This window comes from Marmota monax, unplaced genomic scaffold (assembly GCF_021218885.2).
Source record: "Marmota monax isolate L192 unplaced genomic scaffold, Marmota_monax_Labrador192_F-V1.1 WCK01_AAM20220418_F8-fsc00061, whole genome shotgun sequence".
In the NCBI taxonomy this organism is placed as follows: domain Eukaryota; kingdom Metazoa; phylum Chordata; class Mammalia; order Rodentia; family Sciuridae; genus Marmota; species Marmota monax.
Genome location: NW_026695230.1, coordinates 8,417,928 through 8,650,745, shown reverse-complemented (window position 1 = coordinate 8,650,745; position 232,818 = coordinate 8,417,928). Strand labels below are relative to the sequence as shown.

Sequence of the window (232,818 nt, the reverse complement as noted above, 5' to 3'; positions counted from 1 at the left end):
AATAAGTGAGTGTCAGTATTCCCCTGATTTTAGTTCCTTGGACACCTCCCAGCATGACCTGAGTCAATGATCTGAAGAGTGGGTGGGAGGGCGAGGAGGGTGCTAAATTTTCATCTAACAGTTTCTTATCTCCTCAAAGTATTTTCTAAACTTCCTGGTGCCCTGTGAAGTCTAAGAACAGAGTGTATGGGGAGAGTGGAGCCTCTGCCCAGGGGTTAGGTGGCTAAGGGGCCATGACAAGAAAATGTTTATGCTCCCCAAGGATCTGCCATCAAAGAAGAGCCTCTGGTGAACACCAAGCCATTGGGAATATGGGTTTCCAGGGACACAGTAGCTCCTGGAGAAAAGAGATTAATATACACTGCATATCTACATGGTGGGGGGACATCTTAGAAATGTTGTCTAATGATAGCTCAAAATAGTCCCATTTTAGAGACAAGAGAACAAGGTACAAAGGAATAAAGTAACTGGCCCAAAGCCATATGGCCAATGAATGATGAAGTCAAGATTTTAACACAAGTTATCTGACCCCAGATCTTAGGTTAATCTGACTCAAGATAATAGAGGCTTCGTGGGGATGACCCTGAGAGGTGCAACTGATAGGAACACTAGAGTTGCTGGTTCTAAATCTCAGGCCCTCAGGACTTGGCCTCCTGACCTTCTTCATGGAGCACCATGGGTATGACAAGCAGGGATCACTTCACATCCTGCCTTTTCTCCCACACACGGAGAGACAACTTTACTCTCTTTCTTAAAAATCTCACTGCCCTAACAATGAACTTTAAGCTCCCTTGATTAGTTTTTATAGAGGCTACCAGCCTCCCCAATCTCTGCTCCTCATGCCCACCTCCCTTTGTGTGCTCCAGTCACTCTGAAAGTCTGAATTTATAGCAGTTACCCATATGTGCCTGAGGACTTGGAACCCTCTCCTTCTAACATCCCCACCACGTCCTCACTAACTTTGAATGCTAACTCTCAACTTCCATCCATCACTAAGTCATTTCACTCAGAAGTGCAGAAGGGCTTGGAGTGGTGGGAGGGCTTTATTCTCAGCAACAGGCCTGGATTCACAAGCACCATTTTATCTAAGGTTGGTCTGATGGCTCTCACAACCAACCAGGGCCAAGGGTGGGGGGGTTTTCAAGGGAAGATGGGGTGCCTGTGATCAGGAAGGAAGAGTGAGTGTGGTAGATAGGGATGGACACATCCCACTAATATCCAGTACATGCTGGACCTTCAACAATCACTCCAGGGGTCAGGCCAAAGACCTGTGAGCACACAATGGGTGGGGCGGGGGCTTGTTCAGCTCTTGAACTAATTTACTTAGTTGATCAGGAAAAAAGTAATTTTAAAAATGAATGGGCATTTTCTCAAGCTAGCTCATTAGTTAACCAGGTGGTATATATTAACCTTAATTGACTGTCAAATGGCTATGATTCCACAGCATAGTTCATTTATTAGTGGGATAAAACAGAAGATGGGTAAGGACGAAGGTATTGCAAAGGCCACTCATTTACACCCCCTCCCCCAACCTCAGGGTGATCCTAACGGTACACTAATGAGTTCGTTCATTTATTGGGCATTTATTGGGAACTTCTGTACTAGGACCAACACTTAGTGAAGGTGCTTTAGAATTGACTAAGACCTGGTCCTCTGTTTTCAAAGAGCTCATGGTCTAACAGAAATGGGGGAGTAGACATTTACAAAGTCTGAGAATGACCAATAGAAATTAGAGGGTACAGAAAAAAATCTAGGAGACACTTGTCGACACTTCCTTACTCATTGTGTAACAAGAACCTTCAGACTCATCAAAGCCAATAAGTGAAGTGATTTGGAGAGAGCCTTTCCGTTGATGCTGCTGTTAGGAGGGGTAAAAGGAAGACTCTAAAGTGACTGGGTGGCCTGTGGTGTCTTTTGGTGCCAAAAGCCAGTCATTCTCCTGCTTATGGACTATCTGGTGCCCTGCCTGCTTCAAGAAGGATTTGTCTCAGTTCTAAGAGTCTGAGGTTCTAGATCAACAGGCTCAAGGCTGATATACCACCTGATCCTGTTTCAGCCTAAGAAGGAGCCTGAGGCACTTCTTTTTGATGTTCATAAGGAGGATTTGGGAGACACATTAGGATTCAGCAACAGATGACTTGAGATTTTGGTTTCTTCCAGCAGGTACTCAAAGAAGTAGGAGGGAGTCCTGCACTGTAACCATACGAGAGAGCTTAAATTATTCCTTGCTAATGGAAACTCTGACTAGCAAATATGGGCCTCAGTATTATTCCAGGTGTGATTGATTTCCAGCCTGTTTGATGCAGACCATTCAGCCTATAGGCCGGGGGCAGTTGTCAGTAACCTTGGCTTGTTGCAGTATCATCTCTGGACCATTCAATTTTCCATTTCTATGAACTCGGTCACCTTGGCAAATCCAGTTCAGTGTGTAGACAGGGTATATTGACCTCTGTTGGCTGTGGGAGGTGAAGATCAAGGACTTTGCCATGTTTCTAGGATGCAGGACTGGGAGTAGGACCCCATGAATTGGTGCTTAAGATCAGCCTATTGGTGCTCCAGGTTCAGACCTGTAGGAGCTCAGGATTGTCCTCCTCTATACTCTCAGGAGTTGAACTCACTTCTGGCCCCAAGGCTGCTCTCTACCCCACTCTTGTCTGGCTCAAGACCTTGGATGAGGTCACTTCCCAGTAAGGACCCTGGATCAGGAGTGAAGTGTATGGCCTTGAGATGGTCCTGCCCCCTCTGTAGGCCTCCATTTTCCTACAACAATGAAAATGTTGGATAAGATGAATAGTTTTTAAACTTTCTCAAGGACCCCATCATCTAAAGAAATCTTATGTGATGCTAAATACATTATATATAGGTAGAACTAAAGCTTCTTTGAAAAAAGTGGAGGTGGGTAATCCAGTCCTTTGTCTACTTGGCCTCCTTTACTTGTAGTCCATAAAGGAGCCACTGAATTCTCAGAAGACTCAATGGGGCTCTGAAGAATGCAATTTGAAGGTTCATTAGACTAGATGGTGATTAAGGGTCCTGGTCCAGCTTTGATGTCTTAGGATTCTTAACTTCTTAAAGTCACTGGACCTTAGTCATCACAGACCCCAGGTCTGAAACTATCCACGTTAGCCATTACAATCACCCAGGTTGGCTCCAGAGTCCTGCCTGGCTTAGATGATGATGAAACTTCTGAGAGTTTCATTGGTTTGAGATTAGTTTTCCCAGGGACCTCCTCTTCTGGGTCTTTCCAAGAATCATGTCCTTTTATCTACTTACTCATTCCATGACCCCATACCCCAGCCCTCTCTCCCTTGGCCCTAGCTAGCAAGATGAAAGCACCTTCCTTTCAAAGTGTCCAGGTGAAGCACCTTAGTATTCTTGAATGGACAAACTGCAAGCTCTCTCCCTTAGAGTGAAACCCCAGCATGGGGTTTGTGGCTGCTTCTGCATGACCAAGGAACCCTCTGTCTAGCTGAATCAAACACTGCTGGACCAAAACAGTCATGGCACTAGTGTGGGGTTTTCTGGCTCTACCAGGCAGGGAGAGGCTGGAAACTTCTGCTGGAATTTTAGATTTTCATGTCCTTTTGTGGGGACCCATCCTTCACTGAATAAAAGGGATGTGTTCTCCTTAAAAGCCTAGATACCGGGAAAACAGCCTCTGCTGTTCTGGTTTGTGGTCAGCTCAATCAGCTGTGCCTCCACGTCCTTCTCAGGTCAATCCCATAACCCAACAAAGTCAGTCTCCAGAAAAACTTTTGGAGAAAAAAAGCCACTTTATTAGGTTGTCTATCACAGCCCTTCACTCCTGGGATTGTCAGAATGGCTTTGGGCTGAAGTTTCTGATTGTCTTTCCTTCCAGTTTCTCCTTTTGTCCATGCCTTCCTGAGATTTGGTGTCCTCCGTGGCATCCAGGGGAGAGTAGGTGACCTTGGGATCTTGGCCCAGTGCAAGATATGCTGGCAGCTGACAGAGGGCCAGGGAGTGGCCAGCGCCACATCCCACAAGGAGTCCTGATGCTGACTGCAGAAGCTGCACAGGCTTCGGGGCCCAGACGTTGGCTTCGGTGCCATCCCCACACATGCCATGCTCGTTCCAGCCCCAGGAGTGACACACCCCACCTGTGAAGAAGAGATAAGACTGCTGTGGAAGTGGGTTTGTATAACAGGGCTGAACACTCACCCGAAGGTGAAAGCGTCATCATAAACCCCAGTTCACACATGTAAAAGTCAAGGCTCAATGACCCTTGATGGCATGCTCACTGCCCCTGCCTCACCACTGCTCCCCTCTGCGCCCCAGATCTGCTCTTATTCCCCGTAAGGCCTTCCTTTCTTTCAATGTCCTCACTTTTGAAGGTTCCAAACCTCCTCATTCTTTTGACTCCAATCTAAATGTCATTCAAATGCTAGGTTCACTATCCACCTGTTCCATATTGGATTTTTGCTACTGTCCTTGTCCTTTTTCCTCATGAGGACCCTGTGCTCTAAAGATGCACATGCCACACTTGTGCATATCCATGGGGTGATGTGTTTACTGTCCCCTCCTCACCAGCTCCACATTCTGTGGTGAGGCAAAGAGCGTGTGTTTTGCTCACTGTTGGGTCACTAGCATGGTGCTTGGTGCTCAGGAAGGGTTTGCTGGGTAGGGCCATGAACGAACTCAGACTTGCACAACCACAAAATGGCCACACCAGCAACAGTCCAGGTCACTTGATGATCCAGGATGCTCCATCCTATCAGATCCCTCTCCTAGGAGCTAAGCACCTTCAGGTGGTTGTTTTAACTTTTCTATGGTTGTTTTAACTTTTTCTCCTGGATATAAAAATAAAACATCTTCATGGAATGAAAAAAGAGAAATGGAAGAGTGTAAAGAAACGCAGGACTGCACAATCTCATCCATCACCATGAATATCTGGTATCTCTCTTTTAAACCTTTAATTTGTGAAATTTTTAAATATTTGTGTATATTTTTATACTGCTTTTATCCCTTAACATTATACCATAAACATTTCTCCATGGACTTGTACATTATTAAAAAAGTAAATTAAAAACTAATTTGCTTGAAATTTTGAAATAATTTAGTATGCAGAAAAGTATATATCCTCACCCAAACTTAGAACATGGGTTAACATTTTGCCATATCTGTTTCAATCCTTCCCTTAAAGAAAATAAAAAGTCCCACTTCCCACTTTTGCCCCTCCACCCCGCTCTCCTTCACAGAAGTAACCACTGTTTTGAAGGTGGTGTACATTATTTGTACTCTTGTACATTTTTCAATACATGTGTCCTTAACTACTATGTAATATTTTGTCTTAAAGATCTCCAAAAATAGTATCCAAATATGTATCTTTTGTGTGACTTGCTCTTTATCCTCAGCATTGTTTTAGAAATTTATCTGAGCTGATAGGAACAGATCTAGCTCACTCAGTTTAACCATGCATAGTAGCTCATGTAAAATCCTATTCTAAAAATTCACTTCCATCGGAATGATAGTTCTTTAATAATGATCACTGTTGCTACTTTGTAATATATCATATATAAAAATGTTACATGACAATAATACTAACATGCTTGCTATTATAAACAGTAATTCAATGAACTTTGAACAACAACACTTCAATGAAAAATTTTTAACATGTCTATTGGTAGAAATTGACATTTGTGCCAGGTGATCCCTAGAACCGTCCGTGAGTCACAGAGACTCATATGTTTTAACTTTAAGATGGTCAAATAGCTCTTCAAAGTCATTTGTACTCCCATCAGCAATGAATATGAATTTGTTTCTTTGTATCTTTGCCTTTAGACTCTTGCTATTCTGATAAGTATATCTGATTAGCGTGCATTTCCTGCTAGTAAGATGGAGCACTGTTTCATGTTTCTTTGCCATGCCTTCTACAGATTACCTATTTACATCCTTTGCTTGTTTTGTTCTTTGGTTGTTTGCCTTTTTCTTATTGATTCTTTCTTTTGTTTATATAAATCCTCCCTCTGTTGTTATGTGCACTGCAAGTACTACAGTATGTCACTTCACTTTGTTTATGGTGCTTTTGTTATACAGATTTATTTATAATGGCTGCCTAATTGCCCATTATGAAGATTAAACAATTTACTTATCTCCTATTATCAGATACTTAGGTTGCTTCTAATTTTTCATTATTTTTTATAGAATTGCTATAAACATCTTTATGCATGAATCTTTGTCACTCTAATTATTTTCTCAAATTAGATTCTCAGAATGGGAATTCCTGGTCAAAGGGTATAGACCTTTCTGAGAATCCTGTCAGAATTACAACTTCAGCAATCTGGGAGTCTGTCTCACTCTTGTATTGCCAGTATTTATTAATATTATAATATTTAAAAAGCCTTTCCAATTCAAAGACAAAAAAATGGTATCTCATTTTAATTTGCATTTTGATTACCATTGAAGCTGAAAAATAATTCTTATGTTTCTCAGATATTTGCACTTCCTCTTTTTGTACTGTCTGCTGTCTATCTTTTTTTCTGGTTAGGATAAGAGTTTAAGAGCTCACACCCAACAATGAGCTGGGTTCAAATCGTAGCTACACCATTCATGAGCTGGCTGTGCACTGTAGGCAGGTCACTCAGCTCTCAGTGCCTCTGTTTCTCCATCTGTTAAATGGAGGTAATGATAGTATCTTTCTTATAGTGTTGTTTACAAGGATTAAATAACTAAGTGACTAAGTGTGTATAAAATACTTGGTACAGAGTCTAGCATAATATGCTACATAAGTACTTGCTTAATGCTGTTATGTCTTAAGAGCTTTGTTGTTTAAAAACTTTTATTTTAAGGATATTAATTCTTCCTCTGTCATATTTGACATTAACTTTTTTTGTGTTTGATTTAAAATTATTTTAGGTCTTTTGATATACCTGTTTATGGTTCCATATAGTAAAATTTATTGATCTTTTATGTTCAATTCTTCCATTGCTAATGAGAACTGAGTTCATCTCTATATAGATCAGAAAATACTGTTTCTGATTATCTGATCATTTGAATTTTTAAATCTTTACAATTAACTAATTTTCCATTCAAAATTGTTTTTCAGACCATTCTTGCAAGAGAGGAAGGCTGGCTGGGCCCTGGGATTACCCTTCCTGCTCCTTTTCCTTAGTAGGAAGGCAGGCACTGGTCAAAAGCTTGGGTCTGGGGAAACACAGATGTCTACCTGTTTGGCAGGTGCAGGAGGAAGCTCACACAGAGAGGATGAGCCCCAGGCTGCATTTCCTGCTGCCAGGCCAGTGCTTCAGCCAGGGTAGAGTGTGTAGAGGAGCCTTGGTACCTTTGGGCCCAGTGAGGTACTTGGTGTGGGCTTTGTGCCCAGCCCTGGTGAGTGGCACAGCTGACTGTCAGCAGGGATGGGGGTGGGAGGAAGGCAGAGCTGACCTCCCAGCAGGACAAGGCACAATGGGCAGCTGGCAGGTCCCTTTCCTCCTGCCAAAGGGAACATGCTCTAAGGAAGCCACACTCTGGGCTGGGGTAGCCAGAGGCTCAGAGCCAGGACATTCATGCCCACTGGGTTGAGAAGCCTGTCAGAGGCCCAGAGATCCCTTTCTCAGTGCTTCCAGAGAAAGTGTACTCAAGGTTATATTCTTTACATGCTTGAATTCTAACAGCTCTGTGAGCCACCACATTTGATAGACGATTTTTATTTTTAATACACAAGACTGGGGTTCTAGGGCCCAAGCAGTAAGTCTCCAACATCTGTGCTAAATTCTGCATATTTTATACCAGGGCTTGCCAGACCGCATAAAGTGCAGATAGGAAATGTTCAAAGGTCACATTATGTTTCTGTCACATATTCTCTCTCTTTTTTTAAATTTATTTTTTAGGTATAGTTGGACAAAATGCCTTTATTTTATTTATTTATTTTTATGTGGTGCTGAGGATCGAACCCAGAGCCTCGCAGGTGTTAGGTGAGTGCTCTACCACTGAGCCCCAGCCCCTATTCTCTCTCTCTCTTTTACAACCCTTTAAAAGCCATTCTTAGGTGGTGACTTCACAAAGAAACAGGCCATAAGTCAGAGTTGATAGTAGTTTGCTGATCCCAGTATGGACCTAATAGTTCAATATTTACTATGGACAGTGCTATGCTGTCCTGGGTCCCATATTACCACACAGCTGTGTGATAATGGCACTTAGGTCCCTACCTACCTCACAGGGTTTTCAAGATCAAAATTAATGCCCCAGCACAGAGTTTGATAAATGGTGACAGCTCACACCCATGTGGGAAGCCGACCACAGGGAGGGGAGAAAAAGGTAAGGAAGTCCACACCAGTGGCAAAAGGCACAAAGGAGAGGGCAGGGCCCAGCAGATGGGAAGGTGCAGGGTAAATGACAGGAAGTGTAGGTTTCCAAACGTTTTGAACAAACCTCCTATAGAAAATTACTAGGCAGTCAAACTTAGAAAGCAAAGAGTGGTCATCTCCTGAGCAGAAAGGCATGCAGAAGGACATCTTTAAGACACGAGCCCCTCTAGCATTTGAGAATAGGTCTGAATCCTGCTCCCCCCACCCCACACACAAACACATCACTTAGCCCACTATGTCAGGGCACAGTGAGGATAGAAAGCCTGCTGGTGTGGCAAGAGACTGTCATGCAGGCTGCGCTCCTGAAGGCATGGAAGAAAGGAGCATGGCCTGCTGCAAGCCTCACCTTGGCTGGCTCGAGTACAGAACACCTAGTTTTCAAAGCAGGTGGGTGAGAGGATGACTCCTGGCTTTACAGAGGATACCCACCAGGTCCTTGAGGACACTAATGCCATCTGGTTGAAGGAGACTGGCTTTGCTAGCTCCAGGTCCCAGAGTGGGTAGAGAGCCCCATAGTTCACACAGGGTTTCCCAGCCTCTTGGAGTGAAGGCCCTCTATTCATAGGGCTCGATCTGGCCTGTGACAAGTAGTGGAGGTCATGACCCACCACATGCCTTAGCCTAAAAACACTACATGCAGTGGAACCTCAGGATTGACAGAGTCCCTTGCACAAGCTAGACATAATATCCAAATCTGTTCAGCCATTGTGGCACCTGCCCGATCTTCTTGGCAACCTGGGTTTTCTCAGGGCCTTATGGTGCTGGGACTGTAGCCCAGTGTTAAGGAGGGGGTGGCATCTTTGCTAGAGGGACTTGCCTAGGAGGGACAAATTCCTGACATGTGTTGTAGAGTCCCCTGGCTGTCTCCTGAACCACAATGAAGATTGTATTTCCCAACCTCCCTTGTAGCTGAGTATGACCAATGAGGTTCAAGCTGAAATGTTCTGCAATAGCTTATGGAACTCCCCTTAGAAGAGATGGCATATCCTTTTGCCCCTTCTTGTTTGTCCCTCCCCCATCTTGTCACTGGGAATGTGGGTATAATAGCTGTATTTCTAGACACCATCTCTGACCTTGAGGATAAGGGTTGCAACCTAGGGATGGTGCCTTTTAATTTCATATAAATATTACCCCATTCCCACAGAAACCCTCCAGGGGTTATTACCTCCATTTTTTATAGATAAAATGAATAAGCTCAAAGAGGGAAAATAACTCATCCATGGTCACACAGCCTTTCTAGTCAGGACTAGAATCAAGGACTCCCAAATCTCAGGCTTTTTCACCAGTTCTAAACCTTGTGAAAATGCTGACAAAATCTCTGAGTACTTGGTGTATGTCAGACCCTCTGATAAGTACTCTGTAAGTATGAATTCACCAAACCCTCACAACAAGGCTGTGAGGCACAATCGGAAATGATTCCCATTTCCCAGAGATCTGGGAGCTGCGCAAGGTCATGCAGTAGGAAGTGCAACTAGATCGATCCCAGGCAATCTGACTCCAGGACCTCTTCTGTTAGACTGTTCTCTTGAGCCAAAACAGCGCTTCCTGTCACTAAGCAAAGGGACAGTAATAGCCCCCATGAGGGTACAGGAGAACTGTGGTTTGTGAGAGGGCACTCTGAAGAGGAGCGGTTTTCTAGCCCTGTGAGCCCTGGGGCTGGCCCTCCCACTTCTGGTGGATGCTGGGAAGAGGAGGCGGGGTGAGAAAAGTCAGGGTTCACATTGTCTCCTGCTGGTCCCAGAGCTCACACACACTTGGCCACAGTCAGAGCTACTCCTCTGCAATGCCAGGCTGAGAGAAGGAGGCAGGGTGTGGTGAGCACCCTCACACACAGGAAGGCTCTGCACTCAGCAAGCTGGTACATGCTAGTGAGGACAAAGCTGGGCAAGTCTGGGGAACACTTCTGAGTGTCTAGTCACCCAAACTCACAGGGATCCTACACTTCTAGCAGCAGTTGGTGGGATAGTCCTTAGGGCCCTGCTGTGAGCAAAGAACAGTGAAGAGCCAGATTTCAGGCCTCCTGAAGAGCTCTGGGTCTAGGCAGCAACAGTGAGAGAGAGAGAAGGGGTTTGGGTCCTCCCTCTCCTGCCTGGACCACTGCAACAGCTACTCCACTTTGTGTATGGAGGCCCCTGGCCTGGCTGGGAGCAATCAGGTGAAAAGAAAGACTGGGATAGATCCTCCAATGGGATCTTTCCTGACCCTGCTTATGATACCTTGTCTAGGACCCATATCTGGTTCTCCATGGCCTGTCCCTTTCAGCCTCACCCCCACCCCCCTTTCCCAGCTCATTTTTCCAGTACTATGGGCTTGCTACCTGCTCCCTGAATCCACCCAAGCCATTCATACTGGCATGCTCCTGCCCATGGTGAGTCCGTTTATTTCATCATTGGGTGCCTTTTGTGGTTCAAGTCCTGTGTTAGACAACAAGACCCAGAGAAGGGGAAAAAAAAAAACAACTCCATTTGTATTCACTGGGCCCCAGTCCACTAGGGAAGACAGTCATAGGAAAAGATCATTATGGGAACTGATGGCATATGGACCCAAGGAGGCACATACAACAGTCTTCACAGTAGCACTGTTTGTAATTACAAAAATTGGGGAACCCCAGAATATCCATTAATAGAAAGAAAAATGTTCAAGAAGCTAGGAGTTGACCCTACGATTAAGTTATATGTAGCTATTAAAAATAATGAGGCAGAGCTCAATGGGCCAACATGGGAAGGTATCCATCACATTTAAGAGAAAATAGGTTGCCGAACAATGGAGAGAGAGTGTGATTCCAGTTATATGAAGCTGCTGTGTAGTTTATATGTACTGATCCTAAAGGATACATCCCATCCTGAGAACAGTTTTTGAGGCAGAAATAGAAAACTGTGGGGAGGGTGATTCTCATTTTTTTTGTTGTGTATTTTCCAAATTTTTAAACAAGTAATCTCACAGGATGACTCAAAAAATAGTATTTTTATAAGAGACAGAGGTAGCATAGAGGAGAGGAAGATATGCTCTATTGCGGACAGGAGGTTGGTGTCATTGAATGTTCCAAGGTTAATTCTTAACTGGGTTTTGAAAGATGAATAAAAATAGACAGAAGTCCCTTGAAATTTGCCCACTCTGAGCTGCCTCCATAGATCACAATGGCTGCAGAAGTGAAATGTGTCTGGGTGTAGGGCTGGATCCTCCTGGGCTGTTGGAAGGCTGTTAGTTTCACTTCCTCAGAGCATCTATGGTACTCAGACCTCTCTTAGCAGCCACATCACACTGCTCCTGATTCTACAGGTATTTCTACTTGTTACTGTGTCACCATTCTGCAAGCTAGGGGTGAGAATGGGGTGCTTGAAGCAGAGAGATAGCTCATGGATCAGCCCTCAGGTGCATGGAACAGGCACTTAGAATACAGGCTTTGAGTAAAGTGAATCCATGTGGGCCTTTCCCTTGACCCTCTCTGAACCCACTGCTCTGTGTGAAGAAAAGCAGGGGAGGGGCTGAGTACTGGTGTCATCAACCCCACTCCTGTGTTTGGCTACTTAGCTTTATTCCCTGGTCTGTGGCCAGAGCTGCCTCCTGGCCACAGGCCTTAAGAGCAGAGAACTGTTAGACTGTCCCTGGTCATGCTGACACAGAAGAGAAGCAGCTCCTATTGTAAATGGAAAGAAGACAATGGCCCCCATTGGGCCTGGCTGGGTGAAGAGACACTGTCAGTGTTGGCCTTTTAATAATTAGTCCATCCATCACTTTCTAGAGCCAATAATGCCAAAAGGCAAGGAGCTGAGGCAGCAGGAAGAAGCCATTCCTGAATAAGAAATTATTCCGGAGATGTTGTGGGTCTGTGGCCAAACTGTCACAGGGAGGGCTATCAGTAGGAACAGGATGGACTAGGTCCCCTTCAGTCCTGAGAATGGGTGAGAAGAGTTGACAGAGGTGAGGCAAGGAGACCAGTGAGGAGGCTGTGATTATCTACCAGGTAAGACAGATGAGGGGCTGGGAAGAAGGGACTTGGGAAGGTGAGAATCTGGCCACTTCTCACTCACTCCATCATCTTTCACTGGTGGTCTTACAAGGGCTCCTAACTGCTCCAGTGGCTTCTCCTCTTAATCAGAATAACATTAGCTGGTCCTCAGCTTCCCACTGACATCTTATCCCATTGTGTTCCACTTTTCTGACATCACTCTGTCACTCTGGCTTCCTTACATTTTCTCAAACAGTACTCACCTCCGGACCTTTGTACTTGCTATTCCTGCTATCAGGAACATCCTTGTCTCTGCTTTCCCCAGGTTCACTCCCTTATGTTGTTCAGTTATTTATTTAAATGTCACTTATCTGAGAAGCCTTCTCTGTTGATATTAAATAGTGATTTACCCCATCCCTGTCTCTTATCTTCTCACTTGCTGTATTTTTCTTTTTCAACTGTTTATTACTTCTTTCCTGACCAAAATACAAGCTCTTTGAGAGGAGGGGATCTGTTTGGTTTGTGTCTGTACCCAGCACCTGAAACAGTACTTGGCATATACCAGAGCTCAATAAATACTGTTGTGTGAATTAACACATGAATGAATGACCAGCTAATGAAGGCCAAAAGGAAACCCACAGAAGTGGGAAGAAGCAGCTATGGGAATGGCCAATTCCAGCTCAGCACCAGGAACAACTCTGCAATGACTGGAAGGCTGCCTGGGAAGGTCCTGGGCCCCTAGCTGGCAAGGACATTCCAGAGTGGGTAGAGGCTGGGATGCAACAAATCAAAAGTCCTCCTGAACCTGGAGATCTTGTGTAGTGGTGTGGCTAAGTATGGAAGGGCATAAGAAAGAAAGAGAAGGAAGGTGGGAGCAGATGTGCAGAGTGGAGAAATGTTCACTTCTCAGGCTGGGTTCCTCACACACAGAAGAATGGTTCTGGTGATACATAAAAGTGTGCTGCATAGACTGATTTGAAGCTGCAAGCCTAGGGACTATCCTAGAACCTCTTCTGGAACCCTAGTGCTCAAAAGGTTGTTCAGTACTTTTTATTCTTCTTCTCTTTACATAAGAGGGAACTGAGACCCTTAGGGAGACAATACCATGTCGAAGTCCTTGCTGCCTGCCTTCTCACTGCTCTTCACTGCCCCCCTCTGCATCAAAGTGGGCATCTCTTCTGATAGTTTAGCAGCCCGGTGAGGCAGGCATTTGGATCAACCCTGTATGGGAGAGAAAACTGAATCTGGGTGAGGTTTAGAAACAGCCAAGCTGGAAGAGGCAGCGGCCAGCGCTCCCCCTCCCCCAGGAGTAGGAGGTGCTGAGGCTGCTGTGGACATATTCCTCAGTCACCTGCAGAGAGAGCGTGCTGTGGCACATTGACTCCACTGGGTGACTATTCTTAGATCTAGGGAGCTAGGGATGACGGATTTAGAACTTACGAGGTGGAAACGTGTTGGCCTGTTTTATAAACAACTGAAATCTTCTCTAAAGACTATCTTTCTGAATTCTGTGTTCTCTGTTAGAACTGCTTTTTTCCTAGGCTTATTGGCTGCCCTGGGAGAAGAAACAGGAAAGGAAATTAACACTCTCAGGGGTCTCCTATCATGTATGATGCTATAGGCTTTTGCATGACCTATCTCATTTAACATAGCAGCCCTGGGAAAAAGTTTTTTTTTTTTTTTTTTTTTTTAATCATTCTCTATGGATGAAGACACAGTGGCTAGGAGAAGTTCAGAAATTAGCACAGTCTAGCTGCCAAAGAAAATCTGGCCCTGAAGGTGGTTGGGGAAGTAGGACATAAGTACAGCACCTTTAGATTTTAATCTCTTTAGGTGTTTACAGATGGCTCTCCTGTTCTCTAAGATTTCTCCACTGTAGGTGACATATCTTCCCTCTGTACACTGGGTGGTGTGAACTGTCCTCACTTTCAGCCAGGGCCCCTCCCTCAGCAGGTTGCAGGTTGTCCTCATCCCTCTACAAGTGTGATATCCAGAACCAGCCATGGGCCCTAAAAATGATGGCTCACCAAGATGGACACATCCAGAGTCTCCATCTCCTTTAGTTCAGTCATGTCAGCTGCCTTGAGTCCAGGTCTGCTGACTCTCACTGGAACCACAGTCCCATCTACTGCTCTTGTGTCCCCTGGTCCAGCCTGAGTGTTGGTGTTTCATACCTGGTTGCAACTTTCAAATTGTCTTCACTAAGTATCATCTTATTAAACAGATATAGTGATCGCCTCAGGGCAGCAGAGGGGCATGCAGTTCTGTACCCAAGAGCAGCCAGATTATTGCCTTTCCTGGAGCCTGGTTTCCACAAGAGTTTCCCTACATTGTTCTCTCAGAGCCTGTTTGGAACTCATCAGTGTGCAGAAGGAAGGCTGGGGAATTAGAGAAATAGTGGGGGTTGGGTAAGAAGGTCCAGAAGAATCCACATTCAGGGAAATGAAAGTGCTGGAGTTCACATGGGAATAGATGGTCCAAATCTAAGAAGGAATTCTCTCTGGGGTTCCAATCACTACTGAGTATGAGCTTTGTGTTTGGTGCTGTGCTCTATTCTGTTCAATCCACTTAGTAATCACTGACTGACTCCGAAAGAGCTCAAGTGCTGGGTTAGGTGGTTAAGCACCCATCCCACAGCAACAGCAGAGGGAGGAGATGAGTGAGTCCAGAAAGGCCATGCAGACAGAAGACAGTCAGTCTCTCTCTTCTCTCTCCATATATATTTACATATAAATTATATACATATAAATTATAATATATATATATATATATATATATATAATTTTTTAAAACAGTAAAATTGTATCAAACTTCATGCCAATAAGAAAGTTATAGAATAGCCAAAAAATCTATGGATTAATACCTTTTATTTACATTGATATTTTTTTCTCTTAAATAGACTATTTTTAGGAGAAATTTTAGTTTCACAGAAAAATTAAGCAGAAAATACAGTTTTCATATAGTCCCTACCTTTCCACATTCACAGCATCTTCCACTAGCAACATCCCAGCACCAGAATGATATATTTATTACAATCAATGAATCTACATTGACACATCATTGTTGCTCAAAATGTATAGTTTACATTAGGGTTCATTCTTGGTGTTGTGCAATCTATGGGTTTTGACAAATGTATAATGACACAATCTACCATTACATTAAAAGTTAAGCATCCTTTATCTGAAAATCTGAAATCTAAAATGCTCCAAAATCCAAAGCTTTTTGAGCAGTGACATGACACCATAAGTGGAAAATTCCATGCCTAAGCCCATGAGATGAGTTGCAATCAAAACACAGGCACACTAAAAAGACTGTAAACTGGATGCTATAGTGCATGCCTATAATCCCAGCAACTCAGGAGGCTGAGACAAGAGGACAGCAAGTTCAAGACCAGTTTCAGCAACTTAGCAAGACCCTGTCTCAAAAAATAAAAAGCACTGGGGATGAAGGTCGTGATTTTTAAAGTGCTCCTGGGTTCATCTCCAGTAACACCCCACCCCACCCCACCACCGCCCCTACCAAAAAAAAAAAAAAAAAAAAGATTGTCTAAAATTTGCCTCAGGCTATATGTACAAGGTGTTTTGAAACATAAATGAATTTTGTACTCAGGCTTGGGTCCCATCTGCAAGATATTTTATTCTTTGTATGCAAATATTCCAAAAGTAAAAATAAAGAAACCTAGTAGTGAACATAACACAAGGTCCCTCTCTGAAAGAGGCTTACACTCTAATGGGAATGCAACAAGCAAGGACACAAGAAAATCAGCTGTGACAGTAATAAGTTATAAAGGAAACAAAACAGAGTGATATGTTTCAGACGCACTGGGGGTCAGGAAGTCTCTCCAATAAGATGGCCTCTAAGTTGTGACCTGAAAGACAAGGAGACAGCTATACAAGTACTTTAGGGAAGACCCTGCTGACAACGGAAATAACAAATACAAAGGCCAGAATTAGGAAGAGGCTTTGCATTTCCAGGTACAAGAAGATGAACAACTAATAATAATAATAAAAAAATGAATTTTGAAAAAAAAAAAAAGAAAGATGACCACAGTGAGTCATGTTAGGTGGGTGGGGTGGATGCCGATGGGGGGCATGGCTGGAGAGTGAAAGAGACTACTTAGGGATGCCTGATGAAAACTTAGGAATTCATTTGAGTATGCAGAGAAGTCTCTCTCTGGAGTTCTAAGCAGGGGATGATCAGTTCTAACTTGCACTTCAAAAGGCTGCTCTCTGTAGGCTGATTACCAGGGCAAAATGAAGGGAGCTGACTTAGGAGGTTACTGCATTGCAGAAGACCAAGCAGGACGGGATGGTGACTCAGTAGGCTGGCAGCAGTGGGACAGTCAGAAAGGAACACATTTACAATCTGCTTTGGAGGAGGGTTGTTAGGACTTGCTAATGAACTGTATATAAGAAGTAAGTGACAGGACTCAAGCGAGGAAAGTAGTTCTACCTATGAAGTTGGGAAGAAACAGCCTTGGGGAGAAAATTGTGACACCCATTTTGGACATTTTTAAGGTGCAAGTGCCTATAAAACGTGAATGGTGGATAAATTTCCAAAATAGAGATCACTGGTGGGCTTAAGAGATTAGACCTGAGCATGGGACACTATGATTCACAAATGCAGGAGCTACCAGGTGAACAGGGGGCAGCTCAGGAAGCAATGCTGTGCTCCTGGTGCTGCAGGCCTAATAAGGTATCTTTTCTACTCTAAATCACACCTCTGTCTTTTTTTTTTTTCTTGAATGAAATGCATGACTGAAACATATGCATAATGGGTTAATAAATATAAATTTTCTTTATATTTATTATAAATAAATATTAATGAATGTTCCTAGTTCATTAAAACTAATAATGTTTGAAAGGAAAATTGCCATTTTGGGATAATTATAGTCACTGACCTAAGTTCACTGGAAGCAACATTCTTCCCTAATCCTGACAAGGGCCAGGACTGTGGGGCGTGGACACAGGGGCACAGTGCTGTTATCTTTGCACTGTGTGTCAGGGGGAGAAATGGCATTCCCAGAGGATACAGTGTTTGCAAGAAAAATGCTGCAGACCCAGCTGCCAGAGTCTCTTGGGGACATCTTCTCGTTCCTGGGAAGCATGAGGCTACTCAGAAATGAGGGCCTGTCAGGCAGGTAGCCCTGAAGGTTCTTAAGTCCTGATCTTGAAAAGAAAAACACAACTAAACAATAAAATACCTGATGAGTTCCCCTGGGTCTCCTTCCTGCATGATTGTTCCTGTCTCTAGTTGGGACAAGGAGAAGCCAGGTGAATAGTACACATCTCAAGACCTTACTCAGTAGGTCAAAGAACCTGGAAATTCCAATCATTGCAGCTTAGTAGGTAGGGTCCCAGACAGCTTGGATTTGACATTGCTTATCATCTGCTGTGTATGCCTAAGCCTTAGTTTCTTCATCTATAAATAAGGACAATCATCTTTCCCTTGTCCTTTTATTTCTTTCTTTTCTTTTTTTTTTTTTTAAAACAAATACATAGAGCACTCACACAGAGTCTGTCACATGATACATGTTCAACTGATACTTGTTCCCTCCCCCACCTCACCATCTGCCACTGGGATGGCCCCATGTTTCCTCCTTGGGATCTAGTTCCTAGCCCTCCTGGGTCTGGTCTGTCTTTGCTGTCAGATGTTAGTAAATGTGGAAGAATCCTTTAATACTGAGGCAAATGACAAAATCATGCCATCCATCCTCTTCTTTCCCATCCTCAAGCACCCCCTATGTGGACTAAGTCGGTAACGTTTCCCACAGTTCTGGCTGAGGGTTTACATTAGTATCTGTCTGAGGCATCCTGACAGGCACAAGCCACTAAGCATTGCTATGGAAACCGTTTTGTTATTCTCTGCTGTGTCATTTGTTTTCTGGCTTAGTTGCTGTTGTGATACAGGGGGAAGGGCAGTGGATAAGGCACTCATGGATCAGACTCCTAGTGGGACCTGTCTCCTATAGAATTGCACGAAAGGGCTAATCTCTTGCTTCTCTCTGGATCTTACCTTCCTCAACTCTAAGAAGTAGACATAGGCCACTATCTCCAAAGTGAGTCATACTCCTGAGGACCATCGTACTTATTCACAGAGTCCTGGTACCCACCCCAGACCAACTCTCCAAGGGAGATTCTGATGTATTCCAGAATGTGAGAACCACTGCTATTGGAGATAGACTAGATGAACTGTTTTCAATACCCCATGAACTAAATGGGTAACAATGAAACAACTCTGGATGTAGCAGGGTAAGGGGCACTGAGCCCCATCTGCTCAGCCTCCCACCATTCCCAGATGGCTCCAAGGAATCCTGTAGCTTCCCAAAGCATAGATCGGAAATCAATAGACCAGATGCTTTCTAGAGCCTTCTCTAGAAGAGAAATCAGCATTCATTCATTCATCCAGAGATGCCTATTAAGTGCCTTTGTTATAACAAGTATTTGAAGTCAGAAGCTCTCCTATTTACTAGACGTATTATCTTGGGCAAATTACTTGATCTCTCTGGAGCTCAAATTTCTCAACTGAAAAATGACAGTATAATATTTATTTTTCTTACCTTATAGAATTCTTTTAATGATCAAATAATCAACTAATGCTTATGAAAAAAGTAGATACCTGGAGGGGACTCTGCAAATGCTTAGGAGACTACTATGATTATTAGTAGCAGTATATCTAACTACCTAAAGTCTGTTGAATTAAATTAAGTCCTCAGAGGACTCTAAGGATTGTTCTGTTCCTACTCTCCATAACTAAACTTCCAGAGACATTGAAGGGTTTGGAGAATGACTGGCCGGAAAACCTGTCTGCCGGACATCAACTTTCTTATAGGGATATTTCTGAGGGTTAAAAATACCCCTCAATTTTTTGCCTTCTAAATAAAACTTTTCTTATTGTCCAAATTTCCTTTAATGATTATATACTACTTTTATAAATCACACATTTGTGTGTAGGTGTGTGTGAGGGTGTGTCTGTATTTTTTTTGGTACTGAGTCCAATCCTTAGTGGGCACTTTACCACTAAGCTTCATCCCCAGCCCTTTTATAAATTCTGAGATAGGGTTTTGCTAACTTGCCCAGGCTGGCCTTAAACCTGTGATCCTCCTGCCTCAGCCTCCTGAATCACTGGGATTACAGTCACCATGTCCAACAATAAAAAAGAAAAAGAAAAAGAAAATATAAAAGCCAACCCTTTGGTGTGACTCAGTGATAGAGCACTCACCTAACATGCTAAAGGCCCTGGTTTCATCCCCAGCACAGCAAATAAACAAAAAACCCAATCCTGTTAGAATACTGTCTGATATACACAGTTCTCTGTGAAACTCTTCTCTTCATCTTATACTTTAAAATTAATTCAAATGAAGCACTCAGCACAAGGCCACATGCAAAGCTCTGCCATAATGGGAGCAGCATGGCTGTAGGAGCCTCCGGCTGGTGTGTCTAACTTAGTCTTCAAGGCTTGGCTCTCCACCACCTCAGCATGTGGTCTTGGGTTAAGTCACTGCCTCTCAGACCTAACTCTGAGCCCATACAATTTGAAAGTACCAGTTTCAATGGTCTCCAAGGGCCCTTTTGGATACATCTCAGTATAATAGAGTAAACTTTTCAACACACCCAAGCTGATCCCAAAGCACATGTGAATTTGCTGAGGCTGCAGCCCCGCTGAGTTTCAGGTGTCTCATGGATATAATGCCTCTCTCTCCAGTCACTCATTTGGACTTGGAGCTTCAGACTTTCCAAAGCTCTAAAAGCCCCATCACAGACCTGAAACAAGAAGATAAGGAAGCAAGCACATCTAGATGACAGTTGGTTCACTTAAGAGCTGCCAGCTTATAATTGACAGGGTCATGATTGAAATCAAGGTATTTTGACTCAGCTCAGCTAAGTATACTTCACTTCACTGGAATTACATCCTAAAAAGAATTACAGACCCCCAAAACCTTCATTTTGTGGAAAGACCACCAGAGTTTTAGTCAGACAATGGGAACAAGCCTTTCTTCCATCTCCTCCTGCTGTGTGGTTCAGCCCCTCCCAATCACTGAGCCTCAGTGTCTTCACCCATAGCAGGGGGTCATTATTGCTCCTGACAATTCCAGTGCTATGGTGAAGCTCTTGCAAGAGAGAATGGGAACTTTTCACACATTAGAGTTAGATGTTAGTTACCACAAATACCATAGAGTGTGGCCAAAGGGAGGGAGGAATCCCATGTTCTTCAAAAAAGCCAAAGCTCTGGAAAATCTGAGTATTGAGCCATGGGGTACTGGCTATAGCACCTGAATGGGCAAGTCACTTTACTGTCTAGGCTGGGCTACAGAGGACAGACTCTCAGCTTGGCCCAGCTCTAGTCCTGAAGAGGCCAAACTGCAAGAAAGCTAAAAACTTTGGACTTAAGTATTGATAGAGCTCACCAGTGTGAATGGCTCCTTTTTCTAATCACTCATGCATTCATCCAGTCCACAAACGTCTTTTGAACATAAATTCCAGACAAAGTGATATTTGAGTGCCTTATATATGCTGGGAAGGAGGAAGGAAAAAAGATGAATGATAGGCCCCCCTTTTAAGGAAAATAACATCTAATCATCAACATATTCTAAGGTCATACTACATAAATATGAACTATGCTGTACTACTTTTGTTATGCCATATTATACCCATAATAACTCAATTGGGTAGGAATGTTCAGGATTCCTTTTTCACCTATGAAGAAGGTGAGGCTCAGAGAGGCTAAGGCTCACCCGAAAACTAAATGGTAAAGCCAGTGATTAAACCAAGACCAGTCTGTCCAGATCTTAAGTTCTCAGCCCCTGTGTTCCATGGCTTCTGTATTCCTGTGTACCTCAGGCAAGCATCTTCCCCTTTGGGTCTCTATTCTCCCTACGAAATATAGAGTTTCAGTGAATCTAGTAGGCACGGGAGCTATCACAAAACACACACACACACACACACACACACACACACACACACACACACTGTGAGCCAAGAAAGAAGAGAAGAAATGCCTACCCAAAGGAAGGCATTAGGTGTGGCTCCCAGTTCCCATTCCTCAGGAAAGGCCTCAGACAATCTGGGTGGAGTGAAGACATGGGGTAGGATTTTTGCCAGACTGGGCTCAATGTATACATTTTAGAAAGACATAACTAATACCTGTCTTCTTCACCAATGTCTGTTCTTTCACCCAAAGTGCCTGCCCCATCTACATACTCCATTTCCCTCCCGCCAGACTTTGCTCATGCAATCCTCTTACTTTTCCCCATATCCCCTTGCCTTTTCCTCTAGGAGGTCTCTTCTAATCTTGTAGTTTTCCACCAACAGACTGTAATAGACAGGAAAGCTCTAACAGTCACTCAAATATACACTGCATCTGGAGACCCCCCATGCCAATGGAGCTGTATTTTTCCTGTAAGACCCTTGTCCTTGGTGAATGGCTGCCTGTCTTCACAACTTGTTCAGCCTTAAATGGAGAAAGAGCAGTGGCCCTTTTCCATTTGAATCTTTTACAGCAGCAGATGCCAGTAAGGTTGCCTGGAGAGTCTGGAAATACCATGTTGCCATGGAACAGCAGACCAAGGTTTGGGATGCTTTATCCCTGGTGAGCTGCCCTGGCAGTACCATTCCATGCTACTGGTGAAATCTTCCTTGATGAATAACAACACCACAAAACCATTTGTGGACAAGAAACTACTCAGCATTAGCACTGAGGTTCAGCTCCTGCAAACACACTTGTGGGCCACTTACCTAGTCCCCTGGCTGATAAGGAAGCCAGGCCCTGGCTCTCTGTACTGTGGCTCACTTAGGGGGTAATACAGTTTTTAACTGGCTCAGCCAACAAAGCAGGCCCTCTCCCACTCCAGCCCCCAAATTACCACTTTTCTTATTTGATGTCGCCAACCAGGGATCTGCCCATGTGGACCCTGGCAATTAGCACAGCACCCGCATTTGTTGGGAAATTAAGAGCCACTGATTAGCCTAATTCCATGCCATTTATAGGCAGTGAGTGTCAGCCTGAGATTGGCTTTTCCAAATGGTGGCCCAGAGGGTGGCATGTTCATGGTTTGAGTTTGAAATGGAAGCAAGATCCTGGTGAGCCAGACTGTGAACCAGAAAGGGAGGCAGGACTCTGAGTGTGGCTATATGTCAGCCACTGCCTCCCCAATTTGCACACCTAAGGGAATTAAAGAGCAGAAGAAGGTGTTTCCAAATTGAGGCCATGCCTATTCCAAGTCAATTCCGACTCAAAAAGGGAGTCTTATTTTCCTGTGTACCCTCCTTGCTGACCCCAATTGGGAATGTGCAGTAATAGGACTAGTGTGCTCTAAACTGAGAGATGCAGTGGTTAGCGGCCTGACTCAAACTCTTAACTGGCTGAGCAGGACCCTGACACTATGCTTAGACTCTCTTGACATCCCATCACCCACAGGACTGAATTTCTTATCTGTCCCCCAAGTTGCTGCCTGGCTAGAGACTCTTGACATTTGAATGACTGATGATAATTACCTAAGACTCCTGCCAACAGACCCCCAGCCCCAAATGGGTCCTCCAGGGTGTTGAAATTCCGAGGGTCATATAGGTCCCTATACCTTGGAGAGTCGATCTTTCCTGATTCCAGCAGGGGCTAACTTCATATCTAGTTAGAGTTCCCCTGAACTTCTACCCTCTCTTGCTAGTTTTCTAGAAGAGGAGCCAGTCTGCTTATACACAGCATACAGGGTCATAACCAAGTGGAGCTGACAAACCGAATACATGCCCAGGCACTGGGAAGCTTCCAAATTTCTCCAAGGACTAGGCAGTGAGACTTGGCTGCACAGGCCTTGACAACGTCCCTAATTCAAACTCTGGCTTGCTTTAAAACAGAGCTGAACCAGGCCTTTCCAATAATTCATAAAACATCTGTTGCCATTTGGTAGATGACATAGGGGAGAGAAAATGAACTTTTCATGATATCTTCCATTAAGAAATGGCAGAAACTTCCTAGTGGATGAAGAAAAGTTAGAGGAGAAGGGGATGAAGGGCATTGTAAACAAGGAGAGAGAATGTGAACAAAGACTTAGCTGGGGGAGATTGATAAGCTTGAAGAGATAATAAAGAAGAAGAAGAGGACAAAAAAGCGAGAGAGGGAAATAAATTTGGGATGATAGGTAGGGGGCACATCATTTCAGATGACTCAGAAAAAATAATCCTCAAAAGACCTGAATAAAGATTTTGAACTTATTCAGCAGCCAACTGGAAGCCACTAAGGCTTCGGGCAAGGGAAAAGCAGAATCAGAGCCGTGCTTCAGAAGTTAAATCTGGCAATATCATCATTGTTGTTGTGTCACGACAGGTAATATTTATGAAGCACTGACACTATGCTGGGAACCTTTCTTAACACATTAGACTAAAGGTGAAAGAAGTCTACAGGGAAATCAGTTTGGAGACAAAGGCAAAGTCCAGGATGAACAAGGCCAAAGCTGTCTTAGCAGCAGTGGGATACAGAAGAAGGATGGATGGAAAGAAAGCAAGGAGTCAGGACTTGGCATCAGTGATGTTGTGGTTGTAGAGGAGTGACAGAAATCAGAAGCCTTAGCTGGCAGGATGGAGGACAGAGGCCACAGCTTAGTCTAGTATGTATGATTCTTTGATAATAGGCCTGGTAGACAAATCTAGAATCCAACTCCAAGACACCGTCAAAATAACCCTCTTGTCACTCCCTAGTTCAAGAAGGTACTTGGAAGGTAACATACCATGAAACAAGGACAGGAATCCTTGGAAGACTTATTTTTTCATGTAGTTCCTTTTCCTAACAACATAGAACCTAAAGATTGGAGTGAGAAGACCTGGAGTGGGGGCCTTTCCTTGCTTTAACCCTCATGCCTTCTTGGTAAAGTTCTTTCTGTCATAATATGCAGACTAGGTCCTTTAGCTAAGGAGGAAGCCCTAGGTTTTTAACCTACTTTGTTTGTAGGTACCCCTGGGATGGACCCTAACTCCTGGGGACCCAGAACCTCAGATATAAAACAAGGGCTGCCTATAACCCAGTATCTCAGGAGGCTGAGACAGGAGGCCTGCAGGTTCAAGATCAGCCTCAACAACTCAGCGAGGCCCCTAACTCAAAATAAAAAATAAAAGAAAGGGATAGAATGTGTTTCAGTGGAAAATTACCGCTGGGTTAAATTCCTAGTTCCAGTTTGTGCTTTGTGCCCTAATCAGGAGATTATCCCACCCAGATTGATCTACCCTCAATCTGTGCTCTATAGTCTCTGCTAGTGCTTAGGCATTTTCCTTTTCCTTCAGTCATGAATCCTCTCATCCATTTCTCCTGTATCAGTTCAAATCCTAGGGTAGCATTTAAGTTCTTCCTTCCTCTAGAAAGTCTACAACAATCACTCCTTCACTGAGGCTATGGAGAATTTCCAGAGCAGCAAGGGAACTTAGGAGATCAGAGACCCAACTTTATGGTAGAAGAAACTGGGTTCTAGAGAAGACAGAAAAAGGTCCAACATTACAATCACAGACCACAGAATTTCCCTGACAGCCTCCTATGAACTTTATAGCTCTGTTTTATGTTTACCTGTCACAGACTGACACTCTGAATAAAATGACTTCTGTGGCTCTGCACTCTTCACAGTGCCTAGCACAGAGTCCTGGACTGCAGATGGCTCAGGAAATAGAATTCTCAGTAGCCAAGGGCTCAGGAAGACAACAGGTCCAGAGAAAAAGCAGCACACAGGTGAAGGAGGAAAAAAAAAATCCTCCTTCCAGCAATTCTTCACTGTTCTGGGAAGCAAGCCAAGCCCAGCCATTGGACTCGGGATGGGAATACAGATGATGCACTCAAAGGAGACTTTCACATCCGAAAGAGATTTCTGCATACAATATTAGTGTTCTAGCCCACAGTCTCCTGGGATGGCAGCTTCCAGAGTTGGCAGAGGGGGTCATACTGAGGTCAGCTTACAGCCTAAGGGCATTGATGGTTGTGGCTAAGAGATTTTTCTTTAAAAATTTAATTTCAGATTTGGGGAGCTAAAAGAGTCATTCAAGATCATCCAAAATAATTTCCAAATGTTTCAAGTAGAGAAATTGAGGTCTTGGTAAGGAAAGACACTTGAACAAGATCATAAAATAAACTGAAGTCATAATCAGGACCTAGTTCCGGGTCTCTTGACCCCAACCCAGAGCTCTTTGCAGGATAACTTTTCTCAAGGCATCCAGGTGGTTAAATGGATGCCAAGTATTTCTTTCATCTTTTTCCCTTTTTTTTTTTTTTTTTTTTTTTTGGTACTAGGAATTTAACTCAGAGGCAATTTTCCACTGAACTATATTATAGCCCTTTCTTTTATTTTTTTATTTTGAGACAGGGTCTCATTAAGTTGCTTAGGGCCTCACTAAGTTACTAAGTTGCGGAGGCTAATCTTGAACTTGCAATCCTCTCATGTCAGCCTCCTGAGCTGCTGGATTACAGGCATGCGCCACCACAGCCAGCAACCACTGCCAAGCATTTCCAAGTTTTCCTTTCCTTTTTTTTTTTTTAACTGGAAAAATCAATTGTTGATAGACTGGTGATACAGGTTTACAGAAAATTACTGGTTTCTCTAAGTGCAGAATCCACTTGCTTCAAATCATATACGTAGAAAAGATGAAGTCAAGACTCAAGCATGGATTTACCTGGTTTCAAAGTCCTTTATTTTTGACCACTGGCTTATGCTGCCATGTGTGCTTCCTCTAGGCTCAGAATAGAGGAAGGAAGACAGGAAAGACAAGAGTTCTGAGAAGCTCAGTGAAAGATTCCACTAAAACACATTTACTAGCAAGGTGCAGTGGCCCATTCCTTTAATCCTAATGGCTCAGGAGGCTGAGATAGGAGAATTCTAAGTTCAAAGCCAGCCTCAGCAACTTAGTGAGGCCCTAAGCAACTTAGTGAGGCCCTGTGTTTAAAAAAAAAAAGAAAAGAAAGAAAGAAAAACGGCTGTAGATGCAGCTCAGCGGTAAAGTGTCCCTAGATTAAATCCCTAGTACCCAAATCAAAAAACAAAAACACACTTCCTGGGTAAACCCCTCCTTTGCTTCAGGCCTTGAGGTGGGCACTCGAGACACAAAAAGAAAATGAGACCCTGTCATATAGTAACTAGATGGTAACTTTCAGGGGGATTCTAAATGAGTGATTAAAAAGGCTAGAAGAAAAACTCAGTTCTCTAAATTCTGAAAAGAACGAGACTAAAGAACAATACATAAGGGATAGTGTGCCAAAACAGGCTGGCAGGTCCTGCCTTAAGATGCATGTGTCACCAGCCATAGTCATCTTTATATTTGCAGAGCACAGTATAATACCTGGCATACAAAAGGCTCTCAATATAGAGTAGTTGAGTCAATGCATGAATAAATGAAACTAGTATCCTAAAGGGAACTTAGCTGTAGTTCCAGAGTTTGAAGAGAAAGGGTCTGTCCACCAGGTGGGCTCCAGGTCCCTCTCCACCTGCACTAGGGGCAGAAGACAGCTGGAGGATCCAGAAATGCTAACAGAGAGGGACAAAGCTTCCAGCCCCAACTCACTTCCCCATGGCAACAAGCTGATGGAAAACTGCACAGGAGACTGAGAAACAAGTTTTAAAATAAAGATACAAAACACTGTCAGTCTAAAATCACAAGTGCAAAGCAATGACCTTCTTCCTCTTAACCCAAGGGGCAGGCACAATAACAAAGAAAAGCACCTCCTTCTTCCCTGCCCATTCCTCTGCTGAGGCCTAGGGCTGCTCTCCTACTGTTTTCTAAGAGCTCCCAGGAAGTTTCTCTGGCTTTGCAGCGTGTGCTTTAAGGCCTGGTGACAAATCTGACAAGCAATGTTAGAGGATCCACCAGGGCTGCATCTGGCCAGGTCCTATAGCATGCAGGCTGTCTATCGATGGCTGTACCCAAGCATGGAAACCACAACAGTGGTAGCTGTGGCACAGAAATCAAAAAGGAATAGCAGATGCCCTCTCTTTCTGTATCCTAACATCTAAATCCTGTTTCTACTGCCAGGGCTCAGCTGTATTTGCCTTCATCTTCCCAGGATGACTTAATTGCACCTCCTACTGTAAACCCAAAGCCTTGTGTTTACATTTCAAATACAAAACTTATACAGGGCATGGTGGCATACAACTATAATCCCAGAAGCTCAGGAGGCTGAGGCAGGAGGATCATGAGTTCAAGGCCAGCCTCAACAATTTAGTGAGGCCCTAAGCAACTCAGAGAGACCTTGCCTCAAAATAAATAAATAAAATAAAACATGTGTGTATATATGTATACATATACATATATATAAACAGGTGGGCTGGAGGTGTGGCTCAGTGGTAAAGCACCCCTGGTTCAATCCCTGGTACTAAAAAATAAAAATATAGAAATCTTATCAGTCTGTTTTTCATTACACTTCTGCTGACTTATCTGTCCCTCACACCATTGTAGAGAACCTGGTATGTGATAAAGCCTCAATAAATGTTTTCTGAATTGAGTAAACAACATGAGAAAACACTTGAATTTGAGTAGCTGCAGAGTGATGTCCTCCAGTTTTAGGGAGTCCACTCATTGCTGCCAAAGCCGTGGAGTATGAGGACAGTGTCTTCTCCTCTTCTCTGCTGAATCCACTCACTACCTTTCAAAGCCAATACATGCTCTCCTCAGTGCTTTACAGACATTGTCAGATTTGGAAGAGTACCCTAAACAGATTGGACAAGTGACCCCAAGTTCAATCTCAGCTTTATCACTTCCTATCTCTGAATTTAAGCTAGTCATTTAATCTCTTTGAACCTTTGTGTCCTTGCCTGGAATACGGGGATGAATAATTTTCAAACTTTTACTCTGCTATCCTCAGGAGGCTGGTGTGAGGGTCAAAGATGATGAATGGTGAAAGGGCTTTGAAAGCCGTCAAGTGGGGTCTGTGCAAAGCTGAGGTTGGGCCTTATTTCCAGGCTCTTGAGAAATATGTAGCTGAGGGCCTGAACTCATGAAGTGACTTGCCCATGATTACCTGGGAAGCAGTGACAGAGAAGAGTTCAGATCTCCTCATTCTTGGTCCAGAACTCTTTCCTCATCCCATCTAGGCATTCTTCAATTTTGGCAAAAGCAAATCCACATTCCATTAATATGAAAAGCATTTTGGATCACCTGCAGGGTATAAATCTCTACAATGAAATAGAGTCCAGCTAAACTTCCAGGCAGAATGCCACCTGACACATTCTAGACAGAAAGTTAATTCTTACACAGTCTTCTCCAGAATCTTCTTCAACCTCCTGGTCACTGCTAACTAACCATGTCAGGAAGTCATCCTGGAATCTGAAACACTCTTGCTGTAGCAGAGCCTAGGTCTTTTGGTCTAGCAAAACTAATGAATGCAACACGGAAGAATTAAGATCAGGAGCAACCATAAGGGTAACTGATATAGCTTTGGAGTATAGCCTTCAATGAAAAACCATTATGGCTATCCTAGGGCTTGATCAGGAAGCAGGAACACAGATTCACTGGTATGTAAAGTCAGCAGAAAGAGATCCAGGAGGAACAGGAGGGGTATACTGACCCACTGCTCAGGTTGTGACAGCCTCCAGGTTGACATGCCAGAGACAGTACTGAGTGAAGCCTCTTCAGTTCTCAGTGAGGACTTTGAAAAGGAGGAGGAAGGGTGAAGGAAAATCCCAATGGAACTCCTCATAGAAACAGAAAAAGCAATCATGAAATTCATATGGAAAAATAAGAGACCCAGAATAGCTAAAGCAATCCTTAGCAGGAAGAGTAAAAGCAGGTGGCATCACTATAACAGACCTTAAACTATACTACAGAGCAATAGTAACAAAAACAGCATGATATTGGCACCAAAACAGATTGGTAGACCAATGGTACAGAATAGAGGACACAGAGACTAACCCACAAAATTAGAATTATCTTATATTAGACAAAGGTGCCAAAAACATGCACTGGAGAAAGATAGCCTCTTCAACAAACGGTGCTGGGAAAACTCAAAATCCATATGCAACAAAATGAAATTAAACCCCTATCTCTCACCATGCACAAAACTCAACTCAAAATGGATCAAGGACGTAGGAATTAAACCAGAGACTCTTGTCTAATTGAAGAAAAAGTAGGCCCTAATCTTTATCATGTGGGATTAGGCCCCAACTTCTTAATAAGACTTCTATAGTGCAAGAATTAAAACCAAGAATCAATAAATGTGATGGACTCGAACTAAAAAACTTTTTCTCAGCAAAAGAAACAATCAATGAGATGAATAAAGAGCCTACATCTTGGGAGCAAATTTTTAGCCCTCACACATCAGATAGAGTACTAATCTCTAGGGTATATAAATAATCAAAAAGCTAAACACCAAAAAACCAAATAACACAATCAATTAATGGGCCAAGGACCTGAACAGACACTTTTCAGAAGAGGATATACAATCAATCAACAAATATATAAAAAAATGTTCAACATCTCTAGCAATTAAAGAAATGGAAATCAAAACTACTCTTGAGATTTCATCTCACTCCTGTCAGAATGGCAGCTATTATGAAGACAAACAACAATAAGTGTTGGCGAGGAGGTGGGGAAAAAGGTACACTCATACATTACTGGTGGGACTGCAAATTGGTACAGCCAATATGGAAAGCAGTATGAAGATTTCTTGGAAAACTGAGAATGGAATGACCATTTGACCCAGCTATCCCTCTCCTCGATCTATAATCAAAGGACTTAAAAACTGCATACTACAGGGACACAGCAACATCAATGTTTATAGCAGCACAATTCACAATAGCTAAACTGTGGAACCAACCTAGATGCCCTTCAATAGATGAATGGATTAAAAAAATGTGGCATATATACACAATGGAATATTACTCAGTAATAAAAGAGAATAAAATAATGGCATTTGCAGGTAAATGGATGGAGTTGGAGAAGATAATGCTAAGTGAAGTTAGCCAATCCCCAAAAAATAAATGCCAAATGTTTTCTCTAATATAAGGTTACTGACTCATAGTGGGATAGGGAGGGGGAACATGGGAGGAACAGATGAACTCTAGATAGGGCAGAGGGGTGGGAGGGGAAGGGAGGAGGCAAGGGGGAACAGAAGGGGTATACTGACCTACTGCTCAGGTTGTGACAGCCTCTAGGTTGATATGCCAAAGATAGTGGAATGTGATGGATATTATTATTCAAAGTACATGTATGAAGACACAAATTGGTATGAACATACTTTATGTACAACTGGAGATATGAAAAATTGTGCTCTGTATGTGTAATAAGAATTGTAATGTATTTTGCTGTCATTTATTTAAAAAAAATCAATAATAATAAAAAAAGAGCCCTAACCCTCACATGATGTGATGGTTACTCTTGTGTCAACTTGTTGGCCTATGGAGAATAGCTGTTTAGGTAGACACTAGTATAGATGTTTCTAAAAAGGGTATTTTTTAGATGTGATTGACACGTACGATCAATTGACTTTAAGTAAAGCAGTTTACCCTCTATACATAATGTGTGTGAACCTCACCCCATCATCTGAAGGCTTGAAGAGCAAAGACTAAGACTTCCCAAGAAAGAAGGAATTCTGCCTCCAGACTGCTATACAGGAATTTTGCCACGTTTTCAGCCTGTAGCCTCAATACTGCAACTTCAATTCTTACTCAATCTTTATTCTGAAGCTTGCCCTATAAATTTTGGGCTTTTCCAGTTCCCTACTTCTGAATTCCTTCAAATCTGCCTGTTTCTCTGTGTCTCTTTTCTCTCCCTCCCTCTACCCGCCTAATAGAGACTGAGGTATATCCTATTTGTTCTGCTTCTCTGGAGGGTCCTGATGAATACATAAGTACATATGGGGTTATCTGTTTTCATCTAATTTACCTAATTTAGTCCTTCAACTGACCCTGGGAGGTAGGTTTAGCTATTCTAATGTTTGTTTACAGATGAGGAACCCAAGGCTTACAGAATTAAGTCATTTGGTAGGTAGGACTCCAAAATCATGCATTTATCCATTTTACCACAGTGCAAGAAGGAAGTTATAATTTCTGTGAAGAACACTGGGACAGAATATCTGGCCAAAGTAAAAATTATTGCTGATTCCTCTGAGAATGGGATGCAGTAAAAATAACTAGGAGAAAGAGTTTTGTTCATTCAAGCAGATGACTTTACAAAGCAGTCTTTAGGATCAACACTCTTCCCTGTGCTCTCTCAGGTTCAGGGTTTTGGTTTCCATAAAAACTTTGAGGTTTCATTACTTTTAAACCTGACCCTAGAGTAGTTGCGAAGATGGTGTTTTTTTAGTCAATGAGTAGTCTACCTCCTGAAGGTGAACATGGGCTACAGACTGTTTCCCTTCAACTCCTGCTATTAAGTGGGGAGGTTGTGCTTTCTGCTGAAATAAAGTCCTAAAGGGGCTGTGCTGGAAATGACTGAGTAAGCAGACTTCAATCTGCCTCCTCCAGTCTCCCAGACAGAGATCTCTTGTCACCTCAGTGTCTCCTGGGGAAAGAGCAGCATTGTTCTCCTGAATAACTCTAGCCCAAAGATGGATAAAACCTACTTTCCCTTGCTCCCATTGGTACAGCTGAGATAGGACAGTATTGCAGAAAAAGTTTACTAAATGCTTAGGAGCACTGTAAAGGAAAAAACCCACAGCAATTCAAACATATCTATAAGTAAGTAGGGCACAGATGAGGTTTCTAACTCTTAGTAACTCTCCCCCCTCTCAAAAGGACTGAAATGGACATGTACAGCAGGCTTTGCTCAACCTCTTGTCACTTGAACTTTTAGTAGTTTCACCTTGGTTACTTTCTTGCTCCTTGCAATGGCCTCTCAGAATGGTACTTCCAACATGTTAAATCACACATGAAAAATGGGAATGTTTGGCACATTGGTAAATAGAAAGGTAAGCATGAAGTCTGAGAAGACTGGCTCCTACTAGTCCAGGTCTAGCCAGCCACCCTAAAGTGCAAAGGGGATCATTATTTTGGTACTGTGGCTGGGAAATTCATCCTGCCACGCCCAAATTGATGAGCTTCCAAATCCTCCCACTTGCGGCTCAAGACAAGAGATCCAGAGTCAACTCTGCCTCTTTTCTGGACTAACCTTTCATTCCCTAGGTTCTGATCTGAGAGTCATGCTTCCCTTCTGGTCATGAGCTGAAATGTGGTGACAGATAAATGGCTTCACCTTCAGATGATCACCCCCTCAACAAGGAAGCTTTGTTTTACCTCTCCTTCAAGAACCAGGAAAGTCTGCCAGACACGCATGTTGTCTTTGTCTGCCAAAACACCAGGGATCCCCCTATCCTCAGCTGCTGGTGTTTCTACGTCAAGAATTTCCTGGACAAACTTAGACAGTTACTATAGCCATGATCACATTGACTGGCACTATGGGTAGAGAAAAAAAACTAGTGGTAATAATAATAACATTTACTGAGAACATTTCATGTACTGGACACTACTCTAAACTTTTAGAAGTATTAACATAATAATCTTCACCACAACCCTTTGTGACCTATCATCCCTCACATTTTATAGAAAAGAAAACCAAGACAGATATCAAATTGCTTGCCTAGTACTACCATTAGTAAGTGGTGGAGCTGGGATTCAAACCCAGACAGCCTGGCTCCATATAATGTAATCCAAAAAACTCTGCAAGATACGTGTTACTAATCCTGTTTTAAAGGTGAAAAAACTAAAATGTGATCACCTAATAAGAGCACCCAGCTAATTAGCGGTGAATCCAGTACTCAACCAACCCAAAGGTTGCTTCCTTTTTCAAGCTTGCCCTGGCAAGCACTGGGTGCCAATAATTCTAGGCTGAACTCTAGAAAGCCAGCTGGCCTCATCTGTCCTTTGGGTAGAAAGGCCACAGAACCAGGAAGGGATATCCAAAGCCAGCAGGAAGGCTGTTTCAGCAGGTAATTTTGGATTGATGAGGTTCCAAATCCTCTTTCCCTAAGATGAATAGAGGCTTTAGACCTGAGACAGCCAGCCTCTGTGACCACACACATACTTGTTTGTTAGTGTATGGACATTACACAGTTATGGCTTTCTGGGTACCCGTTCTGCACCAGTGTTGCTCTACAAGTGTTTTCATTCATGAACCTACTTGTATCCAAGATTGAGTGAGACACAGGAGGCAGTACCTCCCAGCGGAATGGGCAAAAGCTTAGAGGAACCCGGACCTGCCATCCACTACCTATGGGGATTGAGGCAAGTTTCTTAATCTCTAAGGGTTTCAATGTGCTTATTCATAAAACAAGAAAGCAAAATAATTCCTCCTTTCAGGGTGGTTATAAAAATGAAGTAAGAAATTCTATAGCAAAGAATTATATCAGGTGCTTAATGTATAGATGTCATATTTCATAAAAATCAAGATATAAGCATTACTGTGTCCATTTTATAGTTAAGGAAATTGAGGATAAAAGAGACTAAATGATGAGATCACTTAGCTGATAAGGAGTGTGGGGCTAGGATTAGCCTAGGCTGTGGGGAAGACCCTGTATAGTAGAGCTGTACTGTGAGCCCTGGGTCCACCCCTGAAAATGCCTCCTCCTCACAGATCCAATTTCTAATCTCCATGCTGCAAAGTCAGAGATCTTTTTTAAAAGTCCAATCTAAAACCATTACTCCTTTATTCAAAATCTTTCCCTTCAGGTAGGGGTGTAGTTCAGGGGTAGAGAGCATGTTTTGCATGTGCAAGGCCTGGATTCAATCCCCAGCTCCGACACAGACAGACAGACAGACACACACACACACACACGTATATATAAACAAACAAACAAACAAACAAATAAATAAATACCTTTCCTGATACCAGCTGCCTAAGGTGATCTGAAACTATTTAGTATGGCATTCGAGGCCTGGCTCTGACACAGCTCTTACCTTCTTCTCTGGTTGCTCTCTACTCCAGTCCCCACCCAAACTGAAGTCCTTGCCACCTGGACTTTAATCTGCTGTTCCCTGTACCTGCAGTCCCTCTCTTCAAATGAGAACTCCTATTCATCTCTGAAAGCTCAGGCCAAAGATGGCCTTCTCCTACCCAGACTTCCCCAGACAGTTTGCTGAGCTTTCCTCTATGCTTCTGCAGGATCTTAAAACAGCTCTGTAAAGCACTGTACACCCATAATCTGCTCTGTCAGTTTATATCTATCTTCCATACTAAATAAATAAAAATTTTTTAAAAAAATCTACCTCATAAGGTGAATATACAGGGCCTTCCAATCTTATATTGTGTAGTGGGCTGAATGGTGGCCTTCCAAAAGGTATGTCAACATCTTAAACCCCAGAATCCACAAATGTGACTTTATTTGTAAAAAGGTCTTTACAGAAGTACAGAGATATGAGATGAGAAGCTTGTCCTGAATTATCAGGTGGACCCTAAGTGTAATCCCAAGTGTCTTATGTGGTATGCACACCTGCATGCTAGAGATTGAAGCCAGGGCCTCATGCATGCTAAGCATACAAGTCTATCACCAAGCTATACCCACACCCTAAGTGTCCTTTTAACAGAAAGGAAAAGGGAGATTTGATATACAGACAGAAGAGGAGAAGGCAATGTGACCATGGAGGCAGAAGTTAAAGTAATGTGGCCACAAGTCAAGAATGCCAATAGTGCCAGGCATGGTGGTGCATGCCTGTAATTCCAGCAGTTGGGAGGCTGAGGTAAGATCACGAGTTCAAAGCCAGCATCAGCAACTTAGCAAGGTATTAAGCAACTCAGTGAGACCCTGTCTCTAGATAAAATATTTTTTAAAAGGACTGGGGATGTTGCTCAGTGGTTAAGTACCCCTGGGTTCAATCCCTGGTACCAAAAAAAAAAAAGGGGGACAATAGTCACCAGAAGCTAGAAGAGGCAAAGAATGAATTTTTCCTCAAGAGCCTCCAGTTGGAGTCAGATCTTCCTGGATTGTCCAGGTGGTCCCTAAATCCAATGGCAGGTGTCTTTATAAGAGACCCAAGAAAAGACACAAAAACACAGCACAGCAAGTTGTGAGAAGACAGAGGTAGAGACTGGATTCTAGCCCCAAGCCAAGAAACACCTGGAGCTTCCAGAAGATGGAGGAAGAAAGGGCATATTCCAATCTTAGAGCCTCTAGAGGAAACTACAGTCTTGCTGACACCTCTGTTTTGGATTTCTGACTTTCAGAAGTGAGACCACAAACAGGAGAGAATAGGGGCTGAGGGTGTAGCTCAGTAGTAGAGCTCTTGCCTGCCATGTTCAAGGTCCTAGATTCAATCCCAGCACCACTAAAGAAATAAATAAAAAGAATAAATTTCTAGAGTAAACCACTCATATTGTAGTACTTTATTAGAGCAGCCCTTTGAAACTAATATAGTCTGCCTACTTCCTTAGTTTATCACCCAGTATTCCTCACCTCCTGCTTTATGCTAGTGCCATACAAGTCCCTTGTACTAGAATGCAAGCTTTAAGAGAGTGGAAACTTGTCCTACCTGGTCACTATTGTAACCCTAATGATTATCATGTGCCAGGGACATGGTAGGTTCCAATAGGTATTTTAAAAATAATGAATGAGGGGCTGGGATTGTGGCTCAGTGGTAGAGCGCTCGCCTAGCACGGGCAGGGCCCAAGTTCAATCCTCAGCACCACATAAAAATAAAGGCATTGTGTTGTGTCCATCTACACTTAAAAAATAAATATTAAAAAACGAATGAATTGTACTAATATGTATGTAATACTAATATGTGTCATGCTTCCATGTCTTTGCATGTACTGTTCTCTCTGCCTAGAAAGCCCCCCAACTATTCCCTTAAAAACATACATGATCCTTCAAAACTACTCAACCATCTCACCTGTTCTCTCTGTGCCTTTCTTTACCACACAGTTTATTTTCTCTCCCTTCTTCACTGATGCTGTTCCATGTACACTGCTCTAACACAGCATCTTACCCTGGACTCTGATGATAATGTTTGTATATCTGTCTCCTTGAAGTGGAAGCAAGTTCTCAGAAGGCAGGAGTATGTGATTTATTTCTTTTGTATCTTCAGCACCCCAAACACAGAACACAGCTACTTATCTGTATGGCTTTCCTCTCCTTTCATTTATGCTGGCACTGGAGGGGCAACTATAAATATAAGGCAAAATCTTACTGGGGTGGGGTCCAAAGACAAACCTACATGTTCTAAAGAGTCTATGAGCCCTTTCTAGATCTGTTTCCAAACTCCCTCTAGGCCTTGGAAAGCCCTATGACTACAGAATCCTGAGGATGGCATTGTTTAATTACACAGAGACTCAAGTCACCAGCATCTGGCTCAGGCTGGGCCTCTGGGACCTGAGCAGGCAACATTTCATCATTAGGAGGAAAGGAGATGACAAACTCTTTCCTGAAAAAACCCAGCAGGCAGTCAGAATTACTGGATGTGGATAAATAAAACCATTATTTCCAAATACATATCCCAGGCAGCACTAAATACGTTCTCCGTATCATAAGCAATACTAAATTTAGAACTGGCAGTTTGAGTCATATGCTGATTCCTAAAGAGAAGAGCTAAATTCAGGGGTGGGGTATGAAGCAAAATATGAAAATAAAAATGCAATCTTAGTCCATAAGAGCAAACTGTCAAGAGGTGAGCAGGAAGTTTTCTGCAGAATTCTGGCTGTAAAGGAACTCCAGGTGGCAGGTGGACAGGGACCTGTTGAGCTCCAGGGAACCTCTGGAGTGACTCCCTGTGTGGCACTGGGGGTCAGGAGTGGAAGCTGCCTTTGAGCAATAACATAGAAAACATTAAAAGCCACCCTAGGGCCAACACACTTTGGCACACAGTTTCACTGAAGGCTTCCCCCATCCTAACAGTGAAGGTATGTTGCCCTTGCTTTCAAGAGTGGAGAAACGGACCCAGAGGGGTTAAATGACTTGCCCAGGTTTCATTACTAGTGAGCCAAAAGTTATTTATTTTAATAAACTTTCTATTTTAGAGTAGTTTCAGTCACAGAAAAGTTGTGTAGTACTGAGTTCCAAAATACCCCTTCCCAGTTTCCCCTAATTGTTAACATCTTACATCATTATGGCACATTTGTCAGAGTAAGGAATCAACATTGGTACATTAACATTATCTTGATTTAGATTTTACTAGCTTTCCACTAATGTCCTTTTCCTTATTCAGGATCTCTTCAAGGATATACCACATTACATTTGGTTGTCATGTCTCCTTAAGCTCCTCTGGCTTGTTATAGTTGTTCCAAAGTCCCTTTGTTTTTTTGAGGACCTTCACAATTTTTATTAGTACCAGGTATTTTGTAGGATGTCTCTCAATTTGGTTTTCTTCTGATGTTAGATTGGGATTATGGATTTGGAAGAGGAAGACCACAGAGGTGAAGTGCCTTCCTCATCATATCACACTGAAGGTACATATTATTAACATGTTTTTATCACTGTTGTTAACCTTGATCCCTGTCCAAAATAGAGTGGGTCAGGTTTCCCCATTGTAAAGTTATCCCTTCTCCCACCCCAATCTCCTTTCATGTTCTAATCTTTAAATGCAAGTGAAGAAGAGGTGGGTGGGACCTAAAACAGGTAGGATATAAGGTGTCAAAGGACATTTCAGGTAGAGGGAATTGGAAGGCAGGTGAGTGCAGGAACATTCTAGGAAGGGGACTTAGGGTCAAGGTATCGGGGAACAGGGGGAAGAGAAGGTTGGGTAAATGACTAAGCCCAAACTGAGCCAAGCAGAGGGTTCAGGTTACTGTATCCACAGTGAGAGCCACCTTTTCTCCGTCTTGCTCGGGATACTCAGGGTACTGCTTAGGCTGTGAGAAGTAATGTGAGAAGGGTTATGTTCTTGCATATGATAAGCTGAGTTTCCATTCCCCCTTTCTTTCCTAGTATCAGACCCCCAATTTTGTCCAATAGAGTCATATGCACAGCTACCAGATTATTTTCTCAGCCTTCATTACAGTTAAGCATAGCTATGTAACTGGGTTCTAGTCAATGATACAAATAAGGACACTGCTGGGTACCACTCAGGAAAGTGCTTCCAAAGGGCCTCTTTTGGTCTTTTCTGCCTTCTGCATTCTTTCTGTCTGAATATGATGGCTAGAACTCTTCTTGCCATCTTGAATCATAAGAAAACCTTCAAGATGAAAACCTATATTAAGGATGTGAAATAGAGAGGTAGAAATAACTGGGGACCTTGATATCTGTAAAACTATTATGCCATCCCTGGGCTAAATATCACCAGATCTCTCAGTTGTGAATGTCTTAGTCTGCTCAGAAGGCCATGACAAAATATCACAGACTGGGTGGCTAAAACAACAGAAATTAATTTTCTCATAGTTCTGAATGCTGCAAGTCTAAGATAAAGGTGCCATCAGTTTGGTTTCTGTTGAGCTCCCTCTTCCTGGCTTGCAGATAGCTACCTTTTTGCTATACTCTCTCATGGCCTTTTCCCTGTGTGCAGACCAAGGGGGTGTGCTCTCGGATAGCTCTTCCTCTTATAAGGACATTAGTCCTATGAGATTAAGGCTCCAACTTTATGACCACACTCAACCTTTATACCATCCTTTTAGGCTATGTTTCCAAATATAGTCAAATTAAGGGTTATGGCTTCAACCTATGAATTGGAGGTGGGGAAGCACAATCTAGTCCATAACAGCAAGAAAACTTATATATCTCTTACTTAAGCCTTTATTATTATTATTATTATTATTATTATTATATAACATGTGCACATAATGCTTTAATGACAGGCCTCTGAAATCCAAGGAACATCTTCTAAGGCTCCTACATTGATGACCTTCTGAGCTGGAAGTCCAAAGGAAATACCTTTTGATTCACTAAACTGTTAAAACATTTCTTACATATTTATTACATTCGAGACCCTGGGCCATGTGCTGGGGGACACTACAATAAATAAACATGGTCCTTGACTTATAGGCACTTATATAGTCTTTACTTATTTACTAAATTCATCTCCTTCCAAAGGACATTCCTGTGATGTAGTAAATAAAATAGAAATAAAAATTCAAAAGCATGGAAAGGAGGAATTTCAAATGCAAGTCCTAGAAGTTTATACACATGTTGTGACTAAGCATTTAAATTGGTTTTGAGTTTCCTAACAGTCATGACAAAAAGCAAGATACGGTGACTTAGTTCTTATTTTCTGAAAAGAGAATGAATCTCAATCACTCATGGTAGTCAAATGTAAGCATTTATCAAATTCTTACTGATGATTGCCCTAAATTATAAGCATAGTTCATCATCACTTAGATACTCATTCAATAAAGACAGAGAGCTCCATGATTTGCACACATCATTTCAGTTTCCTATTCTGGAACAGAGAGTTTATTAAAGACCAAGTGATCAATTCAAAATAGTATAGAGAAGGGGAACTGGTAAACGAAGGAAGTTCTGAAGCTTGGATGTTAGGTGCATGATTTTAAAAAGACAGGACCCCAGAGAAAGGACAGAGTACATGGAATGATAAAACACTGAAAATAAAGTCAGTATGATTCACCAGCAGAATTCCTTTCTGGTGTATCATAACAGACAGCATCTTATGAAAGAAAGAGTATGGATTTGAATCCCTGCTCTGTTACTCTGCTGTTTACTAGTGCTGTAATTTGGGAGGTGTTAGCAATTCAGAGACTCAGTTTCCTCATGTGAAACAAAGATGATATGTACATGATATCCCTGCCTTAGTACTAAAACAGTAACAACAACCTACATAAAGACTTTATCTGTGCCAGGTACTATATTGAATACTTAAAATGAATTTTGTTATTTAATCTTCACCATAAACTAGATGCTATTGAAGAATTTAGAATCTGTTGGTTTCTCCTCAAAGCTATGCCAACCCATGTCCTTCGATATTTTTGGAAGGAATGTACCAGTCCTTTGGAGGCTCTTTGCCAGATCCATCCCATGCAAAGCAGCTGTACTGATACCCATTTTGTAACCATCTGCAATTCTGAAAGTTTGCTGCAATTCTTTCAGACCTTTAACTCTTGGGCTTCCAATGGAAGTACAAAGAACTCCAAGATAATCCATGACGCTCTTTACAACCTCCATTTGTGGTGGGAAGAAAGATACTGAAGAACTGGACTACACTATCCAAAACACACTGGGAGGAGGGAAAAGTGGAAGTGAGGGTTTGAAGGGTACAAAGCTTCAACATAGAAAGATGAAAAAATTCTGGAGATGGGGTATAGCTGAGAGGTAGAATGCATGCCTAGCTTGCATGAAGTTTTGAGTTCAACCTCCAGCGCGCGCGCACACACACACACACACCAAAAAAAAAAAAAAGGAAAAAAAAAGTATTCTGAAGATGGATAGGAGTGGTGTGAAAATATCATTGAACTGTATGCTTAAAATAGTTAAATGATAAATTTCACGGTATGTTGTATTTTACCACAATACAAGTAACAGTAATGAAGTTGGGAATGATGGCACATAACTGTAATGCCAGCAACTTGGGAAACTGAGGCAGGAGGATTGCAAGTTCAAGGACAGTGTCAGCAATCAGCAAGACTCTTAGCAACTTAGTGAGATTCTGTCTCAAAAAATAAATAGGACTGGGGATGTAGTCCAGTGTTAAAGTACCCCTGGGTTCAATCCCCAGTACAAAAAAATAATAACAACAGTAGTGATAATAATAAATAGAGAATCCAGGATGGTGAGGGGTATAAAAATATATATGATGGAGAATATATGAAAGAACTTAAGTGTTCTATAGGCAAAATCTTGAAAGTTTCTGGATTACAGGATAGTGATAATAGAACCTGCTACTTATCAAGTGCATCATACTTAGGTACTTTATCTATATTATCTTTATTCTTCAGCAGGACTCTGCAAAGCATGCCTTGCTTAGAGGGATCAGGTGACCAGCCTAGGATCACATGATCAGAAAGTAGTGGAGATGGGATATGAATCCACTAGTGTTCTTCCTTCTACACCATGCTGTCTTTTAATTACACATTGGATAGATGACTGGATATAAAAACACTGAAGATTTCGTTCAAGCCTAAGATTCCATTATAATGCACTGGGATATGGAGGGTACGAAGATCAGATGTCCACCGTGAAGACTCCCTCTCCTGCCAGGCAACAATTCTGTTAAGAGGAAAATGGAAGATCTGTGAAATCAGAACCAGGTTGATGCTGCCAAGGGATTGCATCAGGGCACATGGGCCACAACTGCCTCTGATGACTGGGGAGGCAGCCATCAGCCAATAGAGAACACATAGCAAGCTCCAAATGCAGCAAGAGCTTCTGAAGGTATTTCTCCCCTCACTGTAGTTTCCACATTCCAGAAGAGAAATTCTAAAAAGAAACAGGAAGAACATGAAGCAGGGGAAGGATTAAAGATAGGTGAGATAGTGCTGAAGACCGTAGATTCTGTTCAAATCCCAGAATTGGTCAGAGCAGACTCATAACCACCCTCCCGGTGGAATACAATCTTGTGACTATTTCTGGGTTCCCTCATAAGGCCTCTGGAAACACCTTCTACTCTTCAGTGATCTACCTCCTATTATAAAATCTGGCCCTCCTTGAAAAAATGGATTTTGGAAAGGCCCTCAGATCTAACTGAGTCCCAAGCATCCAGATAACAAAGGCATTAGGTTAAAATTAAGGGATGGGCAGCAGGGAAATGGTTTTCTGCAATGTTGGCTGTTGATCAGAGATCCCTAGACATTGATTCTACTTTTTCTCCACTAGACAAAGATGCAGATTTGCGGACCATGACTTTCCTTCAAAAAGCAGGAGAGCTTTTTGTTGGACAGATGCTTGTAAGCACTTTCTTAAAAGAAAACAGAATTTGTTGTAAGTTCTTCAAGACTGATGAGCAAGCCTTGAGTAAAACAAACCTATGATGTAGCAGGAAGTGGTGATTCCTGAATGCAACAGAACTCTACTCGGCATGGACAGTGCCATCAGCAGCTACCAGCTCCATTATGTAAGTGGGGGCCAGCAAAGGTGAAGCTGAGATATTCCTTATCCACTGTACTATCCTGCCTGTACTCCTTGCTCCCAATAGGTACTTAGATCCTAGAGTAATTAAGTCAGAAACTCTATGTAATTTTACAAAGGATGTGTGTATTGTTTATGATCTCTCCACCAGCCCACAGATTCTTGCTGCATTTCTCTCATTTTCCTTCAAGAATTTCCTCTTTAAGCTCAAGGTGGGACCCAACTGTAGGAGCTACAAGGCTGCCCTGTATCAGCGGCGGGAGCTACTTCCTGAGAAGGGTCCTTGGAATTCTGAGTGGGGGCCATGATTGGTAGCACGGCCATGTGGATCCAGTGGGAGTCAGCTGCTCCACTCCACACAATGTTTGGCTGTCGCCTGCTCACTTCGAGTGGAGGATCCAGCACTTATTTTAGGACCTTATAAATAATACATTTTGTCATCTTGGTTCTTCAAGGCCTTCTTTTAAGCTATTTTTTCCTCTTTGGGAAAACCACTTTTACTCTACGAGACAGTTGCTCATAAATCAAGAGGAGTTCCAAGTGACCAAAACCTGATTTCCTGACTTCAGAAGCAAGAAGCATTGAACCTGAATAGTCAGAGAAGCTGGCCTCATATAAGAAGAGCAAGGTGCGATAGCACACACCTATAATCCCAGCTATTCAGAAGGCTGGCAAGAAGATTACAAGTTTGAGGTTGGCCTGGGCAACTTAGCAAGGCCTGTCTCAAAATTTTAAAAAATATATATTGTTAAAGTGCTGGGAATATAGCTCATAGGTAGAGTGCTTGCCTACTATGTGTGAGGCCCTCAGTTCAATCCTTAGTACTGGGGGGGGGGAAATGGGGGGGGACAACTAGTTGTCAAATAATCCCCCCTCTACCCATTATCTTTCATCTTATCAGATCACAATGGAAAGAAACTAGAAGTCAACAGCAAGAGAAAATACAGACATTATACAAACACATGAAGACTGAAAAAAAAAAAAAAAAAAAAACCAACCAACCAACCAAACAAACAAACAAATAAAAACCCTAAATAGACCAACAACAAGCAATGGAATTGAGGCAGTAATAATTTAAAAATCTCCCAACAAAGAAAAGCCCAGAACTAGATTCACTGCTGAATTTAATCAGACTTTTAAAGAACTATACCAGTTCTTCTCAAACTATTCCATAAAATAGAAAGGGAAGGAACCCTTCCTAACTTATTCTACAAAGCCAGCATTCCCTGCTACCAAGGCCTGTTAAGGACAAAACAAAAAATAAGAAAACTATAGATCAATATCTTTGATAAACACAGATGCAAAAATCCTGAGTAAAATATTTACAAATAGAATTCAACAGCCCATTAAAAAGATCATATACTACACTCAGGTTGGTTTCATTTCAGGGATGCAAAGATGGTTCAAAATATGCAAATCAATAAGCAAAATGCAGGACACATATAGATCAAGGATAAAAATCACAAATTGTCTCAATAGATGCAGAAAAAGTTTTTGATAAAATTCAACATCACATTCCTTCAGGATAAAAGCCCTGAATAAATTAGGCATAGAAGGATCATACATCAACGTAATTAAAAGCTATATATGACTAACATATAGCCAACATCATATTGAATGGGAAAAACTGAAAGCATTTCTTCTAAGGTCAGGAACAAGACAAGGATGTCCACCCTCATCACTATTATTCAATATAGTACTTGAAATTTTTATCCAGGGTAATTAGGCAAGATAAAGAAATTCAGGGATAAAAGTAGGAAAGGAGAAAGTCAAATTATTTCTGCTTGCAGATGATATGATTCTGTACTAAGGAACCCTAAAGACCACCAAATGACTATTAGGATGGACAAATACAGCAAAGTGGGAGAATACAAAATCAACAAACAAGCTGGGCATGGTGGTGCACGCCTGTAATCCCAGCAGCTCGGGAGGCTGAGGCAGGAAGATCAAGAATTCAAAGCCAGCCTCAGCAAAAGTGAAGCTCTAAGCAACTCACTGAGACCCTGTCTCTAAATAAAATACAAAATAGGGCTGGGGATATGGCTCAGTGGTTGAGCGTCTCTGAGTTCAATCCCCAGTACCCAAACAAACGAAATCAACATACAAAAATCAATAGCTTTTCTGTACAAAAATAATGAACTCATTGAGAAAGAAATCAAGAAAGCAAGCTGGGTGCAATGGCCCACACCTGTAATCCCAGGGCTCTGGAGGCTGAGATAGGAGAATTGTGGGTTCAAAGCCAGCTTCAGCAACTTAGTAGGCCCTAAACAACTCAGAGAGACTACTTCTAAATAAAATACAAAAAACGGGCTGGGGGTGTGGCTCAGTGGTTAAGCTCCTCTGGTTTCAATCCCTGGTACCAAAAAAAAAAAAAAAAAGTAATCTCATTCACAGCAGGCTCAATGACAACAACAACAAAACACCTAGGGATAAATCTAACCAAGGAGATGAAAGACCTCTATAATGAAAATTATAAAACACTGAAGAAATCGAAGAAGACACTAGAAAATGGAAAGTCCTCCTATGTTCATGGAGTTGGAGAACTAACATTGTTAAAATGGCCATATTACTGACAACAATGTATAGAATCAATGCAATCCCCATCAAAATACCAATGATATTCTTCACAGAACTAGAAAAAAAAATAATAAATGTATATGAAAGCACAAAGAATTCCATATAGCTAAAGCAATTCTAAACAAAAAAAGCAATGCCAGAAGCATCACAATAACTGATTTCAAAATATACTACAGAGCCATAGTAACAAAAACAGCATGGTATTGGCATAAAAACAGACACACAGACCAGTGGAATAGAACGAAGGACCCAGAAATAAACCCACACATCCACAGCCAACTGATTCTTGATAAAAGTGCCAAAAACATATGTTGGAGAAAAAGCAGCCTCTTCAACAAATGGTGCTGTGAAAACAGGATATCCACATGTAAAAGACTGAAACTAGACCCCTATCTCTTACCCTGTATAAAAATCATCTCAAACTGGATCAAAGACCTTAATGGAAGACCTGAAACTTTGAAACCCACTAGAAGAAAACAGGGGAAATACTTCAAGATATTGGCACAAGCAACAATTCCTGAATAGGATTCCAACAGCTAAGAAAACAAAAACAAGAATTGACAAATGAAATACAGGAAATTAAAAAAAAAAAACCTCTACACAGCAAAGTAAGAAATTAACAGAGGGAGGAGACAATGTACAGAATGAAAGAAAATCTTTGCCAGCTGTTCATCTGACAGAGGATTGATATCTAGAATATATAAAGAACTCAAAAAACTTAACCAAAGAACAAGTAAGCCAATCAAAAAATGGGCAAACTTCTCAAAAGCAGCAGCACAAATGGCCAATAGATATATGAAAAAATGTTCAATATCTTTAGTTCTCAGGAATTGCACATCAAAACTACATTGAGATTCCATTTTGCCCCAGTCAGAATGGCTATTATTAAAAATAAATGCTTGGGAAGATGTGTAGTAAAAGGAACCCTTATACAATGTTGGTAGGAATGTAAAGTAGCATAGCTGCTATGGAAAAACTAAAATTAGAACTACCATATGATCCAGCTGTACCACTTCTGGGTATTTATCATAAGGAAATGAAGTCAGCATACCTGCAAAGCCATTGTTACAGTTTGAATATGAGATGTCCCCTAAAAAAAAAAACTCATCTGGCAATATAGAAACGTTCCAAGGTGAAATAATCAGTTTATGAGAACTGTAATCTAATCAATGGATTGATCCATTTGATGAATTAATAATTTGAATGGATTACTGGGTGTTAATTATAGGCAAGTGGGGCATGTATTTTAGCCAGCTTTTGTGATGCAGTGATTAAAATACCTAACAAGAACAACTTAGAGGAGGAAAACATTTACTCAGTTTCAGAGGTCTCAGTTCATAGATGGCCAACTCCATTGCTCTGGACCCAAGTGAGGCATCACATTATGGGGGAAGGGCCTGGTGGAGGAAAACTGTTCAGCTCATAGTGGGGTCAGGAAGCAGGAGTGGGGAAGGGGCCAAAGGGAAAATGCATTCTTCCAGGGCAGCCCCCAGTGATCCACTTCTTCCAGCCATACCCCACCTGCCTACGGTTACCACTCAGTCCATTCAAATTAGGATGGACTAATTAGGTCATAGCTGTCATAATCTAATCACTTTACCTCTGAATATTTCTGCATTAACAGGGGCTTTGGGGGGGACAACTTATATCCAAACAATAACAGCTTGGCTAGAGGAAGTTGGTTAGGGCTGTGCCTTTGGGGATTCTATTTTGTCCCTGGCTCCCTGCTTATTCTTCTGCTTCCTGGTTTTCATAAACTGAGCAGTTTTCCTCTGCCACACCCTTCAACCATGATGTTCTGCTTTACTTCAGGCCTAGAGCAATATAGTTAGCCAACTATGGACTGAACCTCTGAAACCATGTTGTTCTTGCCAGATATTTTGATCACAATGATGGAAAGCTGATTAACACACCCATGTTTATTGCAGCTCTATTCACAATAGCCAAGATTATAGAATCAGCCTAGATACATACTAACAGATGAATGGATAAAAATAAAAATAAAAATAAATATGGTATATATACATAATAAAGTATTATTCAGCCATAAAGAAGATGAAATCATGTCATATGGGTGGAACTAAAGGACATCATGTTAAGTGAAATAAGCTAGAAAAGACAAGTATTGCATGCTTTCTCTAATATGTGGATACAAAACAAAACAAAACCATTGATAGTTTAGGAGGGACCATTAGGGAAGTAGAAGGGGCCCAGGATCATGGTTAGGGGCAGCAGAGGGGAGTGTTAAAAAAAAAAAAAAGGGTAGAAAGAGGGCTGGGGCTATAGTTCAATGGTAAAGCATTTGTCTTGCATGTGTGAAGCATTGGGTTTGATCCTCAGCACCACATAAAAATAAATAAAGATACTGTGTGTCATTCTACAACTAAAAATATATTTTTAAAAAAGGGGAGAAAGAGGGTGGAGATGATCAAATCATGATATATGCATGTACAGCAATGTCACAGTGAAATGTATTAAAATGTATAATTAATATGCATTAATAATTACAAAAAATATCTGATAACTTAAAAATACAAATTTCTAGCCCTTTCCTCCATGGGTTATGATTCAGAAAATATAAGATAGAGCCCAGGAAACTGCATTCTAGTTCTTCCCAGGTGATTTCAGGGCAGATGGTCTATAGGCCTGGGAAAGGTCTGCAGTGATTAAAGTCCAATCTAGTGCCTTTCCTCAGGCTGAATGCCTGGCCTATTCTAGACTCAGCATGGAATGGAGGTTTTCTAAAGACTAGGGGTCTAAACCTAGGGGTCAGGTTGGCAGGTCAGATGTATATCATCTTCACAGGGCCTTATGGGAACTCAAAATAACAGACACTCAGATGTTGGTGGTTGTTCCAAGATCCCAGGCACAAAACCATGAAGCTAGGACAGTGCCTGGTATATGGATCAATTTTCTGAGTATATAAGACCTAGAACACTAGATTCTGGAAAGGGCCCAGGCCTCTAGGCAAGAAGAACAACAATTTGTAAGAGACTCAACTTGGGAACTAGTAAAGGTCTTTCATGTATTTATTTTGGATTTTTCTCCTTCTTTCCCACTGCTTACCAAATAGAACCAAATGGAGCTGGACACCATAGAACACACCTATAATCCCAACAATTCTTTATGTGTGAGGCAGAATGCAGGACTAGGTTATATCTAGAGTCCTTTCCAACCCTAGAATATTATGACACACTCTGCTTAAAATCTATCAGTGATATCTTATTGACCATAGAATTAAATATATTAAGTGTCTGGAACATTGAGGAGGAAGTCCACTGTCAGTTATTGGCCCCAATTTTTGTTAAAGCACTAGTCACTTCAGTGAAACTTAAGTATTCCCATTTTTCTCAACATGCTAGGGAGATTTTTGCTTACTCAATGTTTTTGCCATTATTTTATCTTAGAATAGCTATATACCTTACCTCAGTGTGTATGATCTCTCTGCATTTCAAAGTCCAAAACATACAAAGCTCCTTTAAAGTTTTCCCTTTGTGTGTCTAGCTCAAAAACAAGCTCTTTTTCCTGACTCCTCCAGTATCCCTCCTAGGTGAAACCCAGATTCCCCCACAGGTCTGGTCCACATAACCTGTTGTCAGCTCCGTGAGGTCAGGACCTGTGTGTATGAGGCAAAGGGTTCTGCACAGAGAAAAGTTTGACAAGTAATTGTTGAAAAATTATCAGAAGGAGAATGATCCTATTTGAGTTAGGTTCTGAATTTCAGTGGCAGCCAATATAAAAAAGTGTCACACAATGGACAGTTTACAGTCTTGCAAAAGAAGGAATACAAATTCCTGTTGCAGTAAACAATTGTTAAAATTAACCCCAAGAATGTGAGCCATAAAAAGATGTCACTTTCATGAGCAACATGCTCATGAAGGCTTCAGATGATTCTCACTGCCAATAACATCTTGGGGTGAGGTGTTCAACTTGGTGGTTAAAAGGTTACTGGGGGCTCATGGTCACAGAATCTGAATTCTGACTCCATAAGGTTTTGGCAAAAAGCAGACTTTCTACCAGTTGAGATATTTTTGTATGAGATCTCCTTGGATTACTGTTAACCCTGGATATGGGCTGCCTCAGTTTATACTCTGTCCACCTGGATCACAGTCAAGAATGTATACATGTTTTATCTCCCTGACTAGACTGTCAGTTTCTGCCTGGAAGAATCTGTATCTTGAATATCTTCCTATCTCCTTCATGCCTAACACAAAGCCCTGCTCATAGCAGATGTCAATAAATGTTCTCTAGATGGATGCTCAAATTTAGATCAAATTGACTCAAATCCCAATTAAAATCCTTTAGTCAGGAAGACAAGATTTAATTCATTTTTTTCCTACAAAAAGGGCAATCTTGCTGTTTAATATAACCTAATACATTTTTTTCACAACTCTGAGACAGACGCAGGTTCTGTTTTTGGAAGACACATCTGAGATGTAAAGCAGTACTTGATTTTTATATTTTATTCTGATTAAATTTGAGGCATATCAGAAACGAGTGGTAACTTGTTTGCTCTGAATTATTCTATTCACCATACCAGGATTGTAGGATAGCAGAGTATGATAGACCTTGAAGACCAGCCAGGTTGTTGAACAGCAGAGACAATTAAAGAATTCAAATTAGGACCCAAGTTGCATGATTAACTGGTTAGTTGAATAGTTGATTAATTTCTTTTCCTTGTTCATTTATGCAACCAGTCATTGAACACCTATCATGTGCCCAGGACTGTGCTGGGGGCCAGAGAGTACACAGCTGACAAAAACAATCACAGTCAACATCGAGGTCACTGACTAATGGTTACTTCCTGATTCCTGGGACCAGGACATTTTACCTTCTTTAAAGGAACTAAACTGCTTCTTCAAAAGAGCCTCCTGAGGAAAACAATCAATGTCTGTTGGATAAGAAGGCCTTGAACTTCCTAGAGTTCTACAAGTCAAGAGCATCTATTGGAGGGCTTCTGGACTGGACTTCCTTGAAAATCTTGTACTATCTGCCTCAGCACTGGCCCCCTTTAAATTCAATCATACCATACTCAGAAACAAGTCTCTACAGACTAAACTATCAATTCTCCTTTCAGCCCATGGCTGCTCTCCCCTTAATAGCAGGGGTATTTCTCACTGCTCTTCACTATGTCTTACACAATATAGGCCATGTATAGCTATAGCCACTGAGACAATCACCTCTCTTTAAACACATTCATACACTTATATTCTTTTGGGAATGCCAAACAGGCCTCATCCTCTGCCAATTACCCTTCTGATTGGAAGTGACTATCTGGAGTGCTGTATTGAAAATGTTTTTGAGGCTGAATCTAAACTCAGTAGGAACAGGGGATTTGATTGCTTAGCATCAGATGGGCAGCCATTTTCTTTCCATTAACTAGACCCTAACTTTAATACTTCTGATTCCTGGATGCTTAAAGGACATACCACACAAAAGTCCTTTACAGTGCCATCAACAATCTTATACACCTATCTATAACTCCCCTACTATAGTCTGGATCTGAAATGTCTCCCAAGACCAATGTGTTAAGGACTTGGTCCCCAGCACGAGGTGCTATCAGGAGGAAGAAGTTAGATCACAAGGGGGGTACCCTGGAGGGTGGACCCGTGCCTTCTCTCTCTTTTTTTTTTGCTTCCTTGTCATGATTTACTGTCTTGCTGCAGGATTGAAACCTCTGAAACTATGAGTCAAAATAAACCTTTCCTCCTTATAATAAGTAGATTATCTCAGATATTTGTCACAATGACAGAAAGCTGACTAACATCCCCAACACATACTCTATAGCCCTCCCACCAAAATCTCCTTCTAGGGCTCAGTTTCTCTATGAAGAGTTTCCTTACCTCTTCTTCTGTGGGAAATTATTCCTCTTCTTCAAGTTCCTTCCTTGCCACTGGATTCTTCTATTTACATGTCTACCTAAGAGACAGGGTCCTATCTTAAGACCAGCAAAATATCAGTCAAAGGTAAGGCACTTACTAAAGAATTGTGGAATGATGAATTCTTTGAAACTCTCTCCTCTTTTCACTTCTTCAAGCTGTCTTTTAGAGGTGCAAGAGCTAGTTCCTATTTATAGTCTCAAATTTATAGAGGTACAACCTAGCAAACAGGTCTGTTACCTCCTAAGTCCACCCACTATCAGGAGATGCTCTCTTGCTCTTCCTAGTCCCACATTCCAGTTGAAGAAGTAAAACTAGGTGTTACTTTGATCTACACTAATTGGGTACTGACTAGATGGAACAGAATGGATTATTTAATCTAATCTTTCATTGAGCTCTATTGTCCTAACTTCAACATAATCACAAATTTTTGTGCTTCTTTTATCTGCCAAACCAGGCCATTGTCAACTTTTCTGAACAGTTACAACAACCATCTAATTGGCATCTCAACTTCATTTTTTATTTTTTACAATCTATTCTCCACTTAGCTGGTTCATTTTTTTTAAGATCACATCAATCCCCTGTTTACAACTGGTTAGTAGCTTCCTGGTGATTCTAGGGAAAAAGTTCCAAACCTCTCTGTAGCCTCCTGGGCCCAACACATCCAGCTCCTGCTTATCTCTGACCTTATTATCATTCTTCCTCTGGTACACTGTATTCCAGTCATGGGGTCCACATATTACTCCTTTAGTGGTCAGAATCTCTGGGTTTTTGCTCTCATTGCTCACTCTCCTGGAATTCTTTTGCCTCAGCTTTTAATTTGAGATTTGCTGTAGTATGTATGTATCCCCCAGAAAATATGTATTAGAAACTTAACACCCAATGCAACAGTGTTGGGAGGTTTGGCCTAATGGAAGGTGTTTAGGTCACAAGGGCTCCACCCTCATGAATGGATTAATGTCCATTATAAAAGGGCTTGTGGATGCAAATTCAGTCTCTTGTCCTCTGTCACCTCTCTGGCTTTCTACCATGGGATGACATAGCAAGAAGACCTTTACCAGATACCAGCCCCTCAAGCCTTCAGAACTGTGAGAAAATAAATTTCTGTTTATGATAAATTACCCAGTCTTTGGTACTCTGTTATAGTAGCATAAAACAGACTAAAACAAGATCTTAGCTCAAAATGTCACCTCCTCAGGGAACCTTTCCTTGAACATCCTATCTGAAGTACATAAAGCAACTCCCAGTTACTACTCTTTATCCTAGATCCTAATTTATTTTATGGCACTGAAACTCTGAAATTATCTTACTGATTTATACGTTTGTTTCTGTAATCTACTTCTCACACTAGAATGTGAGTTCCATGAGCATTTCATGCAAGACAGACCTGTTTGAGAGTAAGTGCTAAATAAATCTTTACTGAAAGCTAAATGAATATTTCTGAGGATCTCCAAATATGGGGCTATTATCCCCCATGACCCATTCATACTTTTCATAAATATTAAATCATAGTAAACATGAGAGTATGACACCAGAAGCCAGACCTGGTTGAGTTCATTTCAATATATGGCTCTTCATGAAACAGTATAACAAAAATTAAAGGGTCCAGGGCAATACGTGAAAATAAGGACAAGAACATGTATTTGCCTTAGAAAAAGTCAGGAAAGGGAAAAACCTGATGGCTACAGAGGCCAGGATAGGCTTTAGCATTCTAGAACACAGTCTGGGAGCAAATGTCAGGGATGTGATGCAGCAAGCCAAGAAGGATCATGTTCCCTGAGCTGGCATAAGACTAAACAGGCAGCATCTGATAGAGAGCTCAGACGAGACACTTGAAGTGGCCTCTGGGGCGTGCGTGAGTGGGGGTGAGCATGATGGAGAAAGCTATGGAAAAGACAGATGATCTCAGCTTCTAAATGTATTTGGTTGGATGCAGTGAGAAGACCACTAGATTAGGAGTCCAAAGGCTATGATATACTGAGCAGCTCCTTCTTGCCAGGTTTTGTGCTGGGCAGCTCACATATATTACCTCCTTCAGTCCTTACCATCACTTTCCCAGGGAGCTACTAATATTCTCATTTCATGGAGAAACTGATACTCAGACGGGAAAAGTTATTTTAGTACTCTGACTTTCAGGATGTTTATCTATAATAGACAATAATAAAACCCCTTTCACAGGTCTGGTGTGAGAATGCAATAAGATATGAGATTGACCACATATGCTATGCCAGGTTCTTTGCAAATTTTACTGGTATTGATATAAATAACCCCAGAAGTTTGGGAAGCTGAGGCAGGAGGATTGCAAGTTCAAGCCAGCCTCAGGAATTTATGAAGATCTGGAGCAACTTAGCAAAATTTTAAAAAATTAAAAAAAAATAAGACATAAAAAGGGCTGGGAATGTGGCTCAGTGTTTGAGTGCCCCTGGGATTAATTCCTTGTGTGTGTAAATAATCATATATAATATTAGCAATTAGGTGGCACAAGATGACATAGTTCATGAAGGTCACAGGCGGGATGAAAATGCTGGATGGTGTCTTCACTGTCAGGCCACCTCACAGAAGACAAGGATTTGAAAAACAGATCTGCCAATAATTAGCTTCATGACTTCAGGCAAACTGTTGCACTTGTGCAGCCATGTTCTGATTTTTTTTTTAAGTTATACATGGACATAATATCTTTATTTTGTTTATTTATTTTTTTGTGGTGCTGAGGATAGAACCCAGTGACTCACATGTGCAAAGCAAGCGCTCTGCCACTGAGCCACAACCCCAGCCCTAGCCATGTTCTCTTAATCTGAATACTGGGGCTGAGAGCCCCGTGTTAAGGCCCACAAGGATGTGGGCACAGAAAATAATTGGTAAACATGAATCCGCATGGTATGTGCAGATGGGAACCGTGACAATTATAGTGAATATCCTGAATGGGACAAGTGTCTTCAGGTGACATGAAGTCAGAGCCTTTGCTTCAGGTGTCAAGGATTTTGCAGGCAGCAATTGGCCTCTAGTTTACAGTTACTGTGTCAGCTCCAACAAAAGACTAGTCTCTATCTTGCTTATGCTTGCTCCCCTGGAAAATAAAAACAGTGTGAAACTCCTAAGACACAGAAATGTGCTTTAGGAGTTTATTTAACATTAGAAAAATAACTGCTTATTACTGTGTGTATATACATGACTGCATGACGAATGTGATTCTGCAACCTGTATACTCAGAAAAATGAGAAACTATATCCCATCTGATTCAAATGTATGATATGTCAAGGTCACTGCACTGTCATGTGTAACTAATTAAAACAAATAAAAAAATTTAAGAAAAGAAAAATAATTGCTTATAAAATCAGCTTTAGGAAAGAGCTGACATGAAAGGGACATAGCCATAATTCTCCCAGGGGGTCATATTGCAAGCAACACACACTCTTGGCAGTCCTGAAACTATGTCTCTGCAATGAGGACTGTGTTCTTCGGGGAAACCTAAGCTGGGTGGGCTGTTTGCTGAGAGAGTGTCAGTCCTCAGGCAGAAACGGGACAGTTTGTCCTAGCCAGCCCAGGCTGCCAGTGAGTTGACGCAGGTCTTGCATTTGTGCTCTGGGGAGTCATAAATGTTTTCCCAGTGAAGAGCATGTAGACATAAGTCATGCACACATGCCACACAGCTGCCAGACAATCAGTCATACCATGGGCCACTTACATCCTTCTTACATCCTGGGGCTCTAGTTGCAAAACTTTAACTCATTTGAACTTCATACACACAAAATCCTGCAAGGTGTTATAAATCTGATTTTACAGATTGGAAAAAGGGGGTTCAAAGAGCAGTTTGCTGAAGTCATATAGTTAGAAGAGATGGAGCTGCGATTCAGCCTAGGTCCTTCTGATTTCAAGGACACGTCAGTTCTTTGCAGATTTGCCTAAGGCAGACATACTTTTCAAGATGAAAAGCAAAACCAAGAATTAATCCACCATTCCAACCTAGGTAAGAGTCCCCCTATCCCACTTTGCACATGGTCCTCTAGCCTCTGCAGGAATACCTGCCCTAATAGGGGTCACCCACAATCTGCTCCAGTTGTAAAAACTTCTTTGTTCCATTGACATAGGGAATGTCAGCTTCCCCTGAGTGCCTAAATTGGCACAATATTTTCTTGCTTCTCTATATTGCATTTTAAATATATGACTTTTTTTTAAATTTTTTATTGTTGGTTGTTCAAAACATTACAAATTTCTTGACATACCATATTCCACACTTTGATTCAAGTGGGTTATGAACTCCCACCTTCACCCCATACACAGATTGCAGAATCACATCAGTTACACATCCATTGATTTACATATTGCCATACTAGTGTCTGTTGTGCTCCGCTGCCTTTCCCATCCTCCACCATTCCCCCTTCCCACCTCTCCCCTCCCCTCCCCTCCTCTCTCTCTACCCCCTCCACTGTATAACCCTGAGGGTCTCCTTCCATTTCCATGCAATTTCCCTTCTCTCTCCCTTTCCCTCCCACCTCTCATCCCTGTTTAATGTTAATCTTCTTCTCATGCTCTTCGTCCCTACTCTGTTCTTAGTTACTCTCCTTATATCAAAGAAGACATTTGGCATTTGTTTTTTAGGGATTGGCTAGCTTCACTTAGCATAATCTGCTCTAATGCCATCCATTTCCCTGCAAATTCTATGATTTTGTCATTTTTTAATGCAGAGTAATACTCCATTGTGTATAAATGCCACATTTTTTTTATCCATTCGTCTATTGAAGGGCATCTAGGTTGGTTCCACAGTCTTGCTATTGTGAATTGTGCTGCTATGAACATCGATGTAGCAGTGTCCCTGTAGCATGCTCTTTTTAGGTCTTTAGGGAATAGACCGAGAAGGGGAATAGCTGGGTCAAATGGTGGTTCCATTCCCAGCTTTCCAAGAAATCTCCATACTGCTTTCCAAATTGGCTGCACCAATTTGCAGTCCCACCAGCAATGTACAAGTGGACCCTTTTCCCCACATCCTCGCCAGCACTTGTTGTTGTTTGACTTCATAATGGCTGCCAATCTTACTGGAGTGAGATGGTATCTTAGGGTGGTTTTGATTTGCATTTCTCTGACAGCTAGAGATGGTGAGCATTTTTTCATGTACTTGTTGATTGACTGTATGTCCTCCTCTGAGAAGTGTCTGTTCAGGTCCTTGGCCCATTTGTTGATTGGGTTGTTTGTTCTCTTATTGTCTAATTTTTTGAGTTCTTTGTATACTCTGGATATTAGGGCTCTATCTGAAGTGTGAGGAGTAAAGATTTGTTCCCAGGGTGTAGGCTCCCTATTTACCTCTCTTATTGTTTCTTTTGCTGAGAAAAAACTTTTTAGTTTGAGTAAGTCCCATTTGTTGATTCTAGTTTTAACTTTTGTGCTATGGGTGTCCTATTGAGGAATTTGGAGCCCGACCCCACCGAATGTAGATCGTAGCCAACTTTTTCTTCTATAAGACGGCGTGTCTCTGATTTGATATCAAGCTCCTTGATCCATTTTGAATTCACTTTTGTGCATGGCCAGAGAAAGGGATTCAGTTTCATTTTGTTGCATATGGATTTCCAGTTTTCCCAGCACCATTTGTTGAAGATGCTATCCTTCCTCCATTGCATGCTTTTAGCCCCTTTATCAAATATAAGATAGTTGTAGTTTTGTGGATTGGTTTCTGTGTCCTCTATTCTGTACCATTGGTCCACCCACCTTTAAAAGGCCACCATGCTCCCTCTCAAGATGGCAATTGCTATTCTGAATTCATGTGGCTTATGAATTTAGATTTTCAAAAGGCAAATATTCTTAGAGCATGTATCTCTTCCACGTGGGTATTCATAGATCCTATCACACAGTGCCAGGGCTAGATGAGTCATTCCACTGCCCAGCACCCTCCTTGTCCACTGGTCCAGTTCTTCTGGGTCATTCTGTAGGACACAAAGCTGGCTCTAACACTTCTCTCCCCCTCACCTGCTCTTTTGGACACAAAGAGATGTTTTCAACAAACCAGAACATATAGCATGGGGGAGGGGGTCTCAGACTACCCAGCTGAGCTCTGTTCAAAGTGGAGAACTTTTTATTGATGTAGTTACTGTTTAGGGAGACTTTGGAAAAGAGAGGCTCCTGGGGACAGACTGAGGAGTCACAGCTGTAGCAAAAGCCCCTGACAAACCAACCCTTTGTATTCAAGGACATGTCACCTTGATAAAAGTTAATAGCTCAGCATCCTACAGATTTAGAATTCAGAGAAAGGGCAGCATTCTGCTTGGTTTCTCTAAGATCATAAGAATAGCAATGCCAGATGGGTTCTGGGGGGTCACTTCCCAAAGAACCAGGAGTTCTTTCTTACTTGACATTGCTCCTGCCACACAGGATATATATTAATAGCAAGATACATATTAATATATATGCACAGATATATATTAATAGCAAGTATTTTAATTAATCATTTAATAAAGTACACAACAACACACAAATATCTCACCCATAAATTTGGATAAAACATCTTGACATGTATCAATATCTGCATTTTTCTATAAAGAGGCAGACTCCCTCCCCAGACTGTTTGTACATGATTGAATTCTCCCATGGCATCCCTTTTCAAGTTCTTCTGGTAAAAAAGAGAACCACAAGGGGTGGGAAGTGAATCATGAGACCTCAGACCAAATGGACTAGAACGATCCTGACCCACACAGGGGCTGGATCTGGGCCAGACTACCCCAAAGCCTTCCATCCTTGGACACAGAATATCTAACACACCTGAATGTCTAAAAGGCACCTAAGTACAGTGCATTCAAATTCTGATCAAGATCTTTCTACTCAAACCTAGTCACCTTCCACATGTTTTAGTTTTTTATTTTAAAGAAGAAAATGGAAAGATCATAATACACTCATGCATCCAGAAACCTGGGGGTTGTCTTCATACTTTCTATTTTTCACAGTTATTTGTACCCAACCCATCATCAAGTCACCCCAATTTTGTTTTCAAATCATGTTTTCCTTTTCATCTACTCTAGTCCTGTCCAGAATCTTTTTTATTGGTACTAATGAAAAGCTTCCTCTTAACTAGCTTCCCCACACCAACTCTTGCACTTTTCATCCATTGTTAAGACTACTATAGGAGAGATCTCTTATGCTCAAATTGAACACAATGCTCTTCAGATGTGTAACTAACACATACACACACACACTTCTGCTCCAAATCCTTCAATGATTCTCATGAACTTATACTAAAGAGGGAAAAGTCTTTAACAAGGCCTACAAGGTCCTGATCTCTATCTTTAGCTTTTCCTCTATCAAGTCACACTGACCCATCTCAGTTCTGACAGTACTAAGCTGCCGTTCACCTATAGAGGCCATATTCGTTCACTTTACCCACTCCCTTTCCCTTATTAATTCCAAGTGATCCTTATGCTCTCTACTCAGATGTCACCTCCTTTGTAAAGCTGTCCTTGATCACCTGAAGTAGGTCAGGACCCCTATTATATAATTCTCTCATGGCACCTTATCCTTTTCATGGTGTTTATCCTAGTTTGTAATTTTACACGATTGGTGCATCTATTTGAATAATGTCTGATTTTTCCCAGAAGATTTTTAAGGGCAAGAATCCTTGAGGTTAGAGATCATGTCTGCATTATCATCATAGTAAGTTTAGTTTTTAGCACAGGCCTGACATATGGGTAGTAGTTAGTCAATAAAAATCTATTGAATGAACACACAAAACACAGCTCTTATTTGAGTTGCTGATACCACTTCTGAGGTTCTCTAGAGTCTGCCCTAAGCAAATAGAAATTTAAATTTTTGCTACCTCTCATATCTACGATAGTGGCCTCTAAATGATGAGATCATTATACTGTCGATCCTACAGTTTGGATCTGGAATGCCCCCCCACCCCGCAAAAGGTCATGTGTTAAATGCTTGGTTGCCAATGGTGGTGCTTGTGGAAGGTGGTGGAACCTTTAAGACATAGGGCCTAGTGGAAGAAAGTTAGGTTACTGCGAGATGTCCCCGAAGGGCTGCCATGAGGTAAGCTGCTGCTGTGCTCCACCATATACTTCCATATGATGTGCTACTTCAACAACAGGCCCCAAAACCATAAGGCCAACTGACCATGGACTGAAACTTCTGAAACCATAAGCCAAAATAAACCTTTCCATCTTTTAGGTTGATTAATCAGGTATTTGTTGTAGTAATAGAAAGCTGACTAACACAGTCATCACTGTCATCATCACCACAGTTACATTTACTAAGGATATTTTTTTTTTTTACCATGCATTAGGAACTATGCCAAGTACCATAATTGTGGTATTCACTTACTCTTCACAGTACTATGAGTTATACATTATTAACCCTATATTTTTATTTAAGAAAAAAAAAATAAAGACTTAGAGAGGATTTGCTAACATAGTGGGGCTAGGATCTGAACCATGGTCGAACTCTAAAGTCTACAGTCTTAATCACAAACCACTGCACTATAAAATGGGCTAATAATACCTACTCATGGTGACATCATAAAGATTCAAGCACAGTTAGCTCTTAGGGTGGCCGTTATTATTATTATGATGCTGGAGGCACTGTGGGAAGGGTTAGCTATTTTGCTCAGGAGAAAACTAATCTGGCTGCCCTTCTGAGGCTAAAACAGCTGGGCCTAGTTTGCAAAAGAGAATTTTATGAAAAGCAACATGCTGTGGCAGTTCCAACACTGTGCATTGAGAGGGGAGTTATTATAAAACCACTGCAAAGATCTCTAGCCCTGGCAATGAACACTTCATAATGAACTTAGGTTTCTCACGGCAAGCTCAGACATCCTGCGTGGGGACCCAAACTTATAATAGTTCCTTGAATTTCTTTTGCTAATTTTCTTTCTCCTTCCCTGGAGTATACAAACCGAACACACCACATTTAGAGTCAGGAGATTCTGTTTGAATTCTGATGTGCCCAGGGTGGAGGAGGTAGGGATCTATCCAGGTGCCTGGGCCTTAGAGCCTCAGTATTCAGGAAGCCAGGAGATGACAACAGATAATATTGTCATTTTCTGTGCTTTGTCTTGAGGATAATCCACTCTTCTGAGTCTCCTTCCCTCTTTTTTCTGTCACCCACCACTGGGCATAAAGAAGAAGACAAATATTTTTTTTTTTTTTTTTTTTTTAAATATTTATTTATTTATTTTTCGGTGGACATAACATCTTTGTTTGTATGTGGTGCTGAGGATCGAACCCGGGCTGCACGCATGCCAGGCGAGCGTGCTACCACTTGAGCCACATCCCCAGCCCCAGAAGACAAATATTTGAGTCCCTACTTTTACACCACGTTCTCCTATAGTAAAGCAATCAATCAATCCCAACAACAATCTTTAGAAGCAGGTCCTATTATCCCTACATCACAATCAAAGGAACTACAGTTTGGGATTAATGACCTGGGATAAATTTTTACACTAAGAGGTGGAGTTGAGATTCAAACCTGTTGAATTAGGTTCCAAAATCCATGCTTTCCATTGAAATATTAGAAGAGATTTATAATGACTGAACAATTATGGAAATTACTTGCATGTGTACAAGTGGTAGTGAAGCCATGAAAGCCCATTTGTTCCCTCTTTCCCTCCATCACCTCTCTGTTAGCTGAGCACTTCTAGACATTGCCAGACACTGCACCGGATGTCAGCGATACGAAGATGGGTATGATGTGGCCCCTGCTTCTGAGAGGCTCACAGTTTAGTCAGGGGAGCTTTCTAGGGAAAAAAGGACAAAAGATGATCGGGAAACTAAGCAAGAGAGAGGAGGTAGAAGATCCTGAAACATCAGAACCAAAGGGTTCTTGGAAGACAACTACTCAAAACCTGGCTGCATTACCTGGAATCACTTGGAGAATTATTAGAACTGAAAACTTCTATGTACCCGATTCTCAATTCTAATTATCCAAAACTAAAACTAAAGCTAGAAGTGACTCATAGACAAAGTGACTGAAGCCACTGATCCAGTCCCTTCGCTTTTCAGGTATGAGAACAGAGTGGCACAGAGGGGAAGTGATTAGCCTAAGGGCACATAAAAAGGAGTCAATTCTTCACTCAGGTATTCAACTCACAGTCAAGTGATAGAAATCATTGTTTAAAAATTAGAATGATTTTAACCAGGAGGCAGGTAAATCTCAAGTTCAAGCCCAGCCTTGGCAACTTAGTGAGACCCTGTCTCAAAATAAAAAATAAAAAGGGCTTAGGATGTAGCTTAAAAGTAAAGCACCCCTGGGTTCAATCCCTAGTACTTCCGCACAACAGAATGAATTTGTTTTGATTATATATTTATATATAAAAATTATACATATTTTAGATATATTTATAAAGTATACATATGACATATTTTACTTACATGGGTTTGGGTAGCTCTTTAAGGACAATGTTATATGTCGACTAGAAAATTATTTTTATGTAAGTAAAGTGTGGAGAATAACAAATCATTTAAGAACACTAAAATTATACATGGATAAATTGACTGGCTTTGGATATTCATAATCAAGGACAGTCTTCTCAATCTCTCCTACTTCTGACCACTTCCTTTCCAGGTATTCATTACAGAGCAGAAAACTTTATTAATTAATAAAGGACAGTATTTCAAGGTGCTGGTTGCCAGATGTGAATGAGAGAAGGAACGAGCAAAAGACAAACAGGCACTTTAGAATCTGCCAAAGCTTTGCTCTCCCCACAGCGATTTCCCCCACCCATAGTAGAGATGTCCTGGTCACTAAAAACATGATGGGCCTCCTGCTGTCAACTCCTCTGCAGTGAACTAACTCAATCCCCTTGCCTGATAAGAACATCAGAAAATTCCTGTCCTTCCAGCTTCAGATTCCTTTCATTGGCTACATATAGATGACAGGAAAGGGTTAGAGGGGAAAAAGAGGCTCTAAGGGGCACTGAGTGGGGGCAGGTTCTTCTCTAGTTCCTCTGTGATCTCACTGTGCAGTTTCTCATCAGCCCCATCCACCAAGTCTCCTCCTTTTGCAGTTTCATTGTGGTGTGCCTCTGTATCTGCTTATCTGAGAACTCTAGCAGCAAATTCTATATTCTCTGTTTCAACCTCTTTACATCCATCTTTTTTGACAATCCTAGCAAAATGAATTTCTATCTTATTTACCTTCTTGGGTTCAGCTATCAGAGCCTCTTCTCAAAGGCAAGAAGGAGACCAGAAGTATAGTCAGAAGTAGGTAGGTGAGACTCAGGAGAGTTCATTGATGGAGAAGCCTCATGCAGCAAGTGTTTAAAGAGACTCATCAACTGTGCTGTTGGGAAGCAGCCTTAGGAGGACGGAAGTGAGATGGCTCAGCTTCCTGGCCTCCCCATCTTAGCCCTGTCACTGATAAACTGGACAGTCCACACCCATTTTTAGCTCCACTTTTCTAATTTGCAAGTGAAGAAATTAAATTAGCTTGTGTCCATGGTTTCCATCCTTATTCTGAAATTTGAGATTTTCATTTTTCTCTTTCGCACTGGATACAAATAACTAAGATTGACACTATGACTCAATAATAAATGTTTATAATCCAGAATCAAACACACTAAAACCTTAGAGACAGAAGAAATTAGTCATCCCATTCTCTTTCCTACTCATTTGATTATATGTAAACTAAGGTCCAGAGAGAGACCATAAGTTCTGTGAGGGCAGAGACTATCTTGTTAATTGCATGCCTGGCACACTTTCAACAATGTCTGTAGAATGAATGAATGAATACTCTTCCTCCAAAGTCTTCAAGCCTGGAGGAGGGGAAATATCTTTACTCCTTCCCTGGAGATAGGGAACAGATAAGACAGAAGCCTCAGGCTGCTTCTGGCCCCTGAAGGAATGGTGCTCTCCAGCTAGAGAGCCAGAACAGAGCCAGGAACACTTTCTCAAGGCTGGTAGTGCCAGCGGCACTTGGCCACAAAGTGGGCTTCTACTCGAGTCCTCCATGCTGTGCATAATGAATCACAATGTGTCAATTACTGCATTCTGTTAACAAGTTCGATCTGCCTGTGCATGGCCAATGAGTGCCCTGCAATTTGTCACAGATTTGCAGTTATAAATATGAGGCAGAGCAAGTGGGACACAGTATTTTAAAGTATTTCAGGCAAAAATACTGGTGGTTAGTTTGGTTTTGTCAACTACTGGCCTCAGTGATCAGGCAGCAGGATGTAGGGATGTTCTGTCTCCTCTCTGGGGAAAGGGTCTGTGTCTTGGGCATCCTTTCCTAGCCTGACACAGGAAAAGTTCACATAGAGAAAGCCATTGTTGTATTTCTTTCTTTTAAGTATTGAATAAAATGGGGCGGAGACAGAGTGGTAATTTAAAAAATTATCTTCAGCGTGGTTAATGCAGCATGGTCATCTGGTCACTGGCACTGAAGTCACACAGGATTCAAAATTCAGCTCCACCTTACAAGAACTATATGATCTTGAGTAATCTCTTTAATTTTTTTGCAACTCCATTTCCACATTGACAAAATTGAAATAGTACAACTACCTAGCAGAGATATTACAAGGATTAAGTAAGATAATGCATTGCAAACCCTGACCAGGGGCTGACATGCAACACATGAGCCTCCTACTGTGTTAGAATTGTTTTCTGAAGGCATTCTAATCTCTTGAGGAAGTCCAGGGCCAAGACATTAGACAAACCCAGACAAGACCCTTTGTGTCTTAGATATATGTGTGGATCATCCTCCAGAGATTTTACAGTGCAGATTACAACTGTAGTCATGTGAGGATGTCAGAACTGCCCTCCTCACCTCACACTGGCTGCGTGAGAAAAGTGAGGAAGCATCCTGGTGCGAGGGGAGGCTGTTCATTTCTCAGGCAGCACCGCTGCAGCCCCTGACCTACTTTCTTACTAAAAATAGCCCTTCTTAGGTCACTGCCGCAAATTGAATTCCGCTGCTTCACTGCACTCTGTAAGCAGGTGGGTGGGCGCCAAAGCACATTTGGTGATCCAGAGCCTCTGCTTGCCTGGTGCACTGCTGTCCACCAAGGATGCTAATCCTTCACGCCTGAACAGAGGGCAGGGCATGTTTGTATATAGCAAAGGCTGGCCCTGCTGGGAGGTCTCTGTTTGGGGGTGAGGGTAGCAAGGGGCAGTGAAGGGAAAGGCTAGTTCCTGCTTTGAATTCTGACAGAACTGAACTGAAATATGGGCACCACAGTATTCTTGTTATTTGACCCCAAGAAAACCACAATTTTTCTTTGCCTCAGTTTCTTATCTGTAAAATGGAGATAATAAAACTAGTTTTAATGTACTATACAGATTTAAAATGCTGTACAAAAGCTGTCCATGTCACAGAATTTGTGCTCAATAATGAAACTAATATGGTTCTTCTCCATAATCTGGCCTGCTAGTTCTATAATGCTCTTATATTGAAGGCTCTTACAGGAGTGGCAACAAGGGATAAGAGATCAAACCAGAAACTAGAAATGGGATAGAGATGTAGTTCAGTGGTACAGCACTTTTCTAGCAACCAAACCAAACCAACAAAAATCTAGAAAGACTGAAAACTGAAAGGACCTCAGAAGTACTTAGGACAAAGGTTCTTAGATATACATGCCTATAATCCCAGCTACTCAGGAGGCTGAGGAAGGAAGATCACAAGTTTGAAATCAGCCTGGGCAACTTAGTGAAAACTGTCTCAATAAAGAATAAAAAAGGGCTGGGGATATAGCTCCGTGGTATGGTGTCCCAGGATTCAATCCCCAATACTGCAAATAAATAAACAAATACTCAATCAACATGTATTGAGCACCTATTAAATTCCAGGCCTTTGCTAAGTACTGGGAATTTAATTATATGCTTCAGACCCTCCAGAAGTTCCCAGTCTATGCCAGAGACAAAAATAGTTAAGAAGACTATGACCCAATACAAACATGTTAGAGCCAGGTTATAAAGCACACAGGAACAGGGATGAAGGAACAATTGATTGCATCTAGGAAGGCAGGGAAATCCACAGAACTAAATTGGAAGAAGAGGTGTGTATATCTGTTGGACAAGAGGGCAAGGGCATTTCAGGAGGACTGAACAGGATATATGAAAGCATAGAGAGGGAAAGGTATTTATCAGAAAACATTCTTAAAGTCACCATACTGAGTGGCACAAAGATAATTTGTTTAAGGGGTTGAAGCCAATGACAAAGGGTCTGAATAACATCAATAATGCTGCCTATACTGGGTAGTATGATTCTTCCCAGTACTTTCTTCATATCTGGTTTCTTGTTTTTGCTTTTACATGACCAATGCTATTACTCAGTAATGCAATATTGCTTAATAAATATAAAAACTTAGTCAAGCAGATGGGATATAATTTATTCAACCCCACATGTTGGATAAATGTAGGTAACTCCTAATTTTATTAAGGTATAAAAACACTGTGATGGACATCTTTAAAAGCTTTTCCCACATTTATTTTCCTTCCTCCCTTCCTTTATTTCCCTTCCTCCCTTCTTTTCTTCTTTCTTTTATTTGTGGTGCTGGGAATCAAATTCAGAACCTCCACCATGTTAGGCAAACACTCTATCACTGAACTATAGCCCCAGTCCAGTTTTTTCTATATTTCATATTTTTCTTTAGGACAGAATTTCAGGATATGAATTAGTAAGTGAAAGTGGAATCAATATCTTCAAGGCTCTTGATAATCACTCCAAAATGTTTTCCAAAAGTGGCCCAACTGTTTTTTTTTTTTTAATAAATGAGGAGGTAAGGTCCAAAGATGTTACATTGACTTACCAAATCACAATGTTGAACAGGAGAAGAACCAAGTCCAGTGCTAAGAATCTAATTCCCACTTCAGTGCTCTTTCTTCTGGAATGAGATCTATTTCAGTCAATGCCTCTGATCATTTTGAACTCTGTGTATTTTAAGGTAGAAATGTACTCGAGTAAATGAGAGTACTATGTACTATGCACATATGGAGTTTTAGAGGTGAACCTATTTTTCCATCCTTATCATGTACATGTGCTCCTATACCAATGGCGATTTTTGTTCTGGCTAAGCTAAGCATATGTTACACTGTCTTACCCCCATACCTTTAATCCTAAATGAAATGTTTCCTGTTCTTATGTGTGAATTTTAAGCATATTTTTAAAAACCTGACCTACATGATACTAAAAGCATTTCTAGGCTGTGGGCATTTATTATCAATAAATTCACATATGATATTTATTTTATTGCTTTGCATTATCTCTTGTATTGGTATAAAATTAAGTTTCACCTACAGAATAGAAGCTTCACCAGGCTTCTGTTATTAGAAAGAGATAAATAAGTCCCCCACCCCTTAAAGCTAATCAGGATAAACTTACTTCAAAAAAGACACTTCTAGAGTTTTATGGCTCAAGACAGGTCAATTCAATGCCTTAAAATATCTATAGTAGCAGGCATCTTGGTAGGTCAAAAAGTTTGCTGGACTAGGAGACAATAATCATAACTTTCAGGTGCTGAGGACCTGTCAAACCTGGCACAATGGTAATTTAGATAAGAATCCTTAAAATAACCCCATTTAAAGTACTCCTGTTTCTCTCCTCTCCTCTCCCTCTCCCCTCCCCCTCCCTCTCCTCTTCCTCTCCTCCTCCCTCCTCCTCTTCTTCTTCTTCTCCCCCCCCCCCCTCAGCTGGGAATCAACCTCAAGGCCTCATGCATGCTAAACACACACTCCATCACTGAACCTCTCAACTCCTAAATTATCCCTATTTTACAAATGAGAAACCTTGGGACCTGAGAGATTGCGGAAGTTGCACAAAGTCAACTATATTAGTAATGGCAAAACTAGAAATTAAGGGGCTGGGGTTGTGGCTCAGTGGTAGAGCACTTGCCTTGCACATGTGAGACACTGGGTTCAATTCTCTGCACCACATATAAATAAATAATTAAAATAAAAGTCCATCAAAAACTAAAATAAATAAATAAAACTAGGAATTAAGCCCACATACTTCTAACTAAAAAACAATCTATTTTTCTGCTTTACTACATCTCAGCAAATGTCATTTCAGTTCTAGTACCACTACTATCATATATAACCCCAACAGGACATTTGCACTCTCTGAATCATAGCCTCCTCACTTATGAGACAGGATAATTATCTTCCTATACTGTCCTTTATGCTCTACACAGCTACACCCACAGTGCTGTTGCCATGATTAAGTAATATAATGAGTATAAAAGACCCAGACATATGTACAGATTGTTACAAGCATCCTGAACATCACAACTGATCATTCTGAAGATGACTGGACATCCTTCCAAGATCCTTTGTCATTTAAGGAGAATTTAAGTATACTCACTAGGCAGCCCCTTCTAGCATCAGAAAGTTAATGGCTGCAATGCATTTCATAATGACTTTCAGTAAGACCAGAAACCAAGAGGTTAACGTTCTGAAAAAAAATCCATTAGCCAACATACTGTGTTCCCGGTATCAAGGTATCAAGACTCCCCAGAATATTTTTCTGCTCTGTCACTCATTTGTATACCCAGTTGCCCTCATCTTTTACTAGCAATTTGTTTCTAGAAAAGCAGGATTCCACAGAAGGGATGTGGGCTTGAATTCCATTATCAAGGGGTCAGTGGGTTTGGGGCATTTATTCCAGCTTTCCAGAGGCTTCTGGAGAAATTCAGACCTGGGCTGTAGTTCACATTCTGCTGCTGACTAGGTGTATAACATCGGGCAAGACACTTGACCTCTCAGCCTATGTAAAATAGAAATAATACCTATCTTAGACAAGTTAATTAATGTCTCTGGGTCAGTATTTCTTCTGCCCTAAAATCAACATCATAATTACCATGTATATATAATTTATTATGTGCAAGCCCTATGCTGAGGACTTTACAAGTATTCTGTCACTCATCCTTACAGTTCTGTGAGATGGCTACCATTACATCCAGTTAAAAGATCAGGAAACATGCATGCCGAAGAGTTCAGTAATGTGCTCCATGGCTTTTATGTTATAGAGTCAGGATTCAAACCCTAGTCTCCCTAATTTAAAATTCAATGTGTGTAACCACTAAATCTTATTCCAGAGAACTGTTTCAAGGAAGAAATTAAGTAACATTTATTATTACATGCTTCCTGGGTGACTGGTGTCTGAAACCCTCTTCTCTAAAGACACATAGTACAAAAAGGCTTTATAGAGCCTATGAACCCAAGGCCACTCTGTGTGAGTGTTATGCATTTTAGGAAGGGGAGGGACTTTTCCTGAGCAGGGGGCATTTACTGCCATGCTCCCCAGATTTATAAAAACAGCCATGCTGTGAACATGGGCCAGGTTTATGAATGAAATTCCTCTTAAGTTTTAAAAGTCAGAAAGTTAAAGGCAGTTTAGCATTGAGAACCCTGTTAAAGACTGTAGTAAAACTCACATTCATACATTATCACAGATTTCCTGGAGCTGATGGTATCCAAGGTGAATGAGCTGGACACTAATGAGAAAAAGATGTGACTGAGGAGGCAGGACTACATGACCCCCAACCCCCACTGCTTACACAGGAAGGATGAAGGGACAAAGAAGAAACCACATTTTTTTTTTTTAAACCTTAGGCTGGATTGAACTAAAAATAGAAATGTGATTCAAATGTCTATTACCAAGTTCACTGCCTTTGCATTCTGGAAACCAGGTTCTTTTTCCCTTCATCAAATACATCCCCAAGATCTCATTCCCACAGCCCAGAGACACAGAAAAGTAAGAATTACTGAGAGTCTAATGAGTGCCTGGCATCATGCTGGGACCTCACACCCAAGATCCTATCTCAGCTTTACAACAACCTAGGAGTAGGGGCTGTGTTTTACAGAGGAGAAAACTGAGGCCCATTTAGATGAAATGACATGCCCAAAGTCACTCAGCTAGTAAATGGCAATGCTAGGAGATAAATGAACTCAGGTGAGTGACTCTGTAACCCAGGCTCTCTCAAATACATATGCCTGCTACAAAGAAGCGGAGCTTTATTTTCAGCTAAGAGAGTGATGAAAGTAACAGTGTTATCCAATTTACCTTATGGCTTTGGGAAGGACTCAGCAGAGCAGCCATTTGAATGATTCACTCCTGTGACTGACAAGATTTCTCTTGGTTACAGCTGCTAAATCTGCTACTCCCCACCCCACCCCCTCCAGTTGGCTCAGGAGATACAATTATTTATGTAAGAATTTCAGTGGCCTTCTGCCTCAAGGCATGATTATCATAGGCTTTTAAGTGACTAAAGGGGTCATAAATCATAATAAAGGCCAAAAAGAGTCAGGGTCAGGGAATATAAAAGAAGAGAGGATACTCTAAAAGCAGAGAAGTGGCCAAATGCAATAGCATAGCTCCTGTAGTGTACAAAAACCCTTCCCTAATAATTTCTTCATCTGATCCTCATGCCACGCTGGGAGGTAGAAGTCAGTATCTCCATTTTATAGATGAAGAATGTGAGGGTCAAAAAGGTCTGAGGTCCAAGGTTAGACAGAGACTGGAATAAGAACCTACATCTCCTCATTCCCACCAAAGGGCTTGCCCCAACCCACTCACAGTACAGAATAAGGACAGAAATCTTTAAGAACTATCAGGAAAAGAACTCTGTAGTCTTGCTCCCTGTACACAAGGCCAAAGATGGGAAAGTGTGAACACATCCTAGAAAGGCAGCACAGAGCCTGGAGCTGTGGGCTTAGAAACCTTAACATTTAAAAATCCTTAGATATCAACTAATTACGTGATCCTGGGCAAGTCACCTAATCTCTCTGCCTTGATCTTCTCCTTTGTAATATGTAGGTAACAATACCTACATTATATGATTGTTGTAAGGATTCAATAGGGATTAAAACAAAAAAACAAAAACTACCACCACAGTGCCTGGCACCAAGGCGGACACTTGAATGTTAGCTGTCACTGTTTTCATCATCACCATGAAAAGGTGCTGACACATAAGAAGTGCTCTGGGAGCTGGGCCTGGTGGCACATGCATATAATCTCAGCAACTCAGGAGGACTGCAAATTTGAGGCCAACCTGGACAATGTAGCTAGACCCTATCTCAAAAATAAAAAAAAAAGGGGCTGGGGTTGTGGCTGAACAGCAGAGCTCTTGCCTAGCACATGTGGGGTCCTGGGTTCAATCCTCAGCACTACATAAAAATAAATAAATAAAGGTATTGCGTTCAACTACAACTAAAAATTAAATATTAAAAAAATAAAATAAAAAACAGGTATGGGGCTGTAGTTCAGTGGTAAAATGCCCCTGCGTTTCAATCCTCGGTGTTCTCTCTCTCTCTCTCTCACACACACACACACACACACTCACACACACACAGAAAGAGAGAGAGAGAGAGAGAGAGAGAGAGAGAGAGAGAGAGAGAGAGGAGAAGAAGAAGAAGGAGGAGGAGGAGGAGGAGGAGAGAAGGAAGGAAGGAAGGAAGGAAGGAAGGAAGGAAGGAAGGAAGGATTGATTCAGCAAATGTTCATTCCCCTTGTTCTTTCTTTTGTCCTCTTTTTCCCACACCTCCCAGGGCACCACACCCCTGCTGGTTATCTGTAAACCTATTGAGAGAGTGCTTGTCCCAGGCAGCCTACCTGGGCTGGCCTTATTTATGGGCAGTGAATACTTAGTCACTAATCACACTTTGTGCCGTGTGCTTTCAGGTCCCTCCCCAGAAATCAGCAATTCTATCTTGGTTTTTCCTCAGGGAGACAGAGCCTTAACATGTATGGGGCTCCTATGGAGAAACCTCCTCTTGTAATGGCTTCTTGACATTTAGGGAGATAGCATTTAGGGTGAGTCAACCCCCAGCAAAAGGTGGCCAGGAAAGCAGTCTTTGCTCTGGACCAAATTCCTGTAGGAGTAGGAATAACTGCCAAACAGACAGGTTGATGTAACGTTATCCAAGGCACCTTACAGCAGGGCCGCTTGGTAGAAACACTACCTATATATCTATTAAGAAAAGACTGTAATTAAGTAACTCTGCTTCATTAACCTTTCTCTACAGAAACAACTCCCTGCCCTCTCTATAGAGCTAAGTCCCCATTCCAACCAGGTAGCTCTATGTGGATGTTCCAAAGGCTCACAAACTCAGCTACATTGTAAAATATATTTATCGCCTTACCCAAAACCTACTCTTTCCTCTCTTCATATATTTCCCTTACCAATTATGACACATCTACCTCATCTGCCAAGCAGAAAATTACGTACCACATCCTTGATCTTATCCATTCTTCCCCATCCTTTCTCAACCACTTAATCCTGACAAGCGAACTCTCTCAAATCTCTTCCCTACTTTCTACCTCTGCTGACACTGCCTTAATTCAGGTTCTCATGGTATCTCCCTGGATATACTCTGGTCTCCCTACTTGCCTCTTTACTTCCAGATTCCCTCCCTTTCACCTTGGCCTTCATCCTACCCACAGAATAATTTTCTTAAAATACAGATTAGATCATGTGATAGTCAGTTTTATATACAGTTTGTACCTGCCCCCCTCCTTTTTTTTTTAATCCTTAGGATTGAACCCAAGGCCTTGTACCTGCTAGGCAAACTCTGAGCCACATCCCTGGCCCTATTATAAAATTTTATTTTGAGACAGATTCTTGATAAACTGTGCAGGCTGGCTTGGAACTTGTTATCCTCAGTCTCCAAAGTAGGAGGGTACAGATGTATGCCACCATGCTCAGCTGTACTCTGATTAAAAACAAACAATAATATATAGATGCAGCTATGCAGGTTTCATTTTGTTTTGTTCTTGTTACTGAGGATTGAACCTAGGGGCATTCTGCCATTGATCTACGTATATCCTCAGCCTGTGTTTGTTTTTTGATTTATTTTGAAACATGGTCTCACTAAATTGCAGAGCTGCCCTCAAATTTGTGACCCTCCTGCCTCAGCCTCCTGAGTTGCTGGTATTATGGGTACGTGTCACCATCTCCAGTGCTGTGAAGGTATTTTATAGATGTGTTTGACACTACAATCAGTTGACTATGTAAAAAATGATACTAGGGTCTTGGGTTGTAATTCAGTGGCTTTCCTAGCATGTGTGAGGCACTGGGTTTGATCCTCAGCACAACATAAAAAATAAATAAAATAAAAAATAAAAAAATTATACTGGATAATCTGGTGGGCCTGATCCAATCAGGCAAAAGGACTTAAGACATGGGGTCTCCCTGATTGCAGTGTCAGCTCCTGCCCCTCCATTTCCTGCATGCCCTGCTTGACAGTTTGCTCTATGGATTTCAGACTTGCCTAGGCAGTCTCCATAGTTGTGTAAGCCAATTCCTCACATTAAATGTCTTAATTTATTTCTCCTACTGGGTCTGTTTCTCTGCTTGAACCTGAGTTGATATACCCTGACTTTGAAATAATATTCTTATTTGGGTAGAACCTATTAGACTGGTGAAAATTGATAGCTGGACCATGCAAGGCTTTAACAAGGATGCGGAGACACAGAAATCTTTGTTTACCGCTGGTGTCATGTGTCAGGCATTAAGCTCAGTCCATTACATACATTATACCATTTAATTAACACAATAACTCTTTTTTGAGAATTCTCATCCTTTTTATTGAAGAGGTTCAAAGAGACTATAATTCACTACAAAATGGCAGGGCTGAGTTTCTTTCATGAACTTAGCATTCCCTCCCCAAAAAATCACATCAAATTCACTTGAGAATTATAATTTAACAGTATTTATTGAAACTATGATGTTCTATCTTACTTTTTATTCATATTTATTAACTTTCATTTACAACCATAATTTATACTTTTTACAATGATGGGCTGTATGGATTTGGAAGGTGTCACTGATTCAAATACTTCCTTCTGAGGACATATGCCTGAAGCATAGGGTTCTGGACTGAGTGGTAAAAGAACTGTTTTCTTAGTCTGCTTGGGCCTCTCTTCTGCTGGCTCACAACTGGAACATAGCCCTGCTCCCTCTAAGACTTGAGTATTTCATTTATAGATAAGGAGAGGGGACAGATGGCTTCTGCAGTCCTTTCTAGCTCCAACCCACTTTAATTCTATAAACCCAATATTCCCAAGTTCAGCATGGCCATATGCACTTTGTGTGCCCTCTCTCTAATGAACAAAGGTGATTCTGCAATGTGAGCATACAGTAGTGCTGTAACTCAAGACCCTCAAACCACATCCCCACTCCTGCTCTCAAACTTCCTCTCTGGGCCCATTTTACTATCTTCAGACCACCCCACTGCCTATCCCACTGACAGTTTAAAAGCAACATAACCAAGAAGCTCTTCTCCACTCTGCCATCATTTCTGGCTGGCTCCCCTGTGCTTTGGCCTTTTGGCTTTTGACTAGGAATTACCCTGTCAATCAATCCCAAGACTTATAATTTCTACAACTAGGACTTTTTATTTTTACCCCCAATTAAACATTACTTTGTTGACCTCACTTCCCAATTCTTATTTAGAAGCTGATTTTGTTATCCTTTGAGTATATAAACAATCCTGTTCCCCTTCTATGCCTTCAAGAGGACAGGCTGATGTTGGAGCTTTCAAATGGAACCACAAAGAGACCCCTTTGCAGTTCTCATCAACCAATTACTGAATAATATGAGAGACTATCACTTTTTAGTTATGGATACACCTCTTTGGATACCAAATTCCTTATACACAGAATACCCAAAATAATATTCTCCTTGAGAGTTACTTACCTTCTCTGTTTCTTAGTTTTTCATCTGTGAAAAGGGTATATTATCGACCTTACTAATAACATAAAAAAATAATGCATATAAAGAATATAAAACCAAACATGGACTAATAATGTCAACTATTACTGTTGTTATGGCTCAGTAAATAAATGAGAGTTGATAATCTATTGTGTTGGCTTCAGGGATGCCTCTTTCTCCTGACTCACTGGCCCACCACCCACAGAGCCAAGTTATTGTAGTCATTAACTTTTTAAAAAACTAGAATTGAGTTCATATAACAACCCCTTTGGGAAACTTTAAAAAAATCAGGAAACAAAAGGAAACAGGTCTAAATTTCTATATAGTACCGGGCTGCCTATACCAAAATTGATGAGATGAGGCAGTAGAGGAAATGGAGAATATAATTAATCTAGTGTCATAGTAGTAGAAATTACCCAGAAACAAGCCAAGTCAAGGGCACCTGCAGAATCACTGTGACAAGAGTGGGGATCTTGAGAGTTCACTTCAAAAGTTGCTGATGCTCTATCTCTAAAGGGGTGTGATGTGCTGGCTAGCATCATCACTTATGGGCTATAATTCTGGGCTTAATTTCTAATTTGCTGTATCACTTTGAGCAAATAATTTTTTTACTTCAGTTGTAATTTCTTCTTCTGTGGGAATTAAGCCATTCCTGATGTTCCTCCACTGTCTATAAAGTCTGTGGTTCAGTATTACCAGGCTTCCCTTCCCATCAAATCAGCCAAGATAGCTAGCACAGTAACACAGGCCTGTAATCTCGGTGACTTGGGAGACTGAGGCAGGAGGATCTCAAGTTTGAGGCTAGCCTCAACAAATTAGCAAAACCCTGTCTCAAAATAAAATAAAAGGGGGTAGGGATATAGTTCAGTGGTAAAGTCACAGCACAAAAAAAAAAAAAAAAAAAAAAAATCAGCCAAGACTCTGCTCCTCTCCCTTGGAAAGGAAAGGTAGTTGTTTCTCACAGTAGAAGCTTATTAACCTTTCCTGGCCATCCCCTTCACTTGGCAAAATTAAATTTTTAAAAAAGCATCTTCTAAGAACTCTGCATAATTTTTTTTTCTTTTTGCCTTCTTTCTATGTAATGCTATTTGGTAAAAATTTCTGCAAGTTGGCTCCCAATTGATCATAGTAAATTCCCTTCATATGCAGAACTTTTTTCAGAAGTGCTACCTGAATAAAATGAACACACTCACAAGATCTTCCAATATAAAGGCCACAGTACCAAGGGTTCAGCTCTGGGTAGCTTCCTTTCTACCATACTGTGAAGTAATTCAACTTCCAGCCTGTATAGCAGTCTCTGCGCCAAAACCACTTCCTCTATCCTTTTCAGCTATGGGCTTCAAAGAGCTACTAATGGAACTTTACATTATTCAGGGCAGTTTGATCCTGTGCCTTTCTAATTCCTTCCAAAACCCTGTTAAACCAACTGGAAGGGAATAAAAAAGGTATGAATCCACCAAAAAAAGAAGAATGGAAGAGGAGATCACAGCAAAGAGCAGAGCTCAACAAAATTCAGATGAATAACAAATAGATGAGGTAAAGTGACTTTGCAGAGAAGAGCAGGCTGCAGCCTAGTACCTGCAGAAGGGGACAATGAAAAGGGAACCCAGTTCTTTTGCAGAACACTGAAAGCCTCAGGTCTGAGAAGCATCCTCTGAATGTTGGGTAAGGATAAGGCTGAAATCAGAGGGGTTGACTGAAAATACATTTATGAGATAACTAGATGCCCAGATTCTTCCCAACACAACCAGGCAACCTACCTCTTGCTATTCCTAAAGGAGTACTAGACATTTATTCTCTGGAGAAACTGACCCAGGGAGGTCGTGGACTCACTCAGGAAAAGCAGACTCACCAGAGGGCGGGAGTGAAGATAAGAATAAAACAAATGGGTTAAGTGACAGTCTATATACTAGATAATGGGACTCTCCCCCAGCTTCCTCCCTGTTATGGTTATGAAGGCCTTAACCCAATCAGTGAATTAATCCCCTGATGGGATTAACTGAGTGGTAACTAAAGGTGGGTAAGGTGTGGCCAGAAGAAGTGGGTCACTGGGGGCATGCCTTTGAGGTATATATTTGGTGAGCTGAGCTTAGTCTGCCTCTGTGCTTACTGATCATCAAGTGAGCTGCTTCCCTCTGCCACACTCTTCCACCATGATGTCCTGCCTCACCTCAAGTCCCTAGGAATGGAACTGGCTGTCAATGCACTGAGATCTCTGAAATTGTGAGCCCCCAAATAAACTTCTTCTCTAAAATTGTTCTTATCAGGTCTTTTAGTCACAACAACAAAAAAGCTGTGTGACTAAACACTCCTTCCATTCTGCTCCAGAAAGTCAATGTCTTGGCATATACACTCCAAGACAGGAGATGGAGAAAAAGTCCAGAAATATTGACCCCTGGAGGTCTACCAGTGAAAAACCTCCCCACTATTCCAATCATTTTATAAGCAAGTCTGGTAGCCAGTGAGCCCTGTTCATGCATAGTCTCTGTGTTTCCTCTTTTAATGACAGCTTAAAATCATCAGATCTTTAAAAAGGAAAATCTCTCTGTCAGGGTCTCAGCAGAAGACAGCACCTCAAACTAGGCAGCAAAGTTTAATAAAGGAACCAAATTTAGAGCTAAGATCAATATTTAGTATCTCAGTGCTACTAAATAAAGCTAGAGTTTTGCTACCTCTAAGCCTGAAGAAGAAGGGAAAGAAGTGGTTACCAGAACTGGAGAGGGTGAAGTTATGAAAAGGAAGCCCTGACTTAAGTTTTAGAAGAATATTTCCATTAGTATATGTCTGTGTCGCTGACTTGAAAACACAAGAGCAAGAGAGATGACAAAGAGAGCCATATGGAAAGCAATGTGAAATACCAGAAAGAGCACCAAAGTGAGTCAGAGAAAACAGAAAGAGACACGCTGAATACCTACTCTGTGCCAAGAGTTTTTCCATCAACCACATGCTTTGCTCCAATGACAAGCACTTAGAAAAGCTAGATAAGAAAAGCTTGGATAAGAAACCCCCAGTTCAGAGAAGATAGCAACCTTGCCCATGGTCACAGAGATAGTAAGTAGCAGAGCTGGAAAAGAAAACAGCTTTCTAACTCCAATCCTCACGTCCTTTATACTATGTGTTATGGTTTGGTTATAAGGTATTCCCTAAAAAGCTCATGTGGCAATGTAGGAATGTTCAGAGGTAAAGTCATTAGATTTTGAGAGCTATAACCTTAATGTGTGGATTAATACATTTGATGGATTAATCATCTGAATGGATTACTGGGTGCTAACTATAGGCAGGTGAGGCATGGCTAGAGGAAGCAGGGTGTTTTGTCCCTAGCTACACACACACACACACACTCATTCTCTCTCTCTCTCCCCCCCACCCCTCTCTCCTTCCTAGTTGCCATAAGCTAAGCCTCTACCATGCCCTTCCACCATGATGTTCTACTTTACTTGGGCCAAGAGCAATGGAGTCAGTCCACCATGGACTGAACCTCTGAAACCAAAAGCCCCCAGAAAACTTTTCCTCCTCTAAGTTGTTCTTGTCAGGCATTTTGGTCACAATGATGAAAAGCTGACTAACACACTTTATTATGCTTCTTGAGGCAAAATATGCAACGCTTCTGAGATTCTATTTCCTCATTGGTACAATAGGGATTGTACTTTTCCTGAGAACTTCAGAATTACTGTAAGAATGAAAGGTGATGAGCTGAAGAAGTGCTTTACAAAATGTGAAGCAGTAATCACACACAAGGAGCTATGAATGGACACATGCATGGCACGCCAGGGCTACACTGTCAAGTTTTCTGACAAAGTCAGCTGCTTGGCTTAGCTTTTTTTTGTTGTTGTTGTTGTCAATAGACCCTTACTTTATTTATTTATATGTGTTGCTGAGAATAGAACCCAGTGCCTCCCACATGCTAGGCAAGCACTCTACCACTGAGCTTGGCTTAGCTTTTATGGGAATGAGAAGAAGCTGCAGTTGCAAGTAGGATGGTATAGAATCTGGATGTAGCCTGACAGATTTCAGAGCCACAATGATACTTTCTTCTCTTTCCCCCCTCTCTCTTTTCTTTTCTTTTCCTGCCTCCTTCTCTCTCCTCCTCCATCCCTCTTTTGCTTTCTTTTCTTTTCTCTTCTTTCATAATCTTGCCTTTAAATCATGACATCCAGTGTGCTGAGGACCAAAAAGTTGGCAGGATCTTTTTTATTTTTTGTCTCAGCTGAAAAAGCATAAGCTTACCAAGTTAATATCTTACAAAGCCACAAGATCAGACTCTCATCATCTTCCAGGTTCCTCTGCTGAACAGCCATTAGCTTCTGAAAATAGATCAGATTAATTCATTCCTCTGCTTTAAAATCTTTTAAAACCCCATAGGATGAAATCCCAGCTTCTTATTCTAACATCAAGGCCTTTATGGCCTGGCTATAGACATCCCTGCAGCTCTGTCTCCTATAGCTCTTCACCCCTCCTGATACACTCACTCCTACAACCATCTCCCAATTAGCTATGCCTTCTCTGGTTTTGTTTATGTTGATCCCACTTCTTGGAAGGCCTTTCTCTTCTTACTAGTTATTCTTTAAGATCCAACTCAAATATCATCTCTTTGGAGAAGCATTCCCTAACTCCATGTTAAGGTAAAGATGTCAAGTTTATGAATGAACAAAACAGTCTCAGAAAGCATGAGAGTTGTAAGGACCTTAAAAATTATCTTACACAATTTTATCTGTAAAGGAGGCCTCCTTAAGGTAACAACACCTTGTCTAATATTCAGGACTTTTAGCCAGGTGCTCTTTCCACTACATGATATAGCCTCTTAAGGAATGAATAAATCCATGAAAGGCCAAATGGGCAAATGAAATATTGCTGAGGCCCTGCTCAGAGAACTTGTGAGTGAATGGTCACAGCTGTTCTGCATTTTAGGGCTTTAGGTACACCAGGAGGAACAGGGATTCCACAGAGACAAGAGGCAGCAGCAGACAGAAGGTGGTTCAGAGGGGCAACTGCAAAAGCTGAGGCCTGTGGATGCTGAAGGGCAACCCTGTGAGCCAAGATGTTCACAGGGAGCTAGGATGGTGCTGCCCAGACTCAAGAAGCTTCTTTCTGTCTAAGCTAGGTCAGAGCAGACTCCCTGGCCAGTTTGGCCATTATTAAAGCTGCCCAATGCACACCTGGCTGATCCCCAGGTGCTATGCTCTGAAGATACACAAAGGGCTAGATTCTGCCCCTCCAGACAAGGATTATCAGCAGTACTAGCTCTGCCATTGCTTTTTCCTGTCTTTCCAAAGTCACATGCATATTGAAAGCTCAGTCGATGCTGCTTCATAAGCTAATTAGCCAGTCTGACCTATGAAGGGAATAGCACAATGAGGGGAAGTGCTGACCCCTGGAATTAGCACATGTTAGTCTGAATCCTGAGTTCTACCTCTTTATGTCTCCATTTTCCCATTTGGAAAATGGGGACAATTTTTGTTTGTCTATTTCCTACTTTGTGTGGTGATGGCTAAATGAGATGACATATTCCAACACTTAGTAGCTAATCAGTCACTGTCACTTTGCTTTTACTCTGTAAAAAGGCATTATCCTTTTTTTTAAAAAAAAAAAAAAAGTAGTTTTGTCTACTGCTGTAATTGTCAATATCTGACATATCTTCTAAATAACCCATAAAGGATGTAAAGGAAATCTGGCTGTGACATGTCACCTCACTGATTACCAGAGTTGATTTTGCTGATATGGCTGGCTAGGTGAGTGTTTTCTTCCTCTTTTACTGCTGCTTGTGCATATCTTCCAAAGCTACATGCTCTAAGAAAATGATCTTCCCAGTTAAAGGAGGACCATTTTTCTGTCAAGGATATACAAGTAGCTGTGCTCCCCTGCTAGAACCTCCCCACCACCACCACACACACACAAAAAAAGCAGCTCTAAACAACCCATAATAGTTCCACATCATCAAAACAAGAAAGTCAACACCTTTAGCATGATATTAGAGACTTGGCCATATCTGACCGTATGTTGTCTTGCTTGTCAACCACCTGTCTCTCAAACCTGATTCACATTTTAAAGCCTTCCTATCTGTTAGAGTCTGTAAACAAGTCAGGATGGCGCCTAGCAAATGTTAGAGTCTGTAAACAAGTCTGGATGGCGCCTGGCATTTTGCCAGAGGGAGTGGTTTGTGAAGTAACACGAGCGAGCCATGAAGTGTGGAGATTCCTTACTGGTTGACTGCTGTATCGAGTTTATGTTAATTAAGATAAGCTGTGTGGAATGTATAAATACCTCTGTTGTCCTACAATAAACGGCTCCCACTCCTGCTGTATCAATCTACACAAGTTGCTCGTCACCCCTCGGCTTTTTTGCTGCAGCCGGACTGCGGCACCTATCCATGGTTTATGTTGACCCTTCAGCACAGAATGCTGCTCTTATCTTTCCTTTATTAGGAGCCACCTCCTCCATGAGGATTTCTAAAATTAATCATTTTTTCTTCTTCACACTCTCTTGTAATTCTTATCACTGTCAATTTTGTATTCATTCATTCATTGTTTAAGTGCAAAGTATGTTCCTAGGCTGGCCTGGAACCTGGATTCTCCTGCTTCAGTCTTGAGTAGCAGGAATTACAGGTGTATACCACCTTGCCCAGCTAAGAGGACAGACTTTGAGAGGTATGGAAGACTTTAGAAGTTGTCTACTCTAAGCAACTGACAAGGATCACACAGAGAGTTAGTGATAGAGCTGAGACCAGAGCTCAACCCTTTTACTGCACCTTAGTTAGATATACATTTACAAGGCTCCAAGTCTCTTCAGTATTTGTAAACAAGTACAGTGGTTCACAATAGCAGTTTTTGCTACTATAAGCAATCATAAAAGGACCAGAGTATTGCGCTAAAACATGATGGTCAATATAGTGCCTAAAAAGACCAGCTTAACAGAGTAACTCAGCAAGGACGAAAGTATTCTCAATAGCCGGGCACCCTCACCTTCGGGTGGCATATAAAATGCCTCTTTTGAAGGGATATAAACAGTGCTTTTTTAGAAGTAATAGTGAAACAAAAACAAAAAACAACACCAGGAGCTAAAATGGTATACCTTGGGAAATGAGGTTATGTGTCGTAAACAGAAATGTGACTTGAAGAGTAACCAAGATTCTGTAAAAACATCTATTTACTATGAAACATCTCTCCCAAATGCAAAAAGTTTAATATTTCTGACCTGGTTAAGAAGAAACTATGGTGCCCCAAACAGCCAGGTGCAATAGGAACAAATATATCAAGCTCAGCTGTGCAAGGTAGGACCTGGGACAAAATGCCAAGAACCAACAGAACTAAAAAAGTTTGCTCTGTTCTGTGGTTCCCTCTTCCTGGCAATTGGGCCAGGTAACCACTTCAGGAAGCTTCCTGAGAAGCAACCACCAGTTTCTGTCTGAGCAGCATGCACTGAACCTGAGTTCTAGCCCGACTTTCTGTTACTGATAAGCTATGCAATTTGTGTTAAGTTACTGCCTCTCTTTATGTCTTAGGGCTGCTAAGGTAGGTAGCCAATGAATCTGATAAACAGACTGAGATAATTGAGCAGCCATCTGGAAAAATAATGAAGTTGAATCCACAACTGACATTGTATACTAGGATTAATTCCAGACAGATCATAGATTTACATGTATGTACTAGAATAAATATGAGGAAAGTCCTTTATTCCCTTAAGTGAGAAGAGCTTCTCTACCTTAAAATCTACAAGCCATATACAAAAAGAATGACAAATTTAATCTACAGTAAAAGAAAAGGTTGCATGGCAAAAACAATAAAGACAAAGTAAACAAAAGCACCAAAAGTAAAAACAAAAGACAAAAACCTTGGAAAATATATTTGTAATTCAAACTACAAAAGAGGCCGAATCTGCCTAATGTCAAGGGCTACTAGAAATTTATTAGAAAGGGATCAATAATCCAATTGTTATAAATGGCTATCTTAGTCTGTTTGGGCTGCTATAACAAAATATCTTACACATGATAATTTACAAACAACAGAATTTTGTTGCTCACAAATCTGGAGGCTGAGAAATCCAAAATCAAAGGTGACCTAGTGTCTGGTGGGGACCCATTCCTCATAGATGGCACCTTTTTTTGTGTCCTCACACTGTGAGAGGGGAAAATAAGCTCTCTTGGGCTTCTTTTATAAGGGCATTAATACAGTTCATAAGAGTAGAGCCCCCATGACCTAACCACCTCAAAGGGTCCATCTCTGAATACTATCACACTGGGGACTAAGTTTCAATACATGTATTTAGGGGTGGGGCCATCAATATTTAGATCACATAACAAGGGCAAAGAATATTGTGGAAGGAAGATAATGGCCTCCCAAACTTGTTCAGGTCCTAATTCCTCGAGCCTGTGAATATGTTGTTACCTGGCAAAGATGAATTGAGTGAGAAGACAAAATTAGGGTAACTAATTAGCTCACAGTAGATAGAGAGATTATCTAAATTATCCAAATGAATCCAATGTAATCACAAGGGCCCTAAATGTGGAAGGAGGAGGCAGAGAGCCAGTGTCAGAATGATGTAGGAACAGAAAGACTTGATGAGTCACTGCTGGCTTTGAAGATAACGGAGCCACAAGTCAAGGAATACAGGGAGCTTATAGAAACTGGGAAAAGCAAGCAAATGAACTCTCCCTAGAGCTACTAGAAAGGAACGAAGCCTGCCATACCCTGATTTTGTCCCAGTGAGACTCACTTCAGATTTCTAACCTCAGACTCTTAAGGTAATGCATTTGTATTGCTTTAAGCCACTAATTTTGTGGTAATTTATTATTGTGACAATAAAACACACACACACACACACAGATGAAACAAACCTTCACAAAGAAGAAAATATAAATAGCTCTTGAACATATTTATAGTATCTAAAATTAGAGTTTACAAAGACCACAATAATCTTAAAGAAGAACAAAGTAAAAGGGCTTACAATACCAAGTATCAAGATTTATTTTAAAGCTATAGTAATGAAGATTGTGTGGTAATGGTACACAAAGAGTAAAACAAACTAATGAAAAAGAAGAAAGAGTTCCAAAGCACACACAGTGTTCACAGTCTCAATTTCTAACAAAGGTGCCTCTGCAATTCAACGCCAGAAGGATAAACTATTCAATAAATGGTTCTGAAACAATGTTTTTTAAAAAAAGATTTTGAGGTGAATTTTTAGTCCTAAATACATGGGGAAAAAAAGCTTCACAAAGAAACAATATATTTGCACAAACTTGGATGAGACAAAAATATCTTAAACAGGATGTAAGTACCTCAACCCACTGAAGGAAAGACAGTCTAGACAACTAGACTTCATTAAAATTAAGAACATCTATTCCTCAAATGACACCATTAAAAAAGCAAGAGAGACTTAGAGAAGATGCTTGCAATATATAATCTAACTCACGGTTGGAATGTGTAAGACACAAAGGATGCCTACAAATCATCAAGAAAACAGACAATTCCATGAAATAGAAAAGAAAGGAACCCCTCCAAACTCATTCTATGGGGCTAATATCACCCTGATACCAACACTAGACTAAGACACATCAAGGAAAGAAAACTTCAAACCAATATACCTGATGAACATAGATGCAAAAATTCTCAATAAAATTCTGGCAAATTGCATACAAAAACTTATTTAAATGCACCACAATCAAGTGGGCTTTATCCCAGGGATGCAAAGGTTGGTTCATAATAGGGAAATAAATAAATGTAACTCATCATATCAATAGACTTAAAAACAAGAATCATATGATCATCTCAATAGATGCAGAAAAAGTACTTGACAAATGCTTAATGAAGGGGTACTAAATACCCCTTCATGTTCAAAACACTAGAAAAACTAGGGATAGCAGGAACATACTTCAACATGCTAAACTCAAGGCCAACATCATTCTAAATGAAGAAAAATTGGAAAGCATTTCCTCTAAAACTGGAACAAGACAAGGATACCTTCTATCATTACTTATATTCAACATTGTCCTTGAAACTCTAGCCAGCATAATTAGAGAGAAGAAAAAAATTAAAGGGATAGGAACAGGAAAAGAAGAACTCAAACTATCACTATTTGCTGATGACATGGTTTTATATTTAGAAGATCCAAAAAATTCCAACAGAAAACTTCTAGAACTAGTAAATAAATTCAGTAAAGTAGCAGGATATAAAATTAACACCCATAAATCAAACACATTCCTATTCACCAGTGATGTATCCACTGAAAGAGAAATTAGGAAAACTATCCCATTCACAATAGCCTCAAAATAAATAAAATACTTGGGAATCAAGTTAACAAAAGAGGTGAAAGACCTCTACAATGAAAACTACAGAACAGTAAAGAAGGAAACTGAAGAAGACCTTAAAAGATGGAAAGATTTCCCATGCTCTTGGATAGGCAAAATTAATACAGTCAAAATGGCCATACTACCCAAAATGCTATATAGATTCAATGCAATTCCAATTAAAATCTCAACATCATTTCTTATGGAAATAGAAAAAGCAATCATGAAATTCATTTGGAAAAATAAGAGACCCAGAATAACCAAAGCAATCCTTAGCAAGAAGAGTGAAGCAGAAGGCATCACAAAACCTGATCTTAAATTATACTACCAAGCTATAGTAACAAAACAGCATGATATTGGCACCAAAATAGACATGTAGACCAATGGTACAAAATAGAAGACACAGAGATGTCTTCTACATAAATACATAAAAAACCTACATAAATACAGCTATCTCAAACTATACAAAGGCACCAAAAACATACAGTAGAGAAAAGATAGCCTCTTCAACAAATGGTACTGAGAGAACTGGAAATCCATTTACAGCAAAATGAAAATAAACCCCTATCTCTCACCATGCACAAAACTCAACTCAAAGTGGATCAAGGACCTAGGAATTAGTCTAGACACCCTGTGCATAATAGAGGAAAAAGTAGGCCCAAATCTTCATCACATCAGATTAGGCCCCAACTTCCTTAACAAGACTCCTAAAGCACAAGAAATAAAATCAAGAATTAAAAAATGGAATAATGGAATGGTCTCAAACTAAAAAGCTTCTTCTCAGCAAAAAAAAAAAAAAAAAAAAAAAAAAATCATTGAGCTGCACAGAGAGCCTACATTTGGGGAGTAAATTTTTGTGCCACACACCTGTCAGATAGAGCACTAATCTTCAGTATATAGAAATAACTCATAAAACTTCACATCAAAACCCCCCAAACAACCCAATCAATAAATGGGCTAAGGAGCTGAACAGATACTTCTCAGAAGAAGATATACATTTGATCAAGAAATATATGAAAAAATGTTCAACATCTCTAGTAATTAGAGAAATGCAAATTAAAACTACTCTTAAGATTTCATCTCATGCCAGTCAGAATGGCAGTTATCAAGAACAGACAACAATAAATGTTGGCGAGGGTGTGGTGGAAAAGGCACACTTACACATGGCTGGTGGAACTACAGATTGGTGCAATGAATCTGGAAAGCAGTATGGAGATTCCTTAGAAAACTTGGAATGGAACCACCATTTGACCCAGCTATCCCACTCCTCAGTCTATACCCAAAGGACTTAAAATCGGCATACTACAGTAACACAGCCACATTAATGTTCATGGCAGCTCATTTCACAATAGCTAAACTGGAAGCAACCTAGATGCCCTTCAACAGATGAATGGATAAAGAAACTTTAGTATATATACACAATGGAATATTACTCAGCATTAAAAGAGAATAAAATCATGGCATTTGCAGGTAAATGGATGGAGTTGGAGAATATCATGCTAAGTGAAGTAACCAATGCCAAAAAACCAAAGGCCGGATGTACTCTCTGATAAGTAATGCTGATCCATAATGGGGAGGGTGGAGGCATAGGAAAAATGGAGGAACTGTGATTGGGCAAAGAGGAGGGAGGGTGGGAAGTGTGCATGGGGACAGGAAAGATGGTGGAATGAGATGGATCATTACCCGAGGTACATGTAAGACTGCACATAGAGTGTGACACTACATCGGGTACAGCCAGAGAAACGAAAAGTTGTACTTCAATTGTGTACAAAGAATCAAAATGCATTCTGCTGTCATATGTACCTAATTAAGATAAATAAATAAATAATTTTTAAAAAAGAGGTGAAAGACCTCTACAATGAAAACTACAGAACAGTAAAGAAATAAATTAAAGAACACCTTAGAAGATGGAAAGACCTCCCATGATCCTGGATAGGTGGAATTAATATTGTCAAAATGGCCATCCTGCCAAAAGTGTTATACAGATTTAATGCAATTCCTATTAAAATCCCAATGACATTCTTCATAGAACTAGAAAAAGCATCACAAAATTCATTTGGAAAAATAAAAGACCCAGAATAGCCAAAGCAATCCTTAGCAAGAAGAGTGAAACAGGTGATATCACTATACCAGACCTTAAACTATGCTATACAGCCATAGTAACAAAAATGTCATGGTATTGGCACTAAAACAGATTTATAGACCAATGGTACAGAATAGAATACAAAGAGACAAAAACCCACAGAAACACAGTTATCTCATGCTACACAAAGGTGCCAAAAACATTCACTGGAGAAAAAATAGCCTATTCAACAAAAGATGCTAGGAAAATTGGAAATCCACATGTAACAAAATGAAATCAACCCTTATCTCTCACCCTACATGAAACTCAACTCAAAGTGGATCAAAGAGTTAGGCACTAGAACAGAGACCCTGTGCCTGTTAGAAGAAAAAGTAGGCCCAAATCTTTACCATGTGGCTTAGGATCTGACGTCCTTCACAAGACTTCTAAAGTGCAAGAAATAAAATCGAGAATTAATAAATAGGATAGATTCTAACTAAAAAGCTTTTCTCAGTAAAGGAAAAAATAATGTGAGGAGAGAGCCTACAGAATGGGAGAAAATGTTTACTAATGCACCTCTGATAGAGCATTAACCTCCAGGATATATAAAGAATTCAAAAAACTTAACACCAAAAAAACAAACAACCCAATCAATAAATGGGCTAATGAACTGAACAGACACTTCACAGAAGAAATATAATCTATCAATAAATACACGAAAAAATGTTCAACATTTCTAAGCAATTAGAGAAATGCAAATCAAAACTACTCTAACATTTCATCTCACTCTAGTCAGAATGGCAATTATTAAGACTACAAGCAACAATAAATGTTGGTGAGGACGTGGAGAAAAGGTACATTCATACATTGCTGGTGGGAATACAAATTGGTGCAACCACTATGGAAAGCAGTATGGAGATTCCTCAGAAAACTTGGAATGGGCCAGGCACGGTCAGCACACACATGTAATCCCATCAGCTGGGGAGGCAGAGACAGGAGGATTGCAAGTTCAAAGCCAGTCTCAGCAAAGGCGAGACACTAAGCAACTCAGTGAGACACTGTCTCTAAAGAAAATTCAAAATACGGCTGGGGATGTGGCTCAGAGGTCGAGTGCCCCTGAGTTCAATCCCCAGTACCCCTGCCCCCTCCAAAAAAAAAGAAAAAGAAAACTTGGAATGGAACCACCATTTGACCCAGCTATCCTACTCTTCAGTTTATATCAAAGGACTTAAAATCAGCATACTGCAGTGATGCAGCCATAATGTTTATAGCAGCTCAACTAACAATGGCTAAACTATGGAACCAACCTAGGTGTCCTTCAACAGATGAAAGGACAAAGAAAATGTAGTTTATATACACAATGGACTATTACTCATCCTTAAAGAAGAATGAAATTATGGCATTTGCAGGCAAATGAATGAAACTGGAGAATATCATGCTAAGCAAAATAAGCCAATCCCCCCAAAACAAAGGCCAAATACTTTCTCTGATATGTGGATGCTAATTCATAATTAGTTGGAAGAATAGAGTTACTTTGGATTAGGTAGAGGGGAGTGAAGGGAAGTGAGGAGTATGGGGGTAGAAAGGATAGTAAAATGAATCATGAATAATGACATTATATATGAATCATGAATAATAATTATACATGAATCATGAAATAATGACATTATTACCCTATGTACATATAGAATTACATGCTCAGTGTGATTATACAGAAAAATGAGAAATTATACTCCATTTATGTATTATGTGTCAGAGTACATTCTACTGTCATGTATAACTAATTAGAACAAATTAAAAAAAAAACACTGACAAAACCCACTTTAAAGCAATGGGCAAAGACTTAATAGTCTTTTTAACTTGACAAAAGAAGCCACCCAAGTTACCTATATGAGTATGAAAAGTTACTCCACAACATTAGTTATAAGAGAAATTTGAGTTAAAAATCAGTGAGACTCCATACTGTACCCTCATCAGAATGGCCTAAATCTATGAGATTGAAAATACCTGGCAAGGACATAGCACAAATTGAATGCTCATTTTGGAACATTCCATATATTGCTAGTGGGAGTGTAAATTGATTACAACTACTTGGGAAAACTGTTGAACAGTATCTACTAATGCTGAACATATGACCTAGAAATCCTACTGTTAGTTATACACACAAAATAAAGAGATGTATATGTTCACCAAAAGGTATCTACAGAATGTGCACAGCAGCTTTTATTTACAATTCCCAAACTGGAAATCCAAATGTTCTATAATAGTTAAATGGACAAGTTACGGTATAATCCTACAGTGGAATATTACTGAGCAATAAAAAGAACTGCTGCTACACACATGAATGTTTTGTTTGTTTGTTATTTTTTATTTTAAGACAGGGTCTCATTAAGTTATCCAGACTGGCCTCAAACTCATTATCCTCCTGCCTTAGCCTCCAGAGTCACTGGGATTACTGGTGTGTGCCACCATGCCCAGCCCAACATGAATGATGCTGAACAAAACAGAAGAGTATCACTAATATGAAATTCAAACACTGACAAATGTCATCTTTGACAATGAAGTCAGAACAGAGGTTTCCTTTGGGATGGGTTACTGCCTGACATGAGGCATGCGGTAGCTTTCTAGGGTGCTAGGAGTGTTCTCTCTCTGGGTAGTAGTTTCTTAGGTAAAATACATGTCTAAAAATGCATTAGCCCAAACTCTTAATATTTGTGCACTCAACTATAGATACGATGTACTTCAATTTTAAAAGCAAAACAAACAAAAACCACCTTGAGTAGTTGAGTAGTTGACTTATCAGATTGGCAAAATCTAAATCTTAACAGACTCTATTAAGGAAACTGCCAAAAAGGGCACTCTTACACTTTGCTAATGGGAGTAAAAAAAAAAAAAAAAGATATAATCCCTATGGAGCCCAATTTTGCAGTATCTTGCAAAATTAAAAAAATAAGTTTTCTCTTTTATATAATAATTTCACTTCCAGGAATTCATCTCACAACTACACTCTCCCACACATGGAATAATACATATGTAATGTTATTCGCTACAGCACTGTTTATAATAACACAAGACTGGAAATGATCTTAAGTAATATCCATGAACAGGGCACTAGTGAAATAAATCATAGTATAGAAGAACTTGGAATATTGTGTAACTGTGAAAAAAAATAACTAGGAAGCCTTCTATACTAACATGAAAAGGTCCCCTAGATGAACTGTTGAGGAAAAAAAAAAATCAGACACTGAAAAGTGTGCACAGCATGTACTATTGATGCAAAAGGAATGATGAGCCATATTTTAGTGTTAATTTATATATAAAAAACATTATAAGGATATAGAAGAAACTAATAATAGGCATTAGTTATATATGTGGTAGAGATTTTGGGGAACTGGACAGATGGGAGAATAGCATGGGAGGGAGATTTTTTATTTTAGATTTAATTTTGATATATACATATATTGACCATTCAAAAATTAAATAAATACATTAATTTTTTTAAGTGGAAATATTCAACGAAAGGGGAAAGATGCGTCCTAAAAGAAGTGGCTTTCCAAAACAATGTTATGGATTTCATTATTTTATCTGGTTAATCAAGCAGAAGAGATTTAGCCTGGATATACAGAACTTGCCAATATGAAGGAGAACTAAATATTGAAATGAAGAGATGAAACACTGTTATCTGGTGGCCTTAAAACTAGCCAGACTGTTACCCGTCTGCAGGAAGCAGCATGGGGTAGCAGTTCACAGGGTTTGAAGAATCTGTGCAAAGAACTGACAGATTTCTCCTAACTGTGCCATGTGAGTGGGGCAAACTGCTCATCCTAAGCTTGACCTTCCCTTATCTAGAAAACAGGGTCAACAATAGTACCAACTCATTAATTTGCTACCAGGATTAAATGTGATAATATGAAGCATTTATATTCTGCTTATCACACTGTATATAGGAGCATTAAAGTTTGAACCTGCCACAAAACACTCTACAAAGCAAGGGGGTTTGAAGGTATTGCCTCTCAGAGGAATAACCAGTGCCAAAAAAAAGTTATTTCTCTCTATTAAATTATTACATGACACTGTTTAATGGTTTTCAGGTCAAGGTCAGATGTTCTGCCATACATATAAAGGTACAAAGGTTCAACAGTTGGAAAATAATAAAATGAGGGCGGGAGGAATCTATGCCTGGACTATAACTTCTATTTTATAAAAGATCTGACTTTGCATGGAGGAAGAGGAAGAATCAAATTTTCCAGTCAATATCCACCCTTCAATTTTTTCTATCTGGCAAGCCCTAGTGCTCCAGGAAAAGGCCACCAATGAAGTCATTACAAGGGTTTGTGTGGAGTGGGGAAAGAGGCAACACAGTCAGCTCTTTTTCCTCTACAGGAAGGGGAGGCTGAACAACTGCATATCAGGAGCAAAGGCAAACAAATTACCCATTTGGACCAAAATAAGTTGCTCCTTGGGCAAGAAAACAGCTGGAGCCAATCCAGCTAGACATGAAAGTGATAGACCTAAAAACAGCTGGATGTGGAGAGACTGCCTTTAGGAGGCAGGATCTTCTGAGCAAGTGGTGGCCACAATCCCAAGGCTCACCTCTGCTGACTTCAGCATATATCCACAAATGAAAATCAATCAGGAAATTGTGTCAGATGTGGAGAGAAATCCTGGGTGGAAAGGAAGAAAAGAAAGAAGCAAAACCAATGAACCAGCCAGATGAGCAAGAACCTCCCTTGCATTTTTAATATAAAACAATAATAACAACTAACCATTTATTCAGCTTTTGTTTTTGTGTCAGGCATTGTTCTTATTACTTTACATATATGAAAGCCAATTGAGGTGATCAAGACAGAGAGGTTAAGCCATTTACCTTTTATGAGGGTACACAGTTCACAAGTGAAAGGGGCAGAATTTGAATTCAGGCACTCTGAACCTGTGTTCTTCTTAACTACTACCTACTATTACTGCTTCAGACCATAGGAAATGACAGAGTAGAAAGAGCAGTCTTGGAAGTCAGGCAGATAGGTCTACCATTTACTTGCTCTTTATCTCTGGGTGAACTGTTTAACCCATTTAACCTCTGAGTTTCAGTTTTCTTCTCTGTAAAACAGGTACAACAAATCTACTTTGTGGAGTTGCGCCCACTCTCTGAGACAGGGAGTAGGTTCTAAATCATGTCCTTTCACCCTTTTCTAACTCTCTTTCTAGGCTGATTCATCCTATACTATATTTGTTAAATATTATCACTGTGTTATGATTCGGATCTGAAATGTTCCCCAAAATCTCATATGTTGAAGGTTTGGTCCCCACTGCAGCAGTGCTCAGAGGTGAGGCTTTGGGAGGTGATTGATTGGATCATGAGGCCTCTGATATCATCTATACATTAATCCATTGATGGATTCATAGCTTAGTGGGTTTGGGGGGAGGGGCTTTGCTACAAAAGTGCTCTCTTCCCCTCTGCTTCTTAGCTACAATGAGGAGATCAGCTTTGCTCTACTGCATGCCCACTGCAATGGTGTGTGTGTGTGTGACCAGGGATTAAAACTAGGGCCTCCCACATGCTAGGCAAGTGCTTTACCACTAAGCTACATTCCCAATGCACTGCCCCCCTCCCCCGGCTTTAATTATTAATTTAAGACAGGGTCCCTTTAGGTTACCCAGGCTAGCTTTGAACTTGTGGTGCTCGTGCCTCACACTCCCAAGTAGCTGTGATTACAGGCCTATGCCACTGTGTCCAGCCCTGCCATGATGTTCTGCCTCACCACAGCCCCAAAGCAATGGGACTAAGGGATCTTGGACTAAAATCTCTGCAACCACTAGCCAAAATAAATCTTCCTTCCTTTAAAGTTGGTTGTCTCAGATATTTTGTCATAGTGACAAAGTTGACTAACCCAAGCTGCTTCTACCCTTCAGCAAAGTTTGGCTTCTTTGATATTCTGCTCTAGTCTGTTCTATAACTATTTTGTGCCCATCACAAGCGGAATACAGCACCCGGCACTGAAGGGCTAGAGCTCAGAGAGTGAAACTGAAGGCAGGGAATTCTGTCTAAAGTGGGCAATAGCAACAGGATTGAGGGGAAGAGCTATCTGTGAGAAATAGCTTTAAGCTGGTAGAATCTTCTCCTCCTCTGGGGTCTCTCCTTCTTGCTGGTCTCCTGTGAGGCTAATAGGCAGCTTCTTGTCACTTCTAGGTTTCAAAGCTTGTACACTGCAGTGCACCCACTGGGGGCCACATTCCTCCAGTAGTAGGGAGCCTCTGACTCCCAGCTCATTGTCAGGTGACAGGCCCACTTTTCCTCACCCTGGAAACATCAATTCAACAGACTGTAAGCCAGGCCCTGAGCATTTGGGACAAAACAAAAAAATTAATCTGCTTTTGAGCGTATCAGTATGTCCTGTTCTACTGCCACTGATGGCCTCACTTGGGTAACACTGGACATGCCTCTCTAGAATGTCTCATTTCTCTCTCCCAACAAAGAAATACTTCACTACAACAATTACACTGATAAATGATTCTCCCTTCTCCCACTCCACCAAGGGAAATGGGAAATGGAAAAAATGGTATAGATGGATGGATGGATAGATAGATGGATAGATGGATACAAAGGCAGCTAAGAGATATATGCTAGGCATTTCACATACTTTACCTCACCCAATCTTCACAACAATTCTGCAAGGAGAAATTATCATTCCCATTACATAGATGAGTGCAGAAGGGAAGCTCACACACACAGCTGGAGCAGGTTTGAACCAAGGCTGTCTACTGCACTCTTCGCTCTTTCTACAGCCCCAGGCTGCCTATGTCAGTTCACCCTGTGCTCTGCTAGCACTGGCTCCCTCCTTTGTCTGAACTACTGCTTCCCTGTATTTAGCTTGCCTTCAATCTTCTTGTTGTGCTAGTCCCAAAGGAAGCTACCCTCTCCCAGTTCAGTGCCAGCAGCAGCAGCAACAATAACATCCTTTGATTCTTTGATTAGCTTGTCTTAATTATACCCAGGCTGGAGCAGTTCCAGTAGAAAGTGTCTGGTACTGCTGCAAAGCATGCAGGTTTGCTGTTACATTTTCTAGCTCTTTCGACTCCAGCCCCTCTGACTCTCCATTGCTGCAGGCAACCTCCCTCCTTTGCCTCCTTGCTCCTGCCTCTTTGCACATCATATGTAGGCTTGAGAAATAATGCCTCAAACTACCACTACCCCAGGCAGCTACACCAATCTACTCAATTTGAGAGTTCTTGAATCTCTGCTGAGAGCCAGACACTGTTCTAAATGGGGTGACCAAATAAGAAATAAAAGAAAATCACAGGGGCCTTGCCTTTCTGAAATTCCAAGTCAGAGGCTAGGAAAGAGAAATACGAACAGAAATCCCTGACACAAGGCAGGCAATACTGATGTTATAACAAGTCCCGAATGATCAGAGCTAGAGAAAAACTTGGTTTTCTGTTTCATGCCCTCCAGTTTACAGATGGGGAACTAAAGCCTAAAGAAGGGCAATTCCTTGAACTAATAATATCAGGTACAAACACCTAACATTTCTAAAGCCCTTACTAGGAGCTAAGTGCCATTCTGTTAGCCTTGCATATATTAGCTCATTTAACCCTCAGAATAATACTATGAGGTAGGCATTACTGTTATCCTCATTTTAAAGATGAGGAATAATTAAATAATGTGCAAGTTCACACTGGTAATAAGTAAAAGCCTGCACTGAACTTGGGCACTCTACGTTGTACTCTACATTATAGTCTCTCTAATGTACTGTGAGATAAAGACTGAATATACCTGTGAACAAAATGAAAAGGCTTCTTGAATGAATTGCTCACAGGTTTAATAAGGAAAACACTGAACATGGGTCATCCAGAGCCAGCTAAAAGGAAGTCTCAATTGACCAGAGGCTTGTGAGGTCCCAAGTATTACCAAATACAAGGCAGTGAGGACAGTAAGCAAAGGCCCCTGTTTCCAAGAAAGAATCAAACTAAGAACTTGGAAGAAGAAATTTATTCAAAGAGCCAGAAGCCACACAATCCACTCTCCCTTTTTATGTCTGGCTATCCACAAATAATGCCCTGTGGCTGTAAGTTCTTTAAGGTCCTCAAATGCTACTTCCTGGGGCAAATAGGGCAGCTGGGGCACCTTAAAAAGATGACCAATGATGCGGATTGAACTTTTCAGAAAAGGGGCTACTTTTATCAACTCTTGGTCAACCACAGACTTCTATTCCCCAAGTCTTCCCCAATACATACACACACATATGCACCCTAGTTTTTGGTTAACCAAGAGTCTTCTCCAATTCTGTTACATGAATTTCAGAACAAACACAGTTATCAGTATAAAAATTACTTACCAATTACTGCCAAATTATGCTCTGAGCCACAAGAAACCTGTTAAAAAGAATTATGTTATCTTAGAAAAAGAAAATATATAGATATTTCAGCCAGATTATTTTATGATCACAGTTATTTTCTAATGACACTAGCATCCATTTTTGGCAAAATTTAGGAAGAAGTAGAAAGGCACCATATACAAAGGTTAAAACTATAATTACAACTTATTCACAGCTACATAAAAAGAGAGTGTGAAAAAAACATTGAACAGCAATGCACCAAGATGTTAAAGAGTTGTCTTTAGCCAGTCAGACCATCAGTGAATTTTTTTCTTCCTACTTTTTTGTATTTTTTAAACTTTCTATAATGAGCATATGTTACTTTAAAAATGGAAAGATAAGGCAATAAAGATAACAGCTTTTGAAAACCAAACTAAAAAGACTATCTCTCTCATCTGGACTGATAAAATGAGCAAAGAATTCTGTAGAAATAGACTGGTCTGAGGAGAAATGCTTGACTTTTCTGCACCTGCCCACTCTCCCTTTTACCTTCCAGTCACACGAACTATCTGCAATTCTTTGAACACGACACATTCTCTTACACCTCTAGGACTTTGCACATGCTTGTTCTTCTACCCAGAATGCCCTCTCCACCTACTGACTACCTAAAACACTTCTACTCATTCTTTAAAACCCCAAAGCATTTACAGAAACTTCCTTTGCTGTGGCTTCTAGGCAAACTCAGCATTCCCGTCATTTTGCTCTTATACATAGCATAATATTGCAGCAACCATCCTATTGCCCTTAGCATCTTTTTTGCTGTCTGCTCACTAGACTATGTACATCTTGAGAACAGGGTTGAGTCTCATTCATCTCTGTATTACACAAATGAACTGTACAAAGCCCAGGATTCAGTTAACATCTGCTAAATAGAGAATGAATACAAGTACAAAGTACTTAAGAGAACAAATATATAATACATAAAATACAATGGTTCAGGATTCTGAATCTAGTGTTTCTAACCAGGGAGAGCCACTTCTTGTCTTTCAGTGTCCATTTGTTCCAACTGTTACCAGGAGGAAATAACTGGGGATATAAAAGGTACTAATTAAGAGAAACTCTAGACTCTGGAGAAGCATCCTCTGAATTTTATCAGGATGCTCACTTTAGCAAGAAGAAGGTTTTGGGTACTCTGGAATGTTAATGTGGGGAGGGTCTGGTAGATCATCTATATTACCAGGAGGACAACAGAGGCTTATAAAAAGGAAAGAACTTGCCTGAGGTCCCAGAGTAAGACTGTGTCAAAAACCAAGACTAGAACCACAATTCCTTTCTCTACTTCAACCTTTCTATGTATCAACCTTTTTGTTCCACATACAAGTGAGATCATGTGGTATATGTCTTTCTGTGCTTGGCTTCTTTCACTTGACATATTGTCCTTCAGGTTCATTCATATTGTTTAAATTTACTATAGTTAATAGCAATGTATCATATTCTTGAAAAATGCTGAGTTAATTTTAATATTTTCTCACCACAAAAATATGAGGTGATGCATATGTCAATTAGCTTGATTTAGCCATTCCACAATGTATATATATTTCAAAACATCATGTTGTACATAATAAATATATACAATTTTATCTGTCAATTAAGAAAATTAAATTAAATTTAAAAACAAAAAACCATTAGACTAGAATCAGTCTGACTCTCTTTACTTTCACAAGAGTTCCTTTTTTGATGCTTCTCACTATTTGTTCCCCAGTAAAAACCATTTGGAAGTAAATTCAAAGATTCTCAGCAAAAGCCCTGGCAGCTAAGGTAACTGGCTCAGAGGGCATTTGAACACAGGAGGCCATCTACATATTAATAGGTGAGAAAGGGCAACAAAGTTTCCTTGGCTTCTTCCTGTATATAAACTGTGCCTTTCGGATCCCAGGTTCCACAGGGAAAAAGCTACATAAATTTTTATGGTCTCTCTGAGAGCTCTGGCAAAAACGCCCTATATATTTTACTCTTAGTAAATAGTTCTAGATTGTTTCATCTCTGAGCTCCTTTGAGACTGGCTCTGAGGGCTCCTATTGTGTCTCACCCAGAGCCATATACATAGCACGAGTGTATTATAACTTTTCTGACTGTTTTGTGACTGTTTCCCTAGGTCTGTTAAGGGGAAGCATTACAGACTAATGAATAGGGAAAAACTTAGATGTCTAATAATAATGAAGTGTTTTTGTAAACTATGACAGAGTCATCAGCAGGATGATTAAGCAGCCTGGGAAAATGATGCTTAGAATAATAGCGAAGTACTCATGATCATATCATGTAAACTGAAAAATCACTAAAAAAGTGTGTGTATATAAAATATGGTCTCAATTCCATAATAAAACATTAATAAAAATGATGGCTGAAAGGAGATACACCAAAATGTTAACAATGATTTCTTCTGGTTTGAGGATAAGATTGGCATTATGAGTATGGTTGTTTTCTTTTTACTTTTCTATACTCTCTGAATTTTACACACTATTTTTTTTTTTTTTTTGGTTGGGGAGGCAGTACTCGATATTGAACCCAGGGGCACTCTACCACTGAGCTATATCCCCAAGCCTTTTTTTATTTTTTATTTCAAGATGGGTCCTCCTTAAGTTGCTGAGGCTAGCCTTAAACTTGTAATCCTCCTGCTTCACTTTCCTAATGGCTAGGATCTCAGGCAGATACCACTGTCCCTCAATTCTACACACGATTCTTAAAATCTAGAAAAATCTATTAAAAATTAAGAAAACATCACTGTAATACAGTTGCCACCATAGAAAAAAGCAAACAAAACCTTGCCTAGCTATAAAATCTGGTATATTTAGAAATAATGGGGAAAGAAGATTTGACAGAAATATAATTAAATTATCAGGGTAATTGTATCACAATGTTTGGACTATAAGATATTTTTTCTTCTATTTTCCAAATGCCTCTTAATTGTGGTGGCAGTAGTGGTGGTGGTTGTAGTATTAAGAGCAAGAGTTAAAGGTATCATATATTGAGGATTCATATGTGCCAGATATTATACAAAGGCATTTTATAAAATTATCACATTTTAATCATCATAATAATCTTTTCAGGTAGGTTTGACTTTACTCACTTTAGGGATAAGGAGACTAAGATTCAATATTAAACAGCTAGTTAAGGTGGCAGCAGTAGAATCAAAGCCAGGTTTGCCTGAGCTCTAACTTAGTGTTCTTTACCACTGTATCACATTATTTTTGCTTTTTTGAAAAGATTATTTTACTTAAAAAATGTAGAGAAAAGAATCTACCTCTGTCTGCCATGGTTCACCCTGGGGTTGTCGGCTACCAAACTGACCAGCCTCGAGGACCAGGGGCTTCCACAAACAAGCCACTGACAAATGCCAGCATCTGGTAGTAGATGCTCCTCTGAATTTATGAGTGAGGTGTGATAAATAGATCTTGTCAAGCCAATATAGAGCTTGCAGCTCAAAGTTTCTGATTACTTCTTGCTCTCTCTCCATTGGCTTCAAGGTCAGGAGACTGAACAACACAGGCTACACAATCTCAGTGCTACATTCCTTCAACAAGATTGTATCAATGACCATTTGCTTCATATTGCTCCTGTCGGCATCTATCCACCATCTGGCTGAAGGCAGCTTTCTACAGGACTTTGTTAACAATGGTGATGTGCCCAGGAGAATGAGATTCAGAGCCAAGAAGCCAGGTGAAGCCTAGGTCCTCGGCTTTCTGCCTCTGAGACCTTTGGCAGAGCATTTAACCTCTAGGGTCTCAGGAATAAAAATATTCTCAGGAATAAAAATCAGACAATAGCATCTGTCATATATAATTGCTAAAGGACAATCCATTCCCTTACAGCCAGGCATCCCACCATCCCTACATATGAGTCTGACCATGTCATGCTTCTATATAAAACCCTTCATAGTCTCTCAGCACTGGTTGGGCAAAGTCTAAAATACAAAGTATAGCTTACAAGGTCATTGTGAATAGATCTCTGTTTACCTCCCTGAACTCATTTCCTTCCTCTGCTATTCATGAACCCTCAACTCCAAAAAAACTATTCCCTCTGTTCCATTCATATCACATTGTATTATTCTAAGAATATCATGCAATTTCAGGCTTTCATGCATTCTATTCTCCTTGGCTGTAAATCCCATTCTCCCACTAATTAGCTCATGGATCTGTCTAGGCAAGTCCTTTATGGATGCTCAAACATCCACCTGCTGGTTAAGTTTTCCCTGCCTCTCAAGGTACAGCCAGCTGCTCACCCTGGCTATTCCCACAGCACTAAATGCTATGGCCCTTATTACACATGATGTCTATTCACAGACTACATGGGTTAGCCACCTGTGCCTCTCAGTCATCCACCAGACTGCCTGCCCAGTAATGTTTCTGGCACACAGCCCAAGTGCAACTCATGGGGTTTGAGGGATGAGGGACAATACAAAAAGAAGAGACTCAGGGAAGGCATAGGATCCTAAAGCAAGTGTGAGTAGCACGGTGGTCCCTTCAGTTTAACTGGAGACAGGCCCTGAGATACACAGTGGGGCCAGAAAGGGAGCATCACTATAGATGGAGAGATGCTGGAAGCAACAAAAGCACAAATAGGGTTGTTCCAGGATCCAGCACAGCAAAAGACATTAGACCACAAAAAGGGCAGTCCTAGGAAACAGAGCACCAATATGCTATAAGCAGGTCCCAGCTTGCTGGCTGGGGCCTTTGGGACAAGGGGGATATGTGCTTCCTCCTCCTTCCATGGAGTGGGGTTGGGAACAAATGTGTTTGTGGAAAGCTGTCCTGTCTTAGTGCTGCCCAAATGCTAGAACAACTTGCTCTGTCCAGGGCCCTTCTGTCCAAGGAGTCAGAGGTACAGAGAATTTTCAAACCCCCAAAAGGCAGTTTAAAAAGCTCTCTGACCCACCTACTAAAGGGTAGGCTTCATCAGTTTTTGAAAGGGTAGTCTCAACTCCCCTGGGCTGGATCTTACAAAATACAGCTGGACTAAGAGAAATATTGATTGACAGTAAATATATGTTTATCCCAGTAAATATTATATTTACTAGATATTTACACCTAGTAAATATATCCCAGATGCACTGTTTAAGTGAATAATTGAGTGAATAAGCAAAAAATAGATGAATGTGAAGTAACTGCCAACTGCTGCTTGTAAGTACTTTAGCAGTATAGTTCAACCATTTCTAAAATCAGCTGACGGGCCCTTGTTGAGTGCTTATGGCCAGGCTAACAGCTTTGCCTATTTCATCTTATTTAATCTTATTCAAAACCTAAGAAGAGATAGAGTCTTTGGTCTTAGCCATTTAATAAATAACAGGGGCTCAGAGAGGCAACTTGCCCCACATCTTACAGGTACTGGAGGTACAAGATTTTGTGATCCTGCAAATTCCAGCTTTCTTCCCTCCCAAGGGTTTTACCCCTTTCTTTTCACATGTAGGATGGAAATAAACTACTCAATCCATCCAGTTCCTTACATTTGGCAATCCAGTGCCAATTAATTATAAGGGCTTTTAAATTGAGAGAGACCTAGACTTACTGGGCCCAAACATCCTGCCTGGGGCCAGGAATGCCCTCCTCTGGACTGATCAAGAAGCTGTCCCAGAGTTTGTTCCTTGGAGAATGGCTGCAAAATTGCAATAAATAGTTATAGCTATTGTCTCATTGGGAAACTACCATATTGTCTACCTCTGACAGGGTAAAATCAGGGCGTGGAAAACAAAGTAGGTCTAAAAATGAACACAAGGAGGCAGAGACAGAAGAAACACTTGGTAGAGGCCAAGAAGAGAGAGCAGGGTCAGGAGCTGTGCTCATTCCTCCCAACAATCACCCTGTGGTCATCAGCAGTTCAGGGCCATCCAGAGCATGCAACAGCTGGTGAGCTGGCTGACTGGTTCCTACCCTTCATGAATGGGCCAGGACACCTTTGGTTTTTTGGCATTGGTTACTTCACTTAGCATGATATTCTCCAACTCCATCCATTTACCTGCAAATGCCATGATTTTATTCTCTTTTAATGCTGAGTAATATTCCATTGTGTATATATACTAAAGTTTCTTTATCCATTCATCTGTTGAAGGGCATCTAGGTTGCTTCCAGTTTAGCTATTGTGAAATGAGCTGCCATGAACATTAATGTGGCTGTGTTACTGTAGTATGCCGATTTTAAGTCCTTTGGGTATAGACTGAGGAGTGGGATAGCTGGGTCAAATGGTGGTTCCATTCCAAGTTTTCTAAGGAATCTCCATACTGCTTTCCAGATTCATTGCACCAATCTGTAGTTCCACCAGCCATGTGTAAGTGTGCCTTTTCCACCACACCCTCGCCAACATTTATTGTTGTCTGTTCTTGATAACTGCCATTCTGACTGGCATGAGATGAAATCTTAAGAGTAGTTTTAATTTGCATTTCTCTAATTACTAGAGATGTTGAACATTTTTTCATATATTTCTTGATCAAATGTATATCTTCTTCTGAGAAGTATCTGTTCAGCTCCTTAGCCCATTTATTGATTGGGTTGTTTGGGGGGTTTTGATGTGAAGTTTTATGAGTTATTTCTATATACTGAAGATTAGTGCTCTATCTGACAGGTGTGTGGCACAAAAATTTACTCCCCAAATGTAGGCTCTCTGTGCATCTCAATGATTTTTTTTTTTTTTGCTGAGAAGAAGCTTTTTGAGACTATTCCATTTATTAATTCTTTACTTTAATTACATATGGCAGTAGAGTCCAGTTTTATAAAATTAAACATGCATGAAACAAATCTTTTTCTAATTATGGCACAGTTCTTATAGATGTACATGATGGTAATTCACTGTGGTGTTTTCATATAAATACACAGGGAAATTATTTTGGATTCATTTTACTATCTTTCCTTTTCCTATCTCCCCACCCTTCCCTTCATTCTCCTTGTCTAATCTACTGAATGTCTATTCTTTCCCTCACCCTATGCATTGTGGGTTAGCTTCCCCATATCAGTGAAAACATTCAACCTTTGGTTTTTGGGGATTGGCTTTTCACTTAGCATGATACTCTCCAGATCCATCCATTTACTGGCAAAGGTCATAAAGTCATTCTTCTTTATGGCTGACTAATATTTCATTGTGTAAATATACCACAATTTCTTTTTCCATTCATCTGCTGGTGGGCATCTAGGTTGGCTCCATAGCTTAGTTATTGTGTTTTGTGAAGCTATAAATATTGATGTGACTACATCAATGTAGTATGCTAATTTTAAATCCTTTGGATATATACCAAGGAGTGGGATAACTGGGTCAAATGGTGTTTCCATTCCTAGTTTTTTAAAAATATTTTTATATGTATGGACCTTTATTTTATTCATTTATTTATATGTGGTGCTGAGGATCGAACCCAGTGCCTCACACATGCTAGGCAAATGCTCTACCACTGAGCCACAGCCTCAGCCCCCATTCCTAGTTTTTTGAGGACTGTCCATACTGCTTTCCAAAGTGATTGCACTAATGTGCAGGCCCAACAACAATGTATGGGAGTACCCTTTTCCCCACATTCTCGCCAACATTTACTGTTACTTATATTTTGGATAATTGCCATTTTGATTGGAGTGAGAGGAAATCTCAATGTAGTTATAATTTGCATTTCTCTATTTGCTACAGAAATATTCATATATTTGTGGACTGTTCATATTTCTTCTTTTGAGAAGTATCTGTTTGGTTCCTTTGCCCATTTATTGATTGGATTATTTGTTTTGCTTTTTGGTGTTAAGTTTTTGAGTTCTTGGTATATCCTTAAAATTAACGCTCTATCTGAGGTGCAGGTGGCAAAGATTTTCTCCCATTCTGTAGGCTATCTCTTCATGTTCTTGATTATCTCCTTTGCTGTGAAGAAGCTTTTCAGTTTGATGCCATCCCATTTATTGATTTTTAAATTTTATTTCTTGCACCTTAGGAGTCTTATTGAGGAAGTCAGTTCCTAAGCTGACATGTTGGAGTGTTGGGCCTTCATTTTCATCTAGTAGGTTCAGAGTTTCTTGTCTAATACCTAGGTCTTTGATCCACTTTGAGTTGAGTTTCGTGCAGGGTGAGAAATAGGGGTTAAATTTCATTCTGCTACATATACATTTCCAGATTTCTCAGCACCATTTGTTGAAGAGGCTATCTTTTCTCCAATGCATGGTTTTGGCACCTTTATCTAGTATGAGATAACTGTATTTATGTGGATTTGTCTCTGTGTCTTGCATGAATCAATTCTGAGAATATTTTGCAGGTACTATAGAATTGTGTGAATGAAAAAATACATTAATGTTGTTGAGAGTCAGAATTTTCACTGTAGATGAAGGAAACACATGGAATGAGGGGAGGCAAAGAGAAACACTATTGGAATTAAAGTAGCAATGTGAAATTAAAGTTTCATACACATGTACACACAGGTTGGGTTAAAACAATATGAAATTGCTTAGAAGCAATGATAACCCAATAGGAGTAAGTTCATTTGGTATATAGATCTTATCTTTTAGGTACTATTTAACAAGAGAAATCAGAGCTCCTTGGAGAAATGGCTGATTCCAGATTTGGGACAAGAAAACAACAATCAGAGCCTGAGATACCTATTTGAGCCAGGAAGTAAGGAAGTGATCAAAGAATGACAGGGACATGTTAAAAGGACATAGGAGCCACCTTGAAAGGGATCCTAACAGCTAAATCAAGGGCGAAACTGAGAATTAAAATATATATTGACAATAGTAGATTGCAACCCATTGAATAAAATTTAAGTAAATGGATACATACTGAATAATAAATAGGGGACCTGGAAAAGCTTATCGTTATAGCAGGATGTCATAAATAATAAATGTAAAAGGAATAATTGGTTTAGAAAATAATTTTACAATCATTACAGTAATAGTTAATTCAAGCAAGAATCATTAACACATGTTAAAACCACTGAGCAAAAGTCTGAAGAGGAATAGGATATTTACATAGTCTTAAGTAGCTTTTCACAGACTGTTTCTTAAATATAATGGAATAAATGGTAACATTACAGAAGCAAAAGGAGATAAACACTACCTTACACAAGAGATCAAAATTCACATCTCTAATAATGGGATAAACTGACATCAGGTGCTTCCTCACATGATATATTAAAGACAGACACAACATCACTTATTTATTATTACTGCCCAGAAGGGCATAAGTGAAATCTAATTAGGAGAAAAAGATCAGATAAAACCAATTGAGGGGCATAATAAAAACACAACTACAAAGCAATTGTCCTGTACTCTTAAAAAACATGAATGTCATAAAAGACAAAGAGAAACTACTCAAGATTAAAGGCAGCAGAGACATGACAACTAAATGCAACACCTGATCCTGGATTGGATCCTAGATCAAAGTGAAAATATGCCATAAAAGATATCATTGATACAACTGGAGAAATATATGGAACCGCCATGGGCAGTAGGTGGGGGAGGGGCTATGAATGCATACAAATATCGACTATATTAATACATATTGCATCTGGGTGAAGGGATTTGGGGAGTTCTTTGTATTATTCTTGCAACTCTTTCATAAAATTGAAATTATTTCAAAATAAAAGGTTAAAAAAAGCTGGATGCAGTAATGCACAGCTATAATCCCTGTTACTCAGGAGGGTGAGGTAGGAGGATCACAAGTTCCAGGCCAGCCTGGGCAACACAAGACCACCATCTCAAAAGCAAAAGAAAGCAAAAGGTTAAAAAAAATTAACAAGTCAAATTCACCTATGTTCAAAATTTAGAATAGTGGTTATCTTTGGGTGGGCATATCTGGGAGGCTTGCTGGAACAACTAATTTACTTCTGAGCTATATCCCCAGGTGTATACGAATATAAACATTGAGCTGGACACTTGAGATTTGCCTATTTTATTGTATGTGGGTTACATTTCAGCCCAAACCAAAAAAAAAAAAAAAAAAAAAAAGCAGCCTTCCTTCATTCTGTCCTTCTTTCCTGAATAATTCAGTACAAAAGGGAAAGTCAGAAAAGTGACCAAGCACTACAGCCCATGTAAGAAAATCAGCTAAGTACAGGCAGCAGAGGTCAGTGGGAACTCAGAGCTTCACTGGACAGCTATGGCCTGGTGGGGAGTCAGCACGTGCAAGGAAGGTAGCCAGCAGGATTGTGGTGCAATAGATTTGTTTTATCTAGGGGAACCTAGGAAAATAAGTAAGTGTATTCAGCCGGGCATGGTGGTGCCTGCCTGTAATCCCAGCAGCTCAGGAGGCTGAGGTAGGAGTATCATGAGTTCAAAGCCAGCATTGGCAAAGGTGAGGCACTAAGCAACTCAGTGAGACCCTGTCTCTAAATAAAATACAAAATAGGACTGGAGATGTGGCTCAGTGGTCAAGTGTCCCTGAGTTCAATCCCTGGTACCCCCACAAAAAGAAAGAAAAAGTAAGTGTACTGAATGAGCAGGGTTTTCATTATCCATGAAGTAATTATAATGGAAAGAGGAAGACATGAAATAAACTTTGTAGAGTTGGTTGTAATTAAAGACACTGCAGTAGTTCATAATTTTCAAGGAGTATGTGTTTGTCTGTTTGTGTGTGTGTACGTGTACATACAGATTGTGTGAATGTATGGAATTACACATACGCAAATATATATGCTTTCTGGCTTTGTCAACTGAGATGGCCTGGGAGCAGCAATCTCCAATGCAATGAACATACTCAGAACTGAGATTTTTATTTCTAAAAAGCCATTCCTCACTCAAAAGTCCTAGGACCTCTCAAATAGACAGCTGATTCTAAGACTGAGGCAGGGAGAATACAAGATGAACATGAAGCATCTCATGTCAGAGAAAAAAAATTCTCAGAAAATGATGGGGGGCGGGGCATCACAGAACCCAGATGCCAACCTGAAGGGGTTCCTGCTGGCTAGATATGGGACAATTTGAGTATCAAAATAAGTAATGTACTAATGGATGTCCTGATAGACTCCAGAGTTGGAGCTTTCTCCCTCTATGTGAGAGGCATCTAGAATATACCAAGGGATATGGCCTTCAATCTGGACTATCTAAACTTATCAACAAATTGGGTAAAGACAGAAGGTTTGATGATCAAATGCACAGAACTTATAAATGCTCAGAGAGGCAGTCAGTACACTGAATGTGATGTTCTGGACTCAAATAGATTAACAAATGTAAATAAACAGATTATAATGTAATATATAAATTCCTACATTCAGGTTCAAAAAATGAATTGTAGAGACGCAGAATTGGTAAGAAATGATTTAAAATCATGATTTAAAATTATTTAAAATCATTTCTTGTGAAAAGAGACCTAAACCTACAATTTAAATCAACAATGTGATAATAGCCTTTCCAAAAAATAGGGACTCTAGGCTGCATTCCTAGAAGTATATTGCCCGCAGAAATGAACTGGTCCCAGAATTAGAAAGAAAGCTAGGAGCACTTTTGATAAAATTGAAGCATGCCCAGAATCTAGGAACCTAGGAAAATAAGTAAGTGTATTCAGCCAGGCATGGTGGTGCCTGCCTGTAATCTCAGCAGCTCAGGAGGCTGAGGTAGGAGTATCATGAGTTGGGGAAACATAAAAACACCATTATAGATTGATTGGATTAATGTTCCCAAGTTTTACTACTCCCCATATCTACATCCTTTGCCATGATCTGCCCTCGCACTCTGCAGGGCATTCACTAACTCATCCTTTAATTCTGCACCCAGACATGGGACTTGTTTTTGTAATGGGATGTTAGCAAATGTGACATAAGTAGAGATATGAAAGAGCACTTGTGTATTTCTGGTTCATTTTTGCCCTCTGCCCTTTGCCATAAGAACTTATCCAGGCTAGCTCATTAAATGATGACATGTGTGGAACTGAACTGAGCCACCCTAGCTGTGCTAGCCAAAGATCAGCTAACACCAAGTAATGTAAGCAAGTCCTGCTAAGAACCACTCAACTGAGCCAAAAGCACTCAAACAATACATGTTGAGCACCTGTCATTCAAAATGCGAAAATCTCCCAGGCATGTTGGGACACACCTATAATCCCAGCAACTCAGGAGACTGAGGCAGGAGGATCCCAATATGAGGCCAACTTCAGCAAATTAGTGAGACCTTCAGCAACTTAGCAAGACCCTATCTCAAAATAAAAAAGAAAATGGACTGGGGATATAGCTCAGAGGTAAAGCACCACTGGGCTCAATACCCAGTACCCAATAATCTTTTAAAATCCAAAATCGGAAATGCTCTGATATGAAAAAAATGGGGCATGAAAAATTTTGGATCTCAGAGGATTTCAGATTTCAAATTTTTGGTTAAGGATGCTCAACAATGAAGTCTAAGAAAATACTCCAAAAGCTAAAGAAATCTGAAATCTGAAATACTTCTAGTCTAAGCATTTTCAATCCGGGATACTTAACTCTAACTGTTATTGTTTAAAACTACTTATGAGTTATTTGTTGCAGCATTACTGTGACAGTAAATGATAAAACCAGCAACTAACATTTGTCTAGCACTGAACTGTTTCCACAGCATATCCACTGTCAGTGCCTTTAATCCAACCAAAGATTTCCAGTAACACATGTGTAGCTGAACATACTGGGTTCATTGCTTGCTTCTGTGAAAGAGAAAGCACACTACAGGGAACCATGTGGGGCATCTCAGTAAGAAGGTACAGCAATTCCTCAGTATCTATATGGGGTTGGTTTCAGGATCTTCTCAGCACAAAACTCCATGGACACTTGAGTCCCTTGCATAAAATGGTGTAGTATTTGTGTATAACCTACACACATCCTTTATATTTCAAATCATCTCTAGATTACTTATAATACCTAGTATAAAGTAACCATTATATAAATGGTTATTTTATTGCATTATTTAAGGGAGAATAATAAAGGAAAAAATCCTTACATATTCAATACAGTTGCAATTTTTTCCCCCAAATATTTTGATCCATAATTGGTTGAATTCACAGATGTAGAACCAACAGGGGCAGGGGTGTAGTTCAGTGGTAGAGCACTTGCCTAGCACTAATGAGGCCCTTAGTTTGATCTCAGTACCACAACAAAACAAAACATAGAAAACCAACAGACAGAGGGATAAATGTATTAAAAAGGATTTATAAGATCTTGGCTTTAGAAGGGCCCAAGGATGTGGGGGTACGCTCTGAATTAGGTTCTGTCAGAAAATGGGACAATTCTGATTGATGGTATAGTTTGGATCTTGAATGTTACTAAAAGGCCTATGTGTTAAAGACTTCTTCCCCAGTTTGTGCCACTATTAAGAAGTGGTGGACCCTTTAACAGGAATAACCTTGGGAACATCCCCTTGAAGAGAATACTGGGAGTCTGGTTCCTTCCCCTCTCTCTTTCATTGCTTCTGCTTCCTTGAGCAGACAGGCCTCTTCTACCACCATGTACTGTGACAGGCCCAAAGCAACAGAGCCAAATGACCATGGATTGAAACTTCTGAAACTATGGGCAAAATAAACCTTTCACTCCTAAAGTTGTTTATCTCAATAGAAAGCTGACTAATGCAACTATATATCTCAATAAATCTTACCCATTGGAAAGGTAACCTAAAATGAGGCTAGAAGTATAATTGGTAAAGAAGCATCAGCCATTCATTTAACAGGAGAGGAGAATGTTAGTGTTTTGTGGCTTCGACAATGTTCATGTTATATCTGTGTTCAGACATGATTACAGAGGGTCTTTTTTTGCCTCAATCTGCTATGGTCACAAAGTGGCCTGTCTGATGTTGATATCCTGTGAAACAGTTTATGTTAAACAGGAGAATATCAAGACTTAGCTGTGAATGCAGGGCCAACTCATAGCAACACTAAGCCCAGCAGCTGAGAGTGCCAGTCCAGCTTTTGGATATCAGAGGAGGCTTTTCTCTTTTCCATCAATACAGCATCTTGTTTGATTCACAAAACAGCTCTTGGAGTAGATTTTATCATGATTATTTATTTTATACATGAAAAAAATTGAGGCTTGTGTATATAAGAGCCTGGTCCAAGGTCCAACATTTGTAAACCATCTGACCCTGGGCTCAAAGCCTGCACTTTCTGAGCTTTCATTTCCACTCTATAAAATGGGCACAGCATTGCTTCGCATGCCCAAAGCCCTGGGTTCAATCCACTGGCCTGAAATAAATAGATAGATAGACAGATAGACAGAGGCATAGCAGTATTTACCTGACAGGACTGTGAAGATTAAATGAGATCAAGTATGTCAAAGAACCTAACCCAACTCCTAGTACTTGGAAGTAGTTCGATAAATGTTACTAATTCTATCTCCCTTGATATCCCCTTTTTTGATATTACAAAGCCTCTAGAAAACATGTCTTTATACACAATCAATATCAAGGTAATTTTCACTGTGATTTTAAATACCGGCCTCTCTATAGGAAGGTTCTCCTGCAATGAGTATTTCATATTTCAGCAGGTTGCACACCTGTCTGGCTCTGTGCAAGTCACTATTATCCATGTGCAGAAAGGTCTTGTGTATATGCTCTACTTCATGCAATGCAATGAGTATGGATAAATGGGCAGATATATATGGGCAGATCAGCTTTGAGGTTAGAAAGGTAAATGTAATCCCAGAATATCAAACTTGACGGGCTACACAGGATAAACTGTGGCTCAAACCAATGTTCCTTCAACAGAAGCCCATAGGCATGCAGAACAAGAGCAGAACAAACTTGCATCCTAAGGCCCGTCACACAGAGAAAGAACATCTGAGAAATGTCTTAGTTCTGGCCTTAGCTCTTCCTGGGAATTCTGCAGCAGCTTTCTGGATGTTCTCTCCCTTCTAACATCTCCCTCCTCTGACAACGTTCTCTTCCTAAAGTATATGTGGATTATTTTGCTCTCCATTTCCTAAGCCCAAATTCCTCTGGCTGATATTTAAGATCTTCCATAGTCTGAACCCAATGTAGTTCTCTATCCTCTTTCATTAGTAGAATTATCCACAAATACTTGCCTTCCGGCCTCATTTGACCCCTACACACATCATCCCACCACCCTGCTCCTTAACACACCTGACTCACATTATGCCTTCTGCTCAATAAAACCTTTACTACTCATCTTTGGGTAGGAGGAACTGGGAAGAGGAAAAGGAAAAGGATTGCTAACATTTATTGACTAGTAAGCCCTGTTTTAAGTACTGTATATGCATTAACTCATTATATCTTCATTTTATAGATTAATTGAGGAATAGGGTAGTTAAATACCTTGGCTAAAAGCACATGGCTAGAAAGTGGCCAGGTCATTTCAGAAGTAATTGGTCTCTCCTCTGGGCCCTTCTATAGAGACAGCACTTATTCCATTTGGTATTAAGTGGTTCACACATGTACCTATTCCCATCCTGTATAGATTATGATTTTATAAAGCACAAGAACTACATCTCATTAATTTATTTTCAGTGCCTTTCACAGTACTGCACACATAGTATGTCTGAATCAGAAGTTTGTTGAAGTTACTCAACTATGTACCTTCACTGCTTTGGTTTAGAGGCTGGTGAGGTGCTCAGGAAATGCTATATCAAGGATATTGAATTTATCTCTGAACTTCCTCTGCTCCTTACCAGAGTTTTATAAAAGCTTTGAACTCTGTAAATAATGGCTGCCTTCATAAACTAGATGATCCTTCAGATGTCCAGATGTTCAATCAGTGACTTAACAGAATGGCCTCCTAAGACATGACAGGTATATCTTACAAGGCCTGAGGTAAAGTCCCTGGGTAATGCCACAGGTTAGGAATAGTTAGCACCTGAACATGGGTCCTGACTGTAAGGCCCTCTGGTACCCCAAAGCCCCAACACTAAGCATTACTTTTGCTTTTTAAACAAAAACAAACAAAACAAAACCTACATCCTAAAGTTTTATTCCATCTGAGATTAAAAAGTTAAGAACGGAGATAAGATGTGACAGAGAGATCAAACTTATCATAACAAGAGTGTGAACAGCAGAAGAATGATGAGTGTATCTGCTGCAACTGACTGGTGCCCTGGGACCAGTCTGACATACTGCCTTCCCAGGGACAGCTTGCTGGAATCCTACCTCCCGAAGGATGGTTCTTGGCTGAGTGCTCATCACAGGTACCCTTAATCTACTGACGTGACTCTGCAACTTTTCTGCCTAAAAAAAGTTGTAGATTATCAGATTCTGTTCTGGTCTATGCCAACATACACACACAAAATAATATAATGTGATGTAATATAGCAAATTTCCTTTCAGTCCTTTTCCTATCAATATTTGTGTGTGAATAAAATACATATAATTTCAGAAACAAACACAGCTGGGGCATATATTGTTATACTTATCTGGTTATATTTCCCATGTCATTATTTTTATGGCTTTACAGCATCATAGGTATGGGCCCTATTTCATTTTTTCCCTTCTCTTGAGTACCTAGGTTGCTTTGAATATTTTGCCATTATAAATTGTGTTGGAACGAACATCCTTTTTCTTTTTTATTTTTCTTCTTGTGCTATCAGAGATAGAACCTAGGGGTCCTCTACCCCTGAGCTCCAACCCCAAGTCTTAAATTTTGAGACTTGGTTAATGAAATTAGCATTGAACTTGTAACCTCCTGCTTTAGCCTCCCAACTCACTGGCTATAGCTATGCACCACCATACCCGGCTTGAGATGAACATTCTCAAACAAAAATATTTAACTATATCCCTGATTATTGCCTTGGGATAACTTTTCTGAAACAAAACTACTGCAAAAGAGACTATGAACTTCTTTAAGGTACCTACACATTTTATTTTAATTAATTAATTGATTAATTTGTTTGTTTAGTTAAGTATTAGGTATTTAACACAGGAGTGCTTTACCACTGAGCTACATCCCCAGTCCATTTTATTTTGTGACAGAGTCTTGCTAAGTTGATGAGGCTGGCCTTAAACTTGCTATCCTCCTGCCTAAGCCTCCCAGGTTATTGGGATTATGGCATGTGCCACAATACCCGACTGGCACCTATACAATTTGGACAGTACATTTTTTTAGAGTCATTGACAAAGTAGATCATACTCAGAAGAAAAGACACAAAATGGGGAAAAGGTAACAATATTGAAATAATATCAGATAACATACATTGAGTGCCTATAATGTGACAGAAAAAGTACCTAAGAGCTCCATTAGTTTATTTAAACTGTGAATTGATCCTATGAGGTACATGTAGATAAAGAAACCAGAGTTTAGAGAAGTTAATTTGTCCAATATCACAGTATGGCATAGCTGAGATTTAATTCCAATTATGTGGAATCCAAAAAACTTAATGATATATTACTACATGTCACCGAAAAAAATAAAGGGAATAAGATGTGTGTTTTCAGTGTAGAGAAAAGAAAGTTTGGGCCACAGTACAAGGACCACAGGACAGGACAAGGTGAATCGGGTGGCAGAATAAGATGGCAGAATAAGGATTAATGGATAAAAATGCTTAAAATGTCAAAGTATAGAAAGGTCATTCTAAAAATAAAGTTGAACTAAAAATAGAACAGCTGTCTCCAGGTGGACCTAATATAACCACATATACCCTTTTAAAGCAGAAAGCCTTCTCTGGCTGATGGGAAAAGGATAAATTTGGAAGACTGGCAGCACAATAAGGCAGCAATATTGGCTTTGAAGATGGATGACCATATGCAAGGACTTGAGAGCAGCATCTAATTGCTGAGAACATCCCTGGGCTCAACACCCAGCCAGGAAACAGCGACCTCCCTCATATAATCTCAAGGAACTGAGGCCTGCCAACAGTCTGAATGAGGTTGAAGGAGATTCTTCCCTAGAGTCTCCACATAAGTTCCACACTAGCTGACACCTTGATTTGGGCTGTGAAATCCCAAATAGAAAATCCAGTAGATCCCACCTAGATCACTGACTTTGAGAACTATAAACTAATACATGCTGTTTTTTATCACAAATTTGTGATAATTTGTTATGCAGCAAGAGAAAATTAATCCAATGGGTAAATGGATAAACAAACTACAGTACAATGCAATACTCCTCCTCAACAAATAAGAATCTACTGATAGACATAATAACACGGATGAATCTCAAAAACACTGAACTTAATGAAAGAAGCCAGACTTAAAAAAAAAAAAAGAGAGAGAGAGAGAGAGACTGCATGATTTCATTAATATGAAACTCTAGGAAAGACAAGTTTGATTTATAGTGATAGAACAAATAGAAAGACAAATCTAATTTACAGAGATAGAAAGGCTGGGATTGGGATAGGTGGGTTTACTGGTCCCATCCCCTTCCTGCCTGACTTTTCTGCCACTACCTATACCTTTATAGGATATAGCCAAGGGGTCTGGGTTTGTGGCTCAGCGGTAGAACATTCTTCTGGCATGCGTGAGGCCCTGGGTTTGATCCTTAGCACCAAAAAAAAAAAAAAAATTTATATATATATAGTATTGTATCCAACTAAAACTAAAAAAAAAAAAAAAAAAAAAAAAAATTTTTTTTTTAAAGGGTATAGCCAAGTTTGCAAAAGGCTATGCTATACAGATGGCTCTAGTCAAGTTCCTTTTAATATGTGCCACTTATAGAGAGGGCATACTGGGAGAGCTGAACATTCACATTAATTTGACACTATTTTGAAAAGTATTTTAAATAAGTAGCAGGAAGCAATGGTGACTAATTAACTTGGGAATCTGGCCCAACCCTGCCTTAAGCAACACTGAGGTCAAAAGTTTTTGAAAGAATTTCTTCTTTCAGCAGCTCTAATGTGAAGCTGTCAACATAAACTGCCATCCTCAGGCCTGTGCAACAGGAAGGCTGAGTGGTCAGAGGGAAAAAGTAAGGACTCTGCAACCATAGAGGGTCAAAATCTACTTCAAAAGTCCAGATGACCCAACATCTATTATTCTGTGAACTTAGCCAAGTTACTAAGACTTTCCTCATCTGCATAACAAGAATTATAGTGACAACTACAGGACTATCCTGAGAATTGAACTCAATTACCACTATTTAGTACCTTAGACATGGTAGATGCTTATACACCAGCTCACTTGCCTCTTTTTCCATTGGCTATCTAATGGCCCAGAGAAACAAAAAGAGGATTACAAAATTAGTTAAAGATGGGAAACATTTCCCCCAGACTTCTTTTATCTTTCATCAAAAAAAAAAAAAAAAGAAAGAAAGAAAGAAAGAAAGAAAAAGAAAAAAAAAACGGAAGAGGAAAACAAGTCTTCTAAACTTTCTGAACTTAATTTTCTCTAAATGTGTCTATCATGCTAATTTTATAAACAAACAAAATATTTTTGCATCCATCAACTAACACAATGATTTTAGACCTCTAAAGGGCACTTTAAAAGCATTGTGTGACAGAGGGCAGACAACAGCTCACCTTTACAGGCTTACATCCAAAAGCCTTTTTCAGTTGCATGATTTCAAATTTTCTATCCATGATAATATAATCCAACATTTATTGAGTGCTATGTGCCAAGCACAATGATACATTTTACAAGGATTATTACGTTTAATCCTCACCAAAGCCCTACACAAAAGGTTCAACCATTATTTTTATTTTATAGATAATAAAACTAAGGTTTAAAGAGGTACAGTAATTTATCCAAATCTATACCAAAGGTAGAGCTATATCTACACATTATACTTCTTCTGTGAAATATAACACCTCTAGCAGCAACAGTAGGAATATATGCCAGAAGAATAAGAAATCTCTTTGCCTACTTTCATTTCATATCAGATTAGGAAAAGTGACCTGGAAGGACATTCATTCATCAAATATTTAATGAACACATACTATGTGTCAGGCACTGTGCTGGCACTAGGGATATAGAGAGAAAGAAGATAACATCCCTGCTTTATAGGAGTGAGATTACAGTGGGGTAGACTTTCTTTTAAATCATCTTTCAAGGCTGGCTGATATATTACCAAAGGGTAGGATGCTTAGTGGCTAATACTGCAGGCTCTGGAAACAAAAAACAGTTAATCCTGGCTCCCCATCACATCCAAACTATATGACCTTGGTCAAATTGCTTAACTTTTAGTTCTTAGTTTCCCAGTTTGCTGTTTTGTGAGGTTTTTATGAGATTTGAATTTATTACTGTAAGTAAAATGCCTAGAACAACATTTGTACAAAGGAAGTATCCAGCACATGACAGCTATTCTTACTATACATAAAACATCAGTCTCAGATTTGATATCATCTGAATATACTTTTAAATTTGATTATCCCTTCCAACAGAGTCTATCTTCTTATAGCAACTAAAAATCCTCCTAACTTTCCTATTTGATATGTGCTAATGGCTTTAGTTGCATTTATTATTAAACTACAATCTACCATTTATTCTCCAATAACCTTTTTATCTTACTGAGGCTCAATGACCCTGAATCATGTAGGGGATCAGCAGGGAAGTCAACATACTTCTGCCCATTCTAAGTGCTTTGTCAACCATAAATGTTCATGCAACGTGAACTATAATGTTACATTAATTACAACCACCAAGCGCTCATCCCACAAATACAGGTATACTTATGTGTGTGGAGGCACATGTTGGGGAGCCTGGAATTAGAAATACCACATTGGCACGAAGTACCTGGGGGCTTTACTCACCTATATTGTGAAAAGCAGCCAGAAGTTTGCAAAATAAAGAGGAAGGACAAAAACAGATGGGGCGTGAGGATAGTAGTGGTGAAGAACGCTGAGTTCAGATGTGAAATAGGCAATTCACCTGAACCTAAAATTCAACCTGCACAAAATAGAACATACCATCTAATACCACCTCACCCCTTCTCAGCCCCAAATCTGTTTCCACTCCTGATCCTCCTGTTCTTTTTAAGTGCCACCATCATTTTCCTTGCAGTCACCTAGAAATCATCTTTGATAACCCCCTCCACCCAAGTTCAGCCAGTTACTGAGTCCTGTCAGTCTGCATCCCTGAGTCTGCTCTAATGTTGCCCCTCTTCTCCATCTCCACTACTACTGTACTGTTTCAAGATCTTGGAACAACTATACTGGGCAATGGTAATAATAGCCTTTTAGTTTTTCTTCTCTCTGCTGTTTCTAGGTCTCTCTCTAATCACTGGGTGCCTAAGGTTACCTTTTTTTTTTAATTGTAAATGGATACAAAACCTTTATTTATTTATTTTTATGTAGTGCTGAGGATCAAACCCAGGGCTTCACACATGCCAGAAGAGTGCTCTATCATTGAGCCACAACCCCAGTCCCAAAGGTAATCTTTTTAATTCTCAGCTCAGACTAGTACCCTCTGCCCCTGCTCAAAACCTGTCAACAGATCCCCTGTGCCAACATAATAAACCATGAATCTTTTTTTTTTTTCAAATTTTTTTTAAGAGAGAGAGAGAGAATTTTAATATTTATTTTTTAGTTCTCGGCGGACACAACATCTTTGTTTGTATGTGGTGCTGAGGATGGAACCCTGGCCGCACGCATGCCAGGCGAGCGCGCTACCACTTGAGCCACATCCCCAGCCCAAAAACCATGAATCTTTTAGCCAGATATTTAAGTATTCATCTACAAACAGACTACAGCTCAACTTTATAACCTTATATTCTACTCCATCTTGAATAAACCCTGTGTTCCTATTAAAGTAGGCGGTACACTGATGACCTCCAATGACACAAGGGCATTTCCTCTCTTGTGCCTCTGCAAGTCCCATCTTTCTATCCCTGCCTCTTAGCTCCTTCTGTTGAAATTATTGCTCATCCTTCACACTCAATGGAAATTTAACTTCCTCATGAAGTCTTCTCTAATCCCCCAGCTAGAAGAAATCCCATTTTCCTCAGAACTCATACAACTCCAAAACTATAGTTCTCAGGACAAGGAGCATTTTCTTCCACAACAGCTGGTTATGTGCCAGCTCCTCCTGTCAGCCCTTCCATATCTAGTCCTAAGTCTGTGGCACAGAAGAACATGAATTTTTTTTTCTCAGAGCCTTGGTTTCCATATGTATAATATGCACATAACAACCTAACTCACAGGAAAAGAGGATTAGATAAGATTAATACATGCAAATCACCAGCACATAGTAGGTAGTTCCCAAATCCCAAACCCACTCTTCCACATAGGAGAGTATTTGTTGAACAGTTAACTTTGCATGCCTTACAGTTTGCAAATATTTGATACTACATATTTTTACTGAAGAGGAGAGAAAGCAGTAGAGGGAACAAATGAGGAAAGAATTACTAAATATGTAGGAGACATGAGTAGCCAAGTTTGATTGGTGTGAACCACTCATACTGGGGATGGAGGGTTGATTATAAAAGAGCTAGAATGTGTGACAGGATCACTTCATGAAGTTTTAGGCTCAAAAGTAGGGCAGTGTTTGCAGTCTATCAGTGAGCATAATGGATGAAGGACAAAGGACCAGATCACTAAGAGGCTGTAACAATGGTTGAGGAAAGGGAACATAGACACCTTGTTGTGGCTGGTAGCAGCGACAGGGAATAGGCAGGAAAAGTTGAATTTGTAAGGTACATCTGTTTTAGTCAGCATTTTCGCTGCTGTGACCAAAAGACCTAACTAGAACAATTTTAAAGGAGGAAAAGTTTATTTGGCTCATAATTTTAGAGATTATAGTTCATAGGTAGCCAACTTTGTTGCTCTGGGTATGAGGTGAGGCAGAACATTATGGCAGAAATGTGTGGAGGTGCAGAGCAGCTTCGGACATGACCATCAGGAAGCAGAAAGTTTAGTTCACCAGGGACAAAATATATTTTGGGAGTCAAAGGCACAGCCTCAGCAACCTACCTCTTCCTGCCATACCCTATCTGCCTATATTTACCACCCAGTTAATTCATTCAAGTGGATTCTGGCACTGATTAGATTAAGGCTCTCATGACCCAATCGTTTCACCTCTAAACTATCTTGTTTTATCTCAAACATGATTTTTGGGGGACACTTCACATCTAAACTGTAACACATGTTCAAGGAAGAAAATGGTTGAGCTGGGGAGTGCTGACAAATGAAATGACTGGAGAACTTTTATCAAGCTGAGTCACAGAGGACACCCCGCCCCCCAGGTCTGGGGAACTAGAATAGGAAAAGAACACCTAGAGAGAACAGAGGGCTTGCTGGAAGGTGAGAAGGCATAGGGGAAGTACCACATGTAGGAAAAAAACACAAGTTTATCTATTTGAGGTAGAACACAGGCAAAAATAAGGAACTAGAGCTTAGTGGTCCTGAGTAACTAATAAGCTACTTTAGAGACAAAACAAAACAAATCCTTTTGAACATGAGGGACCATAAGGATTCATTGAACAAGATGCATACAGGACAAGAGTTTGTTTCCACATGTTGACCTCATGAGATTTCTGGGGGACAAAAGAATTTCTACCTATCCACCAAACATTACCGCCTGGAAGAAGGTGGCTTCCAGGCTGCCTACCTTCCCTCACATAGACAAGGCATGGTATTCTAAAAGGGTGTATTATTTTTATCTGCACAGAGAAATCCAGAGAATTGATACCTTCTCCAAATTAAGGCTTGCCCAGAGAAGATAAAGTATATTTATAGCCTAAAATATAGTGTGGCATTAGGGTCCAAAATTTATTAGTTGGATGGCCATAGGTTAGTCACTTAAACTCTCTAGGTCTCTGATCTTTTATTTGGTAAGCACAATAACAGTATCTCATGTGCCAGAAAGGACCAGAAGATTTCAGGAGGTCTCTCAGTTCTAAGATCTCTGATTCAGTACTTAATCTAAATCCTGCAGGTCAGATTCTAATCTCTCTGAACTCCTGGACTGGAACTCACTGGAGAAGCCTACATAGTATGGAGATGATGAGAAATTTGGCAAAAGCACAGAGTTTACAGTAGAGGCAGAAATTTCAATTGTCAGGCTCCAGTCACAAAAGATAAGCTAGAATATTAAAGCTGGCCCAGGGACAAGAGATAATTAATCTTCAAGGCAATAAAAATATTTAATTCATTCATCTGAGAGAAATGACAAGAGAGAAGATAGATATTTGCTTTTTCTCTCTCTGTTCAGACAAGGTTGTCCTGGATAGACTGTAGAACATTTAGAGTACATTTAAGAACCTGAGATGCAAACAAGTAAGTGATAAAAGGCTTGGCCAGCAAGCATTGGAAGTTGACATTGTAGAGGCTACACCTACAACATATATTTCCAGAGAAGAGCTCTGAGAAGATACTTATTTGTAATTGTTCAAATGGCAGCAGAAATAACAAGATGGGAAATTTTCAGGAGTGAAATCATGAGATTTGCTAATTGAATGAACAGCTATAAACAAAAGGAAGAGGCAGACTGAAGTTGCCTGAGTGTCCTAATCAGTACAACTGGACAGTCACAAAAGCAGGCAAGAGGAAAGATGTGGAGAGAGAAGGAAAGGGAATTCTCCATGTCCTATATGTGGTCTTAATCTATTAAGTCCCAAGTTTGCCACTGCAAACATAATATTCAAATATTATTTCAAAGTTATCATAAATGGTAAATTTGTTCAGTTAAGTTCTATAGATGTTTTACATCTTGGACTATGGGACAAAACAAGTTAAGGGATAGGATAACAGCAATTAGCAATGAACATTACAATCCCTCCTTCACCTCAGCTTAGAGGCCTTGAAAGCATGACCACCAAGCTTCAGATGAGCCAAAAAAACAGAGGAGAGTATCTAGGACCAGGGAGTATATTTTGGAAAGTAGTCAGGGGTTGGGATAATAATAAAATGGCAGGAGAAAGAAAAAATATAAGAAGCCAGTTGCTGCTTTAGACCCTAGGCTGATTTTGTGAATCATATACTTTCTTCCTCACAGAGGCCTAATGAGAGCTCTAAGAAATAGAAAAGCATTCCTAAGGCTAGAACCAGGAGCATGGGCCACAGCATGAACCAGGAGGGCAGAGAAGGATTTCTCAAGGAAATGGGCCTGGTCCCCCATTTCCTTATCTCTGGCAGCAGCTAAAGCAAATGGTTGAGGACTAAGGACCATTCTTTGTCCCCACCCATATCTCAGCACTAAAGATTAAACCCAGGGACACTACCACTGGGCTATATCCCCAGAACTTTCTATTTTTTATTTTGAGACCAAGTCTTGCTAAGTTGCTGAGACCCTCCTGCCTCAGCCTCACAAGTTACTGGGATTATAGGCATGTGCAAATGCACCTGGTTAAGGACCATTCTAAAAATGTATCAATGACCAAAGAAGCTGTGGTCAGGGATGATAAGTTTAGGAAAGGCTATCCAAAGGGCATCCACTGTGCCACACTGAACCCTGCTGGAGAACTGCACTGTAACTATAGACTCTGTCTTCCACTTCCCTTTGTGTAACCTCTCAACCAAGGCTGAACTTCAAATTCTTATCTCTGTCTGTCTATTCCAACCACTTCTATGAACTCTATTAACAATCCTAACTTGACCCCAAAATAAAAATATGTGGAAATTTCTAAGAATGTGCCAGCCTCTGAATGGAAACCTATCAAGAGGTTTTTCTTTTTTCCATTCCTCAATTAGATAAAAAACCTATAAACTTGCAAGTTTAAAAAAAAAAAAAAAAAAAAAAAAAAAAACTTTTGAGACAGGGAAATTATTTAGAGGCATTTAAAACTACCTTCTCTGACCCAAAACACCATACAAACATTACATGATACGATACATTACAGAACTGATGCTAGAAGAGTACTGGATCTACACTGGTACCTGACCCCCAGGGTCACCAAAGCCTGATTTTCACAGCCAGAATGATTCTAATGGGCTTTTTTGTCTATTCATTCCACTTAACACGAGTCAGAGACTACTTGACATTTGAATTATCAAGTATCTTCCAAAACATAGTTCGCCTTGAAGGAAAAGGCACAAATCATTCATTTGATTAACAAACTTTGGTACATCTATCAGAAAATGGGTACACATTTCTTCATTTTGGTACATCAGTGCTTGATCCCAAAACAGCATTCCTCATACTGAATTGAGACCATTCAAAAGACATAGAGAAAATTATTAGAGAGATTGTTTTTAATCCTCCCCTCTGATTTCTTTCCAAAAGGAAAAGAGATGTTATACAGAATTTAAAGTTTCTAACAAGTTATCTTTAAAGTAAACTTCAGTACATTTAAGTATAATTTATTAAAAACAATTTTAGTAAAAATGAGCCCAATTTTCTCATAGAATTACATAAAGGGACAATGACCCAGGTTCCTACCACATTCAGCTTTTCCAGTTGTGAGAATTTAAGCCCTAACTCTTGAGATAAGACCCATTCCTACAAAGTGTTCTTCTGAAAGCATCATACCCAGTGAACAACTCTAACAGGTCTGACTTCACTTGGCCTGAGGCAGAAGAATATAGTTGGATAGCAGGGTTCCAAGTGACCTAGGAATCCAAGGTCTGAAGGACTAGGGCTCCTTCCCTAATGCATAATTTATAGGTGGAGACCACTGGGTCTCAGTTCCTATGATAGGAGTCAGAAAGAAGATGGATATTCTAGGAGCCCCATTAGAAATAAGAAAAAAACACACAAATAGGTATTGTAATACTGGCTGGGTTCTAGCCCTTTCCTCTCTGTGTCTTAGTCTGCCCATCCATAAAATAGGAAGCTTGGATGAGCATATTCTTAGGGTTCTAGTCAGCCTCAACCTTCTGAGACAGATCCCCCTGTCTTAATACCATGAAGGTCTCCAGCACCCATAGGGCAGTCCTGAGACCAGGAGGGCATCTCTTCTTCTTATCTCTTCTTCTCTTGATCCAATTCTTCCCTCAAAGTCCAGCTCAAATGCCACCACTTTCAAACCTCCATTGACCCTTCTGGCATAATCACACACTCCTTCCTCTTGTCTCAGTGCTGAGATTCTCAGAAGGATGTGATATAAAGGGGGAGGAGGAAGTGAGAAAGGAAGGAAGAGCATGAGATAGGCAAATTGAAACATTACTGACCCTTTTCTCATCAATACGTGGAACTCCCAAACCTAGTTTCAGATTCCTCACAACACCAGCTCTGGAAAACCAAAAGACTCCATGGTTAGGAAAACCAGTGTCCAATGAAGATTCTATCTAGATCGTCTTTCACTTTTTTATTGAGGAAAAGCCATTCCTGAACAGCCAGACACAAAAGCTTTCTGTATACAGAGAAGCAGAAGGCAAAATGGCCACAGGAACAATCACCTGCAGGGGGATGAGGGGCTGCAGCACTGAGCTAAGTGGGGGTGGGGTGCTCAGTGGCTCAGGATCTAGGAGACAGTGCCATGCTGTGGCCACCTGCCGCCTCTGCGCCACCTTCTGCAGCCTCTGCAGGTACCAGAGGCCTGTTTCCTGACCCAGTTTTCTCCCCAATCTCTATTTAGCTGTTCGCTAGTGATGCTCCTGGCATGCCAATCAGATACTGCAGCCGGCAGTGCAGTTTGTTACAACAAATTCACAGTTCCTAGTAAATTCAGTGGAAAAGTACTGTGTTGAGCAGCCTAATTAAACTGACGTAATTTCCCCAGCCATACATTTTTATCAAATAAGAAAAAGAAAACCTAAGGGAAGAAAGAAAAAAGAAAGAAATCACATCTTTTGGACCTTATGAAATCAACTATGGTTACAGTGCATTTGAAGAATGATTCTCTTCATTGCCCTTGGAGTCTAAGCTACCCAACTTTAGGCCCTGGGTGAGACTTTGGATATATGGGGAAGAGCATTAGACTTTAAGTCTACAGGATGCTGTACCTCTTGATCACTCTGACCTTGGACAAGCTATTTCCAGTCTCCTGGGGAAAACAGGAACTATCAAACTGATTGTCCTTAAAACAACTTGTAAATCTCATTCTCAAACTGTCAAACTGATGACAAAAAAAGTCATGTACTTTTTATGGGGCCAGTGAAACAAGAACTAAATTAGAAGTCCTCCCTTCTAGTCCCAGTTCTGCTACTAGCTAATTGTGACCTTGGGCAAACAAAATGACCTTAGAGACTGCAAAGTCTTCATCAAAATGAGTATGATGACCTGGATGAACTCTAAGGCCCCCCTCCAATACCAATGCTGTATTTTATTCCATAAAATCTTAACTGGTTCAACACTACCATGGACAGAACAATTCTAAATGTCCCCAACCTAGAACAAGTCACTCTGCCCACACTGGGCTTTCTCTTCTCTTCATGGGAATTAGTTATATGTTCTTTACTACTGTGTTTAAAGACCTAATCTAAGGATGCAAGAGAGATACCTGCCTCTTCCTTCTTTTGAGATAACTTAGAAAGTAAGGTCACCCTTTACTGACTTTCCCCAGGTACCACTCATGAAAAATGATGGCACTATCCAGGCAAAGGGGGAGTTAAGGTTATGTAAAGGGATACTAAAAAGGTCACTCAGGTTTCCAAATGCAAATGGAAATAATGCCTTGATATTGATTAAATTATTGGTAAGGGTAAGTTTGGTCAAAAGAAGAAATATCTCAGAGATAGGATGGGATAGGACAATGTGGATGAGTAAACAGAACCAACCAAGAAACAAACATCAGGTTTCTGGGCTCACAGCAAAAATGAATGACATGTAGGGGACAGCAAGGCAGACAAATAAAAGGGTAAGACAAAACAGCACACATTCTCTTCATTGTAGGGACAGCTAATCAGCAGCTAGTCCTAGAAATTCTATCTCTCTGGTATTCTGAATCCATTTACTTCTCACCATTATTGCTTCCATAACCTTAGTTCAAAGTTATGAACTCAACTCAACTGAATCACCTCTTATCTCTGTCTCTTTCTCCAATACATCCTTTACCCTGCCCCCACAGTGCTCTTCCTACAACACTGTTCTCAACAAGCCACTCTTCTGCTTCAGATCTTTCAATGGCTTCTCAACATCTTTAGAACAAGATAAGGTCCTGCACAATCTAGTTCTAGATGACCTTCCCTGCCTGGCCCTCACTCTTCCTACATCTCTGCTATGGCCAAGCTGAAGTTTTTGCAGTTCCTTGAACATGCTACTTTGGGTCTTTACATAAGAAGTTCTTTTTGCCTGGAATGTGCTCCTCTCCATGATTCCCCAACCACTGCTACCATCACTACCACCACTCACTCTAAACAAACTTCAACCCATTCCTCAAGACTCAGTTCAGACATGATCCATTCTAAGAAGACTTCTCTGACCCCTCTAATTTGTGTTACATATACCTCTGCCTATGCTCCCCCCCAAATGCCTTATGTTTATGCCATCACAACAACTAACATATTAATTTTAAAGAACCCCTCATTCCGTGGTCTCTTTAATCATGTTTTAATATCTTGGAAATTCCAATCCTAAATACAGTACATCAGTATTTACATCAATAAATGAAGAGGAAATAAATGAATGAATGTGGGAAACTGAGGCTATCTGATAAGAGGGCAAGACTAGAAAGAACAGAGAGAAAAATGGAAGGGCTGAGGAGACAAAGCAGGGTCTAAAATTCAGACCAAGGAAAATCCGACAATAGGAAACACGAGAGCAGAAACTAATAGAAGCTTTAACTAAAGAACAGTGATGGAGTTCCGACAATCAGCTTGGGAAGCCACAGAAGAATCTTAGGGTCTGAGAGGAACAAACTCCTGTTGGAATCTATGGCATTTTTCTAAGATTAAAAGGGTACAGAAGCAGAACAGAAAGTAATAAAGAGTTTAACCTGGAATCATAGGAAAAAACTAGGGATACCACCAGAACAAGCCTAAGAAGATTGCAGGAGAAGGTCCTGGGAGGAGAACAGGGGCTCCACCACTCACTGGCTTTGTGATCTTGGGCATAGCACACCTTTTTTTCTCTAGGAATCTTAAATTCTTCATTGGCAAAATTGGAACATAATACTCTAATACATAATTCATAATTCTATTTCATGGAACTTTTTAAAGAAATACAAGAGACATTTTATAAGTTGTAAATGAAAAGAACAATCTAATTGGCACCTATTCTTGTGTTGTCCAGAAGCAGTATCTTTTCTATCACAAGGCACCCAGTACTGCTGAGTTATGAGTGTCTTGTGAAAAAGGAAAGCATGGTGATAAAGGACTGTATTCCAAGACATGAGGGACCCAATATATTACCCTTCCCAGTGGGAAATGCTTCTTGACAAGGCACAGCACAGAATAATGTGGCATTCTGCATGAGCAATTATCAGGGTATGGATGCCTTCTTGATGATATGGCTAAGGTATCATTATACTCTCAGACTTGCAAAGAGGACAAACCAGAGCAACGTGTCATGAATGGAGTGTCACCCAAATGGTGATCACCCTGGGCATATCTCTAGGAACTAGAAGAAGGAAACATGTAGTCTCAAAATAGAAATCAGGTTCTCTAACATTGGACACAAGAAGTCAGGTGTCCAAGAAGGAGTTCCTGGGAAAACAGTTTCAGATCAGATTTTCTATAGAGGCAAGAGGCTGCAGCTAGAAAACAGGCCAGAGTTGAGGGAGTTGCATCCATCCCTTGGGGCAAGAGACTAATTGTCTTCGAGCAAGCCAGACACTCTCCTCTTTGCCAAATTTCCTCTCATGTCATCATTGGTATTCAGAAGAGCCTTTAGAATAGTGCCAGCTGCCTCAGCTGTGCTCAGAGAGCTAAGAGAAAGGTCTAGGTTCAAACTTGGGTGCTCAAGGAGGTCTACAGTTCTCTGGAGACCCAAAAGGAAGAGTGAGCTCAGAAAAGCAGAATTGGGAACACTTCTCACCTATAAACACTTAGAAAATTTCCCTCCAGAGTTAAATCTTGTAAATTCTGGGTTTATTTTAATAATGAGATAACTGATGGGAATTTGTCATCAATATTTTGAAAATCAGACATTCATTCATGCATTCCACTTTTACTGTGTACCTACTACATGCCTAACATAGGCAAAAATTCAGAAATGGCAGGCACCCTTGGAGAATGTCCAATATAAGTAGAGAGGAAAAATAGGCGCCCAGGGTGCCAAATGTACTAGTGCAAAACATCAGTTCTGGATACAGGGGAGGGTGGCCAGCAGAGCCTTATGGACTCAGGTGGGTAGAAAAGACTTTACAGAGCAGACAGAACATAAGCTGAACCTCAAAAACAAAGCAATGTTTGGATAAAAATTAGGGGAGAGGGAAAAACAGTACTTCAAGATTATGGCAGCATTCATTCATTCATTTGATAAACACTTATCAAATCCTATTGTGACAGACACAGTGTACTTGAGGCAAATAAGAGAGGAACAACAAGAGAACACTTCCAGAGACCTTAATATGTGACCTACAGTACTGTTTTAAACACTTTACTTGGATTAACACACTTAATCCTTCCAACAATCCTACACAGTAATGAACTGTTATGGGATAGAGGGAAGTTAAGTAACTTGCTCCCTGAGGGAGCCAAGATTCAAGCCTAGGCTGTCAGGCAATGGGAAGACATGTTTTGTTTTTAACAACAACAACAAAAAAAAAAATGTATATAACTGACATATATACAGTTAATGTATATAATTCGGTAAGTTTTGACATATATACATCCTGCAAAACCCTCACCACAATCAAGATAATGGACATATCACTGAAACGTTTCCTTATGAAGACCTGGATAGTTTTAATAATACTCACTGGTAGAAATAAGGAATTCAAACACAGTACTAGTTTGAGGTTTAAAAAATGAGAAGTTTAGTTTTAGATGTAGGTTAGAGCTTATATTCAGCAAGGAGGCAGAAACGGGGAACCACAGAAGGGCCTGGCAAATGGAGGAGGAAATACTGATTTCAGAATCATCAGATAAAGATGAAAGAAAGATTCCATCTGAGGAAAAAATACAGGGAGAAGAGCAGGGGCCGAGAACTAAAACTGGGAGACAGAGTATAGAAGACAATGACAGACACAGAGATTTGAGAGGATAGTGAGACATACACCATATTATGAAAACCAAGGAAGAAGAAAACTTCTGGAAAGTCACATGCCACATACAATGCAAGTCAGAACTAGGGAAAAAACTCAAATAATCTAGTCCATGGGGAGGAGGGCAGTAATGCTGGGGATTGAACCCAGGGCCTCTTGCATTCTAGGCAAGTGCTCTACTACTGACCTATATCCCCAGCCCTCCAATTTTTACCTAAAAAGAAGATGTGAATAAAATCTGTAGTCTAGTTAAATAGGTACTATGCCAATGTCAATTTCCTGGTTTTAATACCATAATATAAATATATAAGACTCCCATTGGGGGAAGCTAAGTAAAGGATACATAAGATGCTTTTCATCTACTTTCCTGTGGATCTGTAATTATTTCTAGATTAAAGGATTTTTAAAGAGATTAACTGAACACCTAATATCTGTCAGGCATTGTACTGGACACTTAAAATAAATGCTCATTTTAATCTTCAAATTGAACCTAGAGCCTCACGCATGCCAGACAAGTATTCTTCCACTGAGCTATACCCCAGTTCCTACATTTTCATTTATAACTGACAAAAGTGAAATGCATAATGAAGAACTTGCTCAAAGTCACCCCCTGGATAATGAAAACATTAACTACTTCTACTGCAATGTGCATATACTCCATCTAAAGCAGCTCTGCGAAGTGGCCTATTGGCTCCTGCTTGAATAAATCCCAGCCTTCATGTTTTATATCTACACGATATAGAATAAGCTACCTTACTCTATCCTAGTCTGTTTTCTCATCAATAAAATGGAACAATAACTCCTATGTTAATAATTGACAGGATTTCTGTGAGATAAAGGGTGTGAAAGCTCCTTGAAAACTATTAAGCCTGTGCATCTCCCAGGGACTGACATTCCGAAACGACTGGCTGTGAATAGGTCAGCCCTGGCTAAAGAGACAGAGGGAAGGAACAAATATCTGCACTAGTAACTCTTGCTTGCCTGCTCTTTTAGGCATATATGACCCTGGGGATGCACTGACTACTAGCATCATCTGGCCAAGGGCAGGCAGTCCTCTCTGTACAAGTGTGTATCAGCAACTTTAGACCCAATCACTACTTTCCCTCCTTAGTCCCATTTTTTTCAACCCCAAACACATATGGTGCCCTTGCCTATGCAGATGCACCATGGCCCTAGAAACTTCAGTTGTTTGTAACTGAGTATTCTGCTATAAAGCTACTAGAAATATATCACCCCTCTCCACATCCATGGCCCCCACCCTAGCTCAAATCTGCCTTGTTAGATGCAGGCTGCCCTCAACAGACCCAGAGCTTAAGAAGTTAGCAGCTCTGGATCCTAGTAAAGATACCCTCACTCATGGTAATAAATTAGGTAAAGAAGCAGCAAAGTCATATATGCTGCCATATTAAGACAACAGAAACTTGTCTCAAAGGCAGGTTGGAATGGAACTGAGTTCCTTCTGTAGCAATGCGTCTCTGGATAAAATGACCTATCATTTCAAGAAGACCTATTGATTCATCAGACATGCATAGGGAAAAGCTGGCTAGGGAGACTAGTACAGTGTAACTTGCCTGGCTCAATCAAATGGCTCTGATTGCTGCAATGCCAGTGATTCCACCAAAAGAGAAGAGAGCAGTGGCTGGAGGACAAACAGGTCTCAAAGCTTGGTTGTTCAAGCTGTACCTTAGCACTTCTCTCCAACATTAGTGATACAGCTTTAAGCAAAGCCCACATTTTACAGGCCACAGAAACTACCTCTTAACTGGTTTCTCTATCTGCTTCAAACCACCCTCTCCAAGTGTGAAGGAAAAGGAAAGGCTCTGATCACATCATTTCTGTTTAGAAACCATTCACAATTCTCACTACATAACCAAATACAAAGCATTTGAAGTCATTCTCAAATCGACCCCAGTCAACCTTTACAACATTGTTTCAATTATTCCCCTTTGTGTTCTTTAGGCTCTGGCCAAAATGAACTATTCATTAATCCTTGAATGCCGCCTGGGACTCTGCCTCTGGACTTGTTCATGCTGGTGCATTCCATCTGGAATGCTTCCTTCTTATCCAAATCCTACCTGATTTTCAAGGCAGCTCAAATGCTACCTCCTCCTTGAAGTTTCCATGATTATTCTAGTTCACATTATTTTACCTATATATTATTGTTATGTGGGGAGCACTTTACAGTATTGATGCCTAAACATCACATTCAGAGATTCTGATTTAATCAACTTGGCAGAGGACCTAGGCAACTGACATTTTTTTAAAAAGTTCCAAGGCATTTCTAAGGTGCAATTAGAGTTCAAAACCATTATCCTGGTTGGAAGAGATCTCTCCCCTCCCTGAGCTTCTAAAACACCTAATCTAAATATCTTTTACAACACATAATTTTCAGCTTCTTTTATAGATATTTTATTTTTTAAATATTTTACTAAATATTTATTTTAAGTCAGGTACTATTTTGGGCACTAGAATATAAGAGTTATCGAAACAAAGCCCCATCTCCCATGGAGCTCACATCAAGATGGGGAGATAGATACTGAACAAATTATAGATGGTCAGGTAATAAGTACTATTAAAAAGAAGATAAGGATACAGAGAATAAAAAGAGAGGTCTTTTAGAGAGGGTGGTTAGAAAGAGCTTCATTTATTGTGATCTTACCGCCCATTTGGACAGCATATCCCTAATTCATCTTTGTATCTCTCATAGCTTTTTAAATAGTGCTTGGCAAATAATTGGTGCTCAATAAACAGATGATTGTTGCATGAGTGAAAGAAAGAGTGAGTGGATCAATAGGCCTTATGCATAGCTGTAACCCCTACCATGTACAGGGGCATGTGCTCAATAGATATTGGCTGAGTGGTTGAACCTGACTGCATTTGGGTACAAGTTTTTATGATGGTACATTTCCTGGGACTAAGTCATCATAACATCAGGCTAATCCAGAGATCACTGAACCCAACCTCTTCATTTTAGAGATAAAATCAATGTCCACAGAGATGATGACTTAAGCAGCTCAAGAGCACAGAATAAATCAAAGGGAGGGTTGACCTGAGTCCAAAGCTCTTCTGACTCCTGGACCAGTGCTTATCCCAACAAACTGAAACACCAGAAAACTATTTTGAGGGCTGTTCACTCAACTGGCCCACAAAATAACTAAGATTAGCATCAGCAGAACTGAAGAAAATCTCAATTTTCTGGTTTCAGACCAATCTTTCCTAATGGCCCAAATATGGTACATTTAACAGACAACTTCACATTCAATACACCTCACCACCCAACTCTACCACTACACCCACAAAGACAGGTAGACAGGACCTCCCAGAGCAGGTAAGGGGTTGGTGAATTTCCAGCTACAAATACAATTCTGCACTTTTCCCCTTTTCCATCCTTAGCCACAATTTCAATGAAATATGAAACAACCATCTGAGGCATAATGGGAAATTCTATGCAAAGAAGCCAGTAGCTGAAAAGACAGAGAGGAGCTGAAGGCCCTAGCCAGGAGAGCAGCAGGTGGCAGAATTGTTGATACAAAGATGCTGTGTGCTCCAAGCAAGTGATTGGCCAGAATGGCCTTGGTATGGGCAAACAAACTGTGGCCTGAAGGGAGACAAGTTAAGCATCGTCATTTCTCCAACAATCCTGTGGAATCAGAATCCATCTGGATGCAAAGAAGACCAATTTCCTAGAATAATCTTCCAAACAATTTTAAAGCTTAAGAGAGCCCAGAGTTACAGTCAGCATGGACTCCTTCATCTTCTTAGTAAATAAGACTGCTTCGTCAACTGGTCTTTCTACACTTTTACAAGTCAGGGATGGACACAATAAAGACCCTAAGGCATTTGGAAATTCTGAAGCATTTTCTGAATCATCAAAGAAAAATTTAGCTGAATCCAACTTTTAGTGTCAAATATTTTATGTTATATTGGTATGTTATTGATTCAAAATTGACACTGTGTTAGATATAAATGAAAAAGAAGCAAAGCAGCTGATCATCTATAGCAAAGATTTCTAGCTTGACCTGATCATACGAATCAGAGACACAGGACCCCACGAAAATGAGAATCAAGGTAGAGAGTTAGAAATTTGTATTTTAGCAGGCATACCACCTGATTCTTAAGAATTTGTCATCATGGGGAAAACCAAACTAGAAAACCATAGTATCTACTTCACAGGATTATTAGAATAAAATGGAACTAATGGGGAAAGGATACAAACTTTCAGTGAGGGGGAATAAACTTCAGTGATCTATCACACAGAATGGTGACTATAATAAACAATGATACACTGTATACTTCAAAACTTCAAACAGATTTTAAATGTTTTCACCATGAAAAGTAAGTATATGGTGTGACAAAATTATTAATCAGTCTGATTTAATCATGCTACATTGTAAACACATATCCAAATATCACCTTGTATTCCATAAACATATACAATTTTCTGTCAATTAAAAATAATTTTAGAATTTTTAAAGAATGGAACTATACAAAGTTCTTTTTGACACAGAGCTTGGCATATAAGTGCTCAGTAAGTGTTTTTTTGGTTGTTATTTACTTATTAAGATATTCCAAAGTCTAGCCAGATGTGTGATCCCTGAATCTGCAGATCAGTGTGATTCACCTAGGAAATTATTAGGAATGCAAACTCACGTGCCTCACACCGGACTTACTAAGTGAGTACACCACTAAAGATGAGATCTAGAAATCCATTTTAACAAGTTCTCCAGGTGATTTGGAAGCAGGCTATAGTTTGAGAACAAGTACCCTAACATCTTCCTTCTCAAAGTTTGATCCCTGGATCAGCAGCATAGGAATCTCAGAAATACAGAATCTCAGGCTCCATCCCAGACCGACTAAATCAGATTCTGCATTTTAATAACATCCACCAAGTGATTCATATACACCATATCAATTGAATTGCAGTGTCCACAGGAACTTCTCAGATGCAAAGGAAGTAAATTTACTATTGTTTTGATTGTTGGTAACGGGCATTTAGAAATACTAGGCTCTTTCCTTTACACAGGTTACCTTGTTCATCCTTATTAAGCCTAATGTTAGGTACTTTAATTTCAATTTTACAGATTTAAAAGCCGAGGTTCAAGTCAGTAAAGTACCTTGCTGAAAGTCACAAAGCCTGTGTATAGTCTTTGATAGCCTGTGGGTTAAGCAGACACCACCTGCCTGCTGGTACAAACAGAGACTTCAAAGTAGAGGCAGCCTCCAACTTATGGAAAGAGCAGGTCCCCAAAATTGTGTACTTCTAAGTCAGATGCTTGGTCCTAGTGATGGCTCGTAACTACTCATAGAGACTATCTCATGGCTTCTATCAGAAAAAGCATTCTGAGTCTGAGTTACATCACCAGAAGGTAGCAGCTTCCTGCAGGGTCAATATATTTGGGCTCCGGGAACAATAATTATTAGTACTTCATTCATATCTGATTAAGAAAGAGCACCACCAAAGCAAGTCGCTTCCCAGATGTTATGGCACCTTCCAGACATTATAGCATAGGAAACACTCATTCATTCCCTCACTAAAAGAAATACTGAGTGCCTCCTCTGGAAAAGTAGCTGTGCCAGGTGCTATGGGTGATAAGAGATGAAAATGATCTATGTCTAAAGGAATTTGTACTCCAGCATGGGAAAACACATAAACACACAAATACACATATGCATGCCTACATAAAATCCAAGTGGTAAATGACGAGAGAGAAATGCTATAGAAGTCTGGAGAAGGGAGAGATTTAAGACCTGGGGATCAGGGAGACTTCCCACTTCCCACAGAGATGCCATCTAAAGTTGAATCTAGAAGGATAAGCAGAACATGGATTAGGCAAAACCAGTACTCCTGGCAAAGGAAGAATGTGAACAAAGACATGGAGTTGTGCAAGAGAAGCCCATGTCATATATGGAAATTCAAGTTATCCATTTGCCTGAAGTAAACGTGGATATGTAAGATGAAAGTTAGGTCTGTCCCTAAGCAGACCTAGCTACTGGGTTGAGAGAGCAGAACTTTATCTTAGACATATATAGAGAGCTGCTCCATATTACTCATCATATTACATAATAAATCATTGAACCCAAAATCTTTTCTGAAACAAGCTAGGGTAAAAACAAACATTTCTAAATTGGTACTATAATTATTTCCAAGTATGTTTCCTCCATTAGACTGAATTCAGATGACTTTGCATGCTAGTAGATGTTCAAAAGATGCCGAATGTATGAACAAAAGAAAGAATAAATGAGTACGCTAATGAGCAGCTGAGGGGTTATGAGCAGGGAGAGACGGCTTGATATTGCATCAGGCCTGGAAAGGAAGGGGGTTATCAGAGGGACGGTGAGGGAGAGATTGGAGACAACAAATCTAATAGTATGAAGGCTACTGTGACTAAACAGGTGGGAAGCTACCAAGTACGTTAAGGACACTGGGAACAAGGAAAAGGGTCAGAAAGAAAGACAGGATTAAAGGACACACAGTGATTGGCAATGGGGGTAAAGAAAAGAGAGACATCAAGGTCTCACTGTAGTCTGGAACTTGGGTGACTGGGAGGGTGCTGGAAAAATGGGGAGTCTAATGAAACAGCAAGATACTTTAGAGATACCATTTCATTAAATCCTCACAACTCTGGGGATAGTAATACCATCATCTCTCTGGTAATGACTTCTCTTATTCTCACCCAGAATCATTCTGCTTGAGTCTTGAAAACTTCCTTTCTGTTTCTGGAATGTGCCAGGTCTGCTCCCACTTCAGGACTCTTCCCCAGTTACCTACATGGTAAAGTCCCTCATCAAATCTATGTCTTTGTCACCACCTCAATGAGGCCTATTAGAATTGCAACCCATACTTCCCTAAGTCACTCTCCAGAATTACCAGCATCTCTTAACTTGCTCTCTTTTTTATTCTTTTTATTGTTCTTATTACCTTCAAATATCCTGTATTATTTTTTATTTATTATACCTAGGTTTCAATGTCTATTTTCCCTCACTAAAATGTAAATTCCATAAGGATGAGGATTTCCCAAATGCCTTGAACAGTGGCTGGTATGTAATGGATAGTTGGTAAATAACCATTCAAAGAATTATCTCCAATTTTTTAGATGAGGAAACTGAGGTACAGAAAGGGAATGGACTTTCCTTAAATAACACAGCTGTCAATCCTTGGTAGAAGCCTGAATTCAAATACAGATCTGTCCATCTCAAACTTCCACTCTACTGGGCTGTCTCACTTTAGACAGGCCAAGTTTGAGGGACCAGTTTAGCTTATCTGGGAGACAATGATATAAGATTAGAGGCAAACATAACCTTCTTCACAAGGCCGTAAACTTGGCCTGGCTGGAGGTTACTCCCTATGTATAGGTCCTGAAATGCCCACAACCTGAGAAACAAATGCTCTAACCAGAGATTCACCAAGAGAATGAATGGTTTCATTTTGAAATGCAAGTTTGAAGAATCAGGCCAGCTTCTCCAGTGAAGCAGCTCCTAATGTTTCCAGCTGCCTAGACTGTCAAATTACAAACTCATCTTCAGGGGAATGTATTTAACAAAGGGACATGTTCTATTTCCCTTTTTACCACCCATCCAGTGAATTTATACTCAGTTTAATTGTTATTCCAATATCCTCACTAATCTATACATCACAAGGCTCACACAGTGCAATACATTAATACACTGGAGCTGCTCAAAATAAATGCGTTTGGCAAAGTGTAATTATTTCCAGCAAAAGAGTTGGTTCTGCATTTTGACAGTCATCTGATACATTATTGTACTCAATGCTAAACTGTGAATTTGCAAAATTAAAAGAAAGCATTTTTTTAAATTTCAAAAGTACTCATTATTAAATTATAAAGCAGATAATTTATGATGAGTCAGTACAAAAAAACAGAAGGATAACATGAAGGACTGCAGGAAGCTTGAATTCTTTGCATAACCTCCAATATCCACAATCCAAGGCTATTATGAAGATTAAATGAGACAGCACATGGAAAATACCTAGCCCAATACCCAGGACATAATAATAAATGTTGATTTTCTTCTTTATTCGTGTTCTTTTCCAAGCAGCAGAATTTTTAAGCACCTTGGTTTGTGAACAACAAATAACACACTTAACAGATGTGTTTATGTATTCCATGATTCCACCATCCCCTCTCAATCCCTGAGAGGGCAAACACACAGATAACTCACACAGGGGAATGAATGCCAAGAAAGAGGTAGACACAAAGGACTACGAGGAAGAAAAAAACCTTTATTGCAAGGAGAGCAAGACCTGGAACTACACTAGAGAAGGAAAGCAGAAGTCAGCTTGGGGGAAAGGTAGAGAAAGACAGAGACCGAAAGAGAGACCAACATATGCAAAGACCTGGAAGCTAGAAAGAGCATACAACTTGCAGAAATTGCACTTGGAATCAGACTGAAGCATAAGATATAGATGGTACTGGTACCAGCAGTGGCCCCTCTTTTTTGTGTTCAAGAGACTAAATGCACTGGCTTCTCAGCACAACAGGAAATGACTGAGTGTGTCCCTACGGCCCACTTGCCCTAGTCCAAATTCTCAGTAAGGTGATCTCCAGCCTTAGCCACCAAGCCTCGTGGACTTGTTCTCAAAGATGAGATAGGTGAGCTCTCTCAAGAGGACTCAATGAAATCCAAGCTACCCAGTGGCAGCATCTAACCATGCTGAATCAGCTGCACTTCAGGAAGAAGAGTGTCCTTTGGAGGCAGGGAGTATCACTTACACACAGAACCACTCCTGTCCATGAAGGACAAGCTGGAAAACGTTTAACACTAGACTTCAATTATTAAAGGAGCCCAAATGAACAGTGGAAGTAAAATAGATCACACACTCGGAGAGGGCTCTGACAAGTTGGCCTAAACCATCTTGGTTTATTCATCAAGGCACCAATGGGCAGGGAAAGATGGAGGGATCTTTTAGAGATTTCAGAGTCAGATTACCTGGGTCTTTTGGGAACCCTTGGAAGAGACAGCTATGCTCAGAGCAGGGAAAAGAAAGTAAAAAGAACTTAACTCTTTGTGGAAAATATTGCTTTTTTATAAGGATAACACAGACCAGACTGGCAAAGATCTTAACAATCATTTGCTCCCTGGTTGGCATTTTCACACTGGTCAGCTTTTGGATTCCTGTGTGGTACTCAGAAGTTCACTCAGTTGTCTCCCCTGGAAGTCTCAGTCCCTTAGGAACAAGCTGCTGAGATGAAGCTCTGGAATCATACCTGGCATCAAACATTGCTCTCCTGTTTACAAGCTATATGACTTTCAGTCTCAGTTTCCCCATCAATAAATGTAAAGTCCTGGGGTGGTAAAAATTAAATGACATACCATGAACCTGGCATGATGCACTCAAGGGAAGCTCATTTCATTTTGCTCCGTTTATTCCTTATTTTGTGTCCCTGAAAATCTCCTAATTGGATACTGAGTTCATCTTTTTTGATTATAAATCAAAACTATTATCTTTAGCAGTATCTGCTGGGCTCCACACTCACTTCTACCTGGGAGCTTTCCTAACGAGGAAAGAAGTCAGGTAATGGTCCCAAAACCAGCTCTTTCACATCTCTCCTTACTCAGACCTCTAACAGTTCCCACCCTACCTGGTTATACATCCACTTGCACCCCTTTCTGGCTGACCCCCCTATGAGGGGCTACCAGATCCTGAGGCCCGGGAGAGCAAGGGTCACACCTCAGTGCTTTTGGCACTGCAAGCAGTAAAGGATCCAGCACACAGCAGAGGTGGCCAGAGCTGGTGGGGTGAGACGGACACAGTGCCAGAGAGCCTGATCCTGGGATATGTTCTTAGAAGTTCTGTCTTGAGGCCAAGAAAAAATTTCCTAGGATGGAAACACTCCAGGAAGCCTAGGCAATGACAAATGAGCTGAACACAGGCAATCTCCAGAGACTCCTGGTACTCCAGAACCCTGTACACTCTCATGCACACTACTCACATGCTGAGAGTCCCTTATGCAAATGGGGCGTGTACAGATTTCAGACCCACAGGGGAGGAAGGTGCAATGGATGAACCTATAAGTGTTTAGAGAGTAAAGCAAAAGATGACTGAGATTTTGAGGCCTAGTCACAGGGAAAAACAATTAACACAGTGCTGAATACTGGGAATGCCAAGATGGGTATGTGCATGCTCCAAAACAACCCCCGGGATAAGTCAGCCCCACATCTGCTCCCATACCCCAAGAATGCCCTCATCACTGCACCTGGCATCCTAGACTGACATTCTGACTTCTCTCACCTACTAGACCACAAGTTCCATAAGGGAACTTTATATGAGACTTTATAGTATCTATCATAGTGCCTGGAAAAAAATACCAGGTCTAGCAAACACTATTTTTGCCAAGTCACTTAAATTCTCTAAGCCTCAATTCCCTACTCTGTAGAGGACAGATAGCAATAATCTCTACATCCAAGGAGGAGGAAATGAGTGAACGTACAAAAAGCTCATTGAGTCCAAGGCCTGAATAACAGTCAGTACTCAACAATGATTAGCTAGAGAATGAATTTGCCTAATAAATTTGGGATAAGAAAAATGGATAAACATTCAAATAAATGATTACAGAATTGTGTAATAAATGATATAGTAGGAATACATCTGAATTACACAAGAGCAGAAAGGGAAAAAAAGCACCAAATTTTTCCTTGAAACATAAAGAAAAGTTCACAAAGGAGATAACATCTGAACTCAGATCTGAAGAACTAAAACCAGGCCAAAGGAAAGGCATATGCAAGAACACAGAGGCTGGCAGGGTGCCTGTGTGTTCAGGAGCTGCAGGTGTGGCTAGAGGACTGTGCAAATGAGTGGCAGGTGGGGGTATCAGGAAGAGCCCAAAAGCCCTGCACACTCTGCCATGAAGAATAATTTCTTGAGGGAGACAATGAGAGCCACTGCAGGGTTGTTGGTTTGTTTTATATATATTTTTAGTTGCTGATGGAACTTTATTCTATTTATTTGTATGTGATGCTGAGAAATAAACCCAGTGCTTCACGCATGCTAGGCAAGCACTCTACCACTGAGCCACAACCCCAGCCCCACTGTAAGGTTTTGAGCAAGGAAATTAATGGCACAGGCACTCTAGTAGCTATGTGCAGGGTAGCAAATGGAGGGAAAAACTGGGGATAAAAATAGGGCAGTGAGGGAGACCATTTTTGGTTGAGGAGAGAGGAAAGAGGATAAGGGTGGAGAAAGAGGGAAACAAGGCCAACAGCTCAAGGAGCTAAGCAGAAACTGAGTCTCAAAACTTGCAACTGGCCCTTGGCACTGCCCAAAGCACAGGTCTCTGAATATATAAATCATTTACTACTTTACAATTTGTGTAACAACAGAGGAACATAAGATGGAGAATTCCAGCTGCAACTTTGACCAGAGTGAACAGGCCCAGAGGTCACAGTCACCACCAATGACTGGACAAAACCAGCTATAACAGGCCTGGGATCAAGGCCAATACTTTTCCACTTACATGCAAACTCAGAGCCCAAGTTTCAGCAAAAAAAACCTCTCAGGTGTACTTTTTATTTCAAAGCCATTTACTGGAACCCATGGCAGAAATGCCTTGTATTTAATTTATTCTTAAAGAAAAACAATAGCCTCTTTGCCCTACGTGACTGTGCACCAAGAAAGATATAGTAATTCACCAGCTCTCTAAAGTCCCATGAGTCTGTCAGTCGTCTGTCTGTCATAGACACACTTATGGCCAAAGAAATACACTACTGTTCAGTGAGAGGAGTTTCATTTAATGGCCTTCTGTAGGGCAAAGGGAAGGAAAGAAGGGATGCAGGAAAGGAGAGAGTGGGTGGGTTAGGCCATAGGTGACCATTCCTGCTAAACACAAAATGGTTGCCTTTGCGGCTTCCTTCCTTGGCTTCAATCTAATTAGAAAAAAAGAGCTAATGGTGCTTGGTTCAGCTATTCTAGACCCCAGTGTTTTTCCCTTATTAAAAATAAAGAGACTCAGGGGCTCAATTTGGTAGAAATGCATACAAAGAGGCACATTTCCTTTTCAAAAAAAAAAAAAAAAGTTTTGTATTAAAAAACAGTATCTGTTTAATAAGTACCAAAATTCAGATGTACAAACAGCAAGATCTCTGGAAACACCTGTCCACATTTTCAGAAGAGTCTTCAGAGACAGAACATTAAAAGGAGATCCAAAAAACCTAAGTTCTGGTGTCATCTCCACCATTCACCAGCCATGTGGTCTTGGGCAGAATAGGCAAATTTTGAGCCTCAGCTGCCTTCACTATCAAATGGGTATAATGTTCTTCCTATCTTACAAAGTCTGGGGGAGAAAACATATTTTGAAATTTTGTGAACTATAAAGCACTTTTATGACACCTACTCAGTCAACAAATACTGCTGGCCTACTAAGTGTCAGGCATTGTTCCCCTTTGGCTGTTAATATCATTGACAACATTGCACCTATTCCAGCTCAGCCATTAGATGCCCACTGCAATGCAGGCTGCCCTGCAGTCTCAAGCTAAGCTCCTACTCACTAGTTTTTTCTTTTCTTTTCTTCTCTTCTCAACAGGGGTGTTAAATCACTTGCCTCCACAAGGAGATATCTAATGAAATCTCAGCACTAAAAAGCCCTGGGCATATTGGTAAAAATGATGATAGGGACAGGGTCTCTTGCCACCTCTGCTGTCTGAAAGGGACTGATACTGTGAAGTTTCCAGAATCTTATTCTTCCTAACCACAGAACAAAAGGTTCTAATAAGCAGGGTCAAAGATAGGACAGGTAAGCAGGTGAACAGCTGGTAAACCTTTATGGCCTTGTCCTTCCACTTTTAGAGTACCTAACTATACTCCCTAGCAGGTGACCTTGATTTGCAGGCTCAGCCCAGCCCAGCTCTGTCCTTGGTCAGGAAAGTTCTAAAATATCTGAAGCTGGCAGCTCAGATGCTCAGTGTGCCGCATATCCTGCCCTGACCTTGTTCCTTATTTTTCATCACTGGGCATCTGTCTTGTTCCAAAAACCATGCCCTGCCTCAGCCAGAGGTTTATCAAGTATGACCTTGAACATATTTCCTCTATCTCCTCACCTAACAAATCATTCCAAGACCAGAGTCCTGCTTTGCCATTACTCCAAAAGAGTATCTTGACACAAAATCTACCTGCAAACCTCCTGAGACCAGGGTTATAGGAATTCATTTCCACATCCTCCTTTGAACAGCTCAGCATCTGACAAGCAAATATTTCCAGAATGCAGTTTTCCCACTTGCCTGGGTCACCATGGACTGTCCACTGCCATGCCCCATCCCCACCTCACAGCATCTGCAAGACAGACACACTGCTGCTGCATGTTGCCATGTTCCCACAACTCCAGGCACCTGACTGGGTCTATGGGCCAAATCTACTACCCCATTTCCAGTGTGTCCTTGTTGCCACTTAGCACATCATAAGCACCAAAGTACTATACACATTCTGAAGTCTGATACCTGGCTCATTGGCCCAGACCCACCCTTCACTCCTGCAATCTGTTAGTTCAACCTAAATACTGAGTTGGCCATCTGGTACCTTTTGACACCACCCACTCTGCATGGTCCAGAGTAGAAGACACTCAAATCCTGTTCAACAAGCACTACTGCACATTACACTTGGTGTCAGAAAGGATCCACGTAAGATACTGAGGTTAACACAGCAAATATCTCACATAACCAAGAAGAAGGGCTCCAGGGATATCTAGATATAGCATATCAGATTTGGATTCTATGAGCTGCTCTAAACCTGATAATACAAGTAGGAAAGTTTATTTCTACTTCTCTGCTCTTGCAGATCATCAGAACACAAAAGAAAAATGATGACCTATGATTTGGTACTGGTTTCTCCTAATAATTCGCTATGTGACCTTAGACAAGTCAATCTTCTTCTCTGCATCTTATATCCTTCTTTGTAATAGCACAACCTTACATTTGGTGGTCCATTTATAAAATCTCTTCTATGCCTGACATGTAGCAATTTCCCCTCTACTCAAAGGGTGTTTCTTAGATCACAGCATCAGCATCCCCTAGGAGCTTTCTATAAATGCAATGCAGACTCAGACCTACAGAATCAAAATCTACACTTTAAGATCTAATGTAATTCTGCATGCTGAAGTTTGAGTAACACTATTTTACAGCTTCTCCGAAAGATCCGGGCCAACCTGGAACATGACATCTTCTGCAAGAAGCTGGAAGAAGAATGAATTTGTCCCACAACTCTACTGAATCTGATTAAAGCAGCTGGCCAGGGGTAAGGTCTGGGGAGAAATGCTGCAAGATCTTTCCAAACTCAGCTGCAATCGGTAGAGTGTCTCTCAAGGACTGAGAGTCTCTCAATTTGAAATCTTTAGATAAAATGACTTTAAAAATACTAATTATGCAAGGAAGTCTAACCATGAACCAAGCATTAGTGAATCCAGAGCTCCTTCTGTCCTGGCATACTGCCAACAGGCACTGAACAGAGCTCTAAAATCAGCAAAGAGGTCACCTCTGAAACCACAACATTTCTCCCCATAGCACTGGTCTCCTGACTGGCCCTCCTGAACCAGAATTTCATTCTCAGTTAGAATTCCACAAACAAGACTGCACTTAAAGGAATACTGCCTGGACCTGTTCCTGGACCACCAGGAAGAGGTGGAGAAGGCCAAAAGCTCTGGGGTGATAGACCCACAAAGAGCCAGTCCCGTGGAGCAGAAAGGGATGTAGGGAAGAAGTGGCACAAACAAAACTAATGAAGGAGACCCTACTTCCAAATCCAAGAGAAGATCAGTTTCTGGCTTACTAATCATCCAGCTAAGAAAGTCTCACTCAGCCAATGAGATATTGAGACAAGCCAAGAAAGCATCCTAAGCAGTGGGTTGTAGTCCTGGCTCTAGCTAATGTGGTATGCAACCTGGGTGGGTGCCCTCCCTCATCCCCTCATCTAGACAGCAGGGGAAGATATCACTTTCTTCTATTACTACTAATCCTGAAATGAAATTCTATTTCATGGTGTAGAATTATTCATCTTTATTCACATGGCCACATCACCCACTGTTGGGTTAAACATCAATCAGTAACTAGAAAAGTTTACAGTGAGATAAGAAGATCTCTAAAAGAATATGGTAATGAGGCAAATGGAGAAGCAGAGATAGCCACTCCCCTTATCTTCAGTCCCTGGGAGAGGATCTTCAGAGAGTGACCTTCATTGCAAAGTAAAGGAATGTACTCAGAGAACATCTAAAGAAAGTTACTAACACATAGGTTCTGCTTACCTATTTCAGGTGCTGCAATGTTTTGTGCTACTCTTCCCAGAATTTTCAAGTCAAAAATTTATTCTTTAGAAATAGGATACTGTTTATATTTTTGTTATTAAACACAATGTGAAAGTACCTAGTACATAGTCATTGTTTAACATTTGTTGAAGCTCAATCTATAGAATTCTATTTCTCTATGTCATGAAATAGGAATTTTGCAAATAGTGGGTACCACCCACTTTGGGGACTATAAAATCACTTAAGTAAGGCAAGCTGACTTTGGTGGAATAGCCTCTATTTTTCGCCCACTTATATAACTCTGCATTGTCAAAGCGCACCAATAACTGGTGCTGTCATCTCTCATGCCCCCAAGAAAAAACTCCTTTGGGGCTCTTTCTACATTTATTTTCAATTGTCAGATCCCTAGAGGAAAAAATCAAATCACTGACGCTATTTCAAACTTCATGCTCAAGGCAGCCTCTAAGAGGATAATAGGGCAGCTCTGCTTTTGCTCTCTTTGAGGCAGGAAGACACCCCATGGCTGTGAAGGCAGGCAGGACATGTGTGTGGAGTTCAAAATATAGCAAGGAAACCCAAAACAACAGAAAGACAAGAGAAGCCGGAGGATAAAGCTGTTTGGAATTATGAATCATTCCAAGATAACTTATGTTATTATGTAAGAAGTGAAATGAGCTTTCAGGCATTGCCATTGATTCATTGTTTCAGCCATTCATGCATTCATTCAGCAAACATTCACTGGGAACCCATTAAATGTCAGGCACTGTGCTAGGCAGGCGGGCAGCATAAGATAGATTTCAAGAAGCAGAACATCAGCCTGCAAATTCTCACTGTGTCCCTGCTATACTGGCCTTCCTTTGGGTCTCTTTGTGCAAGGTTCTTTCATACTGACTCTATTTAAATGTTTCTTCCACCAGTTCTTGCCTAACTTGCACCCCCACTTGACCCAGGACTAAATTAGGCTTACCTAATATGTATCCCCTCTGAAGTCCACCTCCTTTCCTCTCCCTCCCTTTCTCTTCCCCCCAGCCCACCCATTAGAGACTGAAACAGTGGTAGTGCCCTACCAGTGCCCATTTATTTTTAATTTTGAATCAAGGTCTCACTAAATTACCCAGGCTGGGCTCAAACTTGTGACCCTCCAGCCTCAGTCTCCCAAGTAACAGGATAATAGGTGTGCATCACAAGGTCTGGCCCATCACTTCTCCTTTTTAACACAGCACGCTCATCATTATTTTGTCTTCTCTAATAGATAGTAAGATCCATTTGGATAGGAACTGCCTCTCCAACGACTAGCATAATTAGAATATTTTAGGGTTCAATAAATATTCTGAAAAAGAATAAACTGGGGTATATGGGGCAAAGTATAGGCCCTGAGTAGTATAGTGAAGTAAGTGTGGGTTTTAGAGTTCAACAAATTCAAATATGAACCTTACCTAGCTTCACCATTCATTAGCTATATCATCTTAAGCAAGTCCCATGATCTCCCTGAACTTCAGTTTTCTCATCTGTAAAACAGATAATACTTCCTAGAGATGCAATAAAGATTAAATAGTATGATGAAGGTAAGGTGATGGGTACAGAGTATAAGCTCAACAAATGTTACCCACAAGTCCCTACCACATCTCCCAGCTCTTCCTTCCATAGTTAAGAAAGAGTTGATAACAGTAAGATAGGCCCAATCCTTCAGGAACATATCAAGACAGAATTCAGACATAAGTTAACAACACAGGAACTTGGACAGGATATGACAGGAACAACAGCCTAGATGAGATCTTATTAACCAGACAGGCTGTGACCTTGAGCTCTCTCAATCTGCCTGACCAAGGTACAGGGCCAAGACTGGATCTGCAGATGGAATCAAACAGCTCTAATCATGGGTGATGATGGCAGACTATGCCCACTCTTTATGCCAGAAAATAGCCTTTGAAGAATATAGACAAAAGCTTACAAAAATATCATCCCCAACTTTGCACGTCCAAAGGTCACTCAGAGGAATTTAAAGGTCTACAAATAGGCTAAGACCAATGAGGGGAAAGGTAGCACAGTGCTATGGGAGCAGCACTAAACCCAGAACCACAGAGCAGAGCTCAAATCCAAACATCCACCTACTAGACACGTGATTTGGGGCAGGTCCTTTCCTTATCTAGGTCTCATTTCATCACTTGTACACCGAGGATCCATTCAGGATGATGTCTAGAGGCCCTTGAAGTGCTACAGATTTGAGATTTTAGATGCTGTCATCATGGCAAAGAAAGAACTCCTCAATCACACACAACACTGAACTGATGTTCTGCTGTGCTGCTCTCAATCACACAAAAGGTAAATGGTCATAAGGAAGAGTTAATACAGTATTTCCTGAGACTGCTTAGCTCGTGATTCAGCACTGCACCTGTTCCTTCTGCATTTGCAGTTTACTACATAATATCATCACCGGGACTCCCTGAAACAGCTACTATTTGTCACTTGCTTAGTATTTCAGGTATCTGTCTTGTTTCCTTTCTTTTTAAAAAAAAGATTAGCTAGAATATTATAAAGACTAATCAATAAAATTGCTATATAAAATTTGCCCAGAAAACCTTTCTTTGTATCCACTGTTGTAAGAGCAATGCCTTTAATGACTAATCAGCACTAAAAATCAGATTATTACCAGAAGGGACATGGGGGGCAAAAATATTCTATTACTTCACAAACAAGTAAGGTCACACAGGGTAATGTAACTCATTCATAACCCAGAGCCTTTTTCTTATGGAAACCCTATAAACGATACTTAATAGTCCAGACATACAATACTAACTACCCCTACCTAAATACATACCAGTGTTCACTAGGTATCGTTTAATAGATTCTAGCCATTTCTTAAGGCTGGAAAAACAGAATAACAAAACACAATCACTACCCTTAAACAAAGTCTGACCCTAAAAGTCAAGTAGTCCCAGCTGTAAAATAAAAAGTGGCAGCCTAGAATCCAGTCCATATGCCAGAAAATGCCCTCTGCATAAGCCTAGACCGAAGAATGGACTACAAAACACCGTATGGTGTTTGTATCCATCTAAAGATAGTTTATTTCTATCATCTTTCATTTTTAATGGGGGCTTAAGCAAGACCGAAGAATGGACTACAAAACACCAGGTTTTGTCTGGGTACATTTATCACTGCTATTATCCAGGAAGAGATACCAGACAAATGAACCTATTGACAACTTAATCTGAATGTTTCTTTAGCTGCTATATTAATAAAAGGTAATATAATACATTGTAAGTATGTATTCAATAAAACAAGAGCTTTCAATCTCTTGATTATTATTGGATACCCAAATTCACACTGCCGAAGGCCACATAACTCTAGGGCTGTGGTTCTTAAAGTGTGGTCTAGACCATCAGTACCAACACAACCTGAAAACTTGTTAAAATTCAAATTCAAGTGCTCACTTTGGCAGTACATATACTAAAATTGGAATGATACAGACAAGATTAGCATGGCTCCTGCACAAAGATGACAAATTCGTGAAGTGTTCCATATTTTTTTAAAAAAATCAAATTCAAATTCACCCTGGACCCTAGTCAGAAACTAGGAGTAAGGCCCAGAACTCTGTATTTTAAACAAGGCCTCCAAATGATTCCAATGAATGCTTAAGTGTGAGAATCACTGCCTTAGAATGTCCAAACTGCTGCATGTTTGCAGTAAAATTAGTAGAAAACTAAGTTCTCTATTAAATCTCAGAAAAATAACAATACTGGGTAAAGAGTTGGGTTTAAAACGTATCTTAAATGTTGGTATTTTGGAAAAAACACGTTTACCAGAAACGGAAGGAAGAGAGGAATGCTGGTTCTGATGCAGCAAGGGATGTCTACACTTGTTCAGAAGCCTCTGAGGTGGAAGGCCCCAGGCCTTTCCCTGTGTGGCACTTCACTTCTAAATATAAGTCTTTTCTGTTCCTTCAGCTGAGCCCATCACTTCAGAGGGTGTCCCTACACATTTACTAGCAGTGATCTCAGACAGCAACAATAATTAAGGTCACTTTTTAATTTTATTTCTTTTAGAAGGATGAAAAGCAAAAAGAAAAGGAGCTGTAAATGTTCCTGGGGTCACTAAATTTAAAGATGAAGGAAGAACTGGGCACAGTGGCACACACCCGTAAAACCAGTGTCTTGGGAAGCTGAAGCAGGAGAATTGCAAGTTCAAAGCCTCAGAAACTTAGCAAGGCCTTAAGCAACTTAGCAAGACCCTGTCTCAAAATAATAATTTTTAAAAGAGCTAGGGATGTGGCTCCGTGGTTAAGTGCCCCTGGGGTTCAATCCCTGGTGCATAAATAAATAAATAAGTGAATAAGTGAATAAATAAATAAAAAATGAAAATAAATAAGAAGGGAGAATCAACAGGAAGGTAAACAAATAAATCTGTAGGTAGAGATGAGAAAGAGATTGCTTAAAGTAGGATTTACTGAGCTCTGAATTACAAAAGAAAACTGGAGGATCAGCCTTAGAAGAAAAGTAACAAAGAAATAGTGAGACCTTTTTTGGCCTCTACCACCAGGTGGCAAAATCAACCACACACAGCTAAGTTGCTGCCAGAAGCCACTGTTTATGTGTCTTTTCTTGTTTTGCTATTGCTTTGAGGTAGGAGTGGAGATGCAAAGCAACTTCTAGTTAGGTGCTGTCGACAGAGACAACACAATGAGCAATGGATTGTTTTAAACATATTAATTCAGTCAGTGACCATAATTATGGAATATCATTACATTTTTAAATATATGAACTACCATGTAATACAAGTAACCACAATGACAAAGGCTATCCTGAATTACACATTAATCTTTTACTACAACTAAGTTTTAAAATAAATCATTTGATTTTGAAATATCTATTTTTCTTCAATGAAAGTCAATGTCAAGTTAGGTCTAATTTTATGGTTCAAACGCAATTTTCCTCCAGCACACTACAAAATGTTAAATACCAAGGAAGACAATAATTTAAAAAAAAAAAAAGTCAGCTGTAATGTAACAGGAAATTTCCTGTAGAAATGATTTTGAGGTTCTACAGGTCACAAAGAAGAGATACACATGGTTAATCATAAATCCATCTAAAGATAGTTTATTTCTATCATCTTTCATTTTTAATGGGGGCTTAAGCAACTTTCTGGGATGGACGGTTGTAAATTTAATAATATTTCAATTCACTACTAGTTTCCGTTGATTTTTCTTTCATTTTAATCTGTTTTGATAGATTAATGTTGTCTTCTGACTTCCAAATGGCAGGTTGAGGAAGAAAAATGATATGCATTGAGTTGTACTTCTACTAGAAAGAGTACTAACCTGGGAATCAAGACCTGTGTCCAAGGCTTGGTCATTCACTACTGCTTATCATTCCTAAGAAAGTCACTACATCTCTCTGGGACTCAGGTTCCTCCTACTTAAAATGAAACAACAATATTTGCCATAATTCACTAATTGTTGTGATAAGCAGATAAGAAAACAAGGAATACTTACTACTAGATAGTACCTAAATTCAAAACAACCAAATAAACCCATTACTAAAGAAAAATTCCAGTCAGCCCTCCGTATCTACAGGTTCTGCATACAGGGATTCAACCAACCGTGGATCAAAAATATTTAGGGAAAAAAATGCATCTGTACTGAACATATAAAGACTTTTTTCTTGTCATTATTCCCTAAACAATATAGTACGACAACTATTTACACTGTATTAAGTATTACAGGTAATGTAGAAATTATTTAAAGTATATAGGAACTGGGCTTAGTGGCACACATCTATAATCCCAATGACTCAGGAGGCTGAGGCGAAGATTGCAAACTTAAGACTAGTATCATTAATTAGGGAGTCCCTGTCGCAAAATGAAAACTAAAAGGGGCAGGGAATGTGGCTCAGTGATTAAGTGCCCCTGGGATCAATCTCCATTACCAAAAGTAAAAATAAAGTATACAGGAGAATATGTGTAGATTATATGCAAATACTATACCATTTTATATAAGGGACTTGCATATGTAAATTTTGATATCCATGGAGGATTCTGGAACCAGTCCCCCATGGATACCAAGGGACAACTGTATTTTTAAAAGCTTTTTAAATTAGGCAAAGAAAATATGCTTCTTTAAGGATTAAAAATATCAAAGTGGGCACTCAAGAAAATTAGAAACCAGACCTCAGTGTTGTTGGATCCTTAAATTTTGGATAATTGAAATAAGTTTCTTTCGATAAATTGAGTTTGAATAATTTCAAATGTTGCTACAGTTACCATAGCACCAGACAGGACCAGTCAGTTGGGGCAATCAATAATAACCATCAACAAGTGTCTCTGCATTTTCTAGCATAACAGCCTCAAGAAAGTTTCTACTCAAAGTGGTACCTCTATGCTTTTACTTCTCTGAAAAAGAAAGTGCCAAAATGCTTAATAAATTAACAGGATCAAGTGAGTTTTCAGAATAAACCAAGTAATAAAAAAAATACCAAGATTTGGGGTATTTTAAGTATTAATATCCTTAAACAAAAGGTTTTGTCTGGGTACATTTATCACTGCTATTATCCAGGAAGAGACACCAGACAAATGAACCTATTGACAACTTAATCTGAATGTTTCTTTAGCTGCTATATTAATAAAAGGTAATATAATACATTGTAAATATGTATTCAATAAAACAAGAGCTTTCAATCTCTTGATTATTATTGGATACCCAAATTCAAACAAGCCAAACCATCCCTCAAACAATTCAGAGCATGGAGCTATGCAAATATTAACTTAGCTTGCCTCCCAGCTGGCAACCCAGACAGAGTTCAATCTGGTTACACATTCAGAAGAAAAAGAACTGCCAATGTCATTTAATTCACTGTCCTATTGAACTCCTTTATCTAACAACTGTCCTCCACCTAAGAACCACTGCTTAGATATTAGTTCTAATATTAACTTTAACTTGTATGTGATAGGATTAGTGATGGGGTGATGACTAGGAGAATCTTTATGTGAAACTTCATAAAGATCCCTTCATCCTCTGGCAATTCCAAAACAAAAAGATCTTTACATGCCTATATGACATTTATGCCCATGGGGGGGGGGAACTATAGACAAAAGTGTATTGAGGGACCTTAACCAAATGCATTCCTAATAAAAATACATTATCAAAAAGTTTATCCTAGACAGATGCAGTGGCTCACTCCTGTAATCCCAGTGGTTTAGGAGGCTGATGCAAGAGGATTGCCAAGTTCAAAGCCAGCCTCAGCCACTTGGCAAGGCCCTAAGCAACTTAGCGATATGCTGTCTCAAAGAAAAAAACAAAACAGACTGGGAATGTGACTCAGTGGTTAAGCAACCCTGGGATCAATCCCCGATATCAAAAAAAAAAAGAAAGAAAAAGAAAAAGGAAAAAAATTTATCCCCCCCCCCTTTTTTTTTTGAGAGAGAGAGAGAGAGAGAATTTTTTAATATTTATTTTTTTAGTTTTCAGCAGACACAACATCTTTGTTTGTATGTGGTGCTGAGGATCGAACCCGGGCCGCACGCATGGCAGGCGAGCGCGTTACCACTTGAGCCACATCCCCAGCCCCAATCCCTTTTTTTTAGATTATCTGAAAAAAGAAAACTTCATCTACCATCTGCCACCTAACACACACATCTTCTTTTTCATTAGTCAACATTTCCTTCAAATCCATATCTGAGCACAAACAGAATTTTACTCAAAGACATGATCTATACCTAATATTTATTTATTTTTATGCATTTTTAATAAGTTATTATTGTGGTGCTAGGGATCAAACCCTGGACCTTGCACATGTTATGCATGAGCTCTACTACTGAACTACACCCTGAAACCCCACACTTAATTTAGAAAAAGCTTTCTGAAACTAACTTAAGTCCTATAGATCCCTAATGTTCCTTGGATGTGCCTCAGAAGCTACCACAAAGAAAGGACTTTCCAGCAAGCAGTAGTGGGAGTTTATTCTCCTTCCCTCAACTTTTCTATCCCCACTCCTGATTCAGTCAGAACAGTTACATTTTTATCTGTTTTGAATTTTGAGGTCCTGTGTAAAAAAACTTTATTTGAAAGTTAAACAACAAAAAAAAATGGTTCTATGCTTCTGGGTATTTAAAAACTAAGAATGTACAGAATCATGGAATTTTAGAGCTAGAAAGAAACTTAGAGCCAATATTTTTATTGTATGGATGTTGAGTAAGCTTAGACTTACTCAAGCTTTTATAGTAATTAGGAACTACATTTAGACTTTAGGTCTTCATCCCTAACACAAAGGCCCTATTCCTAATTCAAGAACTATTTATTTATTCATTCATTCATTCATCCATTCATTTAATATATATCAAATTCTACTATGTGCCAGGTACCACTTTGAGCGCTGAGGTTTTTAAAATCTTGCCATTATGGTGCTTACAGTTTAGTAGAAGAAGACAGACAATAAATGAGTAAACAGTATATAAGAAGGTAATGAAATAAAGGATGGTGGTACAGGCATGAGGGTGAGAACATTACAGATTATAATTGGTGAATTTCCACAAAAATCACTGCTGTTAAGTCTTTATGTACCTTGTAGCAATATGTATGTGCTGTAACATTCATTAATTTAGGCCCACTAATTAACAAGAGGAAATAATCAATTGATAAATCTATCTAAAATTTCCATCTATTTTTTTAATGGCATACAAAGCAAATTAGTATACTATTAATACACAGGATATTAAAACTACTTGGCAAAAATATTAACTAGAACCCCCCAAAACACACATGAACATGATATTTGTCATTGTACTTGGCTCTAGGAGAAGCAAAGAAAGTGGCAAAAAAAGAAGTGAGGAGACCTGGCTGCCAGGCTTATTCTGCTAGATAATATCGGAGATGATTGAGTTCTCCGAGCCTCAGTTTCCTGTAAAATAAGGAGGCTAGAGAGTAGATATTTTTGAGGTCTGGTGCTACCGTTCAAATATTGAAGCCCTTTAATGTGTCAAAAGAATTATGTAATATTTTAGTAGCCGTATCCGTATTATTATTTGAATTTAAAGAAATCCAAATAATAACACATTACATTTATAGAGTTCTCAGTTCTCGATGTGTTTCACATGCACTATTTTCATCTGTCAAGTCATATGACAGCCTTTTTCTTTTCTTTCTTTTTTTTTTTTTCCATGTTCTAATAAGGCTGGTCCCTCAGTCAATCCAAGGTCCAAGGTAATATGAAGTTTCCTGTGCTCTATGGGCCATACTCTGAATCCAGTATGGCTCTGGCCAAAGAAACCAGAAAGCACCTTACAGAGAGACTTGCAGAGTTAGGGGTACCATTTAATAGGAATAATGAGATACACAAACACTTGCCACTATACCAGCGGTAAGCACAGGGATTGGGGACTAGAATGCAAATTTTAAAGATTCTTGCCATACTAAATATATGTCAAAAGTCTTTTAAAAATCTGTGTACTTTCAATTAGGAATCATACTTCTAGAAATACTTCCTAAGGAAACAATCAAAAATTTGACCAAAGATTTAGGTATGAAGATGCTGGTCACAGCCCAATTCTTAGTAGCAAAAACTTATACACAACTTAAATTTCCTAAAGCAACCACATGAATTATGGCATATCCAAATACTATATTGTTTTTAAATAAATTATTATTAAATTATTATTTTAAAGAATATTTATATAACATGGACTAAATGTTACCAATATTACTATAGGTGGAAAATCTGGAAATGAGGTAAACACATTTTGTATAATACCTCATAATTTTTTAACAACTACATACAGAAAAAAGATGGAAAAATACATTAGGATATTACAGTGGTTTTTTCTAGGCTATGAAATTACAGATGATTTTGTTGTCCTATAATTTTATAATAAGCATACATTATTTTCATAATCAGAAACTTAAAATTATTATTTTTTAAATTTCCTTTTCTACCTACCTCACAAAGTAGTGATGATAACCAACATAGAAAGAGCTTTCTAATAGTAATTATTGTCCTAAAACATAATCCCTAGAAAGAGGGTTCAAGCCAGTACTGGGTGACCATATGGGCCCTGATTAGGTTAGACTTTAGGAACCTTGGATTCTAGAGCCTCTGTGAATCTCTCTGCCCACAGGATATGTCTGCGTTTTTGACAAGACTGTACTGGATTGGCCCCATCCTTCCCACCTGGGGTCCTGATGCTCATTGACATGCACTATCAGGGGTAAAGCAAATAGTAAGTCGTCAAGAAAGAGAGATTCTCTGGGGACAAACCCTAGTACTCAAAGGCCACTATGCCCTTACCAGCTTCCAACACCCAAAGTGGCAAAGGCCCTTCTGCCCAGAAAACATGTTGCTAGGACCTCTGCTACTGGCTCTGGGGTACTATGCTCATGGTTCAAGTTTTCTTCCCTGAAGACCAAAACTCGTTCTAAGGCTTCACTCTGTAGCTGTAGTCCTACACTTACCAGAGAGAAAAAAGTAAAAATGAAATTATAAAAAACCCTCAGACAGTTTTTGTTTGTTCCACCATTGCTTTGATCCACTGTTTTAAAAGGCAGTGTACCTGGGTAAAGATTAGGCTTGGTTACAATACAGTACAGGCACCTTAACTCATACCTGTAACCCTCCCTACAAGCACCTATCCTGACAAAGGAAAAATGCGACCCAAAGAAGAAAAGTGACCTGTTGAAGGCTAAGCAGAAAGTTGCTCACAAACCAAGGCAAGAACCCAACTGTCCAGACTTCCAATTCAATGTGTTACATTACAGAATCTCGTAACCTTCCAGGGACTCTGGCATCTGATAGTAGGAGGGAGTCCATACTCTTACACCTACTATGGTTATCTTTACCCTGAATTAAGGATATATTAGTCATTAAATTCCCAATGACAAAGACATGAGGAAATAGAAAGTTTACACATGGGAGTAAGGTCTAATTGACAGTGGGCAAACAGAGAAAGACAGAACATTATAGGAATATATAGGCATATGAAGTAACATAGAATTGAAGTTCTATGAAGGAAAAAAATGGCAAACAGCATCTCATGCTAAGTAGATACACAAAGTTGCAATCATCCATAAAGCTCACCAGAGAAGACAGCAGAGATATTCTGCAGGGAACAAAAGAGGCTGAAGTGATAGAAGAAATGGGTATTTAGGGCTGGGGTTGTGGCTCAGCAGTAGAGTGCTTGTCTTGCTTGCATGAGCACTGGGTTCAATCCTCAGCACCACATAAATAAATAAAATAAAGGTATTGTGCCCATCTACAACAACAAAAAAATGTGTATTTAGGAAAGACAATCTATTTCTACCTAATTTCTTGGTCTTCCTTTGCTTGGCTGCAGACGTGCTATCGTTGAACAGTAAACAGTTATATGACAGAGCATAACAAATGTGACAATGCTGAAAGAGTAAATATTACATTCTGGAATACCCCTTTAAGATGGCAACTCTATTACCCATGGAGTAGGACAGGAGTTTGGTGTGCTATATTTTTCCCACCATTCCATATTTTCATATTCTCAGAAAATAAAAACAGAAGATGGGGCAGCATCTGGAGAAAGAGAAAGAAAGATTAGGGTAGAGGAAAGAACAAACGAGCATATTTTAATAGTAAATAAGCTAGATGACAAACCTGGAAGCATATGGTTTTTTTCTTTCTAATAAAAAAGAAAGTTAACTTCATTACTCTGACTTCTATCCACCTACCCACCAGTCTCCACCTCCCTCCCTAGCCTGTTGGTTTCTAATAATGAAGTACCAAGGTAAACCAGGCAAGAGCCTGGAGTGCGAACAGAAGAAAGCACCTCTCCTCAGCCTCACCTTCTGCAGTGGAACACCCTGAACTGCCTGCCATGCGCCTTCTCAGCTGGGAGGGCTGTTATCAACGGTGAATTAATTTGGGCATTTCAATGTAGGAAGCTAAGGTGCCACATCACTGCATGAATACAGTGTGCTGCTGGCTTCCTCTGGATCATCCAGGTGTGCCTAGGCATCAAGGCAGCATGACTCCTCAGGGATGGGGCAGCCTTGTGGGGAGGGAAAGGGTTAACAAGCCAGCAGGGAGCAAAGACACAAGGGATATTCCAAGAGTGCAAACATAAAGAAAAGGCTAGCCTCTGGGCCAAATCCTTAGCTCAGTGGAACCTCATCCATCTGGCAGCAGATGGCCGTTCTATTCTAGACCCAGCCATTCCCTGGAGGAAACCTTTTCAAGTAACAGTGGTGTCGGCCCCATTCTCAATTTTCACCTCAGAGCTCGGACATCACTAGGATATGCAACTAGGAATACCAGAGACTCTTAGCTATTTGGAAGGGAGAAGGAACAGTTACTTACTTTATTTTGAGCTACTTATTTTATTTTGAATTAAAGGTGTTAATTACAAAAGAAAGAACACCAGAAAAAAAAATCATTCTAATAAAACAGGGCATTTAATGCCTGTCTCTTCCTTCCCTCTTCCAACTAATAAAGAGGAACACTGAATGGGCAGAGGTCTAGCAAACCAAATGAGTCCATTCTAGCAGGCTCAATAGGGAAGTTGGAAGAGTACTTTTCAGATCAAAAGGAGTCATCAAAGGAATCCTAGGCCACCATGCACCTTCAGCATTTCTCTCCTCACGGGCAAGATATCAGTATCCCAGGATACTAACAAGGCCACCTGGGATAGTGGAAAGGACAGTTACTCTACAAGTCAAGCTATTTGAGTGGCAGCCTAGTTCTGCCACTGACCTGTTGTGCCGTTTTGGGCCAGGGTGCTTAGCCTCTGAATTCCAAGATCCCCATATATAAAACAGGAGACAGTAATGTGTACCTAATATTCTTGAGGATATAGGAAAAGGAAAGACAGTGGAATGAATCTTACATAAATTTTCCTATGTACATATATGAATGTACATATGTGATGTTTTCACAGTGAATCCCACCATCATGTACATCCACAAGAATGAGATCCTAATAAGATATATTCCATGCTTATATAATTATATCAAAATGGGTTCTACTATAATGTATAACTATAATGAACCAATAAATAAATTTTAAAAATACATATTCTTAGCAGAAAGAAATGAGACAGTGTATGTGCACAATATATCACTTTGTTTATCCATTCATCCATCAGTAGACACTTGTGTTGCTTCCACCTTCTGGCCACTGTAAATAGAGCTGCTATAAACATGGGTATGCAAATATCTCTTCAAGATCCCGCTTTTAATTTTTTTAGATATACACCCAGAAGTGCAACTGATTGATCACATAATATTCTAATTTTAATTTTTTTGAGGAACATCCATGCTGGTTTTCACAGCAGCTGCACCATTTTATATCCCCAATAACAAAGCACAAGAATTCCAATTTCTCCACATCCTAGACAACACTTGTTTCTGGGGTTTTTGATAGTAGCCATTCTAATAGGCATTAGATGGTATTTTATTGTGATTTGCTTTACATTTCCCTAATGATCTGTGATGTTGGGCATTTTTTCATATGCTTGCTGGCCAATTTGTATATCATCTTTGGAGAAATGTTTATTCAAGTCCTTTGGCTTTTTAAAAATTCAGGTTGTTTTTTGTTATTGTTTTTATTGATACACCATAGTTTTAGAGCAAATGTTGAAATCAGATAATATGAACCCTGAAACATTATTCCTTTTCAAGACTTCTTGGATATATGGTACTTTATGTGTCCACACAAATAATAGAATCAGTTTGTGAACTTCTACTCCTCTTGAGACTTTGGTATGGTTTTAAATGTACAAATCAATTTGGAGAGAACTAACAGTATTGAGTCTTCCAATCCATGGACATGATATATTTCTCCATCTATTTTTGTCTTCTTTAACATCTCCCAGCAATGTTTCGTTTTATATGTAAGTCTTGTACACTTTTTGTTAAATTTATATCTAAATAGATTATGTTTTGGGATGTAACTGTAAAAGCAACTGCTTTAATTTTTTTCCAATTCTTTGCTAGTGTTATATAAAAACAACTGATTTTTTAATATTGACTTTGTACCACCTTCTTAGTTCTAATATTTATCTTCTAGATTCTTTAAGATTTTCCATCTCAACAGTCGTCATTTGTGAAAAGAAACTGATATGTACGACTCTTCCTCTCTGATTTTTAAGCCTTGTCTTGATTTTTGTTGTTGTTGCTTTATGGGATTGGCTACAATCTCTATCAAGTATAACACTGAATAAAAATTCTGATAGGGTACATACATATTTGTCTTATTTTTCACCATTAATTATGAAGTTGGCATTTTATAAATGCCCTTTATTAAACTGCAGAAGTACACTTATATTTTAATTTGCTAAAGGTTTTAAATCACAAAAGGGTACTAAATTTTTTCCAATGATTCTTCTGTATCTGTTGAAATATTAATATGGTTTTTCTTCTTTATTTTGTTAATACAGTGAATTACATTGATTGACTTTGAAATGTAAAAAGCAAACTGTCATTCCTGGGATAATATAGTTTGGTCATGATATATTATCATTTTTAAATATTACTGATTTTTTTTTCCTTTAATTTTTATTGTTGGTTGTTCAAAACATTACATAGTTCTTGACATATCATATTTCACACTTTGATTCAAGTGGGTTATGAACTCCCATTTTTACCCCGTATACAGATTGCAGCATCACATCGGTTACACATCCACTGTTTTACATATTGCTATACTAGTGTCTGTTGTATTCTGCTGCCTTTCCTATCCTCTACTATCCCCCCTCCCCTCCCCTCCCATCTTCTCTCTCTACCCCATCTACTGTAATTCATTTCTCCCCCTTGTTTAATATTACTGAATTTGATTTGCTAACATTTTGTTACAGATTTTGTGTCTATGTCCACAAGAGATGCTGGCCTATAATTTTCCTTTTTCGTAATGGATGTCTTTGTTTAGGTTTTGGTCAGAATTATTCTGAGTCCCTAAAATATGGTGGGAAATGTCTCCTCATCCTCTATCTTCTGAAAGAGTTTATTTCTTTCTTTAAACATTTTTTTTAAATTATCAGTGTAACAATCTAGGCCTAGAGAGCTTTTAGTGAGAAAGTTTCTTACAGAAAAGTTCTTTATTTCTTTACTAGATACCAATGATACTCACATTTTCTATTTCATCTTGTGTCCATTTTGGTACATGAAACCCTTTTCAAATGATCCATTCTACCAATGTTGTCAAAATTGTTGGCATAAAATTTCTTTAGTATTCTTTGATGTCTATAGACATCACCTACTTTCATTCTAATATTAGTATCTTGTAATCTCTTTCTCTATTCTTTTTTTAATTTGTTTTAATTAGTTATACATGACAGTAGAATGCATTTTGATACATCATATATAATGGAGTATAATTTCTCATTCTCTGGTTATACAAGATGTAGAATCCCACCAATCATATAGTTATATACGCCCATAGGATACATAGGATAATAATGTCAGATTCATTCTACTATCTTTGTTACCCCCTTATCCCCTCGACTCCCTTCACTCCCTCTACCTAACCTAAAGTAACTCTGTTCTTCCCTAGCCCCCCACCCCATTATGGGAATTAGCATCCACATATCAGAGAAAACATTTGGCCTTTGTTTTTTTGGAGATTGGCTAATTTTGCTTAGCATGATATTCTCCAGCTCCATCCATTTACCAGCAAATGCCATAATTTCATTCTTCTTTAAGACTGAGTAATATTTCATCATAAGTATATGACATTTATATATTTATAGAATTTTTTGACCCATTCATCTGTTGAAGGGCATCACAATTTGACCCAGCTATCCCACTTCTCAGTTTATACCCAAAGGACTTAAAATCATCATATGACAGTGATGTAGCCACATCAATGTTTACAGCAGCTCATCTCACAATAGCTAAACTTATGGGACCAATCTTTCTCTGTTTTCTTGATCAGTCCAACAGGAGTGCTATCAATTTTGTTGATATTTTCAAATAATTGCTTTTGGATTTCTATTTTTTTTCATTTTTATGTTTTTTATTTCATTAATTTCTGCTTTCACCCTATTTTCATCTTTTACATTTTTTAGGTTTCTTTTTCTAATTTTTTATCATTCCTAAAGATGGAATCTTAGGCGATTACATATAATCCTTTCTTTTTCAAATATTTACATTTAAAAATACAAATTTCCTTAAAAGCACCATTTTAGCTGCATTCCACAAATGTGGATATGTTCAGTTTGAACTTTTTAATGATCTTTTTATTTTGAAGTAACTGTTTCCCCGTCACTCATAGTCCCCAAATCTTCACATATTACCATCTTTATTCCCTTCCTTTTTTTTCTCATTTTTTTCTCTGAACTATATCTGAGTACTCTGCCAAAGGGATACCTCACCATTCAGCATGTTAGTATGTTTGTCACCAAGATCAAAAACACTCTCAACAAAAAAATAAATAAATAAATAACCATCAAAACTAAAAAGCTATGTAACTTCAGTGAAATTTCAGGCTCCATTTAGGTTCTATCAACTATCCTCATACAGTTGGCCCTCAGTATTTGTGGGTTCCACATCTGCAGATTCAACCAACCATGGATTAAAAATGCCCCAAAACAAAAATTTTCATCTGTAATGAACATATACAGACTTTTTTCCTTGTCATTATTCCTTAAACAATACAGTATAACAACTATTTGTATAGCACTTACATTGAATTAGGTATTATAAGTAATGTACAGATGATTTAAAGCATATGGGAAGATATACATAGGTTATATGTAAATAATATATCACTTAGCATACACAGATTTTGGAATCTTCAGTGTTTCATGGAACCAAATCCCCCAAGTTTACCAAGAGATAACTGTAATGTTCTTTATAACAAAAAGATCTACATAGATGTAATGAACATTTCATTTAGTTGCTATTTCTCTTTACATTCCTTCAATCTGTAACAGCACCTCAGTTTTTTCCCCAACTATCAGGTCTTTGACACTTGGGACACTGCTCCTGGTCATTCTCTAGTTCTTTCAGGTAGTTGCTTTTTAGGTTTTGTGTAAGTTTGTATGGCTGTTTTCTATAGAAGAGTTGGTCTTATAGGAACTATTCCACCACTACTAAGTATAGAATCGAGATGTAATTCAATCCTTTTATGACCATAGATCCAGCATTAAAAACCTGTCTCTGTTTGATTGGCATGATAATTCTAAAATCTACAAAATAAGAACCTCTCATGTAGTCTTATAACATTTCATAAAACTTTCCAAATATCTACTTTATTTTAATTAATGATACCTATATAAAATTTTACACCTATAATTATGATACCTATATAAAACTAAAAAAAAAAAAAATCAAGTAGCAAAGAAAGGCATACAATTAAAACAGCAAGTTCCCTAATATTAAAATAATTATGAGCAGAGTCTCTCTATTCAATGCTTGGCACATCAATAATAGGAAAACTAAAAGAAACGTTGAGAATTCAACATTAATTTTCTAGTCTTGGTGTTACTTCTCACAAAATAGTTTTGATAAGTCACTTAATCATGCAATAAGTATCTCCTCAACTTCCACTGTTCCTTAGTTTCTTTATATGAGAAAATACATGACACTAACCATCTTTCCTATATACCTCATAGGCAGTATGAGACAACTGGAGAAGTCAGCATTCTGTTTTTGCTTCTCTCCTTTCAGAACTAATATATCACAATTCTGTTAGCAACCAACACAGCTCTCCGAAGATAGACCTCTCCAAGCCTGCTTCACAGTAGGTGGAGCAGTCCCTAAGAAGTCCCTAAGGCTTCTCCAAGTGCCTTCTATGTGATCTAGCCCCTCCCCCACTGCTTAACAGGGAGTGATATTCAAAAAGTCACAAGATGCAGTGCCCATTCTGCAACACCATATACTTTCCCCTGTAATACCACCATACAAGAAATAAGCAGATGTTACAAAGGAATCAAATACTAAAAGGAAATACAAAGTTACATGTACAAATCTCAACCACTTGCTTTTTGATAGGCATGTGCCCTGCACTGAAGTTATAGCCACAATCAAGATATGGGAACTGGGCTGGGGATATGGCTTAAGTGGAAGCGCTCTTGCCTAGCATGCGTGAGGCACTGGGTTCCATTCTCAGCACCACATAAAAATTAAAAAAAATAAAGATGTTGTGTCCACCTAAAACTAAAAAATAAATATTAAAAAAAAGATATGGGAACTGAACTCAAATGACTCTTATTTGAACTGGCAAACAAAGCTATGCAGAAAAGATAACAGGTCAAACCTGATCTAAACCTTGTAAAGCGGTACAATTTTGAGTTGCAAGTAAGGAGGACAGGATTGAGAAAATTAAAACTCATTCTTGCTGCCACTGTGAATGCAAACAAAGAAAAGGACTAAAAAGAAATCATGAGGAATTAAAATACCCTATAAGTCTTCAAAAGCACTCCTACAGTCCCAGCTTTAACACAGTAGTATCTGGGGAAGGAAGGCCCCTGGGTGCCTCTGCTCACCTCCCCAGTCTGTTGCAAGGAGGGAAGAGTGAACTGTCATGGGCTATGCCTCTTCTGGCACCATCTAAACTTTTAGGGGTTAAGGTGTGGGCAAGCACCATTTCACAGTCACCTCCTCTTTACCCTCTACACTGAAAAACCACCACCCAGGCCCACCCATATGTCCTCTTAACTGCAAGGAAATTATTCTACCAATCACAGTCCATTTAGAAAGCCTGAGGATTCTGGGTCTTCTCTAATATCACACTCCAAGTTTAAGTTCCTTGCGTAATGAGTGCAACCAGATTATCTGACAAGTACCAATGGATAAAGAAGAACACAAGAATCATGGAAATGATTCATATCAAACTCCAAATCTATGATAATAAATAATGATTTGCAAAGAGCTCTAAGAAATTAAGGTTTCCTGAAAACCCACAGAAGTCCACTAACAAAACTCACATTTTTAATTGCTTCATAATTGATAAAATGCTCTCACATTCATGATATCATGACAGTAACCTGTAATTATTATTATTATATCCATCTAATTATTATTATTATATTATTATTGTATCCAGTAATTATTATTATATCCATCTAACAGATACAAACCCTGACTCAGAGAAGTAAAGCAGCTTGCCCACAGAGCAATATGACAGTATAAAGTTTCTTGCTTTTTCTAAATCCTTCCCCTCTTTATCAATTCCCTCATGGAGACCTTATCCTCAAATGATGTGTGTGCTCCATACAATTAGTGAAAAAAAAATCTTACCCTGCCGGGACCTCAAGAAAATAAAACCAGGGAGATGAGGCTCAGAAATGAATACCTTACCTTTTTGAAGTAAGGAACTTTCCTTACTAATCTAGGGCGCACTGTCTACAATGACACATACATTTGTTCAGCACCCATGAGCAACCTTCCCCAGCTATCTGGATCTCTTAAAGTGGTACATGAAGGTTCCCATGAAAGTTCCAAATAGCTTCCCTGTCCTGTGAGTAGACCCCCATTTTACCTTCGACTTTACTTTCTCCTTAGACATCTGGTCATTCTGAAAAGTCAGGGGTTTTGTGATTGGCTATTGTAACAGCTGTTCTTTTTACAAAGGTATCTTATTGCTTCCATTTCTGCTACCCATAGTCAGTATCCCCCCAGGATGGATGATATCAAATATCCAGGAAAAAGAACTCTCTTCTAAAAAGCAATCTGTAGGTGCAGAAGGTGGCCACCACCACTGACATTCCCATGGAGAACCACTGCATCGCAGAAGAGGATTATGTAACCACACAAACCCTAACCTCTCCCTTCTAGTCACAATTCAGAAGCTTCTTGAACGACTGGCTTGGGGTCTTGAGGTTCAGAGAGCTGCACACCAAGGGAATTGCCTGCTTTGCCTTCCTTGGAAGTGACAAGAGCAATGTTTTTCCTTTATTTATCTCAAGGAGCACCTACCAAGGCAGTGACTCAAGACACTGCAAACAAAAAAGAGGTTAGAACCAAATGGGAAAAATGTTCGAGGAAGAGAGATGAAAACAGGACTGGCTCCTAAGGCAGACAACCAGTAAAAAGTACTCAAAAAAAAAAAAAACTGGCAAAGAGTCTATTGATTCAGGTCAATGTCAACAATAAAGAGGTCCCATTAACTGAAAGTCCTCCAAGCAGAAAGCTCCAAGCAGCAGCAACCCTTGGAATTAAGCAGATGGCATTATATTGAGGAATCAGTCATTTAGAACAGGATCCCACACAGCAATCAAGGATTCAGGACACAGTCCAATCCATGGGCAATAGGACTAGCAAAATCCAGACCCTGTTTAGGATAGGGTTTTTGTGCAAGTAGAACTAGCAGAGATACCCAGTTTCCCAGATGGAACATGTGGAAGGGAGAAGGTGTTTGGTAAAGACAAAGGGTGACCAAGGTTCATTAGCACATATAACCAGACTGCCAGTAGTCTAACAAATTCCAGACCTGAACTCTAAAGAAGGATCAAGGATAAAGAGGTAGAGAGAGGATAGAAAAGGCTACAAAGACATTTCAATAGACTGGGTAAAAACACCAAGCAAAGAAAAACTCCGTGGAGAAAGAGAGACATGGTTGTTAGGCTGGATGGCAGAAATAACAAGATGTATATAAAACGTGATCCTTGTTATCTGTTGGAGAATAGGGAGCAGTTGTCCAAGCAGCCAGGACAAAAAGGGAAGGAAAGCCAGCATGTGCAAAGACCCAGAAGCATCAAACAACATGACACTTTTACTGGTTTGGCATGGATGAACTGCACAATACAAGGAGATCTATAAGAAGGTGAGACTGAATATTTTGACAGGGCCTAGATCAGTAGAGCTTTTTATGATAAGCCAGAGATTTTGGACTTCATCCAGGATAAGAGTCATTAAAAATTAAAGGCACATATTCATCTCTATAACAATTATTTGATGAGTACCTACAGTGTGCTGGGCAATAATCAAGGTGACAGGGACACAGTGGTGAACAAGGCCAACAAGCCTGGAGCTTATACTTTGATAATTTAATTCTTTGCATACTGGCTAGAAGAGTATGGGTTGTATATTGCTCAAACCCCTTGTTAGCAGAGGCTGAATCTTACTCTCTTCCATATCCTAATGGTTTTTTCCATATAGTAGGTGTCCCATAACTGTTACAGAAATAAATGTTTTCAGGTAGGGAGGATTGTTTTTGTTTTTTGTTTTTTACAGTGCTAAGGATGGAACCCAGGGCCTTGCACATGATAGACAAGTACTCTACAACTCAGCTACATCCCCAGCCCTGTTTTCTGTATTTTCTAAGGATCAATTTATATTTTTAGTCTTCATTTTAGCAACTAGGTGGGGACATCACTATAAACAGGCAATAGATAATGGGGGTCCAAGCTAGAGGAACTGTCGTGGAGGTGGAGATAGCTAACAGATTCTTGAAAAACCCTTTCAGACTTTATAGACACAGCCTTTCTTTTATCAGGCCATTTGGCATCCCCCTTTAAACCCTCAATGCCTTTTGTTTTCATTCAAAAACCTCTGCAGGATTTACTTTCACCCTGGGAAATACCAATCTTCAAGGTCAAATACAACAAAAGACACTGGTCAGCTCCAGGGTGACCCTGGGCAAGGGACTGGGTCAGTCTTACTTCTGCACAGTGTGGCAGTGATACATGAGGTCACTGGGACTCTAAATCAGTGCTGATTAATTTCCTCTGCTGCTGAAAGAAAGCAAGCCAGAAACATCCTTGCTATGCATGTGGATGGCTACCTCAAAAGGAATTCATACTCTGTGGAGCTGCGTGAAGACTGTGGATTACTAAGCATCTGGACTCCACTATTTTCACTGGGACTGATTCTAAGAAGGGTTCATCACAAGATCTAGGACAGCTACACAGTGCTCCTAAAAGCTCAAGTAATTAGCACAGAAGAACAGCTCTGATCCATACTTATAACAAAACCTATCTCTGAAACACAGAGTGACTTGAACCCAATAATAATCCTTTTGTATAGCACTTTACAATTTACAAAAGTTTTAATATATGGTAATTGCATCTTACAATCTTGTGTATAAGATAAAATAGATATTATTACAACTTTGTAGATAAGAAAACTAAGGCTTAGAAAGCCTTTAACTGGGAGAGCATGGGAGGAATAGATGAATTCTAGATAGGGAAGAGGGATGGGAGGGAAAGGGAGGGAGTATGGGATTAGCAAGGATAGTAGAATGTGATGGACATCATTATACGAAGTACATGTATGAAGACTTGAATTGGGTGTCAACATACTTTACATACATAGATACAAAAATTGTGGTATATATGTGCATTAAGAATTGTAATGCAAAAAAAACAACAAAGTACATATATAAAGGCATAAATTGGCATGAACATACTTTATATACAGATATGAAAAATTGTGCCCTATGTGTATAACAAGAATTGTAATGCTTTCCACTGCTGCCATGTAGTTAAAAATAAAATAAAAAGCCTTTAACTGACCACAGGACATGAAGATGGCAGGTAAGGAGTCGATATTCCAATCCAGGTCTTGTTCCATATTCAAGATTCTTTCCATCAGACCTCCAATTCCAGCAAGCAAAATGGTTTACTGTAATCATGAATTAACTTCACTGCCCCAATGCTACCATTTCCTTACCACTTTTCCTTATAAGACACTGTCCCAAAGCCTGAAGAAGGTCACCATATCTTTTGTTAGTCAGAACTACCACCCAGATGGTGAAAGCCAGAGCCTGAGGACACATCCTATTCAGAACTATCCAGAGAGGAAGTTGTTGGAATACAGGAATAGCAATGAGAAGAATGAGGAGGAGTCTAAGAACAGGTTCTCACTTAAACTATTGTCAAATTTCTCTCTGAACTTCAGTTTCTGCACCCCTAAAAGAAATGTCCACCACTCAGGCATTAGAGCACAAAACAGTGTTTTTCTTCTCCCATTTCTAGACAGTCACCAGACTGTGTTGGATGGACTCACTCACTGAGGAGAGCAAACTAGTCCCATCCTTGTGGTCTCCCTTGCATAAGCTTACACATTCTTTTTGGCACTCTTTCTCAGACTATTTACTTTGTACCAAACCTGACCCTAATTATACAAAGAAAAAAGACCATGCCTATCCTCAAAGAACTCAAAGTTTGATTTAGAGATGAACATAATAATTACTGTATCACTAGTAAATACTGTGTTGCACAATTGAGCAGCAACTTTGTCTTTTATTTGTGAATTCTTGATGCCTTGCACTGTACCTGGCCCAGGGTAGGACACAATAAACACACATAATAAATAAAACATTCATCATGATGATACACAAGTTCAATAAAAACACTGGCTTCTTCACCTCAAAACTTCTATCTTCTCATATCCCTTTTTTCTTTACTCCTAGGTTGAAAAAAAGAAAAGGTATCCTTCCTCCTTCTCGGAACTAAGTCCTTCACAGTGACCTCAAACTACTTCTCATCTCCATGGGGGCCTGGCTCAAATCATCCCCTTCCCTCATGCAACTTTGCCTATAAACATTCTCACTCTTTGATCCTTGCTTTCAGCCTTCTGACAAACTCTGATTTCTCCACACAAACAAAACTAACTAGAACCAGGTTCTCCTGTCAAAGGCATGAACTTGTTCCCATTCTCCTTTGCTACATCTCCCATAAGGTGTGCTCACACCAGCAGCCTGTATTTGCCATCATCCTCTAGTAACTAAGCTCCTGCTTTGGCTTCCACCTCTTCAATGAAGTTGCTGTCAAAAGTATGATCATAGCCTTCCCATTACTAAACCCAGTGATCTTATCTCCATCCCCAACCTCCCTGACCTCCCTGTTGAAATCTCTTCACCTTCTGGGACACTTCTGTGATACTTTCTCCCCTCTTATCATACTTAATCTATGAACAGCTACTCTGCTGTTCTTCCTCTGCTTTCCTCTTAAATTCAAGTTCTTGCCAAGATTCCCCTGTAACTTTACATGAGCTCCCTTCAAAACTAATGTAACATTAAGACTTTCTGTTAAGGAAGTCTTTTTCAGTCATCATCCCCTACCCTAACCCTGAAGAACCCAATAAACCACAGGGACTGAAAATGCAAGAAAGAAAAGGTCCCCAAGTACATGGGATGGGATGAACAAATTTTCATCCTTGGACCCTCAAGAGCCTTTGTCACCTTCTGCTTGTCTTACAATAAACTTAACCTAACCCTACTACTTATGCATAATCTCCTAAGACAGGAACTGTTCTACTCTTGTCTGCTTCTCCCATCCTTTTATTGCAGTCTAAGAGAGAAGGGCACACCTAAGCATCTGTTGGACTAAAGAAAGAAACCAAAGGTGAATAAGCATAAAAGTACTCAGTGAACTGTTAAGAGCTGAAGGACCAGAACCTCATCATCTGTGGCCTCTGTAAGAAACTCCAGCGCTCTTCTGAGCATGGTACAGGGTCAAAGCCCATCTGTGCTGGCTCTGCAGTGCATTTAATGACCAAATGCCTGAAAACATAGAAATACCTCTTCCTGAACTAGCCTGGGATTAAGAAGCACAGATTAGAAGGAGGGAGAATGAAAAAAGGAGGTGAGAAGGGGCACGTATCTCCAAAACCATTTCTTTCATTCACTTTTATTTTATTCAATCATTGAATATCCACTAATTACCTACAAGGGGGTAGAGGTTACTCTAGACACTGAGACCATGACTTTGAACAAGACACACAAAGCCCTTGCTCTCTTGGAACTTATATTTTAGTGAGAAGAGCAAGTTAGTACATACAGATAAATAAGAAAATAGCAGGCAGTAGTAAATGCTTGCCATGTCACATCTTTTTTACCAACTCCAACAAGACGACCCTGTCTGGTGGCTCTTTCTCTCCTCTGAGTGTTCTCAAGGACCGATCCAGCCCACTGCTTTGAGGGTTGATGTTATTTCTTCCCCTGCTATGTCAGCAACTACAGCACAGATGTGCTAGAATTTGTAATCACCAATGGAACACTCTTGGGTGAACACTGCTACACATTTTGAGCACTGTTACCCATTTGGGGAGGGCTCTCAAATACTAACCCCTGCTGTGCAAAAGGTTTGGGCTGTGGTGCCCCCATGATCTGAGACCTTAGGCTCCTCCAGAAATGGCAGTGATGCTCTGGGGTACTTACCAGAGAGCCACTTGGGAATGCTTTTTTCAGGTTGTGTTCAATTCTGTCAGAACCCTCCGGACTCAGCTGATTGCTGGTGGTAGATTTCTGTGTTATTTAGGGCACCAAAGTCCCACAGTCTTGACACAAACTTAAAATTAGAAATGCATTAAATATAGGAAAGGAGGAAGGTCATTCAGGAAAGGCAGCCTTCCAAGGGAGCTGCAGGACAAAGACGCCCTGGAAACTTCCAGGTTCATTAATGGATTTTACACAGCATTCAAGTGGTATTTCTCCTTCAGAACTAACACTGTGGAAAGCGTAGGGACAGGCTCAAACCTCAGCTAATACAGCTGAGTGAGTGACTCTGCAAACTAAAAATAGCTTCTTTCCCACTCATTCTGACAGATTTCACTTAGACCCTGTGCACAGGTTGATTCTCTAACAGTTTCAGTCCTGCAGCAAAATGAGGGCTGACGGCATTTGAGCTTGACAATTACCCAAACTCTGGTTCAATTCTTGTTTATTTCCACATTTCCTACTCCTGCTCCAATGACTGCATGTGCAAACACACACATGCGTGTGAATACTGGGATTTGGAGCACCTTAACCAAATGTGGGCAGAATTTAAACCAGGAACATGACTCAGGACTGTGGCTGCATACTGAGCCCACAGCAGGCCCCCAGCAACACTGGCAATTGGGCCGTTTGTCTTGGATCTTCTCCTAATTCCTAGCTAACCTCCCTGAGCATCAGTTTCCCCAATTAGAAAATAGGAATACACATTCCTCTTCTGGCCTATTTCACAGCATCATGCCCAGATCAAACGAGACAACATAGGTGAAAGTTATTTTCTTTCATTACTATATAAGGTTCAGGGACAAACCAGACAGGTGGCCACATAGCAAAACTAGGCCCAACCCACTAGAAGGCCCAAGCATCCTGAGTTAAAAGCAGATCCAGCAGAACAGTTTTAGTTCATGGTGTCCCTTGGCATGGGATATCTTTCTACCTTTGCTGTACTCCTCCTACTCATTCTTAAAAACCTAGTTCAAACAACATTTTTTTTTTGGATAGTGTCTTCGGAAGTAATCTTTCCATCTTCACTGCTCCCTTGGTCTTTTGTATCTACCTCTAATAGAAATTTTCACTCTGTACAGTATCTTATTTACTTATGCACCTGGAAGTTCTCTGAGGGCAAAGACCATCCATTTTTAATGTTCATATCTACCCCCATACCACAAGGCAGCAGGCACTGGCACATAGCATATGTCAGTCAATGTTTTATGAGTTAACTAAGGAAAGAGTGAGACCTTAAAGTCAACATGCAGATAAATGACAGAGATGCAGGAGAACAGAAAAGGCAGAACAGTCACATACAAAGAGCCAGTGGAAAGTGTTGCAGGGGGCAAGGACTCCAAAAAGGCAGGGTCACCAAGGTCTGTCCCAGTCAACAAGGGAACAAAAGTCAAAGCCAAACTAAAAGTTCTGGGAAGACCAGGCAGAGATCTGGTCCTGAAAATACTACAGATCAAACAGAAAGCAGGGACACATATTTGAGTCCAGGTACTAAGGAGCAAGGACATCACACCAAGTTCCACAAACTAAACTGGAATAGGAAGGCTGGCACAAAGAACAGGAGAGAGAACAGAACAAGGGCAGTCAGAGCAAGGTTGAAGCCTGGAACTTCAATTAACAGCTAGGGATTAGTAACCTTAGTTATGAAACTAAGGAACACCAGAAGCAGAAGTCATTACAAAGTAAAGTAATGATCATTTCTAAGAAATAAGAATTAGCTATGGAAGAGATTCTTGGATCTAGTAAAAACACTAGAAATCATCTGGTCTACCTACATATGGGGAAGCCAAGAACAAAAGAGGAAAAGGGGCTTGCCCAATTCACTCAGCCAGGGGAGAACCAACGAAAGAACCCACGTCTTTAACTTTCAGTCCAGCAGGTCCCCCAATGGCACCACAAATAACCAACTCTAGCTGCTGCTGAATCTTAGGATACACCCACTGAATGAGCACAAATGCTTCTACCCAACTGCAACACACAGGCGTTCACTTTTGGGTGGGGGTTGGAGCCAATATTCCACAGAAAATGTGCTGGCAGCAACTACACAGAACTTGGAAAGTAAAAGGTTGCTGTGGTATATTTTTGCTGTCAAGGAGCAAACAGACCTGTTCACACACATCCTGTGCTGGCAATGTACATGGGGGCAGGGAATAAATCTCAATCACTGTGCCACCCCTGGAATTTTCCAAAAGAAACTAGAAAGCTCTAATATCTAAAGTAAAGCTGACAGTGCATGAATTAATACCACTGTAAGAACATTAAAGAAAAACCCACCATGTCTAAAATCTCAAGTAAAACCTTTCTCAGGTTAGAAGTGAGACAAGGCTTAAAGAAAGAAATTGAGACTCAAGGAATTCAGAGACTCTAATTCCCAGAATTCAAAAATTTTCATTCAGGGAAGGGTACCCATAAAAAAGGACATAGGGAAATCATCCTCAATTTTACTTCATCTATGGAGAAAGTATTTGAGTGTCTTTAAATACTTCAAGTTCAAGACCCAGGCCCACCATTTACCTACGATGGGATTCAGGGGCCACTTAAGTTTCCCATTCTGAATTACTCATTCTGAGTTACCCATCTATGAACAGTCTTCTTGTTTATAAAGCAATGATCTTATTTTTTTATTGGTTGTTCAAAACATTACAAAGCTCATGACATATCATCTTTCATACATTTGATTCAAGTGAGTTATGAACTCCAATTATTACCCCAAATACAAATTGCAGAATCACATCAGTTACACATTCACATTTTTACATAATGCCGTATTAGTGACTGTTGTATTCTGCTGCCTTTCCTATCCCCTACTATCCCCCCTCCCCTCCCCTCTCCTCCCATCTTCCCTCTCTACCTCATCTGTTGTTGTTCAGTTCTCTCCCTTGTTTTCCCCTGCTTTCCCCTCACAACCTCTTATATGTGATTTCGTATAACATTGAGGGTTTCCTTCCATTTCCATGCAATTTCCCTTCTCTCTCCCTTTCCCTCCCACCACTCGTCTCTGTTTAATGTTAATCTTTTCCTCATGCTCTTCCTCCCTGCTCAGTTCTTAGTTGCTCTCCTTAAATCAAAGAAGACATTTGGCATTTGTTTTTTAAGGATTGGCTAGCTTCACTTAGCATAATCTGCTCTAATGTCATCCATTTCCCTGAAAATTCCATGATTTTGTCATGTTTTAGTGCTGCGTAATACTCCATTGTGTATAAATGCCACATTTTTTTTAATCCATTAATCTACTGAAGGGCATCGAGGTTGGTTCCACAGTCTAGCTATTGTGAATTGTGCTGCTATGATCATTGATGTGGCAGTATCCCTATAGTACGCTCTTTTAAGGTCCTCAGGGAATAGTCCGAGAAGGGTGATAGCTGGGTCAAATGGTGGTTCCATTCCCAGCTTTCCCAGGAATCTCCATACTGCTTTCCATATTGGCCACACCAATTTGCAGTCCCACCAGCAATGTACAAGTGTACCCTTTTCCCCACATCCTCGCCAGCACTTATTGTTGTTTGACTTCATAATGGCTGCCAATCTTACTGGAGTGAGATGGTATCTTAGGGTGGTTTTGATTTGCATTTCTCTGACTGCTAGAGATGGTGAGCACTTTTTCATGTACTTATTGATTGATTGTATGTCCTCCTCTGAGAAGTGTCTGTTCAGGTCCTTGGCCCATTTGTTGATTGGGTTATTTGTTATCTTATTGTTTAACTTTTTGAGTTCTTTGTATATTCTGGAAATTAGGGCTCTGTCTGAAGTGTGAGGAGTAAAGATTTGTTCCCAGGATGTAGGCTCCTTATTTACTTCTCTTATTGTTTCTCTTGCTGAGAAAAAACTTTTTAGTTTAAGTAAGTCCCATTTGTTTATTCTTGCTATTAACTCTTGGGCTATGGGCGTCCTATTAAGGAATTTGGAGCCCGACCCCACAATATGTAGATCGGAGCCAACTTTTTCTTCTATCAGGCGCAGAGTCTCTGATTTGATATCAAGCTCTTTGATCCATTTTGAGTTAACTTTTGTGCATGGCGAGAGAAAGGGGTTCAGCTTCATTTTGTTGCATATGGATTTCCAGTTTTCCCAGCACCATGTGTTGAAGATGCTATTCTTCCTCCATTGCATGCTTTTAGCCCCTTTATCAAATATAAGAAAGTTGTAATTTTGTGGATTGGTCTCTGTGTCCTCTATTCTGTACCATTGGTCCACCTGCCTGTTTTGGTACCAGTGCCATGCTGTTTTTGTTACTATTGCTCTGTAGTACAGTTTGAAATCTGGTATCGCTATACCTCCAGATTCACACTTCCTGCTAAGAATTGCTTTTGCTATTCTGGGTCTTTTGTTTTTCCATATGAATTTCATGATTGCTTTATCTATTTCTACAAGAAATGCTTTTGGGATTTTGATTGGCATCGCATTAAACCTGTAGAGAACTTTGGGTAATATCGCCATTTTGATGATGTAAGTTCTGCCTATCCATGAACAGGGTACATTTTTCCATCTTCTAAGATCTTCTTCTCTCTCTCTCTTTAGGGTTCTGTAGTTTTCATTGTATAAATCTTTCACCTCTTTTGTTATGTTGATTCCCAAGTATTTTTTTTTTTTGAGGATATTGTGAATGGAGTGGTTTTCCTCATTTCCATTTCAGAAGTTTTGTTGCTGATATACAGGAATGCCTTTGATTTATGCGTGTTGATGTTATATCCTGCCACTTTGCTGAATTCATTTATTAACTCTAGCAGTTTCTTTGTAGACCCTTTTGGGTCTGTTAGATATATTATCATATCATCCGCAAATAGTGATAATTTAAGTTCTTCTTTTCCTATTTTTATGCCTTTAATTTCTTTTGTCTGTCTAATTGCTCTGGCTAGTATTTCAAGAACTAAATTGAATAGAAGTGGTGAGAGAGGGCATCCCTGTCTCGTTCCAGATTTTAGAGGGAATGCCTTCAGTTTTTCTCCATTTAGAATGATGCTAGCCTGAGGCTTAGCATATATAGCTTTTACAATGTTGAGGTAAGTTCCTGTTATCCGTAGTTTTTCTAGTGTTTTGAACATAAAGGGATGCTGTACTTTGTCGAATGCTTTTTCTGCATCTATCGAGATGATCATATGGTTCTTATCTTTAAGTCTATTGATGTGGTGAATAACATTTATTGATTTCCGTATATTGAACCAGACTTGCATCCCAGGGATGAATCCTACTTGATCATGGTGCACAATTTTTTTGATATGCTTTTGTATTCGATTCGCCAGGATTTTATTGAGAATTTTTGCATCTAAGTTCATTAGAGATATTGGTCTGTAGTTTTCTTTCTTTGAAGTGTCTTTGTCTGGTTTCAGGATCAGGGTGATGTTGGCCTCATAGAATGAATTTGGAAGAGCTCCTTCTTTTTCTATTTCTTGAAATAGCTTGAAAAGTATTGGTATTAATTCTTCTTTGAAGGTTTTGTAAAACTCCGCTGTATACCCATCCAGTCCAGGGCTTTTCTTGGTTGGTAGACTTTTGAGGGCTTCCTCTATTTCTTCCTTTGTTATTGGTCTGTTTAAATTGTGTGTGTCTTCCTGACTCAATCTGGGCAGATCATATGACTTAAGAAATTTATCGATATCTTCACTATCTTCTATTTTATTGGAATATAGAGTTTCAAAATACTTTCTAATTATCTTCTGTATTTCTGTAGTGTCTGTTGTGATATTGCCTTTTTCATCCCGTATGTTAGTAATTTGAGTTCTCTCTCTTCTTCTCTTCGTTAGCATGGCTAAGGGTCTGTCGATCTTATTTATTTTTACAAAGAACCAACTTTTAGTTTTATCAATTTTTTCAATGGTTTTTTTTGCTTCAATTTCGTTGATTTCCGCTCTGATTTTAATTATTTCTTGTCTTCTACTACATTTGCTGTTGTTTTGCTCTTCCTTTTCTAGGGTTTTAAGATGTAGTGTGAATTCATTTATTTGTTGGTTTTTTCTTTCCAAAACGAACAGTGGGAGGTATCTCAGTAAAGGGGGAGAAAAATAACCAAAGAGGAAAAACTAGCCAAACTAAAATAAATAAATAAATAAACATGACTGGAAGTACAAACCATATTTCAATTGTAACCTTAAATGTTAATGGCTTAAATTCACCAATCAGAGACATAGGCTAGTAACCTGGATTAATAAAACAAATCCAATAATATGCTGCCTTCAGGAGACTCATATGATAGGAAAAGACATACACAGGCTGAAGGTGAAAGGTTGGGAAAAATCATACCACTCACATGGCCCTCGGAAGCAAGCAGGAGTGGCCATACTCATATTGAATAAAATCAACTTCAAACCTAAGTTAATCAAAAGGGATAAAGAAGGACGCTATATACTGTTAAAAGAAACCATCCACCAACAAGTCATAACAATTATCAATTTGTATGCACCAAACAATGGTGCTGCAACGTTCATAAAACAAACTCTCCTCAAGTTCAAGAGTCAAATAGACCACAACACAATAATTATGGGTGACTTCAACACACCGCTCTTGCCATTAGACAGATCCTCTAGACAAAACCTGAATAAAGAAACTATAGAACTCAATAACGCAATCAATAACCTAGACTTAATCGACATATATAGAATATATCAACCATCATCAAGTGGATACACGTTCTTCTCAGCAGCACATGGATCCTACTCAAAGATAGACCATATATTATGCCATAGGGCAACTCTTAGTAAATATAAAGGTGTGGAGATAACACCATGCACCATATCTGATCATAATGGAATGAAACTGGAAATCAATGATAAAAGAAGGAAGGAAAAATCCTGTATCACCTGGAAAATGAACAATATGTTACTGAATGATCAATGGGTTACAGAAGACATAAAGGAGGAAATAAAAAAATTCTTAGAGATAAACGACAATACAGACACAATATACCGGAATCTATGGGACACAATGAAAGCAGTTTTAAGAGGGAAAGCAATGATCTTAACACATGCACAAAGGTTTATTATAAAGGTGAAATAATATGTATAAAGTATTTAGTACATTGACCCATGATAAGCACTGAGTAGCTCTGTATTTATTTGCTTTCTTTTATCAGGGGAAAGAAAGGTTATACCATATCCCAGCTCAGTTCACCTTTCTACTTGGCTGTCACTCTGGACCAGTAGACATTCCATCTGAGATCCCAGATCCTTACTCCTTGGATATTAAAGGCAATTAATGCAAATTAAACTCAACTGGTCAGCTATGTTCCACACAAGTGCTTAAAAGTCACGAATTGTCAGCTTAGCCCAAGGCTGTTCCTGCTTCCCCAGGGATCCCTATATTTCCCAACCAGGGCAGCATCTAGTTTAATATGGCTCTTATCTTTTCCAAGGTGAACCCACTCCACCAGCTTATAAAATCCCACTGGTCTGGCTCTCTCTGGTCCTCAGAAAAATGGATGCTCAATGGGCCAGACTTAGGTATCAACAACTGGATATAACTCCCAAACCAAATTTACCAATGGGTAATAGCCAGGAGTTTAAATCTACAGGGAGACCAGTGTATAAATACCAGCACCCCAGACACTGGAAAAGAGGAGGCAAACATTAAAATGAAGCTGCCAAGAGGACTGAAGCACAAACCCACTCCCATATTGCTCCACTAAGAAGCCACATAAAAGACACACCCATTAGATTCTTAGGCTACATGTTTACACTGACCACATCTGTCACAGTACTGCACATTGTGGCCACCTCAAGACATCAAAAGCTCTCAAAGCAGAAGAGAACAGAACCAATAATTACTGAGTACCTACTTCAGGCCAAGAACTATGCATGCTATTCTCCCTAATATGTATTATTACATAAGGTATATCTTAAGAACTATTCTTCACTTCACAGAAGAAGAAATACAATCAATCAACAAATATATGAAGAAATGTTTAACATCTCTAGCAATTAGAGAAATGCAAATCAAAACTACACTGAGATTCCATCTCACTCACTCACAAATGGCAATCATCAAGAATACAAGCAAAAATGAGTGTTGGAGAGGATGTGGGAAAAATGGTACACTCGTATATTTCTGGTGGGACTGCAAATTGGTTCAACCATTATGGAAAGCAGTATGGAGATTCCTAAGAAAACTTAGAATGGAACCACCATTTGACAGTCATCCCACTCTTAGATTTATACCCCAAGGACTTAAAATCAGCATACTACAGTGATGCAACCACATCAATGTTTATGTCAGCTCAACTAACAATTGCTAAATGATGGAACCACCCTAGATGCCCTTCAACAGATGAATGAATAAAGAAACTGTGGATGGGCTGGGGTTGTGGCTCAGTGGTAGAGTACTTGCTTAGCACATGTGAGGCCCTGGGTTCAATCCTTAGCATCACATAAAAAATAAATGAATAAAATAAAGCTATGAAAAAAGTTACCTCATTAAAAAAAATTGTGGTATATATACAATGGAATATTACTCAGCCTTAAAAAAGAATGAAATTATGGTATTTTCCAGTAAATGGATGCTTTCATGGGTAGGTAATTTGAGACTTTGAGGTTAGGTAGCAGAGGCACAGGGAGTCATAAAGTTTTTGAATCTCTGGTTCTTCTGGTAAGATGAAGAATAATTCTTTTTTTTATTATTTGTTCTAATTAGTTATACATGACAGTAGAATGCACTGTGACAAGGGCTGAGGATATAGCTCAGTTGGTAGAATGCTTGCCTTACATGCACAAGACCCTGGGTTCAATCCCCAGCACCACAAAAAAAAAAAAAAAAATGCACTGTGACACATATATAAATGGACTATAACTTCTTATTTTTCTGGTTGTACATGATATAGAGTTATAACAGTCACATAATCATATATGCACATAGAGTAATAAGTATATGATTCATTCTACTATCATTCCTACCCCTCTCTTCACTCCCCTCTGTCTAGTCCAAATTACCTCTATTCTCCCACGTGATTATTGTGAATTAGCATCCACATATCAGAGAATTAGCATCCACATATCAGACAAAACATTTGGCCTTTGGTTCTTTGGGATTGGCTTATTTTGCTTAGCATGATACTCTCCAGTTCCATCCATTTACTGGAAAATGCCATAATTTCATTCTTCTTTAAGGCTGATTTTAAGTCCTTGGTATAAATCTAAGAGTGGGATGACTGTGTCAAATGGTTGTTCCATTCTAAGTTTTCTTAGGAATCTCCATACTGCTTTCCATAATGGTTGCACCAATTTGCAGTCCCACCAGAAATATATGACTGTACCATTTTTCCCACATCCTCTCCAACACTCATTTTTGCTTGTATTCTTGATGATTGCCATTTGTGAGTGAGATGGAATCTCAGTGTAGTTTTGATTTGCATTTCTCTAAATGCTAGAGATGTTAAACTTTCTTCATATATTTGTTGATCAATTGTATTTCTTCTTCTGTGAAGTGTCTGATCAGTTCCTTTGCCCATTTATTGATTGAATTATGTGGGGATTTTTTTTTTTTTTTGGCATTAAGGTTTTTTTGTTTGTTTTGTTTTGGTTTTTTGTTTTGTTTTTTGTTTTGGTGCTAGGGATTGAACCCAGGGCCTTGTGCATTGGAGGCAAGCACTCTACCAACTGAGCTACATCCCAGTCCTAAGTTTTATGAGTTCTTTATATATCCTTGTTATTAATGCTCTACCAAGATCCTATCTTAAAGAAAGAGTTCAACAGGAATTCACTGCAGGGTTCACAATAGTTATTAAAAACTAAAAAATTAAAAAGAGAAAATGATGTAAATATCCAACACCCAAAGAATGGCTTAGAAAATCTCACAACCTTCTGATCAAGTAATGTGATATAGCCATTTTAAATGATCATTTTAAAGACCAAGAGGAAACAAAGCAAAGAATTTTTGACAAAATAATGAAGATTATCATTACAATTTTTGGAGTATACATATGTGTAAATGCAAAAAAGAATGTAGCTATGTAAAGGTGGTAAGATTTTGGGAGGGTTTATTATTACTATTACCTTGTATAAACTGTCTTTGTGGTGTTATTTAGTATCTTTCAGTCAAAGAGAAAGAGAAAGGAAGTAAAGGCAGACTCAACCTAACACTAAGAAACACCCAGGAGAACCAGGGCTGGGATGTGAAGTAGAAATTGAGAATCGTCCTACATACCCGGAAGGAGGAGGCCAAGCAGTCCCCAGGGGAAGGGAAGCCCTCCAGGTATGGAAAGGGTTGTAATTAGTCTGATGCTAATTACAGAAGTCTCACTAGCTTATTAATTTTTTGACAGAATCTGAATGAAGGCTAAATTCCTTCATTAAACCAACCTGGGTTCAGAGGCATATTTCCTGCATAGCCATTCCTCTCAAAAAACTAGCCTTTCTTTAAAGCAGTAAAGTAAAATTTAGTAACAGAAACATGCACCCTGGAGAAATTAAGCCTCCTGCCTTAAATGCAGAAATTCAAGCCATTTTAGAGAACCAAAGGGGCTTGAATAAGCAACTGAAGTACAATGCTTTGTATACTGGGAAATATAAACAGAAGTGCAAAATATTTAGCTCAGTATTAAAGCCGCCCCCCGCATCAGGTCCCAACCCATCTTTCTGATATTACCTCGTAATTGCCCCATGCTTCAGCCAAATTTAACCACCAGTGACCCCAAAACATTTTCTTCACATTCCTACCCCTATGATTCTGTTCCTGCTGTTGCACCCAACTAAAAGTCTTCTCCTCTCTTCCAAGTGTTTGCTCAAGTCTGAACCATCCTCCACAGAACAGCTCAAAGCCATATCATTCTCTAAGATCAAGCCAACCCCTGTACCCAGAATTCATTTCCCACTCCTCATAGTAGACCCAAAATATTGTATTTTTAACCTCTTTAGAAGAGTTACACACAGTCTGCCTTATGATGTAATCACCTGGGTAACTGGGGAATAGACTTTTCTAACATATTAAACCATGAGCTCCTTGGGGAAGCCACTTTAGGTTTCTACATGGAATCAATCATAATGCATGACACACAGTAGGCCCTTTGTAAACACTTTAAAGAAAAACAAGGAAAAGAGACATTTGTATGTGAGAAGTCACTTCCTACCTCAGTTGCTCCTGTAAGGCAATGCAGAGATGAAGGTGGGCTGTTCTGTGGTCTCGAGCAAGGGAAGGATGAATCTTGTTTTTCTAGTTTCCAGCTATCATGAGACTCCAATTTCCTCCCTAGTTGACCATAGTCTGCTCGGCCCCAGGTGAACACCTTGCCGGTTTCTAAAAATAAACATTATTTGAATTAAGGCTTCATTCCAGGGCTGTGATTTCATGGGTAGGTTATGAATTACTAGAGGAAGTGTGAATATTTACATTAGCACCAACTACTAGGTACCAAAAGCCTTCCTATCTTCCTGTAAAGAAAGTACAAGTATTTAAACTTTTACAGATGTGGAAACTGAAAGGTTAAATGACTTGCCAAATATCAAGTAAGTGGTGAGCACAGAGCAAGAATCAGAGGATGATTCTAAAGCCTGTGCTCTTGCATTGAATATAGATATACCCTTGAATATTACTACAGATCAACTTCAACCACTCTCACAGCCTATCCACCTCTCCTCTTCTTTGCACCCTCCTCAAGCTTTGCACAGATGCCTGTTCTGAGGCTTTTGTCCCTTCTACCTAACCCAGAGTCCTTCACCCCCACTGAAGTTCCCCACACCACAATTTGTTAAGGCTTTCCTCCTAACTCAATTAATAGCCAGTTTCTTTGTTTTTTCTTTCTCCATTTTTCCCTCCACATAAGAGTCTGTGTTCCCACCCAAGCTGAAGCATGCTATCAAATCCAACTTCTTAAGAGGTTCAAAATACAGAAGCAATTCTAACAGTCCCAAGACAAGTGTCTATGTGTACTTGAGTTAAGGGAATAACAGAAGAAAGGAGAAAAAATTAAAAAGACAAAATTATTTGGAGCCATAAAAGCATTCAGTTCCCCATTACCACTCAGGATGCTAGCCAGTGCTATAGATAAAAGAAAATGAAGTTTGAAGAAGAAGAAATGGCCTTTCTTTTCCCAGATAAGAGAAAATTCACCAAACTTATTCAGTTGTGCCAAATGCCACATTTGTTATTTCAACAGAAATCAAAATCCAATGAGGCATAGATTATTAACAGATTCTCTGCAATAAATATGCATAACCATGTGCGCTGTGTAAATTCTTTATACATGTTTATTTTAACAAAGAAAAATTTTGCTTAAGAGACAAAACACAAAGTAATGCATATTAAATTCTAGACAAATCTACTACATACTCTGTGTTTGATATCAAAGCTTCATCTGGCCCACATTCAACAAATGGTTCATAGTGTTGGCTAAAAAACTACCATAGATTCATGAAGGAAATATCACAGGGATACAGGGCTCTGCAGGGATATAATTCTCAGGTTTAACATGCTTGTAGACACTAAAGTACATACTAAGGAATTCACTGGAATCTGACTCCTGGGCTTCCTCAGAACAAAGCCTATGCAGCCCACAGGGTGTCTGGTAATATTATGAGAACTGGAAGTGAGTCCACTCAGATGTGCTATTTCATGCATCAGCATGTGCTATTCCTTATGCTACAGATACCCCTTCCTTACCTGGTAAACCATGAATCAACTTTTAGAGTCCAGCTTATGTACCACTAATTCTATGAAAACTTTCTTAGCTCCCAAAATCTTCCAAGAAAGGATGAAACTCACCCTCCTTTTAGCCACCTTTGGTATTGTATTCAACAACTATGCTGCCATTTAAAAGGCTCAGAAAAGTGACCTGCTTAGGGACACACAGCTAGCCACATCTCTTTCAACTAACCCATGGTACCACTCTGCATCAGTTATTCACACTGATCCATGCCACTGTATAATCACACAACACTCTTTCTCTATTTATGCAGTATTAGACTGAAAAAAATCAGGTGCCAAGGACCCAGGAAGCATCCAAAACTGGCAAACTATCCCTCTACCTAAGCTTGGCTAGGATTTATAATCAGACTGCCTTAGCCAGAGATTCCCAAGAAGCCAAAGGATGAGACTGTTGCTTCTTAAATGACCCTAGCATTCCTCAGCTGGGAAGAAATAGAAAGCTGCTATGTGCAAGACTACAAGAAGAAGTGTGTTATCACAATCACACAATGAAAGCCTTCTTTCACATTAAGCAAAACATCTTAGAACTTTCTCTTATTGATTACTGATGTCAAGACAGGCAAGAATGCAGAATATGGTGCCACCATTATTACATCTCCAATAGCAATTCAACCATTCCACTTATGTAGCACTTTTCACCTTCAAAGCACTTTACAAAGATTAACTAATTAATCTTCATACTCTCTGGGAAAGCCACAGACATTCTAGTAGAGACAAGTCAGAAACCAGGCCAACTCAACACTCAGCCTTCAGTCTCAAGCCTAAGTTTGGCACACTCTCTGAATCTGTTTGTCAGTTTCTCATGATATACTCTGTTTCAGAAGGTCCACAGAAGACAGGGGAGACTCTTATTTCTTCTTTTGTTTTAAACAAACACTTATGAACAATCTCCCAAGTACATAGCACATTCATAGACACTATCTCAATCAATCCTTATAATTCTGACACAGAGATTATTAACTTTACATTTCAGATGAGGGTTAAATGACTTGGTCAAGTTCAAACAACCAACAGGTCATGGAATCAAGATTTAAACCTGTGTCTTCTGACTCCAAGTCCAATAACATCTACAATGATCTACACACTGCTATCACAAACTGGAAAAGCTTGGCTGATAAAACAGCCTTTTTTAGCATGTTTGAGGAGGGAGAACTAGATTGAATGGATCTGCTCTGCACGCCACCCAGCTTTCCTCACAAGAATGACCACCCTAGGAGGCCAAATAGAACTAGGACTATAACTGCTAAAAGAAGGGCATTAAACACATGGATTGTGATTTTTATAGAACTGGGAGTAAAAGAAAATAAAGAATCTACATTCAAAAATGTTCATTAATGCACTGTAGATAAATGTCTGCCTCAAGCTGAAGCATGCTATCAAATCCAAGGTTTTGCAGATCACAAATTTAACAAATGAATCTTTTCCTTAAGGAATTATATATTACCATGATAAAAAAGATATTAATGTCATCTAAAAAGTAAAGGTACGTGTCTTGAATAAATGATAAATGAGAGAAATGACAAAACAGCTCAAAATAAAGTTAGCAAGTGAAATATAATTTAAAGGCACGTCCAGTAAGAATTAACAATAACCAAACTATACAACCAAAAAAGTAACATTGCAAAAGATCTCAACACAACACAGAAAAACAGGGGACAAGTGAATAGTACTAACAGAGAACATTTACAAATCTTGGAGGAAACATTTCAAGCTAGAATTGTCCTGGCAGGCTCAAAGGAACAAGTAGCATTTAAGGTGAACTTCTGGATTAAAAAAGACAATGAGAGAATGAAAGAGGATATTGGAGGAACAGGGAAAGAGGATACACAATAACATAGAAATTGAAAGGCATAAGAGAGGAGCAGGAGAGAGAAGGAGGGTCACAGGAGGGACACTAGGAGGAAAGTCGGTGGCCACAGTCTAGGGCCAGTCACAGAGAAATGACATGCATGGGAATCTGAATCTCATCTTACAGGGGGTCTCCAAACTTGGTTGCTTGCCCTATTCTATCAGTAACATATTTTTCCACATACCAACAGATGATTATCATTTATTTATAAAAGAATACACTTGTATTTTATACATTTTTAAATGTTGAATATGTACCCTTTCTCATAAATATACAGAATAAAACATACTCAAAAAATAGAAAATATAAAAGAATGTGAGAAAAATATGCAAGAAATCTTAAGATTCTCTTACCACACTCTGGCACTTTGCCTTGCATGCTCACTTTAGGGACAATGCTAACTAAACAATGGGGAGACTTCAGGATTTGAGCAGGAGTATGGCCTGATGAAAGCAATGTTTGGAGATGGTACCTCTGGCAAAGGAATGAAGGAAGCTATCAACAATACTCTTAGCTCACACTTCTGTAACACCTGTTATGTACCAGACACTTTCTAATCATTCTCTATACAGTATTCTGTTCCTTTCTCCAAACAACCTTGTGGCACAGATATTCTCACCATGCCCATCAGGAAACATGGTACTCAGTCCAAATCACAGAGGCAGTTATATGAAATAATTATTTCACCCAAATAATAATAATTATTATATTATTATTATTATTATTATTATTATTATTATTATTATTATTTGGGTGGCTTGGCACCCCAATAGATGTGAGGAAAAGGGAACAGGAAGATATAAACACTCTAGGAGATTTCAGGATTTCAAGATTAGTAAGAAGGTGCCATTAAAAGAAGTAGATAAGTGTGTAGAGATGCTAGGTCAAGAGTCTCATAAAATCTTATTTCATTATCAAATTATTTAACTCTCCTAGGGCCTGTGCAAACATATTATCAAATAGTCAGAAGAGGAAGAGGAAGAAGAAGAAGAAGAAGAAGAAGAAGGAGGAGGAGGAGGAGGAGGAGGAGAAGGAGGAGAAAGAGAAGGAGAAAGACACTGAGGAAAAGGTGAGTGGGTAGTGAATATTCCAGGGACCAACTCTAGCATCCATCCAGGGCTGTCCAGGCTAGTGGTGAAGGTAGACACTTATTTCTATCCTGTTTCAGGAAGGGGTTCCTGAAAGTGACAGAAAGATTAGAGAATATTCATATTTTATTAATCTATCCAAATGGAACAGAGTATCATTGATGATAACAAAATGCAGTTAGTAGACAGAGGTGGATGTTATTTAAAAAAAAAAAAAACTATGGTCAGACAGAGACAAAGCCACCAGATCTTTTCATTCCCTCCCCTCTATAATCCCAGGATGCTACAAGGCCTTCTAAAAGACACACACATGAGAAGGATACCCTTCTCTACCTATTAATTTGTTATATTTATCATTCCTCTGTTTATAAACACTAGTTACTCTCAGCATATTCATTCTAAGTCTTCAGAAGGTTTTGCAACTCCTTCTTTGTTTTACCAGGTAAACAGAAACTTTATAAAAAGATATTTGATGATAATAACCAAGAATTGTTCAAACACAAAACTAACTGCCTGAGAGTCATCCAGTATCATCTTTCTGGGTAAGGAGCAGGAAAAAAAGAAGAGGGCACAGAGCACAGGTGCCAGCAGTCACACCAGGCAGCTTTCCACACAGAATGTGCCATGCCAGGCTTCCACAGGCCTCCATCCTCTGTCCCCAGCTATGTCTATGATCCTACTCTGTTCACCTACTCATCTCCTATTCACTCTCCAGTTCTGCTGACTCCTCAGCATAGATCATGTTCAACAATCCCAAGACCATGAACTCTGTTCATACATATATATATTCATTAGGAGAACTATTCTATTAATGTCTGTCTCCTCCAGAAAGCCAGGTCTATGAGAGTAGGGGCCATTTTCATTCATCCGCATATCCTAAAATAATGTCCAGCACAAAGTAGGTACTCAATAAATACTGTTAAATGAATGAACAAATGATCTAACCATATCCCTACCTATAAATCTACCTACCTCTTATCACCCTACTGAACTTTACCATTCACTAGCTCTGTAATCTTTAGGAAATTATCCAGTAGCTCTAAGTCTCATCTGCAGAATAATAGCATTTCTAGTAGGGATGTTGCAAGGATATTTTTGCAAAAGGTGCATGACATATAGTAGTAAATATTAGCCACTGTTACTATTCTCCCAAAATGAACTTCATTGCCTGTCAAGGACTTCTATGGTTCCACCCAGTTTCCACCAATTTGTCAAACCTTTTTTAGCCAACTCCCACCTAGCAATGTCTTAAGGTCAATGTCTCTAAATCAAAGATGAGAAAGAACACTGAAGTCACCATTATAGAACTGTGAATTTTTTTAAAGATTCAAGCATAGTGGCAGGCACATTAGAAGCCTCTGATGTACACGATACAAATTAATCAAAGCTAGGAAAGAAGAGAATGAAAGGGAGCAATAGAGAAGAGAGGTGAAACAGGTGAGTTAGAAGAGAGGAGAGGAAACTTTAGCCCAAGACTCATAAGACTTGGATCCTAATTCTGGCTTCTGTAAGCTACATGGCCTTGAACAGATCCCTCCTCCTCCAGAGGCCTAGCTTTCCCATCCATAAAATGAGAGATTGGAACAGATCACTCGCAGACATCCTCCAGATATAAACTTTAATAATGATGTCTAAAAATCTTTAGTGTCAAAATGAGTAGTGTATAATTTAATTTTATTGGCACCTTTGGAATCTTCAGTCTGATCAGTGTCCTAAAATAAAACATCCACTCTAATTTCAAAGACCATTCATATGGTTAATAATTTAAATAAAAATTGAGACAATGATATATCCTTTTAAATTTCTCAAGTTTCCAAAGTCATATCATGAACAATGTCACATAATAAAAGGTTTAGAGTTTTTAAGAAGTTAATACAGGAATAAAATGTTTACACATAGTCCCCAATGAAAAAGAGGAGAAACAGCTTGCAAAGAGAAGAAACAAAGGTAGGGAACCAAAGAGAATTTGTTTATCAAGAGCTGACTCAGATTAGGACTTGCTTTTAATCGTTATCCTTTACTTTAATGATTGGTGTTAATACCATCTTATAGATAAAGAGACAAATCACTGACGTTAAATGACTTGCCCCAAATTATGCACCTAGTAAGTGGCAAAACTTCAGTAACAATAGCTAATATTTTGAGGGCACTTATTTCATGTTAGACTCTTTTACATGGATTATCCCATTTAATTCAAAGAAACACCCTATGAGTAGGCATTATAACCCTTAAAATTAGAGATGAGAAAGTTATTATATACAGAAAGGTTAAATCTTGGGCTCAGAGCAAGTAGCTGTCATAGCTAGGATGGAACCCAGGAGCCTGACACCAGAGTAGGTGCCCTCAGTCATTTTCCTGCAGAGGCCCATTTGATCTGAGCTCCACTTTTCACTTAGTCACTAAGCCTCTTGAAAAGTAAATATTCCCAAGGTCTTCCAGAGGTTGCTAAGAGTCACAGGGACACAAGCCTGGGTACAAAGAGATCCCAATTGATGAATGACTGAGTGAGCTTCATACTTGACCTATATGGCAAATATCAGGATTCCAAAACATACAGACATTCTACACAGCTGCTCAACTGTCACCAGTGGGACTTTATTAGCTACCAAATCAGGGGCACCAGTGACAAAAGTCAAGACAGACTGCACACAAAGTATCCTCAAACTGACTGCAGGACTGTTTGCAACATGCAGGGTTGGAGCTTCCCAGACAAAAGCAAAGAGGAATCAGGCTATAGTCTTCTCCCAAACTGGGCAAGGACATATCAGGATCTCCAGGCCTAGACAGGGAGCTGTCTTTACAGCCGTGCCTCAAAGCACACATGTTCTCTCAATGCTGGATGATTGCACCTTGTGAAGAGCATATTCCACTTCCTCCCTTCTGGGCCTCAGGGCCATGCTATGCTCCCAAACCAAAGTGCTGGCCATGCTCCACCTACAAAACTCCTTCATATCATGCAGGGCCCAGCTCAAATGCCACAGCCTCCTAAAGTGTGCCTTCAACTCCTAGTCAGAATAAGCAATCTCTTCCTTTTTTGTGTGGTGCTGAGAATTGAACCCAGGACTTTGCACATGCTAGGCAAGTTCTCTATCACTAAGCTACATCCCCAGACCCAGCCATCTCTTCCTTTAAAAGCCACTGCCATGGTGTTTATACCCCTGTTTAAACAACTATTTTATTCTATGCCTCCAAATATAAGACTATCTGACTGCGTGTCTCACATTGCCTACTAACAGGTAGAGAACAGTGATTCTTTCTTATTCTCTCTATATTTTCTCCATAGCACCCAGCACAAGGCCTAACTCAAAGCAGATGCTCAATGTTTGTTAAAAGAAAAAAAAAGTAATAGGTATTGCTCTTATCATGAATTTTTATATGCTTCCAAAGACATCAGAGACCATCCAATCTAATTCCCCAAAGAGGAAGCAAAACTGAATAAAATAAATAACCTCTCAAATCATATGGCCAACTCAGAAATGAAGCCAGATGTTCACAATATTCAACAAGTAGCTATGAGCACTTACTCTATGCCAAGTACTGTCCTAGGTACAAGAAGTCACAACATTGAACAAAACTCTCTAACAGACCTTACATTCTAAAATGGGGGAAAGAAAATTAACAAGCATAAAATATACCCCAAGGCAAATGGCTTTAAGAATTATAGAAAAAAAGTAGGGAAAAGTAGAGAGCAAGGGAGGGAGGTGGTGGCTTAGGATCAGTGTCTAGCTCCTGACTTCCAGTCTAAACCTCTTCTATAGCACAACATTTTCTTTCTTCCTTTCTCTCTCTGAAATGACACATAAAAATTATACATATTTATTGGGTACCATGTGATGTTTCAATATATTAGCATGGTGTAATGGTCAAACATCACCTTAAAGGAAGAACCTTAAATTAAAAATCTCAGCCAACTCACATAGAAGTAATGAAACCTGCTTTTACACTTGTCAGGACTATGATGAAAAGGCAGGCAATAAACAATAAAGCACTTTATAAATTCTTAATGCAGGTGTTAGTAACATGACTATCACTCTCTAAGCCAGTTTGCAAAGTTTGAAAACAGCCCCTGTTCTAAGGTGGCTGCTCTAGCTAAATGCTTGGGTTTCTTGTTCCTGTGGTGATCAGTGATCCAGCAGCACATCAGTCTGCTAGTCACACCTAGAAGACACTGGGCACCCTGAGAAAAACCTTGATTGGGGTCAGTGCCTCTGCAGACGTTTCACAACTCATTTCACATTCAAACTCCAAAGCTTCTCTGCACACTTTTAGGTTCTTATTAATAACACTTTAAAACGTAGATTGCTACCTAATCTTAGCTGCATAATTAAAAAATAATCTTGCTTCTCTCCCTCCCTCCCAGCAAGAAAGGAAACTATACCCAATAGGGCTTCTAGAGCTAAGAATCACACCCTGCAGAAAAACTAGTAGGAGGCTCAAGTTGAGGGGTGGGGATGGAGGAGGACAGTTGAAGGCAATAAATCTAATCCTAAATGAAAATGAGATTGAAGGAAGGGAATAATCTTCCCAAGGACATTACACATTTTGGCAGAGCCAAAACTAGAATCCCAGTTTCCTGCTTTCCAGTGCCCATTGCCTCATGGGAAGAGGAAAGCAGGAAGACAGACTACAAGGTCTTGGTGGGTAGAAACCAAGTCTATATGATTTTTCTTATACAGTAAACAGAGCACTGTTCATCTTGAGAAGAGAGCTACTGGCTTTGATTCATATGAGGACTACGAGGACAAGGTTCAAAGTTCTTTTCATTCAATTCAGCCTAACAAACCCATCAGAGTAAGAAGGGCCCTCAGAGAAATTCTTAACACATCAGTGCAGAAAGGAAAGAAATTTATTTACCCAAGGTCAAAAAGTGTGTTAGAAGCAAAGCTAAGACAAGAACCTATTCCAGGCTTGTATAACTATATCAAAATAGATTCTATTGTCATGTATAACTAAAAAAAAAAAATTAAAAAAGAAAAAAGAGAGAGACACGAACCCAGGCCACTCTTTCTATCCTTAGGTTGGTAGAAAACTATCAGTCAAACCTGTCTAAGCTTCCACTGCTATCTTTCTTACCCAACTACCAAGGGGTTTCCTGGGGTCCTTGGCATTGAATTGCAGACAGTAGAGGTCCACACTGGCCCTCACTGCCTACGTCCAGGGGATGGCTTCTTGGATGGCTTCTTCCATCTTTTTCCAGGTTCTATTCTCTCCATCTAGAATTGCCATCCCTACCCCTAGATAACAGCTTTAATTGTGTCCATTAAAAAAGATCATCAGCAGTTTCCATCACTGTGAAACAGAGAAAGAGAGAGTGAGAAAAGGCCAAGCACTGCACCCAGCTGTTGGTGAGGCCACAGTTTCCGTTGATGATGACTCACGGTGCCCAAGCTAAAGGCTGGAGCTGGGAATTTAACTTGGGAGACTGCACAAGCCACAGTTCCCAAGCATGTCTGGACCTGCAGAAAGGAGCAAGCGGCTTGTGGCCCTTTGGTAAAAATCCCAGCACCTGGCCATGAGAGCACAGCTCCCCCTGCAGACCATACTGAGGCCTCATAGGAGCAGGAGCAGGGACAGAATGTACACACTGGAGCCAGTGAATCCTGTAAAGCCTGCCAGCCTACCCATCACATACATAAACAGTTGTTAGGAAGCCAAGATCTCACCTCTGAAACCCCAAGAGATCCCCCTAGATACACCATTTGCATCCTCAATTTCCAAAAATATTAGCATTCAGTAAATGAGAGATCATGATTTAAATTTTTGAACAGGAGAGAAAAAGACTGCTCCCAAACTTTATTCACCTAGAGGCAAGAACAAAGAGGGGAAGAAGTCTATCTACCCTGGGATGACAGTCCGTGGTCTACCAGTGCAAACTTCTTGGAACATGACCTCTCAAATTTATTCTAACCCCACGCCTGGAAAATTGTCCCAGATTCTTCAAGAGAGGTAGGTATAAGGGACTTATTTCAGTCCTAATAGAGCTATTCCCACTGATATAGGACTATTCTTCTGCCCTCACATTTGGGGACCCTGAAAGGGTGATAACTGAGTAGGAGGGGTACAGACAGAAGACTCAGTGGAGGTGATGCCCATTCCACTGTCAGTGGTTTGGGGACTTGTCACAGCAGAAACAGTAATAAGTATCATCAAAGGAGGCAACTGAGGAGAATTCATTATATCTAAGAACTCATCAAGAAATGGAAGATAATCAGAAAACTTAAGAGTCCCAGTGATTTCAAAGTACGGGGCTGGGAGAGGCTTGAAATCAAAGTCCATTGTGGAGACTGAAGGGTGGTGTGACAAGTACCAAGGGTTCATTCAGATGGCTCATTTGGCAATCTTTGGCCTCACAGTATGGTAAAAGAAGAATCTGTAGGGCACTGCCACAGTGGGACACCTGTCTTTCCCTTCCACATCTGCTAATTTCCATTCTGTTCTGCTCCCTGTTCCCATTTGACTTTCAGACCTCAGAATAGACACCCTTTACTAGCAAGCCACCTGCCAAGAATCTCCAAGCCAGCAGTGTGACTTGTGTGAAAACCTAATATGGTTTAAGGCTATCCCCACAGAGTTCACATCTAGTCCCACCAAAGACATGAGAAGTAAAGCTATATGCCTTCATTGGAGAGGCTGACTTTTCCATGGCCAGGGACTGGGAGAGGCATCTGCTACTCAGGAGTTTTCATCTCATAGGCTCAGCTCCAACCAAATCAGCAAAGCACTGTTACTATGGACCATCTGCCAGGACCCGGAAACAGCCCTGTTACATAAAGGGGCTAGGATAATGAAATTTATTAAACTGGATCTTTCCTCCATAAAGGAGACAAAACATTTTAAGTCTCTGTTTAAAGGGGCAATGTGGGACAGTAGAGAGGCCATGGACAAGGGACCCAGTGGGTTCTTTTTTTTTTTTTCCCCCAGTGGGTTCTAATACTGTTTCTATTATCCATTATCAGTGAGACCATGGGAACAAATCATCTCCTCTCCCTGAGCTTCTATATTCTCAAACTTCAAATCAGGATGATAAGGTTCCTTAAAGCATTTAAATTCCATGATTTATTATTATTTTACCAAAATGACAAAAAGTAAGCTTACCTTGATATTAATTTTGCACTACAGGGTTAAATTTCTAAAAATAAACAGTACTTTCATATCTGTGGGCTTAACAGAGAAAAGTAATAAGTATAGCCATTGAATCTAGGACTAGCTGGAGGAGAAGGTACATAGAGGAGAAACTAAAGGTCAGAACCTTCTAGCAACCCACACAAAAGAGGCCCTACTAAAACTGAAAATAAGAATTTGGTCAGGATTACAGTGGCATATGCCTGTAATCCCAGCTATTCCGGAGATCGAGGTAGGAGGATCACAAATCAAGGCCAGCCTAGGCAACCAAGTAAGATTCTGCCTCAAAATAAAATCTAAAAAGGACTGGGGAAATAGCTCAGTAATAAAGCACTTGTCTAGCATGCACAAGACCCGGAGTTCCATCCCTAGTACTGCATTAAAAAAGAAAAAAAAAATTTTAACTGGGAGCAGTACTAGTAACACCCTGCCTGTGCACACAGTACTTTCCAGTTTACAAAGCGCTTTCACATCCAGGACCTTATTTGATCGTCTCCACACCTTCACAGTTAACAAGGTAACACTGACCCTCATTTCACATTGTACAAAGTTACTAGATGGATTGAGCCTATGTCTCATATGCCTTCAGTTCCCTGTATAAAATATGGGAGTGAGCCTTACTTGACAACATTTCCATATGGATTCAATAGATAGTGTTTGTAAAGCCCTGACAAAATGTCTGGCACACAGTGTCTCTTTAATAAATTAATTAACCCCTTCCTCACATACCTCCATCTCATCAGGGAGGTGTAGGAAGAAGCCCCAAAGCTGCTCCTTTTTAGGCCCTGAAGAAATGCTTCAAGATGAAATGTAATATGATGGCTTCCTAAGTGACTACAAGATAGACCAATGAGCCAGATGACTCTAGTCCCCACCCATCTCATGGATTTATAACAGTCACCCAGTCACTGGAGGAAGGGGCTACACCTTGAGTCCAGAATACCTCAATGTCAGCCACAGAGATGAGACCTGGAGTAGAAAGCAAGCATGAGCCTTCAACAGAGAAGCCTGCAAGAGCCACCCTGAGTCAGGGTCTCCCTTTCATTTTTCATGATTATCATACTTTGTCCCCCACAGAAACCTTCAGTGGCTCCTTCCACTACTCACAAGGACTCACTCCCATTAAACTCAGATGTTTCCAGGCTATTCTCATCATATATGGCCCAGGTCAAGTAAGCTACAACAGGGTACACTTCCTACTTCTACAGCCTGGCTCACAGTATCCCTTCTGCCTGGAATACCCTCCTTTCAGTTCTGCCTATGCAACAACAGTTACTAAACAAATTGGAGAAGGAATGAAGGAAGGAATTGTAAATGAGTATATCACATAATATACCTTTGCAAAGCAGAAAAATTAGGGATTATGATTCTCCTTTTACAGATGAGGAAATTCAGGCCCAGAGAGGTGCTCAGGATGATATAGCCAACAAATTGTCAAATTAGAACTTGAAACTAGCTCTTCAGGGCTTGTTTGTAGTATAGGGATAACCTAGGGCCTAGTACAAGTGCTCTACAACTGAGCTACGCCACCAGCCGTCTTCAGGGCTCTTTTGACCACATCAAGCTTCCTGGTAAGGTAAAAGTCACTCTCAGATTGAGAAAGAGCTGATTCTTCCCAGATTCCTCAAAATGGGCCACTCTCCTTTTGGCACACACTGAGAGCACTTTAAGGAATTGGCTGTCACTATGATTATTGAAAGCTCCCGCAGGACAGGCAAGGTCCCCTGAGAAAGGGCAAGCACAATGTCATCTGTCAAGAATCTAAAAGTGATGGCAAAATTATAGGCTGGTCACTTAATGCTCAGTTTTAGAGAGCTCCTAGAACAAATCAATCTCCACCAGGAAAGATGAGGATTTCTTGAATGGAAATTGAGCTCTCTGCCAGGGACCTCTGAGCCCTTCCCAGAACCATCTTGTGAGTTCAAAGCATGGCTGGTGGCCCCACTCATTGTAGACAGACAAGGAAGCCAAGGACCCAAGGCAAGGTCTTGCAGACAGGCAGGGACAATGTTGACTTAAAACACTGGATCATCAAACATTTTTGTCCTTGAGGTTCTCTGTCCTGGCCTTCTCCAGCAAGGTGGGAAGAGGGCAGAGCCATAAGCCTGGTCTCCTGAGCACAGCTACTAGAGATGGCATAGTTTCCACATCCAATAGCTCCAGCTATTTCATGCCACCAGCACTCGCTGAGCCTTTATTCTATGCCAGGAGATCCAGAGCTGAGTGAAACAGTGAAACAGATGAAAACTGCACAAGGCTCCCACTCAGTGAGGAGAGAATGGCAAATAAGCAATAAATAATGACACTATGAGTTCAAGCAGTGAAAACTGCTATAATGGAAAATAAAATCGGGTAGGGAGTAGATTGTGAGAGGTGGCCTTTGGGAAGAAATCAACAGAAGGGAAGCAGTAGCTAAGTAGGAATCAGAGAAACAGTATCCCTGCCAAAGAGAACAGCTAGAACACAGATCAAGAGAACATGCTCACCTTCTTTGTGAGGGCTTTTCCAGCCACCACTCCCTAACCCGCTCCATAATTACCTGCTCCATCAGGCACTGCTTCAAAGGCCTTTGCTTCAGCAGCCCACCACAACTTCTTACAAGCTTTCATCAGGGAAAAAAGACAAATATTTGTTCCACTCTGCCCTAAAATTTAGAGGACTCTGTTAGAGACTGAATGTATCCTACCAAAATTAGGGTTAGGTTAGGTTGAAATTATAACTCCCAATTTGATGGTATAAGGGAGTGGGGTCTTTGGAAGTTGACTGGATCATAAGAGTGCAGCCTTCGTTAACAGGAAGTATGCTCTTATAGAATGGCCTCCAAAGAGTTCCCTCCCCTCTTCCACTATATGGGAGAAGATGGCCAACTATGAACCAGGAAGCAGGACCTCACCAGAAACCAAATCTAACAGTGCTCTTATTAAGACTCTCCAGGACGGGCGCAGAGGCACACACCTGTAATCACATTGGCACACTCCTATAATCTCAGTGGCTTCAGGAGGCTGAGGCAGGAGGCAAGTTGAAAGCCAGCCTCAGCAATTAGTGAGTCCCTAAGCAATTCAGTGAGACACTGTCTCTAAATAATACACAAAAAAGGGCTGGGGATGTGGCTCAGTGGTTGAATGCCCCTGAGTTCAGTCCCCAGTACAAAAAAAAAAAAAAAGACTCTCCAGGCTGTGAGAAATAAATTTCTGTTGTTTATAAGCCACCCAGTCCATGGATCTTTGTTATAACTGTCAAAAATAATACAGTTACTTGCTATATTTCCAGTGAGGTCACTTTGAGGGGAGGTAGCATGATGAAATTAAATGAGTATGAGCTTTGACATCAAACCAGTAGGGTTCAAGTATCAGCTTTCTTTAACTAGCTGTTACTTTAGAGAAGCCATTCGGCCTCTTTGAACCTCAATATTATCCAGAATGTAAGGAAAGTGAACTTTACCTCAGAAGGTAATGAGGAAATCTGTAAGTGGCAGTACCAGTAATATATAGTGTTTGCCAAAAATTTGTCCCCTGCCCAAATCTGACTCCCTTGGGAATATGAAAAACATTTTTGTGTTTGTTCAACCAATTATGTTAACTCACATCTTACTGCAACATGCCTCTGACAAGGCTTTAAGCCTACCTACTAGTTGGATGTGCAGGCTAAAGGATGACCCCCAATTCCATCCACAGCACAACCTGATGGGAGGCCTTGACCTGGAACAAAATGGCCACAGGGAGGGGTGAGGAGTTGGTCAGAGCAGAGGGAAGCTAAAAAGATAATAGGTGGAAATCATTAGCATCAGACCCTCAAAGAAATCAGGAACAATGTCCTTCCTATCCCATCTCTAGCTCACCTAGAGAGGTTCCAATTTGTCGCCCGGCTCCTAGGTGGGATAGTAAACTGAGGGCCAGTCCAATTTCAATTCTTCTCACAAGAAAGCACTATATGGTATTGAGGTCTTTTCAGCCCTGACCTTGCAAGAAAGCCTATGGATGCTGGCCCTACTCACCTCCTCCCCTAAGGCTGTCTGCCTGCCCATTGCTGCCATCTGGTGGCCCCCCAGACCTTACTGCACTTGGCTTTGGGACAAGCCCTTTATCCAACATACCCACTTCACAAAGGGTGAGTCTTGTTTCTGTTTCAGGTAAGACATACTTTGCACTTCTCCAGACCACAGATCAATGGGTATTCATGGCAAAACACAAAAGCCAAAAATAACACCAGATCTCCATCTCTTGTGACAGAGATGACACAACTACAGCTGAGAGACTGACCTCCCTGCCCAAAGAGAGGAATTAACTTGCCCAAGGTCATGCAGCTACCTGACTTCCAGGAAGTGCACAATTCCCCTCTACCACAATGTTTAGGTCTGGTGGGCACCTGCAAACCAAAAATAAAGTCAGCCCACAGCCTAGGTATCAAAGTCTCTGGAAGGTGGGAAACAAAACTGTCAGCATTCCTTGCAAACCTCAAGAAATGTAAAGGCATGTCATATAAACAGGCCAACCACTGCTTGCAAGAAATTCACTAGAAATAACAAACTGGGTGTGCCCAGGGAATCTCATTAACCTTGAAGGCTATCATTCATTAAGATCACCTGCAGGATCTTCCCTAAACAGCCTCCAAGCTACCACCACAAGCTGGATCTGAGACCAGAAAGAACACTAGGCATGGAAAATACATACTAGAGTCACATCCATGTTTGCATGTGCTCTCCCTACCAGAGATGAGCTCCTTGGGTCAGGGTTTTATCTTTTCTTCTCTATCTCCAGGCCTCTCAAGGTCAGTTAAGGTATATACTGCTAGATCCCTTAGGTTCCTATCCAATCTTAGGAACTGTTCACTCTTTCTGGACAAAAATGATTACATGCTGGCTCTATCTGTAGCTATCTTCTGCACCTATAATGCAGACCCTGAAAGAATAATGCATGACTTAAGTAGGTCACTTGCCTGTCCTGACATCTATCATCTCACACCTACAACACATTGAGAATATTACTGGGTGATGTTCAAAGTCTTTTTTTTTTTTAAATTCTGGAACCCTAGAATCTGAAACCTGCAGACAAATCAAGGATATTCTTCACCTGCAGATAGAGCAAATAACAAGGTGGGAAGGGGTCGTAATCAAACAATGCTTCCCTCTAGTGGTTTAATATGCTTTCTACATCCTGCCAGCTCACATCACCATCAATGAGCTCCCACTCCATTCCAAACCTGAACTATCAACAGCAGAAATCGCCTTCTCTGAGCCTGAATTCAGAGAAGCCAAAGAGAAAGTAAGGAGGCCAGGCTCAAGAATCCAATCAGGCCTCTCAGCTGGTTCCACAAAAGTGAAGAACTTTAGGAACAAATTTATTTTGAAACTCAAAGAAACTTTTGTGACCTCCAACTCCCCTTTTCAAAGGAGGAAACCAAGGCTCAAGGATGTTCAAAAGGTCATCAAGCTGACTCATAACTAAGACAAAAATAGATACCCACTTTCCTGCCTCCTGCTACACTCTCTTGCCTCTTTTCCATGAGACCTCTCAACTGAGGCTCATGGAAAAGACTTGTCAAGGACATCTACATAGGAATGGCTGGAAAAGGATCCATAATCCCTAGACTCAGGGGAAAACCATTTTAATTAATTGTAAAATAACATTTGTGAGGGACATAATCAGATTGCAATTACATATTTGGAATAGAAAATAAAAAAAAAATTCACTCATATCCCACCAAATATACTATTCACACACTTCTCCTTCTATTATTTTCTATACAAACATTCTTTCTTTAAAAAAGAAAAACAAATTAGGAGTTAGAGTGTAGTAATTTGTAATCTGGTCTTTTCATTATCTGAGGAGCCTATTTCTCTGTCACTAAATATTCTTCTAAAACATTTTATATAATGACTATATATTCCAACATATCCTTGTACCACAATTTATTTAACCAATCTCCCTTGAGTTTCATTTATCTGTCTTTGTTTTTGTCCTTATAAATTAAGCTGCAATGAATGACTGCATTATATTCATCTTTGAATACAACCATGATTATTTTCTTAGGCCAGTTGTATTTTTCATAGGACAGAATTTCAGAACAGAAATGGCCCAAAAAGTTCATTATGTTCACAACATCCTATTGGCCAGATGGGAAAAAGCAAGCCAGGGAGTTTAGTGTATTGCCAAAGGACAAAGAGAAAACAACGGAACCAACTCTCAAGCTATCCACCTATTAGAACATGACCTTCCCAAAACCTAACCACAATTTCACACCGTTCCCTGACCACTCTCAGCCACAGTGACCTTTCCTTCTCCTGAAACCTTAGAGCTCTGGATGTCTAGGCGACTCCTCAGGACCCATGCCACATTTTGATTTTTCTACTAAATGTTTAATTTTGTTCATCCAACCACAGTTTCCTGAAGGTAGCTCTGATTTTATAGTTCCCTGTATTCTACAACACAATACTATGTGCACATAGATAAGTGTTCTACAAATGGCTGCTGGAGGATCACACATAACTAAGAATTTCTTTATTCATTGCTTGGAAGAATGTAGTGTCACTGGCAAACGTTGGGAAAATATGCTTCTTTGAAGCATAAAAGAAGCTTAGTTAATGAGTTAGAGCATTCTGAGAAATATATAAATTGGATTTATAGTGGGAGGCTTGTGGAAAAAAGACTGGGTTCAAGTTTGGCTCTGCCCATACACATAGTCCAGGGAAATGTAGTTTACCAATGAGGGACTCATCTGAGGTAAGCATAACATTCATCTTGCCACCTTCATATAATGTGAAAGCACTTTATAGTAATAAAGATGATCCATCAGATTATAATTGCTGTCTGTGTTATCATAACTAGAAATGCAGCTACTTCTATGAATTCTCGAAGACACCTCCTGACCCCTCACTCCTAGGCATTATCTCAGTTTCTACTCCACACACATATCCACTAAGAGAATCTAGGGCTACACCCTCCAGGTAAGAAGCAGAGCTTTCCTAAAGCATAACTTTTTATAAAGAAGGAATCATCATTCCTTGTCAGGTTCCTGGATTTAAGTTTTAAGTCATCCACATTTCTTCGTCATCCCTAGAGAGAACATGAAAAGCAGAAAGAGGACTGGATGGAGAGTCACAAGACAAGTTCTGATCCTAGCTCATTCACTCATTACCTGTGCCTTCCCCTGCTTAGTCCTCAGCTTCCCCATCTCCAAACCGCAAGTAGTCAGGCCATTAGAATGTCATTACTGACATTCTAAGGATCCTAAAATAAAAACAAATGACTCTAGTAATAAGCAAAACATCCATTTCAGAGTAGTCTTTGGGTTCTGTTTGACTTTCAATCATTGGGTTTTAAAAGTCCTAAAGAACAAGCATCATCAATTCCAAGGCACCTACTTTAAATAGAGCCCATGAGGTCAGAATCTCCCTGGGCTCGGTTGAGGTTTCATGATATATGGTCCCAAAGAAGATGGAGTAATGTACACTGTCACCCTATTCTGCAAAGGATCTTGGCCCCAAAACAGAAAAATCAGCATTAGGTATATTTATAAACTCAGTTTAGTGTGAATCAATGGCTGAGCTTGGATTTCACTAATGCTCAGACATCAAATACAATAAAACATTTCTTAGTCTGTGACTTCTGAAGAAAGAAGATAGGCTCCGAAGTAGTCCTTTCCACACATACCATGCAATTCCTCTCTTTAGAGAAATAAAAAATATTTCATTCAAAAGGTATTACCAAGAATCAGGAGGAAAGTGAGGGAGAGGGAAAATATTTACTGGAAAGCAGAAATGGAATTCTAGTTTAAATGTTGCCATAAAAATCACTTTTTTTTCTCTTGGTTTCAGTTTTTTCATTTGCCAGGTGAGTAAGATGTTTTTTCCATCTCTGATTCTCTAAAACTTTCAAGACTCTAGCACTTTATTAGGTGACACTGAAGAAAAAAAGTAAAGAATGTCAAAGAACTCTCTGTATTTGATTTCAGTTTTCAATCCATATCCCTTGTGAGACCACAAGGCTACTTTGGGATACAGCATGGTTCAGGGAAAGCTTCCAGCATCCGGAAAGCAAACAGATTCTAGACATTCTGACTAACCCCACATTAACATTTGGATCTTGGGAAAATCATTCCCCTTGAAATTCTAATAAATCACCAGCAACCATCACTTAGCATCTGTAAGCACTGATCTTTCTGTATTCTTCAGGATAGTCCTGAATAAAACTGTTAAAGAAGCACCCATAACCAGAGACCTCTTCCGGAAAGAGAAGAGCACCCAACCTCCAAAAAGCTCCAAAGTTCCAAAGGGCAGATGTGCACTAATAGGCACATGAGCCCAGTCCTGTGCTGGATGATGTACTACGTCATCTGATTTAATCCTTATGCCCAGTCAGCAACTGCTTTCCCATTTTCCAAATAAGGAAATACATTCAGAGAAGCTAGGTTTAACTCATTTGTCCAAAATGTATTAAGCACCTACTTCATATATGCCAATTACTTTGCTAGGAACTAGGATACAATGGTGAACAAAACCAAACATGACTCCTGCCTCATGGAGCTTATAGTCTAGTGGGAGGGGAAGTTAGTCAAAGAATCCTACACACACACACACACACACACACACACACACACAAAGGAAAGGGCCATACCTCCATGAGAACTAAAGAGACTAGACAACTATAACAGTGACAATAGATATGGACACGAGGGCACTGCCCACAGCAATGCTGTAAGTAAGCTGATGAAACTAAGATTAAACCTTGATCTGTCTGATGTCACAGCCCGTGTTTCTCTTACCTTTCCATTTATTTCTTCATTCAGCAATTTGCTATGAATCATCCACTTACTAGTGCCATGCCTAGGTTATATGCTAGGGATGCAGCCATGAACAAAACCAACATTGCTTGCATGGAATTTATGATCTATATGTTAAACAAGTAACACTACAAACAGATGTACACAATGAAAAATTGGGATGAATGCTATGAAGAATCAATTTTAATAGGTAAAATTATCTACGGAGATCTTCCAAACTGTTAACAGCCTGAAAAAGCCACTTGCCTACCACAATGAGTGAAAAAGACTTTAGGAAACTTGGCCCCATCAAGATGTAGAAATTGGAGCTGGGACTGTAGCTCAGTGATAGAGCACTTGCCTTGCCCGTGTGAGGCACTGGGTTCAATCCTCAGCATCACATAAAAAATAAGTAAATAAACAAAGATAGTGTGTCCATTTACAATTTGAAAAAAAAAAAAAAAGATGTGGAAACTGTCACATCCCCTAGCCAGCTTATGAGCCATCGGGGCAGAAGCTAGTGTGTCTCAAATTCAGCACAGATCTCGCTGGGATAGAAGTCCTTCTATAAGCAGCTACTGACTCCAGAATGCACTTACATATCCCAATCTCAGGCAATTGTGCATTTTACAATTAGTGGGATCTTTCACACAGATTCATTTGAACCTCACAACAACCCTATGCAGAATACAGGTAGGTTTTAATATCCTACTTAAGAGATGAGAAAACTGAGGCCTAGACAGGTGATGTGACTTAATCAAGGTCACCAAAATAGGAAAGGACCAGATCTGCCATTCAACTCTCACTAAACGCACCACTAGCCAGGAAATCATGAATCTCAAATGATACAGCTGCAGGTCACTGAGCCTGGATAGTCACCCAGGAGTCCCATGAAGTTCCTGAGAACAATGATCAGGATTATCAAGCAGCTTGAGAAAGGTTTCTAGAATGCGGTTCCACCAGCCTGAGACACAGGTACCCTTGCCAACTCTCCCAGATTAGAACAGGTTCTCTTGGACTCTTTCCAAGTGGCTGTGACTAACAGAAAAGTATTTTTCCATTGCGAACACTGCAGGCAGACACCAGACTGAGGGGAGCAGAGAGCACATCCCAGATTCCCATAGTCTGTAAAGTTATCTGATACCATGTGAACTGCCCTAGCTAAGCACCTACCACTAGGGATATTATGTCAATCTTGGACAGAATTAACATTTGGGACTAGATAATTTTTTTGTTATAGGAGTAGAGGGACTATGTTTGCATTTTAAGATGTTTAATAGTAGCCTTGGCCTCTGTTCACTGGATACCAGTAGCAGCCCCCAGTTGTGACAATCACAAATGTCTCCAGCCACTGCAATGTCTCAACCTCTGGTTGAGAAACACTGGTATAAACCCTATGGAGAAGGGGAAAAGCAAAGTGCTCTCCCTTTTTCTCATCCTATCCCATTCCATCTTTCTGGCCAGATATATGGTCACTATCCACAAACTCTTTTATTCTCAGTATCACACAGCCAGCGTTTCTCAGACAGATAAGAATAGCTATGTGCTCTTACAGCCTACAAGTACATCCCAGGAATAATTTGCCACTGGAGCTTATGAAAACAACCAGAGTCAAATAATTCCTTGTTCCACTAATGAGCTGCTTCTGACCCTGCAAGGAAATCTTGTTCCCATTAATGTGAGCAGCTGAGTCTGATTAAATGGAAGCCCTGGGTGTTTCTTCTCAATGACATCAGGCCAGGGCAAGGGCTTCCACTGCTAGAAAAAACACAAAATTGGTGAATCAAATAGTAGGAAACTCCCATTTACCCAAAATTCAGTACAACAAGCAGGACACTCAAACATTCCCAGCTTTTAACCATTATGGACTCAGAAGAAAGGGGAATGTGGCAATGTACATAAACAAATGAACTAAATTAACAAGTTAATTAAACAGCGGAAATGTTACCAAAAATCATGCTCTCAAGTGGAGGTGGAAACCTTAAGCTGAACTCCAAAGCAACTGGAATGACTCAGACAGTGTCAGGGATGTGGGTTCCAACCTCCCACTCCAAGGGCTGGGCTGCTGACCCAGACATGGGAATCAACATCAGTTACAGTACTTGAAAAAAAAAAACCTTTCTGTCTTTCATTAGTCTACTTCCTAACTCATTAAAGGGTATGCTGACAGACTCAACCAAACTTACTACCATTTGATAGTAAGTATAGTGTACTGCACTGTGACTCTTTGAAGACTAACCATGAAATACCTACCTGTTAACACCTAATTACTCAGACTATGGCTAGTTTGTGTCTACTTTTGTATTTAGCAGTATTGTTGCACATCATACTGGAAATGTGCTGAAATTTCATTACAGGTCTGTCTCCCCTGGTAGACACCTTAAAGGCAATATTTACATCTAATACCAAGTATGGCACATCAACATAATCACTATTTGTAGGGTGGATGGAAAAGTTGTCCATCTCCATATTCTTAGACTTAAGTCTATCTACAAATTCTCGAGAGAAGCATGGCCCATGTCTTTCTCCTCATTTCTCCAAGGCTTATTACATTGCTTAATAGGTGTCCAATACATATTAACTGCTTTGCTTGGGATCCTGAATCCAAAGAGACAAACTGAAGCCTTCTGTTCAAGAACCAGTGAGTCCCAGGAAAGAGATCAGAAATCCTAGCTGTCTATCCTGTCTTAAATGTATTTGAATGTTTAGTCTCTTTTAAACTGGAAACAGTCTGACAAAGGAAAACAACTACATTCTCAGATAGGCAGTGGAGTCACAGAAGTGAATAAAAGCAATATGGTGGCTCCACAGAGCTTACTGACTGAAGGAAAAAAAAAATTCATATCAGCAGGCATACAAATAAGCAGTTACTATGCTCAATGTCTCTTCAAGCAAAGCTTCTCTAGATGGGCCCAATCTTTAAGCAGTCTGAACTTCTCTGAGATATAATCTTCCTCCAAATGAACAATACATTTTCCTTCGAGCATCTTCTGAAGTGGTAATATGAAAATTTTACTATACACATTTGTTATACAGGCCTTTATTCCAGAATGATCATAAAACTTTTTAAATATCAATTAAAAGCATCACAGAAATTAATGCTTACAAGTCTGTTTGTGTATACAAATGTGTAGTATGTGTGACTTACCAAAAACAGAAGAAGCTGACTGAAAACCTTCAAGAACCAGAAACTCCTAGAATAATAGTCACTAGGCATTTGGGAGTCTAGAGGTGGGTGAATTGCTAGCAAAGCAGACAAGAGCAGGCCAGGGAACCCTTGAAGTTCAGAAGGCCTTTACATGACAATAGACCCAAGAATTACAAACTGTCTGTCCAAGGAATTGTGTATAAGTCAGCAGGAACTCTTAGACAGCAGGGATGAACAGAGGCCATAAAACACAAAGTCCAAGAACAAAGTCAGGGATATGAAGGCCACAAAAGAGCTCCCCTAAGGGAAAGATGAGAAACAGATGAAGACTCAAAGAAAGATGAAGATGCCAAAAGCTGTATGGTATGATAGCATAGCATCTGAGGGAACAAGAGATGTCTGGATCAATGTACATAGTTTATTAGGGTAAATACAATTTAAGTCAGAATATCATGCCAGCTATTATTCAAAATTATGTTCCTGCCTCCATCTTTCCTTGAAATATTTACTTTGGCTGAACTTTTTTTTTTTTTTTTTTTTTTAGGTGGGGGTTACCAGGGATTGTTGAACCCACGGGCACTTAACTACTGAGCCACATTCCCCAACTCTTTTTATTTTTTATTTTGAGACAGGGTCTTGCTAAGTTGCTTAAGGCCTCACTACATTACTGAGGCTGGCTTTGAATTTGCAATCCCCCTGCCTCAGCCTCCTGAGCCACTGGGATTACAGGTTTATGCCACTGCAACCAGCTTCTGATTCTTTTAATTTAGACTGACGTGGAAATACAAACCGTCATCTCCTCAGCTCTATTAAAGTAAGGACTCCCCAACAACCTGGACAAATTTCTGGGTGATGCTTGCTACAATGGATTCCTTTTTAAAACCACACAGACTTTCAGGATCAGGAGTTAACCTAATCCAGTCTTTTTGGGTACAAAACTGTGATCCACAAAGGAAAAGCCATATATCTGGCTGATAGCAGAATTAGACCCCAGGATTTCCCCCTCCCAGTCCCTAAAGTTTTTCATGAACAAAAATCCTTAAACCCTAAGCATTCTTGCCTATTTAGACAGTCTTCCAGTAGCTCTTACCAATACCAAATTTTCTGCTGCATTCTCACCTGTCTGAGCAACCAGGTGTGTCCACCCACTCCAGATGGCAGTGACCTTCTCATTCTGAAAGCAATGTGCTTCTATTTTCTGGGGCACAGGAAGAAAAGCAGCCTGAGCAGCCAGTTGCCCATGCTTGTTACTTCCCCAAACATACAGCTCTCCTGCATCTTAAACAGAAGGGAAACAGAGATGAAGAAACATTATTTGAATATTATGGAAAATAAATCAAGTCTAAAAAAATGGCTAAAAAATTGTGGTTTTTTTAACTTATAATATAATGTTTAACGGAGCCAAGCAAACTACAATGTACATGTGTAGCATAATCAAATGTAAGATATATGAAAATTCTACATATAGAAACAAAGTCAAATATTCTTAGGACTTTAAGGAGTAAGAATGTGTAGTTATTTTTCTTTATTCATTCACTCAACAAATATTCATTCCACATCTATCCTCTATGAGACGTATTTCTCTATTTTTTTTAATATATGCTCACATTTCCTTTGGGGGGAAAATTTTTTAACTTGTTAAAACAGTAAGTTAAAAGACAAACTATTTCTATTTAAACTTTAAAAACATAGGATTATTTTCATTGTTTATCCTGTCCAGCAGAAAATATAAAGCTACCACATCACATCTGTGCAGCATTTCAACCTCACAATAATCTTGTGATATAAACAGAAATGACTGCCATTGTGATTTAACAGAAAAAAAAAGCAAATTCAGAATCACGTGACTCTGGCTTCTATTCCTGGATCCACTAACTAGCTATTGACCTTGGACAAATCACCACCTCTCTAAAGCCTGTGTAGTGGAAAGGAGGGTAGTTGGTCCAGAAGGGCAGATAACATGACTGACGATGCTGGAACAAGAACAATTGGTGGCAACTGTGGTAAACCAGAAAGCACATGTCTGTCTAAAAGACATTCAAGTTCAAATATATCTTTTAGATAAAAGGTCAAACAAAATGAAGCCATGACTACTCAGGTGCTCTATAAGCTTTCTCAGCCCTAACACTTCAAGATTCTAAAACTGTATGAACCAATAGCACTAGCCATATGTGGCTACTGAACACTTGAAATATGGGTAGTCCAAACTGAGATATCTTAGAAGTAAAAAAATACAGAGTGAACTGCAAAAACTTGGTGCAAAAGAGAAGTGTACCTCATTAATAATTTTAATATTGATTACACACTGAAATACTACTTTGAATATACTGAGTTAAAGTACATATAATATTAAAGTTCATTTCCAACTGTTTCTTTTTACTTTTTTGAAATGTGGCTCACATTTTATTTCTATCAGAAAGCACTGTTCTAGAAGATAAGTTAATCAAACTTGGAAGATGTTAAATGACTTTTGAAGCTCACATGGTTAATAAGAACTCATAGTCAATAAGGGAACTAAAAACCAACTCAGCTTCCACTGCATTTTGTGACCTGCCAATAAAACTTTATAATATTGCTTGCCCTAGGGCTGCTGATATATTTCCAAAAACTAATCAAAAGCCAAAGAGTAGCATGAAAGGACACTAGAGCAGGGCTCAGAGGTCTCTAGTTCAAGTGCCATCTACTATTTGGTCACTATTTGAAACTGAGCACTTCACTCCACATTCTGGGACTCTTGTTTCCTCAACTCTAAATGGCAAAATGTAAATCATTGAAGCCTTTTTGCCACCTAGGAAACCCTGCAGCACTGATATTCTGCAGTTTTTTGAAGTGAATTTGGTATACTTCATTGTCAGAGAAAGGGCAACCTCCCTGGACTTCATCAAGGTGTATGAAGTATGAGAATCCCATATAAGAGGGCAAAGAAGGCCCCTCAGCAAAATACCAATCCATTAAGTAAATTGGTGAGCTATGAAGATGCCACTGGTGATAAAGCACAATTTGTATTAAGCCTTAATCTATCTTAGTTCATCTAACATCTTTTTGAAAGACAAACTGACTTCCACATGAGGATCATTACACTGTTGCATCAGCAGGTAAAATTAAATTCTGCTGCAATGCCAAAGAGTTACACAATCTACAAGGACTCCAGAAAAAAGGTCTAAAGAGCACTGAACAAAATCCAATGTGTTAACAGCTTGAACTAGATGAGAAAGGAGGATTATTAATCTTGACAATTTTTTAAAACATTTATTTTTTAGGTGTAGATGGACACAACACAATGCCTTTATTTTTATGTGGTGCTGAGCATCAAACCCGGGTCCTGCCCTAGGCAAGTGCTCTACCGCTGAGCCACAATCCCAGCCCTTGACAATTTTTAAATCACTTTCAAAATACTGAAAAACAATTCAGTTTGTGAATATACTAAAAATGACTAAATAGACACTTCAAAATAGTCAATGTCATAATTAAATCTCAAAAAATATTCAAAGTTTAGATGTATAAAAAATACCATAGGAACAGTGCCACATATGAAATAATTTACTAATCACGAGACTTTTTAAGAAATCGACATTAGCAGGAGATCAGACAATTTCTATGGTGTATATAATGTCAGCCATTTCAAATTGTTTAGAACACAGGAGAAATGTCTGCCTCAGTCTACTTTTACACTCAGAGAGAAGCTCCCCCTCCCTCATTGACTGTAGGCTTGAACAACTCACTTCTCATCTTGGAGTCTCCAATTCTTCCTCTGTAAAAGGAGAGGTGAAACCAGGTGCCCAGTAGTGTTGCTTACACTTAGCATTCATTTCAACTTAACACTTTGACAAACAAAAATCTATCTAATGTGAGTCGAACACTAAAAGTAGATGTTTCTTTTGTTACTTTGTGTTTTAAACTCATTAAGCAACTAATTATGCATAGCTCAGAATTTGTAAAGTATTTAAACTCTCTCACTATGACTCTGGTGCTCTGGAAACAACAGGAGTGTCCAGTTGGACAACACTGTAAATTTGATATGGGAGAATGCATGCCATCATTAATTTACCTTTAATACACACCTGAGTTTCCACATAAAACACAAAGAACACTAAGTATGAATGTCCCTCCTTTTGCTTAAAAATGAAATGCATTCAATTATGAGTGGAGGTCTTATAAAAAATATTAAATCTCTGAGAGGTACAGCCTCCAGTCTAGCCCTACCAGCAGAGAATAGGACAATATGAATCAAAACAAAAGGATAACTGCTGCCTAGAAAACAATGCATTGCCTCCTAAGGAAAGTCACTAGAAAGTTCATACTATGTTTGATGAGCATGTCCAATGGATGGGTGGACACATAGCCAGATAGAAAACTATAGTGTGAGAAAAAAAATATATTAGATAGAAAAATGGATATGGAAAAGATAGAAATAAAGGGATGAAATAGGAAAATACATAATAATATAAAGCAGATCAGAGAATAAAACTTGTAGGCTTATTTATATATAGGTACTTAAGTTAAAGAATAGATGAAAGAAAAAATATATATATATATGTAAGTTAACAAAATAGAGAAAACAGAGACAAACAAATTAAAAAGATATAGATGAATAAAATAGGTTAGTCTGAGACTAAACAGCTAGAAAGTATAGAAAGATAGCATTTAGTTATATTAGACATAGAAATGGATTAGGTAACCCCTTCACTGAGCAACTCATGACTATATATAAATTTACTGTTCATTATATGATTTAACCATTGCAATTACCCTGAGAAGATATTCTCATCCTTCTTGTTTAATTGAGAAAGCAAACTCAGAAGAAAATGAAGTAAGCCTATGTTTTATGTGAGTGCTTAACATTATCATATTTAATTTTCATAATTACCCACAAAGTATTTTATAGATAAGGAAATGGACAAAAAATGGTAAAATAATCTGCATAAGATTATACCAGTGGGGGCATCAGAATTCTGGCTTTAAAATCTATTACCTTCCCTCTGTATCCAAATATCAACACTCTAGGCCATCACTCACAAAGTTCTGAATGGCATATTAAACTGTGAAAGAGTTGGTACCTACCTGTTAATGAAGCTGAGTGGTCTGAGCCAGCAAGAACACATATTGCTTTAGAATTCTCTAGGCCTACAAAAAAAAAATTTTTTTTTCTTTTGAATTATGTTGATAACAGAACAAACTGGGTGGAGGAGGGACCGTGAGCCATCACCACCTAGGTGTGAGGAGAAACTCAGCCAGCACGGGCAGGTGTGAGTCAGCAGCACTGGCCAAGAAGATGGCTACACGGTGGGAGACTGGAACCTACTAGGGAGTGAAATAGAGAAGTAAATATATTGAGAATAAAGAAGACAGGTTCCTCAATACCAGAGAGGAAAGGAAGGTTCAAATGTGAAAAGTGAGAAAGCTAGAAACAAGCTTCTGGTATTAGTTGGTAATAGAAAAATCAGTGTAAATTAATGGTTTCTAGAAATAGATAGGCTTATGTGTGTAAAAATGTGTGTGTGTATGTGTGTGTGTACATTTCCTAGCTCTGTCTGCTGTGTGAGAAACAATGACATCTCATACATTCAGCTACTATCATATGCAGGATGTAAATACAAACACAGACCTCCTCAAGACAGAGATAGAACCAGAACTTGAACTAGACTTCCATCTCCAAATCTAGTATTTTTCCTTCCTTAATTCCACTGCCTTTACTGACAAGGTAGAATCCCAATCAACCCTTCTAGAAATTGGGAAAACCTGTAGAAACGTGTGATTTAGCATGCAAATAAATGCAGTCTATTCCATAACTCTATTTCTGATGCTTCTGTTTAATTAGTATCTTCACAAAAGACTTCTTCAGGTATCCTGTGGAATGATATAAGACATTTCCAGCCACATTCACCAGAGAGGAAACCTGGGCTACTAGTAGCAAACTGAAGAGGAGACAGTAAAGGATCTAGCTCCAGAATCTGTGAAAACAGGGTGACGATGGGAGAATAAAGAGTGAAAGACTTTGAAGGCAGGAAGTTAATTTTCATTCTAATTTTTCATCAGAAAACTTCCCCAAATCAACTCTCAATCTAAACTGTTACTCCAAGCAGACCTTAAATAGGTTCAGTTAAATAAAATAAACAACTTTTACTCCTTCTAGTAACTGGTCCTGTGGTAATACAGAAGAATGCCACATAGTTCTTGACCCTTAAATGCACATAACCCTTGGCATATGAGAAAACATATAAACAATCCCTGCCTATGAAGAAAATGCAATGGATGCTAAAAGAGGAAAGATTCTTTACTGAGAAAGCTGTATCTCAGCTAGGCCTTGAAAAATTCTTGAAATTTTCCCAAAAGGAGCATGAAGGAAAGGCATTTCAGGTAGAGGAAACAGTGTGCCCACAGGCTTGGAGGTCATGAGAAAGCAGGGAATACCTAGGGAGCAGTGAACACCTTGATGAAAAAAGAAAAGGGTTTGGGAAGGGTTGAGCACACCCTCCCAACTGAACCTGTTGGCATCAGAAATCTAACCCCAGCTCCAGCTGAGAGACACTCTAGAACTTAGAAAAATCAGAATGATCCCAACACTCAGGTACATCACTCCCACAGCAGCTCCCCTTTCCTATTCTTTCCACACACATTTCCACCACCCTCAAAAATCCCTCCTTTGTTCAGGTCTCTTGCAGGTTTTCCTACAACCAACCTGCAGTAAACAGAGTCACAAAAGTCAGAAGAGGAGATAGAAACGTGGTGCTAAATATAGAGAGACAAAGGCCCACAAAGAGAATAGAAAACAGAGAATAAGAGCTCAAAGAGAGAGGCGGGAAAAGAGGGAAGGAAGGAGGCTGAGGAGGAGAAGCCTCTATAGACCAAATGACCAACAGAAGATCAACCAACAGACCTATGAGCAAAAGGAACACTTATCACCTACTCCTCGTATTTTCATGTAGAGAACTCCCTAAAGGGGCATTCCTGGTCCTCTCTACATCCTTGCTCACTCCTGCTTCCCTTTTGGGAGAAGAAACTAGGCATGTGAAAAGTAGCCCACGGTCCTTTTGAGGAAACAGTGCCTGGTAGATTAAGTTCAATCTAAAATTCAGAATTTACAGGCTCATTATAAAACTACTCCAAGTAGTTTTTAACAGTTCTAGAGCTACCATTTTGATCTCCACCCTTTGATTCTCCATCTTTTGATCTCTATCTGACTTACATCTATCTCTCCACAGGACCCAAACTCTGGCAGCCAAGAGGGTTACTTTTACTGGACGCACAAAAATCCCAACAAGACTATCATACCAACTAATAGAGAGAGTAAGATAGATAAAGAAAAAGCAAAAGTACAAAACCATTTACCCATTTTCTGCATGTCTATGTCTCTTACTTTCTCACAAAAAATAAATAAGGGCCTCACCTGTAACTCTGCTTGGTTCCTTTGCTGTCAAAAATAATGGGAGAGTCTGCCTGAGGGATGACCATCGTCCAGATGATGCCAAACCAGTCCCCCACTGGAACACGATGCCACTCACTTCCCAAAAGAGCAGAAGAGAAAATAAAGAAAATGTACATCAGGATAAGACCAAATTGCCTTTTGAACCTCACTACTATGGGAAATTCTGAATTCACTCTGTCAACCTGAGTATTATGGAGAAGCTCAATTGCATCAAGGGTTCCAATCACTGGTCACAGGGATTACCTCCAAACCAATCAAAATTCCAGTCGTCAGGGCAATCTAAGACTATCAAAGAGAAATTCAATATAGTAAAACTTATTAAAACTTATCCAAAAAATTCAAGGACACTCCTGAGTCAAATCACTAGAATGTACCTTGCTCAGGGTTAGCCTGAGAACATAACTCAGACTCTAAGCCAAATAGAAAGGACTTTGAAGATCATCAAGCTCATTCCTCATATCTACTAGATGAGGAAACTGAGACCTTAAGAGAGGATTGTGATTTGTGCAAGATCACATGGGGATCTTGTACCACAAAGAAGAAGCCAGGACTCAGCTCTCCTAAGGTAGTGTCCTTCCCAACACACCAAGATGAGTTCAAAGATTCTCCATTGCCAAAATAAATAAATATTTATGACTTTGAGACAGGTTAATAATCATGATTTCAATGAGAGGGCTTTTATTACCATGTCCACTGCATCTCATATTCTGAATACAAATACACAAAAAAAATCCATGTATTTTGCCTACACTCAGATGTGTGCAATTGTACCTATAATCCAACACCAGCATTAAGGTCTATTCCTCTGGAAGCATACTATAACCAGTGGTCCCTTGGGCAGTAAACAGACAAGTTTGCTTAATGAAAAAATAAAGTATAGGCACAATATAAACAAAGCACAAATTTATGTAAAATAAAACTTAAAAATCCCCTCAACAAATAAATTTCAAAGAGAAAAAAACTACATAATAAAAGGATTTTCAGATAAATGATAAAGGATTAATATCCACAATATATATATGGAACTCCAAAAAGTCAATCAAAAACAAACCAAAACCCAATTTTTAAATAGTCGAAGAACGTGAATAGACATTTCTCCAAGAAGATACATTAATGGCCAATTAAACACAAGAAAAAATGCTCAACATCACTAATCATTAAGGAAATGCAAATCAAAACCACAATGAGAAACCACCTCACACCATTTGGATGCTATATCTAACAAAACAAAAATCCCAGAAAATAACAAGTGTTAGTGAACCTGTGAGAACCTTTGTGCACTGTTGGTGGGAATGTAAAATAATGTGACTGCTATGGAAAACAGTACAACAGTACCTCAAAAAGTGAAAAAATAGAATTACCATGTTACCCAGCAATTCTGCTTCCAGGTATACATTTAAAAGAATTGAAAGTAGGATCTTGAAGAGGCATTTGAACACTCATGTTCATACCAGCATTATTCACAATAGCTAAAACATGGAAGCAACTCAAGCACACTTTGACCGATGAATGGATAAACACACACAAACACACAACAATAGAGTATTATCAACCTTAAAAAGTACAGAAACGTTCCTGGGCAAGATGGTGCACATCTGTAATCCCAGCAACTCAGGAGGCTGAGCTAGGAAGATCACAAGTTCAAAGTCAGCCTCAGGAACTTAGCAAGGCCCTAAGCAACTTAGCAAGACCCACTCTATATAAATAAAAAGGGCTTGGGATGTAACTCTGAGGTTAAGCGGCCCTGAGTTCAATCCATAGTTAAAAAAAAAAAAAAAAAAAAATGTTGACATGCTATCATGCTATTCCGTGGATGAACCTTGAGAACCTTATACTAAGTAAGCCACTTACAAGAATAAATACTATATGATTACATTTATATGTGGCAAAGTATACATAGCATAAATGTTCAAAAGAAACAAATACATTTTTAAAGAGATTTGAAATATATATCAACCAATTATAATACATGGATTTAACAGATCCCAATTCAAAAAACCATAAAAACATGTTATAGAAAAATTTAAATCCCAACAGGATTCTTACTGATATTACAATTATTTTTTTTTTTTTAGGTTTGATGAAGGTAGTACAGCAACATTTTCAAAAAGAGTACTTACTTATCTTTTAGAAATACACGCAGAAATATTTACAAATTAGATGGTGGTGGTGAAGAGGCCTCGACAGAATGAATAAGTAGTAGCAATTATATTCATCAATGTCTTGCAAGCCATCTGTATGATAAGGGGTTAATTTCTAAAATATAAGGAACTCTTTCAACTCAATAGCAAAAATTTTGAAAAGGACAAAGGAATTGAACAGACATTTCTCCAAAGAAGACATACAAATGACTAACAGGTATATGAAAAGACATTCAACATCGTTCATGATCAGGAAAATGCAAATCAAAACTACAGTGAGACTTTACCTCATATCTGTTAGGAAAGCTATTATTTAAAAAAAAAAAGTGTTGGTGAGGACAGGAAGAGACTAGAGCCTAATACACTGTTATTATGAATGAAAAATGGTGCACATGTAACAAAAAAACAATATAACAGTTCCTCAAAATATTAAAAAAAGAACTATCATATGATTTAGGGATCCCATTTCTGGCTATATAATCAAAACAACTGGAATCAGGATCTTGGAGAAATAGCTGTATTCTCATGTTCTTTACAGCATTGCATACAAAAGCCAAGATATGAAAACAACCAAAGCAGCCATCAACAGATGAGTGGATAGAGAAAGTGGCAGTATATACATACAATGGAATATCATTCAGCCTTAACAAAAAGAAGGAAATCCTGTCATTTGTGTCAATGTGAATGAATGTGGATGATATTATTCAGATACAGAATGAATGCTGCATGATACTATGTTTATGAGGAATCTGTGATAGCCAAATTCATAGAAGCATAAAGAACAACAGTAGTTGGTGGGGCAAGGGGTGCAGAAGAAATAGAGAGTTGTTGTTCAAGGGTATATAGCATCAGCTATGCTAGATGACTCTGCTGTGCAACAGTGCCTGTAGTTAACAATACAGTAATGGGCACTTCAACATTTGCTAAGAATGTAAGTTTCACGTTAAGTGTTTTTGACACAAACACACACACACACACACACACACACGCACGCACAAACAAAACAAAGGGCATCAAGGAAACATTGAGAGGTACTGGATATGTCTGTGACCTTGATGATAGTGATGACATCACAGTTATTTGCACATATCCAAATCCATCAAGTTGTACACATTACATATGAATAACAACTGTAGCCCAATAAAGCTGTTTTTTAAAAACGTAAAGACTGGCAATTACAGAAAGTTGGTACAAAAGAGGGAAGAAATGTACTGACAGGCAATTCTCTTGCCCTGATGATTTCTAAGAGAAGAACCTACTTATAAAAGTGTAACCACCGCCATACAACTCAGCAATCATACTGCTGGGCATGTATTTCAAAGAAAAGAAAATTTATGTTCATATAAAACCTGTCCACAAATGCATATAGTAGCGCTATTCTTAATAGCTCAAAACTGCAAATAACCCAGATGTTCTTCAATGAGTGATTGATTTAACAGTTATTGTTATAGACTGAACTGTGTCCCACCAAAATTCAGATGTTAAATCCCTAATGCCCAATGTGACTATATTTGGAGAGAGGACCCAAAGGAGAAAATAAAAGTTAAGTGATATCATATGGGAGGCCCTAATCCAGTAGGACTGGTGGTTTTATAAAAAAGGGAAAGAGACACTGGAAATCTCTCTTTGCACAAGTTCACAGAGGAAAGATGCTATGAGGAAACAGCAAGAAGGTGGCCATCTACAAGCCAGAAAGAGATGCGTCCCCAGAAACCAATTCTAGCAGCATATTGATGTTGGACTTTGAGTCTCCATAATGGTGAGAAAATAAATTTATGTTGTTTAAAGCCCCCAGTCTGTGGCATTTTTGACAGCATCCCTGGAAGGCTATTATAGTGAGTGATACATTCATACTATGGAATACTACTCAGCAATAAAAAAGAGTGAATTATTGGTACACATAACTTGGAAGAATCTCCAGGGAACTGTACTGATTGAAAAAAGTCAACCTCAGAAAGGATTAGGCACTATATGATACCATTTATATAACATTTTTTAAATGAAAACATTATAAAGATGGAAAATGGAAGAGTACTCGTCAAGGACTAAGAAGGAAATGGGGACAGGCAGGAAGCGCATGTGGCAGTAAAAGGGCAACATCAGAGACCCTTATGAGGATGGAACTGTTCTGTGTCTTGACTGTACCAATGTTGATATACTAGCTGAGTATACACTATAATTTTGTAAAATGTTACAATGGGGAAAACTAGAAGAACAGCACATAAGGTTTATTTCATTTTTTATAATTGCATATAAATCTACAATTATCAATATACATAATTTTAATCTTTTTGAAAAATATATGATCAAGGTTAAGCTGTAGGAGATGATCAGTACAGTGCTGCACTGAATTTTCCTTCCCCACCTTCTCTTCTCTCCACTCTACAACTGGACAACGCACAGAAGCTTGTCTGCCACCACTAATTAGTATTGTGCATAAGGACAAAAGGAATGTGACCGGAAAAATAAAAGAGAAAAGGTCAAAGGGTCACTGTTCTCCCACCCATCCCTGCATTTCAAATTCTCTCTCCTTCCTAGTTTCTCTCCTGAAAATATGCTCTGAGGCTGGGGCTATAGCTCACAGTGGCAGAGTACTTGCCTAGCATGTGTGAGGTACTGAGTTTGATCCTTAGCACCCCTTAAAAATAAACAAATAAAAATAAAGGTATATTGTTAATCTACAATTATCAAAAAAAATTTAATATGCTCTGGTTGCTCTCTTTTTTTAATTATTTATTTTTTGGTTGTAATTGGACACAATACCTTTATTATATTTATTATGTGGAGCTGAGGATTGAACCCAGGGCCTCACACATGCTAGGCAAGCGCTCCACCACTGAGCCACAACCCCAGTCCGAACTCTCTTTTTTTTAAAGGAACTGTATATGCATTAATCACTGTATTTGTAAACTTTAGGACTCCTAGGGAAAAACCTGACTCTATTTACCTTTATGCCCAGGGTCTAAGCAAAATCCACATGCTGTCTCCCTTCTCCATCTCACTTACATACAGTCTTTATCACCCACTCATGGTACAGGAAACAAGCTCATGTCAAGCTTTGAAATTAATACATATTAAAATCTGCTAGGAAGGCAACGCAGTTCCCTGAGAAGACAATGTGACTTGGAATTTCAACCATCCCAGACTCTGATCCCAGCTCTACCTCTTCCCATCTTACCACACATAACCTTACACGAGCACTTTAACCTCTCTGGGCCTCAGTTTTGTCACATGTAAAAACTCAACTCATATCACTTCCTGGTTGTAATGACTAAATGAATCAAATCAAGAAAAATTTAAAACCATACCTAGAATTAAAAATTTTTTTTTTCCTTCCTTCCTCCTACTATAGGCTTTCCTACATGACTTCTGCCCTACATTCCCTCCTTTTAATCAGAACTACAACAGGTGAGGACCCTTTGAAATACTCCTTAAAGCATTTTTCTCCTAAAGCTCAGTTCCTCCTTACTAAAGTGCATTTAGAAAATAAAGGCAAAATGATCACCTGTAGCAGCTAACGCATGCCTCAGTCCAGCAGCAACACAAACAATCTTTTCCCTCAGGAGCTGTCAAAACAAAGAAAAGGACTTAGATCATCCATCTACAGAATTTTATGTATTTTATACCCAAATACAATGCAGTATGGTCTTCAATATGTGTCCGGCTGCGTTAGCCTTCTTCTCCCAACAATTCTACCCAAAAATACTTCTATATTTATCCTTAAAAGAAAAAAACACTTTAAAAATATGTCACAATGCCTCATAGGGCTGGGAGAGACCTTCAAGGTCATCCAGTCCAGGGATTAATAAATGTTTCCTAAAAGGACTAGATAGTATATATTTTAGACTTTACAGGTAACATGGTTCCTGTTGCACAACTCTGCTCTGATACTATAATGAAAACAGCTATAGAACATACAAAAATGAATGGGCACAGCTATGTTCTAGTTTTCCCACTTCTGATTTAGTCCAATCCCTCTCCAATGCTAGAAACTCCTCCAGCAGGTGGTCATCCAACCCCTGCCCAACACCAATCTCCAGTGACACAGGGCTCACAACCTCCCCAGGTGCCTGTTCCATCTCTGCAGAGTTTCATTTCTCTCTTTCAGTGGAGCCAAATCTATCTGCCTGTAGCTTCTGACAATGCTTTCCAAATATTTGAAGACAGTTGTCATGTCCTCTCTAAGACATCTTGTGGTGGTTTTAAAAATAGGTCCTCAAATTCTTTGATACTACTCACTTCAAGATGTAGAGCTTAATTCCCCTCCCCTGTGTGGGCTGGACTTAGTGACACACTTCTAATAAAAAGAATAAGGAAGAGATAAGTGACTCAGAGATGAAGTGATAAAAGGCAGGGAGACTTCCTGCCTGGCATCTCCAGCTCTCAAATCACTCTTGGGAGAAGCCTCCCTACCATGTCTGAATAGTCTTTTAGAGAGGCCCACATGGCTGGAACTGAAGCCTCCTGCCAACAGCCCTATGAGACAGCTAGAAATGGGTTTGCCAGACAGTTTCTCTTTCAGAGACCATGTATACACCAGCTGATATTGACTGACACCTCGAGAAAAACCAGCTGGTGGTTCCTTGATTCCTGACTCTCAAAACAATGGAATAATGATTATTGTTTTAGGGTGCTGGGTTTGGGGGTAATTTGCTATGTAACAATGAATAACTAATGTAGATCTCTTCTTTAAGCAAAATATCCCCAGTTCCACCAGCTATCATTGAGCTTCAAATTCTCTCTCCCTCCTGGTTTCTCTCCTATAAATATGCTTTGGTTGGCTCTATTTCTTTCTCTTAAAGGAATTGTAAATGCATCAATCACTTACCACAGGAGGCTTTAATCACATTTGTTTATTTAAAGTCCATAATGTATTTCTTTGGGGACCTCAAGGGCAGAACCTGAGTCTTATATACCTCTATGCCCACTACCTAAGCACCAAATCCACACAGAATACAACACCCAAAGGCAGTCTGATCAGCACAGAGGACAAAGCTCTGGCCTTCTTTATTCTGGAGACTTTACTATTTAAGTGGAGTCCCCAATCACATTAGCCTTGGAGAAGGGCAAATCTTCCTGCTGATAAAACTTGAATATACCTTCCTTTTAATTTTTCTTTCTGTCATCCAATATATTTTAACCTTTGTTCCTCTGTCCTCTTTAATTATATGAATTATAATTAAGCTAAATTAATTATGACTTATATGTAGGTTCTTACAAGGCCATCTACTTGCAATTGGGAGCTATAACATTTCCCACAGCAGGGAATATAGAGCCTAGACTTGTATGCATACTATGGGAACTATTACCCCCAAATAACACATCTCAGATCACAACTCAATTCAGCACGATGATAGGAACAGGACTAAACTCTCTCCAAAGAAAAGAGATTTTCCACTCTTAAATAGCTTGGGTGGTGAACTTATTTTAGTTTTCAGCATATTTCTTTAAAAATTCCATATTTATCTTGTGATCACATAAAATATAAACTTCACAAAAGTATACATTTTAAGTTTGAGGCAGTGAAAAGAGCTCTGAACTAGGGTCAAAAGCTCTGTTTCAGTCAGGTTTGGTGGCACATGCCAGTAATCACAGAAGCTTGGGAGGCTGAGGTAGAAGGATCTCAAGTTTGAGGCCAGCCTCAGCAACTAAACAAGGCTCTAAGTAACTTAGTCAGACCCTGTCTCAAAATAAAAAATAAAAAGAGCTAAGGATGAGGCTCAATGATTAAGCACCTGTGGGTTCAATCTCTAGCCAGATTAAAAACAAAGGTTAAAAAAAAAAAAGAGAGAGAGAAGAGCCTGTGTCACACTGTACTATCTGATGTATAAGTCACTAGCTACATGTAGGCAATGAACACTTGAAATGTGATTAGACTAAACTGAGATATACTCTAAATAAAAAATATACACCAAAGTTCATAGGCTTAGTTCAAAATAAAGAGTATAAAATATCTCAAGTATAAATTTTATATTGGTGACACACTGAAATGATAATAACTTGGATACATTGGATTAGTTTCAAAGTAATTACAGTTAATTTCACCTGCATGCTGCAACATGGATAAAACTTGAAAACATCACATGAACAGAAAGAAGCTAGACACAAAAGGTCAAATATGGTACAATTACACTTACGTGAAACAACCAAAACAGGCAAATGCATACAAAAATAAATTATTAGTCACTAGGGACTGGGGGACAGAAAAATAGAAAGTGACTGCTACTGAGTAGTTTCTTTAGATGGTGATGAAAATGTTCTAAAATTATTATATTATGGTAACAGCTGCTCATATCTAGAATACACTAAAAACCACTGAATTCTATATCTTAAAAGGGTAAATTTTATGATATATGTATTGTAGCTCAATAAAGCTATTATTTAAAAATTAATTTTGTTTACTTTTTTAAACAAAGCTACTATAAATTTTTAAATTACATATGGGGTTAACATTATATTTCTATTGGATAGCACTAGCCTATAATGCTTAGCTTAATGTCTCTAGGCAAGTCATTTTTATCTTGAACCTATCTCTCACATAATTCCCATTATTACTAATCTTGGAATTTTAAAATGTCATTATTATCCTTATGGGGTATATTAACTTTATTATTTTGGTTTATAAAACTTTATAATGTGTATAAGGATTAACCAGAGGTGTGGGTTTTTTGCTCATAACATCAATTCCCCCAAAACTAATTTTTTCCCATAAACACTTATTTTCAGCTCAAATTCTGCTACTCCATGGATTTTCTATGGGTAAGGATAACTGTAATAGACTGGAAACACTTTAACAGGACACAAGCAATATTAGATATCCTCCCATATTAGATATCCTCACCTCTATGGCCTGGGGAACCACACATCTTCGAGGCCCATGAGGGACTCCTAACTGGCCAAAGGAATTGGATCCACATGATAGAACTTGACCATTTTCTGCAAAATACAAATAAATAAACTGCAAATCTATAAAGTGAGACATGTGAACAATGGGTGAATACTAAAGTGTAAGAAATGCAAAAACATGAAAAAAACATAGAGATGCCAAGCTTCAGTACATTCAGAACCAATTCCCTGCTGTTATTAATCTAGGAGTGAAAGTACGCGGCACTGGGCAAAGTGTTCTACATAGATTATTATTACACTCTGTCATTAATGGCAGATTATCTGTGCAGAACACAGGCTAGCACCTAGTACTGGAATGAGAAGGTACCTATTCCCTACTTTTCAGGTTTCCATGTGACAGCATTTCCATCACTGTCATGGTTTAAATATGAGATATCCACCAAAATCTCCTGTTAATACAGGAAAATTCAGAGGTTAAATGATTTGATTATGAAAGCTGTAACTTAATCAGTCCATCCTAGTTTGAATGACTGGGTGGTAACTGTAGGCAGACAGGCATGACTAGAGGAGACAAGTCACTGGGGGCATTCCGTGGAAAGAGGTATGTTCCTTGTGGGTCCTTTCCTCTCCCTCTCCCTCCATACCCCCCTCTTTCTCTCTGTTTCCGGATCCCACCATGAGCCAAGCAGTTTTCTTCTACTGGGCCTGGCACCCATGATGCACTGCCTTGCTTTAGGCCCAGGGCAATGAAGTCAGCTGTCTAGGAACTGAGATCTCTGAAACCATTAACCCAAAATAAGCTTTTCCTCCTCTAAGTTATTATTTTCAAGTATTTTGGTCTCAGAATAGAGAGTCTAATTGTCCATTTTCAGAATACAATATTTAGCCTTAAATATAAAATTACTTGAGATGAAAGAAAAGCAGCTAGAGGGGAGAGCCGAGTGGAAAGTTAAAAGCAGTTAACCAGAGTAGGACAAATTCACAGCTCCTTCCCCCTCACAAACAGGAAGTAGGGTGAAGGGGTCAGCCTAACCCACAAAGATAAATTATGTATGTGCCAAGATACATTCAACCCAAAAAGGCCTTCCTACCACAATAGAACAAAGGGAAGTGGGGACAATTAAAGGTACATTTCTTTAAATAACCCAATAGGAGACAGTAAAACCTAGGCAACATTCAGGAAGACTGTACACCCCATAGTACTCAACCAATGAGGAACTGGGGGAGGGGCATTGCAAACTATGGAATAAAATGCTGATTGTAATAGCTCTGGGTGTGCTTTCTCACACAGACCTAATTTTGCAAGACTGTCATTAAAAGCCTTGCTTTCTCTATACCTCTTGTCTCTCAATCCATTCTCTGGGTTTGGACAGGTGAGTGTGTTTCTCACAACAGTGATGCAAAATCAGTACCAAGAAGTGAGGTCATTGCTATGACTAACATGACCATGTGGTTCAAAAGCCTTTGGAGCTGGTTTGCAGGAGAAATTTTGAAGCTTAGAGATGCAAGCTGGGGCTGAAATTGTGGCTCAATGGTAGAGTGCTTGCCTAGCACTTGTGAGGCACTAGATTCAATTCTCAGTACCACATATAAATAAACAAAATAAAGGTCTATCAAAAACTGGAAAAAAAAAAAAAAAATTTTTTTTAAAAAAGATGAGCTGGGCCCGGTGGTGCACACCTGTAATCCCAGAGCTCAAGAGGCTGAGGCAAGAGGATAACAAGTTCAAAACCAGCCTCAGCAATGGCAAGGTGCTAAGCAATTCAATGAGACTCTGTCTCTAAATAAAAAACAAAACAGGGTTGGGGATGTGATTCAGTGGTTAAGAGCCACACTGAGTTCAATCCTTGGTACCCACCGCCCACAAAAAAAAAAAAAAAAGATGAAAGCTGGGAATTTTTAGAATATTATAAGCAGAGCTTAATGGGTGATTCTTGTAGGATCTCAGAATCCCAACAGGAACATGGACTGTGTTCATTAGGTTTCAGAGGGAAATGAGGACTGTCTCAGAAATTGGACTAGATGCCACTCGTGTTATATTCTGATAAAGAACCCGTGTCTTGAGAATTTGTGTGAGCCTGAATTTAAAAGTGACAGACTAATTAATCTGGCAGAATAAATTCCAAGGCAACACAGTATTCAGTCCATGGCATAGATATTGCTGGCAGCGTTTAGCCAAGTTTACGGTGAGAATTGGGAGCAGAAAACAACCAAAGAATTTTTAAAATTTGCAGTTTGGCCCAAAAAGTGCATGTAAAGCTAAGGTCAAGGAAGATGTGCTTGTTGAAGAGATTATAACCCCTAAAGAGATGGTAAGTACTTCACACAGAGACCATAGGAAAGATGCTTTGAGGGTAGGGTATCTCAAGAATTTGCAAGACCATACCCATTACAGGTTCAAGGTCTAGAAAGGAAAAGTCCTTTGCAAAGAGAACATGGTAGTACCCTGATTGCACAGGGCGGCCTAGAAGTTGTTTCACCATGCTGAGACACACAAGCACTCAAAGGCCACAGCAGCCATGACACCAGGGGGCCCAGACCTTGGCATTATTCACATGGTGCTGGTTCTACAGGAATACAGGATGCTTGAGTTAAGGGGTCATGAAGGCTTCCACCAACATTTCAAAGGAAAGTCTGAGAGGACAGGTAAAGTGCAGTAGAGTCACGATCCCTATACATCGTTCCTGACAGGATGATGTGTGAAGCTGTGAAGGTGAAGTCAAAGCTGGAAAGGAGACCCCAGGAATTAAGAGAAGTCAGTAACATGGACTGTCTGTCAAGAAAAGCCACTGGTTGTAGAGAAAGCCAGGCTAAAAGAGAGCCCATGTGTGCTACAACTGGCAAAGCAAGAACTGCCCAAGTCCTCAGGAGAGTACATAAAGTCCTTGAGGCTGTATGCAGAGTTACTGGCAGGGTTATGGGACTAGTTTGTCCAGCTGGGTTTCAGTCTTGCTCTGGCCTCATTCCTTCCTTCTATACCTCTATTCCTCCCTTTTGAAATCGGACCGTTTACTCTGTGCCACTGTATATTGGACAAAACCTGCTTTTGATTTTTACACAGGCTCACAGCCAGCAGTTTGCCTTGAATCTCAGATAAGATTTTGGACTTGGACTTTTGGGTAATGTTAAGACTATGGAACTACTGGAGATGGATTAAATGCATTTTACATTGCGAGATGGACCTGAACTTTTGGGGCCATAGGCCAGAATGTTATGGTTTGGATATGAGGTGACCCCCAAAATCTCCTGTTAATGCAAGAATACTCAGAGGTAAAATGATTCAATTATGAGGTGTGACCTAATCAGTCCATTCTAGTTTGAATGACTGGGTGATAAATGTAGGCAGGTGGGCATGGCTAAAGGAGGTGAGTCACTGGTGGCATTCCCTGGGAGGATATATCTTCCCTATCCCCTTCCCACCCCACCCCCACATGTCTCTCTCTCTCTCTCTCTCTCTCTCTCTCTCTCTCTCTCTCTCTCTCTCTCTCTCTCTCTCTCTCTCCCTTTCTGATCCCATCATGAGTTGAGCACTTTTCCTCCACTGGGCCCTTCCCCCATGATGTGCTGCCTCACCTTAGGCCCAAGGCAATGGAATTGGCCATCTATGAACTAAAACCCCTGAAACTGCAAGCTCCAAATAAACTTTTCCAAGTTGTTCTTGTCAGGTATTCTGGTCACAACAATGCAAAAGCTGACTATAACAATTATTATAACATTCCAGACCTTTCTCCTGGCCCTTCCCCATAATCACTGCTTCCTAGGAACAAAAGGTCACCTAACCAATTGGTGAGTCTGGGAGAAGAGACAGGACATGTGTGGGTTAGCCCCTTCCTCTCAGACATTCTAGGCTGACATACAGTAAGGGTTTCCCCTGTAGGAAAGGCCTAGAATTGGAAGTGGGAAAATAAGTCTGAACCAGAGGAGTATGAGAACCACTTGTCCTCCTAATTAAGCCTATCTCCCACCAGAGCCTGATGAGTAAAAAGCTGATAGATCTCCCACTCTGACTGCCATGTGCCTTTCTCACAACTGGTTCCAAATGTGAGCAGGAAACAGTGTTATCTATCAACTCCTACAACCCAGACACAGACACACAATAAGCACTTCATAAACAGCAGCAGATGATAACTACTATTCAAAATTCTACATATATAAGGATGCATATGTGATGTGTATGTTGCTGATCAAACCCAGGGCCTCTTCCATAGTAGGCAAGCACTTACCACTGAGTCACATCCCCAGCCTTCTATTTAGATTCTAATAAATACTGTCAAATGCAACACATATTATGGAACCCCTCTACAGAACAGAAATGGTGACACCTGAGCAGTAGGTCATAAAAGATGGGATAAGTTCATCAGAAAGACTAGTAAACCTGTTCCAAACAGAAAGAAAAGCATGGATTTGTTGGTATTCCTAGAAATAAAAGATAGGAATTGTGCAGAATGAGAGACAAGGCAACAGAGATAAGTAGGGAACAGTTATAGAAGACCATGTGCTAAAAAAGCTTGGGATTTATACTATGCAAGTGACCCTCTAAGAGGGCAGAAGAGTGACGTGGTCAGAAGATGTCTGTGCCAGAAGACTATGACAATGGTCAGAAACTATAGATGGCCCTTTAAATCCAGTATGTCCAGCTAGAAAGGGCAAAGCTGAACAAAGAAGTCAAAACTGTTTCAGAGAAGTCAACTGACAAAGTAACTATTACCAGCTGCTCCCATGAACATTATCTATTACCCTTTGACCATACCCCTCTACACTCTATTGTCATCTAGCTTCAAAAACCAAAAGTTCTGCCCAACCATATCTGTGTGTGTGTGTGTGTGTGTGTGTAAATCCCATGGTGGGAAAAAGCTGCCATCACTGCTGTGACAATCTCCACTTCCTCATACTTCCCCAGCATATTCCCCCATGATAACCCTTAACTGGCACTCCTGACCAGTTAGCCCAGGCACACAACTACCAAGAACTTCTGGGTCAGGAAGTGGCCACCAAAGGCGATCTAGTCCATTCCCAGACTTTTGCAAAGTTTTTCAGCCCAATTCCAGACTCTTTTACCATTGAAACTCTCTTTATAAAAGTACTCTGCAATTTTCCAGGGCAACCAGAGAGAATATTTGAGTAAAGAGGTTTTCATTTTATCACCAGTCACCACCACCTCGCTATTCTCACTCGAATTTTTGTTTGTTTGTTTTAGTTATACATGACAGTAGAATGCATTTATGCATTTTTGATATATCACACAGATGGGATATAATTTCTCATTTTTCTGAGTGTACATGTTATAGAATCACATTGGTCATACAGTCACATATATATGTGAAGTAATGTCTGTTCGTTCTACTATCCTTCGTATCCCCACATTCCCTCCCCTTCCTACCCTTCATTTCCCTCTACCGAATCTAAGGTACCTCTATTCTTCTCTAGTTCCCTGCCCGCTTTATTGTTAATTAGCATCTGCATATTAAAGAAAACATTCAGTCTTTGGTTTGGGGGGATTGGCTTATTTCACTTAGCATGATATTCTCTAACTCTATCCATTTACTGCCATAATTTCATTCTTCTTTAAAGCTGAGTAATATTCCATTGAATATATATACCACATATTCTTTATCCATTCATCTATTGAAGGACACCTAGGTTGGTTCCATAGTTTAGCTATTGTGAATTGAGCTGGTGTAAACATTGATGTAGCTGAATTACTGTAGTATACTGATTTTAAGTCCTTAGGGTATAAACCGAGGAGTGGGATAGCTGGGTCAAATGGTGGTTCCAATCCAAAATTTCCAAAGTCTTTATAGTGATAACAATTTATCTAGGCGTGAACTTACCTGTGAGTATAATAGTAAAGTCCCAGCCACAGGCCACCTGTTGGATAGGACATCCAAGAAGGGATTTGCAGAGGGTAAAATACAGAACATCCTCTGTGTGACCAAGTCCCAACTGCCCATCTTTGTTCAGGCCACAAACAAAAAGGCCTCCTCCATCTGCAAAATAAAGGTTTTGGTGCTAGTGTACACAAGAGAAATCACAACTACCAAAGTGAGCAAAGGGGATTCGCTATTTGAAGTCAAAGATAAATAATTTTTTCTCTCCCAAGTTAATGTTAATAACCCATGCATGTTCTGAAGACAAATGACATAGGGTCCAGGATCTCAAATCTAGTATCTAAATGGAAACTCCTAGTCCTGGAGCAGAGGCCAATCAACCTCAAAATGGAGCAGCAACTATAACAAGAAGGTCAATGTTCATTTAATAGTTAGAATGTACTAGGGACTGTTCTAAGAACTTTATGTGTGAGGTCAATTCATCCTTTAGATATAGTATCTGGGGTCCACAATACTTTCAGAAGTCCATAAGAATGATTTAATTTCAAATTGTTTGAAAACGAAGACAAATTATATAATAGTAATACATATGTAACACAAAATCCAGTCTGGATTATATTAATCTTTACACAAATACCATTGTAAAATATATTTTTATAAGATGTAATTTTCAATATTTCTTTATAGAGGAAGGGGTCCATGAAAACAAAGTGCCAAAGATCCATGAAAGTTATAATGTAGCCCTGTTAATTCACCAAATTTCTTCATCCACCACTGTTATCCCCCCATAACAGATGAGGAGACCAAGGCTCAGAAAGATTATCTGCCCAAGGCCACACAGCTAATCCATCATAGAACCTGGACTTGAACCCAGGTAGTTTGATTCCAAGATCATATTCTGAACCAGCTGCAAATGCCCTCCTCTGCAATACTGTAACACATATAGTACTCAGTAAGTACTATCCTAAATACTGTGAAATCTAGCAAGATCCTTGCTCTCAAGGAATATTCAATCAAACCGCAAAGATTTCTCATTCATGTGAAAGTTAAATAATAACACATGGTATAAAATATGATACATGTTGCAACTCTACCACTAATTAGCCTTGTGACTTTAAGCAGTATTCCTCCCTGAACTTCATTTGTATAATGTGGTGGATCTGGGGTGGCCCAGAAGATCTCTGAAGTTCTTCTAGCTCTAACCACCTAGGATTCTCCAATGGTTATGTGGCTCTTTCAGAAAAATGTTCTCCTCTGCAAAATACAAAAGGCTGAAAGATGGCAACATAACAGCCTAGGGGAAAATGTCCTAAGAAAGAGTAGCTATCTACTTTTGAAGGAAATCACCTGTGACAATTGCAGAGTGGCCCCCTCCTCCTGTGATCCTCCTGACACACTCAGGTTTACAGAAGTCATTCAGTTGCTGGGGCAAAAGCACATCTTCCTTATGGCCAAGGCCAAGTTGGCCATAGCTATTTGCACCCTAAGGATAAAATAAGCCAAGGATGAAAAAATATAAAAACCATATTGTCAGTGTCTATTTACCTGTCCCAATCTTCCTCACTCTGACATCCTCTCAGAGCCTACAATGGTTAACAGCTCACTAATTCTTAAAATGTGGGTTCTTACATGCAACCCCCATTAAGATGGCAACGCTCGCCTCAGGAAACAGTTTCAAGAGGGATACTTTGCATCCACAACTTACCCAATGATAATATTCACCTTTCCCTTCCAATGCCCCAACACCCCTGTATTGCTTTTGGGAGACAGCATAGAGCTTTCTTCATGATAAAAACTAATTACCTAAGGAAGCTAGAGAAAGAAAAACAAGGGGGAGACGAGAACAAACTGGGCAGAAAATACTCTGGAACTAGTTCTTGATGTTTCTCCCCCCAACTTCACTGGAAAACTGGCAACAACTTTCTGTAATCAAAGTTAGCTAAGGATTTTGTGCAAGGTGTGTCATTATTTCATTTGTCCAATGAAAAAGGCTGACAGTGATCTCCAGGGGTCTTTCCAAGTACAATGTTTGTGACCCCAAGATTCACATGGTAAGATTCCTATGAGGGAACAGAGATTCCCTTAGTAGGCCATGTCTATTGTTGTTATAACACAATAAAATTCCATAATCCCTAATCTGAAACCCTTGCAATAAATATACTTCAGAAAAAATGTTTACAGGTTTTAAAAGCAAGATGGTATATATATATATATATATATATATATATATATATATATACATATATATATCATATATTCTGCTACAAAGTTCTAGGGCAACATTCCATAACCAAAACAGTAATATTTTTGCAGCCTATAAATAGCCTATGTCCAATAAGTTTTGGGTTTTCAGAATTAAAGATAAGGGATCATGGACCTACAGGGAAAATCATATTAAGATTTCAGGCTGGGCGCAGTGGCACATGCCTGTAATCCCAGCAGTTTGGGAGGCTAAGGCAGGAAGATCGCCTCAGCAAAATTTAAGCAACTCAGTGAGACCCTGTCTCTAAATAAAATACAAAATAGGGCTGGGGATGTGGCTCAGTGGTCGAGTGCCTGCCCCTGAGTTTAATCCCCAGTACCAAAAAAAAAAAAAAAAAAGATTTCAGAAATTCTTATGATTTTTTTTTCTAGTTATCTATTCTACATTGCTTCTTCCTGGATATGGGATAGTAAAAGCTTCTAAATATATTGTTTTTGAATTCACCTAAACAAAGAAAAGTTACTTAAAATAATGCATGCGAAACATAAAACAAAATCTTCACAGTGATCCTGGGCTGCAAGAACTATAGGATGCAAGAATAAGACATGGCAGGGGCACAGGTCCCTGAGGTCCTCAGGGGCAATACAAATTCCAAACAACGAATACTCTTCATACTGGGCATTCACCTTTAACTCTCACAGCAACTAAGGAGAAGGACACTATCACTCAGGTTTTACAAATAAACAAACTAAGACTCAGGAAGCTTAAGTAACTTTCCATAGTTATACACCTGAGTAGGCAATAGGTTAGATTCCACATTCCTTTCACTAGACCCTACTCTTGTCTATAAGGGGGAAAAAAGGGGGGCAGGGGGAGAGGTCAACTATATAACCCTATCTAAAATAGCACTTTACCACCTTTTTTTTTTTGCTTTGTTTTTCTTCATATCACTCCTTGACAGTATAGCATATATTTACTTGTTTTCTGTCTACCTTCTCCACTAAAAAGTAAATTCTATGATGCAGAACTTTGTTTTGCACACTATTTGCCCTGTATCTGAAACTGTGCTGGCCTAGAGAAGATGTACATTATTTATATGGTGAGTGAATGTAAGGCTCTATAAGTCCCCACCTAGGAAAGGTCAGATCAAAGGCACAGTAAGAAGTATAATGCACAGGACTTAGTCAGCCCCAGATCTCCGTGCTGTCCCATAACCAGACTTGCAGGCTGTTGAACATGAGAAAAGTGAGACATGAGCATTCTGGGGTTCCGAATATGGTACCAATTTTTGTAAAATGTAGCAAGATACCCTAAACCCAAACTAAAACGATGAAAGAAAATTTAATTCCATCTTTGTTTGTATCCGTTACATTCCAAACACGCCCCACTCTCGTCTTTCTCTCTCACACACACCCCTAAAGTAAATCCCCTTGTAATGGACTGAACTGCGATCCCCAAAAGTCTTATGTTGAAGCCCTAATCTCTAATACCTCAGAATATGACTGTATTTGGAGGCAGTATCTTTTCAGAGGTTAATAAGGTTAAATAATGAGATCATAAAGGTGGAGCCTGAACCCAATATGATTGGTCTTGTAAGAGACACCAGCGATGCTCACAAAGAAAAAGCCACATTAGACCTTACAAGAAACCAAAATGCTGACATCTTGATCTTTGACTTGAAACCTCCAGAACTGTGAGAAAATAAATTTCTATTAAACCCCCCCAGTATAGGATATTTTGTTATTGTAGCCTAAGGAAACTAATACATGCACACAAAGATTTCAAAACAGTTAGAACATACCATCAGCCCTCCAAATACGGGAGCTAGGTGAATTTCAATAATATTTCTATTTCAGTACATTCAAGAACATATATGAAAAGCTTTTTCTATCAGATATTTCCTCTGTCCACAGACATCAGTCTCCTGATGTGAAAAAGCCAGAAACAGCATCTCCATCCCCAGCTCAAGTGCTACCTCAGAGAGTCAGCCATACAGGCCACACCACCCTCTCCCTTCTGCCACACTGCAGCCTTAAATTCAACAAGTGCCAGGCATGGGCTGATAATTATTTTTTTAAATCAGTCAATAAATGCTGATTTCAATACCAATACATGTGTTGTATGTATGTTTGTATCCTCCCCAATACAAGAGTTGGAATCTTTCACAACCAGAACATGTGGCTGCCACACAGGGACTCATTCATTCATCTTTTTTTTTTTTTTAAACCCAGGATCAAACCTAGGGCCTCACACGTGATAGGCAAGCTGAGCCACAACCCCAGCCCTATCATTCATTCATTTTTTTAATCAACAAATATTTGCTGGAGACCTGCAAGGTGCCAGGCACCAAGAGAGGTACTTCACAGTCTCACTGCTTCCCCTCACACTGTAGCCAAGGAGATTAATATTAGGAAATTGTACCTGCCATTACAATCGTAATGCGTACTCGCAAGAACCACAAGACTCAACATTTGCTTTGCTCCTGTGCATGCATGCATGCCACACGCTTCCGTGCACAAAGCATCCTCAGACACACATAAGATAGGTCTCACTAAGGCTCGCATCAAGCCAACACCAGCCCAGTCTCCCTGGCCTCCAATACTGGCAAGTTGTGGTCGCAGCAGGGTATCCGCAAATAAGCAGGGTCTGCGCCTAGCGTGCTGCCACACACCACGGGCCTCACATCCAAAAGATGCTCCCGCTAGCTATGGTGGCGATAAGGAAGGCCCTCCACCCTCCAGGCAACCCGAGATGGGCGGCACAGGTGGCCCCGTGGGCTCTGAGACGGGGCGATCCTCTCTCCACCCGGGCCTCCACGCAGGCATCCCAGGAGCTCTCCTGGCCAGGGTCACATTCAGTAACTCTTGCCCCTCTGCTGACACAGGCCTCCAGCCCTTACCACCCAGTGGGTGGGAGGCCCTGGGAAGAACAGACCCCCAGACCTGGAAGTAGGTTCCTCCCGCAGCGCCTCAGCCCCTCAAGTCCCGACACCATAACCAGCAGGCCCCTAAATCGCCCAGTTAAGACCCTTCGCTCCCGTGCCTCCTCAAACCCAGCCCAGAATCCTCCAACCCAAATCCTGTCTCGGCCCCCGACCCTTTTTCCCTCTGCCGCCCACGCGGACACCCCCACTTCTCAGGCCTGAGAGCCCCTAGGGCCGCCCCAAGCCCGGGGGCGGAGTCACGTACCCAAGCGAAGAGCGCGGGCGCGGCGGGGTCGGCCTCCGAGGCGGCGCACGGCTCGCGCTCCATGCGGGCACGCTCCGCCGGCGCTTCCGGGAGGGGCTGGCGCAGAGCAGGATTGACGCTGCGGAGACCCCGCGCGGGGGCGGGGCTGGCGACGCGGTGGGGCTGGGCGGGGCCGGGGAGCGGGACCTGTGGTAGTTTCGCGCGCCCCAAGAGACCAGTTGCGGACCAACCAGACCCCGCCAGGCCCGGCAGCCCAGGAGGTTCCTCGAAGCCATTCCCCCGCCCCTTTCTTCTGGGGTGCCTGCCATTTGTCTCTCCCGCCCTCTCATCCTCTATTCGTAGTAATAATTCCATACAGGTGCACTACGCTCAACAGTTGGCAAAGCTGCTCCACTTTTAGCTCCTCGGAATCCCACACAACCCAAAGGGGTGTCTGGGCCGGGATTGTGTGATCGCTGAACTGTGGTGCCCTGCTTTTATATGCATTTGCAAAGCCGAAGGAAGATTTTTGGTAGAGCTTGGTGTCCTGCGTTGTTCTTTCCCTTGATTCCCGGAACAGAGCGGGGACTCTCACCTCGCAGCTGAATTGAGTCTGGTTGGCGTCTATTCCTGCGGGCAACCTCCCACCCTCTTTGCTTGTGCATGGCCTGCCCTAATTCTGATGGTTAATAACAGATAATTTTCCTCCAACAAAGATTTTTCATATAAAACGACTTTTATGAAACACCGTCATACTGCTTGTGGAAGTTAAATAAATAAAATTTTCCTGAAGGAAAATGTGCCAGTACATATTAGGAATATGGGATTAGGATCTGGGAACAAATGGGGTCACATTCAGTAACCTTTGACCCTCTGCTAACACAGGCCTCCAGCCCTTACCACCCTGTGGCTGGGAGCCCATGGAAAGTGTTTCAGAGGTGAGCTTCTCCCCAGGCCTTTCCTGATTTTTCACTCCCCACTCCTTAAGGTTTCTACCACCCCTGGCCTTTACCATTCCAGCCTGTGGATCTTGAGAACATCAGTGATGGTAATAAGACTTTAGAGAGGCAATGTGGTCGTCATTCTCTTGACCTTGATGTGTAGAAACTATATGCCATGTTTGGGGGGGGGTACTTTCAGGAATGTAAAAGTTGGACCCTTCCTCTCTCGGCTTTGGCTGAGTCCCCAAGGCAATAAGTGCCAATTACTTCTGTATTATAAAGTGAGGTGGAAGATAGCCAAAGCAGAACTTATAAAACAGGTGTCTAGAAACCAGTGTGTGACTTCCAGTCTAAGAAAGGTTGGGGAGGAGAGAAGTCTAATAAGACCCTCGGGCCACAGTAATCAATGTGATGTGAGTCCCACCCATCTCATGTCCAAGGAAAGTTACTTCAGCAGAACTAAGAAAGTCTGATGTGTATTCCTGCAGATTGGGCTGGCTGCTGTTTAGTTCATGCTGAGAAACCCAGTGTGTTGTGGTCAATAACAGCTCTGATAGCTGAGCAATAAGAAACTGATGCCTTCCGGAGGTCTTTCACATACAGAGTTACTCAGGATACAAAACCAGATGCACACCTGCAGTCCCACCTACTTGGGAAGGTGAGGCCAGAAGATCACTTCAACCCAGGAGTTCATCCAGCCTGAGCAACATAGTGAGACCCTCATCTCCAACACAAAACAAAAAAGAACATCTGAGTATCTCCTGTGCAAATGTTTCGTATGAACAAACTGGTTCAGACTAAGTCTAAGGAAATTTCCAGAGATGTGAAATGACACCCATAGGAGAATTGACCACTAGCTTCCCAGTGGCTGATGGGGATGGATTCAGTAACCCTGTCAGAGAGATAACATTTACTCACATGGAGATGTTTTGTCTTCCAAAACACCCTCAAGAGAGCGAGTCAGCATTAAATACTCACCAAGTACAGAAAGCTCTAGTTCACAACAGCATCAGGCCTAAAAGAACTTTTCTATTCCTTACCCCTCCTCCGCACTACTATTCTCCAATCCTGGAGGAGTCTGAGGCATCCTACTGAGTGGGGAAGGAGGATCAAGGAAGAAAAGAAACTAATGAATTCTTTTTTCAATTCTGGAGAAAGAAAAAAAGGATTTAACCTTAACATTTGATGTTTTAATTTTTTACACAGGACTGGACTTTTAAAATATGAAAGTGTGTGCATGTAAAAGGGCAGTGGGGGGAAGGAGCTAAGGATTTTTTTTTTTAATCTGCATGTGAGCAACAAAGTGGAGGCAGTGACCTGAAACTTCACCAAAGATGCAAAGAAGAACAACCTAAAAAAAAAAAACAGTTTTTTAAAAAATATATATTTTTAGTTGTAGATGGACACAATACCTTTATTTATTTATTTATTTTTATGTGGCACTGAGAATTGAACCCAGTGCCTCATACGTGCGTGCGTGCCAGGCAAGTACTCCACCACTGAGCTACAGCCCCAGCCCCAAATCAGTTTTTAACAGAGTCTAGGAGAGTATATTTATTTTCTAACTTTACCCCATGAATGTACATGCATCAATACTTACCTAACCTACAGTAATGTTATATACCTTACTACAGTTTCTTAGAAGTGTTGAGATGTAGCAACTACTTCAACTATGTACATGCCCCTGGGGAGTTCTTCCCAGGTGCAGCATGGTTGGGTTGCAGTTCTTGAATAGGAATAGATTTCACTCTTTGATGGAATCACTTTCAGATGGCTCATCTCCCCTAAGAGGAAAGTAAAAATCCTTGGGCTCACACAGACTATATTTCTGTACAATATGGGTTAGAAAATTTTTTTTTCCATTTTATAATTTTACTTGATCCTCCCAATAATACTAATATGAGTATTGTTGGGATAATTATTTTGTAATTGAGAAAATGCTCAAAGAAGGTAAATGATGGTGTTCCCAGCTCACATTTCTTCTTTTGATATAGGAAGATCAGCTAACTGCTAATCAATTTTTTTCTCACCAAGAACAACTAGAAAAGCTGGCAGAAAATATTTTTAAAATCTGTTTCAAGTCATTGGAGAGCTATCAAAGCAGCAGGAACTTGAAGGGCCACGATCTGGAAGCTGAGAGATTATATTTGGCACTACTTTTCTCCTAGAAGCACTCGCTAATTAGCAAGCAATGTCTTGGAGGCCAAGAATCTGGGCTGAAGGCAGCAGCTGAGAAACTAAGCAGTAATTTTAGTAATTTTCAGAGCTGAGGGGAAGGAAGGGTGAGAGCGAGGAAGGGAAAAAAAAGTAGAAGTTCAGGTCCCCAAAGAAGTGCAGCCCTGGTACACATTCATAGCTTTTCATTTGGAATCCCTAAAGGACTACACCTTGAGAACAGAAGTGAACTGGAAATTGACCAACCTCACAGAGACCCAAGCTCAGCTTCTCATTACTCCATCCCTAACTGAACTAAGATCATCCCATGCCATAATAATACCTGTACTGCCTGCTAGAAGCAAAAGTTAATCCGCTGGAGAAGAAGATAAAATCACACAGAAACTATGGAGGAATCTCTGATTAGAAGAGTGATTATGTATTATGTATTATGGTGATTCTTTATATGTAGACAATAAAGTTTCTTTTTACAAAGTTCTCTCACAACATGATTTCTCCTGTAACCCAATGCAGTAGATTTAGTTTAGTAGATTCAGCTTATCTTTCAGATGAGAAACATGAGATCAAGACTCTTACAAGAACTCTGGAAGGTAGTTACAGGGTTCCAGGTGTGCTTGGCTTCTATTATATCTCATAGCCAAGGTTTTTTTTAAAATATTTTTTAGTTGTCCATGGACCTTTATTTTATTTATTTATATGCAATGCTGAGAATCAAACCCAGTGCCTCACACATGCTAGGCAAGCACTCCACCACTGAGCTATAATCCCAGCCCCTAGCCATAGGTTTTTTTAAGAAGTATAACACTATGATGGAGTGGGGGTTTTTTTCCAAATATTTTTAGATGATGATGGACCTTTATTCATTTATTTATATATGGTGCTGAGAATCAAACCCAGTGCCTCACACATGAGGCAAGCACTCTAGTACTGAGCCGCAACCACAGCCTTATGATGGAGTTTTTAAACTTAAGAAAATTGTTAACATAAATTTAAATCAGTTTCTAATGTATGTTTGACATGCAAAAAAAAACCTTTTGACAACATGAATTTTGTGTTTATTATCCAGTTTAATAACAAACTTGAAAATTATAAGTGTATATTACATGGTAAGACAAAGACTAGACTCAAATAGACCACAGTTAATATATCCACTTCTAGAAATTAATAAATGGACTATTATATATTCATTTAGAGAATTCCAGGATTTTCTTTCTTTTTCCATTTTTTTTGTTGGAAGACAACTTAAAAATTAAGAATAATTGTGCACATTTTAGTGTGTCATTGCTACTTATAAAAATTCCAAATGACAAAATATAAGGATTAAGAAATGTAGGCATTATGATGACCAGCTTTTCAGCTTTATTCAAAAAATTCAAAAGGATACTATGTCTTTGAGAAGAATAACTCACTGATAAAGATTGTGAACCAAACTTGCAGTTCAACTCAGTCCTCATAATTGTGTAACTGTTAAC

General features: G+C 39.9%; 1 protein-coding gene and 1 non-coding gene across 8 annotated transcripts; one reads left to right on the top strand and one right to left on the bottom strand.

Annotated features, from left to right (window-relative positions):
- Nucleotides 1-3,669: 3,669 nt before the first annotated feature.
- On the bottom strand, nucleotides 3,670-228,339 carry Sergef (secretion regulating guanine nucleotide exchange factor). Of its 7 annotated transcripts, XM_046438348.1 has the most exons (12): nucleotides 228,252-228,339; nucleotides 224,208-224,343; nucleotides 222,864-223,019; nucleotides 217,028-217,122; nucleotides 213,692-213,752; nucleotides 208,007-208,120; nucleotides 205,681-205,743; nucleotides 201,739-201,897; nucleotides 177,082-177,248; nucleotides 93,914-93,950; nucleotides 50,583-50,658; nucleotides 3,754-4,118 (listed from the first exon to the last, which is right to left on the bottom strand). In XM_046438348.1, the coding sequence occupies exons 1-12, from the start codon at nucleotides 228,312-228,314 to the stop codon at nucleotides 3,815-3,817; spliced, it is 1,431 nt and encodes a 476-aa protein (XP_046294304.1). In that variant the 5' UTR covers nucleotides 228,315-228,339; the 3' UTR covers nucleotides 3,754-3,814. The 7 variants fall into 7 exon arrangements, with proteins under 7 accessions (XP_046294308.1, XP_046294303.1, XP_046294305.1 ...); XM_046438351.2 differs by lacking the exon at nucleotides 50,583-50,658 and having other exon boundaries at nucleotides 228,252-228,327; XM_046438347.1 differs by lacking the exons at nucleotides 50,583-50,658; nucleotides 93,914-93,950 and having other exon boundaries at nucleotides 3,672-4,118.
- LOC124088654 (U6 spliceosomal RNA) lies at nucleotides 144,352-144,454 on the top strand. Its single transcript, XR_006850412.1, has one exon. It is a non-coding gene; the product is annotated as a U6 spliceosomal RNA (small nuclear RNA).
- Nucleotides 228,340-232,818: the final 4,479 nt, after the last annotated feature.

Bases quoted from the DNA above. Each gene is read 5' to 3' on its own strand.
- Sergef (XM_046438347.1), bottom strand. From the start codon at position 228,314: ATGGAGCGCGAGCCGTGCGCCGCCTCGGAGGCCGACCCCGCCGCGCCC. The intron at 217,123-222,863 runs GTAAGTTCACGC...TGTATTTTGCAG, and splicing joins CTTTACTATTATACTCACAG to AAAATGGTCAAGTTCTATCA. The intron at 177,249-201,738 runs GTGAGAATGCAG...GTTTATTTTTAG, and splicing joins ACACCTGGTTGCTCAGACAG to AAACCGGCAAGGTGTTCACC.